The 288,358-nt window shown below is 39.2% G+C and overlaps 2 protein-coding genes across 2 annotated transcripts; both read left to right on the forward strand.

The window, feature by feature from the left end:
* Positions 1–22,328: 22,328 nt before the first annotated feature.
* On the forward strand, positions 22,329–206,096 carry lrriq1 (leucine-rich repeats and IQ motif containing 1). Its single transcript, XM_072552684.1, has 28 exons — positions 22,329–22,392; positions 22,764–22,963; positions 25,103–25,234; positions 26,489–26,594; positions 29,076–29,170; positions 30,794–30,917; positions 34,680–34,906; positions 46,542–46,616; positions 47,475–48,746; positions 52,131–52,283; positions 59,041–59,191; positions 60,043–60,236; positions 65,624–65,751; positions 81,388–81,461; positions 84,010–84,103; positions 103,149–103,328; positions 115,251–115,736; positions 117,675–117,903; positions 133,394–133,510; positions 137,680–137,766; positions 139,486–139,628; positions 144,596–144,679; positions 145,179–145,267; positions 154,269–154,367; positions 177,350–177,479; positions 200,042–200,102; positions 200,591–200,711; positions 205,651–206,096. Exons 1-28 carry the CDS (start codon positions 22,329–22,331, stop codon positions 205,773–205,775), a joined length of 5,040 nt encoding a protein of 1,679 aa, XP_072408785.1. The 3' UTR covers positions 205,776–206,096.
* A 4,881-nt stretch (positions 206,097–210,977) lies between these two features.
* alx1 (ALX homeobox 1) lies at positions 210,978–235,182 on the forward strand. Its single transcript, XM_072551636.1, has 4 exons — positions 210,978–211,209; positions 220,197–220,501; positions 227,015–227,143; positions 233,845–235,182. The coding sequence occupies exons 1-4, from the start codon at positions 210,978–210,980 to the stop codon at positions 234,163–234,165; spliced, it is 987 nt and encodes a 328-aa protein (XP_072407737.1). The 3' UTR covers positions 234,166–235,182.
* Positions 235,183–288,358: the final 53,176 nt, after the last annotated feature.

The raw sequence follows: 288,358 nt of genomic DNA on the forward strand, positions 1-288,358 counted from the left end.
AAGGGAATACAGTCTGGGATGTCTTTTCTTTAACCATGCAATTCTAAGGTTGCAAAGAATACAATTGTGTAATTAATCAATGGTCATCACCAATGCACGATTTCAAGTTCAAGACTTCTTAGAGACATCCACAATTAAAATACTGACACATGATCGATCCCAAGACCTAAAGGATGTCCTCTTTACCAAATTGATGACCAGTGAAGCTGACTGCTGGACAGACCACCAGCCTCATCTGTTCATCAATGTACATCAAATGCTGCCTGAAGCAGGTTCAGGAAAAAGCTCAACATTGAACGGTTTCAAGAGCGAAGCAGACTAGCAAACATCCAACAATGATTTCACCAAAATTTCCAAAGGGTTCACTTTAATGGAGTGGAGGAAACTTGGAAAGGACTGAAGGCAGCCATCATCTCATGCTGTGAAGAAACTTTCAGCTACAAGACCAAGAAACAGCAAGACTGGTCCAAAAAGAATGGCCATATCATCCAAGACTTCACTGACAAGGGGAAAACTCTGTGTCTGTCAAAATAACATCATGAGTAAGGCAAAGAAGAGAACTCACAAAACAGCAAATGTGAAGGTACAAAAGAAGGATGAGGGAACTCAAGAATTAGTGGTGGACAGCTAAGGAGTCACAACACCTTGCTGACAACCACAAAATCCAGAGTTTATTCAATGCCATTAAAGCAATATACAAACCCAACACCTTGATTTCAAACTGTTGTGGAGTAAGGATGAAACCCCTTTGAGAAACAGAGAAAGCATCAGCCTCCGGTGGAGAGAATTCTTCAAATAACTCCTAAACTATGATACACTCATCAAAGAAGATATAGTTGAGGAAACCCCAGTCCCCTATTAAAGATGATCTTGGGCTTCCACCTAATATGATAGATGTTCAAGCCTCCATGACACACATGAAGAATGGAAAAGCAGCATGAGTAGACTGGAATCCAGTAGAGATTTTCAAATTCCAGGACCAGAGCTTACCTATCACCCCCATTGACTGTTCTTGAAAATCTGGGACAAAGAAGAAATTCCTGCTGATCTCAGAGATGCTGCCATCCCTACCCATTTTCAAGAAAGGAGACAAAGCAGACTATGTGAAGTACCATCTCCAGGAAGATTATTGCCTAGTCCTCGTTGGAGGTTTTCACCAAGTTTCTGAGGAAATCCTTCCTGAAAATCAGTGTAGCTTCTGACAAAACTATAGAACTATGAACATGATTTTCCCTGCTCAGTAACTCCAAGAGAAATATCAGAAACAAAACCAACCACTCTACATGTTCTCTATCGATTTGATCAAGGCTTTTGATTCAGTCAGTCAGGAAGAGTTACAGAAGACCCTGTCAAAATCAGCTGTCTAGTGAAATTCATCAACACCCTCCATCTTCTCAACAACAAGATGTCAGCAATGGTTTTCGCTGACAGTAGTATGTCAGAATTCTTTGAGGTCAAGATAGGGATCAAACAGGTTCACTTCCATCTTTTTTTACCATCTTCATCATCTCCATTCTTCATCTTGTCAAGAACAAGCTTCCTGGTGGTGTGGACATTGCCTACAGGATGGATAGAAAACCTTTCAACCTCAACTGGCTGAAATCCAGGAAGAAAATGATGCTGACCTCACTTGTAGAACTTCAGTACACAGATGACAATGCTATATCTGCTCTCTCAGAAAAGAATGTTCAAACCTTATTTATTGCCTTCTCAGATGAATACTGAAGAATTGATCTCAGCATCAAATGTAAGAAGACTCAAATACTTTAACAACCTGTCCCAGGTCAAGTTCCAGTCCATCCTTCAATTATGGTCAACAGAGAAATCTCCAAAAGTTGGAACATCTCCCCTACTTAAGAAGATACCTCTCATTTAAGGCTGACATCGATGGGATGATTCACCATAGAGATATTGAAGATAGGAGCAGGAGTAACTTATTTGACCTCTCAGGCCTTGTCCACCAGTCAATATGATTATAGCTGATTATCAATCTCAATCCCCTAATCTCATTCTCTCCCCATACCCCTCTTTTAGCCACAAGAACTATCATCTACCGCTTCCTTGAAAGCACATAATGTTTTGGCCTCAACCATTTTCAGTGATGGTGAATTCCACAGGCTCACCACACCCTGGGTGAAGAAGTTTCTCCTCGTCTCAGTCCTAGATGATATTTTTCCTTAAACTATAACCCCTGGTTCAGGATGCCTCCACCATTGAGAGTATACTCCCTGCACCTAACTGTCTAGTCCTGTTAGAATTTCATAGGTTTCCATGAGATCATTCTTCTATTACCTAGAGAATACAATCCTAATCAACTCAATTTCTCCTCCTACATTTGTCCTGCCACTCCGGGAATCAATTTGGGGAGACTTTGCTGCACTCTCTCTATATAAAGAACATTCTTCCTCAGATAAGGATACCAGTACTCTAGGTGTGGCCTCACCAGTGTCCTTATCATGCAGCATGACATCCTTGTTCCTATACTTGAATCATCTCACTATGAATACCAGTATACAGTTTGTCTTATTTACTACCTGTTCCATTTGCATGCATGAGGGCACCCATATCTCATTGAACATTTAACCCTCTCAATTTTCTAGCCATTCAAATAATAATCTACCTTCCGAATTTTGCTACAAAAGTGGATAACCTCACACTTATCCATATTATACTGCTTTATAATGCTCATTCACTCAGCCTGTCCAATCGGCCAGTAAAATCTTTGCATCAGTCTGCAATTCATTCCTCCATTCTATTTTGCAATTTTTGAGGTATTGCATTTGGTTCCCTCATCTAAATTATTTACATATATTGAGAATAGCTGGAATCTTAGTCCCAATCCCTATTGTATCCCACTAGTCACTGCCTGCCATTCAGAGAGGATCCATTTCTTCCTACTAGAAAAAAATGAAAGAACTGCAAATGCCGAAAATCTTAAACAAAAACAGAAATTGCTGGAAACTCTCAGCAGGTCTGGCAGCATCTGTGGAGAGAAATCAGCGTTAATATTTCTAGTCCAGTGACCCTTCTTCCAGTAGTTTCTGTTTTTGTTTCATTTATCCCAATTCTTTGTTTCCTTCCTGCTAACCAATTTTTTTAATCCATCTCAATGCACTATCCCCAAACCCATGCACTTTAATGTTACACAATCATTTCCCATATGGGACTTTGTCAAAAGCTTTCTGAAAGTTCAAACAAAGCAGATTCACTGGTTTCTCTGATCATTTTGGTAGTTACATTCCCTAAGAATTTCAGTAGATTTGTCGAACATGATTTCCCTTTTGTGAATCTATTCTGACTGTGTCTGATTCTACCACTGTTTTCGAAGTGCTCTCCTATAAAATCCTTGGTATTCAAATCAAGCAACTATCTACTATCAATGCCAGACTCACCACACTATAATTTCCTGTTTTCTCTCAACCTCTCTTTTTAAATAGTAGGGTAATGTTAGCTACCCTCCACTCTATTGGAACTGTTCCAGAGTCTAAAGAATCTTGGATGATGATCACTAAAGCATCCATTATTTCTCAGGTCACTTCCTTAAGTATTCTGTGATGTAGATTATCAAATCCTGGGAACTTATCAGACTTCAATCTCGACAATTTCTCCAATACGATTTGTCTTCAGATTTTCTTCAGTTGCTTCCTCTCATTTCTGTACGGCACATCATTTCTGATATCTTACTTGTGTCTTCCTTTGTGAAGACAGAAGCAAAGTATGAATTTAGTTCATCAGTCTTTTCTTTGTTCTTCATTTTACCCACATCTAACTGTAGGGGATCTACATTAGTTTTCTCTAACCATTTTCTTTTTACATATCTTTAGAAACCTTTATACTTAGAGGAAAGTCCTGCATGAAGGGACACATGTTTTGAGAGTGCCCCTTAACAAGAGAAGTATGGGAAAATGAACTGGGAAAGGAATGCCAATGGTCTCAACGCCAAGGACCATTTCCATTTTCTGCAGACACTTGCCAAATGTCTGGTTGGAGCAGCAGCTTTATGATCAGGCTTATCAGCCACACAAGGACCCACAGAACCCATGACCGAATTTCCTAGCTGGACAATCATACACATTAGCGACCAATTGCCTATGGCGGTGATGAATTATGTCTTCACATTTTCTGTTTGCTTTCAGATTCCAACTGCTGCAGCATGATTTTTTTGTCAGGTGAGCAATCATAGCAATATAATTGTTAATACAGACAGGCTGCAATTTGTTGTCAAGGGACTTGCAAAATTCTGAAAGTCTTCAAATCCAGGTAACAAGCATCATTTAAACAGCATGATAACAGACAAATTAAAATATAACACATTTAAAACATTCAGGTGACAACTGAATCAAGTTTTTTGAACAAATGCAGTTGTGTATTATTTGAACTGTACTGCGAACTCTGTTTGCCATCAGAGTAACAGCACACCCTCCCTATACATTAATACACATGTATTTCATCAGATATAAAATATGTGACATTTTTCTTCCTTGGATTGTGGAAATTGATGGCAAAGTCATCATGTATTGCTGATTTCTAGTTCCCTGAGAAAGTGGTGGTGAGCCTTGAACTGAACTGTTTTATCTTTTTTTTACACTGCTGAATTGCTTATCAAGTCACTTCAGAGGACAGTTAAGAGTCAACTTTTAAGAGGTAAGATGTAAAACTGGTGTCACATATGACCTGCAATGTCTGTTGCAATACAAAGTACTGCCCTATTTAAATTTTTACACAATCTGGCAAATTCATAATCACTTTTATTAAAGTCAACTTTTGTTGGAAACAAAAAGAAGTTAAAATCTCAAACTGTTACAGGAGGATTAGAAATGCATACCTTCAGATAACTCACCTAATAATAGAATCGCTAGACGACATGGTTTGTTTTAAAGTACTGTAGGCCAGCTGTATACTAATCAGCTTCAGCAGTTTTGTTTTCACTTTATGATCTTTCGAAGGGCACCACTATATCTCTGAGCAATTTAGTTCAGCAATTTCATTCTCAGTTACTCAGACTTTTAAATGGGATTCTTGCTCCCAGTTATGCATATCTGAACATTCGATGTGGGGAAGAATGTTTCAACAACAATAGTCCAGCCAATCTGTCCTTAAAATTAGATAATTTGCTCACTGTCACTGCTGAGGCTGGTGTGAAGAATAATCACTTGAGGAATACATTAGAGCTGTCAGCATCGATCAAAACAATTTGATTCAATGCTAAGAAGAGAAGAAAGAAGAAAATGAGAAAAGAATATGAGCATTACTTGAAGAAACAATCCATCATGCTTTCATTGCCTTTGCCCATGGTCTGGACTTCAGATTTGCTTAAGGACCTTTTTTTGCCTCCTTCTGCTGGCCAGCTTCTTTTTTTTGCTTTTTTTTCATTTTGGTAAGGTCCCTCAAAATGGTTAGAAATGGAAGAATAAGCTGGGAAAAACACAACCGAATTTTGCATCATCTATAGAGATTTTTATTATGCATTTCAATAAAACAATTCTGAAATATTTGATTCATTTACACTGAGAAATAAATTAAATCCATGAGTTTTAGAAAGAATATCAGCAACCGCCTGAATAATTTATATTGTTTTATGTGTGCTGACAGTTCTAATATATCTTCCAAATCATTGTCCTTTTCATCAGCCTCAGCAGTGACTGTTAACAAATTATCTGATTGTAGGAACAGTGCAGCTGGAATATTGCAGCTGAAACAGTCTTATCCTTACTGGGCGTTGAGGCATGAACATAATAGGGATAAGGATCTCATTCACATTTATTTGTATTTAATAACTGTTACAACTTATTTCAGATCATAGAGTTCCAATAATGTGGAAGCAGACTATTCAACTCATACTGACCCTCTGAAGAGCAAGTCATCCAGACCCACCTACCTACCCTAACTCTGCATTTCCCTTGGCTAACCTACCTAGCCTGCACATCCCTGGAAACTATGGGCAATTTAGCATGGCCAATTTACTTAACCTGCACATTTTTGAACTGCAGGAGGGAACTGGAGCACCCAGAGTAGACCCAAACAGACACAGGGAGAATGTACAAACTCCACACAGTTGCCCAAGGGTGGAATTGAACCCAGATTGCTAGTGCTGTGATGCTACAGTGCTAACCACTAAACCACCATGCCACCCAATACAGATGACTGGTCTGATATATTAATTTCTCTTTTGGAATTAGCAATAACAAATCCACTGCATCAGGAAATGATAGCAGTTTAGTATGGTCTTGGGGTCAACTCTATGTTTCTGTCCTTCACAGCCATGTACTCAATTTGTCATGCTCCTTCTTTTACTACCCTTTTATCATTGATTTGCATAGAAGATCTTGAGATTTACAATTATGTTAGTCACCAAAGTTTTTTTCATAATTCCTCTTTACTTCTGATATTTACTTTCTCACTGCTGTTCTGATCAAACCAAAAGACATAGGATCTGAAGTAAGCTATTTGGTTCATTGAGTATGCTCTACCATTCAATGATATCATGGCTAATCTGTTAATCTTCAACTCCACTTTCCTGCCTGAAATGAACTAGGTTTTCAATAATATTTACTATCTGACAACTGTCATAAGCACACTTTTTCTCCTGTAACTTATTTTTTATCTCAGTTTATCATCCAGGGATCTCTGGATTTATTTGTACTTTCTTTTCCTCTTCAGGGAATCTACCATGACTGTGCCTAAACTGTTTCCTCTTTGAAGGTTGCCCATTGCTCAGATTGTTATTCCCTCCAATATTTGGTCCCTATGTATCCAGCCCAGTATGTTCTTGCTCCATTGGAGTTGGCTCTCTGCCAATTGATTATTCTTACCCAGAATTGATTAATGTCATGTTCTACTGTCATCCCAAACCATACGACATATTGATCGTTGCTCACTTAGTTTTGTCCCATTGTCTACATGGCTCACTTCATTTCCAAGAACCAGGTTAAGCAATGTCTCCTTTCTTATGGACTGTTGTTGGAAATTCTTCTGAATATAGTCCAGGAACACTTGTCCCTCGCTGCCCTTTACTCTTGCACTATTGCAGCCTATATATGGGATATTACAGATCATTATAAATACTCCACCATGTTTACACCTATCTGTAATTCCCTTGCAGATTTCTTCTTCTACATCCTTCTGATTAGTTGGTGGTATTTGCATCCTTTATATTCCTTAGCTGTAGCTCAACTGATTCTGTCCTGAACTCAATGAAATATTCTTTTGTTTTTCACAACTAGAATATCAAAATGCCACCTTTCCTCCTTTATCTCCCCTTTTTTTGATCTTGCCTTCGACACTTTGTAACCAGAAATGTTTAACATCTGCCCTTTCTTAAGACAGCTCTCCAGTATTGCCGTAACATGATAATGCCACATGGCAATCTGTACCAGTAACCCACAATAGTATGAACTATGTGCATTCAAATTCACTCAGTACAGCCCTCCCTCAGTACAACACTCTCTGAGTACAGCGCTCCCTCAGCACAATCCTCCCTCAGCACAGCACTCCCTCAATGCATCCCTCCCTCAGTATAGCCCTCCTGCAGTGTGGCACTCCCTGAGTGCAGTCTCCCCTCAGTACAGTCCTCCCTTACACAGAAACTCTGATTTAGAATTACTCTCTCCCTCACTCTGAACCTACCTATTAATTTACTGTTCTCTTTTTTAATGATATTGGCCTCTTCTGGCATTTTGTGCACCCTGGTATTAATTTCTAACATTCTCTCCTGGCTCCCACATTCTTGCTGAGTCAAGTTAAACCCTATCCATGCAGGCTTTGTCAAATTCATTGGATGAATGATGGCTTTACATCCAAAACCTTCTATACAGTGAATTGTGTATTGATAAGATTTAATATATATGTATATAAGCTTCTGAGATATGTTCTGTGGTAACTGTGACCTGAATAATCATGTTTCAAAGACTCTGATGAAAGGTTGGAATTATTACAGCTCAGAACAGGGAGCTCTGCTGCCTTATCCACACATATATGTTGTTAATATACATTGTTTAAAAATAATCTAGAAGGCTTGCCTAAACTTATCTGAAGAACAGAAGAACCCATTCTAAAACCTGCTGCCAGCATCTGTGGTAGATGGTTCTTCAAATTTTTCTGAGAAAAACACCCCACAAGGAAAAACCGCTAGCAAACCTTCCTCAATCCAGTACCTGAATTATGGTAGAGTACGCTGCAAAGTGGCAACACATCCAAACCAACCAAGCAGTCCTTACCTCTTCCACAGCGCTTTGAACTGATCAAAGGACAAATGACAGATTATTCAAAGCAGTATCAGATCCTAATTTGTATTTGCTTATTCACCGTACAGCCCAATGTCAATAATGTCTTTAACATTCCTAATAAAGAAAGGCTAATGAAGGGCTTATGCCCAAAACGTCGATTCTCCTGCTCCTCGGATATTGCCCGACCTGCTGCGCTTTTCCAGCACTACACTCTCTCAAGTTTAAAATAAGTCTCAATATTTGAGCAGACAGTTCAAGCACAGAGGATGATATTGGGATTCTTCTCAAGACAATTCCAATGTTTTCGTTTTGCATTCATCTGGAAATGGTGAGAAGTGCCAATATGCAACAATACAAATAAAGGGGGAAAGCTAACCATTGTCCTGTGTGAGTGCTGATTGGTTGACAAATGGACTCTTATTGGTGGAAGCACTTGTAATGATTGTAATGCGGTCAGCCAGCTGGACCTCATAGATTATGTGTTCCCTGATTGGGGCTGTTAATCTGGTCCAATCAGGGAATCCTGCCTGACAAATAGAAACAGGGGTGTCCCTGCCCCTCTTCCGGGGTTACGTTAGGGCCCGGGTGTCCTTGGAGAAGGAGCACGCGGTGTCCACCAACACCCTGGAGTCGTTCAGGGAGAGGTGGGTGCCGCAGGGAGTGGAGTGCATCATTTCTCCCTCCAACTCTATTTTGATTTAGTCCCTACCCTCCCCTTCACTGTTTTGATCACACAGCATTGCCCTGTGGTTTGAAGGGCAGTGCTTGTCACTGGCCACTCGGGTGTTTTTCCTATCTTCCTGGTGGTGGAAATTGAATAAAGATTTGTGCACTTTGTGTCTTTCACTGTGTCTCACATCTACACACACACACACCATGGGTGCTGGGGAAAAAAATAAGCACTACCGCACTTAGGCGGTAGTGTGGGGGTTAAAAAAAAAGAAAAAAAATGGAGATCATGTCCCTACCCTCCCCTTCACTGTTTTTGATCACACAGCATTGCCCTTTTGATGTGAAGGGCAGTGCTTGTCACTGGCCACTCAGCTGTTTAAAAAAAAAGAAAAAGAAACAGGGGTGTCCCTGCCCCTCTTCCGGGGTTACGTTAGGGCCCGGGTGTCCTTGGAGAAGGAGCACGCGGTGTCCACCAACACCCTGGAGTCGTTCAGGGAGAGGTGGGCGCCGCAGGGAGTGGAGTGCATCATTTCTCCCTCCAACTCTATTTTGATTTAGTCCCTACCCTCCCCTTCACTGTTTTGATCACACAGCATTGCCCTGTGGTTTGAAGGGCAGTGCTTGTCACTGGCCACTCGGGTGTTTTTCCTATCTTCCTGGTGGTGGAAATTGAATAAAGATCCGTGCACCTTGTGTCTTTCACTGTGTCTCACACCTGCACACCCACACACCATGGGCGCTGGGGAAAAAATAGGCACTACCGCAGTTAGGCGGTAGTGTGGGGGCTTAAAAAGAAGAAAAGAAAGAAAAGAAGAAAAAAATTTAAGAAAGAAAAAAAAAGAAAAAAAAAGAAACAGGGGTGTCCCTGCCCCTCTTCCGGGGTTACGTTAGGGCCCGGGTGTCCTTGGAGAAGTAGCACGCGGTGTCCACCAACACCCTGGAGTCGTTCAGGGAGAGGTGGGCGCTGCAGGGAGTGGAGTGCATTATTTCTCCCTCCAACTCTATTTTGATTTAGTCCCTACCCTCCCCTCCACTGTTTTGCTCACACAGCATTGCCCTTTGATGTGAAGGGCAGTGCTTGTCACTGGCCACTCGGGTGTTTTCCTATCTTCCTGGTGGTGGAAATTGAATAAAGATTCATATACTTTGTGTCCTTCACTGTGTTTTACATCTGTGCACACACACCATGGGTGCTGGGGAAAAAATAAGCACTACCGCACTTAGGCGGTAGTGTGGGGGTTTAAGAAAAAAAAAAGAAACAGGGGTGTTCTCCCTCCAACTCTATTTTGATTTATTCCCTACCCTCCCCCCCACTGTTTTGCTCACACAGCATTGCCCTTTGATGTGAAGGGCAGTGCTTGTCACTGGCCACTCGGGTGTTTTTCCTATCTTCCTGGTGGTGGAAATTGAATAAAGATTTGTGCACTTTGTGTCTTTCACTGTGTCTCACATCTACACACACACACCATGGGTGCTGGGGAAAAATAAGCACTACCACAGTTAAAAAAAAAGAAAAAAAAAAGAAACAGGGGTGTCAGAGGTTCTGTTCACTTTGAGAGCTGGCTTTGAGGGAGCTAGATCAGTGTCAAGAATTTTCCACATGTAAATATAGAGGGTAACTTGGTGATGGGATACCGGCCACTGTGGAGTTATTTCACATAGAGAATGAGCAGTTAATGCTAATTGACTGTTAATTGCCAGATTTTGTTTAGATTTTAAACCAAGCAGGTTGACTCTGATTACAGCATTTCCCTGAGCAGTGGACTAGGGAGGAGCTAATGCCTGTTTCGCTGAGTTAAAACAAGTGTAGTGCGTGCACATATACACGCAGACTTTGCAGACAGAAAGAATATGTGCATATGCTCCTGGTGACTGCAAGGTGAAAATCTTCATCAAAGTGTGTCTTTTTTTCAGCAATACTCAATTTCTGTACTACCAAATGACAATTCCATGGATTAGCCCCAGCCCATTAGTTGGGTATGGCCAACAATGTCTACCCACCAAAAGGAAATCTTCTAAAGCTGGGGAAATGGTGAGAAGTGCCACTTTGAAATATTGATATTGCAGTACAACACAGTAACACAAGTGAAAATATTGTCCAGCAGAGGGGGTGCAATGCTTTCACTTGTAGATTTGGCTACTTACAAAACTCTGCAATGTAAGATTATCTCTTTAAATTAAATCAAATAGTTTAACTTCTGAATGAAAGAGAATCTAATAAATTGCACAAGGAGGAGAAGAAGAAGACAAAGAAGATATGGAAGTTATGATTTGGAGATGCCGGTGTTGGACTGGGGTGTACAAAGTTAAAAATCACACAACACCAGGTTATAGCCCAACAGGTTTAATCGGAAGCACACTAGCTTTCGGAGCAACGCTCCTTCATCAGGTGATAGTGGAGGGCTCGATCGTAACACAGAATTTATAGCAAAAATTTGCAGTGTAATGTAATTGAAATTATACATTGAAAAATTGATTGTCTGTTAAGCCTTTCATCTGTTAGAATACAGTGATAGTTTCACTTCTTTCATGTGTAAATCACAAAAGCTTTTTTTTAAAGTTGCATTCTCGGGTTAGCTGTTAACAATGGTGATAGCTAGACAATATGTTGAAGGTTCTGGATTAGTGGTGTTGGGAGAGCACAGCAGTTCAGGCAGCATCCAAGTAACTACTTGGATGCTGCCTGAACTGCTGTGCTCTTCCAGCACCACTAATCCAGAATCTGGTTTCCAGCATCTGCAGTCATTGTTTCTACCTTATGTTGAAGGTGTTAGCCCCCTGTGTTCTCTATCTATGACCTGATGTTTAGATTGATTCTAATCTAAAAAGTGAGATAACAGAGTTTTACATAAATTCATGCAGTTTTTGAGCTCAGAGTTTTCTACATGAATCACACTTTCTTGGTCAAATGGATATTGTTTAACCTACAGCAGAAGATGATGGTCTGGGTCAGGATTATTGGTGAGTAACTTTGAATGTCAAGAATTTCGATACACATTTTGTCTTTATTCAGTGGCACTATTCCTGTGCTGCTGGACACTTAAGAATTGCTGACACTGTACATATTCACCCATCAAATATTAAAATCCTGGGTTTGAGAGATAATAGTCTTTCAATTAAAGGTTGTTTTGAAGCAACACCCAGATACTAAAGTTATTAAAGAGCCTGTTTGTGTGTACAAAATTAGAACAAATTCCTTGCTGAGCTTGCAAGCATGGATCTTTCATAGTGACTGCCAGACTTTCCAACCCAGTTAAGAGATACTCTGTGCCAAGATAATGACTGTATTCTATTCTATGAACAATGTGCATGATGTCAGTCTCTCTAGGAACATAAACTTTCATTTAAGGAAGATTGGATTACCATTTGTGCAGATTTCCCACAGTTTTTGTAGTCTACTGAAGTTTTATACCTGGAAGGTTGAATAATTTCTTGTGCAAGTGTATCATATTTTCCTAAAAGTTTGATCAACTTTATAGTATCTTTCCTCCAGACAAGCTAAAGTCTATTTCTTTAGGACCTCCAAGCCAGGAGATGCAGTCAGTGGTGAGCTTAAAAATATGTCATTATCAGACCCTATTTCATCATTTCCGGAAGATAATCCCTTGGTGCCTGACTCTTCAGGCATTTATACAGTACAAGTAGATCCCTCTGATATTCTTCAAGAACGGAATGAGGTGCATTCTTCACCTACACCAACAATTATGTTAATTTATGTGACGAACAGCGTTAATGAAGAAGCGCTAAGTGTAGCTATTGAATCATAGAATCACAGATATGTTATGAAGCAGATGGATGCCATTTGTGTCTGCACCAGCTCTGCTAATGAGCATCAGTACCTACTATCAGTTTCTTGTTTTTTTTTCCCATGGCCTTGCATTTTCTTTCAGTCCAAATAGTTATCCAAATTCCCTCTTGAATACCTCAATTAATCTGCCTCCATAGTGCATTGGTGAAGATGTGATGGAAGTTCCATTACCTTCTGTTGTACAAGGTGGTCACAATGATCCTTCAGACAGCAACAAACAAATTTAGCCTGATCAGATTGTGCAAGATTACAGAGAACAGTAAACGCTGTGCATGCAGGAAAACACTCCAGTAACACCAAAGTTTAGAAATGGTATTTTACTTATGTATGACAGCTCTTAAAATTATTTACCTCTATTTAGAGTTCCAGGCACACTGTCAAAAACAACAGCATTCAATATTAAAGTTCCTTTCATGTTGGCTTTTTGTTCAGAAAGTTTTGCAGTAGTTACAGCAGTTGTATCAGCAAATCTTCCAATATAAGAAACAATCTCTGCAAAGGTTTTTATTAATCATTCACCATCCCTGTACCAATCTTTTGAGGCTGTGAATCTACCTTCTGGAGTCTGTCTGATCATTCATTCCTCGCTTTATCCAATACTTGAGAATGTGACACAAAAGCCTCAAGATATCGTTATACAGCAGTAGAATAGTGATAGTCCTCAGCTGTTTTTTGATGGTGGGACTCTTCATTCAGCCATATTTCATTGTCAAATGTTTTTCAATGGAAAGTTTCATTAAAAAGATAAGACCAATTGATGTTCAGTCAAGAGTAAATGGTACCCCCTCAATGAGCATACCCCAGTCTTTGTACTGATGCAGTAGCACACAGGTCATCAGAACTTTAAGTACCATAAGACTTGGAATGATGTTACCATTTCAGTTGCTGAGAGCACAGTTTTTGTCAGCCTACAGGTCATCACTCTCCTGTGTAATTTTGATTGATCAGATCAGGGAGAACTGTGGACCTTGGGAGGAGAAGGAGGGGGGAGTGATTGGATACATAGTTGGGTAAACAGGAATACTTTTGTTTTGACTGGATTACTTAATAATGTTAGGTAAATACTTTCACTTACTTAACAGATGGGCCAATGGACTGAGAAGAGGCAGATGGAGTTTAGTTCAGATAAATGTGAGGTGCTGCATTTTGGGAAAGCAAATCTTATCAGGACTTATACACTTAATGGTAAGGTCCTAGGGAGTGTTGCTGAACAAAGAGACCTTGGAGTGCAGGTTCATAGTTCCTTGAAAGTGGATTCGCAGGTAGATAGAATAGTGAAGAAGGTAAAAACAAGGTAAAAACAATGACTGCAGATGCTGAAAATCAAATACTGGATTAGTGGTGCTGGAAGAGCACAGCAGTTCAGGCAGCATCCAACGAGTGAAGAAGGTGTTTGGTATGCTTTCCTTTATTGGTCAGAGTACTGACTACAGGAGTTGGGAGATCATGTTGTGGCTGTACAGGATATTGGTTAGGCCACTGTTGGAATATTGCATGCAATTATGTTTTCCTTCCTATCGGAAAGATGTTGTGAAACTTGAAAGGGTTCAGAAAATACTTACAAGGAAGTTGCCAGTGTTGGAGGATTTGAGATATAGGGAGAGGCTGATAGGCTGGGGCTGTTTTCCCTGGAACTTCGGATGCTGAGGGGTGACCTTATAGAGGTTTACAAAATCATGAGGGGCATGGATAGGGTAAATAGGCAAAGTCTTTTCCCTGGGGTAGATGAGTCCAGAACTAGAGGGCATAGGTTTAGGGTGAGAGGGGAAAGATATAAAAGAGACCTAAGGGGCAACTTTTTCCCACAGGGGGTGGTACGTGTATGGAATGAGCTGCCAGTGAAGTGGTGGAGGCGGGTACAATTGCAACATTAAAAGACATTTGGATGGGTCTATGAACAGGAAGGGTTTGGAGGGATATGGACTGAGTGCTAGCAGGTGGGACTAGATCGGGTTGGGATATCTGGTCGGCATGGATGAGTTGGACAGAAGGGCCTGTTTCTGTGCTGTACATCTCTATGACTCTAACACTGTGACTGCTGCCAATGCCACCTTTTGGTGGTACAAAGGTTACACATGTGTGAAGAGGCAACTTGTGCCATTCTGAAGAAATGGAAATCCACAACCAGTTCCAAAAATAGCATCGCCAGAAATTCTGAAGAAATAGTTTCTGCTGGATCCAGGACTCAGTGAGGTGGAGGTAGTGGCAGGCACTGACAATGAGGAGCTTCCTCTCCCTAGTGGAGTCTGTGCTTTAAATGTCCTTGGCCACTGCTCCTTCACATCACCATTGCCACTTCAGAGGGTACAAAATCATAGAATCATAGAATCCCTTCAATGCAGAAAGAGACAATTCAGCACATTGAGTCAGCAACAACCCTCTAAAGAGATCCCATCTAGATCCACCACATCCCTCCCATGCTATCACTGTAACCCAACATTAACATGACTAATCCACCTAGAGTGCACATTCCTGGACATTATGGGGCAATTAGCATGGCCAATCCATCTAATTTGCACATCTTTGGACTGTGGGATGAAACCGGAGCACTGATAGAAACTGGAGCACTGAAGAAAACTCACACGTCACAGGGAGAACATGCAAACTCCACGTAAACCGTCACCCAAAGCTGGTATAGAACCTGCGCCCCTGACGCATTGAGACAGCGGTGCTAATCACTGAGTCACTGTGCTGTAAAATTCAGTGACCTGGTATACCAGTTCCAAGTGAAATACCACATTGTAATGCGAAACACATCTAAATCCCAGTGCATCGTGTTTAAGATGCACTGTGCCATCACTTTTTACTCATCATTTGTTAATGTTTAAATAAGAGGAATTTGGAAATTTCACTCAAAGATTCTGAACAATGTAATGCTGTCACTGTTATAGTGTCATAGAGTCATTGAGATGGACAGCACAGAAACAGACCCGTCCATCCAACTTGTCCATGCTAACCAAATATCCCATCCCAATCTAGTCCCACCTGCCAGCATCCGGCCCATATACTTCCAAATCCTTCCTATTCAGATACCCATCCCGATGCCTTTTAAATGTTGCAATTGTACTAGTCTCCACCACTTCCTCTAGCAGCTCATTCCATACATGTATCACCCTCTGCATGAAAAAGCCGCCCTTAAGTCTCTTTTATATCTTTCCCCTCTCTCCCTAAACCTATCCCCTCTACTACTGGACTCCCCAACCCTAGGGAAAAGATTTAGTCTACTTATCCTATCCATGATTTTGTAAACCTCTATCAGGTCACCCCTCAGGCTTTGATGCTCCAGGGAAAACAGCCCCAACCTATTCAGCCTCTCCCTATAGCTCAAATCCCCACTGTTCTACCTTTGTGTCTTATTAATATCTGTACATTAATAACTGAGCTGTCTTGAGTGGTTTGTTCTTAGGTGCGTTCATATTTGGACACTTTCCCTCACCCTTGGAGACATAGAGAGGGAGACAGATCTACTTAAATGAATATTATTCAAATTTCAGCTACTACTGTCTATCAATATCTGTTCAGATTCAAGTTGCTATTCATAGAGAACTACTGGAAAATTGCCACTGCTCAGGTTTCACTGCTGCAGCTGATCTTCAAAGACCTCACAATCTGCTCCTTCTGTCACTCACACTTAATATGAGAACTGATCTGGTGAGATGAAAAAAAAGAGTGGTTGGGTAAGGCTGTTGTATCCACTGGCACCTGGACAAAGAGTAGGTGAGGGGGAAATAGCAAAGGGAGGTAGAAATGGTGAAAAGTAGGTGAATCAGCACCATGGCTTTGGAGAACTACTCAGTAGGCCCATTTCTGCTGGTGTTCACATCACTGTGTGCAAAACACAGTGATATGTGAATAGGGACCATGTTGGTGTTATGGGTAATTATTCTGTTTAGTTAACTATGTTGGAAACTGAGAAAGTATTTGGGGAAAAGGGTAGAGATAGGATTTAATAAATATGCAAATGATCCTCAAGGTATGCTTTGATGTACTTATGACCTCGGTAGTCCTGTATTAGAGACTCTGCTGGAATAATGTAGTTTAAAGTAGGATACGCTGCTGCCTCATCATTATGCAATTTGTTAATAAACGTTATTTAAAAGAAATCTAGAAATCTGGCTTGAGGATTATATCAAGAACAGAAAAACCTGTACTGCAAGAAATGGCCACTGGGTCACAACCTCCTTGGCATCCACACTTCCACTACAAGCATATGTGCAAGCAAGATATGAAGCTGAAAGATATTTACACTGACAATTGGGAGACGGTCATTGAAACCTCTGGAGGCTGACTATTTGGAGAGGCATCAGAAGAGGCAATCAGACATAAATAGCTCAGGTGGCTGAGAACAGGATGCAGAAAAAACACAGGCAGCAAATGTGCACCTTCTCAATCCACTGTCCCCCTGTCTAGCAGATGCAACAGAGACTGCAAGGTCAGAGTGGGGCTCCTGTGCTTACCACAGAGCTGACCATCCTGGCACAAACCACCATCTTGTGAGATGAAAGGCTGCCGTCTTATTTACTCTTATCAAAACAATTCATGATTTTGAATACCTCTATCAAATCTTCTCTGATCAGGATTTCTAAGGACTGAGATTCAATGGTTTCTTTGTCGGTGGAGAATGTGGTTCCTGTCTTTTCCTTTACCTTGGGAAACCATGATCCATAAATCGTACAAAGGTAGAATTTGTCTTAATTTTTTTAATGTATGATTTCTGTTAATAATATAGGCACTGGAGTATGGCAACTTAAAACACTTGTCAATGTATTTTTTTTTGTAAAAGTTCAAGCGACAATAAATTAGTATTCTATTCTGAAAGCATTTGAAGAGGGGGATTTTTGAAATATTGAGAAGTTGAGGGCTATGAAGAGCTGGCACAAGAGGAATTGAGGCCTAGAGCAATTTGACCAAGAGGTTATAGAATGGAGGGGCAAGCCTAAAGAGATGAACGGCTTACCTGCTTCTATTTCTTATGTTCTTTTTATCTTCTTTGCTGCAAGCATAATAAGCCCACTTTCTCTAGTCTTTCCACATATCTGAAGCACATCTTCTCTGTAGATTCCTCATCAAAGTCTTGACATGCTTTGTGCACTGAATTGGCTACAATACTCCAACTGGAGCCAAATCAATCTTTTATAAAGCTGCCTTGTTTTTCTATTCTTTGCATTTCTTTATAAAGTCCATGATCCTGTCTTCTTTTTAACAGCTTTCTTAACTCAGTTTGCATCTTCAAAGAATAATTTTTGTACACTCCCACTCAATCTTGTGCACTTTTAAACAAAATTCTATCATTCAATTTGTATTTTCCCATCTCATGTTTTGACCAAAATGAATTATTTGAGTTCATCTGCCATGCGTTATTTCACTGGTCTATGTCCTCCTCAGGTCGACAATACTCATGTTGTACTGGTCTGAATGGGTATCAGAGGGTTAATACTTGATTAAGTGCACAGAACACCACTATTGTGATGATGTCACAGGGACTTGGCCAAACTAAAGCAAGAGCTTTGTAGGAGACTGACCTGGGGCTAATGTGCTCCTAACAGTTTCTGCTGTAATTTAATTCATAGCCATGAAATCTGTAAATAGTTACAGAAATACAATAAATTTCATATTTCATCACAGCTGAGAAAAGACACATTTTGTCAAGCCTATTGTCTATTTTACCAGAACCATTGACAAGAAATACCAATATAAATTGAAAACAACAGTTACATTGTGTGAGAACAGGGTGTTAATTCATTGGAAAGAGGGCAATCCTCAGAGAAAAAGATGAAACTTGACAAAGGAGACTTAAAGAATCTATTCATTTCTCAAGCTACAAATCCATTACAGATATACTAGTTAAGCCAATGCAGTAGGTAAGGCAGACATCAGACAGTAAAAGTCCTTGCCAATGCTGTGAAGCCAATAAACATCACAAATGTGTACAGTGCCCATGTTTTAAAATTGAATGCTTTAATTATAAGAAATGGAGTCACTTTCACAAAATGTAGAGAAGCAGGAAATAGCCACAGATAAGCAAAAGTATCTGTGTTGAGAGATAAATGAATGTGAACAGTTTCCACTAGAAGCACGGTTTCTCAGTGGTTTGCGCTGCTGCCTCATAGTGCCAGTAACCCGGGTTCAATTCCAGCCTTGGGTGACTGCTTGTGTGGAGTTTGCATATTTTCTCTGTGTCTGCGTAGGTTTCCTCTGGGTGCTCCAGTTTCTTCCCACTATCCAAAAATGTGTGGGTTAGGCCATGCTAAATTACCCACAGTGTTCAGGGATTTGTAGTTTAGATGCATTAGTCAGGGGAAATGTAGAGTAATAGGGTAGGGGAATGAGTTGGGCAGGGTACTCTTCGGGGGGTCGGTGTGGACTTGTTGGGCCAATTGGCCTGTTTCCACACTGTAGAGATTCTATATTTATAAATCTGTACTCTGGACCAAATATTTCATCATGCAATCACTTATGTTAATTGACATCACACAAATTTTGAGTCAGACACAGGAGCACGTCACAGTATTTTCAGATAGAGAGCCTTGATTGATAAAACTACCCACAGACAACAGAAGTTCAGCTATATGGTTCAGTGAACATTACAACTAAAGTTAAAGATATGCTATAAGAAACTCTTCAACACAGGAGACACCAAATGTTTGAATACCTTAATATACTTCACAACCAAGAATTTAACCTTCTGCTTAGATGAGTTTGTATTGATCTCAACATAATTAAAAGAAAGTGAAAGAATTTAACCAATAAAAATTCAAGGAAAAGCCAATAGAAAATTTGCTATGCTTTGTAGGCTCATGTCAGAGCCTAAACAAAAAGCACAATTTGCTGAGATTAGTTGCATTGATGAAAAGCTACAGCTATAGTCGTTGGTTGAAATGCTTTCTGCTGATATCAAATGTAGGAGAGTTCAGATTCCATATTGCTACAAAGTTTGAGATGAAATGCAAGCAAAAAGTAAAGAACATACAATCTACACCATTCAAAAAGAATATATACTGATAGACAGACAATAGCAGCAACTGTAATTAAATTGCGTCAGGTTGCAACATAGCACAGTGAACAACTACTCACTCCGAGTTCAGGTCTGCCAATCAGGCTGAAGTGACTGGAAAAGGGAAAGTTCAAGCAAAACATTCCCATTTTCCAAAGAATGTTCCCAACAATATAAGGTGCTTCATATCAAGCAAGAATGAATCTCCAAGTAACACAAGTGAGGAAGTGAACAAGTTGGTTTCACCAATAATTGAATGACTGAGAGGGGAGCAGAAAGTTGCAATTATTCAAGAATTTGAAGTATTAAGTTTACCTACTTTAGCACTGACCTATGGTTGAAATAGTTTCAGTAATGCAAGTTGCAGATGTAATACACACAGTTGCATGAAAGGCACCACTGACAAGGGATATGCAATGTAGAAAGACAAAAAATACTGCAGAGAAAAGTATATATATTTTCTGTAACAGGGAGCACACTAACACCTATAAAGAATGTCAAAGTCCTTTGCAAAAGAAATATATGACATTAATGACTCCAAATGAATTTGACTACGGACCTCAGACTGTCAGGTAGACAGTCCAAAACAATTATCTTCTACCCAACAAACAAATACTTTTTGAGTCCAGAGATAAGAGTACTTTGGAAGAACAGTGAAACTTCCAGGTTGCTTAAGACTTGAGAAAAGTTATAGTAAATGAAAATTTAAATCAATATATAGCATAGTAATTACAAGGGAATAAAGTGGTGTGAGTTATTGTAGATGGGTTTAAAAATGTTTATATTAGATTGAGTGTAATAAACACCACCAATTGTGATTATATCATGGAGATTAGGCCAGAATAAAGAAGGAGATTTTGGGAGATGGACCTCACAGTCTGTACAATAATTTAAAACACAATCATGTAGTCTGGAACTAGATGCAATGTGCGTATATGTTGTTTTTTATTCATTCATGGGATGAACATGTCGTTGGCTAGGCCCGCATATATTGCCCTAATTGCCTAGAGGGCAGTTAAGAGTCAACCACAATGCTGTAGGCCAGACCAGGATAAGGATAGCAGTGTCCCTCCCTCAAGAACATTAGTGAACCAGAAGGGTTTTTCCAACAATCAACAATGGATTCAGGGTCATCATTAGAACTTAAATTCCTGATTTTTCTTGAATTCAAATTCCACCATCTGCCATAGTGGGATTTGAATTTGGGTTCCCAGGTAATTCAGATTACCTGGGTCTCTGAATTAACAGTCCAACAATATAAAATGCCATCATCTTCCCATGTTTGCTCAACAAGACAGAATCATAGAATTGTTATGGTGTCGGAGGAGACCAGTCTGTCCATCATATCTGCACTGGCTTTTTGAGCTTTTAATTCAGTGTCATAATGCTGCTCATTGAATGATTATTTAAACTAAACAATGTCCTTGAATATTTCAATTGCACCTGCCTCCTTCAGAATTCACACACACTCTCGCCCTCTCTCTCCCTCTCTCTTATACACACTCTCTCTCTCTCCCTTTCTTTCACACACACATATAAGTCTATGTGGTGAATCTGCATTGTAGATTTGCAGATACATTCTATTTTGTTCAAAAAGCTCACAATCTGTAGTCAGCCAGTCCATGTGACATTTTATCAATTTTTGCTTTGAAAATAGAACCAGTCTGACTCAAGATTGGGACACAGACAGGCTCTAAGCTCACGCCTTGAATGCACTGTCTGAGCTGAGATGTCACCTTTTTTTATATAAAACCTTAAGTTATCTTGGGAATGTGACTTGAAAGAAGTTCTGGGATTTACTTATTAATGAACCAAAACCTGCAACCCCATTTTGAGTGATTAAAGACATATCAGCAATCTAGGTTTGCTCAATACATTGCATCAGTTGTATGACACTTTGATCTTTTACTATAAATTCTGTGTCCAAGGATTCTGTCCCACGAGCTACCTGACGAAGAAGCAGTGCTCTGAAAGCTTGTACTTCCAAATAAACCCATTGGACTTTAACCTGGTCTTGTGTGATTTTTAACTTTGTCCACCCCTGTCTAAAACCAGTACCTCCACATCATTCAGAATTCCAGGCAATGCATTTCAGACTCTGGTGACGCACTGTGAGTCTTCTAGTTACACCAGAAGGGTGAATATCTAACTCCCTCTTGGATCACTTGCACTTGAAAGAACACAGACTCAACACTGGAAACTAGTCAATACAATTTCATTAGTTTTATGTCACCTGCAAGCATTGAAGTTAAACCTCCATTATATATCAAAGAGAACTGGAGTTATAAAATCAACCATTACACATAACTGTAATGATTATAAAATCAACCATTACACCTTACTCCCACCGCACTATCCAGTTTGGGAAAACAGCCCTTCATTGATTATTATTCTGTATTTGACTTTGGATCAGTCTGTCATTGGTTGTCCCTTGCAGACGAGGGTGACTCTCTTCCTCTCTCAGAGTGAGTTGGTATGTAGCTGTGCAGTCCCAGGTGGCTTCTGCAAGCTCTGTTACACTTGGGACAGAAGGTGGTCATGGAAAGGGGTGGGTGGAGCATTGGTGTGGCAGCCCGCACCTTATGCTATTTTCTTCTGGCTCCTGCTTTTTCCCAACTTAAGTCTCGAGATGCTCGTCGCCTTCCCGAATGCTCCTCCTCCACTTTGGACGGTCTTGGGCCAGTGGCTCCCAGGTGCCTATGGAAATGCTGCACTTCGGCAGTGAGGCATTGCGGGCACAGCTGAAGTATTTCCTCTGTCCACCTGGGGCCCACCTGCTTTGGAGCTGGGAGTAGAGCACCTGCTTGGCGAATCTCGTTTCAGTCATGCGGTCAACATGCCCAGCCCATCATAACTGATCAAGGTGGGGTCATTGGCCCGGGCTGAGGATGTTTCCTTCCCAGCAGATTCTCAGGACCTTCAGCAGGCAGCGTTGGTGAAATCTGGCTCACCCGAATCTCCAAACCCACCGGCTTGAGTGTTAGGACCAGAGTTGGGGTCCAGGGGACCCGAAGGTGAGGAGAAACATTTTGTTTTTTTTTTGCTTTGCTCAATGGCCAAATAGCCACGTCTCTCGCGGGTGCGCGAAGGAGGCTCCTGGCGCGCGCATGCGGGGGACAGGGCGCGGCGCCCCCGTCTCACCGGGGTGCGCGTACGCACCGCCAGTGCCCGCGCACGGCGCGGGGGAGGGCGGGTCGGCGAGCGGACGCTGCCATGGTAACCGGCTTGTGGTGCCTGCAGCTGGACAGGGCCGGGCCGCCACAGGTAAACGGACACGGACACGGACACCCTTCAAGGACAGCGGGAGGAGGGAGGAGGGAGGAGGGGGGAAGAGAGGGCAAAAAGGGAAGGATCAAATAACGATATCGTGAAGTGCATCACTCAGCAACCTGAGGGTGGGAGGGGGCTGTAAAGAGAAGGGGGGGGGGGGGGGGTGGGCTGAGGGGAAGGTCAGTCCCCCCTCCCCAGGGGCTGATTGATTCCTCTGTGACAGTTCGGTGTCAGTCCGCCCTGACGGTGTCAATCCCTGGCTGTCTTTGCAATTGCGGGTTTCCGCAGTTTGGGGTTTGGGGGTTGGGGGGGGGGGGGGACAGTTGTCTCTGAAACTCAAAAATCCAGGGATTGATCATCGTGGAATGAAAGTGGACTGAGCGTGCTGTCGCTGTGCACTGTCAGTGCCTTTCCCGTCTGTGCTCAGTTTGTGTACATTCCCTCCTCCCAGCTCTCTTGTCAGACCAGCAGAGCTCTCATGCTTCAACCACTCGGGGCCCACAGACTCTTCAAACCCCCACCCAAGGCCAAGATTCAGAAAACGCCGCACTCATTCCGCGGGGATCAAATGTTTCAGCTCAGCGTCTTTTACAAACCATAACTCCTCTCAGCGGATTCAAACTGTGAGTAAGTTAAAAAGAAAACATGTTGCCATAGCCTCAGAGGGTCGTGCTCCCAGGAGAGGCCACCGGTGGTGGTTCATATTGAAACCCCACCTTATTCCCTGGTGGCAAAGTTTGCAACATGGCTCAAAGACAGGTTAGAAATTACTGTACATGGTGAGGACGACTGAGCAAAGGTGCAACCAGATGTCTATAGGTTAAGTGAGTAGGCAAAAACCTGGCAGATGGGAGTAAAAGGTGAGGTTGTTCACTTTGGCTGGAAGAATGAAAAAGGCAGGATGTTAAACAGAGGACTGGGGCATCGTTCGATCACTGGTTGGCACTGCTGCCTCACAGCACCAGGGACCCGGGATTGATGGAGTTCACTTTCAATGAATGTGAGGTGCTGCATTTTGGAAAGGCAAATCGGGGCAGGACTTATACACTTAATGGTAAGGTCCAGGGGAGTTTTGCTGAACAAAAAGACCTTTGAGTGCAGGTTCATAGCTCCTTGAAAGTGGAGTCTCAGGTAGATAGGATAGTGATGTGGGGTTTGGTATGCTTGCCTTTATTGGTCAGAGCATTGAGTACAGGAGTTGGGAGGTCATGTTGCGGCTGTACTGGACATTGGTTGGGCCACTTTTGGAATATTGTGTGCAATTTGGGTCTCCCTCCTCTAGAAGGATGTTGTGAAACATGAAAGGGTTCAGAAAAGATTTACAAGGATGTTACTAGGATTGGAGGGTTTGAGCTGTAAGGAGATGCTGAATCAGCTGGGGCTGTTTTCCTTGGAGCATCAGAGGCTGAGGGGTGACCTTATAGAGGTTTATAAAATCATGATTGGGATGGAAAGGCTAAGTAGACAAGGTCTTTTCCTTGGGTTGGGAGAGTCCAGAACTAGAGGACAGGTTTAGGATGAGATGTGAAAGATTTAAAAGGGACCTGAGGAACAACTTTTTCACGTAAAGGGTGGTGCATGTATGGGAATAAGCTGCCAGAGGACGTGGTGGAGGGTGGTCCAATTACAACATTTAAAAGACATCTGGATGGGTACACGAATAAAAAGGGTTTAGAGACATTTGGGCCAGGTGCTGGCAAGTGGGATTAATTTAGGATATCTGATCGGCATGGACGAGTTGGACTGAAGGGTTTATTTTAGTACTGAACATGGGTCTATAACTCTATATAGATGAGCATCAAACATCATTCAGAGAATATTAACTGTTTATGGAAACCCCTTTGGAAGTTACAAAACAATGGTATATGGTTCCTGGTATATGGCATGTTACCCCTGCCCCAATCCTGCACTACAGTCAAATTATTGTCAGAGCCCCTTATTATCTTTGCTGTTTCATCATCTGCTTCTGTATACCTATCCTTGTTCCTCACTCCTTGTGTTACTATTGTGCTGTGTGACACTGTTCGTGGACAATGGTCTTGGACCAGGTAGTTATTTTTCTTTGCTGTAACTGCCAGTTCAGATTTATTACCAACAAATAGTTAATGTTCAAATACTCTAATTTTTTAACAGGAAATAATGGATGAAGATAAACTGATTGAAGAAGCAGTTGAAGCTGAATTAAGACAAATCAACATTTCTCCATCAGAAATAGATGAACTGGAGGAGCAATCTGAAGAAGACATTCTTGTTGAATCAGATTATGTGAGCTGAAATTTATGACAAAATTATATTTAAATGTTAAATCGTTAAGCCTTCGACCCACTTTGTAATGTACCGTGTCAAATTTTGCTTTTTGTATCAACAGTGTTATCTATAATGAGAATACATTTCATTATTTGCAAAGCATGTCATTAGTAAGTCAATTGCAAAATAAGGAGAATGATGAGTTTGCAGTTTTTTGAAATCCAGATGTAAACAAATCTAATAATGCTTTGCCAAAAAAGGCACAAAACATGTGTACAGGATAAATGAATAGTTTTTGTATAACACATCAATAAATTCTGTGAAAAACTGGATATTTTCTGTTAGAAATATGTATTTTGTTTGCACAATACACTTGCTTATAGTTTCTTACTTTAAAGAAATGTTAATTTTATCTACTGTTTATTTGTGACAGATTTACAAATGTAGTTCTAATGAGACGCTTTATGAGAATAACTGAAATCACATTTCAAAAGGTCATAAACAGTTGGGAGTAATTTTGACTCCATTAATCTCAGTTATAATGAAAATCATAGGAGTTGTTTAACATGTTGCCAAACTAACAGATTGCAGTTTAAACCATGGTTCAAAGCTAAATTCACCCCCATTAGATAACATTTGCGAGCAAGTGGTTGAACCAATCCTATTGTGGTCATTTGCAAAAGAAATTCAGTCAGTTGTGTACAATCAAGGAGTTTAAAAAAATAAACTTTTTCTCATCAAAGGTGAGCATCAAAAAAAATAATTTAATGCTGGGCATTACCTTCGAGTAAGGAAGCAGATTCATCCTTTAAGTTTTAGTGAGTTACTAAATTTCACTTAAAGGCTGATCGTAAGGAGATCACATCCATGCTGCTTTCTTCTAAAATTAATCCAAATTACAGTAAAGTGGACTGAAAATAGGTCAGTTGACTATATTTTCAGAAATGGAACATTTGAAGGAACTTGGGAAGTGAAAAAAATAAAGGAATAGGATCAAAAATAAGTGCCTGTTTAATTTCATCCTAAACAGATGCATCAGTAAAATTAATAGCTATTGATTTGTACAGAACTGATGTACCCAGTAAATGATTCCCATCTGTTATTATTTCTCTTTTATGATTGTATTTGATGATACAAATCAACAGTTTTAGAAGACTCATAAATATAGTGAAATATATTGAGAGTCATGTTGCAGTAGGTTATGCTACTGGCTATTTAAATGTTTTAGGTTCATGTAATTTAAGTGTATTTGATAACTGAATTCTTCTTTAGGATTCAGATGAATTACCCAAATCTGTCCTTGACTACCTGGAGCATATAAAACAAAGAACTGGAAATGTCGAAAAGCTGATTCTCCAGGACCTGGAGCAACCTGACTGTAAGTGAATTTATGCAACACTGCCCAAATTCATCCCATGCTTTATCAGAATGAAAAGGCCATAACTGCATTGGGAAAATTCTTGAGAAATATTAAAAAAAACCTTATTTGCAATGATGGTGGAATTGCTGCTTATAGGGTTTGACAAATATCAATTTTCTAAATAAGAACATGGGTCAAAAATATTTTGTTTAATTTCATTTGAAGATGCATGAAATTGTATTCACTTGGTCCTTCCTCCAACAATATATTTGAATTGAAAACTACAAGGAAAGACTTCTTTGCTTACATTTCCAGGTTCTGTTTTCTCAACAGAAGAAATATTTTACAACATGATGCAATTCTAGGATTCCAATTATAAAAAATTGGGTTATTTTTAATTTATTGAGTACATTCAACAGTAGTTTAATAAACAAGTTGAGTTTTGTGTAATCCAGAAGCTCTGGAGGACACTATAGGAAGAAATTAATAACTTGTAAGAATGTTTTTCCTTTCTACATGAACATGTTTATCAAATTTGGTTGAAACTGTGTGGGAATTACTTTGAAGTTATTTATTGTTTATTGTTAATTTTACACCATATGACCTAAGACATAGAAACAAAGATAAGGCCATCCAACCCATCGAGTCTGTTCTGCCTGTCAATCATGGCTAAGTTTCTCAACTCATTGTCCCATTTTTTTGCCTTAATTCTTGATCCCCTTGACAAATCTCGATCTTAAATATACTCAATGACCTGGCCTCCACCGCCTTCTGTGGCAGTGAATTCCATAGATTCACCACTCTCTGGCTGAAGAAGTTTCTTCTTGTCTCCATTCTAAAAGATCTCTTTCTTCAACGGCTGTGTCCTCAGGTCCTAGTCTTTCCTATCAATTAAGACATCTTCCCAACATCTACTCTGCCCAGGCCATTCAGTATTCTGTAAGTTTCAACTAGATTCCTGCTCATCCTTCTAAACTGCATAAAATTTTACTCATTTCTCATTTCATCTTTTTATTTTAAGTGTATTGTGTTAACCTTTAACAGCTGCGAGACTGGGAGGATAAGGCTTTCTTTTCATAGGCACTGAATGGAAATTCTTTTATGTAAGCATTATGAATCTATGAATATTCAAAATTCAACTGATTCTGCCATTCAATGCCAGAAACCTTTGTTCATTTATTGTTGAAGTATAAAAACCTGATCACAATAGCATAATTTAATAACTAATTGTACATTAAGTACCTGGGTAAGATGATGGACATGCAGTAAATTATTGATGATTGTCGATAGGATAGCTTTATATTGTGTCCTTTTGGAATGAATTAAGACACCAATCTATCCAAGGAAAATTCTAGTGTCATATTATGCAGTGGTTGTCAGGAGTTTCTGAGAGTTTTTGTTTTTGATATTTCTGTCCCTTGCTGAATTGTTGCAGTCATTGATCATGATGGTTAGTGATCTCATTTTCTTTTGTTGTCAGCTATAAGTCTCAGGTATAAAGATTGATGCTTACTGTTTCATATCATGCCTGAAATGTAACTCTGGGTATTTTAATGGTCATCTGGCTCTGGCTACCTTGCTATATGTGACCGTTTTCCATCCTGTGAATATGCCTGAGCCAGCAAAGTCATATAAGGTTTACCTTACTGCACATTTGACATTTGGTCAAAATTGGCAAAAGCTGTATAATATATGGGTGTGTATCAATGAAATTAAAGCTAATATCTAATGTAACCCCCTAACCTTTGAGTGAAGTACCAGTTTGTAAATGCACTAAGACCACAAGAGAGACATTTAAGACCATAAGACATAGGAGCAGAAATTAGGCCATTTGGCCCATCGATCCTACTATGCCATTCAATCATAGTTCATAAGTTTCTCAACCCCAATCTCCTGCTTTCTCCCCGTAGCCTTTGATCCCCTTGACAATCAAGAATCTATCTATTTCTGTCTTAAATATATTCAAAGACCTGGCCTCCACAGCCTTCAACACTCTCTGGCTGAAGAGGTTTCTCCTCAGCTCCGTTCTAAAGGGTCTTCCCTTTACTCTAAGGCTGTGCCATTGGGTCCTAGTCCCTCCTGCTAATGGAAACATCTTTCCAACATCCATTCTGTCCAGGCCATTCAGTATTCTGTAAGTTTCAATTAGATCCCCCCCCCCCTCATCCTTGTAACTCCATTCAGGGGATCTAATTGAAACTTACAGAATTCTGCCTGAAAGTCTGGTGGAGTGCACAGGCAGCTGACCTGCTACCGTCTGGTTTAAATCCTTACCGAAGGTTAAGAATCCCCCAGCATGGAGTTTAACTTGAATTTATCTTGCATTAATTGTCTACAAAATATTATTGTTAATAAAAGCATAGGGACAGTGTTTTAGCTCTGTCCATATCTCAAATCTATTGTCACCTGAAGACTTGTTGAGAATTCCATGGCTTCTCTTCAGGAAGGCCTGATGTGCCAATCAGATAATGTGTTCTTAGTGATATCTTGGTTTTGCAGATGCTGTTTATCCTGAGCGCAGTTATTCTGGAACAGAAATGTTGATGGAATTAGCTGCTGAATTTTGTGAAGATCATTTGAACCTGAAAGAGAAGGTAATATCACTTATCAATTTCATATTTGTATTTGGAAGAAGATCTACAGTCTGATTATTGCATCTTTTGATTTTATTAATACTATTTATTGAACATCTAAGTCTTTTTCAGTCTTACAACCTTATGCAAAAATAGTCATTGTGAAAAGTTGACATAAACGTTTTGCTTCGAGCTGAAATACTAAGCGTATATTTTCTTTAATTTAACACACTTTTCAACATGGTCAGTTGGGGTGGGCCATAATGAATCATTATGGTCTGCTCAGTGAAAGTGAAGTAATAGTGAAGCTGGGGAAGTCAGTTGTGGGCACACGGGGTAGCATGCTGAGATATAGAGGGAATGATAAATGTGAATGAGAACACTCAGTACATAACTCATAGAATCCCAACAGTTCAGAAACAGGTCATTAAACCCATTGAATACACACTGATCCTCAGAAGTGCATCTCACCCACACACAGCCCCCTATCCGATCCCCATAACCCCGCATTTACCATGGCTAATCCACCCAGCCTAAACATCCCTGGCCATGATAGAACAATTGAACATAGCAAATCTACCTAAGCCATACATCTTTGGACTGTGAGATGAAACCAGAGTACCTGGCGGAAACGCACGCAGGTACAGGGAGAACGCATAAACTTCACACAGTTATGCAAGACTGAAATCAAACCTGGGACCCTGGCCCTCAGGCAGTAGTGCTAACCAATGAGCCACTGTGTTGCCCAAGGGGAAAATATTGGGGACAGATGGTGCATTGGAGCACATTGCTGTTGGGGCATTTCATTGGTGCTCACAAGCACCCTGGCTTCAATAGGTAAAAGCAGCATTGTGAATAACTAGTATAGCTAAGCTCTGGATTCGTGGTGCTGGAAGAGCACAGCAGTTCAGGCAGCATCCAAGGAGCTTCGAAATCGACGTTTCGGGCAAAAGCCCCGATGAAAGGCTTTTGCCCGAAACGTCGATTTCGAAGCTACTTGGATGCTGCCTGAACTGCTGTGCTCTTCCAGCACCATTAATCCAGAATCCGGTTTCCAGCATCTGCAGTCATTGTTTTTACCACCATAGCTAAGCTGTAAGGCCAGGGCTCCGTAATTTTGGGAAATGAAGATATAAATCAATAAGTTAGGTGTGAGATACTATCATAACAATGAATTGTACATGCAACAAATGAGGGAGCAGTCGAAGCAACTGATTAATGGATTCAGTCTTGATGAAGAAATCCAAGAGCTCTTTTCACTTGACTTTGAACATGAAGTTGTAATAAGATCAGAGAAGGTGGATTGAAAGAGTTGGTTTGTTCTGGAGAAAATAATGTGGGGATTATCTTGGGTTGCCAAGACATTCTTACGCTATATTGCATTGTTTTCACAGAGGAGTATGTGGCCAAGTATGTGCATTTGAGGTGAATGGATAGTAGAGGATAATATGCAAATGAAATATGCAATTGTTGAGATAATCTCAAAATCAGTTCTTTTGGGTGCGTAAGATTATGCTGTAAGAAAGGTGTAATAAGATGCTTGAAATCTGCAAGTGGTCTGAACTTCAGAATGTTGGTATTCGATTTTAATTTATCACAGCAAAATCAGTGGACATATGTACCAGTTTTCATTGGTTTCTTTAGATACTGGTCCAAATTGAAGAAGAAGAACAAAGGATGCAGACCCATGTAGAACCGCAACAGAATATGGGCACCAGTGTTCAGATGAAGACAGGCAGTCATTGTGCTGAGAATGAGACAATGCCAGGTAAAATGCCCTACAATCCACCCTTCCATCCTGGCACTTTCCCCTGCCACCGCAGGAACTGTAAAACCTGTGCCCACACTTCCTCCCTCACCTCTATCCAAGGCCCTAAAGGAGCCTTCCACATCCATCAAAGTTTTACTTGCACATCCACTAATATCATTTATTGTATCCATTGCTCCCGATGCGGTCTCCTCTACATTGGGGAGACTGGGCGCCTCCTAGCAGAATGCTTTAGGGAACATCTCCAGGACACCCGCACCAATCAACCACACCGCCCCGTGGCCCAACATTTCAACTCCCCCTCCCACTCTGCCGAGGACATGGAGGTCCTGGGCCTCCTTCACCGCTGCTCCCTCACCACCAAAAGCCTGGAGGAAGAACGCCTCATTTTCCGCCTCGGAACACTTCAACCCCAGGGCATCAATGTGGACTTCAACAGTTTCCTCATTTCCCCTTCCTCCACCTCACCGTAGTTCCAAACTTCCAGCTCAGCACTGTCCCCATGACTTGTCCAGACTTGTCCCCCTACTTGCCTATCTCCTTTTCCACCTATCCACTCCACCCTCTCCTCCCTGACCTATCACCTTCATCCCCTCCCCCACTCACCCATTGTACTCTATGCTATTTTCTCCCTACCCCCACCCTCCTATAGCTTATTTCTCCATGCTTCAGGCTCACTGCCTTTATTCCTGATGAAGGGCTTTTGCCCGAAATGTCGATTTCAAAGCTCCTTGGATGCTGCCTGAACTGCTGTGCTCTTCCAGCACCACTAATCCACAATGTAGCAATGGCTGTCATAGTACTCTGAGTAAGCGACAACAACCACGTGGTCCCTTTAAATCTTGCATTCTTTTTAGTAGAGAACATGGCTTAACTGCCCAATCTTTTTAGGTCAGAATCCTGTTCAAAAAACCTTTTCAGAAAGATCAGTGATTTCAGTTAAAAAATCCTGTTGTTTATTCAGATAACCCTAGCAACCCTAACTCAAACCCTGCACCCACCCTGTTGCTGTCACAGGCACCTCGCAACTGTTACAGCCAATGTAATTGAATATTAACCCCTTCACAACCATTACCTTGACAACAAGTCGTATCTAAATTATGATCTATAAATATACAAATATGAGTTAATGAATATACCAAATACTTTTAAGTACTTTAAGTGGACTCAATTGTCCAAAGTCCATACAGCATGTTGCATTACTGTAGAATATTGAAGTCTGAAAGGACAGAAGTTTGGATTATTGGTGCATAGTTGTTGGAGAGACAGTGAAGAGGCATGTGGCAATACCTGGAAATTGAGGGCCACAGATACCTTCAGTGCAATAGAAATGGTATGGGGAGCAGTTTATAATACACAAGACCTTTCTGCATCATGCGTCTTATTATTTCTCTTGAAGTTTGGACATTTTGTTCGGATTGATTAGATTAGATTAGATTAGATTACTTACAGTGTGGAAACAGGCCCTTCGGCCCAACAAGTCCACACCGCCCCGCCGAAGCGCAACCCACCCATACCCCTACATCTACCACTTACCTAACACTACGGGCAATTTAGCATGGCCAATTCACCTAACCTGCACATCTTTGGACTGTGGGAGGAAACCGGAGCACCCGGAGGAAACCCACGCAGACACGGGGAGAATGTGCAAACTCCACACAGTCAGTCGCCTGAGGCGGGAATTGAACCCGGGTCTCTGGTGCTGCGTTACATCCTTTGCTCAGGGTCATATCTCCTCCTTCTTCTTCCTGCTGCTATATCGTTACTCTGCCGTATGCTGGAAACCTGACTCTGCCTGCTTGTTGCTGCCCTTCCTCTATTACTTGTTTTTGGGAAGGTGCTGTGCGTATCTTGTTCTAAGTACCTTTGTTCACTGCATACCTTTCTTCCAGTGAGCCTGACATATCTATCTTGCTTCCCTAATTGACTGCTTGAATTGAGGAATCACTGAATCATTCAGCTAAGCTTCAAGACTGTTAGTCCATAACATAAACTCTGTACTCCGGGCTACATCCAACTTCACAACTCATCCCCAAAAAAGGACAAAGACACCTGTCTCCACTCCACCTCATTCTGTAATGTTTTCTATTCCTTTCACCTAATTTTTACATTTCTACCTTGAAATTCTAATGTTTTAAATTAATGCATTATCTCATTGTGAGAAATTAGTCAGATTTTCTGGAACTCCAAATGCACCACATTGATATGTAACATTATCAGCAGTGGTTGTATATGATTATGAAAGTTAGATAATAAGGGCAAGAGAACTTAAAATTGCCACAGTTGCTGGACACCACAAGTGACATTATGAGAAAGTGAGGACTGCAGATACTGGAGACCAGAGTTGAAAAATGTGGTGCTGGAAAAACATAGCAGGCCAGGCAGTGTCCAAGGAGCAGGAGAATCGACGTTTCGGGCATAAGCCCTTCCTCAGTTTTGAAAAAGGACTTATGCCCGAAACGTCGATTCTCCTGCTCCTCTGATGCTGCCTGGCCTACTGTGTTTTTCCAGCACCACATTTTTCAACATAAGTGAAATTATGCTTTGCAAGTGCCTCACGATGATGTTCATCTTTCACCCATCCGTTTTCATCATTTTACAGCTTTTCAAAAAAAAACCTGTTCATATGATGCATTTATTTCTGTGTGACAGGGATGTTAAAAAGTATTCATGTACAGGATGCGGATGTTGTTGGCAAAGCCAGCATTTGTTGATTATCTCCAGCTGCCTTTGAGAAGATAAGGTTAGGCTATGTTCTTGAACTATCACAATCCTCAGTGCTTTGAATGGGAGTTGCAGTATTTACAGTTTGTGCTGTCCCCATGTTCTGATGCTCTTGTCCTATATAGCTGGGGTTTAAATGGTGCCATTAAAGGTGGGTTGGTGCAACACATCATTCATATAATATGCACTAATACCATCATTCTTCATTGGTGGACGGAGTAAATGTTGAAGGTGGAATGCTGATCCAAATAAGTTGCTTTGTGCAGGACGATGCCAAACTTCTTGAATGTTATTGATATTTCTGATTTTGTTTTCACCCTCCCTCTCTGTTTGTGCATTAAGATTAGATTTCCTACAGTATGGAAACAGGCCCTTCGGCCCAACAAGTCTACACTGACCCTCTGAAGAGTAACCCACCCAAACTCATTGTTTACCCCTGACTAATGCACCTAACACTATGGGCAATTTAGCATGGCCAATTCACCTGGCTTGCACACCTTTTGGATTGTGGGAGGAAACCAGAGCACCTGGAGGAAACCCACACAGACACAGGGAGAATGTGCAAACTTCACACAGACAGTTTTCCCAGAGGTGGGAATCAAACCTGGGTCCCTGGCGCTGTGAAGCAGCAGTGCTAACCACTGGGCCACCATGCCGCTCTGAAGTTTAATTAGAAGAGCTTATTTATCAACCACTTTTTAGACTTGATGAGAATTTAAACTTGAAATGATAGGCAAGCCTGCTGTGAATTTATAGCATTTCTGGGTTCTTTTATCACAGTTTTCCAGTGTTTGCAGTTTGTCACAGAAATAAATGGGAATGTAAGATCAGATTTACTCAGTGCCTTCATCAATGGAATCTGTCCATTTATATTGTGGAAATACATATTTTTAAACTACCAGCTTATCCTGATGTTGAGATCTCTGTGTAATAAATTGGCTATAAATTTGACTTTGGTTGTTGTCATGTAATGGAGTGAGTAAATTGACCAGGAAAACAAACCCACACTTTGATAAGTAATCATTTATTTGGGTTTAGATAATGAAGAGACTTTAGCTCGTGAGTGCGAAGAGGTGGAGGAACGTTGTCAGCTGTCACTTCAACAGTGGGAAATAGAACAAGAAGTACTGAAGAAAACAAAGCTGGCAGAGTTGATGGAATGGAGGAAACGAGAAAAGGAGCTGGCAGTGGAAGAAGAGGAAAGAGCCAAGACTAGACAGCAACAATTTGAAGAAAAACTAGAGAAACTGGCAGAGGAGAGGCAGGTAAGTGTTAGACTAAATTTAATGAGGTGACAATACTGCATTGCAGTAAAATTAATACTTTGAATGTTTTTCTTGTTTTGTTGTAATATTCCAGTGCTACAGATAAGAGAGCTAACAGCAGGTACTTCTATACAATGCTGGGAATGTTCATCACAAATTGTCTAAGATATAATCCTGTCACTCCCAAGAGTTTGCAGAAAGAACTGGCAAAAACAATTGGTTTTTCAGCCACCTTCCAGTGATTCAGAGGCTATGGCTCCAAATGGTGAAATCTGGTAGCTGCTGATTAAAGATATAATGTTTATACTTTATGTACATTTTTCTTTTAAAGAGGATAAGATAAAATGTGTTTTATTATCTAGAAATCAAGTAAACTTAAAACAATAAACATAAAACAGACATATAATGGGGACGGGAAAGGCAAATGGAGAAAGGAGAGACAGCAAGCAGAGATTTTATTTTAATTGTAATTTGGAATCTGTGTTCATGATTATCTCTGATAAAGTGAATGTTTCAGTGGATATACTTCCTGGCCTGGAACAGCCACTTAGGCAAGCTGTTAGGAAATTGTTCTGTGTACTCTGTACCTAGTGAATGAATTGTAACACAAACCTATTTTTTAGTTCCGAAGTGCAATTAGAAAGACTGATAGGACCAGGAACATTGATGATCAGGCTTGAAAATTGCTGATCAATAAAACAATAAATAGAAGTTGGAGCAAATTCCTGGAGATGTTGAAATTTGAACAGCAGGTCAGGGAGCATCCATTGGAGAGATGGCAAGCTAACGTTTTGAGTTTAGCTTAGATTCCCTACAGTGTGGAAACAGGCCCTTCAGCCCAACAAGTCCACAATGACCCTCCGAACAGCAACCCACCCAGATCCATTTCCCTCTGACAAATGTACCTGACACTATGGGAAGTTTAGCACGGCCAATTCACCTGACCTGCACATCTTTGAACTGTGGAAGGAAACTGGAGCAACCGGACGAAATCCACGCAGACACAGGGAGAATGTGCAGACTCCACACAGACAGTCACCCAAGGTTGGAATTGAACCTGAGTCCCTGGTGCTGTGAGGCAGCAGTGTTTACCACTGAGCCACCATGCCACCTATGACTTTTCATCAGAGCTGAACTGAATTGTGGAAGTGGCAGCATTTATGCAATGAGAGATGGGGTATGAGAGCATCTCATCTTCAAATTACAATCTTTGAGGCTCAACATTGAGTTCGACACCTTCAAATTGTGAAGCCATTCCTTCCTTTTCTTTTAGCTTGCTTGATACATAGTCTACGCCGCCTCTCTCCCCTCCTCCCATCCCAGTGGGACTGCCTGTTCTTTCAAGTCTGGCAGTTAGACACACCATTGTTCTGCCATTCTCACATACTGATCATTTAATCTGAACTATCAACATTCTTTCTCCCCCAGCGTTCCAACCTCCTTCCACCACTGCCATCCCCTCAACCATAAATGCTGTCTCTTCCACACTTCACGTCAGCTCTGATGAAGAGTCATCTAGACTTGAAACATTAGCTTGCTGTTTCTCCATGGATGCTGCTTGATCCGCTGTGATCTCAAGCATTTTTTTTGTTTTCAGAGAGAAATTGAAACTTGGCAATATGGACAGAGGTTATTGGGAGTCAGTGGCTGAATCCCAATCACAACGTTGGACAGTGACTGGTTAAAGACAATCATTTAGCTCAGTTGGCTGAATGGCTGGTTTGCAACGTAGAGTGATTTCAACAGCATGTGTTCAATTCCCACACTGGTGGAGGTTTCCATAAGCAACTCTCCTTCTTGACTTCTTTGCTTCTCTGGGGTGTGGTGACCCTCAGGTTAACCAGCAGCAGTTGTCTCTCTCTTATGAGAGAGCAGCCCTACAGTGCAATAAGACTATGACAACCTTACCTTCTCCTTTTACTTTGAATCAAGTTTAAAGTGAATTAATGTTATTTTGGATCTCTTGTGAGAATAGAAATACTATCATCAACTAACAATGGAATTGAGAATAACAAATAAAGTGGGAACCTGTCTGTTGTGTTTAATTTTGCAGATGATTTTTCCAGATCTGCTCTTGTTCCAAGTGTTATTGCTTCAGCTTATCTGATAATGTGCCACACTTATTCCATGAAGAACTGAGCTGTCCTCCAAGGACATGTCAAAAAATGTGGCCTGTGTGGAGTTGAGGAATTGTGGTTAGAGCAGTGTCAAGAATGGCTTACATTTTCGACTTATAATGATGGTGCCATTAATTCACTCAAGGTCAGCAGCTTCTAAAGGCTGTGCATGCATTGAATAATGCAGAACATGTTGACAACGTCCAACATGGAAGGCTGGTCCAAAAGTTAAGAACCCATGGGGTCCAAGGCAAGTTGGAAAGCTGGATCCAAAATATCTTACAAATAAGAAGCAAAGGGTTATTGGAAGCCTGTGACTAACAGCATACCACAAGGATCATTGCTGAGACCCTATTATATACATTAACAACTTGAATGTGAATGTAGATGGTGTAATTAGTAAGTTTGCAGATGACTCATGCGACAGTGCTGTTACTTTAAGAGGTTATTTTGTCCTGTTTTTCTTTAAAGAGAGGTTATAAGCAGGAGGCAGAGAGCTATTTCGAAGGAAATAAACAATTTGTGGGACTTTGGTTTTTTTTAAAGGTGGAGCAGTGGAAGTTGCCTGGGTATGGTCAGCTCTCTCAGAACAGGCTTTCTATCTTTTTTAGCTTTTAGGTTTAGTCTTAAGCAGAAGCCTTTGGGTCTCAAAAGAGTTGGAAGTTTCAGTGAATGTATTCTAGGTGCTACTTTCTCTGAATTTTCTCTTGATGTTTTATGCCTCCTGGATTGGAGAACTGCATGTGAGAATTTGCATCTGAATTTGCCTTTTTGCCAGGGGGTCTGTTCATGGAATATTACTGTATTGGAACAGTTCATTAGTAATAGGTACCATATCGATTATTTGATTAAGTTTGCCAAGAGTTAAGTTTATCTTTTAACTATAGTGTTTAAATAAATTGTGTTTTGCTTAAGGTTGAGTAGTTTGACCAGTTGCATCACATCTGGAACATGGCATTTCACATCTACCTTTAAAATAATAAAAAATTAGGGTATAGGCTACCTTCTTAAAATATATTGAGGGGACCTGGTCTGGTCCATAACACACAATATTGTGGGTATTGTTAGCGATGAGGATGGTCTCAGACTGCAGTCTGATATTGATCAGCTGGTAAATTGGGCAGAGCAATGGAGGATTAAATTTGATTCCAATAAATGTGAGGTGTTGCATTTTTGGAGGTCTAATAAGGCTCAGATGTATGCAATGAATGGAAGATACCTAAGAAGTACAGAGAAATGAAGGGACCTTGGTATACATGTCCATAGATCTCTGAAAGTGTCAGAGTAGGTTAACAGGGTGGCGAAGAAGGCATATGGGATACTTGCCTTCATTAGCTGTGGCAAAGAATATAAGAGCAAAGGAGTCTTGTTACAACTTTATAAAACATTAGTAAGGTCATAGGTAGAATACTGTGTGCAGTTCTGGTCACCTCACTATTGCAAGGGTGTGATTGTAGTGGAAAGGGTGCAGAGGAAATTCACCAAGATGTTGCCTGGGATGAAATGTTTGTTATGAGGAGAGACTGGATAAGCTGGGTTTGTTTTCCTTGAAGCAGAGGAGAGTGAAGGTGATCTGATTGTGGTATACAAAATTGAGTGGCATTGACAGTGAGAATCTCTTCCCCATGGCAGACATGTCTAAGACCAGAGGGCATAAGTTTAAGGTGAAGAACAGATCTGAGAAAATTTTCTTTCACAGAGAGGGTGATAGATGTATGGAATGTGTTGCCTGAGGCAGTGGTGGAGGCAAGTACTCTCTCAACATTTGAGAAGCATCTGGATGAGTACTTAAAATGTTAGACCATAGTAGCCATGGATCACGTAAAGTTAAATGGAATTAGTGTAGTTCGTTCTTTATTGGTCAACATAGACCTGGTGGGCAGAAGCGCGCGTTTTAATACTGTGACTCCAAGGGCCACCCATTATGGAAGTGTTCTTACTCCCTGGAGACCACTGGAGACCCAGTCCCAATGTTGCTATGATTGGCAGCTGAAGACCATTACTGTGCAGGCTATTACCCTGTTGAAGATGTGGTACAGATGCCTTGACAACTTGGAAGAAAATGTCCAGAGATCGCCTGGAAGAATGTCGAGGATAATGGTCATTTGCATGCTCCATAATGTGGCACAATATGGAAGGTCATTTACATTGAGGACACAGAGGCCAGTGAAAGACTAACATCAGAGGAGAAGGAGGTTTAGAAAATGAAGACGACACTATTGACACCAATGGAGGTACTATCAAGGGTGAGAGTGACAATGGAGGATATCCTGAGGGACAGACAAACGTGCCCATTACCAGCATCACACAAGATAGCATTGTCACTAGGGGCATCTTAAAATATAGTTGATTAACCGAAGCAGCTTTGAGGATGTCATTGCACAAGTCACTCGTGGACCGTTGCTGCATAAATATCCATTAAGGTTGGGGCTGTACATCATCCAGTAGATGTCCATCCCCAATGACAGAATTCCAGTAACAACTCTTGACAGTCAATATCATCAGCATGGCTGAATCCTTCACTGTCACCACTCTTCAATTCACTGTGACCCACAGATTTCTATCAGATGCTCTTTCAAAATTGGGGCTACAATTGGACAGTAGTAGCAGTGATAAAAGGTGAATCATACATTATTATCATTTTGAACTTTAAGGTAAAGGTGGTCTCATTGGTTAAAAAGTCATTTGGGACAGTGACCTAAATAAACCCAAATATTCCAAGAAGACGTAATCTAGTCAACTGCCTGGCAAGACACCTTTTGAGTTAATAGGTGAAAAGTTTGTATTGCTAAGATCAGAGGTCATTCGTTTAACTTTTGATTTAATGTTCAGAGGAATCTGAAGTTCAGTTCAGAAGGAAGAACAGTTTCCTCTGAGCAGGAGAATCAGGTTTTCAACTCAGAGGACCCAGTCATTCCATCAGGAATGGTTTTATTTTATGAAGCTTCCAAGCTGAAAGATTTTGCATAGAAATCTTTAAGTTGTTAAACTAATTCTTCCAACTAATAAAATTGAAGCTCTAACCTCTTTGAAAGTTATCAGTTTGTGCAAAATTTATGCCACACTCCATGAATGTGACCATTGCTTCTGTCATAGACTGTCCTCATCTTATTGAGCTCCAGAAATATGATTGGCTATTCACTGCAATTGATTCCTCCACTTCAAGTGAGTGGGCTTTCAATGCCTCAGGGAACTCTGTCGGATATCTGCTGCTGCAAGCACTGTACTGCAAGGCCCTACCTCATTGCCTGTTAGAGCATCATTATGACTGTCTGTCCTCCTCCAAAAGAGATTGTGAACAGATGCCTCTGATTTAGACACCTTTTCCTGGCCCTTCTTATGCCACTGAAGCCAAATACCAGAATATCTAACTGATGTACCGCTATCTGTGTTAGCAAGTGTGAGCTGGTCAGATCTGACGGAGTATCTTTAGACATGCCTTCCTTGTCCTGATGCCCAGTAGAGGAGTGAATGCTGTTAAGGTATGATATAGAAGAAAGTAAAGACATAAGTAAGTAATTTGTGTAAACTTTGAAATAGCAATCACATAAGCCAATGTCTTTGTTCATCCGAGTGGAAACCTGTATCCCACAACCTGCTCTTCATTCACCTTCTCAAAGCAACTTCTCAATCTGCCCTTGCTTTGGGCTGAACTCTCAGGACACCCTAGCAATATTCATTCTCTCAAATGAGAAGATTACCCTGTGCCACACTACCCTTCCCCCATTCAACCCACTTCTTCCCTGTTGCCCTGGTCCAGGTCACCTCTCTGGCATTCTCATCCCTTTTCTGCCCGTAAAAAATACAGTGTAATATAATCCTATTCAATCTTGCATTCAGGGAAGAAACTCATCAATGTGGTAGTGGACCACAGTGAAATTTAGACATCCCTTCCTTAACCGGATGCCCGGTTTGTAAGGGAGTCACCCTATAACTGGTTGAACTTACATGAATGTTTTGGTCAAACACTGATCCATGTTAAAAGAGAAGCATGTGTTCCAGCAGCTTTGTCATTCAACTGTCAGGCATCATTGGGATATATGTGCTTCTGCCAAACAATTCATCTTAATGATATAGAGCCTATTATGAAACTGCTTGTGGCACTAGATCCTTGACTGGTAGTGTTCACTTGCTGTATCATTATAGCTGCTACCTTCTATCATACTTCCCTAGAAACAGTAGAGAAGTTCTTCCTTTGTATTGGATAGAGAATTTCTCCTGGACCAGAATCTTGAAATCACACACTACATTACCATCAATCCTGCATTTTCTGTGGTGGTGGTACTCTGCAGCATCTGGAATGATAATGATGAAAGCACTTAGGCAAGTCAGATTTGCTTTGAAAGGCACAACTCATCACCTGTGTTTGCTCATATGTGAGAATACGATTATCTAGTTGAGCATAGATTTTAGATTAGATTAGATTCCCTGCAGTGTGGAAACAGGCCGTTCAGCCCAACAGGTCCTCACCGACCTTCTGAAGAGTAACTTACTCAGACCCATTTCTCTCTGATTAATGCATCTAACACTATGGGCAATTTAGCATGGCCAATTCACCTAATCTGCACATCTTTGGATTGTGGGAGGAAACTGGAGCACATGGAGGAAACCCACGTAGACAAATGTGCAAACTCCACACAGACAGTCTGTCGGAGGCCGTAATCAAACCTGGGTCCCTGGCGCTGTGAGGCAGCAGTGCTAACCACTGAGCCACCATGCCGCTCTATAGCTTGGCTCCTAGAAGTCTAGGCATTTGTTGTTTCCATGCCAGTGTGCTCTGGCAAATTTTGGATTGCATATGTCCCTGTTGACGTGCTCCCTTTGAGTCCAACTCATTTGTCTCAATGGACAATAGACATTTGGGTACTATCACATCGTTGGCTGGATGGTGAAAGCGTAATTGGAAGGATCATAGTTCCACACACAGCAAAGCAAATTCAACCTCTGAAGAATTATATTCATCTCAGTTAATCCAGAGTGTCAGCTCCCACTGAAACTGCCACGATGCAGCCATTTGCATGGCTGAATCTTATGAAACTTCGCCAGCACTCACTCACTGCTTTCATGAAACAAGCTCAAGTGGCAGCATTTTTTTATGCCCAGGGATGGGCCATTTCTTCCAGTGCAAATAACAAGCTGTCCAAGAATTGGCAATTAATTTAGTTTTCATGTGGTTTTCCTATCATTACAGGAAACGGGGGCAACTTTACATGTACAGCATCCCTCGCACCCCCTCTTTCTGTGCACGTCATATGCAATAATTGCCTCTGCTCCACACAGAACTTCCATTCTCGTTTGACACAGGAAAATTTTAATTCTGTTTCTGATTTTCAATTCTGTTTTAATTCTGTTCACTGTTCTTGTTTCAAGTGACCCCTTGTTTCTTACGAACCAGACTGCTGACAGATATTCAACTACACACCAGCAAGAATGCACCAGCTTCTTCTCTCTCAGCAAGAACAACTTTCAGGAGGGCTGTTTATACTTGGCCAGAAACATGATCCATTTTCCTCATCATTCTGGCCATTTCTGCCTCCAGTCTGCTTCTGGAGTCAGTGGACTCAACACACAATCTCACAGCATACTGCCACAAAGAAGGCCTCTTTATTGAGATTGGTTTCCTCAGTCCAAAAATTTCCTGATAGTTGATAACTTTCTTTCACAGGGTGTTTTTCCTGGTGATTCCTGCTGAAAGAAAACTCAAGGTAGTTGTTTATTCGCTATAAAATTCCATGTAACCTTTAAAAAGTATAGGGATGAACTCTTGAAAGGTCATAACATTCAAGGCTATTGACCAAGTATTGAAAAGTGGGATTAGTGTAGATAGGTGTTGGGATTGTTTTTTGTTGATGCAGACTTGATGGGCCGAAAGAACTCTACTGTACTCTAAGACTCTGACTTGTAAGACCCTGTGAGGGCATGTATGTAGCACAGGGGACACATCATTGTAAATTTATCCTCACATTGGAGATATATGCTCACTTTTGATCGCCATCTGTGTGAGGGAATGTTTGTCTAGCAGCAGCTTTAACATTCAAGGTACAGGGTTTAGCGCTACAAGAGGTCTTGATTATGTTAAGATGTGAATTCAGTAGCTCGTGCAGCATGTACAGAATATGGGAACTTGGAAGGTGCTTGCAACTTTGACAATCAAACTGAATCTTTCCAGGCCGTAAAATATTGTTTGTGTTTCACAGCCATTTGTGGATTGATTCCTGATGTGGAATGATATGGTCAAGAATGCTTCGGGCAAGGATTTGTGGTTGTCGCAATGGATTAATTCTTTAGATTCACGTATAGCATTTAGTGTGCACACTTTTACCTGAACTGTTCAGGTATCTGTGCAGTGTCATTGCCTTTCATAGTGCCTCACATCACTCAAATATGAAGCCCCTCCTCACAGAACAACACTTACCCTGTGCTCTATCAATGTAATGTCAGCTAGTTTTAACTCCATTCCATACATACTGTTTGCATCGTGATGCAAGGAAACAACATTGAGACATCAAGCAGTATAGCCCATGCTCAACCTATTACTCTTAGTACTCCAAAGATACAAACAGTATTCCCTCTTTTCTGTTAACACCATTAGCATTCATTTTGTTCACATACCCACCTAATCTATCTAATTGTTCATTTCCCCACTTTACCCCAAACCTCAAGCATATAGAGTTAGCATAGCAGATATAGTCATGTATTGCCCCTAGTGAGGCCAGGGTGGTGTTGACCTGCTCCCTTCTCCTGCATTACCTCTTTTCTTTCTTTGCTGTATTGCCCTGCTCTCTTTATACATTGAGTTGCCTGCCTTCTCCAAGATTATTCTCTCTGCAGCGCAGAATGGTGCCTTCAGTCCCTACAATTGAATTCCTCAGCTTCTTTTTTGCAGCAATGGCTCCTGATAACTTCTCCTTGACTTTTGTGGTTAAACCCCCTTGACTAATTTCAAACAGATATCCTCAACTGATGACTGATTGGACCCCTGACTAATCTCTGTGCAGCTTCCTGACTGATTTCCCAGTTTGCACTGTTGTTGTGATTTGATTTATTACTGTCACACATACTTAAGTACAGTGAAAAATTTGATTTTCTTGCAGTACAGGCAGATCACAACATACAAGGACACAAATATTGGGCCGAAGGGCCTGTTCCCACATTGTAGGGAATCTATTCTAATCTAATCTAAGATGTTAGGATGATTGAACAGAGCAATACAATGTTACAGCTGCAAAGAGGGTGTGCAAATGCAAAATCACATTTGGATTTGAAATTTGAGAAATCCATTCAAAAGTCTAATAACAGTGGTCAGCCTGTGTACCCAGATTGACTGTGCTCAATTCCCAGACGAATATTGAAGGCTACCCTTCACTTATTGTGCCAGGTACTCCTGACTGAAAGATGACTTTACTCTGATTTCTCCCTTTAGATTTTGAGGCATGGCCATTTGCTTGCTGCACATGCAGTGTGTTTGGTGTGTGTGCTGCTGGCAAGTGTTGCAGGCATGAGATTGCTGTAGATGTAGCTACGTGTCTACCCCCTTGCTGGCAAACGTGACAAGCTGCTGTGCTTTGTGACTGCACCAAATGGCAAGGCAAGACAGGGGCACTGTGAGGTTTTAGCTCCAGCTGAGGCAACAAAGTACAAAAAAAACAAGGCAAGGTATGAGTATCCAAGCAGGTGCATGAGAGTGAGCACTAAGAGAGTAAGTGAGGATCCCTGAAGTGCACCCTGATGCAGTCCATGTTGGGAATTGAGGCTTTCTAGTTTCTATTTGATGGTGGGGGAATGGAAAACTGAACATAAATGGGGCAAGATTAACTATTAGTGAGATGTTGATTGATGCAAATAGGCCCTCTTGCTGCTCCAGCGGTGAGAATCTTATCTTGTTGTTCAATACTTGGTTGGATAGTGAACCATTTTACTCTTGATGTTAATAAGTTCCTCATTGCCCATCTCATGCAGTTTTCCCAACTTTCTTGCCAATGTGATCACAGATTAACCAAATTCTGTTTGGTTCTTGGGATTAAAAATTTGTCTCTTGAAGTTAGTTTTAAGTCAGATGATCCGATGCTGTTGTCCACCTAGAACATTTTGCAAGTCTAAAGCCTTTTTTTCTACAAGATGAGATAAATGATGGGCATTTCCACTGACTTGTGATCAACTGATTTCTAGGCGGCTCCCCCTGTTGGGTTCTGGATGTACATTCATTTTAAGTCTTGGATGAGTCCATCAAAAACTGGTACCCAGCACAAAGGTGGGTTGTGTCTTGCCTTGTTGTGATGATAGGTACATATTAATATGATTTTAAGAAATTTTGATTTCAAAATAGAAGGTGATGGATATTGATTCTTTGTCTTAAGCTTTTTTGTTTTAAAATAAAAAAGGTTCAAAGCCATGACTAAATCCAGAAACTTGTTAGCAAATGAGTGATTGCAGACTAATGTTCATGGAAAGATTTTTATACTTGTGTTTACCAACAAATGTGGTCAACATCTAAGGCCAATAGCTTTGCTTTCAGTTCAGAAGGATCTAGGATGAGCAAAAATTCTTTTAATTAGTTCAGAAGATACCAGTATTAAATTAAGATGCAAGTTTAGCTTCCCTCTTAGAATGAGTTTTTCAGGGAACAAATCACCTCAGCAGAAGGGTTTAGTTGGTAAAACTTCCAAATCAGGAGAGTTTGATGAGGAAATCTGCAGATTATTGAATAGAGAATGTTTAGGCTGCCAGATTCATGGAAATGTTCTCGTCAGCAGATTTGGAAAAGACTGAGATTTTTCAGGATTCAGTTAAATGAAACAATTAGGTGTTGAGATATGAGTGCAATTCTCTGAGTTTAAGTCTTTTTAAAGGATACTGTCAGGAAACTGGCTCAAATTACTTTTGTGTGTGATTTTCCTGTTGCCAACTGCCTTCTATACTGAGATAGCTTGTTTTCTTTTTTACAATAAGCATATTCTGTTGGTAACGAAAATCCACAGCCTTGTGTGAAAATGTTTCAGTGACTAAACATTCATATTAACTTACCAACAGAAAAAAAACGGTGATCTTTCAAGCAGGGTTTCAATCAGAACTTACTTATTCCCTAGTATCATCAGCTGGGATCATAACAATGTTCATTTCAACTTGGGCTTCCTCACCCTGCGTCTGACTGTTCAGTGAGGAGCTTGTGGAGACTTCAAGTAGATTCTGTGGAAATTTCAATAGTCACTTGACCTTTCAGTAGCTGTCTTAGCCATTTGTTAATGCCCACTTTTTCAAAGAAAAAGGCAGTTCCAGAATGGCATCTTCAAAGACAGTCTATGGTTAAGTTTTAAATGGGATATGTGTTTACTCAACACGACAGTGGAGGTTTTGTTTATTTAATTTTCTACTAACTCATTGATCATGCTTTAAGAAAGATTCTTTTGTGATCACATGAGAAATTGTGAAACATTAGATGGCTTTCTAATAAGGATATGCTAAATGTAAAGCTGCACAACCTTATTTAGGTAGATTATTGTATTATATGTTTTGTTCAGCAACAGCAGATTCAACTGGAAAAGAAAATCGGAGAAGACCAGGATGCTTGGGAACGAAAGTTGAAGGAACATGAGGTGGGAGATCAAAGTCACACTTTTGTGAATTTGTTTTTTGCCTCTGTTCTTTTAATTGCATTTTTTTGTTCATTTTGTGATTTCAATTTGAATACAATAAATAATCGTAAGCTATATGTTTTGTTTTAATTCCAAAATTCTATTGTTATTAACTCATGACAAAATTCACAAAAATCCACACTTGGCATCATAATTTTGAACCTTATATCTCCAGTTACTGCCTTCTACCTCCACTGCAGTTACAGTACATAAAGGCAATGTAGCAAGTCAGTTACAGCTGCACTTCCAAATCCAACCTATCAAGCCTTTTGTCCACTATTCACCAGAATACCTCTGTGGCTGGTCATTTGGAACCAAAATGCTTTTGGATGAAGAAACATGTTTGCGATCTATGTTAAGGGAAAGTTTTACCAAAGTTAATTAAAAGATAATCAATTAATTAAATTGTAATTATATTAATTTGCATAATTTTGGTTTCACCAAAACTTGCATGTTGACCATTTTAGAGTTAGGTTTATTTATTATTACATGGTGATGTTGCCATAGCACCAGAGAGCTGCTGCTCTCATTGGAGAGCAATGACTGATGATGTGCTTAACCTGAGGGTTGGGGGAGAGGTTGAGGAGGAGAATCCTTCATGGAAACCTCAACTGGTGTGGGAGTTGAACCCACAGTGTTGGTGTCACTTTGCATTGTCAACCAGCCGTTCAGGCAACCAAGCTAACCGATGAAACATTGATATTGCATTGGAGCTTTTCATTGTAACTTAGATAAAATCGGAAACCATTTTTATGTTTTCAATTCTGAGTAAAATGATATTTGGGCATAAAGTAATCTGAGCTTGTTTTAAATTTTTAGGCATTAATACAAGCAATGCAAATTAAGATGGATGAAGAACGAAGGATCTTTGAAGAACAGCAACACAAAGAGAGAATACGAGTGGAAGAGGTGCAAAACAGAGCATCAGCAATAATTCAGGCAAGGTTTCGGGCGTATTTAGTGAGGAAAAGGTATGCACCAATACTGAGGGAAAGGCAGGATGAAAGGAAGAGAAAAAAAGACCTGGAGTTAAGGATGGCAGAAGAGAAAAAAGCATTTGAAGAAAAAATCAAAAGAAAATTAGAACAAAAACAGAAAGAAGAGGAGAAAGAGGAAAAGAGGTGGAAAGAAGTTGAACAATTGCAAAGAGAAGAACAGAAACAAAGACAGATTGAATATGAGAAGAAAAAGGAACAGGAACGACAAAGATTAGAAAAGGAGAGACAACAAAAGCTGGAGAAACTCCAAAAGTTGAGAGAAGATGAAAAAAGAAAAGAGTTACAGAGAAGGAGAAAGGAAGAAAAACAAAAAGAAATAGAACATAAAAAGAAAGAGGAAAGCAAGTTGCTAGAAAAAGAAAATAAAAAAGTGGTCTTAAGCCAAATAGAAGACAAAGAAATTGAGAAGGAACATAAACCACAGCTAGTTGAAGAGAGAGATTTTTACTCCAGCATTAATAAGGAAGCTAAACATGATGATAACAATTCAGAGACTGCGAGTATTCCTCCAATTCAAAGTATAGGATTCTTTCAGAATATAGAGGAAAATAGTACTCTTGCAAATGACAGTCAAGATGTGTGCCAATGTATAGTTGCAATGACTACAGATACAAACCTCAAAGTAAAGCTTCCAGCTGAAGAAACAGTGGAGAAAACAGCAGAGAATACACTTGCAGAAGAATGCAATATCCCCCCAATACCCAAAAACAGTATCTTTCTGCAAAAAAGCAGACTATTTGCAGTTAGTGATAAGGATCCTGGCAGACTGTCAGGTGAAGGAATATCTATATTAAATACAAGTAGTGTTGACTTACATAAGGAAGATCTGATTGACGCTTCCAAAGTAACTTCAAGTATGGATCATGATTTTGAGGAGCGTTTGTCAGTATCAGAGCTCACCCTACCTGATCATGTTGAGCAAAAGAGACTAAGTTGGATGAAAATGTGTACACCTTGGTCCAAAATTAGCAGAGAAAACAAGTTGAAGAAAGTGAAACAACATATCAGACTTCAGACTAATCCTGTCAACCAACTACCTCCTCTTAGTCCTGGAGTTATTCTACAGTCAGGGGTTTGGAATTCACTTCAGCAGGTACAATTTATATTTTATAACTGGTGAACCTTAGCAGTATTTTAATGAGTTATTTTCGTAGGGCATTTTTTGTTCACGTATTTGTTTTGAAAATGTATTTTACTTTCACACCCCTTTTAAATAAACCTGGTGACAAGCTTGCTGCAGGACAGTCAACTGTTAATGTTTGTGAGAGTGATTCTTTACTGCTTTTTAATGTTGCCTTTCATTTCATAATCAGCATCTGAAAAAGAGACAGCCTTCAGACCAGAAACCCATTTGTGGGATATTGATGGTGTGAATTTGTGTTGTGCCACTCTTTTCCCATCCACATTCTGCCATGCTTCATGTTGTGTCACTAGTTTCCTCCAGTGGCTTCTAATCAAAGGTGACCACTGGGACTCTTTCAAGAGTGAGGAAAAACAGCTTTTGTAATCTGGGATTATGATCAGATTCCACTAGAATAAGGACAAATTCATACCTTATGGTTCTCGCTAATATTGCATCCGATATCATTTCCTGCTTGTTGGGTATATGGTGACAGTGCTGAAAATGTGTTGCTGGAAAAGCGCAGCAGGTCAGGCAGCATCCAAGGAGCAGGAGAATCGACGTTTTGGGCATAAGCCCTTCTTCAGGAATCTGGTGACAGTGAGTATTTGGTACTTCACCTGGGTGCCCACTATTTATTTGCAAGTTTTCAGCAGGATTTTTAAATGGAAAATATCATAACTAATCCTGATCTTCACCTATCCATACAACAATGTGCGAAGTTACGGCAAGGATTCCCACATCCTTATTAAAAGCATAAGCATGTGTTGACTTTCCCTTCTTGAAACAGGGCTCCTGAGGCAAATTGTTGTACCCTTATTGTCATTTTGACTGAAATCAACACACTTGAGAGCGGATTACATTGAAGCTTTCTTTGTCCTAATTGTGCTGTACAGAGTCACTGGGGAATCTTTGATTCTGCATGCTTAAACATCTGGATTAGCAAATGGAACTCTGAACTAAGTAATTCAGTTCAGTAACACAGGACTATCATGAGATTTAAATACAAACCTGCAGGCATTTGTCATCTCCCCATTATGGGTAATTTTGCACCAATTTAAAACTTAACACCAGGAGTGTTCACTTCAACGATTTATACAAAACATATGGATAGAGTCCCTTTATTCTGCAGTTCATTTATTTGCCAATGAAAAGTCTACAGCTAACATAGCTCAATAAAAAAATGTGAATTCCTTTGTGTGTTTTATACCAATTGTAGTTGTCCTTAAGTGGTAAACATTTGGAAAACCTATTCTGGAGCTTATTCTTTTTAATCAGTGAAAAAGCCTAGGGCGATTGAGAATGTTTACAGCTGGCTCTGGATATTACTACCCCCATTCCCTTGTGTAACAGTTATGGCATTGCTGAAATAAACAGACATCAAAGAATGTAACTACAGATTTATTAAAATGTGGGAGAGCGTTTTTGTCAAAAGACAGTTTAACTCTGCAGAGAATTTTGATCAATTCTTTAGATAGTGTTTGTTGAAATCTGGAGGATTTCCCATGTCAGTGTTTTAAAATATGTGATGTAATTCCCTATAGTTATTCCCACGGCATCACTAAAGCGATCCTAAAGAAATGTGCTAGACTTTTGTGTTAAGTAAATATTTCATTGGCGACCATATTTAAATAGGTTCATTTATTCAATACAGCAGGATATTTTGAAAATGAGTATTTAGTCTTATCAGCAATGCTGATGTGAAAGTGGTTCACTAGTCAAGCCATGGTGTTGACTGCAGAAATAAAAAAAAGTCCTGCTTCACTTAGACCATTTTATTTTGTGCTAGTAAACAAAATATGATGAGTGAAAGGGGCATTTGCCAGGAAAGTGGTACAAACGCAAACGGCAGCCTATTTGTACCCATGCCTAGTTTTATTGCTCGTTGAAGTTAAAATCAAGCATGGGTTGCCTGATTTGTCCAATTGACATAAATTGACTACATATTGTATGTTATATGTTACCTTTACCCTTTGAGTATTTCAAGTTTTGGGAATAGGTGGCATGAAATTAGTGAAGATACTGATAGTATCGAATTTGAGTATTACTGAAAAATGAGACAAGCTCTTGAAGCATCTCTACGTGCACTCATCAGGACAGAGGCAAGAGTATTATATTTCAAAGGGAAGAACAATTATATTTGCCAGTGAATGTAGGCTTGCAGCAGGCAATACTGGAGAATTCATTAGCAGATTTCGCAACTTGTTCCTCAAGGAAAGGGAATGCTCCATTTTGAAAGTGAACTTGAGTGCTGGGTGTTTTTTTATTGGATGCATCATGAGTTAGGCTCACAGAAGCAGCTAAAAAGGCTGAACCTTTGGAAGAGAAAACTTCAGTATGATCTGATATTAGGAGATATTTATTTTGTTTTTGTGAAGGCTAAATTTCTGCTCAATAATTTGGAAAGGGAAAGTCTTGTTTTCTCTTCAGTTGGTGCAGGGGAGGTTTTCTCCCTTTTGGGGGAGAAGGCTGAGTTCACCCTCTGTGATGGGGTGAAAGCCAATAGTGGGTGTGTGGAGGAGTCATTTCCCAGAGAGGATATGATGGAAATGGAATTGGAAAAACGCTTTATTCTCAGTTGGCTGAGAAGGCTAGTTCTATCTTCAATTAGGTTGACTTTTGGCTGAGATCAGGGTTTGCCATGCAGTTTTCACTCCAGGGACAGAAGTGTGGGTAATGGAGGATTCATTTATGCTTTTGGTGCAGTGCAGTCCAATGTGACCTGATTTAAGCTCAGAGGGGCAGTGTTTTGTCCACAAATTCTGTTCATTGGTGAAGTGGGGAGGTTGCTCATTTCTAGTAGGTAACAGAAAGGTTACCTTGATAATACTGTGTGTATGTGCTCACACAAATTTATAGGGTACCTTTCAGTCACCACAAATTGACCTGGTAGGGAAACTACATTTATGTCCTTTAAAATATTGAGTAACATTGCAAAGTCCAATGAAAGTTTTCATAATCAAAACCTTCAGGGTAACATCTTAGATGTGCCACAGATTGGATCTTATAGGTATTCAAAAGGTATGATGATTCAATTAAATTCTGAGAATCGTGCTAGTTCTCTGACTTATTTTGGTTTGACATTTCCTGTCCCTGTACCAGGTTTACACCAGCTTTGAATTTGATTTCATAAACACTTGAAATAATTTATTGGGATCTGAAAAGTAAGATTTCGTTTTGGAAATCATCATTAAATCTGAATGTTTAAGTCTCCTGGGGGTGCAGACTTAAGTGTGGAAACCAACCAAAGTTGCAAACATACTGACAAATTCATTTTCTTCCATCATGTCTCTTACAAAATTTAGGAATGTGATTTGAGTGATTCCCTGTGTACTAAAGCTTATTTATTGAACACAGGTTAGAACAGTCACTCTTCAAGATTTACCTGGTTTTAGCCTATCCACATTTTCACAATGCCTCCTTCTCCAGTCACTAACACTTCAAAATTGTGGAATAGAGACATTGGAGGGTATCAATAATTGCAAAGGTTTAAAGTACATCGATGTGCAGGTAAAAAGAAAATTTGCTTTTGAATAGTTATTAGTCTCTAATTGTATGTTGTCCTAGGTCCTATTGCCCACATTTATTGAAGTATTTCCTGTTATACCTGATAGTATTGTTCACACCTATGTCGCATTTTCAAATGGTTTAAATATTACATTGATAAAGCAGCAGTAAATCATAATTAAACAATATTTTAAAGATAAGTGTTTATTCTTTGCTTGTGTCCACTAACCTTGACAACATATTTGCTTCTAAAGTGATGCTAGGTATTTGAAAGTAAATACGAAGTTATTGCATGAGCAAACCCATGGACCAGGGAGTCTTGGGAAGAAATGAATTAGTACTTCCATTTTTTTCACAAAGAAGTGTCCCTCAGCAACTGCTGTGTAATTTACCTGAGGATATGCCCATTTGGAAAACATTCCTTCAGAGTGTACCCATTAGCCTTAATGGAACAGGTTATCCTGAGCATAATTCTAGCTTGGCAATAACTTTCTCCAAGGTAGTTCATTAAATATTAGGAAAGGCATAAAATGGAAACTGTCTCCTTGTTGTACAATAAATTGGTGCAGATCTCCCAGTTTCTGGATAGTTGGAAACTAGACATTCTCTGGAAAATGTGCTTTCGGGCAAAGTGAAAGTCCTGATGCACTGACTGGGAATTGTCAGGATGTTTAAGCCTTTGATTGACAATTACCTGGTATCTGGAGCCACTCCACTCTCTCCCCCAGCTTCTACTATGGAACCAAAGTGACAACAACTAATCCCTCCCTCCCTCCCTCCTCTACTGGTGCAGACCTTTTCTTGTCTATTACTGGACCTGACTTCATCCTACCATATCCCTCACCACCCTGGTAACCTGGATGCCTCATCCGCCTGCCATCAGTCCTACCCAAATGCCACCAGTACTTCCCACCTCCCTGCCATCTGTACTCCTCTGCCGCTTACTTCACCTCTCACTTGCCTTCTCTGAACAGTTGTCAAAATACCTTCAGGGTCTTTATATCATGTTAGATAGCAGCTAGTGTTGAGAAAGGGGTGGGATTTCAATCCAAATCCATTTTGCTGCTGGCTGAATGGAATCCTGGCCTGGAATAGACTTCAGGTTGGAAAGCCCTTGGTCTGGAAATTTGAACAGTGAACTCCTCCAGAGATCAGTGTGTATTTCTTTGTCTGGTCTGAATTGGAAATAGGGTTTCAGAATATCCGGGTCAACGTGCTTAAAATTAAATCTTCCTAAAACAGTTTACCCTTTGTAAGCAATACAACTCCTATTTCACAATCAAATTTGGTACCGTAATTGTAATTTCAAATACAATACCTCCAAATCGTAATCATAAATATGGCATTTTCAATGTAGTAATCTGTCCCAACTGACTATATGGGAGCGTTTTCAGTGGGTTCTATTCTTAGCCCTCACTGTAATGAGAAGATGTTGACTGAAAGCCAGCAGACACTCAAAAAGAAGTGGGGCAATGGAAGTCGGAAGGGAGCATTCACTACTGTAATTATTCAGCACTTTGCTTCCAGGTGAGACTAATGAAGCTGTGGCTTGAGTGCAGGCATTAGGTTAATACATACAAGACAATTTAGCTTTTCTTTTCAGAGCTGCTGTACCAAAACCTCCTAACGTAATTTAGATTCAAAATATTTGGCTACCAGAATGTCAAACTTTCTTTGGCAGCCCATACCTGTTAAACATATGCTGTTAATATCAGCTCTTGCCAATTTCTTTCTTTAAATAATTAGTGCACTTGTTGAATGCCAAGATCTCCACATGTAAAAGCCATGGGTTTGTCAGTGCAGTTTGTTATGATAATGGTGTCAGGTCTCACTGGGGCAGTGCTGGCAGTTCAGCCCTGGAGTTGTAACAAAAGTTAAAAATATTACCAAAGTTCCCATTTACCTGTTATACAGATCCAATTTTTTCAATCTAAGTCCACAATTAGAAAAAGTGAAAAATAAAAAGACACAGCCTTCATAACTAGGCACACGCTAGTGATATTTTACTTCTATTATCCGATTTGAATATCTGAGACCTTCATGGACTAAAGAGTTTTAAAACATAAAGGACAAATACTAATCTAAATTGGTTGCTGTGACTTGAATACAGATTGAGGCAAGCTTCGTGAGACCAGTGTAAGATTTTCAAAACCTGTCTGCACTAAAATTACAGTTTCATTCAAAGACAATGAAATCAGACAAACAAGGCAAGACATTTGCACCTCTTGTTTAATCACATTTGTATGACCAGTTCATATGGGAGATGAAAAGTTACTTCTGGACTGTTCAGTTTGGAAGAAAAATGGAGCAGACTCCAGAATACAAATTGAGATATCAATAACTGCTTTAAGCATCAAAGCAAAGAGCAAAAAAAAAAGAATTGATAACTACAAAAATCTGGAAGCTTTTTTTTCCTTGTCTCTTTCAACCTTAAATTCAGTGTCCAGTGAAAATGTAACTTTGGACATCAACCATTCACTGAGAACATAAAATCTATAACTTCACCGTGCTGCTCTAAATTTTTAAACAACTTAGCTCCAGGTTTAAAGTCTTACACCTCAAGGCCTCTTGAAAACTTTAAATGGCAATTCCTGCCTTTACTGTATGCCTTTCTCCCCGTTAGCTTTAAACTTGTTACCTATGCTTGTGTGTCTTTGGTGGTACATTTTTGGGTTTTTTTTCAGGATAAGATAGGGTGGTAAAATTCTTTTTTCCTCAATTGAAGAAATTCTTCTGCTATTTTTCCTGCTACTGATATCAGGCTAACGGATCTGTAGTTCCCTGTTTTCTCTCTTTTTTTAGTAACTTTACATTTTGCAATTTCGCTATCTCTAGCACTGTTGCAGATTAGAATTTTGAAAGAACATCACCAAAATGATATTGCTCTAACCATCTCTTTCAACTCTCTTGGGTGAAGGTCGTTGAATCCCATTTCAATCCCAATAATGTCTCCTTTTGTACGAATAATATCTTTCAGTTTCATACACTCTAACTAGATACTTAAATTTGCATTATTTCAGGGTTACTTCTTGTATCTTCCTCTGTGAAGATTTACACAAAAGTACCTTCTCTATTTCCTCATATAAGTTCTTCTGTCTGTGCCTGTAAGGGACATTTATCTTTGCTAATCTTTTCCTTGTTACATACCCATAACAATTTACAATCTATTTTTATGTTTCTTGCTGTTACATTCAAAATCTATCCTTTTTTAGAAAATCAATCTCTCAGTTTCTTTTGCTGAATTCCAAAATGTTTCCAATCGTTTGTCAATTTTATAAGCCTTCTCCCTTGATCTCACACTATTTTTAACTTCTCTTCTAAGTGTGGCTTCCTTGTTTTTACTGTTGGGTATTTTTTCCTTATCGGAATGTTTTTTTTTACAAAAACTAGGATTAATTTTTAAAATATTAGCCCTTATTTATCTACCGTGAAATGTATTTTTTTCAATCTAACACTGTCAACTTCATCTTTGCAACATCACAAATGCCCTTGCTTGGATTTAAGACACCAGTTTCTGATTGAGCCATTTTTTTTTAAAAGATAATAATAAATTCTATCATACCAAGGTCATTATTCCCTAAAAGTTCTTTTATAACACTAATTTAATTATTCCTTTGTTGTTGCATGATACTACATCTAAAATACTCTGTGACCCTGTTTGTTCCTCGACATATTGCTCTAGAAAACTGTTACAACCAAATTCCAAAAGTTCTTCCTCCACAGCATTGATGTTCATTAGAGTTACATTGTCTAAATTAGATTGAAGTCACTCTTGCTATATTCACCAATATTTTGCTAATTTATACTATGCCATACATTCCCACTACTGTTGAAAGTCTGTAACCATTCCTTTTGATGTTTTCTGCCCCTTGCTGTTCCTTAGCTCCATCAAACTGATTCAAGACCCTGTTTTTCTGATCTGAGATCCTCTCCATAAATACATTAATCCCTTCTGTTATTATTAGCACTACCCCACCTCCTTTTCTTTTACGTCTATACCATCTGAATGCTGAATATGTTTCAATATTCAGTCTTGGTCATCATGTCTCCATGTCTCTGTAATGGCAATTAAATCAGACCTTTTGGCTTTTAACACCATCATTTGACCATCTTGTTGTGAATATTGCATACGTTCAGATTGAATGCTTTTAATTTTGCTTTTTTCACACCATTCTACAACTTTACCCTGGTTGATTCTAAGATGTGTTTCTGCTGTATTATACATTATGTATGTCTTCGCTACTTCCCATAAAATCAGCTTTGTTTTTTGTTATATATGAATTCTCTGGGGATTCTAATCCCCTGACAAACTAACTTAAATTCCCCCAACAGCAGCAACAAATCTCCCACCAGGATATTAGTGTCAGTCCTGCTAAGGAGCAACCCATCCTTCTTGAACTGGTGCCAGTCTTCCCTCCAGCACCATTTTTTCCAGACCTGTGATCATTCACTCAACCTTACTATTTCTATACTCACTAGCATATGGGAGCAATCCTGAGATGAGGATCTAGAGGGCTCTCTTCTCAGTCTCTTGCCTAGTTTGCTAAATTATCCTTCAGAATCCCACCCTTCTTTCACATGGTAATGAACTCTGGTTCTTCAGCCTCCCCAAAAGAATGTTCTTAAGTTGCGCTGTGTGACATTCTTGATCCAGGCACCAGGGATACACATGCCATCCTGGACTCATGTTCACAGCCACTGAAATACCTTTATATGCTCCTAACTGTTGAATTACTGACCACTATTGCCCTTCTACCCTTTTCTCCCACACTCTGTATAGCTGAGCCATTACAGTGCCACACCTATGTTCCTCTGGATTGTTCTAATGAACCATTGCCCTCACCAGTATCCAACATTGAAAACCAGTTAATGAGTGATATGTCTCTGTGCACTATTTGTCAGGTCTTCACTATTTGTCTGGTCTTTCTAGATTCCCTAGCAATCATCCATTCCCTATCTGTGTGCCTGATCTTTCCCATTCCCTCTCTGTGTGTCTGATCTTAATCTGTAGTGTGAATGCATTCCTAAAAATGCTACCCACATGTTTCAGTTTCACTGATAGATGACAGTGACTTTATAACGTGGAACTCGGGGTTTTTGCAGCTGATGACACATCCAGAGATTACATGTTGTGATTGTCTAGGCTACATGAAATGTCCATGACTTCCCATGTGGCACAAGATGGCCATTCCATGGAGCTGAGCTGTCCTGCTATGCTATAAACCTGCTCTTGGACTAACTACTTTAAACTGGAGGGAAAAAACCAAATTAAAAAACAAAATCTTTCCAAGCAGCACCAAAGAATGTGGCTCTGTTGCTGATTGCCTGTTTCGGGATTCATTTCTCTCCTGCTCTACTAGGTGATGTTGAGTCCCTGTCTTGGGGCCTTTGTCTCACCGACTTCTTTAGCTGTTCATAATCTTTCTCTCCCCTGCTTGACCATGTCTTGCTTACTGCCTGTCACAGTGTCTTCTTGCGCCTGCTCCACTAGTTTTGTTGGCTTCCTTCTCTTGTCTGCTGCTGACTGCCTTTCTCAGTGTTTCCTCACACCTGCTCTTCTGGTATGGATGAGCACAACTTTTCAACCACCTGGAAGGACTGAAGCTTTTGTTTTTGGTTTTTGTCCCTTGTTCCCTAGCTAGCAATACTGTTTGCGACTTGAACATCTAAACTGAAACTGACTTGAGCTTCAGATTGCGATCATTACCTACTTCCACTTGAGTCCAGCTCTATCCCTGCCTCAGCTCATACTGAAGTCCTCATCAATGCCTAAGTCTCTGAATTTCATTATTCACATATATTCCAGGCCAACCTCCCTTCTTCTCTCCATAAATTTAAGCTTATTGATAGCTCTGCTCTCTAAATTCTAACTTGCATCAATTCTCATCCACATATTACCCCTGTGCTTGCTGGCTTACAGCAGCTCCAAGTCGGATCCATTTTCAAGTCCCTGTGTGGCCTTGCACTTTCTTATCCCTCAACACTCTGACATTCTTATCCTCCTCTGATTCTGGCATGTTGAGCATTTCCAATTTTAATTGATCCTCCATTGGCATCTGTGCCTCTGTGCCAATGCCTTACATTTTGGAATTCCTTTCTTAAACCACTTGAAATCTATCCCATTGACTATCCATATGGCCATCAGCTTTACTAGCTCCTTACGTGGCTCGGTATTGTTTTATATCGCAGGTGCAATATAAATACAGATATTTTCCTGTGACTGCCCTACTGCTGATAAATATTAAAATGCATTCCATTATGGAACTTAATTAATGTTTCAAATGAACACTCTTGAAAAATAAATGTAAGTCTAAAAATGTGTGGGAGGGAGATTCTAAGTATTGATACAATTGATAAGATGCGAAAGATAACCATAGCAGATTGTTCAATATTATAGAGAAAAATTGTGCATACATACTGTTTCCATTTTGAAAGTAAGGACACCATTAAAATAATATTATTGATGCCTATCTCTAAGGTGTCTGCAGTGCATTGGTTTTAATGTATTCAACAATCCCCTTGCCAAACTAAAGACCAGAACCATAGAGCGCTGGTTCCTTCTAAAGACTAATGAAATGAGATTTGATCATAGTCTAGAATAACCAACATAGTAACAGTTCTGATTTGTTCACTCACAATAATGATCAGTTTATTTTACCAATAAAAACCTGGTATTGGTAATGTGACAATATTCTACAATGTCCAACTATAATAAAAATTCTAAGTTGATAAATATTAAATGTTTTACTCTTTCATTTAGGAGAATAAGATCAAGCATATTCACTGCCTTGAGTTAGAAAATCTGTGTATTCTTCTGCTCAGTCACAATCAGATAACCTCTATACATGGTCTGGAGAACTGCAGCAACCTCCAAGTCCTTGAGTTATCACACAATAATATCACTCGGATAGGTGAGCATTTTATGGTTGTTACTCCTCTGTTTGTACCTGCGATGTGCTCTCATTTGATTTTTGAAGCTCTCACAAAAGAATACACATGGACCAAATGTGTGTAATGCAATCTAGTCCTCTAATACACAAGTTGCTGAGTATCCTTACTCTTTCCAAGTATCACCCCTGCACAGGGAACCAGTTTTGAATTGTTTTCTAAATAAAATAAATTACCATGTTTACTTAGAATATTATGTGATATTAATATGAACTTTAAAAGCCAGTACAGATTATTTTCTTTTCTGCTAATACCTATCAATCTTTCTCTCAAATCTAAAAATACCAGATTTTATTATCTGCATTATATTGTCTATGAGCAGGGTATTAGAAGAGGTAAGTACTATGTTCAAAGCTACATCAGTTATGCTATGGTGACATTTTCAGTGCTTATGCACTTTATGGATTTGTTGATCATCATTTTATTCACTGTCATCTTTTCCTAGTATTTTATTCCACCACTCATTTGCATATAAATAAGCACAAAGAACTCTGAATACTTGAAATATGAGTATTGTGTGCACTTTTTCTGCAAACTTATTCAGGTAGAAAGTAGAGTAGTGTAGTCTTAGATGTAAGTGTATGCATACACCTAAACATTCTGAGTTCCATTGTGAGTTGTACTGGTGGAATAGAATTCCTTTACTACTTCCATTCCTCTTAAGTTAATGTTGTACACAATGACAAAAGCCGGCAAGTAAAAATCAATAGAGAACATGAATTGTTTGGAATGTTTGGTAGCCCTCAGAATTTCACTGTTTAGGTTACATGTGTTTGTTACACTGATTTTTGTTTTTAAATTCATGATTTTCTAGGTGGTCTGGAATCTTTCAAAAAGCTTCAGAGGCTTGTTGTGGATCATAATGAGTTAATAAGTACCAAAGGTTTAAGTGAAACTCCTACCCTGCTCTACCTTGATTGCTCCTTTAACTACCTTGACAGCATAGAAGGCATTGATAACTGTGGGCTTCTTCAAATTCTGAAGTTACAAAACAACAATCTTTCTGAGGTAACATACAGTTATGGTTACAATAAGAAAAGAAAACAATTTTATAATAAGTTGAAGTCACAACTAGCAGCCTTGTGTTCTTTATGTTTTACAACTGGATTACATACAGTGTCACAATATGTGATATCATCAAAATATTTTGATCTCAAACGAAAATAGAAATTGCTGGAAGAACTCAGCATGTCTGACAGCACCTGTGAAGAAAGCGTTTCGGGTCCAGTGACTTTTTTTCAGAACTCCGATTTCAAAAAAATTTGATGCCGCTGTAAAGTGTTTTTAGAAAAGTAAAGTACTTCCCTGCAGACTTTGAATGATGGCCATTTTGTTGATGAGCATGTGGCATCTTTGTCCCATATGTGGCAGGTAAATGGTGCAGGTGTGAGATTATATTTCAGCACTCCCTTAACTGGTGACTCTGGCAGGCATGACAAGCTGCCTCGCTTTGTATTTAGATTAAAAGACAAATCAAGACAGTAGCACAGTGAGCACTTCGACTCGAGGTGAGAGGGAAAAGTGCAAAAAGGATATAGTGAGCAATGAAGTGGATGAATATAAAGTGTGCAAGTGAGGATCCCCATGATGCAGCCTGTCCAATCCATCTCACACATGTTTCCCAACTTTCTTATGAATGCCCATGTCGTTCTGTGCCTGAAAAAGTTCCACTCTGAATCTCGTCATTATTTATTTACAAATGCTCTACCATCTTAGCCGAAGACACACTGTGATTAATCGTGGAAATCTGTAAATTTCTATCCACATTAAGCTGCTTGTCCTTTAGCTTCTCATAAGTAGCATTTCACCCTCTTGCTCAAAAAGTAATGATACAGAAAACCTAGGTTGGCTGTCTTACCAATGAAGTGCACTCAATGGCATGAAGCTACACTATTTCACCATTAATGTGAACTAAACTCATCACTAAAAGTTAAGTTGTGTCCATTTCAGTCAAAGGAACTTCCTAATGATTCAATTATTGCTAAAAACAGTTACCATTTGAAGTCTAGTGACCCTTTTTCAGAACTGTCTAGTTATACATCTCTGGAGCAGGTAGGACTTGACCCAGGCCTCCTGGCCCAGATATATGGACACTAGCACTGCAGCACAAAAGTCCTATCCATGCAAATGTATAATACTTCCTTGTCAGTACTGGTGCAATTTCACAATCTTTCAATTTGATTGGTTAATTAAAGACACAGTTCACTCAGAGCTCAGAATCCCAGTTTGCCTTGTTGCCACGTCATCAGCGCCAACGTCAGCAATCTGCCATGCAATCATTATAAAAGTCTTAACTGTGAAAGAACATACACACCATTAGTTCTCCTGGTTTGTATTATAACTAAATTTGTATTGCTGCCTCACAGCACCAGGGACCCGGATTCGATTTCAGCCTTGGGTGACTGTGTGGAGTTTGCACATTCTCCCAGTATTTGCATGGGTTTCCTCTGGGTGGTCCAGTTTCCTCCCACAGTCCAAAGATGTGCAGGTCAGGTGAATTAGCCATGCTAAATTGTCCACAGTGTTAGGTGCATTAGTCAGGGGGAAATGGGTCTGGGTGGGTTACTCTTCGGAGGGTCGGTGTGGTTTTGTTGGGCTAAATGTCCTGTTTCCACACTGTAGAGAATCTAAGCATTGATACACAATATTGCAATTTAAAAGAGCTTCGCAAAGCAAACTGTGCTTTACTGCTTTTTTCCCTTGATTGCAAATGTCAACCTTTACTCAATGGTAGCACTAAGTCAGGATGTTATGAGTTCAAACTCCACTGCAAAGGCAGAAGCAAATAATCCAGGTTGACATTGTGCAGTACCGAGGAACCATCTTTTGGATGAGCCGTAAAGCTAAGGACTTGTATGCTGATTCTTGTAAATATAAAAGATCTTATTGTTTAAAGAAGAGTAAGAGGCTTATTTATTGGGCTGACCAACACTTCTTTTTAACGCAACAAGCATCACATTATGCTATTATGTATTTCATTGTGTTATGGGGATTCTGGTCTATGCATTGGTTGCTACATTTCCTGCAATACAACAGTATAACAATCAACAATAACTGAATTGGCTGTGAAGCGTTTTTGGGACATGCTGAAATAATTTCTAAAGTCCCTCACATCAAGAATGGAATGAGCTCTTAATATGTTCTATGTAAGTGAATACAAGTTTGTTCATAACTTCTGTATTTTTCTTTTTCATATCCTTAGGTCTTTCCTTTGTCATATCGCAATGTATATGCATCATTGAAAAGGAAAATAACAGCTTCCATAAACTAATGTTATTTTTCATACTTTTTAAAAAATGTTCGCAGATTAACTTACTTTTATGTTTCATGTTTTTCAAAAAAGAAAATTCCGATGAACTTTTTACAATATATATAGAAGATGGTATTAGCAATAACATTAGCAAATTTGCTGATGATACTAAGCTGGGTGGCAGGGTGAAATGTGATGAGGATGTTAGGAGATTACAGGGTGACCTGGACAAGTTAGGTGAGTGGTGAGATGCATGGCAGATGCAGTTTAATGTGGATAAATGTATGGTTATCCACTTTGGTGGCAAGAACAGGAAGGCAGATTACTCCCTAAATGGAATCAAGTTAGGTAAAGGGACAGTACAGAGAGATCTGGGTGTTCTTGTACACCAGTAAATGAAGGTAAGCATGCAGGTACAGCAGGTAGTGAAGAAGGCTAATAGCATGCTGGCCTTCATAACAAGAGGGATTGAGTATAGAAGCAAAGAGGTTCTTCTGCTGCTGTACAGGGCCCTGGTGAGACCACACCTGTACTGTGTGCAGTTCTGATCTCCAAATTTGAGGAAAGACATTCTGGCTATTGAGGGAGTGCAGTATAGGTTCACGAGGTCAATTCCTGGAATGGCGGGATTACCTTACACTGAAAGACTGGTGCGACTGGGTTTGTATACCCTTGAGTTTAGAAGACTGAGAGGGGATCTGCTTGAGACATATAAGATTATTAAAGGATTGGACATTCTGGAGGCAGGAAACATGTTTCCACTGATGGGTTAGAGCCGAACCAGAGGACACAGCTTAAAAATACAGGGTAGACCATTTAGGACAGAGATGAGGAGAAACTTCTTCACCCAGTGAGTGGTGGCTGTGTGGAATGCTCTGCCCCAGAGAGCAGTGGAGGCCAAGTCTCTGGATTCATTTATGAAAGAGTTGGATAGAGCGCTCAAGGATAGTGGAATCAAGGGTTATGGAGATAAGGCAGGAACAGGATACTGATTAAGGATAATCAGCCAGGATCATATTGAATGGTGGTGCAGGCTCGAAGGGCAGAATGGCCTACTCCTGCACCTATTGTCTATTGTCTATTGGCTGCATTATTTGGCCATCACTAGTTGCCAATTGCCCTGAGATGATGATGATGATAGGTTGCTCATTGAGCCACGAGTCATTGTGGTGATGTGTTATTACTATATTATATACAGAATATATCTCACAAGTTCCAGATGTGTGAAGTTAGATAAGCTGCTTTATAAGAATGTGAATGCTATATCATATAATGTACTATATGTATTTTCAATACTTAACAGTTGTTCTTTAGCACTAAAATAATGATTGATTCTCCTGTAATCACGCACATTGAGCTGTGTGCCATATAACACTATTGTTTGGCATGTATTCTTTCTGTTGGTGTGAATCTGGTTCCATTAAAAAAGAAAGTTCAGATGAGGAGACATTTCTTCACCCAAAGAGTAGTGAGTCTGTGGAATTCATTACCACAGGAAGCAGTTGATGCCAAAACATTGAATGTATTCCAGAGGTGGCTAGATATAGCACTTGGGGCGAATGGGATCAAAGGTCATGGGGAGAAAGCAGGATTAGGTTACTGAGTTGGGCGATTGGCCATGATCGTGATAAATGGCAGAGCAGGCTCAAAGGGCTGAATGGCCTCCTCTGCTCCTGTGTTCTATCTTTGTATGTCTGAGGTAATAATCTTTGCATGAATATATCTATAACAGATAGACATACCCAGGCACATGTCTTCTCTTTGACTTTCTTTGTCTCATTCAATTTTCTTTCTCTATTTCTTTGTATGGACCTGTCTGCCTGTCCAATTCCTTAAAAATTTAACTCCAGATTCTTATAGCTTGACCTGATTATGTTACATTTCTTTTAAAAGCCAGCAATTCCTTGGACAAGCTGAAAAGGGTTTGGAGCTTTGGCATCTTTTACTATCCCCTCAGATTTTTTTTATTCAGTTTCTCCCTTATCTGATTTTGAGTTTGATGGTTGGCAGGAAAGGCGAAGAGAGCAGTCCTTGGATTAGTGGAATCATATTTTAGAAAGAGACAGTCAGGAAGAAAGAGACATATTTGAAATTAAATAGCACAGGAGCAACATGGGATGGGACACACATGTGAAGAAGTGTTCCGAAGCATTTCTCTCCCTTTGAGATGCAGAATTTGGCATTAGTTAGGTGTTTGAAAAACCATTGACAAATAGACAGTTGTGCCACCAGGTGAAGTAGATGCAGAATGGTTGCCTATGAATAAGAATAAATTGGATCTGTTCCACAAGCTACAGGAGAGTAAAATAGTTACAAGTCAGAATAAATGGATATGAAATGAAGTATCAGCGCAGGATGCTGAGATATTAAGGTAGAAAGGTGAACCATGCATATAGGGGTCCCAGGTGAGAAGATAGGGTTATGGAATAGAGATGTTTGATGCTGTCACCTTATGATAGAAGGACAATTAGTAATAAGACCATGATTGACATGTTAAGTAATTTATCTTGCTTTATAAATATTGCCCCATAAATAATAATACAGGAAATATTAAATAAGCAGTCATAAAATGTGTGCTATTCATTCAAGAGTTAATCTGCTGGATTTCATTTAGAAAGAGAGAAATAAGTAAAATTTGCTGAAGCTACATCCCATCTCTCCCTTTCTAGGTTGATCTGATCATTAGAACCAAAGCCAGCATTGGTCCAGACTGCTCTATATTGGTTTAATCACATCAAGTCATGGATTTGTAGAAACACCAGCTCTTTAAACTAATATTCTGATAGGCTGAAATCTAGACTCATCTAGGAATGCACTCTTCCCTCTCAGCTCTTACGACCCATTGCTGGAAAATTGTACACCATCTAATATTGCAATAGTAGCTACAATATTATCTGTAGCTTTCATTTGGTTAGGAATTGTCTTCGGAGCTAAAATTTGCCTGGTAACTTGTGGGTTCATTATTGTAGAAATTGGCAGGTTTTGTGCAATATAATAGCTGAGTTAACTAACTGAAAGGACAAAGACAGTGGACACTTATTCAATGAAAAACCAATACACAAAAAGTATGATCACAGCAGATTGCTTTGTACAATAAAAATCAGAAATGTGCTATTTTCTCGAACACTCTTCTTCTTTCCGACAGCTTCCCAAATTTGGAAATCATGTGTTACTACGAGAGTTATATCTGGATGATAACAGCATCTCATCTCTCAAGGTGCTGTCTGAATACTGGTTACCAATGCTTCAACATCTCTCTGTTTCCCAGAACAGGTATGTTCTGAAATAACAAGAACTATAAATAATTGAAAATGATCTAAAATTAGGTTTTATACATCTGGTGCATAGAGTGGCATTTTTCTTTTATTGTACTTAGTTTCTTCAAATTGGATAAAGATTGTCAACAATATAAATGTTCTCAATGCAGTGCATGATATTAAGTATTTTAATTGTTTTGAGGCAAATCAGTTTGGACCCTTGTTACAAAGAAAGAGTGTCCTTTTGTTACTCTTTGCATTGCTCTTCGATCGTTCTCTATTCTATGCAATGTTCAGAAACCTCAATCTGCTGTTGCCAACTACCTCTGAGATTAAAAACAGAAATTACTGGAAAAGCTCGGCAGGTCTGGCAGTACTGAGGAAGGATCGCTCAACCCGCAACTCTGATTAACTCTGATTTTTCTCCACAGATACTGCCAGACCTTTTCCTGTTTTTGTTTCTGATTTACAGCATTTGCAGTTTTTTTGGTTCTTACCTCTGAGATTTAAGTTTTATTCCTGTTGCCATGATAGAATAGACACTGGGGTGATTTGTAGAAACACCAGCTCTTTAAACTAGTATTCTGATAGGCTGAAATCTAGACTCATCTAGGAATGCACTCTTCCCTCTCAGGGCATGTTTTGTGAAATCCTGAGTTGAGACCAGGACTCTGCCATTCTGAGTCACTCATACTTGACAAAATGACTCAACCTGATAGGACATCATCATGTAAAAGTGGGGCTGCTCTCGTCTGAAATTATCTACAATAAAGTTACATTTATTCATTTCTGATCACTATTTATAGTGCTAATTTTCATTGGCTTAATTATATCTTGACATTTTTGGCAAACAATTTTAAGTTTAAAATAGAAGGTTTTGTCTGCCAGGCATTTATTTGTCAATTTTTATTGAAATTGTTCCAATGAACACCCTTTTGTTGAAGTTGGAGAAAGAAAATGATGACAGGAGGAAGTAAGACAGAAGCATATCTTCTTTAAGATATTGGAAGGAAACTGCCTTCACAGGTTATATTTAATTATGAGACAATGATGCTATGATTTAACTACAGACAGACTGTTCCACATGGGAGTTGATAATCGTAGCTGGCAAATTTACAGCAGCTGTAAATATTTACACTTGTGCCTTAGTTGAATCAGCCTCAAGAAATGTCGGTCAGCATTCCACTTACTGATTTATCAAGCAGCGATTGAAGCATTATTCATCAGGATCACAGAATGATGAGGTTTTATTATTAACAGCCATATGACCCAGGGACCTCCCTATAAAATCCCACACTTTTCTCATCTTCAAGGGCTTTTTTTTTGCCTGTTACTGTGCAGATTTGCTGTCTGTGACCATAACAACATGCTGGTGCAAATGAATCTCTGCTTTCTAGAGAGCAGACAGGCTATCTTCATTTAATGTAATACAGCCTATCAACATTTCTAGGTGTGAACAAGAATATAAAATGGCTCTGAGAATATCTAGTGTACTTTGATGATCAGGAGGCAGAAAAGGTCAGTGAGGACACATGTATTGGTGTGGTTTCAGGATGGGACTAGAAATTGACAGCAAAGTTTTCTGTAGCTTGAATTTGGGGATATTATGGAAATGGAAATAGGCAACAATGGAGCAGATAGACAATTAGACTTTCTGTTCAGGGTTGAATAGGATGCCAAAGTTTGACACTGAGCAGTGGAGTTACTGGTAAGGCCATGTGATTTGTGTTGGGGTAAAGGACAGTGGCACAGATGTTTTAAATGTTGGACACATCAACTAAAGGTCATCCAATATAAATATCACCCAGAAATCTTGTAGCAGTCAGATAGTTGTGGCATTCAGAATTAACAGCAAGGTCCTTTAACGTGCTCTGGTGGGGACTTTGCAAGATTTGAGAAGCTGTGGAATGAGGGACATTTGTTGGAAATGCTCTATGTTCAGGTCAGAGTGGACATAGGTGGGACTAGATTGGGTTCGGATATCTGGTCGGCATGGACAGGTTGGATCGAAGGGTCTGTTTCTATGCTGTACATCTCTATGACTCTAAGGGGTGTGTGTGCGGAACATGACAAATCTGTACTGTATAATTTAACTGATCCTATTAAACTTGAAGGGCTAGCATGAAATCTGTTTGCAATAATTGAAGTTTAAATGATCTTTAAAATTTAAAATGAGGTTGTCTTGATTGCAAGCCTGTAATGTGAGTAATGTTGTATAACTGATATTGTTAAAGGAACTGGATGAATGAAAGCCAGTAAGATTGCATTCTAGATAAAATTAAATAATCAATTGATAAGGTTAAATTTGTAACAAGCGTGCCAACGGGTTGGTTATTTGTAAACTGAGAAGTAGCTGTAGATGTAGTTATCATTTCATTAGTCGTGAGAGGACCAGAGAGCAGACTGTGTAGGTATTTCTAAGCAACCTGTTCAAACACGTAATCACACATCTCTGGAGTATGTGGGACTTGAACTGTCTTTCCAGTCCACTACACGATCTGTATCTCTAGCTATGAAAATGATCAAAACATGATGAGGCTGTCAAGAGACAACTGGCCAGTCTGAGGCTCTAGAAGGAAGCTTTGGCCTACCTGGAGCAGATCATTTGAGTAGCAAACACCAAGTGAAGTGTAAGGAACTGTGCCCCAATATGATCGCTAGCTAACTCATGATTTGGGAAGTTATTTGGAGACCAGAAGGAGATAATGATCACTCCCTCTATTCTGACTCTCGGACAAGCACAGGTAATCTTGCATACCTGGATGCATGAGTACAGATATTTCTAATCAGAGTTTAGAAATGATATGACACACCTCTGGAGTAGGGAGTCTCCTGGCCCAGAGGTAGGGACACTACCATTACATCATAGGAGCCATAAATCTGAAAATGTAAATTTCTTTTCGAGCGTGAATAAACATATTGTGCATAACCAATAATTTGGGAGTCTTAAGTCCTTAGTATCCAGAATAAACCTCTGAACCATAAATAGTATATTAATTTACAAAATACGGAGAAACCTTGATTATCTGAACATCGATTATCTGAATTTCAGATTATCCAAACAGGATCTCCAGGTCCCGATGCATGGCTAAACTGTGTTATCCGAATATTTGATTATCCAAACAAAATACTCCCTATCTGTTTCGTTTGGAGAATCGAGGTTTCTCAGTACATGTTTATTGTAGGTTACAAGTCAGCTCTCCAGGCTATCCAAGTTCAAGCATCAGAAGCAGGCTAATTTTGCTCTCCAGGATTGAGCTGGCATAATATGCAGGTTTGCCAGAGGAGTATAAGTCCTGCCAGAGTTTAATGTGGACCAGCAAAGTCTTCCCATAGTGCATCCTCGTGAATTGGCAGAGTACTGCAAAATGTACTGGATATGAGGCATGGGTTGGCATGACACAAAGTAGGCATGGGCCTATAAACTAGGAGATAGCGAGGACTGCAGGTGCTGGGGATCAGAGTTGAGAGTGTGGTGCTGGAAAAGCAGAGCAGGTCAGGCAGCATCCGAGGAGCAGGAGAATCAATGTTTCGGGATTCCTGATGAAGGGTTTATGCTCAAAACGTTGATTCTCCTGGCACTACACTTTCGACGTTGGCCTAGAAAGAATTGTGTGAGATAGATGGAGGGGCTTAGCTGTAATGGAGGAAATGAGGGTCCATACAGGTGCACACGAGTATAGACTGATGTAAAGGTTATGAGGGGCATCAGGTGGTATGGTTTGGTATGGAGTGTATGGGGAGTTATAAGAAGCCAGAGCAGTGTTTCTTTTGGACAACATCCACAAAGTGTCTATGTTAAGAAGCAGGCCTTTGCCTAGTCACCTCCATATCTTATTCCAGTGCCTCCCTGTCTGACCATCAATGTAACCACTCTGCATTGGTATCAATACTACCTTGTGCAAGTAATCATTCAAATATAAGGATTTGGAGTATAATTGCTACAATATGCTTATTCACATCAGGCTGCTTTGTATCCAGTTAACAATATGCAAGTATAGTATGTAGCTTGTGTGTCAGTTTCTTTCTTATGTGCATTATTTGGTAAAACAAATGCATACAGGGATTTGGTAAGCAAAACCAATTAAATCCTTGTCTCTTCCACTTTTAGGGAGTGTTTCAACAGATCTGTGACTGAGACATGAAGGACAAAAGCCCAGAACCAATTAAAACATTGCCATTGATTTATGTAGTGAAACTCTGTGTGTAGATCATCCCAAATTTGACAGCTAGAAAGCTGAGTTTAAACAGGAACTGATCTTTATCAGTGATGAATAAGCCTTAATAAGAATGTTTTGGACAAATTATAAAGTAGATACTAAACAGAAGTAAGAACTTTTTGAAAATTTCCTTTAACGGTCCTATTTTCAGGAAAAGTGGTGACTTTAAAACTCTTTGCAGTTACTTGAAAAGCTATATTAAATTGCTGAGTTCTCAATACCCATGAGGTGTAACATGATAAAATGATAGTGGTTCATTAGAAAACATCTTGCATCTGATAGTTGATTTTTGTTCAAACTTCTCTGTTAGTTCATTATAAGTAACTGTTCAAAAGCTGCTAGTTAAGATATTTTATTTGACCTGAAATTTATTAGGCTCTGTGGTTGTAAATGGATACAGTTCTTAGTAGCCTTGTAACTCCACAAAATGGTAGCAATTTGCACCTTCCTTCCAATGGAGTTTGAATATTCGTTTATATTAAATTACCAAGGAATAATAGCATAGACAGAGAAAGATGGGCAGTTGAGACTGTCCTGTCTTTCTGTAAGAGTGCTGGTCCCATTTCATGCACTTTATTTGTAGCACTGATTTTTTTCTCTCTCTGGATGCTTATCCAATTCCCTTTTAAAAATGATAATTGAGTCTGGCTCCACCACACTCCCAGGCAGTGTATTGCAGATGTAACCACTCAAGTTTTTTCTCATCTCACTGTCTTTTGCTAATCATGTTATAATAATACCTCTGGTCGTTTATCTTTCTGCCAATGGATACATTTACTACCTACTCTCCCTAAACCCCTCAATGTTTTGAATATCATGATCAGATTTCTTCTCAAAGGTGAATGACCACAACTTAGATTAGAATAGAATATCCTGTGTAATCAAATTGCAGAAGTACAGTGAAAATATTTGACAATGTCTGCCTCTTATGGCATCATTTTAGGTACAAGTACCTTGATACAGTTTTGGGTACAGGAATAAAAAGTAGTTGCATTAGAGTTTACAATCAAGACAGCGTTAAAGTATTGACATTACAGTCAGGTAATAAAAAATTCAAATAATCGTTACATTTTAGCAACTCAGCACATGGTCTGACAGTCCACACCAGAACCCAGTCTACACCATCGCAGCACTCAGCTGCTCTAAGGTAAGTTCCAGGACTGCCACCCCATGCCAGTCTCTGCCCAGGACTCACTGCCCTCGTGCCGCTCCGGGACTCGCTGCCCTCGTGCCGCTCCGGGACTCGCTGCCCTCGTGCCGCTCCGGGACTCGCTGCCCTCGTGCCGCTCCGGGACTCGCTGCCCTCGTGCCGCTCCGGGACTCGCTGCCCTCGTGCCGCTCCGGGACTCGCTGCCCTCGTGCCGCTCCGGGACTCGCTGCCCTCGTGCCGCTCCGGGACTCGCTGCCCTCGTGCCGCTCCGGGACTCGCTGCCCTCGTGCCGCTCCGGGACTCGCTGCCCTCGTGCCGCTCCGGGACTCGCTGCCCTCGTGCCGCTCCGGGACTCGCTGCCCTCGTGCCGCTCCGGGACTCGCTGCCCTCGTGCCGCTCCGGGACTCGCTGCCCTCGTGCCGCTCCGGGACTCGCTGCCCTCGTGCCGCTCCGGGACTCGATGCCCTCGTGCCGCTCCGGGACTCGATGCCCTCGTGCCGCTCCGGGACTCGATGCCCTCATGCTGCTCAAGGGCTGCTTCCCCATGTGCTGCTCTGGCGTTCATAGTTGAAGCGGTGTTCCAGGGCTTGCTCTGCATGTGCTGTAATCTATCCCTGTAACTTATGTTTCTTGTCCCTGGAAGTGTTTTTGTAAGTATTTTCTGTACTCTCCATAATTCCTTCACATTTTCCTGATGTGTGATGCAGATGTTTTACACATAACTCCAAATGGTGTAAACCAGTGTTTTATGAAAATTAACCAATTACTTCCATGCGTCTATAAAACCTTGGGTACTTTTTAGCCACTTCTAAACCTGTCCTGTTTTACCTTCAGTGTTTTACATATACCTAACGTGGTCAAAGAGATGTACAGCATGGAAACAGACTCTTTGGTCCAACTCATACGTGCTGACCAGATATTCCAAACTAATCTAGACCCATATGCCAGCACTCAGCCCATATCCCTGTAAACCCTTCCTATTCATGTACCCGTCCAGATGCTTTTTAAATGTTGTAATTGTACTAACCTCCACCAGCTACTCTGGCAGCTCCCTCTTGCAGGAACGTTGTGATACTTGAAAGGGCTCAGAAAAGACTGACAAAGATGTTGCTAGGGTTGGAGGGTTTGAGCTACAGGAAGAGGCTGAATAGTTTGGGGCTGTTGTCCCTGGAGCATCGGAGGCTGAGGGGTGACCTTATAGAGGTTTATAAAATTATGAGGGGCATGGATAGGGTAAACAGACAAGATCTTTTCCTTGGTTTTGGGGAATCCAAAGCTAGAGAGTATAGATTTAGACTGAAAGTGGAAAGATTTAAAAAGGACCTAAGGGGCAGAGGGTGGTGTGCAGATGGAATGAGCATGAATCTTCTTACAATTCCTTTGGAATTGTGCCATTTATGTTCCCTCTCTCACTTCATACTTTCTGCACTTAATTTTATCTGCCATGAACCATGAATTTCAACAGTGAGTCCATGCCCTCTTGAAACATTCCACTATCATTATTTTATATTAGCTGCCAGTCTCATGTCATAGTTTCCCCTTTACTTCTAGTTTACTTTTTCAGTGGACCCCCCCCACCACACTTCCTTATGTCATGTCCATTGTCCGCACAAACAGTGCCTGTGAGCAAGGGAACCCCCATCTTTCGTAGGCCACTGGATTTTCTGAGGTAGCCTTCCTGTAACCTGATTCCTTAACACACAGCTGGTTAAATACCAGAAGCACTGGTATAAGGCCCACACTTGAGGGCCTTTGTTGGTCTTTGGGTGGGAAGGCTACACTTCACCCTTTGTTTTGATTGGAGATTCAGAAAAGTTGTGGGTTCTACTATCTCATAAATCGAAGGCCCCAACCATCTGTTGAACCTGTCTTTGGTACAGAAAACTTCCAGATCAACTTACGGCGAGGCAAGACACTGCTATCGAGGTCTATATAGGACTTCAGAAGGCTCTTATAAGGAATTTCCAGGCTGAAGCAGAGGATGCTCTCTCAAAGACAAAGTAACAAAGTCAGAGAGCAGAGAAGGCAGGTATGGAGAGGAAAAGATCAAGAACAGAACACTGTAAGTAGAAAGTGGAGAATGTCTTTGTGAATGGTGAGCAGAAAGGAGCAACATCTCCGTGAGGTTAAATGAGGAAGAATATCTCTTCAAATGGGAGTTTGGGATGAGCTTCTCTATGAATAACAGTTGAAGCAGTTTTGTTAGTTTTCACTAATAGAAGCAATTACAGAAGTTTTAATATCTAGGTTTGTGTCATATAGCACATAGCTGTCAGGAAACTACTGTCTGAATAATCCCAGCACCTTATTCCTTTTTAACTTAAAGTTGGCAAAGTAACTTCAATTTTCCTCATTATCATAAAACCATTACTTCATGTAGAGGAACTTTTTTCTACTATTCCAGGGTTGTAGCCTGCAGACTTCATTCCTCCAAAGAAAAGATGGATTAACAGCATCAGTCACAAAATGAACAAAAACTAGAGGTCTGCTTTCACTGAAACATTGTCCCTCTGGCGATAAATCTGCCCAGTTGTTTCTCCTTCATTCTGCTTCTATTGCTGTATCCAACAGACAAGAAAATTCTGTCCACAAGAGCTAATTAGACATTACTCAGTTGCCTTATTTTGCTTAGCTAGTGGTAGAACATCGTTCCACTAATAGCTACAACTTAGAAGTTCTGATTGAAGAAAACCTTTTATATGTCGGGAACAGGGAATTGTATCATCACAAAAGATGCTACGTTGAAATACATATGATTGAAGGTGCTGGTGTTAGACTGGGGTGGACAAAGTCAGAAGTCACAAGACACCAGGTTGTAGTCCAACAGGTTTATTTGAAATCACAAACTTTCAGATGGCTGCTCCTTTGTCAGGTGAAGTCACCTTAAATATGCAGTTCCCATCTTTTCTTGTCCCTCTTGCCCTATCATTGTGACTCTTCCCTCTGCATCCCAGTTTCATCCCTCTATTCCTCAGGATCCCTTCAGTATGTCTAACATCACACCCTTTCAAATTTCAATCCCTACAGTTTCTTTCTACCTAACCCACCTTCATTTCAATCTTTTGGTCACAACCCACTTTCAGATTGACCATAGCTTATCTATTTTAGTCAGGTTTTCTGGCATTATCTTGTGTGGCTGTCTCACCTGAGCAGACTTGTTGACCCAGTCAGACTTCCTCCCCCTTAGCACTATAAGCATTTAAGAACAATGTGCAAAGCTACATATAACTGAAACTTGTCATGGGCAGGGAATGGCCTAATAGTATTATTGTTGGACTGTTAATCCAGAGACCCAGATAATGTTCCAGGAACCTGGGTTCAAAACCCGCCAAGGCAGCTGATGGAATTTGCATTCAGTTAAAAACAAATCTGGAATTCAGGGTCTAATGATGACCATGAATCCATTGTCGATTGTTGTAAAAGCCCATCTGGTTCACTAATGTCCTTCAGGGAAGGAAACTGCCATTCTTACCTGGTCTGGCCTACATGTGACTCCAGACCCATAGCAATGTGGCTGACTCTCAACTCCCTCTGGGCAATTAGGGATGGGCAAAAAGTGCTGGCCCAGAAAGCAACACCCTCATCATGTGAATGAACTTTTAAAAATTAGCTGCTTGACTAGTCTGGCGTCACAGTAAGCAGTTACTCAAAGGAACTGCTCAGTTATGAAGGAACCAAATTACTAAAAAAAAGCCTGTACTCACAGTAGCTTGGAGGCAGAGGTCTATTCTGCCAGTCTGTGCCTCTTATATACCATCAGGTTTGTGACCAAGGATGTTTCGTGTTTATTGCCTGACAAGATGGTACCAGTGAATGGAGTTCCAGCAAGCTCAGGTGGTAATGAATATCCATGACAAGCTAATGAATGCAGAAGGAGGTCAGGAATGCCCCCTGTATGAAAGCTTCCAAGAATTTCACACTATAATTTTAATCTGTGATTGGAAAATTGGATTTTTGCCACCTCACCAATTAAGTGCCCTTGCCTCCCTTTCAAATCCTCTGGCAGACTTAACTGTTTCCACCTTATATTTCAAAAATAATAAAAAATAAACAGTGAATTTTATTTTTTAATTTAGCCTATTTTTCTAAACAACTTCTTCAGAGATGTTATTACACACTTCTGGAATAGGTGCACTGGGCCTCCCAGTCCAGGAATAGGGATACCACCACTGTACCACAAGAGGGCCCCTAAAGCATACTGTATATAGAACTCGCAGGCAGTTTCTTATCCAAGTACTGACCAGACCTGAATCTGCTTAGCTTCCAGGATCAGACAGGATTGAGTGTTTTCAGAGTAATATGGTTGTATGCCTAGTGAAGTTTTAAATACAAACATTAGGAGCACATGTAAGTCACTCAGCCCCTTAGATCTGCCCCATCAATATGATCATATCTGATCTGATTGTAGCCTCAAATCTGAATTTCCATTCCCCGAGAAAGACCTTTTATCCCCTTGCTTAACAAGGAACTATCTATTTCTGTCTTACAAAAAAATTCAAAGACTGTGCTTCAACCACCTTTTCAGATAGAGAGTGCCAAAGACACATGACCCTCTTAGAGAAAACATTCACCTTGTCTCTGTTTTAAATGGATGATCCTTGATTTTTAAACAGTGTGTCCTAATTCTAGACTCTACCAGCTACTCTGTCAAGACTACTCAGGATCTTGCATGTTTTCATCATGTTTTACTTTTCTAAACTCCAGTGGATGTAAGTCTAACCTGTCTAACATTTTCTTGTTAGACAGCTCTCCACTCCCCAATCCCCACCTGCCATTCCAGATGCTAGTCCAGTAAACTTGCTGTGAACTGCCTCCAATGCATTTACATCTATCCTTTAAGTTAGGTGACCAATAATGTGCACATTACTCTAGTTTATAGTCTCATCAATGCCTACCTTTGTATTCATTCCTCTTTGTGATGAATAATAACAGTCTGTTGGTTTTCATGAAAAGGACAGCCAGGTCCTTCTGCATGTCAAAGCTCTGCAACCTCTTAGCACTTAGTTTTTTTTATTCTGCCATTTTATTCTGCTAAAATGGACAATTTCACATTTTCCCTTATCATTCCCCATTTTCCATATTTTCTATCACTCATTTAACTATATATTTTTGTAGCTTCCTTATGTCCTTATACTTGTAATTCTCAAATTAATTCTTGAATTAAATTAATTGTCAAATTTGCAATGTAATTGTATGGGTAAAATTTTTGAAGCAATTGAAGTTAACTGCAAATGAATTTACTTTAGGAAAAATAAATTTCAAGCATTAAGTTAACATGGAAAGAGGAATTTGAACTTTTACCAATGGAGTAATTTATGCCTTAGCAGAATAACTGTTTATTTTATGCACTGTCTTTATTTTCATTTCAATCGCTAATGTGTTTTCTAATGACTAGAAATGCTAATTGCATTCTTTCAATATATTGTGCATGTATGAGCGTGTGTAATGAGGGAGCTAAAGAAGAGAACCTACAATATATTCCCAATGGAGATAATTTACATTTACTGAATATATGCTTTAACTGGTCAGATAGAGCAATAAAACTATGATGATAACGTGAGCATCATGCTGTTATTATTGAGCTTAAGTTTTACTCATTTTAGGTATTACTGCACTAACTGGCACTATGTTAAAATAGCTGAACTGAAAATAGTTCAGTGAGAAACATACTATCTTTTTGACCATTATTTTTTGTTCTAAAAGTATAAATAACACAATTTATTAGGTGTAATTACTTTCTGTGTACAATTCCTATTTGTAGGAATGCATGCTTAAGTAAAATCTTGCTTGTGTTTATTCTTTTAAATAACAACTTCTATCAATGTATAAAATGGAATAGTGCCAGTTCATAAAAGAGAAAAAAACATCCAACCAGAAGAGGGCATTATAAAACATTGCATGCCCCCTTACTGGTTTTGAATTAACTCCTCTGTTATGCCAATCTAAACAGTATCTTTATAAAGTTACAAATCAAAACTATTGATGCATACATTCTTGAATTCCATTATTCAAATGAAATAAATGAAATAATAATTGACAATTCAGTGCTTTTTCATTTGGTTACAAAACCCTTGCAAAATTACTCATCATTGTTTGTATTTAGATAATAAGAAAATAACAAAGAGGCTGATATGGTATGTCATGCCAACCTTAATTTTTCTGTTGCCAATAGTGATTGTGTTTATCACAGAATTACAGAAGTCTTATGATGCAGAAGGAAGCCAGTTGGCCCATTGCACTGCACAGAAAAGCAATGATTTTATTATTGACAATAGCTTTCAATTCTTAACTTTATTATTTGAATTCTATTAACTGTGACAGTGGGATTTGAACTGACATCTCAGTGACATGAGGATATTTTTCATATTCTTCCTTTTTTATGGATTACATTTATATCTTGCAACATGTGGCCACCAAGTTCTTATGATTCCAATAGAAAAAGTAATTTCAAAAAAAGTTTCAAACTTCCAATCAGCTGAAAATAATGATACATCAAGATTTCATGTTTTAAAACTTTAGTGTAGCAAATGACTAAAAACAAAACTAAAGTATATTGTCTTCTTTTCGTAGATGACTTGTACTCAAAATTATATAAATAAATAATTGCACTCTCAATAGATTTGCATCTCTCATAATGAACAGTTGCTCCCAGTATCCATGGGTTAAATCCTTTTAGAATTTTTTAAAATTCATAACAGAATTATCTTTCACAATAAGCATTACACTATACATTTCTTCCTCCAGCTCCATGTTAGACAAATCTTCCAGGTTGCCTTAACCTCTCCCAAAGTGGATCTTTAGTCTGAGTTCTGCATAGTGAATAATAGTAACATTTTCTCTGCTACAGGTGCATATCGTTTCTATTTCTTGCTCTTCCTCTGAAAAGATTGCAGATTATACAAGGCATCTCTGCCTGTGATATTCATGAATTTAGAGGGAAACCTGTAACCTGATCTCAAAAAAGCTTCCTCAACCTTCATATCCACGTTAACATTTCTATTTGGAGACTTTTCTCAACCATATCATTGATGAAAGCCTTATTTACGTAATTAGTTATTTATGATCCAAGCTCTTTGCAAAACAATATAACAGTCTGAAACTTGATATTGATAAAACCTTTCTTAGACTTAGGGAGACTTGACGTCCATTAGGTGTAGACTTAAGAAGATAAGAATGTAAGAACTAGAAACAGGAGCGGGCAGTTCAGCCCTCAAGTCTGTTCCACCATTTGATACAATAGTGGATGATCTCGTCTCAATCTTCCCAATGTATGAAAGTGTCACAGAAGATTTTGGTACACTAAGAATAAGAACTTTATTTGCCGATAATGCAGGTCCCAAAAAACTGTTGCTTTAAAAAAAATCAGAATATAATTGCTGACAATCTTTTAAGATCTAAGATATACCAGCATCTAGTGACTTTCGACTTTTCTCCCATGGCCAAGCATTATCCCATAAGTTCCTGAGAGTTGATGTTTAGTATGGGGAATTATGTAAATAAGGCTTTCATCAATGATATGGTTGAGAAAAGTCATGCACAACACTATTTCAGCATAAAACTATCCTGAATCAGTTATATATGAATTTCCTCAGATAGAAATTGTCAAGTTATACTGAAACATTTGAGGAAATTGCAGGCCTTTCTCATGAACACATCCACTTCAATGCTTGAATATATTGTTTGTGGACACTCTTGTTATCTCTAAATCCATAAAATGATGCCCTTCATTCTGTATGTTTTCCTAATTAAAACCGTAATGCATCTAGCATCTGACAGGCAGGCCAAATATTTACTTTTTCAATTAAATGTCCACTATATTAAGCTTCAGTCTCTATTGAGATCTTTCCAATTTAGTGGTTTGCTCTGAAAATTGATATGAACATGTTACTCAGAGAAAATGTTCATCCTGTTATGTTACTTTTATATGTCACTGTCACTGTCACTTCATTGAATCCTTGTTTTAGAAAGAAGAAGACAAATGTTAATTTGTGTAGTGTTCTTCATGAACACAGGCCATGCTAAAGCACTTTGCAGCCAATAGTGCATTGTTGATGAGGGAATGTGGCACCTAATTTGACAATATATGGCACAAATAGCATGATGCTGATCAGGAATATTGTCTCTGCTATTTTATTCAAAATTATATCATAGAGTCTACCTCAGAGAGCAGATGAGTCAGTAGTTTAATTTCACATTTGAAAAATGGCAATTGTGCAAAGCTCCCTCAGTATTTTACTGGAGTATTAACTTTGATTTTTGTGCCCAAATTTCTGAAGTGGGATTTAAATCTACACCTTCTGGCTCAGCTGACAGTTCTATCAACAGAGCCAAGCTTAATCTTTATGGGTGTGCATTGATCTTGCTACATGCACAGTATGTCAAGTTTGGCACCTGGAATCATTAGAGATTTGGAATTGTTTTGGGCAACCACATCTTATCATTTTCTCTTGTTGAGCAGTAAGATTAAGATCTGGCTTGTAAACCAAGTTTTACATTCAACAATTTTAACTTTGAAACAAAGGCACCTACATGGCCGTTTTGAGTATTGGTGCTGTTTCAATTTCCTCAAATGTAAACTTTTTCATCAAATTTGGCATAATTGTTTGCTGGTTGCTAGTCTATCTTTATAAGTGAATGCCTCAACATTCACAGACCTTTACTAAGACATTCTGTTTTCTCATGCAAGCCTTTTGTACACAATGGAAAAAGTTTGATTTGCGTGCTTGGATGTAGAAACATGATCAACACTTTGTTCATTAAATGTTTATCTACCGAGAAATCTGGGCCTGTTCTCACAGTCGTACAGTCAAACATTGCTGCTCTATATCTTCAATTGGAGACTTGAGGACCTCAGAAGTAGAGCCTTTAGGTTTTTGTTTTTAAAATGCTTTCACATTTAATGGTTCTATTTATGTGAGATTTTATAGGATAGTTACATTTGAATGTCTATTGAATTCAAGGGAAAATTATATCATATAGAGTTACATGTGACTTGCTGCTTATTCTGCCCATTGATAAGCTTATGTTGCTTAGTTACCATATGGGAAAAAGTGAGGACTGCAGATGCTAGCATTCAGAGTCGAGAGTGTGGTGCTAGAAAAGCACAGAAGGTCAGGCAGCAGGTGAATCAACGTTTAGGGCATAAGCCCTTCATCAGGAATCATTTTCCAGCACCACACTCTCGACTTAGTTACCATATGGTCAGGAGCCCAAAATCAAGTCCAATTAAAATTCAAGCGCTATGTTTAACATTTTGAAAGCAAAGGACAAAGAAGCTGGCTTTACATTGTGGAGACATACAGACTTAGGCAATCTGATCTCAAAGCACTGGAGACAGACAAAGTAAGTCACAGAGAGAGAGAGAGAGACAAAGGGACAGCAACTCCTGTCAGCAGAAGGAATAAAATTGTTCCTCTGTTATCTGCCAGTCAGAACACTCATGGAAAATTGAAGGGCAGAAATATTTAAAGGCACTGGGAAATTCTGGTGGTGAGACCAGGAAAGAATTGCTGGAGTGAGCCTTGCTGCTAAAAGACGTTTTGAGGATTTCAGAAGACAACATTTTTTTGTCTTAAATTTGTGAACCAGGAGAAGTGAGCATGTTAGAAACTGGGAATAACTTTGGACTGGCTGCTGTAAAGACTAACTTCTGTGGAGAATATAGTGTAATATTTAATTTTGGTGTGGTGGCATTGTTCATGATAAGAATCTAGTCAGGAATGTCATTTCTGTATTTTAGAATTGTAATTACCTCCAGAGTAATGTTCAGTTTATGTTGATTTTGGTTTCTTTGTCACAGTAGAAGTCTTAAAAATTGAAACCCTGACATGCGATTCCTTTAAGTCAATTACTGGAAATTGAAATCCCTTTGAAAGTTATTGATCTCTACGGAGATTGTAACAAAAGTTACTGCTTTTTTTCAGCTGAATAGTTTCTGTTCTATATATGATTTCTTGTCACTGTATCATCAAGCAAGGCAAGGAAACTTTGGTTGCTTTGGTTTGTTAACTTTCCAAAAAGTCAATGTCAGTTTGGCTTGAGACTATTGTATCATAAGGAAATGCATGGTGTGCAAACATTTGGCCTTTATCTAGTTGTTGCAGTAAGAATACACATGAATATATAGATATAGATGTGAAAGTTGACTTGCACAAGTGCTTGCAATAAATTTAGTAGATTTAATTACTGTGACTATAAATGTCTTATTGTAGAATTGATTGTCTTTAATAAATTACTAAACTCATTCATATGTTTAAAGTCATCAAATACCTTTATTTTTCAGTTTGACGGACCTTACAGCCATGTCTGACTTTCTTTTATTGGAGAGGCTTAATGTTAGCAATAATCGCTTATCAGGTGAAGTAAAATCTTTCTTTTTTCTCCATTATTTTTCTTTTTGTAATTTACTTGCATTAAGCTTTGTCTGAGAGAGTGCATTTCCTTTGATCAGGAGGACAGGGTTTCCTGTAAGTGCCTTTAAATATCACTGTGAGTCAGTGTGATACCTTTTGGAGTAGTCAAGATCAAACCTCAGTTTACGTTAAGAATTGAACACAGACGCTTCCTTTAATGAAAAATTAATAATCTATCACAATGCAACTATTTTTATACATTGATATTGCACTTTAGCTAAAAACTTTAATTCATGAACTGAAACTTCACACAAAGATGTGCATCTATTGCATAATTTGAGGAATCTTTATTTTGTGGTTTTTTTCTGTATTAAAAATAATCTGGCTGCTTTATGGCAGTATATTTAGTTCTTTAATATGCCCACGATGCCTTTGATTTGAAATGATATCTATAGTACACATAAGCACTGCTGGTGCAAACCATGCTGGCTGCTATTTTGGTGAGAATGTTGGTGCATGTGCAGAGAGTGTCAGTAAAAAAAGCAGACTAGTGCTCCAAATACCTCATTTTCAACATACGCATTTGAACATATATTTAGCAGCAGAATTGCTGAAGTGCTGCTGGTCTTTTATTTTTGCATAAGATCTGAGACTACTTTTCAAAAGTAATTTTATATCATGTCAGACCTAACTTTCAGTTTATAATACCATGTAAATGTACATCACAGAAGATGACAGTCATAATAATTACACAATAAAGTTAAATCAGTCTGTATAAGATTTTGACGAACAATGTACATTTTTTGTAGTTACATCTTTAATTTTGTAAGGTAGGAGTGTGATCATTCATACCATGTTAAAAATCACACAACATCAGGTTATGGTCCAACAGGTTTAATTGGAAACACACTAGCTTAAACCTGTTGGACTATAACCTGGTGTTGTGTGATTTTTAACTTTGTACACCCCAGTCCAACATCTCCAAATCATTCATGCCATGGAGAGTGTATTTTCGTGTTTAGCACTATTGATAAAAGCTTTTGATTCTCGAGGTGCTTCATGTGAATTTGCATGTACGCCCCATGAAAGAACATCAATTAAAAGTTTCCCAGTCACATATTCAGATTCCTTGTTCAAAAATACAAATATGTGTAATAAGATCTCTGAACTGGTTGACCAGAAAATCAGAATGATCAGACAAAGTCAATATAGCTTTTTGAATGGAAAATTATATTCAAACAATCTATGTGAGATTTTGTTTAAGAATTATTCACAGTCAATAGAGAACAACAAAGATGTAGCGTAAGGTGATGTCACCATCGTCTGCTATTTCATCAGAATGACCAAGATGAGTGGTAGTGAGTTTAATCTGAGGGTCGTCATGCCTCAAGCAAGGTATGAGGTTAAAAAGATCCGACCTTCATGGTAACATCAGCCAGTGCAGGAAATGAACCCATGCTTTTGGCATCACTTTGTATTGCAATCTAGCTGTTCAGCTAACTGAGCTAATCAAATCACTGATGTAGTATACTTGTATTTTCAAAACGCATTTGATTAAGTGCCACATCAAGGAGGCTGGACAAATTAAAGTAGGGTATAGAGAATAACATATTAGCATGGATAAAGGGTTAGCTAGCTAACCAGGAGCAGAGAATTGGGACAACTGTATCTTTGATCCATTGACAAGCTGTCACTACTGGAGTGTCACCAGGGTAAGTGACACTTCACTTAATCCTAAATTGTTTACAGTCCAGATCAATGACTTGGATGAGGGGACTGAATGTACAATAGTTAAATTTGTTGATGATATCAAAATTTGTAGAAATAAATTGTGAGGAGGAGGTGGAGAATCTGCAAAGAAATGATTAGGAAGACAGATGGAATTTTGTTATTTATGGCTGGGGAATAGAATATAGGGGCAGGGAATTGTTATTGTAGCTGGTGATATCCCACGCAGAGTATTGTGTATAGTTTTCGTCTCCTTATTTGAAAAAAAAGATATGGTTGCTTTGGAAGCAGTTCACTCAACTCATTTCAAGGATAAGGAAGGATTATGAAGGAAGGTTAAACAGGTTAGATTGATTCCCATTGGGGTTTTGAACAATTAGAGGTGATCTTATTGAAGTATGTAAGATCTTGAAGGAAATGGATAGGGTTGGATTCCAAGAGGATATTTCCTCTTGTGCAGGGTATCAAAGATTATGGGGTGCAGACAGGAACTTGGAACTGAGACGACAACTGAATCACTTGAGACCTTATTGAATGGTGGTGGAGGCTCATAGGCCAAATGCCAACTCCCACTCCTAAATCCTATATATTTTCTGTATTTAGTCCCATATGGAAGGCAAATCTGCAGGTTTTTATCAATGTGGGGTGAATTTTCAAATCATTGTTTTCTGCTTCCTTGTGCACTGCAATAAATACTTCTCTTTGTAAAAGTCATGCCCTTCAAATTATTTTTCCAACTTGTTGATTTTTCAGAACCTATATATTACTGATGTGCTTTGTTTTATCTGCTTTAATCTATTTTGAATATGTTTGCTTTATCATAGATCTCAAGAGCTTCCTTTTAAGTCTTAATGGATGTCATAGACTGCTGGAATTGTTACTACATGGGAATCCACTTCAGCAAGAGTCAGGCTGGAGGTGAGCCAAACCCATTTTTCAAGCTTTGCTGTCTGACAGGCAGAATAGTACATGGTATTGAATATAAAAGTTAAGAATGCCTCAATAAAAGTTTAAGTGTCTGTAAATGTAGAATCTGTATTAATTATGTAGACTAGTGTTACAGAAAATCCTGATGTGCGTACATCTGCATGATCTACGTGGGAAGTTTAAACTTCTAATTGTTAGCCTTACTATGTCTGGATTGCTCTGAGATTCCTACGGCAGTGGGATCAAATGGTCAGAACTGTGCTGGCTTGGTCTTTTTAGCATTTTAGGAACGGCTGTTTTGTATCAAAGTTATTTCTTATGGATGTTTTTTCTTCCTCAGCATCTCAAAACTTGCAAGTTGTTATATGGCCCATTGGTTCTCTTTATACTGCAGAATGGTTGAGTCAGCACGGAGATGGCATGAATAAGAACTTTTAAACTTACCTTTTTGAAAGATTCTCCAATCGTGACGCTAGTTCATTAGTCCTCCGCAGAACTGTCATTCAGACTTGATATTAGTAAAAATTTGAAGTGATGTCGGGAATTGTTTTGAAACACTGATCCCTCAACACAGCTGGCTTGGTTAGGAGAGCAAAATGCAGGCTTTATACTTGCACTTTTATCCCAGATCGCCCTAAATTATTAGTGCATAATTTGTGCCAGATAATTCCAGATTTTCTTCCCACGGTTTTTAAATGACAGTGGAGAAAAATCATCGTGTCAATTTGATTCCAAGTTTTTGGTAATTGGTACATTATGTGAATCTAAAACAGATCTAACTTTTCAGACTTAGTATGTAGGTACATCCTATTGCTATTAAGGAGCGAGTTCCATGATCTTGAGTGACAGTGTAGTGTGTAACATGAGGGAAACAGGCAGGTGACAGTGATGCCATGCCTTTGTTTCCCTTCATCCACTAGGTGATAAACGTTGTAGATTTGGAAAATGCTGCTGAAGGAACCTTGGTGAGTTGCTGCAATATTTCTTGTAGATTGTACATTAACAGGGAAAAACAGGGTGGATAAATATAAACTATCTCCTGTTGTGGTCTAGGCCAGACCACTCAAAATATTCTTAAACAGGCAGCCCACAGTGTAACTTTGCTATTTGTTGTGGTAAGTTTACAGTGAAAATTACCCGGAGTAAGTTAGCTAGGCTGACTACCAGATTTTAAAACGGACAAAAATTTATTCACAAAATTACAAAATGAAACACAAAGAATATAGAATACCCACAGAACTCAGTCTATCCAAACTAGACTTAATTATGCTCTTCCAAAAATATACAACAGTCCAAATAAACAAACCCCTTAAACACAGAGTAAAATTGAAACAGGCTTAAAGGTCGAAGTTAGAAAGGCAGAAGGAGAGAGAGTTTAGCAGCCTGTTTCCACACAGCTCACTGCTGAACTGGTTCAAACAAGACTTCAACTTTTAGGACTGACCACTCCCCTTTCATTATACAGTTCACTTCCACAATATGAAAGTTGTGGCCTAAAATCTCATCTGTTCACATGTAAACAAAAAGGCCTCCCAATACCCTTTTCATCTCTGTACGAACCCAGCTGATTCGGAGCCCGGACTGTTTTACAACCCTTCTGAAAAATATCACCACAGTATCCTTGAAAGGGAACAGCTTTGTGACACCGCCCCACCGCCACCACCTTAAAAAAGAATGAACCATCAATATCCGAAGATGGCTTCATTTTTAAAACCCTTCAACAAAAAAAAATCTGGTTAGTGCTCTAAAACACATAAATACACCATACTAACTATACACATGCGAACGTGCACAACTGCAGTTGAATTCAGGCCATGGCACACCCACCATCGAACACCTCCATATCTTATTCAAGTCTCAACAACGCATCGGCATTCACGTTTTCGCGACCAGCCACATGCATAATTGTCAAATTAAATGGTTGCAACAACAAGCTCCATTCAAAAAGTCTAGCATTTTTGTCCTTAAATTTCCCCACAAATGTCAATGGATTAAGATCGATGTATACGATTGTCTCAGATGTGTTGCTGGAAATATAAACACCGAAATATTGTAATGCCAATACCAAACCCAGAGTCTCTTTCTCAACTGTTGAATATTTGTGTTGATGAGCATTCAAATTCCTAGAACAATACCCGTTGGGTCTTTCTATCCCCTTGTCATCCTCCTGCAGGAGCACTGCACCAACCCCCACATCATTGGCATTGTTAGCCACCTTAAAAGGCTTCATGTAATCAGGTGTGGCTAATACCAGGGCAATGGTTAACATAGTTTTTAGGCTGTCAAATGCCTTTTGACAGTCTGCTGTCCACTGAAATTTCTTATCCTTTTTTAACAATTCAGTGAGTGGAGCAGCCACACTGCTAACATTTGGCACAAACCTTCGGTAAAATCCACTCAATCCCAGGAACCGTAGTACAGGTGCACAATCTTTTAACCAAAATGCTCGGGACCAGCTGGTTTTTGGAATTCAGAATTTTTTGAATTTCAGAATAAGTGTCAGTTTGATGGTGAAATTTTAAAAAATCTTTTCAAAGACCAGACTTACTGTGAGTAAAATGGCTCTGAAACAAAATTGAGGCCTGCCAGTGCTAGGCCACACCTTCACATGTTGCATCTGAATGACATGCATCTAGTGAGTGCGGACTTGGATTAACTGTTTGCACACCAAACAACCTTGTTAATGAGAACAAAACTTCACAAGAATACCTTCGGACTTGGGAGCTTTTCGGATTTGAGGATTTCGGATAAATGGTTGTTTACCTATACTGCTCTTTTCGTCGACAGTGTGGGAAATTCCCCAATTACTTTCATTTTCGCATCCCATGGGGCCATTTGTCCGTGTCCAATAACATGGCCCAGGAAGGTGACTTGGGCTTTGGCAAATTCACTTTTAGATAGATTTGCCACCAAGCCTGCCTTCCGAAGTCGATCAAACAAATCCAATAAATGCTGTAAATGTTCCTTCCATGAGTGACTAAAAATCACCAGGTAATCAATATGTAATTGGGGAATCCAGCAATGACCTTATTAGTTAGTCTCTGAAATGTGGCTGGAGCGTTTTTATACCAAATGGCATGACTTTGAACTGATACAGTCCATTTGGCATTATGAAAGCTGAAATTGACTTTGCTCTGTCTGACAAAGGTACCTGCCAGTAGCACCAGAGCAAGTCCAACTTAGAAATGTAAGTTTCTTGCCCCACTTTTTCGACACAGTCCTCCAGCCGCGGAATTGGATATCCATTAGTCTTTGTAAAGGCACTATGGGTGAGCTCCAGTCACTGTAACTTACTTTGATTATGCAATCTTGGAGCAAGCATTCTATCTCCTTCTGAACCTGTGCTAACTTTAGAGGGTTATGCTGATAAGCATGCTGCTTAATCAGAACAGCATTCCTAGATCTACATCATGCGCAATTAGGTTCATATTTCCAGTTTATTTCTGCATATCTCCCAAAGTGATAATAATAACTCTTTCAGGTCATTTCGATTTTCTTGTGGAAGGTAACTCAATAATTTATCCCAACTTTTGACAACTTCCTCATTGTCCAATTTGATGTGAACAATGTCCCATTCAGAATCCTTGAACTTGGTTCTTCTTTCTGGGTTGTAATCATAAACACCTTCTCCTCTTGCTTTCCTTCGCTGTCAAAATACCTTTTGATATATTCACATAACACGCTTTGAGATTTCTACCTGTCTGGAGTCCCTATCAAGTAGTTCACCTCACTCAATTTCCTGTTGATTTGATAAGGTCCACGAAACCTTGCTTTTAAAGGTTCACCTAATATTGGAAGTAACACTGTATCCCCAATAACAAAATTGCGAATTTTTGATTTCTTATTCACTTCCTGTTTCATTGTATGCCATGATACTTTTAAATGCAATTTAGCCAACTCCCCAGCTCTATTTAGTCATTCTCTAAAATTCGACACATAGTCCAAATGGGTGGTCTCTAAATTCTGACTTATTAATTTCTCCTTAATCAATTTTAACGGTCCTCTTACTTCATGCCCAAAAGTTAATTCAAACGGACTGAATTTGGTCGATTCATTTGGTGCATCTGATTGCAAATAGCACAATTGGAACTCCCTTATCCCAATCATCTGCATAGTCCTGACTATCCAGTGTTTGATACCACCTTTTGAGCGTTCCCTGTGATTCAGGATGGTACGCAGTAAATTTGAATTGATTTATTCCCAAGCTATCCATAAACTCCTTGAATAGTTTGGATGTGAAGTTTGACGCTTGATCTGACTGGATCTGTATTGGCAGTCCATATCTAGTAAAAAATTTAAGTAATCCTTCTACAACCCTTTTAGCTGTGACATTGTATAATAGGATTGCCTCTGGAAATCTAATTGACATATCCATTGTTGTTAATAAATACTTATTCCCACTTTTTGTTTGAGGTAGGGGACCTTTGCAATCAGGTAGGTAAAAACAATGACTGCAGATGCTGAAAATCAAATACTGGATTAGTGGTGCTGGAAGAGCACAGCAGTTCAGGCAGCATCCAACGAGCAGCGAAATCAACGTTTCGGGCAAAAGCCCTTCATCAGGAAGGGCTTTTGCCCGAAATGTTGATTTCGCTGCTCGTTGGATGCTGCCTGAACTGCTGTGCTCTTCCAGCACCACTAATCCAGACCTTTGCAATCAACCAAGACTCTTGATAAAGGTTCCTCAAATGCTGGAATAGGTATCAAAGGTGCACGTTTTATTACTGCCTGTGGTTTTTCAATTGGCTGACATGTATGACACATCTACAAAATTCAACTTCATCCATGTGTAATCCAGGCCAGTAAAAATATCTTTGTATTTTAGCCTGTGTTTTCTTCACTCCTAAATGATCTCTAAGTGGTTGCTCATGTGCCACTCGCAGCACCTCCACTCTGTACCCTATTGGCAAAATAATCTGATGAACTTCTGCCCATCTCTCATCTGCTGGAATATGTGATGGTCTCCATTTCCTCATTAAGACACTATTTGTTAAGTAATAACACACAGGGATGCATTCACTCTCCTTCTCTGTATTGCCTTTTGATACAACTGTTTTACGTTCTCATCGTTCTGCTGTAACCCAATAAGTTTAGCAGAGCTAAAGATACTTGCGTTTTTAACATTTGGCTTCTTCTCTGTCCCACTTATCTGATCAAAAACAGTCTCTGATAATACTATTTCAGCTCCCTTATCTGTGCCTTTTGATCTCTCCTGCTTCAGCTTATGACTCTGCGATCTTGTTACTATGCAATCAGGGATGTTTCCTGGATAAATATTCTGCATTTCTTCAGTTGCCTGCACCTCCACTGGCTTTTCAACTAGAGTAGGCAGCATGTTTACCAGTGAATCAGCTATATCATTTGCAAGGACAAATTGTATTCCTAGAGCCGAGAGTTTGTCCAGTACGCCGACCACAAATTTTTTTTCACTTTTCTGGACAGTCTAGCTTCACTTTACATAATTGAGTGCTTTTTGTCTCACCGTGAACTCCTGTTACCAGTACCTTTTCTGGCAGTAGTCCTCCAGAAGTACGTATCACTTCATCCTTCAACATCACAAATTGAGCGGATCCTGTGTCCCTTAATATTGTAACCTCTTTGCCTGTTACTCCTGACTTATGTGAATAAACTTTAATCTTGCGTGTATATTTTTAAGCAGATCTGGCATTTCCTCTTTAATCAACCTCTGATACAACTTTCTATCTTCTGTTGGGCTTTCTGTTACCATGCCAACTAAACTTACAGGCTTGTTCTGTTTTCCTACATCTGACTTTCTCCTAGCCCACCAACACTGTGATTTCATGTGCCACTTTATTACAAAGAAAACACCAGAGCTTTTTACCTTCTTTGTCCCCTTCAAGGGTTTCCTTCTTACCCTGTGGTAAGTTCTCCTTATGATCTTCACTGTGATCTACCTTTCTGTTTCCACGTGAGGATTTCTCTTTGTTCCAATTTCTATCCCTCATGGACTGAAATTGATTCTGGAAGCCAAACCATGTTTTATGGACCAATTCATAGTCATCAGCCACTTCAGCTGCTAACCTTGCCAGTTTAACTCTCTGGTCTTCCACACTAAGCTTACCTTCAGCCTTTATCTCCAGATTTCCTGGTTTAAGTGTCAATTTCTCAAGTTCAAACTCTCCTTTTTTCCTTCTCTTCTGCTAGAGTCCTTTGTTCTCTTTCTTTGTCTTCTGCTTTTAATTGTAACTCAAACTGTTTCATTTCTGCTGCCCTTTTCTTCTCTCTTGCCTCTAACTCAAGCTGCTTCATTTGCAATTGAAATCTTGCCATATGCATCAATCCTGATGGTGTTTCCAGCAAATTTAAATGCTGAGCTACTGCTGAAATCATCACATCTTTCCTCACATTAGGAAGTAGCTTCAATACCAGCTTGTCTACTAACTCGTGCAGTTTGGTCTTCTTCACCTTCTGTAAAATCTCCAAAGTCACCTTGTCTACCTCCAGAAAATTCTTGGTGACTGAAAGAGCCATTGCTATCCCAAACTTTGTCTACCCAACCAAACCAACATCTGAAATATCACTTACCACTCGCTGATTACATCCTGGATGAGCCCCCAATCAGTTATGGAGTAGGACAGACCACTTGTAACATTCTGAAGCAGGCAATCCAGACTGTAACATTGCTATTTGTTTTGGTAACTGTACAGTGAAAATTACCCAGAGTAAGTTAGTTCGGTTGACTACAGGTTTTAAAACCAACAAAAATGGATTCACAAAATTACAGAATGAAACACAACAGAATATAGAATACCCACAGAACTCAGTCTATGGAAACTAGACTTGGTTATGCTGTTCCAAAAATACACAACAGTCCTAATCAACAATACCCTTTAAACACAGAGTAAAAATGAAAAATAGACTTAAAGGTTGAAGTTAGAAAGGCAGAAGGAGAGAGAGTTTAGCAGCCTGTTTCCACACAGCTCACTGCTGAACTGACTCAAACAAAACTACAGCTTTTCGGACTGACCACTCCCCTTTCATTATGCAGGTCACTTCCACAACATGAAAGCTGTGGCCTAAAGTCTCATCTGTTTATATATAAACGGAAAGGCCTCCAAATACCCTTTTTATCACTGTACGAACCCAGCTGATTCGGAGCTGTTTTATGACTCTTCCCTCCCCCCCCTCCCACCCTCCCTACACCCCGAAAAGAATCAAGGACACAGTATTCTCAAAGGAACAGCTTTTAGAAAAAGGACCAGCTTTGTGACACTCCACTGTTTGAGGATTCTAAAACCACAAGGCATAGTCTAAGAACTAGGGCCAGACCATTCAGGAGGGATGCTAGAAAGTACACATACAAAGAGTTGTGGAGGTTTGGAACTCTCTTCCTCAAATGGTGGTCGATTTGATGCTCATTCAATTGTTAAGTTTAAATCTAAGATAGACACTTTTTTATTAAGCAAGGGTAGCAAAAGATATGGGCCGAAGGCACACATATGGAGTTAGGCTACAGTTCAGTCATAATCTTATTGAATGGTGGAGCAGGCCTGAGGGGCTGAATGGCCTACTGCTCCTCTTATGTTCCTATGTTACTCACAGTGGCTATGGTTTGTCTGTGGTGAAGGGAGTAAATGGTGAAGGTGTTGGATGGGATGTCAAGAAACCCAGTTACTTTGATGTGGTTGATGTTGAACTTCTGAACTGTTGTTGGAGCTACACTTATCCAGGGTATATTCATTGCACTTTTCAACTTTTTTTTGTAGATTACAGTCAGGCTTTGGAGAGTTGAGAAATTAGTTTCTCACTGCTCTTGTGGGCACTGTATGTAAATGGCTAGTCCATTTAATTTTTTGTTCATTAGCAAACCTAGGATATTGATAATTCAGTGATGTAATATGGTGAATGTCAAGGGGTAAGTGTTTTGATTCTGTCTAAACTGAAATGGGCATTGCCTGGCACTAAGCAACCGAAGTTGCATGTGTAAAGAATTGCTTCACAATCTGACAAATTGGAAACAGAGCTGCAAACCAAGCAATCACCAATGAACATCCCTACTTCTCACCCTATGAATGTGGAAATCTTATTGATAAAGCAACTAAAGATGCTTCAGCTTGTAATATTAAACATCCTGAGATGGGCCGTCTTGTAGCAGAGCCGGAGTGACCCGACCATTGGATGGGAGGCCTGGGTTCAAGACCTACCTGCGCCAGAGATATGTAATAACATCTCTGGGATAGATTGGTTTGGAAAAATAGGTTAATATCCTGAAGGAGGCCCTCTTGTGGCACAGTAGTAGAGTCCCTGTCCCTGAACTAAGAAGCCTGAGTTCAAGTCCTGTCTGCTTCAGAGGTGTGTAATAACATCTGAGACAGAATGATTAGGAAAAATAACTTTTTAAAATATTAAATATCCTGAGGATCTCCTGTGAAGATATCTGAGCTGAGTTGTTTGGCTCCAACAAGTACACTGTCTTCCTTTGGTGCGAGGTATGATTCCAGTCAGCTAGCTACCCCTAATCCCATCAACTTCAATTTCAAGAGACCTTCTTATTCCCTCGCTCAGTTAAATGCTGTGTTAGTATCAAGGCTGATCATTCTCGCACAAACTTTGAAATCCAACTGTTGTTCATGTTTGACCAAAGTTATAATTAGGTTTAGAGTTGAGTGGTCTAAATGGAACCAAAACTGAGCTTAGAGAGGAGGTTTTGCTTAGCCAAGTGCAACTCGATAACCCAGTTGACAATATTTTCCACCACTTTACTAATGAACAGATCTGAAAAAAAGCCACTGGACTAAAAATATAATCTCTGCTTTCTCTCCACTGATACTACCAGACCTGCTGAGTTTTTTCAGCAATTTCTGTTTTTGTCTAAAACTTTTAAAATTGAAGCATTTTCACATGGGGAAGATCAATGAGCATGGGAATGATACGTAAATGAGATTTGAAGGTAAGACATGGGCAACAGAGTTTTGGACGAGCAACACTTTATACAGGTGGAATACAGACAGCTACCTAAGAGAGGATTAGAACAATCAAGACTATTCATGTCAGAAGCAGAAATGCGAATCTGAGCAGAAATTGAACTGAGGTAGGTCATGGTTAAGTAATGTTGCATGGGTGGAAATGGTCCGTTTTAGTGATTGTTTGGGTCAAACACAACATCAAGGTTATCATCAGTTTTGTTCAACTTTAAAACAATTGCTGAGATGGAGAGAGCAAGGACCAAAGACAGTTAAGCCTCTACAAATAGTTAGTTTCAGCAAAGTTCACTTCAGCCGCTCTCTATTATCAGACAAGTAGTGTCACAAATTAGAGACAGTTGATAGATGCACCGAGTTTGTGAGATCATGCCAATTGGCATCAACATATATGTGTAATGAGATACTGTGTTTTAGGACAGTATAAGTGAGAGAAGCATGTGAGTGAGAAATAGAAGAGGGGACAAGATGAGATCTCTGGGGGAGCTTTAAAGGTGGCAGAATGACAATGGGAAGAGAAGCCATTGCAGTGACTCTTTGGCCATGCAAGATAATAATGGAACCTAACTAGGGTGTGGTTCCACCCACGTGGATGATCGAGGAAGTTGATATAGTCGGCTGAGTTAAGGCGATAACTTATGGTTGAAGTCACAAAGAATGTCTTTTCTGACTTTAGCAAGGGCATTATCAGAACTGTGGCTAGGCTGGAAACTTGATGGCAGTAGTTCATCATAATGTTGTTTTATTTATTTGTTAATGGAGCATGGGTGTCCCTGGCTAGGTCATAATTTAATGACCATTCTTAAATGCCCTTAAGGTGGTATTGAGCTGCCTTCTTGAATTGCTCCAGGCGAGGTATAGAGGTAGTAATCATGTCACTGGACGAGTAATGTAGATCCTTCGAGTATCGTTCTGTGGAACTAGGTTTGGATGAAAGTTAAGCTGTTGATGAAATCTGAATTGAAATCAATAAAAGCGACTGCAAAAAAAAATCTGAAGGTATAAGACCATCAGATTTAAAAGCAGAATTAAGTCAGTTGGCCCATTGAATCTATTCTGCCATTTGATCATGGCAGATATGTTTCTCGCCAGTCTTGTGCCTTGTTCTGTAAGCTTTGCTCCTGTTACTAGTCAAGAACCTAGCAATCTCAGTCTTAAGTACACTCAGTGACGTGGACTCCCTAACCTTCTGCAGCAATGAGTTCCACAGATTCACCACCACCTGGCTAAAGAAATTCTTCCTCATCTCACTTCTATATGGTCATCCCTTTACTCAGAGGCTGTGCCCTCGATTCCTAGTCTGTCTTACTAGTGGAAGCATCTTCTTCACATTCACTCTATCCAGGCCTCTCAGTATTCTGTAAGTTTCAATGAAATCCCTCCGCATCCTTGTAAACTCCATTGAGTACAGACCCAGAGTCCTTAACCACTCTTCATATAACAAGCCTTTTGTTCCCAGGATTGTTCATATGAACCTACTCTGGGCTCCCTCTAGGGTTTACACATCTTTCCTTCAATTAAGGACCTAAAACTGCTCACAGTATTCCAAATGTGGTCTGACCAGTGCCTTCTACAGCCTTACAGTCCTAGCCTTCTCAGAATGAATGCTAACATTGTATATGTCATCCTAACTACCAACTGAACCTGCATATTAAGCTTAAGAGAATCCTGAACTCCCAAGTCCCATTGTTCTTCAGATTTCTGAAACATTTTCCCATTTAGAAAATAGTCTATGCCTCTATTCTTCCTACCAAAGAGCATTACCTCACACTATCCTATTTTGTATTCCATCTGCCACTTCTTTGTCCACTCTCCTAGCCTGCTCAAGTCCTCCTCCAGCCTCTCACTTTCTCAACAGTACCTATCTCTCCAACTATCTTTGTTGCTGAGTTTACTGATGACACAATGTGCTCAGTAGCTTTGTCCAGAACGTTAGCGTACAATGTGAATAGTTGTGGTCCAAGCACTGATTACTGCAGAACTCCACAAGTCACTGGCTGCCATCCTGAAAATGATCCCTTTATCCCTACACTCCTGTTTGCAACAGTCAGCCAATCTTCAATCCATGCCAATAACTTGTCGCTAACACAATAAGCTTTGAGCTTCTTTAGCAGTCTCATGTCAAAGGCCTTCAGGAAATCCAAGTAAATCACATCCATTGGCTCTCCTTTGACTAACTCACTACCTCCTCAAAGAATTCTAACAGATTTGTCAAGCATGACCACCCCCTGACTGAGCCTTGCTGATTAAGCCCTATTTTACCTTCCACTTCCAAATACTCTGCAATCTCATCCTTAATAATGGACTCTAAAATCTTACCAATTACACGAAATCAGACCAACTAGCTTATAATTTCATGTCATCTTCCTCCCTCCCTTCTTAAACACGAATGTTACATTAGCATTTCCAGTCCTCTGGGACCCTCCCTGACTCCAATGATTCCTGAAAGATCACCACCAATGACTGTACAGTACCTCAGCTATCTCCTTCAGAATTCCATCCAGGGAGATTTATTCACCTTCAGATCTTTCAGCTTCCCTAGCACCTTCTTCTTAGCGATGGCCACTACACTCACACCTGCGCCTGACTCTTGAAGTTCTGGTGTGCTACTGGTGTCTTTCACCATGAAAACTGATGCAAGCTATTAAGCTCTTCTGCCATTTCTTTGTTCCCCCATCAGCAACGGGGCGCACTTTAAAACCGTGTTTTCCTTAGTGGTGAGCTCAAACTCCCAAGACCCCAAAGTTCTGACCTAGTTCACAGGGAGAGGAAGGTGTGAGGTGACAGTGCATTGGGACCACAAGGATGTTGTGTTGCCATAGTTTTACCACACCATAGGGACTGCTCTCTCATTAGAAAGAAGCAACTGGTGGTGATTTAACCTGAGGGCCGCCAGACCTCAGGTGAGGGAAGAGGTCGAGAAGGAGAGTCCTTCATGGTAACCTCAATCCGATGGTGGGAATTGATCCCACACTGTTGACAATACACTGCTCTGCAAACCAACAATCCAACCAATTGAGCTAAACCGATTCCGAACCACAAGGGTAGAAAGCCTGATTAAAGTTTCTGTAATTAAAACTATTGTCTTTAGATTCTAATATTGTTTAATCTGGCTAATACTATATAGTTGATTGTATTCAGTTCCCAGTTTATTGCATTTACCTGTATTTCTTGTGTTTTACTTACCTTTTGTAAATAGGCACAGATTCTTTTTTTCTTCCCTGAAACATCTGTCTACTGCCTTCTTTATTTCACATTCCCTAATTATGTCCAATGCCCAGAACGACTGATCTGGGGGTGATTCGAGCTACTTAAAAATCAGAAAATAACTGATTGCAAACCAGAACCGTATAAGCCCCATCACCTGAGAGTGATGTCCTAGGCTCAACTATCTTTACTTGCTTTGCCAATGACCTTCCTTCCATCATAAGGTCAGAAATAGGGATGTTTATTGTTGATTCACACAATGTTTAACACCACTTGTAATTATTCAGATGCGAAAGTATTTCCATGCCTGTTTGCACCAACACGTACAAAAAGGAGGCTTGGGTTGAAAAGCAGCAAGTAGCGTTTGCATCACACAAATGACAGACAATGATCTTCTCCAACATGATTCAAGAAGCTTGACATTATCCCCAGGACAAATCAGCAAGCTTGATGATATCCATCTACTACCTTCACCATTTAGTGCCTTCACACCGATATATAGTGGCAGCACAGTTTACAAGATGGTTCTGTAAGATGCACTGCAGCAATCCATCCCAAGGACTGCAGCGGTTCAAGAACATAGCTCACTACCACCATCTTCATCAGACAATTAGAATTGGGCCAAAAATGCTGGACTAGCCAGCAGTACTACATGCCGTGAAAGTTTACACGTGTGGAAACGTTGAGAAAGATTTTCCAAGATAGAGGTTATGATAGTAGCTTTGAAAAGAGGAGTTAAGGAAAACTTAGACTGGAAAATTAAATTTACATAAAACATTGTAGGTTCTCTTTGACAAAGTCAACACAGCATAAAGCTTTGACATAATGTTTAAGTATGAATCAGTAAATTACTGGCCATTACAATGTTGTGGAATACTGCCCCACTATCTAGTTAAACATTATCAGTCTAATAATTAGTTCTAAACTTTCTATTGTGAAGAAGGGTCACTGAATCCAGGATTCTCTCCACAGATGCTGCTAGACATACTGAATTTTTCAAGCAATTTTTGTTTTTGTTAGTACTAACTTGGTTTTCTGACTCATTTAGTCATGTTACTTCCACAACAGTGTAAGGAAAATAAGTTGGTCCGAGAAATTCATGGAACACTATAATATTGAATTGGAACATTATTATGTGTTACTTCTTACTGTGGTATTTCATTTGATAACCTTGCAAGTTGCATATGATGCTGAGGATCTCACATGCATACACAGATAAAGAATAGAAAAAAATTAGTTGCATTGGCCACTCATGCCTATTCAACAGACAGAAATGATAACTTTATTTGGCGATTGTGTGACACAAAGTTCTATTTGTACACACCTGAACGAATAGTTGCTGCATATGAGTTGACATTCAGTTGATTAAATTGCATAATGAGATACTGAAATGTTTTGCTGTTTGTTGAACAGTGTATGGAAATAGTTTGACAATTGTTCACTTCATCACATTTAATGTATTCTTCTTAGTGTGTCCTTCTGAAAGTAAAGCATGTGAAATGTACATTTTAATAGCAAAATTTCACTAATGCAGGACATAATATTTCCTGGTATTTTTCATTTTAGGGAGTGCTAAGTTGGCATGGAGATGAAAGTACCATACATGTGGGAACTGCTATCATTCAGGGTCATGGAATAGGGTTATTTAAAGTTCATAATCAGAGCTCATTATGAGCATTTGGCTTAAATGTGCAATCAACAGTACAACCCACAGATCACTGCTGTCATAGGGCAACCTGACTGAACATAGTTCTTGGATAAATTAATCATGACTATTTTATTGCTGCTTGTTACATATAGCAGGAGCCTTCCACTTCTTACCACATGCAGGGAATTTTTGAATACCAATGTGATAGGAACCAGGTAGCACTGACGCATAGATTTATAAACTGATTGCATTTCTGTTGAGAATAGAGTTACATTGAACATATGAGTAAATACTTTAATTTATATAAGTTTTTTTAGTTTCCTCATTAGGAAAGGAGGGAGCTCAAATCACCAAAAGTAATCCTAGTTTAATGGTCATTTAAATACACTATATGGTTATAATGTTGAGTGCCATCATGTTCTGAAAGTGCATGCACAATTTAATTCATTACTTAATATAATTCATTTAATATAATTTATTACTTAATTCTCATAATTGATGTGATTACATCTAAGCTTTGGCCTGGAATTTATAGTGGTGTTAAAGAAACTGTTCGCAACATGTGAACCTGACAGTAATTCCTGGAGTCTGTCTATGCATAGAAATCCAAAAGTTGCTGTCAAACTTTCCCATGGTGTGCACTATTGAAGTCCCCCTCGAAAATAATCAATTAGAAATTATTAAACTGAAAATAACTTTCATACTTTCATTCTCAGCCTTCATGTTAGAACCATTGCAAAAGTTATGTATTATTGAATGAAGCATTGCTCTGCTTTTGTAACAACGCACTAAATTCAGAATGACTGCTAAACAGCAAGACTGGTTTTGCTATAGTAATTGTTTGTTTACTGAATGTTGTTTCTCATAAGTGATAAGGAAAATCTATTAATTATTTTGCTATTTAAAATTTTATCTTCCATTTTACTCTTATGTGCATTTTTCTATTTTACTCCACTGAATATAAATACCTAAAGTTAAAAGTGAACGATTCAATAGTTGTCTGTGAGAATGTATCAATATGTTTGGCTTCTTCCCTATTACATCACTGCTGTTGGAACCTGATGATCGAACACCTCAACTTCACATCAGAAACTGCTTTCTTGATGTCACTTAAGTCCATAGCAAGGGAGATTAGTGTTCCCTCTAAGTCAGGCAGCTGCACATGGATCTCTGAGGAGTGCTCAGGAGCAAGAAAAATTAGAGGGAACATAAGTAGAATTTGATAGACCTGTGTGGCCAGGTTTCTTTGGGGTCAGGGGTCAGCACTGTTCTTCACCAATGACTGCAAAATCCAGATCCTTTTTTTAAAACCATATTGTAAAGTTGGTACATTGCAAAAATTAGTAGATTTCACCCTCTTGTACCATTTATGCCCTCATAAAATAAAAATGTCATCCAGTGTAACACAGCAGCAACTGCTAGTGATTCTCTCATGTCCTTGCTTACAATTATTTGTAGGAATTAGAATTCATTTTAACGCATTGGCTTTAATTGATGGAAGGGTTGAGTTTATACCTCTTGGAAAAAACACAAGTGGTAGCCATTTAAGGTTTTGCATTTCCCATTGATTTCAATGCAATGCATTATGTCCTAAAGTATTTTCATATTTAGCACATATCCTCTAGAAAGCAAATCTTCATTACAAAGTTCCTGCCAATTGATGTCTTAAATAAATGACTCTGATTGAGTGAAGGAGTGTTAGTTTAAAACATTTCCATCAACTAAGGCATTTAAAAAAATATAAATTTGCATGGATTTTTAGTGACCAAGTCCAAATAAAAATTGTCCACCAATTGAGACAATTGAAATGTATTATCATAGAAGGCAAATGAACTAAAAAATGTCATTTCAGATAGGACTCTGAACAGCACGAATGAAAACTGACAAGTCATTTTACCCAAATCTTACCCAAAGATAGGGAAATGAAACATTTTACTGAGAGCTATGCTGGGTTTGGCAAAAGGAGGGAGACCAATGCAAATATGGAAAAAGTTAGAGCTAGAGTGAGATTGGAGGAACAGAAACCTGCACTGTGATCAAACAATTAATGGAGAACTGAAGCAGGGTTCACAGTACTATGGAAACTTAAACGAGTCACGGCTGGAGCAAACTGGACTGAGGTTGCAATTAGCAAGTGGGGAACTAGATTGATGATGCCACAAGGCTTGAGGTCAGGACTAGGATTGAAGAAAGTGGAACAGACAACAGCTACTACTGCTATTAAAATATTAACACAGACCGGAGCTAAGGCTAGGGACATAAAGCCAGCAAAACTGACGGTGAAATATTTATTGGTACTTGACCGTAGCTGAAGAGAGGAGGACCAATTGAGAAATAAAATTTATGGATAAAAGTAGTGGTGCTGACAGTGCCATTACACTTCAAAGCAGCACATGGAATGGAGCAAAAAGCACCAATGACAGCAACATCTGTTTTAAAATTGCAACAAAAACACTGCTTAATAAATAAAGCTGCAGCATTTTTAAAAACTTGGCACAATTTTTTAAAGATATACATATAATTTTAAAAACACAAAAAGATTTGACACTGTTCAGCTAGCAGCTTTAGGTGGTGATTTCAGCTTATCTTCATAATAACAGTGGTGCTTGATTTCCACCTAGTGGCAGAATATTTGTAACTACATTGTTACATGAACTGTTTACAAAGGAAAGCTCCAAAAAAGGTTCGCTTGTGAATTTTCAACTTAAATATTTATCTAAAAGTACAACAAAAAGTCATGACAAGTGGAAATGAATTCCTGGAAGTTTTGCAGTAGTTTTGCTGATTTCATTTTCACCTATTGAAAATAGATTTACAGATAAATGGTTCATAATAATCCAGTAACAATTTTGTTATAGGTAAATGTATTCGACAGAAGTTTAAATCATTTAAGATATGGCTTGAGCAATGCCTCCAGCGTCAATGAACTGGGGTTCATTCTCTTCCTCTGGTGTTTTGGCGGTGTCTGCAATGGCAGTGGAGTGAATGATCCCTCAGTCCTCAGGAGTTAACTTTGATGGTCTCTCAGTTCTCCAAAGTTGAGATGGGCCCCAGTCCTCGAGGGTTGGGACAGTCTCCTAGCTATGGCAGCAGCTGGAGTATTGGCACCATTGAGGTGGCTGTGGCAGAGGTGGCATTCTGCGTCCGGTCCACTGCAGTAGGGGCTGCTTCAGTGTCCTTTTTCCTTGCAGATGCCTCAGGAATAGCTTAGGTGGCAGTGGAGTGAGGCAGCATCGCGTAGACACTTCAAAAATCAAGAAGCCATGAATGGAACAGAAAATTAAATTTGTCTTAACTTTGTGTGAATTATTTCTTTTTATAATTTATGTTATTGAAATGGCACCAGATTATGGTGACTTGTACACATTTTAACGTACTTTCAGAAATACAGACAACAATGAATTGCTGTACTATATAATGGTCAAGATTTCACAGTATTGATGATGGCATAGTTTTCATTACTCTTCTGTTATTGACCGAGATTCCTCAACACTGCCCATGTGCAGTTAAACGTGCTAGTGACTCTACACTTATCTCCAGAAAGCATTGGCAAAGTCCCAGCAAACAGAATCAAAAAGCTTCCCTTGAACTATTGAAAACATGCACTTTAATGCTATTTTTCTTTCTGTAAACCCCTTGAAGAAAGTTTCTCCTTATTATATGATGCATAAAATTGGTTTATGTTCATAAACAATGTTACTATGTTCTTCACAGCTGCCAGAAAACCTTCTGACCTTAGAAACTAAATTTATATTGGTAGAATGTCATCTTTTTCCCATTATGATACATGTCACTTATTTTTGTAAATTGCTTTTATATCTCAACTTTAACTGCACAATGTAATTTACTTTGTACTCTAAAATGTAAATTTTCTGTGAAGTATAATTAATATATTATACTTCCTGGCTGTTAGAATACTTGATTGTGATTTGTTATTGGTCCTATTTGCTGCTTTCATTGTTGCTAATCAGCTGGAAATACCCTTGACCTGGCTCCCAATTCAAACATTAGAAACAAAAAATTGTTGCCAGAGGGATCATTGGATCTTTGGGAGTAGCTTTCTTCACTCCTGATAATGAAATTTGAGTCAATGTTGCTGCATGTTAAATAATCTTTGAAAATTACGCCAATAATAATAAGATAATCACAATATCAGCACACATTTTTCTTTAACTGATTGTAGAAATGTAAATTCTGGATTAGTGGTGCTGGAAGTGCACAGCAGTTCAGGCAACAACCGAGGAGCAGTAAAATCGACGTTTCGGGCAAAGGCCTTTCATCAGGAATACTGTTTTCCTGATGAAGGGCTTTTGCCTGAAACGTCGATTTTACTGCTCCTCAGATGCTGCCTGAACTGCTGTGCTCTTCCAGCACCACTAATCCAGAATCTGGTTTCCAGCATCTGCAGTCATTGTTTTTACCTTGTAGAAATGTAAAGGCAAAAGGGGGTTTGCAGCTTAGTTTATTGGAAAGTTAGTTTGCAATGTAGATTGATGCCAAATCTGTGTTCAATTCCCACACCAGCTGAAATTTCCATGAAGGGTTCTCCTTCTTAACTTCTTCCACACCCTGAGGCATGGTGGCCTCAGGTTAAACCACCACCAGTAATCCCTCTACTGAGAGAGCAATCCTTACCATGACTTTACCTTTTTTAAAGAACTTAGATGTCACCAAAGAAAGAAATATTGGGAGTGACTATATGTAAAACATACTTTGCATAGATGAACATTTCTGTGACATATTAACAGATTATGCACAGGAAGTTCTTAAATTCATTGTTTTAGTCTTTTTTATTCCAGATAATTCTTTCTGAGTTTTAATTATAAATGGGGAACATGAAGTATTGCATAAAATAATAAAGTCGTAGAATGATGCACGATGGAGCATATTCTGCTTTTTCTTTTCAGGTACATGGTTTAATATTCAGAAAGGAAAAGGAAAAATTATGTTTATTTCACATTTCAGTGACTAGTTTATTGAATTACATAATTATACAAATTGTATAATCTTTTCAGCTTGACTTTTGAATTGACTAATGGTGATCTTATAGTTCTATAATCTCAATTAATGGAGAATTTTATTTGAAAACGATTGTTTTTTCAGAATTAAATCAAGTATAAATATTTAACTTCACATTTAAAGGTAATACTAAGACAAAAGATTCTAGCAGAGGAACACAATTATACATTAAAATATGATCGTAATCTTTTTCATCAATTTTGTGTATTCCTTCTTTCAGATGTTCAATCCTGAAAACATTATCAAATCTGAAGATACTAGATGGTGAAAGGATTAGTTCCACTGATACGTTCTGTGCCAAAAGGCATAACAGACCTTCATCGGGGAGTTTCCTGGCACTGTGTCAGGCCCAGCTTCAAGACTCTGAATTATTACTCAAGAGACATGAAACTGAACTGGAGTAAGTCTCTCTCTTCACATTTCATCCCTGTTAGACTGCAACATAAAGCCATGCTTCTTGCAAGCAAATAGTTTTTTGACACATAAGTTAGTTTGATTAAAGAATTGCACAGAACAGGAAACAGGACAATTTAGTATAAATATTTTCCATTTTAATATATCAACACTTGATTTGCGTTATCCATTGGGGCTTGTGTGTGGGTGAAATGAAATTCAATATTTGGTAAAAATATCATGTTGGTTTGCTGGGTTCTCCACATAATAGTTCAATTACACTACATCATTTTATGTAAGAAAGTTAATAAAATAAATTTAGACGTTATATGGGTGATAACACATCCTCTACCATAATCCTCAACACCAGTGCCCTGCAAGACTATGTAGGAGTGCTTGCTAAACTCCTTATACACTCACGATTGTGTGGCCAAAATCCACCCAAACTCGATTTACAAGTTTGCTGATGACACTGTAATTGTAGGTCAGATCTCAAACAATGACGAGATAGAATACAGGAAAGAGATTGAGTACTTGGCAGCATAGTATCAAGACAACAATCTCTCCATCAACTTCAGAAAAATGAAGGAGCTGGTCATTGACTTCAGGAAGCAGAGTGGAAGGCATACCCCTGTCTGCATCAATGATGCTGAGGTGGAGATGGTCAAAAGTGTCAAGATCCTGGGAGTGATGATCACCAACCATCTGTCCTCATCCACCCATATTGATGCAGTGGCCAAGAAAGCACACCAATGTCTGTACTTTCTCAGGAGGCTAAGGAAATTCGACATGTCCAGAAGGACTCTTACCATTTTTTACAGATGCACCATAGACAGCATCCTACCTAGATGCATCACAGTGTGGTATGGCAACCACTCTTCCCAAGGCCACAAGAAACTACAGAGAGTTGTGAACACAGTCCAGTCCATCACATAAACCAGCCTCCCACCTATTGCCTCTATCTATATTTCCCACTGCCTCAGGAAAGCAACCAACATAATCAAAGATCCTCCCATCCTGGTTTTACTCTCTTCCACCCTCTTCTGTTGAACACATTGGACAATAGCTTCTTCTCCTTTGAATGGACCTCTCAAATATTAATTCTGATCTTTCTCTCTCTCTCTCTCTCTGCACCTTCCCAGCAGCTGAAGCACTGTATTCTGCACTCTGTTCTGCTACCCTGATGCACTTTATATAGTATGATCTGCCGTGATCTACACTGATGCACTTTATATAGTGTGATAGCACACAAAACAATACTTTTCACTGTATCTCGTACATGTGACAACAATAAAAATCAATATTTACAATCAAGGTTTTACATATCAAAAATGTTCCAAGATGCGGAAATGAGCAAACATTAGCTGTGTCAAAGAATAAGTTACCAGAAGGGTTGAGTAAAAGCTTGGTTTTAAGGTAGGTGAGAAAATGGAAAGACAATGATCTATAGAAGAAATTTTAGAGTTGCATGCTGTGGTGGACCATGTCAAAGAATACAGAAATGATGAAAGAGATACTGATAAAATCATCATGATCGCTATCATAACTTGAATTGTCATAACCTGCAAATATGATGATTTAGTTTAAGAGCAGCTTCAGAAATCTACTTCGAGACTGAATAGATTTCATGCACTAATGGATTAGGGTTTACTTCTGATTGTTTGTGGCCCAATATGGTAAATAATGGGGCCTCAAATATTTGTTAGACAGTTCTGGAATTTGTTGTTTTTTTTAAACTGAAGAAAAACAACCATGTCTGAGCGGAAACTTTTAGTTTAACTTCTAACTTTCGGTAGTATTAGTCCTGTGAAGACTTTGGAACAGGATGGGTACTGTATATAGATCAGTCTTCCTGAGAAATACATTGAATTAGATTACCTTTGAATGAAACGTTAGTGTTTGATCAAGATCAAAATCATTTTGAGATGAAAATCCCTGAGAATGTTATTTTAAACTGAGTACATTGAACCTCAGATGTGTTGTAGCTCCAGGAAGAAGCTACCTGCAGTTCCAATTGAATTTGAGGGTGACTTAAACCAACCAAGGTGATTGATACAGGAAATCTGATATGAGTATTACACAAGTGGTGTTGTGACTACTTTACAATGAATGGTGTTTGAAAGTTGTTTTGTAGCTTTTAAGTATACAAAGCTGTGTTTTGGGATTAATGGAATTATAATTTTACTGTGTTGTTTTAAATCTTGAATTTGTAAGATATAAAGATTTGTTTACATTATTTAATCTTCATTCCTTTTGTAATAAGCTATAGGAATGATGTTGTGAAATTTGATTAGATTAGATTACTTACAGAGCGAAAACAGGCCCTTTGGCCCAACAAGTCCACACCGATCCTCCGAAGAGCAATCCACCCCCCTACATCTACCATTATGGGCAATTTAGCATGGCCAATTCACCTAATCTGCACATTTTTGGGTGGTGGGAGGAAACCGGAGCACCCGGAGGAAACCCACGCAGTCACGGGGAGAATGTGTAAACTCAATACAGACATTTGCCTGAGGCGAGAATTGAACCTGGGCCTCTGGCGCTGTAAGGCAGCAGTATTAACCACTGTGTCACCACTTGAAAGGGTTCAGAAAAGATTTACAATGATATTGCCAGGGTTGGAGGTTTTGAGCTATAGGGAGAAGCTGAATAGGGTGGGGCTGACTTCCATGGAGTGTTGGAGTGTTTCCACTGTATTTGATGCCTCGTTTGGATGATGGAGCTGACCTATGTGCTGAAATGCTACCTTAACGGTAATTGACCCATATCCCAAGCATTTATTACTTACAAAGCCAAAAAAGTTCAAAATTGCTTCTCCTGTTATTATATCTTGGTCCCCAGTTTTTCTTCCAAACCTCATGCCATGAGCTTTGCTTTATCCTTACAAGTCCCAAAAGGAGATAGCTTTTCTATGCAAATAAGAAAGGGCATCTCCTGATAGGGTTGGTTTCCCCTGTTTGGCACCTCTATGTACATCTGCTTTTCACTGCGACTTTACAGTTGTTGTCGTTTGGCATCTTCTATTAACTTGTTTCAGAGAACATCTCCAGGACACATGCACTAAACAACTCCACTGCCCTGTGGCCAACCACTTCAACTCCCCCTCCCATTCCACCAATGACTTGCAAGAACTGGGCCTCCTCCACCGCCAAATCCTAGCCACCCAACAACATGAGGAAGAGCACCTCATCGTCTGCCTTGAGACCCTCCAACCAACGTCATCAATGTCGATATTACCAGTTTCCTCATCTCCCCTACCCCCTACCTTATCCCAGATCCAACCATGCAACTCAGCACCACCCTCTTGAACTGGTCCTACCCTGTCCATCTTCCTTCTCACATGTCCATCCCGTCCTCCGCTCCGATCTATCACCATCATCCTACACCTTCATCTACCTATTGCATTCCTAGCAATCTCCGCTCCAGCTCCATCCCCCTCCCATTTATCTCTCAGCCCCCTTGCCTCTCACCCCACTACATTACCAATGAAGGGCTTATGCTCGAAATGTCAATGCTCCTGCTCCTCAGATGCTGCCTGAGCTGCTGTATTTTTCCAACACCACACTTTTGTCTGTGTAATTATGCCTGTTACTGAATGGTTCCGTTTACATTCCCCATTGCTAAAAGTGCTTTCTGCTGTTCATTTTGCATAAACATCTTCAAATTCATCATTAGCAAGGTTTACCCTACCACTCTCACAATGTCAGTGGAAATTCTTTTCTTCTGGTCCAGGTCTGGTTTTCCCTTACCTTATTCACAATTATCTTCTTGCATGTCATTCTGATGACAGAATGATTTGCTGAATGTCTAATCTATATTAATATCTTACTTTTATACTTTTAAGTCTATAAGATAGTGACAATGGACCATAGGACAGTACAGCACAGTATAGGCCCTTCGGCCCACAATGTTGTGTCAGGCATTTATTTTAATCTAAGATCAACCTAACCTATATATACCCCTCAATTTGCTGCCGTCCACGTGCTTGTCCAGCAGTCGCTTAAATGTCCCTAATGTCCCCTTTACTACCACCGCTGGCAGTGTATTCCACTCACCCACCAATCTCTGTATAAAGAACCTACCTTTGACATCGCCCCTATACCTTCCTCCAATCACTTTAAAATTATAACCCCTCGTGACAGCCATTTCTGCACTGGAGAACAGTCTCTGGCTATCTACTCTATCTATGTCTCTCATTACCTTGTGCACCTCTGTCAAGTCACCTCTCTTCCTCTTTCTCTCCAGTGTGAAAGGTCCTAGCTTACTCAGCCTCTCTTCACAAGACAAGCCCTCCAGTCTAGGCAGCACCCTGGTAAAGTTCCTCTGCACACTCCCTGAAGCATCTACATCCTTCCTATAATGAGGTGACCAGAACTGGACACAATATTTCAAGTGTGGTCTAACCACAGTTTTATACAGCTGCAGCAAATCTTCATTTCTGTTAAACTCAATACCCCTGTTAATAAAAGCCAAAATACCGTATGCCTTCTTAACAACCCTATCAACTTGGGTGGCAACTTTGAGGGATCTATGTACGTGGACCCCGCTGTTCCTCCACACTGCCAAGAGTCCTGTCTTTAAGCCTGTATTCTGTATTCAAACTTGACTTTCCAAAATGAATCACTTCGCATTTATCCAGGTTAAACTCCATCTTCCACTTTTCAAGCCCAGCTCTACATCCTGTCAATGTCTTGTTGTAGCCAGCAACAACCTTCGACACTATCTACATTACCACCAACCTTTGTGACATTGGCAAAATTACTAACCCACCCTTCCACTTTTTCATCCATGTCATTTATGAAAACTACAAAGAGCTGAGGCCCAACAATGGATGCCTGCAGGACACCACTGGTCACTGACCTCCGGGTGGAATACTTTCCATCCACTACCACTCGCTTCTTTCGCCAGCCAATTCTGTGTCCAGACAGCCATGTTTCCCTGTATCCCACACCTCCTAACTTTCTGAATGAGCTTACCATGGGGAATCTTATCAAATGCCTTACTGAACTCCATATACACCACATCCACTGCTCGACCTTCTTCAACTTGTCACATCCTCAAAGTACTCAATAAGACCTCTGAGGCATGAGCTGCCCCCCACAAAGCCATGCTGACTATCTTTAATCAAAGTATGTTTTTTTCCAAATAGTCATAAATCCTATCTCTCAGAATCCTTTCCAGTATGTTGCTTACCACAGACAAGGAACATTTGCCTCCCTCCAATCATCCACTACTACTCCTGCAGAGAGTGAGGATGCAAAGATCATCACCAGAGGCGCAGCAATCTCATTCCGCGCTTCCCGTGGCAACCTTGGATATACCTGATCTGGCCCTGGGGACTTATCTATCTTGATGCTTCTCAGAATTTCCAACACATCCACTTTGTTAATATTAATCTGTTCAAGCCTTTTAACCTGGTCCGTGATGTTCTCACTATCAACAAGGTCCCTCTGTCTAGTGATTACTGTAGCAAAAAACTCAATTAGGCCCTTCCCTACCCCTTCAGACTCCAGGCACAAGTTCGCTTCACTCTCCCTGATCAGCCCCACCCTCTCTCTGATCATTCTCGTATTCCTCACGTAAATGTAGAATGCCTTTGAGTTTTCCTTAATCCTTCCCACCAAGTCATTTCCGTGCCCTCTCCTACTTCTCCTCGGTCCATTTTTGAGTTCTTTCTGAGCTTCCCTGTAATTCTCCAAAGCTGTGCCAGATCCTTGCTTCCTCAACCTTAAGTAAGCTTCCTTCTTCCTCTTGTCGAAAAGCTCCTCTTCTCTTATCATCCAAGGCTCGTTCACCTTATCATTCCTTGCCTGTCTCAGTGGGACAAAGTTATCCAATGGTCTCAACAAGTGCTGTTTTAACAGCCTCCACATTTTTGTTGTGCCTTATCCATAGAACAATTGTTCCCAATTTATACTCCACAGCTCCTGTGTAATAGCAGTATAATTTCCCCTCCCCCAATTAAATACCTTCCCATACTGTCTGTTCCTATCTCTGTCCGTGGCTCTGGTAAAGATGAGGCAGTTGTGGTCACTGTCACTGTCACTGAAATGCTCTCCCACCGAAAGATCTGAAACCTGGCCTGGTTCTTATTGAAATCTTTTGCTAAGGGCAGCTTTCGAATAAGCTGTGACAGCGTCCTTTTTTTTAAACATCTCATATAGCTCATATCTGTTGCATGAACTTATAATACTCCTTAAACCTTAATTCTGTATCGTTTACTAAAATTTGAAACTTTTGGAGAGTAGAATTTCCTGTGTGATTTTAACACAATTGACTTTTAAGCTACTAAATTTCTGTCCTCAGTTATTTACAGTTGAATTGCTTTATTGAAGAGATTATGTTCCTTTCAAAGGAATACAATTGTATCCCAATAATGTAATTTTCAAAGTCACAGATTTTCTAAATACAATAGCTCTATTGCTTTGCATACCCAGTTTCATCCGTGCTTTCTTCATCAATAACCAAATTAATAACAACATTAACAGACGAGACACCATATTTGTGCCAATTAAATGATTGCTTTTCACGATACTACAAGGAATTACCACAAAATCTTTTTCAAAGATTTGGTGTGTTGTCATCCCTAAATCTGAAACTGGTGTAATTTGTAAATTCTTTGATTTTATCCTGGTCTTTCTTATAAGCGAAAGTGAGAACTGCAGATGCTGGAGATCAGAGTCAAAAAGCGTGGTGCTGGAGAAGCATAGCAGGTTAGGCAGCATCCCAGAAGCAGGAGAGTCAACATTACGGGCATAAGCCTTTCTAAGGAAGCCCACCTTGAATAACATTCCTGATGAAGGGCTTATGCTAGAAACGTCGATTCTCCTGCGCCTTGGATGATGCCTGACCTTCTATGCTCTTCTCAGTGGAAGAGTCTAGGCAGCATTTTAGCCAGACTATTACACACATTGTAAATGTGCATCCATTGTGTAATATTGTACATTTGAAAGGCTGTTCCACCAAAGCATTCACTGAACTGCAACCTGTTGTCACAATATGATGCCCTCACTTTGATCCACACCTCCATCTTCTTCCTCTGAATCTTCTGTTTCCTGTTTAGTTTTGCGAGCTATTTTATATGTTTGAGACAGTTCATGTCATAATGGTAGTTTGAATCACACCTGAAATACCAATTGACTACAACCTGAGCATTTTTCGGATTCATTCTCTTATTGTAAATTTTAAACTTTGATTTTTAAATATCAACAACACTTCTGCCTTAATTTCTAATATTTACATGTCACTTTACATACTCTTGCCTGTGACCTGTATCTCAATGCTCATGACAATTGCTAATATTGAAAACTCCATTTTTTGAAGTACCAGTAATTGCCCTTTTTGCAATACAAATGCTGCTTTGATAAGAATTTTTTAATGTACTTTTAATGTATGCTTATCCACAATTTAACTCCCATACAAACTAGAATCATTCTATACTTGATACTTTTGTACCATCAAATAACTTAAGTACCAGCACAGATTGGATAATTTCCAAATAAAATTTCTGCAGTCTTGCATGCAGTCTGCTAAATTCCATTATGTACACTTGCATGGTAATATCCTTGGTCTTTTAAAATTTGTCAAAACTACTCATAAACACTCAAATCATCTTTTTTGGTCAATTTTATCCATGACAGTTAACAATCTATCCAAACTTTGTCTATGTTCAAATCGTAGACTCCAATCCCAAAAACACATTGCTTCTTGGGCATTTGTGTTGTGTTTCAGGCATTTGTGTTGTGAGGAAAGTGCAAAGGCCATAACTTATTTCTTTTTGGGTAAAGAAATAGTCCAGTTTCATGTTGTAATTTCATTCCTCAATTGTCTTAAAGCTCACTATCAAAAAACATAAGTGGACTAATTGTACCTGAAACCTTTACATTTTGACTCAATATCCTTTGCTATGACTCTAATACAGAAGAAGATTAATATTTTTGAAGGTACGAGTCTACACTTTTAGTGAGAGCATTTTTTCAGTTAACAATGTTCCATAAAATTCACACATCACAGATTACTAGTTTCCTACATATTTTTAAGTCATCCTGGTCACAGATGTTCTTTCATACCGTCAGAGCAGGTGAGACTTGTACCCAGCCTCCTAGTTCAAGGTAGGGACACTCCCATGTACTACAAGAGCCAATGCTCTCTATATTTATACAGCCAATTGACAGCTGACTAACCCTTAATTAAAATGTTCATTACCTGTTCCCTCATTCTATTTAGTCTATGGCATCTTTGCAGACCATATTTGATCATAACAATTAGAGATTAATGTTTTGCAACTGCTTTACAGAGGTTCTCTTGAGAAAGTAAATAATTGATACAGGCAGTCAATAAAATGATATCAGTCACAGTGACAAGATTATTGCATGTTTTCAAGGTGAACAGCAAGTGACTGTTTCATCCTTTCTCAATTTGAGTTTATTGCAAAGCCAGCGCAGTTTAGAGCTCTTTCCATTGTGAAAACCTACAAATACTGCCTTCTGTCTCAAAAGTATTTACCCATATTGTTTCCTAAATTTTGTTAAGCAGCATTGCAAAGTTGGTGTTAATTTATGCTGAAAAATGTGTTGCTGGAAAAGCGCAGCAGGTCAGGCAGCATCAAAGGAGCAGGGGAATCGACGTTTCGGGCATAAGCCCTTCTGGAATCCTGAAGAAGGGCTTATGCCCGAAACATCGATTCTCCTGCTCCTTTGATGCTGCCTGACCTGCTGCGCTTTTCCAGCAACACATTTTTCAGCTCTGATCTCCAGCATCTGCAGTCCTCACTTTCTCCTGGTGTTAATTTATCCCAGGTTAAAAGTAATTCACACATTATAAATGTAGTTCTTCTGCCTGGCAGTAGTTCAGATCAGACTTAACTACAGTAGTAACAGGAGTCTGCAGCTGGGTGGTAGCAATGAACTAGCAATAATGTCCAAATATTTGGAAGGGGTAAGTTAGCAGAAATGACAAGCTGGGATTTAATCTCCCCCTTCAGCGATGTTATCATAAAACAAGATGAGTGAAAAGTGAAGTTGTTTTTGCTACAGCACATGGAGTCCAATTGCCTAAGCCCTTGGAATTGTTTAAACAGAATAGCATCTTGTGCCTTGTACAATAGACACCATGTTGTGAACTTGCAGTCACGACTTTTAAAAAAAAACTAGACACAAACAAGCAATTAAAGTAGCTGTTATAAATTTTGTGACCCTTGGCATTTGAGGTACAGGTGCCATCCCTCAAGTGAATGTTTAATTAAATATTGATGTTCAAAGTCTTCATGCAAATTCACACATATTTTTCTTTAAGGATGGGCCAAGACAAACACATTATCCAGTCTAACGTTATTCAGTGGCCTTCCCTGAAACCATTGAGAAAGGCCATTATCAAATTGAATGGGTCATTCTGAAGGAAAGATACACGGCAGAGTTTTACCAGAAATCAGCTCTGTCATTTTCATCATATTTTAAGGAGAGTTTCCAGAGACCTGGAGAGTTTCCTCATGTTAATGTCCCAAACTTGCCTCACTAACTGTGTGCCAAGCCCCTATGATATACTGATCAATCATTACTACCCTAATTCTCAAGTCCATTGCAGGAAGAAATACTTGCCACTGCTAGTTCTGGGATGTTTGGCATCAGCACCATATTTAAAAGATCGTTGTGCACAAGGTCAAACAGTGCCAGTCAAGAGCTGCCTGTATCGTGCATGATATCAACCCAGACATGGCATATAAGGGGAAATTATTGCCCTGCTTCTTTGACAGGTAACTTGAATAAAGCAGGGAGCTATCTTCTTTCACTACGACCAGCTGAAGACTGGCAGACTGTCAGCCTGGTCTGAGGCTCCCACCCGAGTCAGTGCATTCTCAGCCATCCAGAAGAACTCACAGGTTAATGGCCTTCTGCACTTTGTCAGGGTACTTACCACCATCCTCTGTTTGCTAACTTACGGTCACTCACGAGCACCAAGGCTCATGCTTCAGCCAGTCAAGGAGGTAAACCTTTACTCAGGGGTTCCTGGCACATTCAAGGGAAACCAGCCCAGGTCCTGCTCAAGCCGGTCACAGTCAGGTGAGGAACCCAATGATGGGCATCACACCACCTTTTCTGCCCTAGTGAAGGCTGTTTACCTCATGGAATGAGAGCGAGGCAGAAATTATGGGAGATTAAAGTGGCTGTCCGAGCGATTCCTGTTGGTGCAGATGGCCTAGTGTCCCAAGTGCATGCATTGATAGCGCAATGGGTGTGTAGGGATAGTGGTGTCAAAGGGTTGGGGTGGGCAGAAACCAACCAAGAGAGATGCCATAGGGCATGATAATGAGGGGCTTTAATGAGGTGATTTTGGTAAGAAATTTGTGAGCTGTGTGGTGGCAAACCCCAAAAGAAAATGGGCACAACTTGGAATTAGCCAAAAAAAGGAAGATTCAATCTAATAACTGTCACCAAAGAAACAGTCCAAGGGAAACTATTAGGTCAAAGGCCAATAAGTCCCCTGGATTTGATAGGTTGCATCCTAGGATATTAAAGGAGGTAGCTACAGAGATAATGGATGTGCTGGTAGTAATCTTCCAAGAATAGTTGGATTGTTGAGAAAGGACAGATGATTTAAAAAACTGTCAATGCAAGTGGAAAGAACACAAAAACAGTTAGATGTCATTGTGAAAGTTTAGAGTGAATTATAAAGGACGTAATAGCAGAACATTTAGAAATACATAATAAAATTAAGCAGAATCAGCTTGGCTTCGTGAAGGGAAAATCCTGCCTGATATATTTATTAAAATTCTTTTGAGGAGGTAACAAGTAGGATAGATAAAGGGGAAGCAGTGATGTAATCTATTTGTATTTTCAGAAGACATTTGATAAGGTACCACATGTTAGGCTTCTTAATGAAGAAAGAACCCATTGTGTTTGAGGTAGTATATTAGCATGGATAGAAAATTAGCTAATTAATAGGAGGCAGAGCGTTTGGATAAGGGGCCATTTTCAAGAAGGCAAAGTGCAACTTGTGGAATGCCACAGGGATTAGTGCTGGGGCTACAATTAGATTTTCCAGCATTTTCTCTTTTGGTTTTAGTTCTTCTCACTCTGTGATGTTCCTCTAAAAGATACCAGCCTAGTGATAATGTCACTGGAAGTATAATCTTAAGGCCCAGGCTAAAGTGCTGGGAGCATCGGTTGTATTCCAAAGTAGCTGGTAGAATGTAAGTTAAGTTAATAAATCTGGAATGTAAAGCTTGCCTCAGTGATTGTGACCATCAAATTATCATGGATTGAATGGATTTGAGTTTTCACAACAATCTTTAGAGGAGGGTATCTGCCAGCTTTGCCCATCTGATCCTCATGTGTCTTCAGACTCTCAGCAGTACTGTTGACTTTTAACTGCCGTTTGAAGTGGCCTAGCAAGCCTCTAGGTTCATGAGCAATGAGGTATGGTCAACAAACACTGGCGTCCCTAGTGATCCCCACATCCATGAAAGAATAAAGAAAAATAATTGCATCGACATAATGTCCTTTTATATAAATCTATTCAATTCACCTCAACTACTCCAGAGTAAAATGTAATGATATTTTTGATAGAGGGTAAATTTTAAAAAGAAATTGCCTGCAAGTGCTGTAGTCAGATTTTTTTTTTGTACGATAAGGAAAATGGTGCCTTCAGAGTGGTAGAAACTGAGATTAATTTTATACCTTTGATTCTCTTTCAGTGTCATACAATTGCCCATATTGAAAATTTAGAACATAAGTCAGTGTGATCAATTTAAAGATCTCCCAACTTTTTTCATGTACAGTATTCCATTGAAGTCGCTTCTGTCCCTGAATTCCTGATAATGTTTAGGCTGATATGAACTTGGCTGCTGTCATGCCATGCTAATCCTTAGCATCAGTATGTAAAATGCAGCACTTTGTTTTTAATTCATATTTTTCCTTTTTAATAACAGATTGGACTCTTTGGACATTACAGGAACATGCTGTCAGCACTGTGATGAACTAATGCAGCTGGCTGAAGAATGCAGATATGCCCATGAGTATGGAGAATCATGCCTCACTGAACAGAAAAAACATCCTAATACTCTTCATGAGGAAGAACTCAGTGTTGAAAAGCAATATAATAAGTTGACCATCAATCATACAGAAGGAAATAGCCAGAATGCTGACAGAAAAGTTGTTTCTGACCCAGTTCAGACTGTTGTTACTTATGCTTCTGAAGAGATGAAGCAAAGTGATCAGTCACATCTTGCTTATCAGGATTCTGAGCACAGTGACCCCAGACTCCTTGTAAACCAAGGGGGAACTACTCTGCAGGATTTCGGAACAGGCAGAAGTCCACTGTATTCTAAATATAACAAAGTAGAGTCACAGCAGCAGAATAAAGAGCATGTGATGGAGAAACATCAACAACATATTTCAGAAGACAACTTAGAAAAGTAAGAACACAATTAGAACGTAGTTATAATTTATGTATTGGGTTTTATGATAGCTCAGAATATTTGGAAATTCAATAAGTGAAAAATAAACAGCAGACCTGAGACCATCTAATCAATAGCAGAGGCTACAATCTATGTTAACCACAATTCATTATTTGTTATTAAGTCTTGGCTTCGAGAATAACGAACTTGTGTGCTTTCCATTGCGTGGAAGTTGAATTATATGGCTGATGTGTAGTGAAGATGGTTGAGTAATGTAAGAAGCAGAGATTCTGAGATTTTCAGAAAATACAGTATATGATAATATTTTAGTGTTATGTCAACCAGCAGTTCAGTAGAAATAAGAGCACTTCCAAATTTTCTTGTTCTCTTAAACTTTTTTTTTCAATATGTACTGTGGTTAATATGATAATGTGACTTACAAATAGCTTCCTTCCTCTGGTTTCTCCATTCTTATGATTCTTTTTTACATGGTTTTCTAGTTTAACCTTGTGAAAATTACCTAAGCCAGCCAGAACATGATTTATAAAATTGCAATAAACAGCAAGAAGACTTAGCCATCCAAGAGCTGTGGTGTGTAAAAGGAACTATGTAATATGCTTAGGACCAGCAGTTTTGTGGTCAGATCTCATCATATTCTAAGTTTTAGAAAGCACACAAATTGTTTGTTTAGTTTTCTTCAAGCATTGCTTGCACGTGTTCAAGTTTTCTTGTGCATTATATTTAAAGAGAGAGTTGTAAACTGTTGCAGCACAGAAGAAGGATATTCAGTCTGTCATATCTACCAGCTCTCTTGCAAGAGCAATTCACTTTGTCTCTCTCCCCTGACTCTTCTCCATAGCCCTGCAAAGTTTTACTTTCCAGATAATGATTCAGTTCCCTTTTGAAAGTCAAAACTGAATTAACCTCCACCACAGTCTCAAGACATATGGTCAATTAGTTCAACAACTAGGAATTTGCATCTATTTTTTCTTATCAATAACGCTTTTTATTTATTCATTGGATGTAGGTGACATTTTCTAGACTGATTATAGAGATTATTAGGAGTAAAACCATGAAGAAATTTGAATGTGAGAACTAAAAATCCAAAAATTTTAAGATTTCTAGAGATAAGGACATCATGTGGATCAGTGAACAAATGTGAGGACTGAACAGAATTTGGTATTCATTAGAATATGAGCAGCTGATATATACTTAAGCTGGGGTTTATGGAATATAGACTGTGGGAGGCCAAACAGGGGAGCATTTGAATAATTGATTTGGAAGTGATAATGGCACAATAACAGATACAACCATTGTTGCAGAGATGAAGAGAATTTGAGAGTATTTGTGGCAAAATAGAATGGTAAAGTTGTAAGTTTCATCCTCAAACAATGACTGGGATGGAATCAATGGCAAAAACATGGAGTTTGATGCAGCACTTGCAGATTATGATTTCAATCTTCTTGGTTTTTACTGAGGAAGTTGTAAGTTATCCGCAACCAATGTTGGGGAAGCACGCTAACAGCACAAACAGGTTAGGGGTGCCGAGGTGTCCTATGGAGGTACAGCTGGGGGTTGTAAGAATATAATTTAGACTGTCACCCTCAAATGGCATGATGTGGAGGCATGTTGGTGAGAAAACAAAAGGTAGAAATAGATCTTTGGGGGGTTTAGAGGTAACAGTGGAGGCAGCAGGGATAGCCACTTACAAAATAATTGACAGAAGGAAAAGAAGTGAGCTTTTAAAATAATTTGTCAAAGATTTTCTTTTCAATAAATGTCCATTCTAAGCCAGTTAAGTTTAAGACATAATTGAATACAAATCATTCAAAACAAAACTAGAATAACTTTATCTATTTAAAGATTAAACAAATAAAAAGTATTTTGTATTTTAGATAATTATTTTCTGTTTGTCCTGATTAACAACAGCATGTTTCAATACCTTTGTGTTTGCAGCTATGCAGCTATTGTTTTACAGTCCCATTGGAGAGGATACATTGTTCGTAAAGAAATTCAAATGTGCATGATACTTCATAATGCTGCTTCAGTGATTCAGGCTGCATGGAGAGATTACTGCAACAGGATGAAAGTTGCCTTCCAGAAAACTACTCAAGCTCCATCTAGAAAATGCAAAATATTTGGTGGAAGTCAAGAGATCAGACATAAAGCTGTCACTATTATTCAGGTTAGACAAAATTAATAGGTAACATTTACTTTAGCAAATATATATCTCGTATATATTGTGTAAAAGTCAAAATTTTAAGACTACATTTAAAGGTTCAATTTATAGGGTCAACTATTACATGGACATTAGTTTCGAGGGGCTGAAATTCATGCTGCAGTTCGAAATACTGTATTATTATCAGAAGTCAATTTGATCGCTCAGCTAATCTCGGGTAAAGAAGAAAAACACAATGAATTACGGTAAAGGTAATTACCGAATAAAAGCAAGAGAAGCAAGAATGAATTACTAGTAGTAAGTTTTATTTCAAACTTATTTTAAAAATTTAACATGTCAAAGATTTATTGAAATCCTGCAAAATTACACTGTTCAGCGTCGTCATGGCCTGTATAATGGCCCACTTAAAATGAAACATTTATTAAATTCTGAATGTGTAAGCGTCTTAAACATTTCTGCCAAATTCTTCTGTATTAGAGATGTACAGCACGGAAACAGACCCTTCGGTCCAACTCGTCCATGCCAACCAGATATCCCAACCCAACCTAATCCCACACGGCCCATATCCCTCCAAACCCTTCCTATTCATATACCCATGCAAATGCCTTTTAAATGTTGTAATTGTATTAGCCTCCAACACTTCTTCTGGCAGTTCATTCTATACATGTACCACCCTCTGCATGAAAACGTTGCCCCTTAGGACTCTCATATCTATCCCCTTTCACCCTAAATCTATGCTCTCTCGTTCTGGACTCCCCCACCCCAGGGAAAAGACTTTATTTATTTATTTATCTTATCCATGACAGACATGATTTTGTAAACCTCAGCCTCCGATGCTCCAGGGAAAACAGGTCACTTCTACACCAGAAGCGATTCCAATGATCCAAAAATGTGAATCCTTCTCCCATGCACCAGTCATGCATTCATCTGCTCTATCCTCCTGTTCCTGCCCTCACTAGCTCGCAGCACCAGGAATAATCCAGATATCACTACTCTCGAGGACCTCCTTTTTAAATTCCTGCCTCACTCACTATATTCTCCCTTCAGAATCTCATCCTTTCCCCTTCCTATACCGTTGGTTCCAGTGTGTACAATGACCTCCTGCTGGGCCCTCTCCCCTGGAGAACATTCTGTACCCTCTTTGAGACATCTTTGATCCTCCCTGGCACCAGGGAGGCAACACACCATTCTGATATTTCTCTGCTGGCCACAGAAACGTCTATCTGTGCCTCGGACTAGAGAGTCCCCTAACACAATTGATCTCTTGGAACTCAACGTACCCCTCATTGCATTAGAGCCAGTCTCGATACCAGAAACTTAGCTGTTCATGCTACATTCTGCTGAGAATCCATCACCCCCTAAATTTTCCAAAATAGCATACTTGTTTGAAATGGGGATAGCTACAGAAGATTCCTACGCTACTTGCCTACCTCTTACCTTTCCTGGAGTTAACCCATGTCATTGTATGTGCAACCTTTTCCCCTTCCTATGACTGCCATCCATCTTATCCCCTTGCTCTTGTAAATACTTCATTGCTTCTAACTGTCCCTCCAACCGATCCATTTGATCTTACAGGATTCGCAACCAGCGGCATTTATTGCAGATATAATCCTCAGTAACATGTACACTCTCTCTAAACTCCCACATCCAACAAGAGCATATCACTCTACTTAAGGCCATATTTTGCTTCTTCCAATCTATAGACCCAGAAAATAGCACTGTCTTAATCCTCTACAAAACCGTGGGCGGCACGGTGGCACAGTGGTTAGCACTGCTGCCTCACAGCGCCTGAGACCCGGGTTCAATTCCCGCCTCAGGCGACTGACTGTGTGGAGTTTGCACGTTCTCCCCGTGTCTGCGTGGGTTTCCTCCGGGTGCTCCGGTTTCCTCCCACAGTCCAAAGATGTGCAGGCCAGGTGAATTGGCCATGCTAAATTGCCCATAGTGTTAGGTAAGAGGTAAATGTAGATGTAGGGGTATGGGTGGGTTACGCTTCGGCGGGGCGGTGTGGACTTGTTGGGCCGAAGGGCCTGTTTCCACACTGTAAGTAATCTAATCTAAAAAAAAACACTGCTCCAGGCTTACTTAATACTTATGGCATATATTTTTAACTTTAATCAAGAGACATATCTCAATAAAACATAATCAGGAAAGCAGACTTTCTGTTGGCCACACTTAAAAATATTGACTTATCTGTTTCTATGGTGTGACTCTCCCAAATAGGTTCCACCGAGATTAGTTGTGAATTTCACTGTTTGTTAATTTTCCCAGATGCACTCCCATGTCCAGTGATACTGAATTCAAACAGCAAAGGGAGTAACTGCGTAGGTGCACTGCTGTATTAGTTAGCAGTATGGGTTTCTTTTTCTCTCTCTCTTTTGCACTGACCTCACCATGTACTGTCTTTGTCTGTTCCTTTCCCTTTTAAAAGGGCTGTTGTTCTGACCTTTTTTCTCCAAAGTTCCAAAACAATGCAACAGCATATAAAACTACTCCTGGAATTTGAGGAAATCACCTCCAACACCTAAAATACCTCAAAGACAAAGGAGCAGCCTGTTACAGCCAGAAATTTTTCCCATCCTCCATCTTGGATTACCCAGACTCCCATTTCCTGCAGGATTAGAGTAGAAATGGATATATTCTCAGCTTGGACTGACATGAACCATGAGTCTCCTCCCATTTACTCTCGTAATGAATTTCAGCAAAATTAACAAAGTTGTCAAAGAATTAAAGATATGTAGCTAAGGTATCTCACTTTTATTCAGATATAATGGCACAATTAAAGTGATTAATTTTTTAACGATATAAATGTTTGGATGTATCGTGAACAAACTGCAATGAGTACCGACAGACTTAGTACCTGTGTGAATGAATGAATGAATGAATGAATGAATGAATCAAAATGTGCTGTAGTAAACCAAGTGGGCTAAGTAGAGTTATGAATGAATGAATGAAGAGAGAAGCAATATAGTAAACAAAGAGCAATGACTCGAGTTACTGGTCTGAATGAATGAATGCGATTTTGTTTAAGTGGGTAATTGGGAACATGCAGTTTCCTTTGTAAGAGGTTTATAGTGCAATATAGTAGGTTCGACTTTTACACAAGATATATAGAAAATACAAGATTTTGTGGCCAACATTAAGGGGTCGACTTTTACATGAGACTGACTTTTACAGGAATATATACACGAAGGATATTGTCAGAAAGTTTAAACAGATTTAGTGTTCCTCAACAGTAAAATACTTTTTTCAGTAAGAACTAGTGCTGAGTGTATATTGCTTGCAAGAAAAATGTGACTTTGGATCAATGGTTCCAAAGGTCTCCTCTATTGGATCTGTTAAAGACTGATTAAAAGAGTTTGATTGCTATAATTTGTCAACAACACAATTATCAATAGCAAATTACTTATGTTGTATGGAGCCTTTAGTGTATAAGTATCATTGTGCCATGCAGTCACCAGGATGATAGATAGCAAAACACAAAAACATCAATGAATTTATGCTACAGAAGGGGATCATTCATCCCATTGTACCTGTGCCAGCTGAATAAAAGCTGTACAGCTTGGTTCCATTTTCTAGCTCTTGATCTGTCATTCTGTAGGTGATGGCCTATTTCTATCTTTGTAAATATGCTGAGAGTTTCTGTCTCCAATACCCTTTGCAGGCAGTGAGTTTCGAACTCCACCACATTCTAAATGAAGTAAGACTCTCCTTAATTTCTCACTCTGCCAATTACTTTGAATTTATGCCCCTTCGTTATTGCCCTGTCTGCTAATGGAAAGAAGTCCTTACCATTGACTCGACCTTGGCCTGTGTCCCAGCTAAAGAAAATATTCTTTACCTTCTTATCTATCTGTCCTACAACCTTCGGGGATTTGTGAATGTATACTCCAAGGTCCCTTTATTTCTCAGTATTCTACCTTTTTTTGTGCATTTCCTTGTCTTTGTTTGTCTTCTACAACTGCAATGTCTTGTCATTCTCCAAAATGAATTCCATTTGATGCTTTCCTGCCTCATCCGTCCATTAATATGTTCTTGCAGTCTATAGATTTCTCCATCATTTCAACCGCACAACCATTTTTGTGATATCTTTAAACATTTTAATTGTGCTCAGTGTGTACAAGTCGAAGTCATTAATATTTACCACAAAAACCTGGAGAAACCCAGCAGGTCTGGCAACATCTGCAGAGAGAAAAACAAAATTAATCTAGTCCGGTATAACTCTTCTTCAGAACAGGACCCAATACTAAATCCTCCAAAAAGCCACTATAATTGACCTTCAAGTCACAAAAATACTCTGAACATTACTTTCTGCTCCTTATACTAAACCAATGTTTGTTCCAGTATGCTCCTTGTATTTTAGATAATTCAATCTCAAGGTTCTTACATTTTTAACCAAAGTTTTCTGTGGGATCTTGTGAAAAGCCTTGTCAAATTAATGTAAACTACAACAAATATATTACCCTCCTTATTACCTCTTGAAAAAAATTGATCAAGTTAGGTTCAGCACAGAAAATGATGGAGAAATTCAACAGTTCTGAGAGCATTTGTACCCAGAGAAACAGAATTAACATTTCAAGTCTTCCTCAGACTTTTCTTTAATGTGATAATCCTGACAAGGCCCATGGGGAGTCATTTAATTAATTTCCCCCTGGAACCTGTTGAGTATGAGTTTCTTTGGTAAAAAGCCTGTCCAGAAAGAACTCATCACCTGAGCCCTTTATAAAGCAGACCCAGCTGCCCCTCTTCCATGATTATGTTGGTACCTGGGTGTCCTTGGACAGGGAGCACGTGGTGTCCATCAATGCTGTCAATGCCTTTAGAGAGGTGGGCACCAGATTGCTTTACTTCCCCCTCCAATTCCATTTTGACTTAGCCCCTTCCTACTCTACCCCCCCACCCACCTCACTTTTGATGGCTCGCAATACCCAAAATGAGCTTTACACGTACAATTACTAATTGGCTGCACGGGTGACTACTGGCAATGGTTAATAGTTAAAAGCGAAAAATAAATTCATGGTGGTTTGGTGATAGGAAAGTAATTTGGTTGTGTCTGATAGCACTTCCAGATGTATAAAAAATATCAGACCCAAAAGGCTGTTGTGACACACTGGTGGTATCCCTAACTCTAGACAAGGAAGTGCAGTCCCTTCCTGTTCCAGAGGTTTGTGATAACATCTCTGAACTGGTTGATTAAGAATATCTATTAAGTAGACCAAAAAGAGCTCCAAGAGTGTAGCGGTAGTGTCCCTTCTGCTGAACCAGGAGACCTGGGTTCAGGTCCTATTTGCTTCAAAGGAGTTTTTAAAAAATCCCGGAACCGGTTGATTAGAAAATATAAAGCAGACCCAGGGATGGATCTGCAGAACTATCTGTCCCAGGCTGGAACTAGCCAATTCAAGAGTGTGGTGCTAGAAAAGCACAGCAAGTCAGGCAGCATCTGAAAGGCAAGAGAATTGATGTTTCAGGCATAAGCCCTTCATCAGGACCTAGCCGCTGTATGCCACGAGTAGTGGCTCTATTTTAATGTTCAACAATAAACCCCAGCTGGGCTTTCTGAGTTCTAACACATAACAAGTTCTTGCTTACATTGCCTGGTTAATCTGTGCCTTTCTAAATTGTGACTTACATTTTCACCTCAATTTTTTTTCAATAATCTATTCACCAATGATGTTATGGTGACCATCACATAACCACTTCTTCCACTTATAAGCACTCACACAGAATGAGCAGTCTTCCAGTTCTCTGGCACCATGACTTAGCCAAACAGGATTAAAAAATTGCAGTTAGAGTCTACTATTTGCTTCGTCTGAGATAAATTATGTCAAGTTCATGCAATTTATTCACTTCTAAGTGTGCTCCTGAACATTTCCTCTCAATACGTTAATGCTATCCAATATTTCATATTCCCCCTTCCCTAAAATACTGCCTCACCCCTCTTTTGAGAGACAGGTATGAAGTGTTTCATTAAGAACTATGCCCACTTTTATGCTCTTTATATATATTTGGTACATTTTCTTTGTTTTTTTTTCTTTAATCTTTCATGGAATTTGGGCACAGCTAGCATTTTCATCATTTTCCTTGACCTAGTTTGCTAAGTCATGTCAACCACAATGCTATGAGTCTGGAGTCAGATATAGGCCAGACCACAAAAGGACAGCAGATTTTCCTCCATCATTTATTTCCAAGTGAAAAACACAAAATGTGTCTACAATTTGGAACATAATCTGCAGAGGGTGGATTGCAGTTGAGCAGAGGATATCAGGCCCTCATTGTCTTTGTAATCACAAGGTGACAATAACAAACCCACAGTTTATGTATTATACTGAGCTGGGAAAAACAAAAATTCAAGAGCTAAATATCTATTAGCTGCAAACTAATGCCCAATTTGGGTTCCGCCATGGCTACTCAGCTCCTGATCTCTTTAAAGCGTTGGTTTAAACATGGATAAAACAGCTGAATTGCACAGGTAATGTGAGAGTGACAAACCTTGACATTAAGGCCACATTTGACTGAGTGTGACATCAAGGAGCCAAGTAAAACTGGAATTAATGGGAAGCAGGGGGCAAACTCTCCCTGGTTGGAATCATACCCAGCACGAAGGAAGATGGTTTTGGTTGTTGGAGGTCAGTCATCTCGGCACAAGGACATCTCTGCAGGAGTTCCTCAGTGTAATGTCTTAGGTTCAACCATCTTCATCTGCCTCATCAATGACGTTCCCTCGATTATAAAATCGGAAAATGGGGAATGTTCGCTGATGTTTGTACAATATTCAGCACCATTTACGACTCCTCTCAAATGCTCAAATGCAACAAGATCTGAACAATATCCAGGCTTGAGTTGACAAGTGGCAAGTAACATTCGTGCCACATAAGTGCAAGGCAATGACCACCATCAACCACCATCCTGTGACGTTCAATGGTGTTACCCCAGTATCAATATCTTGGGGGTTACATTGACAAGCAATTCAGCTGGACTGGCTTCTTAAACACAGTGGATTCAAGAGCAAGTCAGAAGCTAGTAAGTCACCTCCTATCTCCCCAGAGCCTATCCATCATCTACAAGGCACAAGTCAGGAGTGTGATGGAATATCTCCACTTGCCTGTTTGGGTGCAACTCTAACAACACTCTTGATCTATTTTTATCCTTTCTAAGAGCTATGCTAAATCTAGCAGTATTATCGAAAGTGTCACCAAAAATGTTGCACTGCTGATGTGTCTTGCACCTGTCCATCTTAATTTTCTATAATATCCAGAGTTATTCCTTGCCACAAACTGGCCTAAAATTTTGATCTGAGTGCATTTGAAGAGTTTTGTGCCCTTTATACCTTTAAAATTGACTTTATCAGCAACTAATACTACCACCCGATTGTTTCTGCACTTCTCAGCAATTTATTGACATGTTTGATCATCCAGCCCCCTTTTACTTCTTTGACATCTATAGTATACTTCCAACAATGTGGTTGATTCTCATTTCAATCCATGTTTCAACCTCTAGTATTCAATCTTATCTCTCAGTTGTGATTGTTTCTTTAATCATTATAGCAATGCTGCCATTTTAACACCTCCTTTATCCAGTCTGCAAATCCTGTAACCAAAAATGCTGGTTTGCCATTTCTACATTTTAAATGAACTAGATGGATTTTGGTAATTAATCACATAGCAGTTCCTATTAACATCAAATAGATTCCTTTATAAATATTATTTGATTTTCTCAAAAAATTAAAGACATTTTTGCTGGTTAATATTTTTTTAAAAAATCTTGTTGGTCCTCCATATGTTTATTAATGAGTTTTTTTTTCTTGGTCTTGAAACTTCCTTCCTATTCTTTCTGATTAGCAGTGTACAGTTGCTTAATTAACCCCTTTCTCCGACTGAACATAGGTGTTACACTATTCTCCCTCCCAGGCCGATCACTATCCAGTCCTTTGTCTATCTGTTCTTCACTATCTTTGGGCTCCATCTCCACCTATTGTTCACTCCTTCCCCCCCTCCTCCATCCTATCTTCTACATAAAACCAACACTTTCCTAGCTTCTGAAGAAGGTCTATCAAACCTGAAACTTTAACTCTGATTTCCCTCAACAGCTACTGCCAGATCTGCTGAGCCTTTTCAGGAATTTCTGTTTATATTTCTGATTTCCAGCATCTGCACTTCTTTTGTTTTTTTTTATTTAGGTGTACATTACTTATCCTCCTGTCAAATCTATTTTAATTATTCTGTCTCTTGTATCTCTTTAAACAAAGGCAAAACATCCAGAAGAATGCTGTTTTCATCACAAGTTAGATCTACCCTTTCATTAATCAACCATTTACATTTTATGTTGATAAAATCTTTTGTTTTTCTTTCACTTAACCCACCAGTTTTTTTCTTTTAGTCTCTCTTCAAATTGTATACTTGTTTTGGCTTTATCTGTATACTTTCAATCTAAACCTTGTCTCCTGTTACTAAATATCAGTTTTGATCTTTGCACTATGATGTCATCCTGGGCTTTGCTAGTCCTTTGGTTTAGCTTAATTCGAGCGGGAACATTGAGAGTGATGGGTAGCGTTTGAACCACTGTACATTCCTGTGGCTAGATTTTCCAATTGATAGTGGAAGTGAGATCGTGTGTAGAAAGAATTTGACAATCATGTTCCCAGAATGCACATTGGATCCCACAATCTTCAGATTCTTTCTTCAATGGGACAGTGGGTGTATGATTGGAAGTTGGAAACTCGCATGCTTCCAGTTATTTTTAATCAACCAGCTCAGATGTATAACAACACACATTCTAGGTTGGTGGGACCTGAATCTCAGCCTCTTGGTTTAATGGTATGGACACTACCACTGTTCCACTGGAACTCTACATGAATGCTTCCAACTTATATACATTTTGACCATGTTTATTAGCTCATTAATGGGCCTCAAAGGAAGCATTTGGCAGGAAATTTAAGATTTGTTCTGACTTACTGTTACAACAAAATTAATCAATGACAAAACAAATGCATAAAACATTACCCAGGTAATCATCAATTAAAATGAATGATGTGACACCTTATTGCTAATGTCTAGTCCAACAAGGTGCTTTCTTCCTGTAGTTAATTATGAAGTGGAGGTAGCCTGCTTCATTATACCTGCATCTGACGGAACTGCCTGTGGATTGCATCTTTATAATGGTGCCCGTTGGGACTCACCTACAGGCTGTTCACTGGCATTACTGCAGAGGCAGTTTCAGTCATAGGACCTTGCAGCATAGATGGACTGAGGCAACATTGGGGTGGCCTCCTCAGCTTTTTCAGTGGCTCAGCATTCATGGTGCCCTTCTATACTGGATGATGCCACCAGTCAGAATGAATGCAGCTAGCCGGACAGAGAGAAAACAGCAGTGGGCTCTCTGGGCTTCACATCCACCTCTTGCTTACTTCCATCCTCCCTATCTTCAGCATATGTGCCTTTCAGTTCTGAAGAAGGATTGCTGGACCTGAAACACGCTCTCTGCTTTCTCTCCTTCGATACTGCCAGACCTGTTGAGTTTCTCCAGTTGTTGCTTTTTTGCTTCACATTTCCGGCATCTGCAGTTTTATTTTTTGTTTACTTCGTGTTTTGCTTTCTGAGAAAGTGGTTAACCAAGTCACGATTGAACATGTGCCACATGGACTCCTCCATTATCTGATATGGAGAGCAGTGTATACATTATAATTCAAAAGTTTGCTTTCTGTATTATTGATAAAAGCTGAAATGTATCTGGCCTATTTTTTGTACCAAAAACAAGTAACAAGGGCCTCACCTGGATATTAATTCCCACCCCACACCCCCATCCCTACTCTCCCAGCACCAACCTGAGGACTTCTTTTGATGGTGGTGCAGAGACCCAAAATTTGGATCTGCTTCTTTAAACAAACTCCTGGGGTTCACTTTGTTCAATTTTTTCTCTGAAGTAAAATAGTTGATAACTTTACTATTAAAGTTTAATTCTAAACATACGCAAATTCATCATCCAGGTTGTTTATATATCATTTTCAAATATGCTGACTGAAATGCAGATATACATTTTCTACTGGAAGAAAGGAATGTTTATAATTCGTACACCTATAAAAGCTACAGCAAGTATATAATAGGTACAGTGTTATATTGGAATGCTGCTTTCCGTTTCCTTTTCTTTCTCTGTCACACATTTAGTCTTGTAATTTGCACATAGATGCAACCTTTTTGGGTGGTACATTAGTTGTAATGAGTCATTCTGGATGGCATATCTTGTGAAACTTTCCCTCTTATATTGAGACTCAGTTCACTCTCAACTGTCATTAAAACTTAAAGTCCTGGTAGCAGGCTGCGTAGATAAATGTGATCACACAGTGGGTATTCATTCGTAAATCCTGCCATCCAACTTGGCTGGGGCTCAAACAGGCTCTGGAAGCTGTGAAGTATGAATCATGAAAGCTCCCTGGGAAAGGAGCTCATACAGGAATGATTCTTTGCCTATAGTCACAGACTAATTGCACGTTTGAGGCCTTTGTGACTCAAAAATGCAACTGGCTGATCACTGTGGGCTCTAATGCAATCATGTGAGTGCAATCATGGAGGGAAATGAGCAGTCATCACTAAATCCAATACCTCACCATCTAACTCTCCTCATCTGTGAAATGATTGGCAAATTAATTCATAAGACTGGAGAAACCATTGGTCACTTTCATAATCCATCTTTGTGTAATGTCCATGGAGCCCCAAAAAGCACCAGTGCCACAAATATTGAACACCACAGTCAGTTTGAAAGTAACTGGCATGGAGTTCCTACTGAATCCATGTGAGTGCAGACTTGCCTGACAATTTCACATATTTCAATAACTACATCCTGGTGCAGACTCAGTGGTCTCTGGCATTGTCTCTCTGACAACAACAGATAGTTAGCTTTTGTCCTGATGACATAGTGATGGGTCAGTGACCACATTCTATGATGCCTTACTTGAATATCTGCACTCTGAACATCTTCCTCTCCTAATGCTGCACACAGCTGGAGTTGTGGGCTCTGTTGTTGGTCAACAAACACCCCATTTTTTTGTTGCATTCTTATACTCTCTTCTCTTCTTCTGGATTTCATTCTTGTTCTTCCATATTCAAACCTCACTCAAGTCTTTGTTTCGCAATTGCCTTTCCCAAGCTTGTCTACAAGCTGTCATTCTCCTGCTCCTTCCATGTGCCACAGAATTGAGCCAAAAAAGATTGCTGACCTGACACAACTGCAAAATGCTGGCTGTTGCATGCCACCTTTAAACAAATGTAAATTTGTGCCACAGAATTCCTTTGTGGCATTGATCTGATTGAAGTAATTATTTTATTGTAATGAATATTGTATAATTTAAGTGCTTCATATAATGAATATTTATTCATGCAGATGAGTACATTGAGATGCTAATGGACTATAACATTTTAAAAGTGGGTGGTCATAAAAGATAACTAGTGTGTAATAACTGGTGTAGGTGATTAATGTCAATGAATGTATCTTCATGTGACATCATATATACCTCCATAACCCCAATCATTCATTTGCTCAGCAGCTCTCCCTAGCACATCAGACGTGCACCTTATACCCAGATGCACCATCACATTCTCATACCTACCAGTGCTCACCCAGCTCTCATTCCCTGTACTTATGATGTGCTGGTGCTGGTGCTGGTGCCGGACTGATGTGGACAAGTCAGAGGTCACACAACATGAGGTTATCATCCAAGGTTATAGTCCAACAGGTTTAATTGAAAGCACAAGCTTTCGGATCACTGCTCCTTCGTCAGGTGACCTGATGAAGGGGCAGTGCTTTGAAAGCTTGTAATTGGTGCTATGTGACATCTGACTTTGACCCTTACTTTATATTCACCTATTTAACTGTAGCAAACACAACATGCAAACAGGATGTAGGAACAAATTACTGCAGATGCTGGAATCTGTACTGAAAACAAAAAATGCTGGAAACCTCAGGGGGTTAAAATACAAACAATTGATTCTGCCTCTGTCTTGTAACAGATGGAGCAGAGCAGAGAACAGGAATGCCTCCTTTTTTCTGAGCAAAATAGAGGAAATAGCTCTCATCATTGAAGTATTAGCTGTGAAGAAATCCATTACATTCAACATCACAAAGAACTTTGAAGATGATTGTCATGAAGATATGCCTTCTTGTCAAATAATGATTTTAATCCACCACTGAAAACACAAATTGAACTTTCTAAAAGCAGATCTTTTGAAAATAGAAACAAAGCTCATTTGAGTTCACAGCTGAGATGGCAACATAGTTTGCATTGTTCCACAGTCCAATCTAATAGAGATGACATGCCTACAAAAGCCCATGAAAGACAATGACCTGATTGAAATATGAATGAACCATATTTCCTATTCCATTAGGAAAACAGTTTAGATTCTCAACTAGGTGGAGACAAGCCATTCAATTCTAACAACTTCAACGATGGGACCTTGGCTCAAAAGGGGAATTCTGAGACCTGAGCTAATCAAATTACAAATTAATACGGGATCATATTTTAATGTCTGGTCAGTTGGAAAGTATATTCGTACAACACTTTTGATGTTTTAAACACATACTTTCTCAATAAAACTGTCTCTCACCAACTTGATGGTGTGAAGTTCCTCTCTGCTATTATCTCTCTCCAGGTACATCACACAGAAAAATTAAAGGAGAAACTCCATAGCTTTGTCTCCAGAAGAACAGTTGCATTGTCCATGTGCAGTTTTAAATTGTCTCAATGCTGAAAGTAGAAGTTTGCTAAGCAAAAGCAGCAAGGCTCTTTGGGAGGGTTTAAGCAGGGGAATGGGAACCTAAATTGTAGTTCCAGTGTCCAAGAGATTAAGAGTAGTGAAGTCAGAAATATGGTTTCATGGTCACAAGAGTGCACCAGCAAGCAGGAAGGTGGTTTGGGGTGTGTCTACTTCAATGGCAGGAGCATCTGGAACAAAGTGGGTGAACTTGTACCTGGGACTTCAGTGTAGTGGCCATTTCGGAGACATGGATAGATCAGAGACAGGAATGGTTGTTGCAGGTTCTGGAATTTATGTGTTTCAGTAAGAACAGAGAAGATGGTAAAAAAGGGGAAGTTGTGGCATTGTTAATCAAGGGTAGTATTGCAGTGGCAGAAAGGACATTTGAGGACTTGTCTATTGAGGTAGTATGGGTGAAAAACAGGAAAGGAGAGGTCACCCTGTTGGGAGATTCCTATAGGCTTCCGAATAATTCCAGACATGTAAAGGAAAGGATAGCAAAGATGATTCTCAATAGGAGCAAGAGTAATAGAGTAGAGGACTTTAACTTTCCAAATATTGACTGGAAATACTATAGTTTGAGAAGATGGGTTAGTTTTTGTACACTGTGTGCAGGATGGTTTCCTGACACAGTATGTAGACAGGAATAAATGCTGCCTGAACTGCTGTGCTCTTCCAGCACCACTAATCCAGAATCTGGTTTCCAGAATCTGCAGTCATTGTTTTTACCACAGTATGTAGACAGGCCAGCAAGTGGCGATGCTACCTTGGATTTGGTACTGGATAATGAACCTGGCCAGGTATTACATTTGGAGGTAGGTGAACACTTTGGTGATAGTGACCACACTTCAGTTATGTTTACTTTAGTGATGGAAAGGGGTAGGTATATGCCGCAGGGCAAGAGTGATAGCTGGGGGAAAGACAATTATGATGTGATTAGGCAAGATTTAGGATGCATAGGATGGGGAAGGAAACTGCAGGGGGTGGGCACAATTAAAATGTGGAGCTTATTCAAGGAACAGCTATTTTGTGTCCTTAATAAGTATGTATCTGTCAGGCAGGGAGGAAGTGGTCGAGTGAGGGAGCTGTAGTTTACGAAAGAAGTTGAATCTCTTCCCAAGAGGAAGAAGGCATATGTTAAGATGAGATGTGAAGGCTCAGTTAGGGCGCTTGAGAGTTAGAGGTTAGCCAGGAAAGACCTAAAGAGAGAACTAAGAAGAACGAGGAGGGGCCATAGAAGTTGTTGGCAGCTAGGATGAAGGAAAACCCTAAAGCTTTCTATCGGTATATCAGGAATAAAAAAATGACTAGAGTAAGATTAGGGTCTAGATTAGAGTGGTGCTGGAAAAGTACAGCAGGTCAGGCAGCATCCTAGGAGTAGGAAAATCGACATTTCGGGCAAAAGCACTTCCCAATCAAGGACAGCAGTGGGAAGCTGTGTGGAGTCAGAGGAGATAGGAGAAGCGTTATATGAATATTTTTCATTGGTGTTAAACACTGGAAAAAGACAGTGTTGTCAAGGAGAACAGTGTGATACAGACTACTAAACTGGATGGGATTGAGTTTCACAAAGAAGAGATGTTAGCAATTCTGGAAATAGTGAAATTAGATAAGTTCCCTTGGCCGGGATTTATCCTAGGATTCTCTGGGAAGCCAGGGAGGAGATTGCAGTGCTTTTGGCTGTGATCTTTATGTTGTCATTGTCGACAGGGATACTGCCAGAAGACTGGAGGATAGCAAATATTGTCCCCTTGTTCAAGAAGGGGTGTAGAGACGACCCTCGTAATTATAGACCAGTGAGCCTTCCTTCAGTTGTGGGTAAAGTGTTGGAAAAGGTTATAAGAGGCAGGATTTCTAATCATCTGGAAAGGAATAAGTTGATTAGAGATAGTCAATTTGGTTTTGTGAAGGGTAGTACTGTTACACAACTTTAAGGGTATTTAAATGGTTCTAGGATAAACATATGGATGAAAATGGAATAGTGTAGGATAGATAGGCTTCAGATTGGTTCCACGGGTCAGCTCCACATTGAGGGCCAAAGGGCTTGTACTGCGCTGTCATGTTCTATGTTCTATGATTCAGTTTGAAGCTAGCCTAGTTACCAAATTACAAACTGTTAATTCCTTTAACATTTAGAGATTATAATTTAACTGATTCATCCTTCCCCACTCTCTAAGCTGTATTTGTGTGTGAGAGAGAAAATCTGAGCAAATTTTAACTCTTTTACTTAGATCAGTTTTAACATAATAAAACAATTTAGCTTTACTATAAAGCTTGAGTTTCTATGTTCTTTAGTTAAAATGTTTATTTCAACAAATTGCACAAGGAATATGAAAGAAAGAAGTTTCTCAAGAACATTTTTATTTCATAATTTAGGTACAGGAAATCTATGAAACCAATTAAAAAGATTTATCCTAAGTATTCCTCAGCTCTTTTGTACTTTTATCCTGCCTTTGCTATCAACTATAATGAGTTTTGAAAGAATTGTACAATAATTTAAAAATTTCAGCCTGTGATGCTGAGATTGTAACATTCCCTACAGCCTATAGACAAGGTGATGGAATCCTTATGGCATTTTAAAAGTACTGTTCTTTACTCATTTATGTCTCAAAATTATTATATTATTGTTCTGCAAAATGGATAATCCCATGTTCAGTTTGACCCAAATGTTATCATTCTTTTGTTTTCAGATTATTTATATTTCATCACTTCAATTTTTTTTAACAATTAAATGCATTGTGAATTTAATTTAGGCACATTGGCGGGGCTGTCTCCTACGAAAGAAGTTGTCTCATGCGTTAGCAGCTGTTCAAACTGAGGAAGAGGATGCCTTTGAAGAAGTTGATTTGAGTGAATTTACATTTGATGAGGTAAATAAATATCCAAAAATGTATTCCTCAGAGCTAGAAGTTCCTTTTTAAATAATGAATATGGATTTAAGTTATATAACCTTTCTCTTTTATGCATTCATATTTAAAGTACTTGCATATCAATTGTTATGATGGTCAGGGAGAAGAATTTTTTTTTAAAAAGTAGTTGGTTCCCAACAACCAACTTCTATCGATCACACAAGAATTCAAGTCTTGAGACTTTTACGGTGAAATAAACAAAATATATTTCTATAGAATGAACTACTTATTAAGCAACTAATACTCTGAAATTACAGAACAGATATCCTTTATTAGTTTCTTAATACATGATGCTGCATTCCCCACAGAACTGCAGTCTTTACAGAAACCTGTCCGAAGGTACTCCCGGCTTCCAACAGCTGGTTTCTCTTTGTTTTGTTGAGTCATTGGGCTGAATTTTGCCATTTTTTTGCGAAGTGCTCTTATTGGTGCGATTTATGGGGCGTGACCATCATGGTCCTATTTTTGTGTCACATTCATCATTCTTCAGCTCAATAATCATGGAACTGGCTTATGTGGTACATAGCTCATGGAATCATGCATTAGGAGAAGTGGAACTGCGTACCTTTGCTGGAACTTTGCAATGTTCACACTGCTGGCCCTGTTTTTTAAACCCCTGCTTGATAGCACTTCAGGTGCTACAAGCCACAAACTGTTGTTTGCTGTGCAATATTTGACTTTCATCACTGAGGATATGACGTAGAAAGGTAAGATCATCCCTTGTTTTGCAGACAAGGAACTTGGAGGTGCTTGTGGATAGGGTGATGAAAAGGAAGTGGCTCAGAATTGCCAGCAGTTTGTTGCCTATCTTTAGAGACTGAGGTGCACAACACTCAGATATAATATGCTGACTGAAGCTTTAAAAGCCATCTAACCTCAGCATCTCACAATGTTATTGCCCTGCCTCACTGACTGTTGCTTTCTCCCTAACAGTGAGTGGGAACTGAAATATGCAGATTCTTGAAGTTGAAATCAACTGAAGATAACATTGATATAATCAAATGGAAAACATTTATTCAGCAACAGCAATGTTCTCAGAGTGGAGTAATAACCACATGAACTTCAGACCAACCAAGTGATGCTTATAATAAAATCAATAGAAAGTTATACAATGAAAGGGAGTTCAATCCCCAGCTCATTCATTCATACTAGGTTTTTCCTGGCATTCGATGGTACATTAGAGATCCAATGTTCAGATCCTTCTCATCATCTTTAGAATAATGCTCTCAATTCCCTGTTTCCTATGCACCCAGGACACACACCCCTCCTCATCTTATGTCAGTTCTAGTTATGAAGAGTTCACCATGCCACAATGATGTGTCTTGTCTCTTCTAAAATATACCACAGAGTGTTGCACGCATCAATTCCCCAATTTCAGTTCGATGGCCTGATCTTTACAGCCCTGACAGAAGCATGGACAATGTCATATCTCCATCCTAGATCTGTCTATGGTTTTCATAAAGGTGTCATCTGCCATGTTTGGATGGGGTGGCTTTTGGCTTTCAGCAACCACTTCTTTAACCCCGTAAAAGAGGAAGGGGCTTTGAGTTTTCTGGTATGTATGCATTATAGCAATTCCCAGAATATCTGGTGCACACATTCAAAAACTGGCATTGATTATCACAGATAACTGCACCTTGAAGGAGTCATTAAACCCTACATTTGCTGATAACGCACTCTCAAAGCAATGCGGGTATAGACTACAGACCTTTCACCTGAGGAAGGCCGGTGATGTTGGTGAATTCCATTGCCCAAGCTGCTTGACTGCCCTCAACATGGAGAAGTATATGAGCTGTTGTAATCTAAAGAAATAGGGGACATCCTGGATGCAGTCAAGGGTCAAAGATTGGGACAAGCCACACAGGTTCCTAGTTGTTCCTAAGAGTGTGACCTCCCTCTTAGCTGTGTGTGACAATAAACTGTGTGTGGGGTCAGAAATACAGTGACATATTAAGTAACTGTACTCCTGAGACCTCACATCAATCACATTGAAGTGACATATTTTGCCCTGATCCTGGGTGCCATGGAGGCTTTGTGAGGAGTCCAATGTCATGCTTCAATAAGGAGCTCCAAGCTTTTTAACCTTATCCAGATGTAGTTTCAAAACCAAAATACTGACGTTATATTGGGCGAGTGAATTTCAGGTATATAGTCACAATGAAAACATCCCCTTCCAAAAATATGTCATTCTTGAACATTGCACACCATTTTTTGGCTTACTTAGAGGTAAATATGTGAACGTGGAAGCTCCAAAACACTGTCTTCCAGTGTCAGGTGTGAGAAGTCATAAGGACATAGGAAATGCAGTGAGACATCTAAGTTCACAGCTGCATTGGTTACTCATCTGACATGACAGGAAGCAAATTGATGCTGAGTATGTAACTAACATGATTGCTTGAGGCCATCATTCTTAATGTTTGTTCTTCCAAGAAAAAAATGAGCTGCCAATGAATTGCAGGTTGCTTCCAGATCGGTGGCAATACAATCAGTGGACGCATAATTAAAACAATTGCCCTGAGCAGGACCTGACATTGCAAAGAATTGTACACAGCCCCTAAAGGGAAAGCAGTAAGAAACTCCTCCTCCTCTGCATGTACAACAATCATAACTCGACTATCTCTCCCTCTGCTTTAAACAGCAACGCAAGCCACAGAGGTCAACAGCATGTAAGTTAGGACTGAAGAGCCTAAATGGTAAAAATCAATGCAGGTCACACATGTTGGCAGCCTCCAAGTCAGAGCAAAGAGAGTGACCACTAAGAACATAAGCTCCACTTTGGGACAGCACTGGTATGTTTCCATTAAAATGAATGCTTCCATGGTGTAATTGCTACTGAAGATCCAATCCTGAATCCTGAAGATGGGCGCAGTGTTCCAAAGGCAAAGGAAATAAAATATTCAATCTGAATCTATAAACATGAGCTTATTGCTCAAAAAATCCCATAGAATGCATCCTGTGCAGATGCATTAGATGTTCTGCATCCCTGAATGCAAAGTGAACTGGCAAAGCATTGTAAGTCTCCCTGAGCTCCAATGTGGCATTGTGAAGAGTTGAAGTGTTGGGTGAGTTGGTCTGGAAACAGTCAGAATGACGTATTGAGATCTTGGTAGCCATGCCTCCTGAAAGGATTACATATAAGGTGGAACTAGCTCTATTTTTAGCTTTTTGGTGCCACTTTCATTGATTGTAAAATTAAGAAAAAGTTGAGTGGCCTCTCTTGATAGTGTAAAAGTGACCAAAAGTAGCTAATAAGTGAAAACTAAAATCTGTACTTTGAAACTATCATTGTCATTTTAACAAAATTTTAGGTGCATCCTTTTGAAGTGATTTGATTTTATATTACCTAGTGCCCAAGAAAATAGAAAAATCATATTTGTGAGGAAAGATTAAGTGAAGTGATTCATGCCCGTCATTGGGTAGCACCAGGAATTGAGCAAGATTTCCAGAAATTGGATCTTAATGTTTCTGTAATAAGTAGCATTATTATAAATTAACTTGCCAACAAATAAGGACCCCTGAAAGGTTTCAGGAAAGCAGTAATTGCCCCATTCAGTTTCCTCTGTTTTACAAGAAGACACTTTGACTCATGAAATTATGGCAGCAATACTGACTGGGTTGCTGGCAAGAAGTGTTTTCTTTTAAAAAGTCACATGATATGACACTACTGGCCAATTTAGATTTTATGGTCTGTTTGTGGATACAGAAATTACCACCATAATTGTTTTGCCAACTGTAGCTAATCAGCTTTGCTAAGCAAAACAAGCTATAAATTTCATTTAGAAATGGAATTCTATTGGGAAAAGAACATGATGAAATTCCTAAAAAAGAACCTGAAGACAGCATTGTTGTTTTTGGCAAAATAAGTGCAGTCCAAAACACTTTGAAGGATGCATAATCCTACTGGTGCCAAATACATTTTATAATAAAGACATTCAGTATATTAATAAAAGTGCCTCTGTCAGGTTAAAACTGGCGTCCTGAAAAAATGACTTTGGCATACAATGAATATGAAGTCCATGTGAATAATCCTGCTTTACTACCAGTGATTCTTATAGTTTAGGTAAGATAATTTCATTTGTTATTTCACTCCAATTATTGAATCCTATCTGAAAACCTGCTTCTTCACTCAGACCACTTTGGACAAAGACTGGATAACCTCAGAGCCTGCAAGTTCTCCCCAAGCTTTCTCAACTGAAAACCATTATCAGCAACTAAAGGTAATGTGCTGCATTATAGAAACCAATTAGTTCCATTTCTATTTTGAAAGAACTTCGCTGGAATGTTAGGATAATGAATCAAGAAATAAAAAGTTGTAAAAATTAATTACTTCAGAATATCTAGACACCATCACTGCAACAGATGAAATTTGTCACTGATGTTTTTCCCCAATTACTTAAAAAATGTGTTCTTTTATTTTGTTTTTCAGTCCTTTATGTTGCGGTGGTAATTAAGTGATGTACAACAGCTGTAAATTTGGCACAAAATTAGAAAACAATGAATGAAAATATACTGTAATTGTAAAAAAAGACAGAAGCAACGTTTCAGACCGACTTAGATAACAATTTGAAGAACTGCAATAAACCAAAACGTTAATATCTTAACTAACAGCAATTTGATTTGTCTCTCTGCTTATCTTTTGCATTTCAATTCATCTATCAGTTATATGAGACGAAAAAGGTTAGTTGAATTGATCCATATGAAAGGAAGCTTGAGTAGTTTCTATATATTTAGAATGGCTTCACAAATTTGATATTTTAAACTGGAAATTTTTAACTTTGGGCAAGAAGTATTTTAGTAGTAAGAACACATTCAGTTGTTGGTAAAGCAATACGATCATGTTGGATTAAACAACCCTGTTATGGTCTTGAAATTCCACTCAAAGTGGTGATGTAAAGGTGGCATGTAGAATACAAAGTATTGCCCTAGCAACATGCTCAGAATACTTGAAAGCCAGTCAACATTTACCAGCTCACATTTTGACATTGCTAAGAGAATTTTGCTCACACAGGAGTGCTGAGTATTTTGCTTTACTTTTAGTATTTTTGCTTTGCAGTTGGATTTTTGTTGCAATCCTTTTCTAACTAGATTTTCTCTTGTGAAGTTACTCTGGTAGTTTTCACCAATGGTCATCTTGGAAGGCATTTAAACTCTTGCACGCTTGCAATTTTTTGTTGGTGTAATGTTATGTTTCTCATTGGCTATTTTCTTCTTTCCCAGCTTTGCTGTGACTAACTATCTCCATTACAGTATTCTCCCTCTTGGAATTTATGCATTAAAAAAGAATTCCAAAATGGCAATTAGTTAAGAATCGAGAACACTATGCCAGTGGTCAAAATCCTCCCATCCAGATATATGGCAATTATCCATTATTCCATAGAGAAGGATCTTTTTCTTAAAAAATGTTTTATTTTGAAGAAGAAGCGCTTTCAATGTCTTGGACATGTTTCAAGTTTGTGAAGACAATGAAAAATTGTTGGAAATTGCTTATCCAGAACTCTGTTTTTCTCTGAATCGCAGGGGTTTTTTTTGCTTTTAAAATGGTCCTCAATAAATATATAAAATAACTAATAGTACATTACAGGTAAATGTAGAACATTAATTGAAATGAAATTGAGAGAGGTTGGGATAAGGCAATCCTGATGGCCTTGCTTCTCCATGATTATCTTGTGATGTTGTGAACAATTAGGAATGAATGTGGAAACATAAGAAACATAAGAATAGGAAATATCATAGTGGTGACCCAAGTGTGCAAAAATGAAATCTGCAGCAACATGACAAGCTTAAAAGCACCACTTGGCATTGTCCTCTATTTATCAATCCGTTAAAATAGTTTCCCAAATAGAATGTCTGTGTAATGATTTGTTTAAGCATGCCTTAAAATGTAATATATTGTAATTATTTCTTCAAAATTAAGCTGTGTTGTAAATATTTCCCAGACTCCTGCTTATAAAGCCACTGATTTATTTGGTTTGCCAAGGCAACGGCAGCGAGCATGGCAGGATGATGACATCAATAGTGTTGAAAAGTTTGGATCACCATCCCTTTCACCAACGACTACCAGTTTTGTGCAAACTCCCAGGTAGAAACTGATGAAATATTTAACAATAATGAAACATTTTTTTGCAAGGCTACAAAGAGGACCAGATTGTAACTTTCTAAGTAAAGGTGTCTTGAATGAGATAAGATTGGACCCTATGGGCTGATTTTTAATTCAGGGTTAGGGACCCATTGTCTGGATAATTTCTGCATTCTGACCCCACCCTACAGCTATGCAGCTCCTGTACCCATGATCTTCCTATTTAGATATCCTAATTGGGCTTGAGGTGAGCTTGGTGGCCTGTTGGTTGTGCTGAGTGTTATCAGGGTGCTGTAGCTGCCACCGAGCATGAATGACAAAATAAGATGACTGCCATGTTGGAGATATCACCTTGGAGAACTGGCAGCCTCGATCAAGAGAAAAGTGACCCAGTAGCAAAATGAAAGATAATGCATTTGAACTGTTTCAAGACTTCCCAGATCCCAAAATGTTTCAACTTTAAAAAAAACTTTTCACTTCTGCCTGCTTTTAGCCTGGTATCTGAGCACTCAATGTTTACCAAACTGTTCAGGTCTGGCAGTTTATATATTAAACCTCACTTTCTCGATCTTTATGAACCATTAGCACACTCCACAAGGTGCTTAATGGTCTGTTAATTGGAGTGGACTGGATTCCCCATTCCCTCTCTTTGAAAATTGCCACTTATTGTGGAGGCAGTGGGATGCAGTTCACCTTCTCAGAACATGATTGTCGAATCACATCCTTAGCCATTCCCAGCGCCAACGAGCAATTGAAAATCAACCTCTATGTGTTGGTAGTTTTATAGTAAGAATAGATGTTTCAAACTTCCAAAACAAGAGACAATAAATTCTTTCCTTGAACATGGTGGTAGAATCATCAGACAATAACTTGTATGATCATGTTTATACATTGTATATCTATATGGCGGACAGGTACTAGTTAACCATATTGTTGCTGTTTTTGGTAGAAGAAATGATCCACAACATTAATTTAAAGGTTTTAGTTCTTCATGACTGCAGATTATACATGTTTTCTCTTTATTTTCTGAGCATATTTCCTCATTCATGTTTGTGGAATTTTGAATTTGAGCATGAAAACGAACCTTCCAGCTCAGCGAGCAAACCTATATTTAGAACCTCAACCTGAGTTATAAATCTTCTCAAAACTCGCTGATCATGAAGTTTCAAAAATATATAGCTAATAATTGAACAATTTGCATAATTGAAACTTGAATTATTTAGTGTATTATTTAAAAGGCTCACCACGGTGCTGTGGTACTTCAACCCAACTACAATTTTAAAAAAATTATCAACCTCACTCCTCATGCTCCATTCATGCCACTTCATAGCTGGAAGTGCCATAGCTTAGTGTGTACAGTGTAAGGGGCCATGGGAAGACTAGTGAGTGGAGGGGTTAGCGTGACCTTTCTACCCCAGGTTTGCCACCAACGACAGCAGAAGATTCCAACTGGTTTGACTGGAGAAGCAAAGACAAAGCCTAATTTGATACAGAATTATGTATGTATTTGAAAAGGAAGTATATGAAACCATACAGAGGGAAGAAAAATAGAGAAATTGTACCCAAACAGATGGGGTTGATTATCACTAGCCTTAATCTGGTGTTAACAGGAAGGTAATGGCCTCAAAATAATTTAGAAGCCTTACTGCCCTGTTAATAGAGAGAAAGGTCAAATCCATTCTGAGCACTTAAAGCACCCACCTGCTTCAGCAGTGGCAACATTTCAGCACACAAATTGAATTCGTAGGAAGCTACATTTCTATTTTTGTTGGAAAGCATGTGCCATGTACGCTGCAATCATTTCCATGGAATTGCAAAGTAAATTTTATACTTTCTTTTACTGTCTAATGGAGTTGGAATGCTGTGTTAAATCACACACAAATTATCCCCCTCATTTATAATAGCAAACCCAACCTCCACCACACTGTACCATTTACTGATTAGGGTTGAGGAAACCTGCTACTGGCAAGCTTTACATTATGACTTAGGTTAGAGGGTGGACCAATTTCATTCCTCGTCTCATTCTTGCAGTGGTCATAACAATATTGTAAATTAGCCAGATGCTTACATGGTCCTTACTGCAGATGATACAAATAATATAGGAGCAGGAATGGTCACTCAGCCCATTGAGCCTGCTCCTCCATTTAGTATGATCATGGCTGATTGAACAACTGAGTGCCTTTGACCCACCCCATCCACACTAGCCTTCAGGTCGTTGATAATCAAAAAAAAACCTTGAAGACTAACTTCCACAACCTTCTGATCTGGAGTATTCCAAAGATTTACCACCTTCTGAATGAAGAAAAAATTCTTTATCTTAGTCCTAAATGACATCACCCTTATTTTTAATTTGTATTCCCTGGTTCTAGACCCCCAACCAAGGGAAACATCTTACCTGCATCTACTCTGTCTATCCCTTTAAGTATTTAGTGAGTTTCAATGAGAACACTTCTCATTCTTTGAAACTTGGAGAATATCAGCCAGGTATCCCCAATCTGTCTTCATTGGACAGTGCTACCTTCCCAGGAACAAGTCTGCTGAACCTTTGTTGCACTCCCTCTATGCAATAATATCTTTCCTGAGATAAGGAGACCAAATCTGTACCCAGTACTCCAGGCGCAGTCTACCCAAGTTTCCATGCAATTGAAACAAGCCTTCACTACTCCTGTCCTCAAATCCTCTTGCAATAAAGGATAACATTCCATTAGCCTTACTAATTGTTTATTATACCTTCACCTTATTTCTCAGTGACTTACTGACAAGGGCTTATAGAATCCTTTTAGCCATCTTCACTTTCCAACCTCTTACCATTTAAGAAATGCAGATCTGTTCTTCCTACCAAAGTGAATGCCATTTTTCCACATAATATTCCATATGTCATATTCTTGCCCTCATACTAATCATGTCCAAATCTTACTAAGAAAGTACTACAACATCTTCATAATACACCAGTATGAGAATGACCCATATTTATTCTTACGCTGTTTTTGTCTGTAAGACAATTCTTAATCCATGCCAGTATATTACCACATGGCATGGGTGGCATGGAGGCAGTGGTTAACGATGGTGCCTCACAGCACCAAGGACGCAGGTTCAATTACAACCTGTTTGTGAGGAGTTTGCACATTGTCTGTATGTCTGTTTGGGTTTTCACCAGATGCTGCAGTTTCCTCCCAGCCTAATGATGTGCAGGTTAGGTGGATTGGCCATGCTAATTTACCCTTCAGTGTCCAAGAATTTGCAGATTAGGGAGGTTGGCTATGGTAAATGTGGGGTTATAGGGATAGGTCCGGAGGCTGGATCTGGCTGGGATGATCTTTGGAGGGTCAGTGCAGACTCAATGGGCCAAATGGTCTCTTTCTGCAATGTGCATGATTCTACGTGCTTTAACCAACCACTTATGAAAAATATTATCAAAAGTCTTCTAAAAATCTAAATCTACCACATTCTTCAGCTTCCCTTTATTATTTTTGTTGGTATCACCTTCAAGTAATTCTGACAGGTTTATCAAACACTATTTTACATTCACAAATCCATTCTGACTATGCCTATTGAGATCATGTTTTCTCCAAATTGTCCATTTATCACGTCATTTATGATCAATCTAGCATTTTCCTTACTGGTGATATAAGGTTTAACTGCTCTGTAGGTTTTTTTTCCTCTTTCCCCTTCCTTGTGAGCTAACATTTTCAAACTTCTAATCTACAGGAATCATTCCAGAATCTCTGAAAGTTTGGAAGGTGATTACCAATGCATTGTCTATCTCTGTAACCAATTCAAACGAAAAGTGCTGGAAAAGCTCAGCAGATCTGGCAATATCTGTGGGGAGAAATCAGAGTTAACATTTTGGCTCAAGGAACCCTTCCTCAGAATGGATTCTGAGGAGAGATCCCTCGATCTGAAATGTTAATTCTGATTTCTCTCCACAGATGCTGCCAGACCTGCTAAGCTTTTCCAGCAATTTCTGTTTTTTGTTTTTCATTTACAGCATCTGCAGTTCTTTTGATTTTTATTCTATAACTAGTTCCTTCATCACTCTGGGATGTGGACTGTGAGGTTCTGGGGCACATCAACATTCAGCATCATTAATTTCTTGAGTACAACCTCCTTACTATTAGTAATCTTCTTCAACAACTCATTCTCCCTGATCACTATGATCTTTGATTCTGGGAGATTTCTTGTATCTTCCTCAGTAAAAACAAATCAACTAATTATTTAGCTTCTGTGTCATTTCAGTATTCCCCATAATAAATACTACCCTTTTATCAGAAGCACATTTGTCTGAACCAAACACAGATGGGTCCTGCCAATATTATTTGAAATTAATATTTGATCACACCTCTTCATAAATTTAATTCATTGAGTTTTGTATTGGGGTGCCTCTTTGGCAGCTTCAACACTCACCAGCTGATTTTAACTTAGGCTAGTGCCTCAAAGTCATAGCTGCTGCTTCACTGCATCAGGTGACATTTAATTAGCTGTTTCTCGAAGACTGGCCCAACAGTTCTAAATGTAGACATAGCAGGAGCAAGGAACAATCTATTTAATAGGCTGCTTCTGTCATTACCATAATTCTATAAGGAGAGTAAAGCTATCTTGTTGAGCAAACTTCAGGTGTCGCTGGCAATAAACATGCACCTTTTCATATTAGTCAACTTCATTCCCATCCAGTCAGAAGCATAAAAGGTCAGCTTTAAGATCTGTCTTGAGACTGGTAACATTAACCTTTAATCTTGATTCTGGTTTGGCTATGAATATAAGATAACACCTATGATTGAAGACATCTAAAAAATATTAAGAAATAATTTGAGCTTTGTTCCTCTCAACTGCACTCCACTTCCTGCCAAACTCTCTGTTTCTAGTTAAAAGACTACCTACTATTTTAATATGCTGGATCTGTTGAAGAGTAATGCTCCTTTTAACAGTGTCAAAGGTAGAAATAATTTTGCTTTTATTTGGTCACACCGTAGAACTATTTCAGGGTTCTCTGAGGCTACATCTTGCAGTAAGCAAGGCTTCAAGTCACAGAAAGAAGAACAGATCTCTCTGGAATGGTAAGCACACCTTATTAATTTACAAAGCTAGTTTTTCACAAACTGAATCACTCTAAAAGAAATAAAGCATCTTGCTTCGTACTTCCTGTCACAACTATTAAAAAGAATCAACTTCGCCAAAACTCCCAATTTAATTCAGTACGTCCTTTCAAACTAAAGTGAAGTAATTTTCCACATTTTTTAAAGTTTTCAGCATTTCAAAATAGCTTTTCAATGTGACTTTGGTTTTGGATAATACCTGGAAACAAGATTTATTGTACATATACATCGCGAGGAAGTATACTTTTGAATTGGAAGAGATTGATAGAAAACGGTGTTCTATAAAGTTCTGTAAAAATACTTCAAAAATAATTGTAAACGATTCTGTTTGTTGATAGCCTTTAAGGTAAATTTATTTAATATTTTCACTTGTTCTTATTTATGTATAACTTATTGTAAACCGTCTCTAGGAAATTGCATTAACTTTAACTATTTATCTTTTTGTTCTTGTTACTGATAGGGGCTTTAAGAATGTTCATACTGCACAGCTAATGTTGAAACGAGCTCAGAAAATGAAATCGAAGAAAGCAGAGGCTAAAAAATTGCTGGGTATGTTTACTTTCCCCCCTGCAAATTGGCAGTCATCCAGTAGGACTTTCTGAAGGGCAAAGAATTGGGTTCCATTCACATATTATTTCAAGATAAGTGTTAACCATTTCATCCGCCACAGTGTATTATTCTTAAATCAAATGTATATGTGTTTATTGTTTTGATATGCTGTGAGCATGTCTTTTGTGTGTAATTAGTTTTATCATAACCATAGGTTGTTATCTTACTTGCATGTTAATTCAGAATTATTATTCAAATGAACAATATTTGGTGCGACATTGATGCTGTTCATTTTGTGAGAGAGTTGATGTCTCATCTGCCACTTGATCAAAAGATTTTGTTTTCCTTTTGGACAGCAAGGATTGGAAAGCTGAAGCAATTCTACAATAGCAACCAATTCCTACTCGCTTTTCCCTTTCACTCTATTCTAAGTCTACCTTTTGTTCAATTATTCTTGCCAGTTGGGTATTTACTATCTTTTCTGATCTTCTCCTTTCTGACCCTAAATGATCTGTTCTTAATAAGGATGTTACTTTCATCTCCCTATGTCCAATGTCAAGGAATTTCAAGATCAACATAATCCATGATTTAGTGATGCCTTTGTTTCAAATTGTGTTTTTCACTCAAGAAGCACCCTTCCTCCATGTCACCAACATTTTTAATAATATTGGATCCTTTCCTTGTAGTACCCTGTCTTGATTATTATTGAGAATTCCATGCTCTTTTCTTTCTTTGGGCTTGAGCTTCATCATTCTCTCAATGCCAACAGGGGTATTACTATAACTAAATCCATTGATGAAGTGGGCAATTGCTTTTGAATGGCAAAACAATCACTAAATAAGCTGAAGACAGCTATCTGACTCATTTTCATACTTTCTACTGTAAAACACTAAATTATTAATTACCAGTTTGTTGCTGATCTAATATTTTACAGCTTATTTCCTCCAATCTCATTGTTTCTCCAACTCTACAAGATCAATTTATTATACCTCCGTAAAATATGTAGAAACTAAACTAAAAGTAATAAAAAAGCAAAATACTGATGCTGGAATGAAATGGTGAACACTGGAGAAATTCAGCAGGTCAGACAGCAACAGTGGAGAAAGAAATAGAGTTAATGCTTCAAGTCTGGTATGACTCTTCTTCAGAATCTTCAGAGACTTCCTATCAGAAAGATGTTGTGAAACTTGAAAGGGTTCAGAAAAGGTTTACAAGGATGTTGCCAGGGTTGGAGGATCTGAGCCATAGGGAGAGGCTGAACAGGCTGGGGCTGTTTTCCCTGGAGCGTCAGAGGCTGAGGGGTGACCTTATAGAGGTTTACAAAATTTTGAGGGGCATGGATAGGATAAATAGACAAAGTCTTTTCCCTAGGGTTGGGGAGTCCAGAACTAGAGGGCATAGGTTTAGGGTGAGAGGGGAAAGATATAAAAGAGACCTAAGGGTCAACTTTTTCACGCAGAGGATGGTATGTGTATGGAATGAGCTGCCAGAGGGTGTGGTCGAGGCTGGAACAGCTGCAACATTTAAGAGGCATTTGGATGGGTATATGAATAAGAAGGGTTTGAAGGGATATGGGCCGGGTGCTGGCAGGTGGGACTAGATTGGGTTGGGATATCTGGTTGGCATGGACAGGTTGGACCGAAGGGTCTTTTTCCATGCTGTACATCTCTATGACTTGCTTGATTGATTGTTTCAGCCTGTTTTTGTCCCATTCTCTGAACTCCCATTTTATTGCCCATCCCCACTCTCTACCCTATCTACCTAATTCCTTATACTTCAGTGATGATTTCAGTTTGTTCAACCCTAGTCATCTCTGTTTCATTGAAGATATTTCCTGTGCACTTCTTTTTTTTTTCTCTGAGCTGTCCACTTCATTCTTGAAAGGAAGCCCATGGATTAACATCTTCCCCCACCTGCCTCAACTTGTTCTCATCCAGAAAGACTCACTTCCACAGTTTGGAATTTGCAATGGTACCTTCTAAGTCTGTCATTTAATAAGTCATGTGAAATGTTCTTCAGTAATGTTTAAGCTCCATCTTGAATTATCCTTGTGATTAGGAGTTCCATGTCACTGTTTCAAAGTAGAAAGGGAGTTATTCATGGTTTCCTAATCTATATTTATCCCACAATCAGCAGAACTTCTAAAAAGTTAGTTATGATCACTGTGACAGCTTGCAATAAGCAAATTAGCTGCTTTGTTTCCTGCTTTACAATAGTTACTGCAATTCAAAAGTGCTTTAAAGGCTAGAAAATGTTTTAGACTTCTTGTGCTCATGCTTGGTGATAGAGGAATGAAATTTTCTACTTTCATCTAATTTTTTTTCAATCTGGACTTCCAATTTTGATCCATATGTGACATTTTATTGTTTCTCTGATCCCAAATTTTACAACAAGGGTGCACGTTACAATTGTGAAACTGCACTGGTAATACCCAGTCTTCCAAGGCCAATTTAAGCTGGATATCCAGGCTCTCAGCATGCTGCATTTGTATATATTACAAGCTACATTTTTAGTACACAAGGTCCTCTTCTTTGTACACAGAAGAAACATATACATATTCTATGCCTGTTTCAATTCAAAATAGATGGCAGCCATTCTCTGGTTCATTTCTCAGGGCAATGGATTAATCAGCAGAATTAACTTGCCTTAATTAAAAAATTAAGCAAAACTTAGCAGTTATCAGTCTGTCATTATTAATTTATGCATCACCCATTGCAACTTCCCTACCAATTGGAGCCCACTTTTCATCCAGTGCTCTCATATAGTATAGATGTTGCTTTCCTTTCACATTAGTGTTTCTTGCAAATTGTCCTGATAAGTGCAAGATGAAAAGCTTTAATAAAATGTCTTTTTTTTTAAATCAGCAATACTCATAAAAATAGCTTGCATAAGACCAGATATTAAATTGATGGATACTTTCCAAGATGGCCCAGCAGAGTTTCCACATTGCATCTCATACTTTCTTGATGTGCCCCATGAGGCTGACTTTCATCAGTCCCAGAATATTCAGGAAAGGGAGGAAAACGTAGCTGGCAAAGAATTCCTTTCCTAGTCACTCAACTATGCCTTTTGGCAGTCTGCCCATTGACAGTATCCATAGATCTGTCATTGTATTGGCGCCATTCTGCTTTCTGAGTAAGAAGGCTGAGAATGTAAAACAAAAATGAACAAAACTAAACCTTCAAAATGGGAATTGCAAATGTCAAAACAGTACATCAATGCTTCTTCGTTCAATTGTCATGCTTCAATCAGGAAAATGCTTTTTAAATCTTGAACATTTTGTTGCTTGTTATTTTTTATGATAAAAATTCATCCATTACTAGCAGTAATATTCTATGCATCTTCCGTGCACCATAATCAGAAGGTCTCACTGCATGCATCTTCCAAACTCACACCCAGAAGGATAGGGGCAGCAAATACATGGAAACATCACCACCTGCAAATTCCTCTCGGAGGCATTCACTATCCTGACTTGGAAACACATCACACTTGCTGGGTCAAACTCCTGGAACTCCCTCCCCAAGTGGATTTATGTGTCTAACTACAACAAATGGATTGGAACAGTTCAAAAAGGTAGCTTAACACCACCTTCTCAAAGGCAACTAGGGATGAGTGATAAATACTGGCTCAGCCCAGCATTTCATTAATGAATAACATAAATTATGTTACAACCTATTTTTCAAATCTACCTGTGCAGAGATGTTATTACTCACGCTGGAGTAGGTGAGCAACCTGTATTCCAATTGGCTACACCTGTTACAGTGGTGTAGGCCATATCTGCAATCCTTGATACACTTACAATCATGATTTTGTTTTATTGACACAGCTCTCAAGGATAGGAATACTGGAGCATGGGAAAAGTTTATAATGTTATCATTCATGGCACCATCTTTGGTACAAGGTACCTAGGTAGAAAATCATAGGTACAAAGGAGTAAAATTCAAAAAGAAAAATTCAACATTAGAGTTCTTGTCAGTACAAAGTAGTAGATAAAGAAATAAAGTTAAAAGTTCAAATTACAGTCCTTCTTTAACCATGGCCTGTATTTGCTCTGTGCTGGGCTTATGTGCTGGGCTTATCCCACAAGGGCTTGCAATCCCCACAAGGACTCACAATCCCCACAAGGACTCAATCTTTCCTCCGCACTGTTGAGCAAGACAGCTCAAGTAGATGTACCAATGCCTCCACCAGGAGGTGATTACATTGAGGAAGGGCAATTGGATCATTCAAAAAAATCCTTCTCTAGAAAAAGGGTGTATGTGGTGACAGGAGAGCTCATAGAAAGAAAGGGTGGACTTAATATCCTTCTATAAGTACAGTAGCTAGAACTGTGCACAACTTCGGATGTGGCCTCACCAATGCCCTGTTTAACTGATGCATTACCTCTCTATTTAAGAGTTCACTTTAAAATAAGCCATCACCCATGTAAGAAGGGCATTAGGCCATCTGAGGGTTGAGTGCTTTTGGAGATTTTTCTGAAAGGACAGTAGGGGCAGATCAGCCATGATCTTGTTGAATAGTGGAGTAGGCTTAAGGAATTGAGGGATCTGCACCTGCACCAACTGGTATACAGCTAAGCCAAAATGCCAGCCTCATGCTGTGTTATAATATGTAAGCAAAGGTTCATGATCTTTGAGCTATCCATGTGTTCAAATCCATGTTACATTTCAACAAAGACAAACATAATGATGTAACTAATCAGACATTAATAAATTCACTTCTTTAAATTCAAACTTCTGATAACAATTTTTCTAAAGCTAATTGTAGCTGTTTTCCTTCTATGTTGTACATTGTAATGCAATCAGTCATTACCAGATCCCTCATTCTTTAAAAATATGTAATTTTTCCACATGTAGGAAATAATTATGAAGCAATTAACAAAAAAGTTATTAATCTTTCATAACACAATATTCCATGTTCTCATCATAATACAAGATATATTTCTTCAAGGACATCTAATCATTTTATTTTAGAAATCTCTTTTCTTACCAAGATTTCCTTTCACACTATGGTGATCAATTCTCACCCGTTTCTTTACAACACTCTTTGTTGAATGAGCATTGTCCCAAAGAGAACCATTATACATTTTTCTTTGATTTCCTTGGGATATTATGTAAGGACACTCCCATATCTGTTGCTTTCAGTCTTGCCATTATTTCAGCAGCTAAAGTGGTTTTCACTACCCATATTTTTTTGGATTCCCTTGCCAATGGAAAACATTTGTTATTCTTTCACCAAATGTGATAAACCCTGTCATTCGAGAATATCCTTTTGGAAGATTGCCATGTGAAGCATCACTAATAATGACTAACTTAAACATATGAATTAAAAACAAATAATTAGTTAAATGGAAAATGCAGAATTCTGAGGTGCAGAGAGATCTAGGTTTTCTAGTGCGTTAGTCACAAGCACTTAGCATGCAGATACAGCAAATAATCAGGAAGGCTAATAGGGTGTTAGCTTTTATTAGGATAGAAATTTAACATTAAAAAACTGATCTTATGCTTCAGTTATGCAGCATATTGATCAGATTATATATCATATTCTATGCACAGTTTTGATCTTCTGATTTATGGAAGTTGTTCAAAGGAGACTTATGAGATTGGCAACTGGAATGAGCATTTTATCTTCTGAGGACAGGCTGTGCTCATTTCTACTGGAATTTAGAAAGATGAGGAGCATTTTGATCGAAGCATTTGAGATCCTGAATGGTTTTGATGAGATAAATGGGGAATGGTAGTTGAAGTGTCTTTGGAACTCTTTCTGAAAGGATGGTGAAAGTGGTAGCTAAAGGAGTTTCTGTAATTACCAGAATTGATAGCATCCTTTGTAAGTAGGATTCAGAGTCCCGCATGGTATATTACTTGCCTGGTGCGAGGGTGAGGGACATCTCTGACCAGTTTGAAAGGATGTTGGAGAGGGACGGGAAGGATTTAGTTGTTGTGGCCTATGTCGAGACAAAATCAGAAGCAATACTAGGAAAGAGGACCTGTTAAGAGATTATAAGAAAATAGGAGCTAAATTAGAGAACGGGTTATAATCTTTGGATTACAACCCAACCCACGTGCAAATTGGCATAGGGGCATGACAATACGGAAAGTAAACACGTGGCTAAAAGAGTGGTGCAGGAAAGAGGGGTTCCTTTTCATGGAGCACTGGCATCAGTATTGGAACAGGAGGGATCTGTACATTGGGATGGTCTCCATCTGAATTGAGCTGGGACTAATGTTCTAGCAAAAAGGGTAAATAGGGTGGTCAACAAGAGTTTAAACTAAAAAGTGGTGGGGAAAAGGGAAGTGTAAAATGCCAAGAAGTATAATGGCTGGTGGGATACAAAGCAGCAGGTCAACTTTTTAGGATGTGATAAAAGGTTGTGTGACTTTGGTTGTATGATATGATTGTGTGACTTTGGAACCTTCTACTTCAGACAGCAAACAATGGGTATTCTTTGAATAGTTTTAAGACAGGGGTAGATAGATCTTTGTTAGTGAATCAAAGGCAGTTAGGGATAGATAGGAATGTAGAATTTGGAACACAAACAGATCAACCATGTCCTATTGAATGGTAGAACCGGTTTGAAGGGCTGACTGAAATAATTCTGCTCTTAATTTGTATGTTTGTAAATATTTTGGATTACCTCCCAGTTAAAAACCTGCGTACACCTTTATCGGAATTTAATTTCTTTAATGTTGTATCTGTTCTCAAAACCTGCTCAACCATAGCATATTTTAACATGATACTCCATTTCATTGGTGACAACCAAGACTGAGTCTGATTGTTCAGTTGAATTGGTCATGCAGTCAAACTTCTTAACTGGTCAGTCTCTACCTTGCGTGCAGGCTGCTTTTATTGTGAGGACTTGGCCCTATTTATTGGAATGTGGTTGACCTGCTCAAATAAGATTGTTGATCCAAATTCATTTTTGACTTGTTCTGCTTGAAATTTAATCTTTCATATTTCAAGGCCTTGAAGCTTGACCACCAATCTTAAAGCCCTTACTTATTCAGTTTTTCATGCATTGCTCAAATTCCGCAGAAGCTGGGTACAGAAAATTATCTACGGGCATCATAAAGGTGCATGCCAGTTCCTCTCTGTGGCGGTAGTAGTCTATGCGTGTTTGACATCATATCACAGTCCTATAACCTATGGACTAGCACTGAAGAGGTTTTTGTATCTTGGAAATAGGCTGTTAAATTCCATTATAGAATATCCATCCTGTTTTCTAATTTATCTAAGTCTGACAGTGCCTCATATGTATTTAATAGATGATTTTATTAAGTTTTTGCCCATAAATTTTAATAGTTTATCCAAATTTCCTCAGTGTCTTTAGGCTGTACGTTTAAAAATGCTTTAGATCTGACTCTGCTTTAATCAGGAAGCAATGATGTCAAGGCCATGCCCTTTGTTCATATATCCACTTCATTTTTGCATTGTTCATAAGGTTCAGAACATTGGTGGAAAATTGCATCCTGACACTTGACATTGGATTCCAACTATTCTTTTCAAATGTAACTCAAATTACAATCTTCTATCTGCGAGGCACTCTAGGACTGAATTTTCCCAGGCCACGAATGACCTGAACCTGAGCATTAGCTAGATGTTTGGGAAAATACGGTGAGAATGGAAAAAAGAGATTTTTGATGATGAGATTAAAAAAAAGTTGGATTTTTCCACCCAAGGTTTTAACAGCTAGATGGATCCTGCTAGTGAGCAGCAAGGACTCACTGGCATGCATTAACATCTCATTATTACCTAACATCACCGCATTTAGATACAAGTTGCTATTTTCCCCAACAGCAGGAGAAACTGGATGGTGCCAATTCCTGACACAAAGGTCAAAGTGGTTACTGGGCAGGTAGAGCTCACTGGTACTTTCCCCATCTTGGCCAGCATTCCTTAACATCTCAGGACACAATGGGCATACATCACCCATACATTCCATCCATGAAGGCTGACATCAGCCAAGCACAGTGTCAACACATGGCACATGTCCAACTCATCTATAATATAGTTCATTACCTTGATACTGCACTTTGGAGCATACCGACACCTTAAGTTGAAATGCACCTGTGAAGGGCTATTCCTATTTGGCAGCATTTGGTCTGGTGCACAGCTGTGCATTACGTATGGCACCATTGGTGACAAAGACCAAAGACCAGCAAGCACTTCTGCCTCTAGTGAGCACAAGAAGATGATGTACAGTTAACGAGGGAAGCTTCATTAAATTGTGAAGGGAAACTCTCAAACTCATGAAGAGAAATCCTTTTTAGAAAACTCCTTGAAACTGATACTTTGCCAAATTTTGATAAATTCAATCCATAGTTCCAATCTTCACCTTTAGACAACTATGCTCTGCTACTAATGTCAAATGGATCCAAGCCAGTCGGTGAGACAGAAAAATAAGACACTTTCCTTTGTGGATAAAGTTTATTAACTACTCAGTCTTGCAGCTCTTTCCTCAAGCTACAGATACAGTCTCACTGGTGCTCAGACAATTGATAGGCATCTGTTACTACTTAATCTTAAATAAAGACATTAACAAGCTTAACAATGTGATTAACCAGACATTACCACACACCTTGATTTACCTGCCTGGATCACTCCTGTTCAGAATATCCACTTTTACAATTAAATTTCAAATGCTGAGCTACATTATGCTATTGAAAGTGTTAACATGGCTCCTGGGAGACAGATAAAACAAAAATATGAGGATGACTGTTGAACAAATGTGGCCTGTAAATTAAGGAAAGGAGTGATGGGAGTAATTGCCAGCTTTTCAAGAAACTGGATGGGAAAACAAAACAGTATTATGATTTAAAGTAAGAAGTGGTTTAAATTATATGCTGAAACTTATGTTCAAAGTCAGGGCCGTTTTTAAAATTGCTTTTGTAATTAATTTGTAGCCCTGTCAACTTCAGCACATTTTTAATACCCTGCTATTTGAATCACTTAGTCATGCTGAAGTTCAGACTCTGATGATTTTCTCCTGTTCATGCCCCAGATCCAGTTGTGCGACTGGCCTTGTTCAAGAATAAGAAAAATAAATATTCCCCTGTGAAGCCAAAGAAGAAGGCATGTGATCGTGTGGAATATTTCAGAGGTAAAAGACACTGCTAGTGTAACACCAATGTTTTGACAGCCACTTTTCAGGTGAAGCATTTATTTTGCTTGGTCCTTGATGATGTGTGATGTATGAATTATCCTTAGGCAGCGTGTAAAATAGACCTTGTGTATTGACCACCTGGTGTATTCCCCACCCAGTGCTCACTTCTATTGAAGTCTATTGGTGTTATTTAGTATCAATCCATTTAAAAGCTTCAGTAGATGCAGTGTGTTGCTACAATGAAGGGATCTCTCAGACCAGGCATCCATTATGTGGGTGATGGTCTGACTTGCATGGTGCCAGCCGCAATTTTAGCTGTTCTGTGTCTTCCATTCGTGGAGCAATAGGCCTCCTCTTCCTTGAACCATCCTCAAGTGGTTGAGAATTGCCCAGATCTTCTGTGGAACGTTAAAACCTGGGACTTCACCACTCATACCAATAACCAGTTTGCATTTGGTCGTGTTTTCAGTTAACTAGAAGGTGTGACATCAAGAGGTGGCATTGTCGTCAGTTTGTAGTGAACGGAGTGTGTTCCAGTTGGACTGTGGAATTTCAGACCAGTGCATGGATCAGTGAAAGTGCTTTGTAAACAATCAGTCAAAAGCCTTCTTGCAGTGTTTTCTTTGCAAACATCAGAGTTTGGTGTATGCAAGCACAAGATGCCATATGACTAGTTTGGTCTTTAAAATTCCAGAAATAACCCTCATGACAACTTTAGGGAGGGATAGCTACCACGTTCATCTGGTGACCCCTGTAGTTGTGTGGACCAGGGTAATTGAAGCAATGGGTAGCATATTGACTCTGCTTTCAGAGGTAGTAATCTCCAGTTTTCTGAGGCGAGTCAACTTTCATATTAATTTGGCTGCAGTATTCTGGAGGTGCTGCTGGTTGTTCAATGTGCAATCAAGAATAATGACCGTGTGAATGACTGGTCAGCCATAGAACTGGACATGAATTCCTTCCCTTGTCTTTAAATTGTTTAGTTGGAAAGCTGACTCATTTGTCTAAGAATTTTCTGGTTTTCATCAAACTTTAGTCATTTGCCTCCTCATTCTCTTGGCTACCAACAATCTGACATTCAATGGCACTACCAACAAGGTAACTCTCCCATTAAAAGGGTTACCATTGACTGGAACTGAACTGGGTTAGCCAAACATATGCAGTGACTACAACAGTACAGGGACTAGGAACTTGCAGCCAGTAGTTCATCTCCTAATTCCTTAAAGCATGTTTGTCATCTACAAGGCATAAGCCTAGAATCTGATGTGATACTGTCCAATTGCCAGAATGAGTGCAGCCCTGACAATGCTCAAGAAGGGTTGACACCAACCAGAAAAATGCAGCCTGCTTGAATGGCACTGCATCCACAAACATTCACTCCCTCCACCACCAACTCCCAGTAGCAGCTTTGTGTACCATTTCCAAGGTGCACTGCAGAAATTCGCCAAGGATCCTTAAACAGCACCTTCTACATCCACAACTGCTAACATCTCGAACAAATATCACCACTCCCTGAAAGCTCTCCTCCAAGCTAATAACCTATCATGACTTGACAATATAATGCCTTTCGTCCACTGTCACTGGGTCGAAATCCAGGAACTCCCTCCCTGTTGGCTTTGTGGGTCTAACTACAGTACATGTTACTGCAGCGTTTTGAAAAGGCAGCTCACCACCACCTTCTGAAAGATAATCAGGCATGGACAACAAATGCTGGTCCAACCTGCAAAGCCCATATCCCAAGAATAAATTTAGTAAAACTGAAGATTTGTTTTTAAAAAAGTGATAGTATGCAACTGGAAATGCCCTATACTTAAAAATGAATTGTTTTCTTTCTACGTAGATGTTCATAGTACATTGCTGTTTAAGAATTTGGGTTCTAAAGTTGAGGGAAGGTAGATTTTAGTTTGCAGTTCTGTGAAGGTCTAAATTTAATTTTAAGTTCAGTGAGTCATTTTCAAGTCAGTTCAAAGCAGCATTGAGAAGTCACATGAATTTAGTAAGCCACACAGGAAGTTAATTGCTAAGGTCATTGTCAACTTGACTTTCATGACCTCCAAAGAGAAGGAGTAGGGTGTCATTAGAAGCAGGTTGATGCAGACAGAAGTTATCCATAACACTGAGGTGCTGTTGAAATAAGGAAGGTGAAAAAGAACAAGCAAAAATCGATATAAAATAGGTATAATTATAATTAAACTAGCTATATTAAAGGTGATTGTTGGAAATTAAATGGGAGACCTATTGCACCAGTAGACTGCTTAAGGGTGTGTCAGGAAAGGAACGGGGAATTGAATATTAAAATTGAGTATTAAAATAGGTGGAGCATACTCCCTTTTAACCTTTTACAAAGGAAAGGTCAGGGCATTCAAGTAAATTCTTCCTCAAGTCTTACTAAAGAGAATTGGACCGCTGAAGGTTCTGGATATTTTCTTTCAAAGGCTGACATTTTTAGCCCAGCTTCTCTAATAGAAATGCAACAAAAAGATCCTGAATTGGGAAAGTCATTCCAAGCAGACTACCTCAGAAATTAAATCAGAATCAACACCTGAGTGTTAATGAGGAACAAGAGGCTACCTCAAATTCCAGCCAGTGAGGAGTAGGAAGTAGCCTGTTAGGTGATAATCATAGTCATAGAGGTTGACAGCACCAAAAAGGTCTTTCAACCCATCGAAACCGATCCAAAACAACAATTCACAGCATTCCTGTAGTGTTAAAGCCGTTTGAGTCTATACTGACTCTCTGAAGGGCATCCCATCCAGATCCACCACTCCACCCCACCCTATCTCTGCATTTCCCATGGCTAATCCACTTAGCCTACAGATCCCTAGACACAATGGGCAATTTAGCATGGCCAATCCATCTAACTATTCTAATCACTTTTTACAGCACTTGGTCCAAAACCTTCATTTGCAAATATATACACCTAATTACTACTTCAATGTTATGAGAATTTCTGCCTCTTACCACCCTTACCAATAATGAGTTTCAGATTCCCATCATCATCTAGGTGAAATATTTTTTTCCTTACATCCACTTTAAAATCTTGCCCCTTTCCCTTAATCTATACCCATAGTCATTGATTCCTCCACAAGGGCAAAAGTTTCTTCCTGTTTACCCTGCCTATATTCCTCATAATGTTATGTATTTTAATTATGTACCCCTCTCAGTCAGCTCTGCTCCAAGGAAAAGGAGCTCCAGTCTCTCAAGTTTCTCTTCATAACTAAAACTTTCCAGTTCAAGCAACGTTCTGGTAAACTTCCTCTGTACCTTCCACAGTGCAATAATATCCCTCCTATAATGTGGATTTCAGAACTGTAAAGAATATTCCAGATGTAGAAATTAAGTTTTTAATAGTTGCAGCATAACCTACCCACACTTAGACTCATAGAGATGTACAGCACGGAAGCAGATCGTTTGGTCCAACTTATCCAAGCCGACCAGATATCCCAACCCTGCCAGCACCCGGCCCATGTCCCTCCAAATACTTCCTATTCATATACCCATCCAGATGTATTGTAAATGTTGCAATTGTACTAGTCTCCACCACTTCCTCTGGCAGCTCATTCCTACATGTACCACCCTCTGCATGAAAACGTTGCACCTTCGGTGTCTTTTATATCTTTCCCCATTCACCCTTTCACTCTAGTTCTGGACTCCCCGACACCAGGGAAAAGACTTTGTCTATTTATCCTATCCATGCCCCTCATGATTTTACAAACTTCCCAACTCCTGTACTCGATGCACTGACCAATAAAGGCAAGAATACCAAACCCCTTCTTCGCTATCCTGTCTAACTGTGACTCTACTTTCAAGGAACTATGAACCTGCACTCCAATGTCTCTTTGTTCAGCAACATGCCCTAGGACCTTACCATTATGTGTATAAGTTCTGCCCTGCTTTGCCTTTTCAAAATGCAGCACCTCACATTTATCTAAATTAAACTCCATCTGTCGCTCTTCAGCCCATTGGCCCATCTAATCAAGATCCCATTTCTGTCTGAGGTAACCTTCTTTGCTGTCCACTACACCTCCAGTTTTGGTGTCATCTGCAAACTTACTCATTACACCTCCTGTGTTCATATCCATATCATTTGTATAAATGATGAAAATCAGTGGACCCAGCACTGATCTGTGTGGCACACCACTGGTCACAGGCCTCCAGTCTGAAAAGCAACTCTCCACCACCACCCTGTGTCTCCTACCTTTCAGCCAGTTCTGTATCCAAATGGCTAGTTCTCCTTGTATTCTATGCGATTACTGAAGTCCATATAGATCATGTCCACCACTCTGCCCTCATCAATCCTCTTCAATACTTCTTCTAAAAAACGCAATTAAGTTAATGAGACACAATTTCACGTGCACAAAGCCATGCTGACTATTCCTAATCAGTCATTGCCTTTCCAAATACATATAAGTCTTGTCCCTCACCATCCCCTCCAATAACTTGCCCACCTCTGATGTCAGACTCACCAGTCTTTCGTTCTCTGGCTTTCCTTACCACCTTTCTTAAATAGTGCCAACATTTTAGTCAAACTTGTAGTCTTTTAGCACCTCACCTGTGGCTATCGAGGATACAGATATCTCAGCAAACAGCCTGGCAATCATTTCCTGAGCATCCCACAGAGTTCTAGGGTACACCTGATCAGGTCCTGGGGAATTATCCAGCTTTATGCATTTTAAAACAACGAGCACCACCTCCTCAGTAATATGGACATTTTTCAAGATTTATTTACTTCCCAAGTTCTCTAGCTTCCATATCCATCTCCACAGCAAACACAAATATAAAATACTTATTTAGTATCTCCCCTAACTCCTCCAGTTCCACACATGGCTGGTTTTGCTGATCTTTAAGGGACTCTCTTCTCTCCCTAGTTAATGTATTTATACTAAGGAGGTGCCAGTGTTGGACTGGGATGGACAAAGTTAAAAATTACACAACACCAGGTTACCATCCAATTTGGAGGTACTAGCTTTCAGAGCGCTGTTCCTTCATTAAGGAGCAGGTCAGTTTCTCTGTCATCCAGCATTCCCTCCACCCACCAGCTTTGCCCTTCACCCTAACAGGGACATACTGTCTCTAGTCTTTGGTTATCTCATTTTGAAAGCTTCCCACTTTCCAGCCTTCCCTTTACCTGCGACTGTCCACCCCCAATCAACTTTTGAAAGTTCTTGCCCAATATTGTCAAAATTGGCTTTCCTCCAATTTAGAACATTTAGATCCAGTCTATCCTTTTCCATCACAACATTAGCCTTTGTGAATTTGGAATTTATTCAGAGTGAAGGCTTGTTAACAAGCAAATATGGAGAAAAATGAATGCCTTGATCAAAAGTAAGGTGGGTAGAATATAATTGTTTTGGAAAGCCCATTTTATATTTAATATACATTTATTGTTGCTGTCAAAATAAAATCAGAATAAATAGAAATAGTGGTGAGGAAATTATAACAAAAACGAAAATGCCTCTTGAAGATTCCTTTGCATTTTTTATTGGCAGGAGATGATGATGAAAGTTTGTAATATATTCTGTCAAGCAAAAGAAAAGAGGATTTTAGTTTTCAGCTCTGAAGGCAGAAAATCACTTTGAGTAATGGTTTAGTTGCATGACAAGCAAGCCACATGCAGAGGTAATTGCTAAGGTGTTTACTGACTTGTACTTTACAACTACTAGAGGGAGAGGATGCCAGAAGCAGGTTCCTGCAGAGAGAAAAGATTCAAAACAGCCACAGTGCTGTTATTAGTAGCTTCCAAGCATCCAAGGCGGGGAATAAATTCTGAATTATTTCAAAGTGAATGAGAAGATAGTGCCAGATGAACCGACGAGACTTTTGAAGACATGACTTTAGACAACCCGGAGGTTTGTTAGCTCAGTTGGATGGACAGCTGATCTGCAATGCAGAGTCACTGCAATAGCATGGGTTAAATTCCTGCACCATAGAGTCATAGTCATAGAGATGTACATGCTAACATTATTGTGAAGATCTGCCTTCTCAACTTCACCCATGACCTGAGGCATAGCAAGCCTTAGATTAAACCACCATCAGTCATCTCTGTGTAATTAGAGAGCATCCTTATGATCCTGTACTAAAACAGTTTACTTTAATACACTCAAACTCTTCAACACTGCTTACATGGCAAATGGACTGCATGTGCTTCAACCAAAATAGTTGCTTCTAAAATTCAAAGAGGAACAGATGAAAAGATCTAACGCTGCCTCCAGTGTGCTAGCACAGCCTTCAGCCACCTGAGGAAAAGGGTGTTCAAGGACAACAATATCGAATTCGACGCCAAGATCATGGTAAACATGGCTGTGCTGGTTCCTGCCCTCCTACATGGCTCTGAGACAAAGCACTGGAGTAGTACCACCAACACTGTCTGCGTAAGGTCCTGTGAATCCGCTGGGAAGAAAGCATCCTCAACCAGGCCAACATCCCCAGCGTCAAGGTACTGACTAGCCTTGATCAGTTTCAATCGGCTGGGCCCATAATCCACATGACAGACACAAGATTCCCCAAGCAGGTGCTGTTCTCCCAGCTCCGTAACAGCAGGCAAGCCCCAGATGGACAGAGGAAACGCTTCAGCGATGCCCACAATGCCTCACCGGCCAAGTGCGTCATTCCCACAGACCCCTCGGAATCACTGGCCCAAGACCGTCCAAAGTGGAGGAGGAGCATCCAGGAAGGCATTGAATACTTCAAGACTTGCTGTCAGGAAAAAGCGGAAGGCAGGTGAAAACATTGCAAGGAGTGCGCTGCCACACTTGTACCCCACCCACCTCTTCCGCAACCATCTTCTGTCCAAAGTGTAAAAGAGCCAATGGAAGTCGCATCGATCTGTACAGCCACCTACAGTCTCACCCCGAGAATGGAAGAGAGTCAACCTTGTCTGCAAAAGATTGTCAATGATGATGATTGAACAAATTGGCCCAGCATATCTCCCACTCTACTATCACTGTCAAGCCAGGAGATCAACTCTTCTAAATGGAGAGCTCAGGCGGGCATGCTAACAGGGTATAGCAGGCATATATAATAATGAAGTGTCAACTTAATCAAGCATACAGCATAAACAGCAAGAGATTGTGTTTTGTGATTCTACAACTAAGGGATCAGAATGTGGGCACACAACGAAGGCCAGTACTTAGCTCATTTTGAAATAGTGGGCAGCTAGGTTTTAAGTACAGCATTGGTGGCATGAACAGCCCAAATTCCTGGTAGTGGTGGGCATTTCTGTCTCTACTGCCACCTAATTGCACGAGCAAGATGCCATAGATCCCAGATGCATATTAATAAGATGAACAGTAGAAGATTACATAAGAAAAGACAGTGAGAGTCATGAAAGCAAGCTCTCCATGAAATGCCACTATAACAGTTAGCCTAGAAATTGGAAAATTCAATTCTTCATTTTTATAATTAATCATTTTTTTAAATTAAAGAAACATTGGTGATGGATCTCTTCATTCTGAACCTAATATAGATGACATATTTCACTGGTCAGATCAGTAACTACACACAACATTTAATGGGACTAGAGAGAAACAGATATTCCTCCAACCTCTGTCTTAACAGTTCAAAAAAACTGCCTCATGTATCTGGATGCTTCTCTGTCCTTTTTTTTTAAATTCACTTACTGGCTGCTCATTATTTATTGTCCATCCCTAGTTGCCCTTGACAAGGTGATGGTAAGCTGCCTTTTTGAACTGCTGCAGTCCATGTGTTATAGATTGACTCACAATTGCCTAAGGGAGGGAATTCCAGGATTTTGACCAAGTGAAGTGAAGGAACAGCAATACATTTCCAAGTCAGGATGGTGAGTGGCTTGGAGGGTAACTTGCAGCTGACCATGTTCCCAGCTGTCTGCTGCTCTTTTCCGAAGTAATCAGTGATTTGGTAGGTGCTAATGAAGGAACCTTGAAGAGGCTATGCAGTGCATCTTGTTGATGGTTATACACCGCTACTCAATTGTGTGATTGTAGAAAGTGGAATAAGAGATAACAATCAAGCAATCTGCTTTCACCTGGACAGTAGCAAGCTTCTTGACTGTTGTCAGAGTTGCACTCATCCAGGCAAGTGGAGATTATTCCATCACATTCTTGTATTGTGCCTTGTAGATGTTGGAATAGCTTTTGAGAATCAGTTGATTCATGTCACAGAATCACAGCCTCACACCAGCTCCCACATATCCACAGTGTTTAGCTCCCACATATCCACAGTGTTTAGCTCCCGCATATCCACAGTGTTTAGCTGCCTAATGAAGGAGCAGCGCTTTGAAAATTGGTGCTTCCAAATAAACCTGTTGGACTATAACTTGGTGTTGTGTGATTTTTTAACTTTGTCCACCCCAGTCCAACACTGGCTCCTCCACATCATATCTCCTGTTAGACATGGTCATTGCCTGTCATTTGTGTGGCTTAAATTTATTGAATATGTAGTTCATTGAATAAATTTGATATTGAATAAATTTGATATTTTCCTATGGTAGCTAACATTAATGACACTTCCATTGTACCCAAGAGCTCAGCTCCAGCAGGAGTGTGGAAGAATAAGCATGAAATGAGATCACATCAGTCATAGAGTCATACAGCACAAAAACAGACCCTTCAGTCCAACTCGTCCATCCTGACCAGATATCCCAATCTGACTTCGTCCAATTTGCCAGCATTTGGTCCATATCCCTCCCAACCCTTCCTATTCATATACCCATCCAGATGCCTATTAAATGTTGTGACTGTACCCACCTCCACCACTTCCTCTGGCAGCTTCTTCCATACACATGCCACTGTCTGCGTGATAAAGTTACCCCTCAGGTCTTTTATAAATCTTTCCCCTAATTGTTAATCCATGACCTCTAGTTTTGGACTCGTTCCCCCCCCCGCCCCCCCACCCTAAGAAAAAGATCCTGCCTCGTCAACCTATCCATGCCCCTCATGATTTTATAAGCCTCTATAATATCACCCCGCAGCCTCCGATGCTCCAGAGAAAAATGCCCCATCCTATTCAGCCTCTTCCTATAACATAAGCCCTCAAGTCCTGGCAAAACCTTATAAATTTTTTCTGCACCCTGTCAATGTTTATATTTCTTTACTTTTTCAGCCCAGGCTTTTTATGGTTGTTTGTCTTTGTTTTAAAATCGGATTGTGGCATCATCGAGTCATCGAATTGTAGAGATGTACATCACGGAAACAGACCCTTCAGTCCAATTCGTCCGTGTCGGCCAGATATCCCAACCCAGTCTAGTCCCACCTGCTGCACCTGGCCTAAATCCCTCCAAACCCTTCCTAATCGTATACACATCCAGATGCCTTTTAAATGTTGCAGCTGTACTAGCCTCTACCACTTGCTCTGGCAGCTGATTCCATACATGTACACCTTCTGCATGAAAAGGTTGCCCCTTAGGTCTCTCTTATATTTTGCCCCTCTCACCTTAAACTTATGCCCTCTAGTTCTGGACTCCCCCACCGCAGGAAAAAGACTATCTATTTATCCTATCCGTGCCCCTCATGATTTTGTAAACCTCCAAAAAATCACCCCTCAGCCTCTGACACTCCAGGGAAAACAGCCCCAGCCTATTCAACCTCTCTCTATAGCTCAAATTCTCCAACCCTGGCAACATTCTTGTAAATCTTTTATGAACCTTTCAAGTTTCACAACACTTTTCTGAAAGGAAGGAGACCAGAATTGCACAAAATATTCCAACAGTGTCCTGTACAGCTGCAACATGACCTCCCAACTCCTGTACTCAATACTCTTTTCAAATCTTTCTTTAATATTCAGTAGGGCTTCCATAAGGCACCTTCCTTATCCTTTAGATGTGATTCTAATTAAGTTATTCCAGATCTTCAACTTTCTTTGGATTTCCTTTTGAAGCCTTATAATGATCAGGGCCTGTACTGCTTCCAAGCAAAACTGTGAAGTATAACATAATATTGGTAAAGTTGGGGCCTCCCAGAACCAGAATTCGCAGAGTGAAAGGTTTATCAGAATGATATCAGCCCCCTAAATAATGAATCCGGAGCCATCAGGAGCTTAAGACCTACTAATTCCATCTTGGCCCCTTGAAAATTCAGAAGGTTTCTTTCAATGTCTGTCATCCCACATTAGGAAGCGGGAGTAGAGATTTCTTCACATCCCTTTCTCACAAAAGCAATGTTTGCCTCCTCTGGTTGCAGCCAAAGAGAACAGATATCCACACAAAATTTTGCTTATGTACCTGCCTGCCTTATTCAAATTAAGTTACTTCCTTTTCCCAGAAGTCAATCTCTTTTATTTTTAAAGCATTCAATTGTGCTTTGTTTAAAAAAAATCCCTGTAATAATGATGAATTATTGCCTGTACATTTCATTATATTTTTAATCACTAAACAATTTTTGAACCTCTACAACTTAAAACTGAATATAAGACCATAAGAACTAGGAGCAGGAGTAGGCCATCCGGCCTTTCGAGCCTGTTCTGCCACTCAATAAGATCATGGCTCATCTTTTCATAGTCTCGGATCCTCCTACCCACGCACTCACCATATTCCTTCATTCCTTAATTGTTCAAAAAACAATTATCTGAGCTTTGAAAACGTTTACTGAAGTAGTTTCAACTACTTCACTGGGCAAGGAACTCCATAGATTTACAACCCTTTGGGTAAAGAAGTTTTTTCTCAATTCAGTCCTAAATCTGCCCCCTCTAATCTTGAGGCTATGCCATCTTGTCCTAGTTTCACCTGTGCGAGAAAAAATCCTCTCTACTACTACCTTATCTGTTCCCTTCATAATTTTATATGTTTCTATAAGATCCCTCCTCAATCTTCTGAGTTCCAATGAATATAATTCCAGTCTACTCAGTCTTTCCTCATACACCAACCCTCTCAACTCTGGAATCAGCCTAGTGAACCTTTGCTGCATCTCTCCAGTACCAGTACATCCTTTCTCAAGTAAGGAGACCAAAACTGCATACAGTACTCCAGGTGTGGCCTCCCCAGCATCCTTTACAGCTGCAAAATAACCTTCCTGTTTTAAAACTCAATCCCTTTTGCAATGAAGGACAAAATTCAATTTGCCATTCTAATTGCTTGGTGTACCTGCAGATCAACCTTCTGCAATTCATACACAAGGACACCCAGGTCCCTCTGCATAGCAGCATGTTGCAGCTTGTTACCATTCAAGTAATAATCCTTTTTATTGGTACTCCCACCAAAATGGATGACTTCACATTTATTAACATTGTATTCCATCTGTCAGACCTTTGCCCACTCACTTAAAGTGTCTACGTTCCTCTGCAAAGTTTCACAGTCTTCTGCATACTTTGCTCTGCCATTCATTTTAGTGTCATCTGCAAACTTTGACACACTGCACATGGTCCCCAACTCAAAATCATCTTTATAAATTGTGGTCCCAACACCGATCCCTGAGGCACACCACTAGTCACTGATTGCCAGCCAGAATAGCACTTATTTATCCCCAATCTTTGCTTCCTGTTAGTCAACCAATCCTCTATTATGCTAATATTTTACTAGTAACGCTATGCATCTTTATCTGATACAGTAGCCTCTTGTCGAAGGCCTTTTGGAAATCTAGGTACACCACATCCACTGGGTTCCCATGTCCACCCTGCTCGTAATGTCTTCATAGAATTCCAAAAGATTTGTTAAGCATGACCTACCCTTCATGACCCCATGCTGCATCTGCCCAGTGGGACAATTTTTATGGAGATGCCTTGCTATTTCTTCCTTGATCATAGACTTAAGCATCTTCCCCACTACAGAGGTTAAGCTAACCAGTCTGTAATTCCCCAACTTTTGTCTACCTCCCTTTTTAAACAGTAGCGTTACTTTGCTGTTTTCCAGTCTGCTGGGATGGCCCCAGAGATCAGCGAGTTTTGGAAAATTACCAGCAGTGCTCTTGCTATTTCTCCTGTCATCTCTTTCAGTACCCTGGGATACATTCCATCAGGGCCAGGAGACTTGTCTACCCTTAGCTCCATTAGCTTGTCCAACACTACCTTTTCTGTAATAATGGTCGTTTCCAGATCCTCATCTACCTTCATCTTTATCAATTACAGCATGCTATTAGTCACCTCCACTGTGAAGACCAATACAAAATGCCTGTTCAGTGCCTCGGCCGTTTCATCATATCCCATAACTAACTGCCACTTCTCATTCTCTAAAGGACCAACATTTACTTCAGTCGCACTTTTTTTGTTTTACATGTTTATAGAAATGTTTGTTCTCAGTCTTTATATTCCATGTTAGTTTTTTCTCATGTTCTATCTTACTTTTCTTTATAGCTCTTTTTGTGGTTTTCTGTTGACCTTTAAAGTTTTCCCAATCTTCTAGTTTCATGCTGTTTTTCGCCACTTTGTATGTCTTCTCTTTCAATTTAATAGCTTCCCTTATTTCCTCAGACACCTACGGCAGATTATCCCTTTTCTCACAGTCCTTCCTTTTCACTGGAATATACTTCTGCTCAGCACTTTGAAAAATTGCATTGGAAGTCCTCCACTGCTTGTCAACTGTCCCACATAAATAACCAAGTCTTCCATCATCTTATTGTAGTCTCCCTCGTTTAAGCACAGAACCCTGGTATTGGATTTTTTCTTCACACTCCCTATCTGTATTCTAAATTCAACCATACTGTGATTGCTCCTTCCAAGAGGATCTCTAACTATGAGGTCATTAATTATTGCTGTCTCATTACACAGGACCTGACCTAGGATAGCTTGCTCCCTTGTCAGCTCCATTATGTACTGTTCAAGAAAACTATCAACAAACTCCTCCTCAAGGCTACCCTGACTGAGCTGTTTCAACCAATTGACATGTTGATTAAAATCTCCCATGATAATTGTCATACCATTTTTACAGGCATTAGTTATTTATTTGTTTATTGCCCGACCCAAAGTGATGTTATTATTTGGTGGCCGATAGACTATGGGGTAAAAACAATGACTGCAAATTCCTGATGAAGGGCTTTTGCCCGAAATATCGATTTCGAAGCTCCTTGGATGCGGCCTGAACTGCTGTGCTCTTCCAGCACCACTAATCCAGGCCGATAGACTATGCCTATCAGTGACTTTTTCTTCTTAGAATGTATCATTTCTACTCAAATGGATTCAATCTTATTCTCCAAAGAACCTATATCATCTCTCAGCACCATCCTGATGTTGTTCTTGAATATCAGAGCTACAGCACCTCCCTTACCTTCCTGTCTGTCCTTCCAAATAAACTAATACCCCTGGATATTTAATTCCCAATCATGACCATCCTGCAACCATATCTCCGTAATGGCTACTAAATCATTATCATTCACAATGATTCGTGCCATTAATTCATCAACCTTGTTATGAATGTTATGAGCATTCAGGTAAAATGCTCTTTTGCTAGCTTTCTTGCTCTCATGATTTCCAACATCTCTAATAATATCTCCTGAGTTATCCTTCCTTTTTACTTCTTTCATAGTCTGCCTTGAACTTAAACCCACCTGCAATTATGCTAACCTGTTGCTTTTTACTTACCATCATACTCCTGTCATTTTCCCTTTCCCTTTCCCCGACTCACTAATTTAAAGTCCTAGTGACCACCCTATTTATCCTTTTCGTGAGAACACTGGTTCCAGATTGGTTCAGGTGGAGACCGTCCCATTGGTCAAAAACTGATGCCAATGCCCCATGAAATGGAACCCCTCTTTCCCACTCCACTCTCTTAGCCACGTGTTTGCTTCCCTAATATTCTTATCCCTAAACCAGTTTGCACGTGGCTCAGGCAGTAATCCGGAGATTATGACCCGAGAGGACCTGTTCCTTAATTTCGTTCCTAGTGTTTTTGCGCCAACGTGGAACACAACAACTGGATACTCCCCCTTCTGCTCCAATATCCTTTCAAGCTGATCAGAAATGTCCTGCACCCTGACACTGGATAGGCAACATACCATGCAGGACTCCCGATACAGCTTGCAAAGGATACTGTCTATCCCTCTAATTCTACAGTCCCCTGTAACTACCACTTGTCCTTTTGCTCCCCCCTCTTGAATGGCTTTCTGCAACATGGTGCCATGGTCAGCTGGCTCATCCTCCCCACAGCCCTTTTGCTCATCCACACAGGGAGCAAGAATCTCATACCTGTTTGATAAGGTCAAGGGTTGAGGCTCCTCCACTCATAAACTCAGGATCCCCCTACCTGCCTCACTTGCAATCACACCCTGTTGTCCCTGATCACTAACTGAATTTCAATGACTTAATCCACTGGATGGGACTGCCTCCTGAAAGAAAGTGTCCAGGTAACTCTTCCCCCCTCCCGGATGTGCCGCAGTGTTTGAAGCTCAGATTCCAGATCGTCAATTCTGATCCGGAGTTCTTCCAGCAACCAACACTTGCTGCAGATGTGGTCACTGCCGTTCACAATGGGATCAGCCAGCTCCCACATCATACAGCTACACCATATCACCTGCCCAGCTATCTCTACTTTGTTAATTACTTTATTACTTAATATAAATTTGAGTAAAATAATTTCTAATACTTCTCTGCTATGCTCTTTTGCAAATAACCAAATAATAGATAATTAAAAAAAAGAAAAAATGTAAATTTTAACCAGTCACACAATAAAAAAGAAATATAAAAGCCTTACCTTATCAACACACCACACCACACAGAGTCTTTTTTTGTTTGGTTTGATGAGGAGGGCGGGTGGGAGTCGTGTGGTGTCTCGGGCTCAGCCGCGGCCCAAATATATCAATTCACTCACCTTCCCAAACCACAATTCAACCACAATGAAGGCCACTGCTCCCACAAGGTCAGTTTTTAAATGGAGAATTTATTTTCCCATCAGCCCCCTGGTTTCTGCTTTCACCGTTCCTGCTGCAGAAATTTATGTATATGTCTTTTAAGACAGGATGGAGAGTTTTGTTTCATTTTGCTTTGTTTAAATTGCTCAGCTCCAATTCATAAAAGCATTTTTGCACTCTACACTATGAGTTTATAAAAAAACTGTCACAGTCATCTCTTCCACCATTGTATTCCAGAATTATCAGTTGGTCAGATTGCTCCATCAAATGTAATGATATCAAAGTCCATGGCCGAAGTCATTTCACCCTCCAGGCTGCAGCAGGAGGCTTGGTGTCATTCAGTCATGAGGCCAGATAAAGGGAAAAGGATGGGTGCTCAGAAACTTGAGGGGAGCTTGGGGCTGAAGGTGTTGTGGGGTAGAGGGGGAGACAATACCATGGAAGCAGCACAGAACTCCTACTTTTCAATGAAATTCGTCATAGCTGTCAGACAAGTTTAATTGAAACTGTGTCTGTGCCAGTATTTTTTTTTAAAAGACAGTTTGGGATTATGCAACTTGCTTACTTCTAAAAAAAATATGACTGGGGGCCATCAACTGTCAAAACTAGTATTAAAGCATGTACAATAGAGAGTTGAAAGTGTTGAAATGAAAAAAAATGTTTATGAAAGCTGTTTTTCGATTCGTTTCACATCTGTGCAGGACAGTTATAACGTAGTTGTGTGTAATCAATGAGTGAAATGTATAGGTTTGTGAAACTATGGATTTAATCGCGCTCTCAGAGCGTAAAATGATAGGGACTTCAAGCAGGTAGATACAGCCAGCAAAATCTAGAAAAGAACTAGAATAACATAAACACATGGAGTTGGATAACTTGGAAAAAATCTGTGTTGTGTTTGCGTTAATCATCTCCAGAAGAAATCTAAACTGATACTTGAAACATAAGACTTCTTGGAGAAAGCAGCAAAGGCCTGAGGCATTGGTGATCTCAAGGAGCTCTCTATGGGTCAGAGCCACTTTTCTGGCAGAGTGCAAGCCTAGTTCACAGCATTGCCTCTCAGACAACTGTAAGACACTGCAGGAGTTGTGCCGTGTATGCTTCCAGTACTTAATTTTTTTTTATTTAATACATTGTTATTTGTTAAAGGATGAAATATTTGAAATTAAATGTTTACTTCATTTTCTGAGCATCCATTTACTAAATGATGATACTGTTTTCTTGTAGGTTTATATATTTTTATTTGAATTCTGTATTATGTTAGCCATACCTAGCATTTGAAATGAGTTTTGCCTTATTTTATTGAAAAATCATTTTTTAAAGGTTTGCTCACAATTGAAATGTGTCAGCAACAGTTACACACTCTGTGCATCCATGCTGGAGAGAAATCTTATTTCATAGCTTTGCATGTTATTTATATGACATTAACACTTCCACAGTATGGTTTGGGTAAACCGATAAAGTAGTGGCCAAATTGTAAATGGTAAATTTAAATTTTTTTAAGTAAAATTTTGATTTCTGCATACTATCAATGTTATTTTGCATGAAAATGTTTCTGGATAACGTAGCAACAATTGTAATTCTTCCTGAAATGCTTGCCAGAAGATCAGCACTACTATTCTTTCTCCTTTTATGTAATATTACAAGCAAATGTTTTATTGTCACAGCAGCGCGTGATTCAAAAATATCATGCTTATGCCTTCTTATAATTTATCAGTTTGTAACATTGAGTAAACTAATGTAGTTGTCCACTGCATATTATTAAACATTTTTGTATATCAGATAGTGACAGAGTTGAGAGACATGGAGCCATTTAGTAACAGAGAGCCTGGAGCAATATAATCAGAGTAACAAAACAAAATAGAATGTATTATTTATGGAACAATGTAGTGTGGTAATCATTGATGGACAACATTATTTAAAAGATTCTTGGAATAGAAGTTCACTTTATATGCAATATTTTCTGAAAGGTAATGAAAAGTTGTTGTAATCAAAAATGTGCCTAACCTATTCGTCTGTAAAATATGCTTGATTCTCTTTTAATTTTGATGTATTGTTTCACATTTGATCACATAATTTGGAAATATAGAATTTGAAGCAGTTGAATGCTACAAGTATACCTGTCCTGATTCTTTTAACTTGGGGCACATACATGGGGACCATTACGTTCACATCAAGTCTGCCCATGAGACCGAGAGACATTTGAACTCCTGCAGTCCCTTACTGTGTTCAAATTATGATTCCATCAGAAATTGATGGGCATCGCTATATGGATGGTGTGTGTGAGCAGAATGTTGGAAGTTTGGAGACCACTGTAAGGAGCCCACGGAAACAGTTGTTTGAGGAAAGAGAGAGACACATAATTTTTCAAAAAAGCCAAAAGAAGCACGCCAACTCTTCTTGGCTTACAAAGAAACTTGTTGAAAAAGCAAAAAAAAATCTTCCTTCCTGGAGCTCCTCTGTTACTGACCTTTTTTTTTGCTGCCTTTCTCTGGTGGCACTGACACTGGCTGAAACTCATCCGACTATAAATTAAAATCAGATTTGTGCCAGCAAATCCCTTTTCATATTTATGAGACAATGAACACCACCAGTACATCCCAAAGTGCAGGATTTAACTCGATGGCAGGTAAACTGTAGTATGAATAAACCAATAATTGCTTATTTTAACTTCCTGCACATTCTGTTCTCATTGGGTGCAAAGGATTAACTTGGAGCTTTTAGGCTGCAGCTTTCAATCAAGTTGGACTCCAGGACAAAGAGCTCTCTCTGTAAAGAGACGAATTTCACTGTTCATGCACGTAGAATTTTGATAGTTTTATAAAATGCATTTTAATCAGAACATTTTAATGCCAGTCTCCAGGTATTTTAATTGATTATTAAGCAGAATGTTGAAGATCACATTTCAGATTAAGTCATTTTGGGATATTTAGTGTTGATCCAACTTTGGAGCAAAGGTTTGGTATCTTTAATTGCATCAATTAATATTTAAAATACATACTCAGGTCCTCCACCCCACCCCCAAAACCATCATACTCCTTGCCTCCTTAACTCTGCCATTTGAGAAACTTCCAACAATCACAGAATGCCCACCCATGAATAAGGAGTTCCCTGTCTCAGGCATATTTCATCCTAGAAACTCACTACCATTCTGATTTTAGAGTGATCCTGGAAGCCCAAGTCCTGGTGGGGGTAATTTGGTGTAAGCACATCATCCAATATGGTGTGATGTGCAAATAATTTATTTTATTCAACTTGTCATTCAAGTTCATTGTCACTATGTAAACCTGAATATATACTTCTATAAGCTGTAAACATTAAAGTAGACATGAAACAGCAACAAAAACTATTATTGGTTTACATTTTAGAGGAGGTAAAAGTAACATGCAGTTTGAAGAGTTTTAGTAGTGGTGGTATCTTTCAGATCAGTTTCACATTGTGAAAAGTTGTCCGTTTTAATTAATTACCTCGGGTGAAGACCATCTTAATTGTGTTTATTGGATGGATTTGTTATTTATAGATTTGTTAAAATTCTGAAAAGCAATAACTGTCAAATCGGAAAATTCAAAGCAAAATCAAATACTACCAACAGGAATTTTGTTCACGTGTATATCTGGAATCAAAAACAGTTAGTATTACTTTAGAATTCAAAACATAAATACCTGCCAGTGTCCACTTTTGCCCTACAGCTTTTTATTGTTGCATTTTGAGATTTTGGTCTCCTCTGAAGACTGTTAATTTTAGCAAGCTTTCTGTTGCACTTGCCAGTGAGGTGCCAGAATGTTTAGACTCTTTTCTAAGCTTTGTTAAAAATAAACATGGAAATCTGCCTGCAGGTGTTTTGATGGCCTCAGATCAGAGTGAGATTTCCTGTTTTACTTAGGCAAATATGCCAAACATCAGAATTGATAAAAATAGCTAAAATAAGAGGCCAGCAAAATCCATAGATTACCAAAGCATGGGCATACTGACTTAAATTTGTTGTAAATAAATTGAATTTATTTTAAATCAATACCTCTATTATTTCTTGTACAAATTAGAAAAGTCTTAACTGCAAACCAACAATCCAGATCCATCTTCTTGCATCCCCTCCAGTGTTAAGTGTTGCACTGTGAAAATTGGAATGAAATGTTTTCATAACTTTTTAAACAAAGTTTATGCAGTAATTGGCAGAAATCATTTGATATTTTTGTCTTAACAGTGGAACTTCTTTTATTATACCAGCGATGTGAAATATTCTTTAACAATCTAAGTTTAACAAAGTATTTTTAACAAACTAGAACCAAAGATGTTTCCACAAGATGCTCATGCTATATGATTTAATTACTCAAATAATAAAGTCTATTATTCCTACTAATGCCAGGTTAAAAGCAAAAAACATTTTGGAACAATAAAAATGCTAAGGTCAAATTATTTTTCTTAAAACATTGCTTACGTTAAAGTGTACCATATGAATCTTTGAGCTCTATTTAATAGGTAATAGCCCAGTATTGTTAAAGTACTTTTAATGTATAATTTTCTTTGGATTGAAGCATCAATTTTAAACGGCCTTTTGTTGAAGCCCATTTTCAGCCAATAACCATTTCCATAATGTTTATTCAAACTTCTTTGAATATTTATTGATCCATAAAGAGCTTAGATTTTAAAACCGTATCCACTAAAATACGAAATTGTGCTTGTCTATTTGAAAAAGCCTTGGACAAAATTTAACCTGCAGATGACCTTGTCTTGTTTATTCAGTAGGGAATTTCTAAGCAATGCATAGAGTGTCTATTATTCTCCTTTTTTGAGAAAATTAATGGCAGATGGTCCTGATCTCAATGACTGTCACTGACATTGCTCTGAATGACTTCATTCTCTAATATCATGACATTGTTTCTGCTGCGGAGATAATGAACTCGGATTGTGCAAGATGTCTGAGATCTGCAAGATAAGCCGTCATGCACAAATTTTCCTGATGTAGGAATATGTTTCTAAGTCTATTTTGAAATTTACTAATCCAGTAGGCTGCTGAGAGAGCCTTATTGCAAATCAAACAACAGCGATTTATTTTCTGATCCAAACTACACCAAGAAAATAAAAACAAAGCTTTGCAACAAGACTTCAATTCAGGCAACTGATTGTCCAGTGAACTTCCAGTTTCGCATCTAGTTTTCTGCCACCAAAATTTAATAGGAATCCACTTGGTTTCAAGGAAAGAAACATGAAATATTAATAACTTCATAATTCTTATTATACAGTTAAAGATTAAACTTTTATTCAGATTCACTGTGAGCATTCATGTCAAAGGTCTAGATAGTTGATTGAGTGTGTTCAACATACATGAATTCAGCTTTCATAAGAAAGATCACTAAGGTGCTTGGAAAAATGGAGAAGGGCAGTCACTGCAGGTACGCAGTGCCAGATGCTAAAAGTCAGTCAACATTGAGAAGGAAAGGATACAGAGGATGTTTATTTTTGCCAATATAAGTTTAAATAAAAACAGCTTTGCAAAGGAAAAATCTGATCAGAATAAGATAATCTTTGATCATATATGGATATATGCCTTTACTCCATTCATTGATGTTATACTTCTTGAAGTATATTTATTGAAATCCTTGAAAATCATCATAGGTTTGTGTCTTGACATCCAGCATATTAAATGTTTCCTCATCAGATATCTAGCAAAGATTTATTTTTGGTGTACTGTGTTGTTCTACAGGGTATTATTTCATCTGTACATAGAGTAAGAATCAATTGTCCTGGCATAAAAACTTTGGAATTAAGTTAATTAGCTTTGGCATTTTGCGCATGTGAAATTTCAACTTTTAAACATGAACTATAGTCAATACATGATTCATGTAAAAGTGACAACAGGAGTCATTTTTAAAACTTAACTATGTCTCTTAATGACAATAATGGAGACTTGAATGATAATTGAGATCCTAAGGTGAAATAATTGATTGTTTTCTTCTAGTAGTTTACTGTGCTGTCAACTAATGCACTTTTATCACAGTTACTCTTCAGAACTAATTAATGAATGTTTTAATAAGATTAGATTCCCTGCAGTATGGAAACAGGCCCTTTGGCCCAACAAGACCACACTGACCCTCCGAAGAGTAACCCCACCCTATATTTGCCCCTGACAAATGCAACTAACACCATGGGCAATTTAGTATGGCCAATTCACCTAACTTGCACATCTTTGGATTGTGGGAAAAAACCAGATCACCCGGAGGAAACCCACGCAGACACTGGGAGAATGTGCAAACTCCACACAGTTGCCAGAGGTGGGAATTGAACCCAGGTCCTGGCGTTGTGAGGCAGCAGTGCTAACCACTGAGCCACATGTTGCCCCTAAAATAAAAGATTTTGTTGTCCAATGATCCAACTTTGAGCTACAGCTTAAAAGACAATGATTGCCTACTAGTACATTGACAAAGTTGGCAAAAATGAGGACTGCAGATGCTGGAGATCAGAGTTTGTCTGCTTAAGACCATAGGACCATAGATGTAGGAGCAGAAGTAAACCATTGAGCCCATTAAGAATTCTGTGCCATTCAATGATGTCATGTTGATCTGATAATCCACAAATCCACTTTCTTGTCTTTTCCCCATTACCCTTGGTTCCCTTATCGATTAAAAATTTTTCTCTTTCAGCACTGAATAAACTAAACAACCAGTGTCTATGGCACTCTGCAATAAAGAATTCCACTGATTCTAGCCTCCGGGTGAAGAAACTCCTCCTCATCTCAGTCTTATATATGTGACCCTTCATTCTCAGATTATGCCCTCTGGTCCCAACAAACATCGGCGAGCAGGCCCAGTGCAGGCCTCAAGTGAGTCCAGCGCTTCTGCATTGATAAGGCAGTCTTAGCACTGACTCATGCTTGCTGCAGCAGAGCTGAGTTAGGTTCCTGGCAGCGTCTGCATCCAGCGCAGGTTCATGGAGCCAGAGGCAGGTTTGGGCCCAGTACGAGACCTGGCAGCATTGCAGCAACGAGGTAGGCCCAAAGCAAACTCATAGCAGCAGAGTTGAGTTTGAGCTGGAGCGGTACTTGGCAGCATCAGTGTTGACTACACCGGCGAGACGCAGCGAGGATGCCTAGTGGCAGGGACAAGATAGTGCCAAAGAGTGGCAACTCTTGTTCCAGTGGCAGTGGTGCAGCCAAGGGGACCCATCTCTGGGACACCCGCACCAATCAACCAAACCACCCCGTGGCCCAACATTTCAACTTCCCCTCCCACTCTGCCGAGGACATGGAGGTCCTGGACCTCCTTCACCGCCGCTCCCTCACCACCAGACACCCGGAGGAAGAACGCCTCATCTTCCACCTCGGAACACTTCAACCCCAGGGCATCAATGTGGACTTCAACAGTTTCCTCATTTCCCCTTCCCCCACCTCACCCTAATTCTAAACTTCTAGCTCAACACTGTCCCCATGACTTGTCCGGACTTGTCCTACCTGCCTATCTCCTTTTCCACCTATCCATTCCACCCTCTCCTCCCTGACCTATCACCTTCATCCCCTCCCCCACTCACACATTGTACTCTATGCTACTTTCTCCCTACCCCCACCCTCCTCTAGCTTATCTCTCCACGCTTCAGGCTCACTGCCTTTATTCCTGATGAAGGGCTTTTGCCCGAAACGCCGATTTCGAAGCTCCTTGGATGCTGCCTGAACTGCTGTGCTCTTCCAGCACCACTAATCCAGAATCTGGTTTCCAGCATCTGCAGTCATTGTTTTTACCTAAGGGGGCCCATGGCTGAGCACTTAACAAAAAAGACTGTAACATTGATCACTATTTATTTATTTATTTATCTGCCTTTGTGTTCTATGTTTTGGTTTATTTTTTCTGCATTTTTAAGATGGCACTGGAGAGTGAGTATAAGTCCAGACTACTCAACCTGTGCTCATAAGACAGTCCTTCCATTACTAGCACTTGAGTCTAAACAGACGCAACTAGGAAGTGAGTTAATAGGACCATGTTGTTGAAAACAGCAGTGATAAAAATGTGGAACGCGATACAAATGCCAGCAGTGGAGTTTAGGTAGAGTGGAATTGGAAATCGCAGAGTGGCAATGTTTGAAAATCAATATTTCAAGTGACAAAGGCATGGATGTGGGTTTCGATGAGAGTGAGGCTATAAGCAATGCTTTGAATCACATGATATCTCCCATCTTTAAAAAGGTATTAAAAGATAAATAAGATTTAGAATTTCCCAGTCGTAATTAATTCTTTATTTCGTTCAGCAAAAGAAGAATTGACTCAGCAAGATACAACCTCCACAGATGTGCAACAAAAAAGCAGAGAGCTAACCTATCAATGGCTTCACACTCAAGTGGTGAATGATGAACAAACCAATTACAGAATTATGAAAAAGTAAGAACTTTGTTTATTTTGCAGATAATGTGAACTTTGCCCTGTAAATGGCATTTGTGATAAACTGTAGCAATTCATGTCTTTTTGCATTCTGTATGAGTACTGGCACACGAGGGATAGATTTTCAACTTGCTGCCTGAGCGTAAAATTGGCTATGCATTTTGGCTACTTGTAAAAGAAATTGCCTGAGTTTTCATTTTTATAATGGGCAGGCAATCTGCAGTGTCAGTTCTAATCCAGGACAACCAGTTAAAAATCTACCCCCATGTGCATTGCCTACAACGTAGTGGTTAACTGCTTAAAGAAATTGTGTGTGTGGTAACCACTATTGACCAAGTTATGCCACAATATCAGTTTACAAGTATGCTTTCTTAAAAAAAATAAATTGTCCATCTCAATCCATAATACTATTCTCTATAACACCACAACCAACCCCCACACCCCACTCTCTCTTATCTGCCCAGTTTCCTGCCTCAGCCAATTTTCTGCTGGAAACTTCAATCATGCTTTTGCTTACTTTCAGCCTTGAAAATTTAAGTGAAAAACAAACATACAAAATTCTGGAAACATACAGTAAGACTGGCAGCACCTACAGAGAGTGGTGAAGTTGTTTTTTCAGTTGGAGTTGGCTACTTATCGTCTGGATATTTTCTCGGTCCTGACTCTGAGTTAAAATTTTAAAAAGGCTTAGGAAATAACTGTTCCTTGATGCATATCCAGTGGCACCCCAATGACGAGTCTTGGTCTACTTGCCAACTAATCAGCACTTCTTTTCTCATGTTGTTGTATAAGTTGTTGGTCACTTTGAATTTTGGCATTCGATGTGGCTACCCTGATGAGTGCAAGACATAAGGCTTTGACAGCATGCCTTTTCAGTCAAGTTCTGTATTACCAAGTAACTAAATACAGAGTTCGAATTGGGTTTGGAAGCCTAATTAGTGGCACAGAGAGGTACCAGGAAGTGGGAGCTGCCTACAGAATGTGGAGCAAAGGCAGCTTGTATGGGCCTGCAGCTGCCTTACCAAAGAGAACAGGCAACACCTCAGAGGGCTGGTACCTTAACCTGCACAAAAGTGGTTATACACCCAAATGAGAGAGAGTATGCTCAATCAGGCATAAGACTCTCCCAGTTTTGACATTTTCTCCCTTATCACTATCACTATGGTAATTTTACATGCACCAGCTACCTTTTCAGCATTTATAAGGCTGGAGAAGGTGATAGAATGTAGCATGATGAGGGAGGAATATAAATTTTAAATTGGAGATGTTGTAAGACTGGAGGCCAATGTATGTCAGTGTGCGTAGAGGTCATATGATTTGGTAAGCATTTGGACACAGTCACTATCTAATCTTTCATAATTTTAACTCTCTCCCAACCTCTAATCTGTCACAAATTGGGTTTCTGGAAAGTATCTCTTGTTTGAGTTCATTGTTTCCAGATTGAAAACTCCATTCGTGTCCTGCCCCCAACCCATTAACCGGCCTCCAAAGGGTTCACCTAGCCATTAACTGAAGTCAGGTGAATTCCTGTCCTGCCTCACTCTCCCTATCCTGTCCTTTACTTTGAAAATTGGAGAGTATCCCAGAGGCATGGAATCCAGAGATGCCTTCCAGAACTCAATGTTTAAATTACAGATTCACCCGTTTCCAACTGTACTAAGAGGGCTGAAAATCTGGAACAATATTAAAGGCCTGCAACCTTTGGACCAGAAACAGGAAAAGTTAGAAACATAATATGTCAGGATAAAATGAAAGGCGCATGATAGAAAAAAAAGACAAAACCAATCGGAAGTCTTGTGATAGGTTGGATTGGGGAATAAAGTCAAAATATTGTGTAATGTAAAAAAACAGGAGAGTGGAGGTAGGACAGGTAGAGAACCAAAAGGTGTGCCCTGGGGAGGTGTTAAAAACAAGATTGGGACCTCATATAGGTACCTTCTGAAAGAATAGGAATAATGTAAGAAGCGGAAGAGAGAACAAAATAAACTAGCAAAGGAAAAGGAAGCAAAATATTTCAGTGCTTACCTGATCTTCTGTCCCATCTTATATCCTCCCATCTTGACCAAAAATTCAGTGCCCGTGTCCTAACACATACCAAATCGCATCACCTATTATCTGTGTGCACATTGGCTTACAGTGGCTTCTAGTCTTAACATCTCAGATTTATAATTTTCAACCAAGTGTTTATGTTTTTCCATTATCTTGCTCGTCCCTATCTCTGTCATCATCTACAGCCTTACAATCGCTTGCCCACCAAATCACGCTGATTTGTTGCAGTGCAGAAGAGACCATTCAACGGCGACCATTTCAGCTGCTCTGGAACTTCCTCCCAAAGCCCTTTTACATTTATACCTCACTGGATTGCTTTAAGTGGCTCTTTATAAGCCATCTCTTTGACAACATATCTATCATCTAAAATCTGTTGATCCTGTAATAAGTACTGGCAAGTGAATAAAAATAATCATCCCAGAAAGATTCTTCCAGAAAGTGAAAATGGTCTCAACAAATAATGGCAAGTCATAAATGTGGTGTCAAAGCTAATCACCTTCATAACAAGTACTATATTTTTCTTCTTTGCAGAAGAACAATTAACATCTGCTTTGAAGCTACTTTGAGATCCCAGAAAATGTTAATGTTTTTTTAAAAAACAACCTCCTAACTTCCTATGGTTATTGAGACAGAAATGGTTTGATTTTAATATTCACATGAGTACAACATTGAATAACAAGCTTGTGCTGAATAATTCGAGTAGGAGGATGTGGCAGAATTATTGCTGGTCCATATGATGAGGCATTTTGAAACTGAATAGAAATATTGTTTTTGAGAAACAACCGGAGATCTAGTCAATGCCCACTACATATTCTGGATCTTTTATAAGTATGTTGTGAAATGTTAAAATATCTTCTCTCCATGACTCCCTTAGCAATTGCTGCAGAAAACAACCATTGTGAGGAAATTGGAGAACTAATCAATATGTTAAAAAGCACCTGATATCGACATACCTTGCATGATTCAAAGGATTCCACCTTTTACTTGATCGAACATCTTAAGGTTCTTCACAGGAGGTTAACAAAATGGAATTTGACGCCAAAACACTTTAGGCAGATGACCATAAGCTTGGTCAAATAATTAAGGTCGACAAGGAGGCAGAGCTAATTAAAGAGGGAGTTCCAGAGCTAATGACCTTGACAGACACATGCATGGTTTTCAATGACAATGCAGTTGACATGGAAGGGTCAGCACATCAGGATTACAAGAATGCCAATACTTCAGCAAGCTGCAGGGATGTAAGGGGATTACAGAGATACAGCAAGGGAGGAGTCTGCAGAAAGATCTGGATTTTAAAGTTAAGGTGTCGGTTAAGGAGACACTGGATCAGCAAACACAAAGATGCTGGAATCTTGTGTTTGGAGCGAAATAGAACACAGGCAGCAGTGGTCTGACTGACCTCAAGATTACAGAGAGTAGAACATGGGAGTCTGTCCAGGAATGTGCTGAAATAGTTTGGCATAGAAGTAACAAAAGGTGTGGATAAGGTTTTCAGCAGTAGTTCAGCTCCGGTACCTGTAAAGCCAGGCAATGTTACAGAGGCCACTTTTGGAATATTGCATGCAATTCTGGCCTCCTTCCTATCAGAAGGATGTTGTAAAGCTTGAAAGGGTTCAGAAAAGATTTACAAGGATGTTGCCAGGGTTGGTGGATTTGGGCTTTGGTGAGAGGCTGAATAGGCTGGGGTTATTTTCCCTGGAACGTCGGAGGCTGAGGGGTGACCTTATAGAGGCTTATAAAATCATGAGGGGCATGGATAGGATAAATAAATAAAGTCTTTTCTCTGCGGTGGGGGAGTCCAGAACCATAGGGTTCGGGTAAGAGGGAAAAGATATAAAAGAGACCTACGAGGCAACCTTTTCACGCAGAGGGTGGTACGTGTATGGAATGAGCTGCCAGAGGAAATGCTGGGGGCTAGTACAATTGCAACATTTAAAAGGCATCTGGATGGGCATATAAATAAGAAGAGTTTGGAGGGATATTGGCCGGGTGCTGGCAAGTGGGACGAGATTGGGTTGGGATATCTGATCAGCATGGACGGGTTGGACTGAAGGGCTGTACATCTCTGTGACTCTGAGAAGAAAATAGGTAGTCTGATATCAGAAGCTGATCTCAGGGTCATGAATGACCCCAAGATTGTGAAGAGCCAGTTCAACTTCAGACAGTTATTATACTCTATTTATGGAGAATAAGATGTACATTCCATAATGTTAAATGAAACTATCAGCTGCAAGGACTCTCACTTTGTTCGAGAGTTATGTTGCAAATCCAGATTTACAGTGCATGTTTAGCATCAGTGTATAGCAGTTTCCAGTTGACATGATATCAGTTTTGCAGTGTAATTGTGGCCTTTCCTATTGTGCTTCAATTATAGAGGTCAGAGTTGAGAGTGTGGTGCTGGAAAGACATTTCAGGATGAAGAGCTTATGCCCGAAGTGTCGATTCTCCTGCTCCTTGGATGCTGCTTGACCTGCTGTGTCTTTCCAGCACCATACTCTTGACTCTGATCTCCAGCATCTGCAGTCCTCACTTTCTCCTAGTTACAGAGATCAGATGGGATGAGACAGGTTTCAATATTTTGCTTTAATATTTTGCATAACCTATATGAAATCCAAGAATCAGTCATTACGCACTCTCCATATGGGAAGTAAAATTGATGTATATTTCACACTGAAACCTTTCTTGACTAGATCCTGGCTCATTGGGCCAGAATACCTTATCGACTAGCTTTATTGCTCGTGTCTTGTTTATCCCTAATGTATGCAAAATGACCCCCTTGATTCTTTAAATTGTGACTTTAAAATATTGCAGAGATTTACTGGGAGCCCACATTAGGTTGATGAAGGCACAGTCTCACTGTGTGAAGGTCAAATACTAATGTGAAAAAGAGGTTCAAGAAGTTGTTTGGTTGTTGATACCGGTTCTTTAAAGCTACCGTTGCTATTTCTAAAGCTTAGACAATACTGTGCCTTTCGGTTAGCTTCCAAAATGCTTACATTGAAAACAGATCTATGGAAACTAAAATAATCTTAGCCATGTAAAATCAGTGCAGAAACTGGTACTGATGTGCACATCTGGTCATAGCTTCCTGTTTCCTTGAAGGAGAAAGTCTTAATATCCATAAAACATTGTTTCTATAATTTTATCTGTGCAGTTGTACAACATTTTGATCTTACATTGGCTTATTCTCCAACACACTATCAACCACCACCTGTTTTTATGACCAGGTGAGAAGATATGAATCAGCTCCCCTCTTTTTAACCCCCACAGTCAGTTGCTACGAATGTTTATAATATTTTTTATCACATAGCTACATTTAAATTAAATGTCCAGTACATCAAAATGAAGGAACAAATTACAAGGTTTCCTTGAGTGAAAGGAGAGAGGAATAATAAAGATTCTGTAATTCAGCTAATTCATTCTGTAATCCAGCACTGAATAATAGTAATATTACTGTCAATGACATTCAAATACTGTATCAATGGATACTGGAAAAACATTTTGTGCATAAATATTTCTGGAAACGTTCTCCTAAAGGCTAATAATACGAATGATTACTATGATAATTGCTCCCCATTACTTGTCATATATGCTGTTTTGACTGTTCTAGAAATCCTCCATTGTCTGAAACATAGGAGCTGAGGACTGCTAATATAGTCACGGTTGAGCCAGTCTTATCTAGCTGACTTCCTGGTACCTGTGCAGGCATTAGTTGAAAGTGTATGGGAGACTGTAGGCATGCCATTATTCTGAGTGAGGGCAATATTTTCCCCTACCACTCAGTAATAATTTCTTTTACATAATGATTTTACATAATCCCATAATGATTTTTGTAAAGTTTATGATCTGATTAAGGTCATTTTCTGTTTAGTCATTTAGCTAAGGTAAAGAAGATGGTGATGCAAAAGCTTCCTGGATCAATATGATAAGTATGTTTCAGATATGCTGTAATGGTACCATAGATTCCTGCGTGGAGGGCCCAGCTGGGAAATGTATTGAACTGACTATGGACTGAATGAATGACTGTAAAGTGTTGCTGCCATGAAACATGTGTTTTCTGCATCTCGGCCAATTTTGAATTCAGTGTGCCACTTTGCTTTGAATCGCACAGGCTCTTACTTTCTAGACCAGTCTATCCTGAGCAGCCTTATTCTAGTCTTTCTAAAGTCTGTGTAGGCCACACTAAATATATCACCCTCACCAACCGTCCTGGTTACCACCTCTAAACATTGTTCAAATTTGTCAAACATGATCTTTCCGAAGAAATTCATACTGATTAATCCAAGTGCAAGTATATGCATATTCAGGATGCAAAATACCACTTTTCACTGTAACTCAGTACATATGACAATAAATCAATCAATATTTTGTCTCTCAAAATTCTTTCTTTCAAATAATCTGATCAGCACTGAGCTTAGACTGATTGACCTGTGACTTTTTTGTCTATCCCTTGTTCTCTTCTTTAATATATGGGACAGGGTTAGCAGTCCTCCAGTATTTTGGCATGTCATCTGTGATCAAAGAGGATTTGAAATTACTACCAGGGCCCTGATATTTCCACCTTGTGTTCCCAACGGTCTGGGATATACCTCATCCAAGCCTATGGATTTATCCATTTTAAAGACTGCTAAAAACCCCTTGTACCTCCTCTTTCACTGTGTTGATTCCTTCTAATACTTCACAGCCCTCCACTCTAGTATCTATACTTGTGTGATTCTTTTCCATTGTGAAGACCGTCAGAAAATATTTATTGATGACCACACACACATTATCTCTATCATCCTTAATGGTTCCTCTTCTCTTGCTCCTTGTATATTTAAAATAAAGTTTGATATTTCCTTTATTCTACTCACATGGTTTCTTATACATTCTCTTTGCTTTCCTAATTTCCTTTAAGTTCTTCCATTCACTTTTTATTCCCCAAAAGGGGAATATGCTTCTTGATCTGCTCTGCCATATACTTCTTGATTTTCTTTCTTAATCCTAACCTTGTCAGTTGATATTCAAAGTTCTCTAAGAGTTTTGCCTGAATGCTTGGGAAACCCTCTTCAAGAAGGACACTAAAATATAAAGTCTTGCAGGGATGGCAGTGGTGTAGTGACAATACCTTTGGACCAGTCATTCATAACCCTTGGGTCAATGCTTTGGATCTGAGAGTTTTAATCCCACCATGGCAGATGGTGAAATCCATAAAATCTGGCGACCATGTAACCACTATCAGTGATTGTAAATGCCCATCTGATTCACTAAGGTCTTTTAGGGAAAGAAATCTGTCATATTTCTCCGGTCTAACTTAATGGCCCAGATCCACAGTAATGTGGTGACTCTTAGAAAAAGAAAATATTGCTCTGATGAAACAAAGGGAAAATTGGAGAAGCTCAACAGGTCTGGCAATATCTGTAGAGAGAGTAAAACTGAGTTACCACTTTGAATGCATTTGCTGCTTCTTCCTCAGGAGACTTATTTATGGTTAACTCTTAAATGCCTTCTGGGTGATTAGGCATGGGAAATAAATCCTGGCTTCTCCAAGGACTCCCGCATCGTGTGAACAAGTATATTTTCATAAATGTGAATGGCATCATAATTATGACGGATGCAGAGATTATTCAACAGCCACCTGTTGAATAAAGCTGAATCTTGAGTAGAGGCACTGCTGATAGAATTTCTCTAGTGCTTTTATGTGTTGTTAATGTTGAGTTCAAGTTTTAGTGCAATACAGGAGTGGTGACACCACACCAGTAAGGGTACGTTTTATTATTAAATGCAGCAAACTATAAGCACTATAATGTTATAGAATAACAGTGAAATCAAAAGAAATAAAACAAGTTGAATTATTTTCCAAACTGGATAGCCTAATAAAGTTATAATATGAGCAAGTCAATGAAGATAAAATTAGCATCGTGTCACAGAAATGTGGTTTCTGTGACACGTACTGAACATCAGTTGGATGACGCACACACAGCTAATGAAGCAATCTTGAGAAAAGCAGGTACATAAGAACTTTTAGAACATCGAAAAGTACAGCACAGAACAGGCCCTTTGGCCCACGATGTTGTGCTGAGGTTTAATCCTAATGTAAAAAATAATAACTTAACCTATGCACCCCTCAACTCACTGCTCTCCATGTGCCTGTCCAGCAGTCGCTTAAATATCCCTAATGTCTCTGCTTCCACCACCACAGCTGGCAACGCATTCCATGCATTCACAACTCTCTGCGTAAAGAACCTACCTCTGATATCTCCTCTATACCTTTCCCCTAATATCTTAAAACTGTGACCCCTCGTACCAGTCAATCCTGCCTGGGGAAAAGTCTCTGGCTATTGACTATATCTACTCCTCTCATTATCTTGTATACCTCGATCAGTTCTCCTCACTTCCTCCTTCTCTCCAGAGAGAAAAGTCCGAGCTTTTTCAACCCTTCTTGATAAGGCAAGCCCTCCAGTCCAGGCAGCATCCTGGTAAACCTTCTTTGCACCCTCTCCAAAGCCTCTGCATCTTTCCTATAGTCAGGCAACCAGAACTGGACACAGTATTCCAAGTGTGGTCTCACCAGGGACTTGCAGAGCTGTAGCAAAACCTCGCAGCTCTTAAACTCAATCCCCCTGTTAATAAAAGCCAAAACACCATAAGCTTTCTTAACAACCCTATTCACTTGGGTGGCAACTTTGAGGGATCTATGTACTTGCACACCCAGATCCCTCTGTTCCTCCACACTATCAAGAATCCTGTCTTTAATCCTATATTCAGCATTCAAGTTTGACCTTGCAAAATGCACCACTTCACATTTATCCAGGTTGAACTCCATCTGCTATTTCGTAGCCCAGCTTTGCATCCTGTCTATGTCGCACTGCAGCCTGCAATAGTCCTCGATACTATCGACGACACCTCCAACCTTTTGTGTCATCTGCAAATTTACTAACCCACCCCTCAACCTCCTCATCCAAGTTATTTATAAAAACTACAAAGAGCAGAGGCCTAAGAACAGAGTCCTGCGGGACCCCACTCAACACTGACCTCGAGGCAAAATACTTTCCATCTACAACCACTCTCTGCCTTCTGTCAGCCAACCAATTCTGAATCCAGTTAACCAAATCTCTCTGTATCCCATACTTCCTGACGTTATGAATGAGCCTACCATGGGGAACTTTATCAAATGCCTTGCTGAAGTCCAACTACTTTTATAGTTGATCACCAACAGGCAACTATAATTCTTTGGACGCAACTAGGAGAGAGGTAAAATTGACATCAGCAGAGTAAGAGTAAGACTATGGAGAAGGTATACTGACAATTTCTGAGGCTGAATAGGTTTAAGATTTGAGAACAACACCAACATGCCTATTTTCCCAAGGCCAGAAAAGTTGGGAGTGGTAATCATTGACATTGCAAAGCATAGCACTTGAGAAAGAAGAGGAAATGCAGCAAAGATTAATTAAAGTGATCCCTATGATGAGGGGATTGGTCTAGGCGAAGATACTGAGTGTACAGGCTTATATTCTCTAGAGTTTAGAAGAATGGGAGATGAAAAATGTGTTGCTGGAAAAGAGCAGCAGGTCAGGCAGCATCCAAGGAGCAGGAGAATCGACGTTTCAGGCATAAGCCCTTCTACAGGAATGAGGAAGGTGTGCCAAGCAGGCTAAGATAGAGGGAGGAAGAAGCTCCTTGAAGAAGCTCTCTTCCTCCCTCTATCTTAGCCTGCTTGACACACCTTCCTCATTCCTGAAGAAGGGCTTATGCCAGAAACATCGATTCTTCTGTTCCTTGGATGCTGCCTGACCTGCTGTGCTTTTCCAGCAACACATTTTTCAGCTCTGATCTCCAGCATCTGCAGTCCTCACTTTCTCCAAGAATGGGAGATGATCTAATTGAAATATAAATGTCTTGAGAAGCTTGATGGTAGATCTGGAGGATGGGGGAGTGGGGCTGGATCAGGGAATGTAGCATTTCCACTGTCTGGATATTTCAGAATTCAAGGTTTCAGTCTTAGATTAATATAATATTTATGACCGAGATAAAGAAAAATCACTTTACTCAAAGGATTGTGAATCCTTGGAATTCTCTACCCTAGAGAGCTATGGGTGTTCATTGTCAAATGTATTCAAGTTAGAAATCAATGGATTTTTAGACATGAAGTAAATTAAGATTTTAAAGTTAACGTGCAAAGATGGAGGTCAGGTAGAAGCTCAGCCATCATCATCCTGAATGGTGGAACAGGTTTAGAGAGCCAACATGCCCACTCCTTTTTTTTGATTTCTATGTTTTTTAAGCAGCAATGGATGCACCAAATATCCCACAGTCCAAATTAGGAAGTTATCTGGAAGAAGGAGAATTAGTACTAGAGATAATACTAAATATTAAAATGAAGTTTGAAGTAGATATACATATGCCTGCCCTCTACTACTTCAGTTGGTGTGAAACTTAAACAATGCACATGATATTTACTGATATCCCAATCAAAGAGTAACATAACTGTTTTACTTTTGCACTCCAAGCATCTATTGACAAATTCTAACTTTCTACAGTACACGCTTTACTTTTCTCTAACTTTTTCAACTTATCCTCCCACTTTTCAAGATTTATGTATCAAAACCTCAATTTCTTTGCAGTTTTTTTTAGATTAACAAGTAGTGTATATTTCATCTCATTCTTCTAAAGATTATTACTTTGTAATTCTCGGTGTAATTTTCATCTGGCATCTCTCAGTCCAATCTACTAACCTGCCTTTGTTCTCACAGAATTATTTACAGGTCGTCTTGCAGTCAACCACACTCCCTACTTTTGTAATGTCTTCTTTGATTTCATTGGTATTTGGTTATGCTTTGCTGCAGATCATTGGCAATGGTGCTAAAGTTGTGTACAATGACTTTATTTTGCACAAAAAAATGGCGTTAACTTGGCTCTGCAGCATTCACCAGAAGCAGAAAATCCAGTTTACTCTCTCTAAACAATAAAATCTGAAATGCTTTTTTTGTTACGAGAGGAGGAAGGGGAAGTGTTTTAACCCCCTTTCAATGAGACTCAACTAATATTTTATTTCTTTTGAACACGCACCTATCCTACTTAATTAAAACATAGTTCACTGTAAAAGGAAGAAGCCGATCACTGAAATTTTGTTGAGTAAAAGAAAGATTAATTTTCTTACTTACTAACTCCAAGAAAAAAATATTAAAGAACATCTTAGCAAATACACAAATATAGATAATAAGTTTAAAAGGGAGAGTGTCTGGTATAGACAAGAAGAATCGCTTTGCACAGTTCTGAAAGTCCTTAAGGTGAGGACACATAACCTGAGACCAAAGTTGTTTACTTGTATCTTTATAGAATCCCTATCCCTATAGGCCATTCGGCCCATCAAGTCCACACCTACCCTCCAAAGAGCATCTCACCCAGACCTATCCCCCTCGCCTACATTTCCTATGGTTAATTCAACCTACACATCCCTGAACACAATGGGCAATTTATTATGGCTAATCCCATTAACCTGCACATCTTTAGACTGTGTGAGGAAACCAGAGTACCTGGCGGAACAGGGAAAACGTGCAAATGCCACATAGACTGTTGTCCGAGGATGGAATTGAACTTAGGTACCTGGTTCTGTGAGACAGCAATGCTGACCACTGAGCCACTGTGCCACTCTTAACAGTCGTATGATCTGTAGGTATCGTTAAGCTCTCGATGAAAGATGTTTTTCCCAACTTGTTTTTTCACCATGCGCTATCATCTGAAATGATACAAAAACAGGTATTGAGGCAGAAAAAAATGAGTTTTCCAGCTCTTGATTTATAAATCTTTCTTTTTCCCTTTGCTGTTTAAAAACTCCTGTTGCAATATTATTCACTATGTATTTGCAAGTCCAGCTCCATTGTCATTTTAATTTGGCTAACTGGCAGATGAGTCTTTCAACTCTCAAACAGTGAAATTATCTTAATTTAATTCATATGTGCATTAAAAATGAAACACTTTTTTACCTTGACTCAGTTGCCTGGTTTTGATATCTTTAAATAAATTTGTAATCTCAAGATAGACAGTTTTTTGTTTATTCCATCTGGGTCTCCTGAATCTTGTCTCAATCTTTGGTCACTGTAGACATTTTCAATCTAAGTTTTGTTTTTCCCTTTTATAAGCCATTTTAGGCCATGAAAGGCCATGAAGTTAAAACATGATACCCATATTTACCACTGTCATGATGTTTCCTCACCATAAAGAATGAATATTTCTCCTTTTTGTATACACTGAGCATTCATCTACAAGGTCAATATGAAATAACATGCAAAGATTGTACGCACATTCCACATGCACCTTCTTTGCCCTAACCTGGATTCAAAACATAGCTTGGGCTGAGCAACCATACTAATTCCTCAGTCTGTGCCACCTTTGCAAGTTTTAACCTTTCACTACCCACTCCTATAATTGCTGTACTGGATTCTCGGACATTTTTACAAATTTGATCTCTACAGAATTGGACAGATAGGGTGACTTTTTACATTAACATGATTTGACTGGTTGAGATTTGATGCTGTTCCTTAAACCACTCCACTCCACTCCAACCGTTTTTGCATCACTGTATGCCCCTGGCCTCTGCTGGCAATGTCTGCTATTCCCATGTGTTTCCTTCTCATTCCATTCACTGTGGGAATGAACTTTGCCTTAATTTACTCTGTTTTCCTTTGAACACCACTGCCATCAGATTGATGTGCAGCTCCTGCTAAACTCTCGAGTGGCTCTTTCACTAAGTGAGGCTTTATTTTCACTTTCTACTGACCAATCTGAGAACTCTGATCCTGTTACACCATGAAGGAATCTGTTAACCGGATCTCTGTCTCTGGGCTGTCATGTTTTCTCTTCTTCTCTGGCCTTTTCTTGCTGATTTTCTCTGGCTACCATCCTCAACTAATCCTGACTCTTTCTGAAATTGCTGATCTATCCTCAGCACTCTTTAATGCAAATGATTCTGTCTGATCCAGCTTAAATCTCTCAGGTTTTACTGCCCTCTGTTGGGATCTGAATCTTTCTTGGTTCCCAGACTTTCTGACACTTGGCACTGGTTTTCTTCATTTTTTCCAGCCTCTCTGGGCTGTCCTTTTTGTATTTTTTTTTAATTTTTAATTATTTTATTAGATTTCCTACGTGTGGGAACAGGCCCTTTGGCCCAACAAGTCTACACCGACCCTTGAGGGTTATATTTTGCTATAGCCAAATTACTCCCCAGTAATATATCTACTCCTGGCATTAGTAAGTTTGGAATTCCCCAACAGTTACTATACTCTCAACCAGTTTGCTTTCTAAGTGACCTTTAACCAGTGGACAACTCTATACTCTTTCACATGAGCCATTTTATCCGCACACTGGAATTTCATTGGCTTCCAGGGGGTGAATATTCTATATTCCCCCTTAGCAGGGTCTGCAAGCACCCAGTGTCTCAGAGAATGCCAGTTTCTGTTTTTGTTTAAAATGTCAGCGGTCACCATTACTTTGGATGCCATCTCCTGTCATCTATCCAAGTCCACAATTATGTCTGAGCAAACACTGACCACTCTTAATGTAACAGATACTGCCTTGTAGCTCAAATTCCTGGAGAATGCTGGAACCATAATTTTTAATTATGCGTCCTGCTTTGCCTCAGTAAAAGAACCCCTGTTCCCCACCTATTACCCAATCTGGATCTCTCCTGTTAATGGTTGGGGTCAGTTATGATTTCTCTAGTCTATCTGTCTCCTTTACTCTCGGCTTGTCTCAAGGGTATCTATGTCATCCTTATCTCTTTCTGGTCTGTGAAAGTTCCCAGTCCCAACTTCCTCATGTTTATGGATGTGCGTGCGCTAACTTACAGATTTTAGCCAGAATTGCTGCCTGTCAGAGCGCTACTGCCTTCTTTTCCTCTACATGCATCAGGATTGGAAAGGGTATTTTGAACTCCATAAGGAGAATTACTTCATGAGAATTTTTGTTAAAATGCCCAAACCCACTGATCAAAAGTGATCTGTTTAAGCCACTCATATTCTATGTATGATTTGTCAGGGCATTTCTTGAATTTTCAGCATTATGTCTCTGTCATGAGTCAATATATGTTTAAAATAACAGCTTTTACTGTCTCATAATCAGTGAACTCTCCTCAAGTAAGATGCAGTAAATGTCATGAGCTTTCCCTGATAGCCTGGTCTGTAACAAGAGTGGCTATTGCTAAGTGAGCCACTTGAATTGCTGTGCTAACCTCTCAAAGGAGGTGAAGGAAGCATCCATTTCTTCCTCATCGAACTTTGGGAAGTTCAGCTCTTAAGACTAACTTGGGTTTGGTTCTTTTACCAAAGCTGTTCTCTATGAACATAGGTGGTATAGTTAGTAAGTTTGAAGATGACACCAAAATTGGTGGTGTAGTGAACAGTGAAGAAGGTTACCTCAAACTACAACGGGATCTTGATCAGACAGGCCAATGGGCTGAGGTGTGACAAATGGAGTTTAATTTAGATAAATGTGAAATGTTGCATTTTGGAAAGGTAAATCAGAGCAAGACTTATACACTTAATGATAAGGTCCTGGGGAGTGTTGCTAAGCAAAGAGACCTTGGTGTGCAGGTTCATAATTGCTTGAAAGTAGAATCACGGGGAGATAGGATAGTGAAGAGGGCATTTGGCAGGCTTTTCTTTATTGGTCAGAGTATTGAGTACAGGCGTTGGGAGGTCATGCTGCGGCTGTACAGGACATTGCTTAGGCCACATTTGGAATATTGCATGCAATTCCGGTCTCCTTCCTATCGGAAAGATATTGTGAAACTTGAAAGGTTCAGAAAAGATTTACAAGGATGTTGCCAGAGTTGGAGCCTTAGGGAAAAGCTGAATAGGCTGGAGCAGTTTTCCCTGAAGTGTCGGAGGCTGAGGAGTGACCTTATAGAGGTTTATGAAATCATGAGGGGTATGGATAAGGTAAATAGACAAGGGATATGAATAGGCAAAAGTGAGGGCTGCAGATGCTGGAAATCAGAGTCTACATTAGAGTGGTGCTGGAAAAGCACAGCCGGTCAGACAGCATCCGAGGAGCAGACAAATCGACTTTTCAGGCACAAGTTTCCTAATGAAGGGCTTATGCCTGAAACGTCAATTTTCCTGCTCCTCAGATGCTACCTGACTGGCTGTGCTTTTCCAGCACCACTCTAATGTAGACAAGGGATATGAATAGGAAGGGTTTAGAGAGATGTGGGCCAAGTGCTGGCAAATAGGACTAGATTAGATTAGTGTATCTGGGTGGTATGGATGAGTTGGACCAAATGGTCTGTTTCTGTTCTGTACATCTCTATGATTCTTTAGGTCCTCAGCTTGACCTAAATCTAGACTCCCTTTCTCTTTCATTTCTCCTTTTCTGCAATTCTTTTTAACTCTCTTTGTTCTCGTTCTTATTGCTTCTCTTCTTTCCTGTCCTGGAATTCCAATTATATTCTTAGCTCTTCGAAATTAAATTGGTCTATTACACTTAGGAGCCCAGCTCCTATTTTTACCCAGCTCTGATTTTACTGAAACAAATCAGATCCCAGACTGAAATTTAATTTGAGTGATCACTTTTTACTGGTTTTAATGAGGTGATCTTTCACTGAAGCATAAGAATGCAATGCTGTAGATTTGAGTTTATCAGTAAAAAGAAGTTTGTTCTAAAGAACAAAGAACAGTACAGCACAGGACCAGGCCTTTCGACCTACCATGACTGTGCCAACACATAATACCTTTCTAAATTAAAAATCTTTTTCCTTTACATGGTCTGTTTACCTCTCTTCCATGCCTATTTGTATGTTTGAGAAGATTCCTCTTAAGTGTTGCTATTGTATCTGCCTCCACCACTTCCTCTGGCAGTGCATTCCAGGCAGTTACCACCCTGTGTCTAAAAACCTTGCCTCTTACACCTGCTGTAAATTTACCCCTTTTAACTTAAACCTAGGTTCCCTGCTAATTGATTTTTCTACCTTGGGAAAAACTGATTACCCATTCTATCCATACCTCACATAATTTTATAAATTTCTATCAGCTTGCCCCTCATCCTTTGACATTCAAGTGAAAACAAGCCAAGTTTATCCAATTTCTTCATGTAGCTAATACCCTCCAAATTAGGCAACATCCTGGGAAACCGTCTCTGTACCCTCCCCAAAGTCTCCACATCCATTTTGTAATATGATGAGCAGAACTGTTCACATTATTCCAAATGTTGCCGAACTAAAGTTCAATACTGCTGTATCAAAACTTGCCAATTCTTATACTCTGTACTTTGATCAATGAAAGCAAGCATGTTGTACACATTCTTGACCACCTTATCTACTTATATTGCCACTTGCAGGGAATATTGGACCTATATGGGCAACTCAGCGGTAAGCACTACTGCCCTACAGCACTGGGGACCTGGGTTCAATTCCACCCTCAGGCGACAGTCTGTATGAAGTTTGCACATTGTCTCCATGTCTGTGTGGGTTCATTTGGGGTGCTGGTTTCACTCCACAGTTCAGATGTACCAGTTAGATGGATTGGCCTTGCTAAATTGCCCATAGTGTCTAGGAATTTGCAGGCCAGATTGATTAGCCTGGGAAATGCAGGATTACAGGGATTGGATAAAGAGATGGGTCTGGGTAGGATGCTCTTTGGAAGGCCAATCTGACCTTGATGGGCTGAATGGCCTGCTTCTATATTGTTGGGATTATATGATTCTGTGATATATGCCTAGATTCTTCCGTATGTTGATACTACTAACAGTTCTACCCTTTACTGTGTACTTCCCTCTTACATTAGACTTTTATAAAAGAAATGAAGATAAAATAAAATACACAAAGCTCTTTGCAAATAACACAAATTTTAAGATTTCAATCATACGTTTCATTAATTCTAACAACACTTCTTTACGGTACTTGTGAATTTCCTCTCTTTCTCATCTGAAGTGCTTAATTTAAGTGGTTTCAATTCCCCATCTTGTAAATCTAATAGTTTTTGATTTGTCATGTATTTGAGCTTATACTTTCTAAGTTTCAATTTACCCTTTCAGCAGTTATTTAGTAATAGTTGCTGTATCGGGTCAGTTAGGTTTTCCAATAGTTAAATTATTCTAAATTCCGCTTTCTTTTATTCATGTTTCAGCTATGGTGTTTAAATAAATTCTATTTTGCTTAAAGCCAAATGGTTTGATCAGCTGTATCACACCTGGAATATCCACTTCACATCTGCGTTTAAAATAAGAAAAAGTTTGGGTCTAGGTTACCATCTTAAATTATTTTCCGGGTGTTGGGCCTGGTCCATAACAGACTGGGGGCTCGTCCAGAATTAATTCCATAATTACACTTTGGGATTAGGGCTTTTGAACACAAAGGCAACAAGCGGTAGGTATTAGTGTCTTTTGTTCCAAGTGTTGGAAGAAGTGACTTTGGGGAGTTTTGCAAAAGGTATGCAAAACAAAACTGTCGGAATTGGCAGACAAGCTGGTTTCTGCCAATACAGTAACACCCCTTAAACATACCCTTTGGCAAAAAGGTCAATTCAAGCATAGATTCTTAGAGGCAGGAGGAAACAACATCCAAAGAGATTTCAGAAGAAGGTTAGAGGAGTTCTTTGGTGAATCTTGCAACTCCCCTGGACCCTCGCATCTTGAGACTACTACAGCTCAAACAAACTGGAAAAAACCTGAACTGGGAGAACTGGCCACTCCCCTTCCATTGTTAAATTAGACACTTCCTGGACTCTTTGGCACCTCTGCCTTTACGAGTTCCCTTGGGGAAAAAAAAACAAGGACAAAATAATCTTTTTAAAGTGACAGCCTCATCACAATAGTAGAAACTCAAGAACACCTTTTTTTGCAGGAATACTTCATATCCCTCACTCTAATTCTGTTGTTCACCTGTGGAAATGTCACAGTTGAGCCTTCAAGTTCCGTATGACCGGATGAGGATTGGGAATCAGCTCCCTACTAACAACCCTGTCTCAGTTGATAATAGCAAACATTATTTTATTTTTATTGAGCTACAATCACACTTAAATTAAAACATACTTCACTAGAAAAGGAAGGAGATCTTGAGTGAAAGAAAGAGGGAATTTATTACCTAAGAACTCTAAGAAAACAGAATAAAAATGCAACATAAAAATTCAATGAAACACCATGTTTAAAAGGGAGAATGTCTGGTACGGGCAATGAAGAAAAAGATATTGAAATTAAAATGTTTTTAGTGTCCTTATGGTTTTGGATTCTTAGCCATAGTTGTTTAATGATTCGCTTTTCTTTGTGGCAGCAATCTTTATCTGTAACTGTCTTTTGTGTTCTTGATGAGTGGAGATTTTCCCAATTTGTTTTTTTAAGCCAGGGGCTGTATTCTGAGGTGATGAGAGAAACCAGCAGTTGGAGAAAGAGAGACGGCAAGAAATGGTTCCAGTTCTTGCTTACAAATCTTTGTTTGCTTTTTGTTGTGTTCTGCTGCTCAAAATCTGTAGCTGAAATATAGTTTAGTGTGTGTTTCTCAGTCTAACTCCATTGTCTTTCCAAGTTGAATCACCAAGCTTTTAAATTACTTATCTGTGAAATTGTCATGAATGTGTAAAGTAAAATAGGATGGTGACTCAGTTTTCTGATTTTGAGTTTTTCGATTAAAAGTGATTTCAGTGTAGAAGACTTTGTTTATTTCATGTGAATCCCATGAAGCCTGCCTAAAACTTTGGTCTGGTGACCATTGCAGCCATTTAGGTCCATGTTACTTCCTGTTTAAAAACCATTTCAATCCGTGAAAGGTCTCGGGTAAACCAATGTATACGACTATTGTAACGCTTTCTTAACGTTTTCACTAAATACCTTTTTTGCAATACCACATCATAGTTCTTAAATGTAAACAGTGTCCAGTCCTTGAGCTTCTGAGTCTACCCTCGAGAACTTGCTAGCATCTTGAGACTGATACAGAAAAAACAAACTGGAAAAAAACCTGAATATTTGAATTTGAGACTGCAATGTTGAATGTAGGTCTAGTAGGTCTTGAGAGAAAGAACTGACTTAGCAAGGGAGAGGAATAACCAGAAAGAGAGGGAGTAATAAGCACAGGGTGAAATCAGGAGGCCGTGAAATCGTGGTACTGTCACTAGACAAGTAATTCAAAAGACCAAGCTAATGTTTTGAGCATACTGGTACATTTTCAATGGTGAAATTTGAATTCAATAAAATCTGGAATCAAAAGCTAGCCTCAAGGTAACCATGTATTTTGTAGCTGAAATAAAAGCCCGTCTCGTTTAGGGATTGAAATCTGCCAACTTTACGTGGTCTGGTCAATACGTAATTAGCTCTTAACTGATCTGGGTAATTAGGGATGGACTTTAAATGTTGGCTTAGTCAGTGACTCCCACATCCCATGATCGAATTTAAAAATTGAGAAGCGGATAACAGTAGTTTTAATGTGGAGCTATCATTAGGTAAATCATTTCTTGCTAGTTATTCTGAATTTTGAAAGAAGCAAGGAATCCACAAGTGCCTATCATAATTAATATTGAATCAATCAAAAATGTGCTTGATGAATTACATAAGGATGTGCATACAATGAATGGTCAGTCACTCTCAAGAATGTTTTTATTTACAATGATTCAAGTTTGTGGCCTTAAAATGATAATTATTTTGCACACAACTTTGTCTGATGAACAGAATAAGACGTTAAGCTTGGTATTACATTCCGTGGGATGGGCAACATGTTAAAATAAGGAGGGTGCTCAGCCCACCAAATTCCCACCTGCCCCAAACACACCCCATAAAATAGTGAGGCAGGTTTTTCCAAAATCAGCATCCATCTCACCATATGTATGTATGTAAATAATTAAGGACGAATTGAATTTGTCTGAAATATCCTAGAAGGCCATTCAATCACTAATGGCTTTGATTCAAGAAGAAGGTCCACCAATGAGTTCATTAGGCAATGTGGGTGGTTAATAATTATCATCCTTGCCAGAAATGTACACATCTTAAGAATGAATCCAAAGAAAGGGCATGAACTCAATACCAGATAGCCATCTTTGTGAATGTGTTACCATTTGTACTTGATATTCCTTTATTCTTCTAGTGGAAGTGTTAGTTTATATTAAAATTGTAAGATAATATCATACAAGCATACAAAAGATTTGTCTGTTCAGTTTGATTTTAATTTGATTTGCAGGTGACGATAATCTTAATATTTATGCATATAATTACTTTACAAGTCTAGATCAGAACCCTAATTCAGATGAAAGTCTAAGCTGATTTACTTCACTCCTGAAAAGTGACAAACTGGAATCAGCAAGAAAGGTGCAAGAGATTTAAATGATTCAAATATTACTCCATATACTTGAAAATAACTTAGGAGTCCTTTATTTCCATTCTACTGTATTCATTCAAATCCAGCTTATTTTTAACATGAATTTTCCAAATTAGTCTTCATTGTATGTTCTGAATTTCGATCTGGGTAACTTCAATTCATATTGCACCCACTGTAATGCTGAGTTTTAAAAAAAAAGGTTCCTAGCTACAGGGATAGGAGTGAAAGGGGTGTGTGCGTGGTGGCTGCAGAGGTGTTGGTGAGGCCTTGGGTTGTTAGTGGAGTGTGGTGTAACTATGAAGGTCCATCATTCTTGGTAGGGGAGGTCAATAAGTAGCCAAACTGTACCCTTCTTGCATTGATTTTAACCTAAAGCTAGAATTCAAAATATATCTTTTTTTTATTTCAATTTCCTGCAGCTGAATGCTTGCCATAACTTGTCCTGAAAAGCCATTAGACACGCTGTATAAAATGTCTTTGGTGCCCCTTAGGCTTCTTGGGAGCGATCATGTGCATTTTGTTACTGTGTGCTTTTGTTGTCTTGTATTCACTTATCCCAACAGAGCACATTAAATGGTAGTCTTGCATTATGTGAAAGTATATTAAACTGCTAGTTTAATTAAAAACTTTGGATTTTCACCAAATAGAATCATTTATTTAGGATGCAAGTTTTTAAAAATGTTTTGTTTACATTCATGTAATATTGATTATGATTAGAATTCTGGTGTGAGGTTCTTATTTTATCCTTATGTTTATAACATTGAAGCAATCTCAGGTTTATTTTATAAAAGTATATATTCAATCATCAACAACAAGCTTCCTTAGACCTTACTGGACTCTAAAAAGAACTTGAAGAACTGAGTTTACTAAGGACTTGGGGAAGAAAAGATCTAACACCAGAAGTATATTTGGATCAAGACAAACAATAATCACACAGTACTTTTATGGTTAATGAATGTACATACCACAACTTATACAGGCAGGTAGAAGGCATTTGTCCATCATAAAATTTTGAATGTTCTGGCTTTTGATGTAAAAAGTTTCATGCAATCTGCATTGAATGTATTAATGTGTTTGCTCATTAAGTTGTTGAATGTACATATTTGAAAAATTTGGGACTAATAATGACCAAAACATAATCTATAGTTTCAAGATGCTACCTAATTAACTAATACTTCTCAATAACTTTTACTATTTCTGTGAGAGTAAGTATTTTTAGTAACGTAATGCAGCTCAGTAATGCAAATGTGAGACTTTTTTTACTTTAACTCTTTTAGAGTTTATATAGTATTTATATTCACATGCATTGAATTAAATACTTCATGTTCTTCCAAGATTCGGAATGAATTTAATGTGCACCCGGGGGAGGCTGGTAGGTGAAGGGGGGTTGTATTTGAGGCGGAAAGATGCAGATTGGAGATCTCATCACTGCCCAACTTCCCTTGATTAAGTGTGGGTCAGAAAGGGTGGGGATGCCCTTCCTGCACAGAGGCCAATCGAGACCCTTAAATAGCAGACCAGAGCAATGCCATGTGAACAATCCATCAGGTGAACCCTGTGGCCTGGTGGGGGCCCTCCTTCTCCAGCATTTTTAGATTAGTAATAGGGATGCTCTAGAAATAAAGCCCTTTTCTTTGTCGTCTCACTTTCATCCAGAGGCTTCAACGATAGTTCTTCTGGTCACCATCACTGCATTTCTTCCATGTGTACCACTTGTGCTCCCAGTCTCAGATTGATAAGCAGTTCCCAAGGGTGGGATATCCACCTTGCACTGAAAGGTCTGATGGGCATTTATCCCAGTGGATTCAGGAACATTGTTGACAGCTAAGCACCCTTGATGGGACTTCATGCTAACTGAGCTCATGAAAGTGGTTGTGTCAGTGTTATCGCCGATCCTCCAATATCATTACATTGGTCTTTGTGATCTGTGGCAACAAAAAGAGCAAATAGTATTGCTACAGAAATATGACAATTTACAAACTTTCTACTGAGTTTTCTGAAGATTACCGTAACTTCCCAGTTATATTAAGATGTTGATCAGTTTGTTATAGACAAAATATAGCACAACTCATTTGTGCAATTAATTGGTAAATTGATTCTTTATAAAAGTTTTTGAGTTTATTTCAATACTATGTCATTTCCAAGTTAACTATACAAAACTGTGCAATTCAATGAGCTGACATATAAATCAGCATGTTGATCTTTTCTGCTGTGCTTGCTTCCCTTTTTTGTTTTCCAGTCATCACTTCCTGCCAGAGCTGGATGCAGATGTACTGAATGGTGGCCGGGTTCAACTCATGGTAAGAACTTGCCTCCAGCTCTAAACCAGTTTAGTGCATGCAGAGTTCTATATGAATGGACTTTAACACTAAAATAGCAATATGTTATTTCACTGCTAATCTGTTGTGCGGTTTGCTTCTAAAAGTGTAGAATGTGAGCATAGTGATTATCTTTTTTATTCTCTATATTTGGATTCTGCGTGTGCCTTTGTAAAATTCGACATTGCAAGAAAGGTTTGCTTTAGCATACTAGGAGGTTTCTGGTTACGATCTATTCAAAAATTAACTTTTGGAATATTAAAACAAAAAATGTCCTCTGGTCATTGAAAAAACTTGTGGAATAATTTTGAATAAGCTGTAATTAAGCAAAAATGAATAACTAACTGCATATTTGTCTCCCCATCAAGTCACAGTAAGTAAACAGTTATTCGTAAACAGTTTCTACTTCAAAACTATATAGAATGATTTATGTGCAAAACAAATAATTTACTTTTGCTTTGTTGTTTTAGGCAAGTCATGTAGGTAAAGAATGTTCAGATTTAGACATTGTCTCTGTGTCCAGTGGTAGTACTATAAATCAACCAAGTGATGGATTTAATTATAGTCATCGGCGCTCATCAGGTTCTACACGTAAGTCAACAACCTGCGTTCTTTGAATTTGCCTTTCTTTACCTCAATTGCTGAGATGGTCCAGATGTTTGAATTATAACATTTCAGTCTTTTTTGGAAACTAATTTGTTGCATCTTTATCGTCTAATGATAGTGCAGCATAAATTATACCTATAATGCAGCTGCTGTGATATATTTCTAGTTCATGAAATATCACAAATACTGGTGTTGCCTTTAAGGCAAAAAGTGGAAGTACATTGCATCTACTCATGCAGTTCATTCTAGAAAATGGAGATAGTTCTTTGAAAATTAGGTTCTTCCAAGTTCAGTCTTACTTGATGCCCTGCATATTCTGGAGTTTGTCCAAGATTTGTTAGCCAGTTGTTCAATGCCAAATTCTGTTCAAGTTCATATTGCACCTATTTCAGTTCTTTGTGGTGAGAATAGCCATTTTGATTTTGTTTTCTGACTGAATACAGAACTTTTCCTTCATGCCCTTGAGTGAACCTAATTTGATACTTTTGGACACTGTTCCTGGTATGTAAAAAATGCAAGATTAGAACACAGCTCTGTAACAGAGGTAAAGAACAAAACTTTAAAGAAACCATTTTTAAGAGCTATACTTCAGCAATTTGTTTGCATTTTTAATGCAGAAAGTCAGAATGTTATATAGTAGTGCTAACCATAAAAAACTGATAATCCAAACCATACTAAACTGTAGTATCTTCTTTGATTCCACTAGCAGCTACTGGATTGTGACCCATACATAACTAACAGATCAGTTTCTATTGAACCTGGTTTACACTGGATATTATTTGATTTTTTTTATCCTATTCTTGTTGAATTGTGCTGTTACTTCCACCTTTCCAAAGATCAGGACGTTCTGAATAGCCAAAGTGAGGGATTAAGTTTAACAAATTGGTCAAGAAAGCGATGTTGTCGAGCCAGTTTTATAACTGTAAGATGACACCTAAATTTCCAGTATGGCGAGATGGGCCACCCATGCACATTCTGTACATTGCCTTGAATGTTGGGAAAGAATCCAAAGAGGCATTCACGGCTCGTGCCCAAACAAGCACTAGCCCGTTTGCTTGTGCAAATATGGATCTAAAATCAATCTGAGGACTTTCCTGAAACTAAGCTATTTTGAAATCAGCTGGCAAAAGTCCTGCAGCTTTCAGAAGCAACAAACTGCTTTAGCATTTTCAATTTCGTGTCCATACAATCCTTAACAAACTGCTAGATTCTGTCACCATAATTGTATGTTTTGTAAAATAATGATGAGCATTAATGAGGGTTTTGCAGTTGATGTCATGTTGGACTTTGACACGCTATAATCGACTTGTCAGCACAATTAAAGGTCATGGATTAAAGGGGCACTGGCAGCAGAAAAGACAATTGATTGAGGGACGGAAAGCAAAGTTTGGAGAAAATTATACATTAGTGTTCCCCAGGGATCAGTATTAGGATGTCTGTTTATTTTGAAATATACTAATAACCAGAATGAGAGCATAACTTAGAAATATAGTGAGCAATGAGGAAGATAGATTCAGAGGGACTTTGACAAAGCTGATGTGGTATGTGATATTTGACCTTGTGAAATATGAAGTTATCTATTTTGGTCAGGAAGAATTAAATGAAGCAATACAAACTAGGTGATACAATTCTAATGATGATACAGGAACAGAGACACTGGGGAGATACATAAGTATTTGAGGATGCAGGACAAGTTGAGAATACTGTTTCAAATAAAAATGCTATCCTTGATTTTATTAATAGAGAAATTGGTCACAGAGCAAGGAAATGATACAAATCCTTTATAAAACCAGGTTAGGTCTCAACTGGAATAATGTATTCAATTATGGACATATTTAATAAGGAGAAATGCAGAAATGACTTACTGGACTAGAACCACTTCAGTCAAGAGGAGGCACTAGAGAAGCTGGAGTTGCTTTCCCTAGAAGAGAGAAAGTTAAGGGGCCTTTTGATAGAGGTGGTCAGAATCAAGAATGTTTTTTGGTAGAGTAAACAAAAATAAACTGTTTCTAATGGTGTAATGATCAGTAACCAGCCGATATAGCCTTAGGGTAATTGTCAAAAGAACCAGTGAAACACGGGTGAATGTTTTTTGAACACATTGTGTTCTTATGATATGTTAGGTAGTGCATTGCATGGTGGTGTTAACAAGAGAATTGAATGATAATTAGAATGAAAACATACACAAAATGTGGAGAATGATCAGTACGGTGAGATTAATTGGATTGATCTACCAGAGCAAGATATGCTGGACTGAATAGCCTCCTTCCATGTTCCACCATTCATTGGATCATTTTTAAACAAGTAAGGGATCAGTGATAGTTGTGAGGCTTGCAGAGATGGAGGGGAAATAACTAAAGGGACTGTCTCTAATAGGCTGGAGGACAGGAATGATTGTGATGTAGGGATGATAGTATAAAGCAAAAGAGCATGGCAATAGGATGATCAGGTAAACAAATTAATTTAGAGAATCTGTAAATGGCAACAGCAGAATCACTTGTCCAAAACTGGAATGTTAAAAAGTATTGTAATTGAAAGTGTTGATTTAGATATTATAAGCAGCCTAGCTGACAGATTAAAAGCATTAATGGGCTTTGTTTTGATATTACGAGTTGTCCTAGTCTCATCAGTTTCTGGGGAAGGGGTTCCAGAATTCCACTACTACTTATGTGGAGAGGGTCTTCATTATCTGACATTATCCTGACAAACCGTTTCTGATCTGAGTGTTATACCTCCACGTTCCAAACACCAGAGGAAATCGTCTACCTCCTCCCAAATCCTGTAATCATGTTGCTTATGTCAATTGTATTAGCAGTTAATACTCACATGCGCAATCTATGCAACCAATTAAGTCCTTCTATAATTTTGGTAAATTGGACTGCATTCCCTCGAAGACCAGTACATCTTTTCTGAGATGCGGTGCTCAAAACCTAACGCAATACTCCAAAAATATGGTCGAACCAGCTTTGATTTATCTGTAGCGTAACTCCTATTTCTTTGTATTCTATTCCTCTCAAGAAGTAGACTAACATTTTGTTACCAAATAAATTTTATATTTTGGACCTATCCACTGGTTACTGGTAATTTCCAGGCATGGACTTTTTTAATTTCTGTTTTCATTCAGTGAAGGCCTTTGGGACATTTTCTTATTTTAAACATTTGTAAATAAAGATTGTAATTAAGGTATGGATAACAGGCTAGAGAAATAAAACTTGGTTGCCTTATTCATCAGTCACGCATCCTTGTACTTGTGAAAAACATGAAATAAAAATAGTAGAACTAAACAACGGGGAATGAGACATTGATGGAATTGAGCTCTGCTTTATAGTGATATAAGATTGATTGAACAAAAAGGAAGTAAACAAAATATTTTAGTTGTTATTAAATATTTTAAAACTGACAAATATTTTCCTCATTTGATTTAGTGATTTTGTAAATTATTTTAAATGAATTTATGAATTTGTTAAAACTAATACTCAACAGAAGAAACTGGAGTTAAAAGTTAAAGTGTTTGTTAATCCTGGAATGGAAATGTTTTAGTTGCATGATAATTCTATTCATGTTCAGCCAATATTTCTATTGACATTTAAACTACTTTGCTGAGTACACTCATAGGAAATCTGGATGTTGACTACATATAGTGACCAAAGCAAACTCCCTACCCCGACTACCTATGACTAGTTAAAAGCATGAAAATTGGGTGGGAGCGGTGTGCATGCTTAGAAAAATGTTTTCACCAATCGGACATCAAAAGCAGTTGTTTGGGGCAGGAATAAAAGTCCTTCCTTAATAGACAGCTTTTATCAGTACAAATTCTGCAAACATCTTAATGCACAAGGTATTGTGTGATCTATTTCAAACTCATACTCATATATGGACTAAGATATAAGTTTGCTGATACATTTTTTTCCTGAAGTTTACTAGAAAATGCAGCTGTAAATGTTTGAAGAGGTCATTCCACGGACACAGAAAAAAAACTTAAGGCATGACAGGAAATAGCAAGCGACCTATTTTAGAAGAAAGCTGCCCTTCTGAGAAGGATTTTCCTGAAGGTCTTGCATGACAAAGATACTACACAGAGAGAAGAGCACAGGCCATCTCCGTCTCTATATTAAATAGGCAGCACCAATACAATAATCTGATTTAACTTGCTGCAGTGTTTCATTTGACTCTTTCCTTGGTCTTGCCAGATTGATTTTGATTTTTATTTTTATTTTACTTAAATCCACAGCAAGTTCATGACATGTTTTATTTGCTAGCTCGTGGATTTGAAAGGATGGTGCTCATTGCTCTGACAGTTTCAAGTAGTGTGTATTATTATAATTTGGATTGTTCGATATGTTACGTATGTCAGTGTTGATAGGTACAACTAACATAATTCAAGAGAAATGTTTGGTAACTTTTCAAGTCAGTGTGCTAAAACAAGAGGATTTTTAAAACACATGAAGGTTTCTCAAAATTCCCCCTTTGAAGTAAAAGAAATGTTCTTCTGGCTTAATGATGTGATGCGAGTTGATCAGTTTGTTATGTAAATGAAGTACTTGGAGAAAACACCATGGACTTTCTAAATATCTTTCTACACAGTAAAATTACAACGTGCATAACAAAGGTATCAATAAAATCTTACATAAACCAATGCCTTGCATAGTTGATCATCTTACTTCTATGTAAAATATAAATATGAAGTTAAGCACACTAACAAAGGCACCTTATTTGGGCACCATGTCATGGGTTAAAATGCTAAAGTACTTTAGGTTGTAAGATATATGGCTGTGCATTCTTAAAATTGTGCAGGGCTTGTTTTTATTTCTGTTAGATTCTGGGCAATTGAATCAATATTTGGAACACTATATTTTACATGTTATAATGGTTTATTGATTTTTATTTATTTAGATAATATGTTTGTTTTTAATCTTAAAAATAGAAACTATTGCATCATTGAAAACTGGCACCAAACCTTTGAAGCAAGAACGCATATCTTTCCGAAACAACCAAGTACGGCTCAGCACAGGATGGGGAAGTGGCAAAAGACGAGGAAAAACTTTATAATCATTTTCTGCCTTGAGGCAGTGACAGTAAAAGGTCATAGATGTGTTTGTAATCATAAAGTCTGTGTGTTAAAATTTTAAAATCTCATCAATTTTCTTCACTTGTTATGGAGAAATTTAAATTCGATGTATAAATGTGGCCATTTTACTTCAATGATAATTGTTTGACTGACTTGTTGAAAATAATGATTTGGCATATAAATTGCATCTGTAACTGTTAAGTGTTTTAGCTCCTTTGCTTTAGTCTAAATTGATTACTGTAAAATTGCTGACTCCACTAGTGAATTTCACAAAGATAATAAAAGTAAATATGTGAAAGCAATACATGACCAAATACAGCGGGGTAATTCTTTATCCACTAGGCATATAATGAGCAAATTCTGTTGACAGAACTGATCCTGAAATCTCATCAGTACATCAGATCTGAATGTTTAAAAGGTATAATACTTTTTAAATATTTTATGAAGAGGTGTCATTAAAAATACATCACTCCCCATAGCTTAACTTTATAAGTAACAAAGATCCATAACTGTTCCATGAGACAGTGAATTCAAAAGTCCTTCACACATGAAATCAAACTATTTGTGTGCCAATATCAGTGCTCAATCTATATGACCTCAACCTATATGTAGTAATATTATGACTTATAATTTAACAAGTGACATACCTGAATCACAGCTTGCAGGTTTTTTTTCTCTAATCTACATTGGGAAAAACAATTCTGCTCAATCACTTCACTGTATGTTTGTGGTTCATTTAAACACACTTTATTCATACAAGTATTAGTTTAGAGGAAATAACAGTACCTGAACTGAGTATTTTGTTTGGGGAAAAAAAACCCTTGAAGTTGGATTGAAATCCATCGCCGTTTTTAAAACAACCTCTGCAGAACTCTGTGTATTACAAATATAAAAATTCAAGAACAGAAAATGACATCAATGTGACCTTGATTTCATAAATTTTACAAAACAAACTGCCTTTAGCTGTAGTTAGTATAATCTTCCTTTTAGATAAGTGTGTTTAAACTTCCCGTCCGGGAATGTGAGTGAATTTGGGATGTTTTTAAACTGACAAGGATTGAAGTGCCTTGTGGACATTTACATTTGGACATTACAACTACACAACATAAGAAATTGATAGTGGAGTAAAGATCAATAGTGAAGTGTAACTTTCTCTTTATAGTAAAAGAGTTTGAAACAAAGCTTACCGTGTTCGGGAAGACACCGCCTGCATTCTACTCTGCCGTTGAGGTGGTGGCTGTAATGCACATCAATCTGGAACAAGAAATGGAAAATAAGCAAGAAAAGTTTACTAAATGTTGATCTCAGCCCAAAGTAATCCTACATCTAACTGTCCCTCACACTTTACAACGTGGAGAAATCTGCATACATTTATTTGAGTGGACAAGGCCATTGCGTTCTTTAAAATAAATCGACAGCTACAAAGTTTCCAGTGTGTTTTAATGGCCCATTCGAGTATTTCTTTCGTGTGGCTTCTGTTTGACACGAGTGATAATGCACTTGAGGCAAATCTCCACATACGATATCACCCCATTAAGGATTGCACACCTAACATAGTAAAACTTCCATTTTCGCCCTACACGTACGAGCTGACCGGTTGTGTTTTTGTTTGAAATTGTTATTTTTATGTTAGCCCCATCCATCAGGGGAGCGCTTGTACTTCCCGCTTCAGCGCAGAATCAGGACTTGACCTCGGGGTTTTATTTTCATTAACCTCTAAGTTGCGTTGCTTTTGCCTCAAATTGGTGTGCGGTTGCGAGTGTGCGCGACGACATGGAAGTGTTCGGGACAAGAGTGAGAGAGTGTGATGCTATAACTCCGCAAATAAGGCGCAAAGCTGGACGAAAGCAGCACGGAATATTCCACCAGGGTTACTTTCCAGTTCTGCTTATTCATGGCCAACTCTGAAGGAAATATGGTATATATCTTTTAACATAGGACACTATTCCTATTTATGTTTTTGTCATATGATTAAGCTACAAGTGAATTAAAAGTCTTTTCCTGTAAATCTCCCAAATAAATTCCTGTCAATACATTGATTTTTTTTTGTTGTTTGCTATGTAGTGATTCTCCTCTCTTCTGGCCACTCATGCGTTTGCTCGTCCCGATCTATTGGGCTCTAGTAAGTGATTACCACATCCAAACCCAGTTATTCACATTCGAAATTCGACTGCTGCATTGCACGGAGTAAACTTCTGTTTCGTCTAGTCCTTGATTGTCTTTCCGACTGATGCAGAAAAGCAGCCGGGTGCAGAGATCTGGGGTGAGGGGACAATCATATTCAGTGACAAAAGGCAAAAGCAGTTCTTAAAAAAAAAGAAAATCGATCTCCCATACCAAGTATTCACCCCTTTAAAGGGGGAGGGGGGGGGGGGGGGCAGAAACCCAGAATTTGTATCTGATTTTTAAAATCTGTATAAATGGTCAATCATCAAAGTCACAAAACGACAGCAAAACGACCAGGTGTGTGATTTTTAACTTTGTACACCCCAGTCCAACACCAGCATCTCCAAATCATGACAGCAAGAATGGCACAGTAAGAGCCCACTCGTTTTACACATCTCATAAATGATTTAAGATCCATTGACACCTTCCCAACATCAGCGCGGTTTTAAATACATCGGTGGTTAGGGATTGTCAGAAACATGTTAAAAATAAATTACTGAGCGATGGCTTGGAACCCTCAGGGTAGTGTAAATGTCGTGTTCAGTATGAATCAGTCAAATGACTCCAAACTTGCCCCTCAAGTTAGTATTCCGATTCGGGCCACCTCAAGCTGCTCTAGTGCTATCGCTCTTTTAGTTGCTTTAAACTGTTTATGTTTCTATTGCCAACGGATTGTTGATTAAATCTGCTAAGTCTGTGTTGTCAGACTATTGTATGTGAAAAGTTAACCCGTGCGTGCACAATAAAAAAACGCATTAATTTCAGAGGTTATGCAAACCTTCCTTTTAAGCATATAACTACAGCAATCAATCCTGACAGAACCTCATCAAGTAACGAATTCATCTTCGACAACATGAAAATTACTCATAATGTATTTGTAGCTACCGGTTTCTATACTGATTGCTAGGAAACGAGGCATATCGGCTGAGTAGACAGGGCAGCATCTCAGAAACCACGATTAAAATGCCAACAAAGCGCTAAATAAATGTCTGTTTCGAAAAATACAGATCATGAAAACAAAACGAGTGGGAGCGAAAGTGTTCCTGCTGCAAAACAATATCCAACATTCAGATCGAATATAATTCTCATTTCGAAATTGCCAAATGAACTTAGCGTCAGCAATTCCATTATAAAGGCACGAAGCTTTGTGAAGAAGTAGAAGTTATCGTTTTCTTTAAACTAAACATAATTGACAAAAGGAAACACAGATAGAACGGCGCTTTCAGCAGAAGGAACGAGGGCAGCGAAACTTTTATTCCAGATTTTCAAAATACTTAATTTTATTTAAAACTTATTAAGTGCATAGAAACCTTTAGATGGCAGAAAAGCGACTAAGTTACTGAAAACTGGTTAAAACGCATTCTCTGTATATTCTGAGAAACTAATACGCTGGGGGAGGTATTTAAAATATACATTTGTAACAGATCGCTATTGCGTGTTTATGCCCAAGACCCCAAACATATCCCGTTTAATCTGGTACTGAGTGAGTGTGGCAAGTCTGTGCTGCAAATGTCTTACATTTCCTCCAAGTCAAGGTACTGCACAACTGATGCTGTAGCAAACCTGAAGAACTGATTGCACTTTTAATGCGGAGACAAATCAACATAACTTGCCTCGTGGAACTACTCAATTACGAATCTATTGGCATTTTCTGACTTCGTGTTTAGATTGTACACAATTGCAAACGCCAAAAAACGGAGAAAGATAAGGCGTTGACGATTTTAGTTCAGTCAGGTCTCATTACTAACCTTGGGTTTGCTAATCAGTTTACCAGCGAAACTAAAACTGGATCTATTCGTACCAGTTAACGGCACAGACAATAAATATTTCCTGTCTAATTCAGTATGTTTAATGACCGAGCTGAATTGGCTGGTACCGTCACATATTACAACAAACAAAGGAATTGCTGGAGAAAATCAGCAGGTCTGGCAGCATCTATGAAAAGGGAAACAGGAAAGGGACAAGTCCAGTATGACGGCTCTTCATAACTCAAGACTTTTCTGAAGACTCATACCGGTCCAGAAGCATTAACTCTGCTTCTCTCTCCACAGATGCTGCCGGACCTGCTGAGTTTCTCCAGCACTTTCTGTGTTTTTTCAGATTTCCAGCATCTGTTTGTGATTTATTAGCCTCACTTGCCCAGCATATATTAAAAGAAACTATCCCGACATCGTTAAAAATCGCACAACACCAGGTTTATTTGGAAGCACTAGCTTTCGGAGTGCCGCTCCTTCATCAAGTGATTGTGGAAATTAAGATCATGCCCACAGAATTTATAGCCAAAGGAGTCCAGTGTCATGGAGATGTGATACAGTAAACAATCTTAGATTAAAACGTTCATCTTTTATAATTGGATACGCTGGTTTCCGTTCTTTGATATGTAAATTCCAGAACTTCTTTTAGAGATTCTGGCATCCTTAGATAAGAGGCGTTGATAATTATCATCTGATTTGCCTGAACATCCAGACACGAGGCTATGCTCCTGAACGAAGTTAACAAAAGGCGTTGTATTCCTTACGTGGTAGCCTAAAAGACACAGAAAGATACATAATCCCCAACATTCATTGTAGTTCTAAAAGATTCAGCGCTGAAATCACATTGTAGGCACTTCCCATGACCGAAACGCGAATTATTTAGCGAGGCTTGGGGAGAACGTTTGGATAGTTCAATGTCATACCGGGCATGTTTAAAAGTCAGTTTGAAAAATGAATCAAAAAGTCAAGTCTGTGGCTGTCCCCACAGCAAAGGCACTCACTTTTACGATGTGTTTTCCTCACGGGTAGGGGATGGACAGAGGGTGGAGAGAGCGACTCTGGGATTTGCATATTCATTATGTTGGGAGGAGGTTGCAGTGGGATACCCAGCGCTTTTACTGTATATAGAGCCGTTTCCAGAAAGCTTGTCGACGGTCAAAAGCTGCTGTTTCCATTTCAACCCGAACTTGCTAGTAGCAAGCACCGATTGCGCCCTCCCGAGCAGGTCGGTTTTACCTTGAGGCTGCCTCTCAGCTGGTTTACATGATTATGGAATTTACAAGTGAGAATTTCTCCGTCGCTGGCCATCATTCGAAGGGGAGCGAGTACTACATGGGAGCAGGAGCAACCCTGGAACAAGTTATGGAGAGCATGGAGGGGGGGTCTTTCTACAACAAGAATGCCTCGAAACGCATCCAAGCCTTTATTAACATGGACAGCAACGAGCACCCGGAAAGGATTGGAAAGCCGCCCGCTCACGATGACGGTGCGAATGGTAGGTAATATCACCAATATCACCATAGCTGATTTACACATACGTTTTTTAAAAATCTACACATAAAAGATGGAAACATTTTGTGGTATATATGAATTAAATATCCGCCTATTTTAATGGATTTATCACCAGAAATTTTAAATAAATCTTTAATCAGTGCATTTTTCCATTAAAGTTTGTAAGGTCGATTGGTTGCCAATACAGTATTTATTCTAAATGGAAGCAATTTAAACAATGGTGGATTTATATATATTTATATAATATTGACTCTCCCATGAATTGTCCAATTCCATCGCTACTGAATTCTGTGCACAATCAGCAGAACCATAAATAATAAACAGGAAGAATTGTCTTCCAGGCTTGTTGCTCTGGGTGGAGGTGAGATGTTATCATAACAAACCATTTATCATTCTTGTTTCAATAATCAATTGTACAGTCAATGGTCTGAACCGAAACCTTTTCTCACCTCTGACACAGCTGTAAGTAAAAATTAAACATCAGTTGGCTGTAAAGACGCTTCTGGAATCTAAAATCCATTAATTCTATTAGAGTGATAAAATACAGTACTCGTGTGTTTTGAGGGAAGAAACAATTCGTCGAGGTTTATTCACTAAATGTAAATATTTCTGGTTTTAGTCCGCCGCAGTCCAACGCCGGCATCTCCAAGTTATTTAGGTTTTGTTAGTTTTCTTGGCCTTTAAACCACACATCTCTGAACTAAACAACCATTCGGATCGGTCCAATGCAGTTTCCTTAGGTATGCCTCTTACATGTTACCGCATTCGTGATTTCTCGCGCAAAATAAAACGTTAAAAGATGGGGGGGGGGGGCGGGGGGGTTCCTGTATCTCCTGTATCTTTCAATCCAGTACGAGAAAATTTCTAACCGAAGCAGCAAAAAATTATGCTTTCACCATTGCTTTATGTAAGTATTGTTTTGCCATAAGGGCAAGTTTGGCAACCGGGACATATGTTTAAAGTTCGAGTGAATGAATATTCCCATTTTAACGACACACGCGAAAAAAAAATTAATATTGATGTAAGTAGTGTGCAATATCTGCAGAAAACCCAACTCCCTTGTCAGACCTCTCATCGCTGAGTTAAAATGTAACATGGTGATAAAGCGTTGTGTTGCTTGTTTGTGTTCCAGGGTGCTTGCAGTAACAAACCAGCAGCACTCCAACCTAGGATTACAATTTATGAATGTGAACTCACAGGTTCTTTTTAAAGCTGGCAATAAAATCCTGTGTGTGCCCTTGAATATATTTGAGCGCATTTTTTAAAAAGACGGCCATTTGGTCCACTAATGTACTACAGGTAAATTGACAAATTCAGTTCCCAACGTGACCCCAGCCTTAACTGACAGATTCGTAAGTGACCGAGCGAGTTGTATTCAACAATGCATGCCGGCCTCTTTTCTTGAACCATGCTTCGTACAACTTCTTAAGAGTCAGCCACATCTAATTGAAGGCTGGAGAAAGTTGTATCAAGGACCAAGGAAATCGGCCGGCGTGCTAGTTGTTCGATACAACTGCTTAACCGCGCAATTATCAACCACATTGACTGATGGCTGGAGTCACATATAGGCCATGCCAAGCTCCCTGTCTATAAGCACGGGTCATTAAACAAAATCGCTCCCCCACCACTCCCCAACGCAGTACTGATGCCCACGACCTGAGAATTAATTGAAAAAATAAGTAATTGAGGACCTTACATTTTAGGCTTCACAATGTACTGCTCAGAAGTAGAGACAGAAATCAATCTGTTCTGGATTAACTTTAATCAGTACAAATATTAAAGCTTTTCAAAATGAATTACCTCAAAATACAGTTGCGTTCAACAGACACTTTGAAAGAAATGTACATGACGGATACGGCTTTATTTTTTTTAAATAGACAAGGTTAATGAGGATACGAAAGTTCTGCAACTTTGCTTTATGATGGATTCCTTTTTCAGGAATGAGCTAACTGTTCAATATTTCACCTCCATCTTTGGGCGCACATCGCTGAAAGTGGCTTCGTTTGCTTGAGTTAACATTCCAACTTTATCGCCCTCTTCTCCCAATTATGGTGAACCTCAAAAAAAGTACGCTGCAATGCTGGGTTTTTATAAAGCCAACTCAAATCTGACTTCCTGCGGGGAAAGAGGGATTTTGTTTTGCAAAAAGTAGACTCAGAAAAATAGACTCAGGCCGGTCCTCAACAAACGCAATAAGACATGCCATACAAGTTTTGTTAAAGAGGTATTTGAGGAATCAGCTACTTTACAAAAACTTGCCAGTGATGAAAAAAGGGTTAAATATCATTAAGTTTCGTTTTACACGTGTAAAAAAATATTGTCATATGTTTTGTAAATGTTAAAATGGAACTTACAAGTACGTAAAACAATCGGCTGAAGGAGATTGAATTAAACTACGACAGTTCTGCTAAATGTAAATAAATAATGGGGGTGTTGGGTGAGAATTTTCGAAACTTTGGTCTTAAATCGCCAAGAGCAGTTTTTAAACATAGGTTTATGTAACTGTGCGCCTTTTGGCGACTATCAGCATCGTCTCTTCGTTAAAATGTCCATTTTTTCCAATCGTCCCAGTGGGAGCGCAAATTACTTCAATTATAAAACTACATTTTCTTTGAACAATACGCACCGGCGATCTACTAGCTAATTTAACTTTGCTAAACAAATCAGTGAGCAAGAATTGCCTGGAAACTTGGACGTTGGTGTCAGGTAAAGAGAACAGTCATGTGGCTGGGCCTGACACTGCGTGATCCCAAATAATTTGTAATAAAAGGGTCAGAACAGAAATAAGGTGATGAAGACAGCAACAGTGTCACCAATTTTATTCGATCATATCTTGTATTTTTCTGCTTCATTCTCAAACTATAACTAACAAGCCTTAGATAAGCACATGGATGATTTTAGGATAGTGTAGGGGGACGAGCTGAGAATAGCTCACAGGTCGGCGCAACATCGAGGGCTGAAGGGCCTGTTCTGCGCTGGATTGTTCTATGTTCTATAACTAATCCTTACACGAAGTGGGAGGATATTTCTGACCGTTCTCAGAAATTAATGAAATTGCTGGCAATCCCTTATTTTCCGACCGATTGCAAACTGTGGATGGAACTGTTTCAAATGCCCACAGAGCAGAATCAATTAACAACAGATAGATGGCCAATCGTAATTCCAGACACACATTACCCATATCTACCATTGTGGGATGCGAACTAGGCTCTCCCAAGCAGAATGTAGATTATCAGTGCAGCGATAATACCACTGATCAGCACAGAATGGGCGATAACTACTACACTCTCTGTAACACCTCCATCCCCAGAAGAAGAATAAAATTAAACTGTACTTACTGTCCTTTTATGCCATTTTCCTGTTGATCTGATGGCGAGGAACTGATCCCTGAAGCCTAATGTGAAAGCACTTTCCCTGGTTGTCCCGTAGGGCAGATACCGTCACACAAAAGTTTCCTTGGAGCATTTTATCCCTGAACTCCAGGCTGTTTTCCCTGGAGTGTAGTCTGGGGGGGGGGGGGGGGGGTGACCTTATAGAGGTTTATAAAATCACGAGGGACATGGATAGGGTGAATAGTCAAGGCCTTTCTCCCTGGGTGGGGGAGTCCAAAACTAGAGGGCATAGGCTTAAAGTAAGAGGGGCAACAGATAAAAGAGACCTAAGGGGCAACATTTTCACACAGAGGGTGGTACGTGTATGGAATGAGCTGCCAGAGGAAGTGGTGGAGGCTGATACGATTACAGCGTTTAAAAGGCATCTGGGTGGGTATATAAATAGGAAGGGTTCAGAGTGACATGGGCTAAATGCTGGCAAATGGGACTAGATTTGTTTAGGATATCTGGTCGGCATGGACGAATTGGACCGAAGGGTCTCTATGACTCGAGGATTTGATCACACCCCAAGCTCTTCACACGCCCTGAACCCGGATGAAGAGTTACCAGACAAAACCCGAAACTGCTGGAAAAAAGGTCAGCATTGTGAGGGTCACTGGGCCCTAAATGTCATCTCTGTTTTCTCTGCCCAGATGGGGCCAGACTTGCTGGGCGTTTTCAACAGTTTTCCAGTTTTTTTTTCTTTATTTCTAATTTGCAGCGTCCCCAGTTCCTTTCTGCTTCATGAAGAATAAAGATCCTGGATAATAACAATCAGTGGAAATGTATACAGCTATTACACACCACAAATTTAATCTGATTAGCGGGTGTCTCTGATTTAAAGGCTTATCTTTCATTTCTGAATTTGCTCTAACGTAGTTTGAGGTTTAGTTGTATTGTACACCTTTCGGAACCGTTAAAGTAACGCACGGATTATTGAATGCCGAAGCTTTGGGAATAGTAGGCGGGAGTTTGTAAGGATCACTTACATTGGAGAGAAAATGTTGCTGCATTTAATCTGAACATTTATGTCATAAAATCCATTTATTGTTAGGGCGCAGTATGTAATAACTACCCAGAAAAGGTTGTAATGCGGATTCTGTGCCCTGGATTCATATAATTAGTTTGACTAACAGGGAAAAAATAAAACGTAACGCAGGGAGAGAGAAGGTAACTAGTGAATATCTCCAAAAAAATCAATTTTCTTATAACGGTATCCAGAGGGAGCGGATTATGTTGTCACTATTAATCTGCCAGTTAGAAAATTTACAATAAACACGCAGTGAGATAATAAGGTTCCGACCCAATTTGATGCGGGATTCCTTTGCGAAACAGTCAACAGCCGCGTTTCCATAGATCCTTAAAGCAAGTTGCTAAAAGCTGCCTCAGAACATGCTTTCCCAAGTTGCTAGGAACACGGTGAACTCGGTACACTGGGCACTGGGGCTAAAGATGCTGCTGAAATATCGAAATTAGTGTTTTGAAGTCACGTTCGGAAGATACCTGACGCTAAAAGGAGACAAAGTGGGAATATGAATAATAAAGGAAGTAATAAAGAGGTGAATGAGCTAAAGATTCCCTTTGTTTAGCGATTAGTTCTGTTCATGTGCGAGTGAAGATTTCCCTCCTCCCAAAGAGATACAGCGTCCACTCTGAACTGTTTCCAAGAACTAAAATCATTACGTTTTACGAACTGATCATATAAATGTGCCAGTTAAAACAAACACAATTTACATATTAGCAGTAAAAGTTATGCATGGTCAAACAAATACAAAGATGACCTACTTTGCAAACTAAATTTGGTACAACAAAATGTAACTGCAAGTCAATAAATTCTCTACTTAGAGAATCAATCAAACCTCGCAAATTTTGTAATACTCTATCAGTAAGTTCCTTTCCATGACCATAACTAAAGCAAAATAATGCAGACGCTGGGCTTCTGAAATAAAAGCAGAAATCGCTGGAGAAAGCCAGCAGACCTGGCAGCATCTGTGGAGAGAAAAAGAAAGTTAAAGTTTTAGTTCCAATATCACTCTCCTTTGAAACTTTCTCTGACCTCTCCATTACCATCTTCAAGTCTAAGACTGACTTTCCTGTCTGTGTCTCAGCTTAGATGCCTAATATTGCATGTGGGTATATGTTGTACATGTGCCTGTTATATGATCACAGTCTGGAACCAAATTTTCTTCATATGCGTGTCTTTTAAATGCACAGCTTTTAATGTTATGATATGAATACTGTGGTGTTGTTCTACTCAGCTCTATTGTATTGCTGATTTTAGCATGTGTTTAAATTTTTCAGTTGAAACTGATATATACCACTTATTTCCCAGGATACCAGGAGAATGTTTCTTTATAAGTCAATTTTCCAAACTCAGATTTGTATCATAATCAATCTATGCAACTAAAAATTTTGTTCCACCCATAGGCAAGTTTATTCTCACATGTACGTTAATTATATAAAACTTAGAATGGCAATAGGAATCCTTCATCATGTTGCCTTTTCATTGAATGCATTGACATTCCTATTATAATGGTCTCTCTCACACACACACAAACACACACAAACACACATATATATGCTGCCAGCATATGAAATTAAAAAAATCTTTTTCATGAAGATCTTGAGTCTATCTGGTCTGTGAACTTTGTTTTCCAAATTCAGACTTTAGTTATCCCCCTTTGAACTTATGGGCGGCACGGTGGCACAGTGGTTAGCACTGCTGCCTCACAGCGGCAGAGACCTGGGTTCAATTCCCGACTCAGGCGACTGACTGTATGGAGTTTGCACATTCTCCCCTTGTCTGTGTGGGTTTCCTCTAGGTGCTCCGATTTCCTCCCACAGTCCAAAGATGTGCAGGTCAGGTGAATTGGCCATGCTAAATTGACCGTAGTGTTAGGTAGGGGGGTAAATGTAGGGGAATGGGTGGGTTGTGCTTCGGCAGGTCGGTGTGGACTTATTGGGCCGAAGGGCCTGTTTCCATACTGTACGTAATCTAATTTATAGGCAGGGTGTACTGTGGGTGAAGAGTTGAGGCCCAATTTGAACTATGTGAGTGGATGAGATTCGTTTAGCTGAATTACATTCTTGATGTCCATCAAGATAGGAGGATACCTGGAACAGTCTGCACATCTCATCAAAATATGGATCCAGCCAATGTTCAGTTGCTGATAATGTCCTGTAGATATCCCACAATTTCTATTTCTTATTTGAGATCCAATTCACACCATTTGAGATTCTTTCCATGAGTTGTTTTCATACTCTTTAGATCTTTTCATTCTATTTCATTGCCTGAATGAGGGAATCTTCACACTTTTTGGCCACTTTTCACTTCTTTAAGATATTTCAATAACATTCTATAGAAGTTATAAACCAATCAAACTTGAAAATGAAACCTGCTCAATTCAGAAGGGTAGAGTCACAGAATCAGGGAATGTAATAGCATAGGGAAAGGCCATTGGACATTCCAAATTTGAACTGGTTCTTTTGTTAATCAATTCTCAGTCTCAACCTTCATTCTTTCCCCATTCTCAACACACCTTTTCTCTTTAAAGTATTGATTCAAGTCTCTACTAAAGGCTGCAGTTGAATTTGTTTCTACACAACCAAGCAATGCATTTTACATCCTAGATACTCATTGAACTAATTTTTCCACATTTTGCTTTTGGTTCCTTGTTGGTGCTCCTCTGGTAGCACTTGCCAATCCCGCAAATATAATGTCACAGCAACCAAGGACAGGAACATTACACCTGGAAGTTCCTCTCCAAGCCTTGCATTACTTTGACTTGGAAGTGTAGCGTCATTCCTTCACTATTGCCAAGTCAAAATTCTGGAAGTCCTTCCCAAGCAACTTTGTAGGTGTACCTACAACACACAGACTGTCGTGGTCGAATGTGTCAACTCACTACTGGCTTCTCTAAGGCAATTAAGAATGGACAATAAATGCTGGTCTAGCCAATGTTGTCCACATCCCATTCAAGAATTAAAAGAATGGCACCTTAGCCTCTATCCCTTTGGTTTATGATCTTCCACCCATTGGAAAAAGTTTCCCATTGAAGAGTCTACCAATTCCAGCCTGTTTTTAAATCTCTCCATCAAATTTCTTAGCGAGGACAATTCTTGCTTTTTTATTCAGATTGTCTACAAAACTGTAATTTCCTCATCTTGCATGTTATCCTTCTAAATCTTTTTATACCCTCTCCAAGCTTCCTGAAATGTGGTACCAAAACTCCATATGTTTTCCTGATTTAACATAATTTCTCGGATTTTGTGCTCTGAAGTGTACTCCTTTTTCTAAAGTACAGAATCTCAAAAGTTTTATTCATGGTTTTGTTAAACTGGCCAGTGATCTTCAAAGCTTATTGCACAATAACTCTTCCAGGTCTCTCTATTTTCAAATACTTATAAAAATGTGTCATTTAGCATGAAATGTCTCTCCTTATTCTTCCTATCAAAAGTATATTAATTCACATTTCTCTGTATTAAATTTCATCTGCCCCATATCTATTCATTCTGCCAGCTTGCCAATGTCCTTCTGATGTTACGCCTATCTTCCTCATGTTAACGACATTTCAAACTTTGTATAATTTGAAACTTTTTATGTTGTGCCCTGTACCCTCAAGTGTAAGCTATTAATATACACCAAAAACAGCAGGGGGGCTGAAAACTGATGAACTTGTGCTCCTTATGAGGAACTTCAACCCTTTTTCATATTATGAATCTAGATACAAAGTCAACAGATCCTGCAAGAGTTTTATTACTTGTTGAACTCCACACACATTTCTTTTAAATAGGCAAAATCTATGATGGGAGGATGAATTTATATAATTAACTCAATTACCTCCTTTTTTTGACAGAACATTTTCCCCATTCCTTTAAAGGAACTTACTTATCTTTCAGCATTTAGTCTTGAGAAGAGATCTATATGTGAAATATTGTACATATTTATAAGTCAAGCTTTGAAAAAAGCTTGAACAATCTATCCAGAAACAGAAGTGAACTTAGATGTTGGAGATAAAAGTGAACCATCAGCGTGGGTTATGGGTGGTCACCGTCTTTGTTATTTGTAAAACAGGCTCTGCCGTGCGTGTGTGTATATCTTGAACTTCTGTTCACTTTCACAACCTGGACTATGATGCCTGTTTATAAAGTATTATAATGTTTATAATGTACCTAGTTATAATGTATTAGGAGTTACAACATCCATTTGTGGCATTAGAAATTGCAGCTGACTAGTAATGTAAGTGTAGAATATTGCTACTGAAAAGGGGATCAATTTATACACTAAGTATTTGCAAAGATATAATTTTTGCAGCAAAAATTGGGGTTGTCTTATTTGCTAGGACAATTTACATTTCAAAATCTATTGCATTTGCTTACTTTTTTTAACTGGATGCTGAAAAATTGTCTTTTTCTGCTTATGTTTAAGTTTCTGCAAAACTCTGCAATATGTTTTGCATATTAAATGCCAGCAGTTTGTAACCTCGTTATTTTTTTAAATCATATTGTTTGGTAGTAAGGTACTAGAGATATAGTTGGCAAAACTCATATGCGGGTTAATTCCTACATAAGTTGTCTGATTATTTTCTTTGTCATCCAGTCAATTACAGCGTTTCAAAGTCGATGGGCCAACCTGTGTGTTCTGAACTATCAAGACCCATTGAAAACTACTGTAACATGAAGGTTTCACCGCCAAAAGGGCTAGAGGAAAAATCCATCGGAGATCAAAGCATTGATAAGAGTGACTCTAATGTCTCTAGCACGAAGAAGCGGAGAAATAGGACAACTTTCACCAGTTTACAATTAGAGGAGCTGGAGAAGGTTTTCCAGAAAACCCATTACCCAGACGTGTATGCCAGGGAGCAGCTGGCTCTACGGACTGAGCTCACAGAGGCGAGAGTACAGGTAAATCATTCAGTTTGTTATCCCTTAACAAAGATTTGAAATGATGTGAAGGTGCCAGTATTGGACTGGGGTGGACAAAGTTAAAAGTCATACAACACCAGGTTATCGTCCAACAGGTTTATTCGGAAGTACAAATTTTCAGAACTGCTCCTTTGTCAGGTAGTTAACTTTGTAAAACATGCTTTAAAAATGTATTTGTTAACATTATTCACAATTGTGAAAAGTTAATATAGTTATATTAGTGAGTTAAACACACTTGGGTATCATAATGGCTCAGTGGTTAGTATTGCTGTCTCACAGCACCAGGGACTTGGGTTCAATTCCACCCTCAGGTGACTGTTTGTGTGGTGTTTGCCCATTTTCTCTGTGTCTGCATAGGTTTTCTCCAGGTGCTCTGGTTTCTTTCCACTGTCCAAAAATGTGCTGATTAGGTGGATTGGCCATGCTAAATTGCTCATAGTGTCCAGGGATGTGCAGGTTAGGTGGATTAACCATGGGAAATGAAAGGTTACAGAAATAAGCTAGGGAATGGGAAGGTGGGATGCTGTTTCTAGGAATGGTGAGGACTGAATGGCCTGCTTCCACATTGTAAGGATTTTATTAAGTAATTGGATTGGTGCATTTAGGAGTAGCGCATTTGTAACACTTTGATAAGTGCTAGTTACCAAACAATTGTACTGACCTGAATGTTTAACTTTACAAGTGTGGAATCCTATTCCTTCTGAGGTTCATTAGTTAGGATATTTTAGAAAAGTTCTTAGCTTTTCTCTCTGCCTTTGTAAAATCTCTCCTGAAGAAGGGCTTATGCCCGAAATGTCGATTCTCCTTCTCCTTTGATGCTGCCTGACCTGCTGCGCTTTTCCAGCAACACATTTTTAAGCTCTGAACCCCAGCATCTGCAGTCCTCACTTTCTCCTTTGTAAAATCTCTCCCAAACTCATATCTGTCATCCCATTTTTTGTTTTATTTTCTGCACATGATTTAAATTATTTTTGGCTTCCAACTTTATATTTCCTTCGTTCAGACGAGGTGTTGGTTGGTAAGGATTCTTCAGGCTGAAAGTGAAAAACTGAAATTACTCAAATATATTGCATATCCTCAGATGTTGGATTAGGACATGACTCACCACAAAAGACAGCGAAGGCTGTAAGGGTGACATTTAAAATTTGATATTTAACAAACAAACTCCTCAACTCTTCAAAACACAGAGGAGTGAGATTTTAAGTTTACTAGTTAAATTTCAAGACCAGAGGACTTTACTGGCTGTAATTAACAATTATCGTGATTAAAAGAGTTCTTACAGTACTAATTCCTAGTCTTAAATATCTGTCCACGGCTTAATTTGTCTCTAATCCATAAAATCATCAACTTCAATATAAGGCACGGAAATGATGCTTTTGCAAAGTGAATGGAGGAATTCCACAACTTGGATAATCATTTTTGGATATTTGAATTTATAATATTTAATAATAAATCAACCCTTCCTCTGAAATTTCTAAACTATACTTACACAATAATAATGGGAAAGACCATAAACCTCATTGTTTTTTGACAGGAATTCTACCAGATAGCAGGCACAACAGTTAAAGAAAGATATATTGTTGTTAGCTATGAGTCAACTTAAATCATGCTAGTTGCTGTGTATATTTTGACAGTACGTTTTCTCATTTCCTGTAATAACATTAACAATAGGAGAACTTATTTTTCAATGCATCATATTTAATAAGTATAACTCATCTCTGTGCATGTATTTCATGGAATTGAATCTTAATGTCTATTGATACATCAGGATCTAATTTCCAATGAATTTTGGCATTAAAATAGGGTACAGAAACTTGCATTTATTTGTTTTAATTCAAAATTTACTCACAGATCTTACAATTAAACTATATCATGATTAATACATAAATACAATAATTATCTCTACTGAATTGAAAATAGGTTTGTTAAATATTTAAGTATGACTCAGGCATCCTCAAAAGGTAGGATCTTTTTGAGATATTTAAAAGTAAAATGCTGGTATTTAGTTATCAAGTCACAAATGGGAAGTAATGAAACTAATGGTACATGTTGCAGAAAGTCATCTGATGAAGTATTGCTTCCCTCAACCATCATTCATTCAAGAATTTGGACTGTGAGCTATTAAGTTGTACTCTTGGGCATGCACTATTAGCTTACATTGCTGTCAATATAGCACATATGGTGAAATAACCTTAGAGTAGCAATTACTACAAGAGTTGAAATATAATAGCTGAAATTCTACAGATTTGAAAACTCCAGCTTCCACTTTTTAGAATTTATCAATTTCAGCAATTTCCTGATATTTTACAATTTCTTTCGGGACTGGCTGAAACATCAGCAAGGAGAAAGTGAGGACTGCAGATGCTGGAGATCAGAGCTTAAAATCGTGTTGCTAGAAAAGCGCAGCAGGTCAGGCAGCATCAAAGGAACAGGAGAATCGACGTTTCAGGCATAAGCCCTTCTTCAGGAATGAGACGGTGTGCCAAGCAGGCTAAGATAAAAGGTAAGGAGGAGGGACTTGGGGGAGGGGTGCTGGGAATACGATAGATGGAAGGAGGTTAAGGTGAGGGTGATAGGCCGGAGAGGGGGTGGGGGCGGAGAGGTGGGAAGAAGATTGCAGGTCAAGAAGGTGGTGCTGAGTCTGAGGGTTGGGACTGAGAAAAGGTGGGGGAGGGGAAATGAGAAAGCTGGAGAAATCTGCATTCATCAAAACATCAGCAGAACAACATCGCACACAGTAACACGTAGAACAACATTAACTTCCTTAACCATTCTGGAGGAAGGCTTCTCTAACTTCAGCATTTTGTTGGTATAAGCCACATAGTACTTCTTCTTAAAGAAAAAGATCATGGGATACAATTATAAAATGGATTGTGGTTGGGATAATACCTCACAGACAATTAAAAACATTCTAATGTTAATAGGTGAGATCAACAGTATAAGTGCAAAGTTGTTTCTGAGAATTTTGCTTAAAGCTGTGATTGTAATCTCTGAAATCATTAATTGATGGATTCAGTTAATTTGATTGTAATATTTTGTGAAGATGACTCCTAGTTTTTCAAGTGTTTCTGCCATATAAAAGAGTATTCCTACCTCTGTTTTGTGATGAATGGAGTACTTCCAGACATGTTAAGGAGAGTTAATTATTCTTAGCATAAAATGACTTTGGAAAAGGAAAAAGACTTGCATTTATACAATCACTTACTTGATCACTGTATAACACGAACCACTTTCCAGCCAATTAGCTTCATTTAAAGTGTAGTGATTATTATAATGTAGAAAATGTTAACATTCTGCACATTGCTAGATCCCACAAACAGAAATGTGAAGATAATTAGATCATTATTTTATTATTTTGACTGAGGGGTAAATATTGGCGAGGACACCAAGGAAAATATTGCCTATTCTTCTTTGAAGAAGTGACTTGGGACCATTTGCATCGCCTAAGGGTAGAAGAGGTCTTGGTTTTGCATCATATTTGAAAGCCAACTTTCCCTTGCTCTTAAAGTGAAATGGGGTACTTTATCTGTTAAAGAGCACACTGACTTGGTAGCAAGGACTTGACAATCTTTACAAGGCCTCCCCCACCTTCTCAATTAGTATATAAAGATTTCCATGTTAAAGTTCGAGAATCAGATTACCTACAGTATGGAAATAGGCCATTTGGCCCAACAAGTCCACACTGACCCTCCGAAGAGTAATCCACCCAGACTCATTCCCCTACCCAATATTTATCTCTGACTAAAGTACCTAACACTATGGGCAATTTAGCATGACCAATTCACCTGACCTGCACATCTTTGTGATTGTGGGAGGAAACCCATGCAGACACAGGAAGAATGTACAAACCCCACACAGACAGTCGCCCGAGGTGGGGACCAGAACCGGGTCCCTGTTGCTGTGAGGCAGCAGTGATAACCACTGAGCCATCGTGCTGCCCTGTTGTCTGTGGACACCCGGAAAATGCTCTCATTATGCATGTGCACTACTCCCTTCAGTAAAATCATCTCAACTCATTCACTCACATTTATGGTGCTTATTTGGGTGCCACCATGTTTTTATTTACTGGCAGAGTGTTTCACAAAGTGAGCATGTGCAGAATTTCTATATGAGCAATGTAAACCTTTTGGAGGTGTCAGGAGACACAGCATCAAATTTCTATCAAATTGTTTTGTTCGAAAATCAAGAATCAACAAAGCAAGACCAGTAAAAGATTCAATGTTTTTGTTTTCCTTGCTTTCAACAGACATGTTGTGAATATTTATGAGCCTCTACTATATTATGCCAGCAGGCTGGGAGTTGCAAATTGTTGTTAGCGCAATCTCGTCAACAACAGAAAAGACGTAAAGGAGATAATTACTGCTTTTAGCATGACATGTTGAGGAGAGAATGCCAAGAGTTTCACAACAGCCACAGCATTGAATTTGCTTCCCCCTTCTCCCAGAATCTGGTTCTAATTATCTTACAAACTCTGTGCCTCAACTGCTCTACGTAGAATATCATCAAGTCCTTAATATGAACGGTTGGGCAATCTCATCAATAATTGACTTCCTAATGCTTTCCACGTTTCAGAGTTAGACAATTTATTCATGACAGAGATCTTGCCAACACTACCATGGGGCTATGAAACTGACTATCATTTGGCCTATTACATTAAACATCTTATACAAAATCTTGTGGGTTTTGGTTTAGTTTTAAAAGTATGTTTAATTCTCGTTCATTTTAATTTGTTATTTTCTAACTTTATTTGCATATAATGTCAGTTTAGCAGAGTTTAGTAACTGGAAATGGGGTACTTTATCTGCAGTCAAAGAAAATAAAGAACAGTGAATACAGTTATAAATTCTCATTTAAAGTGAAAAGTTATTTTGGTCCCTAATAACCAATTAGGTCACTTTCATGTTGGCGCTTGTTTTAGATTTGATTATGGGAGACTAGTGCCTGGGAATAAGCTTCAGTTGCCTTTGTTGTCAGTGAGGATCATTATCCTGCTTTCTCATGGGGTCTATGGTTCTACCACTAGAATGGGAGAGAAAATTAAGCACGGTGGCTCAATGGTTAGAACTGCTGCCTCTCAGCGCCAGAGACCTGGGTTCGATTACAGCCTCAGGCGACTGACTGTGTGGAGTTTGCACATTCTCCCCGTGTTCGCATGGGTTTCCTCCCACAGTCCAAAGATGTGCAGGTTAGTTGAAATGGTCATGCTAAATTGCCCATAAAGTTAGGTGCATTAGTTAGGGTGGATGGGTTACTCTTCGGAGGGTCGGTGTGGACTAGTTGGGCCAAAGAGCCTGTTTCCACACTGTAGGGATCTAACCTAAAAATTAAGCAGTGTAAAAGTTGAATTGTGAATGTCATTCTTCCATTATACAAACTAAACTAGTGTCAATGTATAAGTATTTTGCCCTGCCTTAAATGAACTTGCAATTACATCGGGCCTTTCTCAACCTCAGGATTTCTGAAGCACTTTATAACCAAGAAATACTTTTGAGGTGCATTCATTATTGTGAGAAATATGGCAACTATTTATTGATCTGTAAGCTCCATCAAACAACAAGATAATAATGGCCAGATTGTTTGATTTTGCAACATGATTGAGTGTCACTGGATCACCAGGAAAAGTACTTCTGCTGTATGTCCCTTTGTAAACCATGTCTAATAGTACTCTTTTTCAAAACACGAGCAGAAGGTCTTTTATATTCACTTGACAAGGCCTTGGTTTAACAGCTCATCCAAAAGATAGCACCAGTACCTCTGACAACACAGTACTCCCTCAGTCCTGAACTGGGAGTAATAGCTTGATTTTTGTGCACAAAGTCCTGGAGTGAGACTTGAACCCTCAATGTTATAAATCAGAGACAAGACTGCTATCCCACCATGACTGACACTTCAAACAAATTGTGAGCTACAAATTTTCTATGTATGATAAATTGTTTTGTAAACTTGCTTTTGGCTGTAACTTAAAATGGGCAATAGTAAATCTACAGCCCATTTGTACTGTCAGATTTTCTACAATCTCCTCATTTCCTTTTGATCTTTTGCTATTACTGCCCAAAGTTATCTGCCTATGTGCCTGTAAAGCACATATTTTCAACCTGGGAGCTATGAATTCATCAGATTTTTATATTTACTCATTTACATTTTTTTTGCTCTTGGGCTGTGGTTCTGAAAATATTTTCTTGGAGTTTGAAGATGTTTTCATTGGTGAGCTGACACTGACTTTTTAAAAATAATTTAAGGTAGAAAACTCTGTGATTTTGTCCATATTCACAGGGTTTCCTTGGCTTGCTTCAGCATGTTCAAGGGATCTACCACATAAGAAAGTATTAAAAAATGCCCATTTGCAAAGTTTTCAGAAGATTTCCCTGATTTAAAGTCCCACCAAATGAATGAGCTCCATTTCTGCTACGCAGCGTATCTCAACATTAATCAGCAATCTGCCAATTTCTGTAATATAGGAAATTAGAACTGCAATCTCTTACTTCTTTGCAGGTTTGGTTTCAAAATAGAAGAGCGAAATGGAGAAAGAGGGAACGCTATGGACAATTACAACAAGCTCGAAACCACTTTGCAACCTCCTATGATGTCTCTCTTTTACCCCGGACAGAGCCTTATTCACAGGTTGGTAGAGAATGCAACAGAGCATCATGTTACACTGTAAATTGTCAAATAGTCTACCCATATTTAAAACAGGATCATAAATAAATCCTTTCAATAGCTTTAATGATATTTTAAAGTATAGTGTTTGTTTTTGGCATATGTATTTACTTGATTTGGTTATGACTCCCTTCTGGAGAGATAAAATACAAAAATAGAATACCAGCTACTGCTGAACTTCAATGGGTTTTGGATTACTTTCGTGGATACAAATAATAACATAATACCAGTCCAATCTGCATAGTTCCACACACACTGCGAACTTGACCGTTTCTTCTGCCGGCTCCACATCTGTGCCCACTTTTTCAACCAAGACACTCAACCACCCAGCGAGGACCCCTTCTCCTACCTCCAAAACATCCTTTCCACCTGAACACCCTGTGCTGGCCTGTTACCCGCCCTTGACCTCTTCATTTCAAACCGCCACTGTAACATCGCTGTAGCCTCAACCTGTCCAGCTGCCCCTCTCACCCACTTCAACCTCCCACCCTCACAAAACACAGCCCTCCACTCCCTCCACTCCAACCCAACCTCACCATCAAACCCGCAATCAAGGGGGCACAGTAATAGTGTGGCGCACCAACATCTACACTGTTGCAGCCAGGCGCCAACTTGCAGACACCTCCTCCTACTGCCCCCTTGATTATAACCTCACCTCCCATCACCAAACCATCACCTCCCAGACCATCCACAACCTCATCTCCTCTGGGCATCACCCATCCACAGCCTCCAACCTCATTGTCCGTGAACCCCCTGATTCTATCTCCTTCCTAAGATTCACAAACTTGACTTGACAATGGTCAACCCATTGTCTCAGCCTGCGCCTGTCCCACCCGAACTCATCTCTTTCTTCCTCAACACCGTCCTGTCCCCTCTTAATCCAGGAACGTCCCACCTACATTTGTGACACTATCCGTGCCCTTCACCTCCTCCAAGATTCTCCCCCAATACCTCACTTTCACCATGAACATCCAGTCCCTATACACATCGATCTGCCACGATGAAGGTCTCCAAGCCCTCTGTTTCTTCCTGTCACACTATCCCAACCAGTACCCTTCCAACGACACCCTCATCCGCCTGGCTGAACTGGTCCTCACCCTCAACAACTTCTTCTTCCAATACTCCCACTTCCTCCAAACCAAAGGGGTAGCCATGGGCACCTGCATGGGACCCAGCTATGCCTGCTTAGATGTTGAATATGTGTAACAGTTCATCTTCCACAGTTACACCGGCACCACCCCCCAGCTGTTCCTCCGCTACATCAATGACTGTATCAGTGCCGCCTCGTGCTCCCACAAGGAGGTTGAACAATTCATCAACATTACCAACACCTTCCACTCTGGCCTCAAATTCACCTGGACCATCTTGGCAACCTCCCTCCCTTTCCTGGACCTCTCCATCACTGTCGCTGGTGACCAACTAACCACAGACATATACTACAAGCCCACCGACTCCCACAGCTATCTACACAAGCCACCTCCTCCCACCCTACCTCCTGTTAAAATGTCATTCCTTATTTGCAATTCCTCTGCCTCCACCGCATCTGTTCCCAGGATGACAAATTCCACATCAGAAAGTCCCAGATGGCCTCCTTCTTCCACGATTGCAACCTCTCTTCCCATGTGGTTGATGATGCCCTCCAGCTCATCTCCTCCACTTCAGGCACCACCACACTTAACCATCACCCCTCCCAAAGCAACAAGGACAGAACCCCCTGGTCCTCACCTTCCACCCCACCAAACTTCGCATACAACGCATCATCCTCCGCCACCTCTGCCACCTCCAAACGGACCCCACCACCAAAGGTATATTTCCCTCCCCACCTCTATCAGCATTCCGAAAAGACCATTCCCTCGGCGACTCCCTCATTCGGTCCACACCCACCACCAGCCCACACCTCACTCCTGGCACCTTTCCCTGCCACTGCAGAAAGTGCAAAACCTGCACCCACACCGCTCCCCTCACCTCTGTCCAAGGCCCTGATGGATCCTTCCACATCCATCAGAAATTTACTTGTACCTCTACTAGTGTCATCTACTATATCAGTTGTGGTCTCCTCTACGTTGGGGAGATAGGACACCTTCTTGCAGATTGTTCAGAGAACATCTCTGGGACACCCGCATCCATCAACCCCACTACCCCATGGCTGAACACTCCTCCTTCCACTCCTTCAAGGACATGCAGGTCCTGGACCTCCTCCACCACTAAACCACTACCACCCGACACTTGGAGGAGGAGGAACGCCTCATATTCCACCTTGGGACCTTGCAACCACGCGGGATAAATGTGGATTTCGACAGCTTCCTCATTTTCCCTCCCCCAACATAATTCCAGTTCCAAGCCTCCAACTTGACACCGCCCTCTGACCTATCACCCTCTCCCTCATTTTCATCCACCTATCGCTTTCTCAGCTACCTTTCCCCAAACCCCATCTCCTCCCGTTTATCTCTTAGCCCCGACCCACAAGCCTCATTCCTGATGAAGGGCTTATGCCCAAAACATCGATTCTCCTGCTCCTCGGATACTGCCTGACCTGCTCTGCTTTTCCAGCATCGCACTCTTAACCCTGATCTCCAGCATCTACAGTCCTCACTTTCTGCTTTTAAGATTAGATTAGATTAGATTTACAGTGTGGAAACAGGCCCTTCGGCCCAACAAGTCCACACCGACCCGCAGCCCACCCATTCCCCTACATTTACCCCTTACCTAACACTAGGGGCAATTTAGCATGGCCAATTCACCTGACCCTGCACATCTTTGGAGTGTGGGAGGAAACCGGAGCACCCGGAGGAAACCCACGCAGACACGGGGAGAACGTGCAAACTCCACACAGTCAGTCGCCCGAGGTGGGAATTGAACCCGGGTCTCTGGCGCTGTGAGGCAGCAGTGCTAACCACTGTGCCACCGTGCCGCCAAGTTACATCAGTTCACACATATGAATCAAATCGAATACACTAACAGCATTAACATGACTGAACATTTGATCTTTGAATAGTGCATTTATTTTGACTTTAGACACGGGCAGTTCAAACAGGGTAAGACTCCATTTCTCGTTTTCAAAAACATTAAAAATATTTAATATCAAGAAAGCTCTTGTTCATTTGTCATGTGATTTAGTACACCCATCTGAGGATAACAGAATCTTTTGCAATGCCTACAGGGTAAAAATAGATATCAACGTTTACTACATGGCAAAGATGTGCACATTGAAACTAACTTGGATTTTTTTATAACGTTCAAGTCATTTACCCTTCAATGCAGTCAAAAAATACCCCATAATTAAGTCCAAAACTTACTCAAATCAATAACTTTTCAGGATTTCCAGCTTTCTCTTCTTTGCTTCCTCATAAATACTGGCTATTTTTCTAAATCTTGTGTATCACTTTTGCTGTGTTACAGGACTAGCATGATGAGCTGAATTGTCTCCTCACTAGCAAATTCCATCTCACTAGGCTTTTTTTTGCCCATTCGCAGAAGTCAGCATTATCAGATTTTCAAGATGACAACAAATTCATTCATCTGGAGAGTCAAGGGCAGCAGATATATGGAAACAGCACCACCAGTAAATTCCCCTTCAAACCACACACTACCCTGAGTTGGAATTATATCACTGTACCTATACAATTGGCAGAAGAAATTGGAGAACCAGAGCTCTCCCAATCATATACAGTTTTCCCAGGGGATGGGTGAGGGTGGGTGGAAGGAATTGGGGGGAATCAGCTGCTTCAACAGACTAATGGATTTCCCAGACGAGGGTGTGGTGCTGGAAAAGCACGGCAGATCAGGCAGCATCCGAGGAGCAGGACAATCAACGTTTTGGGCGTAAGCCCTTCATCAGGAATGTAAAAACAATGACTGCAGATGCTGAAAACCAAATACTGGATTAGTGGTGCTGGAAGAGCACAGCAGTTCAGGCAGCATCAATTCCTGATGAAGGGCTTTTGCCCGAAACGTTGATTTCCCTTCATCAGGAATGTCAATTCTCCTGCTCCTCGGATGGTGCCCGATTTGCTGTGCTTTTCCAGCACCACACTCTCGACTCTGATCTCCAGCATCTGCAGTCCTCACTTTCTCCTAATGGATTTTTCAACCAAGGATAGGTAATGAGGGCTGATCTGCTATTGACATTTTTAGGCATTTGAATGGTTGACACTTTTACTGTTTTTTTGAGAAACTCGAAAGCACTGAATGAATGACACATTTTAAAAAACATTATTTTATATATCCTGTTATCTGGCTATTTTCTAACATGCAATGTACAGTTTTAAAGAAGAGTCACTCTGGGCCTGAAATGTTAACTCCATTCCTCGCTCCGCAGATACTATCAGATCTGCTGAGTTTCTTCAGGATTTTCTGTATTTGTTTAAGTTTTCCAGCATCCCCAGTACATTGCCATATTTATAATGAAAACACCATACCTTTTGTTTTGGGCAGTGAAGTGAGATGCGGCATGAAGGTTCTTCGGGTATGTATGGGGAATACCATTTGATTTGAAAGTGCTGGCTCTGTGATCTCTGACGTATCACTCAAGTGTATTGAACCCTGAGTCCTTTAAAAGCCTACCTGATTCTCCAACAATTGCAGACGTGTAGCTTAAGATTATTTAGAGTCATAGAAATGTACAGCATGGAAACAGACCTTTTGGTCCAACTATTCCATGCCAACTGGATATCCTAAATAAACCTATTTCCATTTGCCAGCATTTGGCCCATATCCTTCTCAACCCATCCTGTTCATATTCCCATCCAGACGCCTTTTAAATGGTGTAATTTGTCACTGCACTTGTCTGTCTTCCTCCTTTTTGAAGTGCCATTGCCTTGATCCTTTTTTTCCCCAAAGTTCCTAAACAATGCAGCAGCTTATAAAACAGGAATTTGTGCTCCTCGAACTCAAGGAAATCAGTTTCAATGCTGAAAAGAGCATCTCTTACAACCACAATTACCCAGAATCCAATTTCTGCAATGGAACTGGCTAAGTCAGGACAGTTGGGTTGGTCTCATATCCAAACCATCCTACACCCTTAAAAGAATGTGGTGAGAATCAGAGGCCATGGAAGTGTGTTTGGTCATCCCAGAACTTGGATCCTTCTCGCATCCCAAGTCATCCAAACTCATTGAAACTCCAGGTCACTTACTTTCCAACTTCTCGATTTTAACTGCAGTTGATATATTTTCTTTCCAGTTAAAAAGAAATTCTGATTCTTTTTGTTTTTCTATGTTGGTCTTTACTTGCTTTTTTTTCTGTCTGCATTTTCTCTTCAGAATCTTTTATTCTTCTCTGCTCCCAGTTCATCATTTTACAGTTTCCATAATGTCTTCTGTCTTTTGCATTGTTTCTCTCTCTCTTTCTCTGCAATTTCTGAAATATTTCTGTCATTCACAGTTTCTCTTTCCACTGATCATACCATCCCTTGAAAGCAATACTGGTCTCCCTTTAATTGCCAAGCAACTGACTGCCTATTATTACCTCAAAATGTTTTTAAAATCTAGAAGTAAAAAAAAACTGTGTAGAAGTGATATTGACTACTTCATTTATGTCCTTTCAGGGAATCAAACATGTTGTCCTGACCCAGTTCAATCCAATGTTATTGTGTGGCTGACTTTTAACAGCCCATTGAAGTAGCTTAGTATACATCATATGCAGACAGGCCAATGAGTGCTGGGTAATAAATACCAATGCTTGCTAATGGCGTCTACATCCCAAGAACATTGTTTATTTTAAAACTAAAAGAATGGAAGTGGGGGTCTTTAGTTCCTCAAACATATCTGTGTTTACCATGGCAAACAACTTTTGCATTCTGGTTGGGTTCAACATGAAACCAGTTCCTTTTGATTCTTGCACGGGATGCGACTATTGCTGGCAATGTTGGCATTTGTTGCTCATTCCTAGTTGTCCTCGAACTGCATGGCTCTTTAAGCCATGTCAGAGTGCAATTAGGAGTCAACCACATTGGTGCAGTCTGGGGTTAGGTGTAGTTCAGACCAGGTAAAGATGGCAGATTCTCTTCCCTAAAAGACATTTGTGAACCAGATGGATTTTCACAATGGTTACATGATCACTGTTAGACAAACTTTTCAGTCCAGATTTTTATTGAATTTAAATTTCACTATCTACCATGGTGGGATTCAAATTAATGTTCTCAGAACATTAGTGTAGAGCTTCTATATGACGATTTCAGTGATATTATAACTATGCCACTACTTTGACATTTTGACCGGCAGTTCTGCTGGCACAATTTCAGGATCTGTATTATAAAGAACACTTTAATTTGGTTTACTGGGAATGTAATAGGAAGATCCTCACATGAACAGTTAGAACATTAAACAGAAAAAAGCAGATTTTAAATTCTTATAACTACAACAAAGAATTGACTATATTCAAGAAGTTATTTATACAAGGTAATAGAAGCATGAGATTTTAAAATTAAACATTTCCTCCACGTACTTTCTTTACTAAGTATTACCTGGGAAAACAACACAGAATTCTGTGTGATTATTTTTTTCCCTCAGTCAATGAGGTAAAAGGATCTGTATTGTAAAAAGTTAAATAATAATGCCAAAGAAACAATGTGGTTTGAAGTTTTACTGGGTTTCCAGCAGCTGCTGAATTGTAAGTCTGAATAGAAGATTGATACATTCATGCTCTCGTCTGTTTTCTTTCCTCAGTTGCAAAACAATTTGTGGGCAGGCAATAACTCCACTGGCTCAGCAGTTTCGTCCTGTATATTACCACGTGAATCATCCCCCTGTATGTCACCTTACCCTCACTCACACAGAAATGGCACTTCCTACATGGGCATATCAAATCACCAAAGCCAGTTCAATCAAGTTGCTCTCAACAACCTATTCAATGACTCAGTACTGTCTAGTTCATCTGATGGACATGCCTTCGAACCAAGGCCAGAGTGTGAACGGAGATCATCAAGCATTGCTGTGCTTCGGATGAAAGCCAAGGAACATACTGCCAACATATCATGGGCCATGTAATGGAAACTTAATGAAAACAGAAGACAAATGATTAATGAACATATCTGGGCCATTCTGCTCCTGGAAAACTTTAATAAGCTGCTACATCTTAAATAAGGAAGTAGTTGAATGCACATCAGAGGAGAGCAATACACAAGGTTTTCTTGTAGAGCTCTTTTAATACTAACACAGAGTATCAAATCAAAAGCTAAGCTGGTTGATCAAATGTTGTGTGTGGCTGTTTAAAGAGTGTACTGTACTCATTGAAGCACAGAGTTTTAAAATGTATCAGGATGCCATTTGGTTCAATATAATAGTCTCAGAAAGCAATCTTCATCAGCCCCATTCCTCTGCCTTTAATTTATATCCTCTTAGCTCTCCTTTCTCTTATATTTATCTGCCTCTGATTTAGAGGCTATTTGGCAAACTTCTTGCACCACTGATTCTGACAAGTCTCGACAGGTCCTATCAACCTCCTGTATAAAATAAAATTCTGAAGCTCTTCTTGTTTTACAATTTCAATATTCTTAATTCAAATCTCTTTAATTACTGATTCACTGACAGGTGAATGTACATGTACATGATCACACTTCTCAGAATTTTGAACATTTCTGTTGGACCTCCTGTTAACCTTTTCACAACAAGTCTCTGTATCTAAAGTCTCCTCTTAGTTTAAGCTTCTCATTTGTGATAAATTCCCAAGACCCTAAAAGGGCCTAAATTGAACATAATATTCAAATGGTACCAGTGACAATGCTTCAAGTATGCTTAACGTTATTACTTAACTTTTGTATAAAATCCAAGATCACACTTTTATCTGTCCTGCCATCACGAACAGTCTTTTTCACTGTGAAACAATTTTTGTGTGATCTGCAAATTTTTATATTGTTTTCTTTAAACCCAAGAACAGATCATTTTTATGTAGAGTGTTATTGACAAGTATATGTTCCAGATTGGGTTGCCTGCCAATCTTACTCATGCTAACTTTTGGAATTGAATATTCCCAATGCTAATAATAAAATCACTGTTTGAAAAACATATCACCATTGTTGTGGAAAGCATTCACATCCATATTCAAACCATTTACAAAATTATTATACGGCAACGTTATGGTATGTTCCAATAATGTTAGTTTGAAGCCACACTGTACATGAACATCTTAAAATCCCTTCGTATTAAAAGTTTAAGGGCTGATCTAATTGAAGTGTTGAATATGATAACAATATTTAATAAGGCATACCCTCCATTGATGGAATCTAAAAATTACAGTCAGACTGTAGGAGTAAAGCCATGAAACATTTTTTCCACACAAACAAAAGTGAAAATCTGGAATCCTCTTGGCCAAAGGCCATTGATGCTGGGCCAGTTTAAATTTCTACAACTGAGATTGCTTGATATCTTTGCCCAACTAAAATCAAAACATATGATGACACATGAAGGTAAACTAATAGATGAGCCACAATTTAATGGTGGGGGGGTAGGGTTGCAACTCAGGGGCTGAATGGCCTACTCCTGTTCCTCAGTAATCCCTAGTGCAATCAATTCAGCAAAATAAGATTCTCACATTTCAGTAGTAAATTCCAACATGTGCTCATTTTTCTATTCAATACATTTACAAAATAACAAATTCCACATATTGATTTAAAAATAGGAATGCATTTATTGCTTATTACTACTCCTGTGATGACATTTCTATATGTATCACAGAACCTGCCTATACATTTAATTAAAATGTTCAAATTGGCTGAATATTCTTTTTAAAATTCTGTTGAAGGAAATAAAGATTATTAGAAGATTTCCATATAAGAGAGATCAACCATCCCCAGTTGTTTTTAATGTAGCTCTGGGGAAATCTCTGTTAGTTGTTGGAGCTGCATGTTTTTTTTTCGGAACTGCAAGAAGGACAGTTTCGGTCTCAGAAATCTAAATTCTGATTAAATTTATCTTGTGGAATACTTGAGAGTTAAAAATCACTGGTCGATCTTTAACCTGAACTGATGGAAAACTGTTGTGACTGTTATTTATCATTCCTTAAAAGGGTAAAATAACACCAGAGGTTGGTTCAATGGGGGTTAAATATTTATTCCTTGATGCATTGTAGTTGCTTATATCTTTAAAAATAGCTTATTTATTTTCTCTGTTTCAAGCTGGCATTTGAGAAAATGAATACGACAATATTGAGGTGAAATGCTATTTTTAATCTGATGTTTCTCATTGGGGTGGGGTTGCGGGGGATGCTGGGGAGGGGGTAGGTGGTGGATTTTACTTTTTAACCCAAAGTGATTGTGACTCAGCCATAAGTAGATTGAGGACAACACAGTGAGAAAGTGGCTGCCCCCCCCACTTGGGAGGATATCCTGCCTCCCAAGAGAGGCTACTGAGTCTGAAGGCCAGCAGCACTCCCTTACTTTCCTGGACTGGCGGCCATTGCTGGGACTTCATATGGTCAGATCCCGATGAGGAACTATGGAGTAGAAAGCTCAAAAGCTTAGTGGGGTCAGTCAGTCAGTCAGGCTTCTCAGGGTGGTTTGGGAGGAAGAGGGCACAGCCCAGAGGTTGTGGGGTGGGTCCAAATGAAGATAGTTCTCTTTGCTGGGGGTGAGCCCCAGCTACCTTCCTACATGATATGGCAACCCTCTTTCCCTTGCCCACCCTACACCTGCCCTCAAACCCCTGGGACTGGGGTAATGGCTAATGTGTAAAATTCAATTTAAAACTCTACAGATCAGAATTTAGAAGCACAATTGTAACTTTCAGGCCATTACATGCATTATATCAAAGGATGAGGAACAGAGTTGACTTGACTATATTTATTTCATTAGTACCACATTTTAAAGTTTTAATGTCATTAAATTGATTTAAAAACCAAAAAGGCTGGAGAAACTCAGCAGATCTAGTAGCATCAATGGAGAGACAAACAGCATTAACATTTTGAGTCCAGTGACCCTTCGTCATAACTGACTTCTCTCTACGGATGCTATCAGACCCGCTGATTTTCTCCAGATTTCAGATTTCCAGCATCCACAGGTCTTGTTTCCATTAAATTGATTGTTTTAACATACTTGAACACTGAAGCTTAACTGAGCACTTGTACAGTTTGACTATATTATGGAAGTATGAATTATTTCATCTTGCGCTCAATCTAACCTTTTTGTGATACTTTGGAATTACAAGATTTCTTAAGCCTTAAATAAAAATAATTTCTGCTCCAGTCATCCTCAGACCTTTTTTGAATGAAACCACCCCTTTAGAACCAGTCAGTGTTAATGGGGAGGAAGGCTTATTTATGTCACAGAACCAGGGTCAAAGATGATAATGTAGAGTACAAGTCCATCATCCAGCTCATTTTTCTCCATGTTTATTGGCAGCCTGTGCATTCTGTACTCGAATTCTGTGCCTCATTTTCATTTTTATGTACATTTAGTCTGAAGAATGTTGAAAGTTTTGACTTGATTATTGAACAGTGAATATCCAAGGTCAGTTGAGAAGTCAATTCACAGCTAAATACTGGGCCAATCCCATTTCCTTTGGACTGCTCACAATTCAAATTGTCATTGTTGGTTTTCGTGTCTGTGAAATAAATTTGGAACAAGGTCCAAAATAAAAATAATTAAGTAATAAACCAACATCATTCACTTCTGTTTATTTATTTCTGAAAAAAAGTGCAATTTTAATGAAGGTTTGTCCAAGAAACAATCTGTTGTTTTCTTATGCTGTGTGAATCCTCAGTTGAAGCAATTCAGCAATTATAGCATTTCCACCATCCAATCAGTGTGAGTTTGGCACAATGGAATTAATTGATCTCTGGTCATTAAAATTGTGCTTGGAAACCATGCTGAAGATACTAAAATGGATAGGTATGAGGCTGGAAGAACACAGCAAGCCAGGCAGCAACAGGAGGTGGACAAGTTGACCCCTTCTTCAGGATTGGGGTATGGGTGTAGGGGGAGCTGCAGTTAAAGGGGGTAGTGGATTGGTGGTGCTGGAAAAGCACAGCAGTTCAGGAAACATCCGAGGAGCAGTAAAATTGACATTTCGGGCAAAAGCCCTTCATCATTCCTGATGAAGGGCTTTTGCCTGAAACATCGATTTTACTGCTCCTCGGATGCTGCCTGAACTGTTGTGCTTTTTCAACAGCACTAATCCAGAATCTGGTTTCCAGCATCTGCATTCATGGTTTTTACCTAAAGGGGGTAGTGGGGCAAGGTGGTGAAGTGGGGATAGGTGAAGACAGGTAGATAGTACGACCTGGTTGGTCAATGGGAGGAATGAATCCGGTTGGTGACAGGGAGGAGTGGAAGGGATGGCTAGGGGCTGGGTAGGGAGCCAGAGGATAGGAAGGGAGGTTATTTGAAACTGGACAACTCAATGTTGAGTCCTCCGGGTTGTAGGCTGCCCACATGGAAGATGAGGTGTTGGAGAATAAAATTTATACTGTAACACAAATACCTCTGGCAAAAATGTCAGCAACTGTAATTGAAGAGTTAATTTTATCTCAGGATTAGAATCAGAAGTACAGAAGCTAAAAGAGTGATGAAAGAGCTAGACCTTTGAAACCAGATATCGCAGAAACTCAAAAGCCACACTTGCATGCCTTGACTCTAATTCCCAGCTGAAACCAATTGGAATGACAGTGGTTCAAGGATGGAATGGCATCAGGTCATCACTGGGCCATATAGAAATCCTAAATACAATTGGTAGGGTTTGTGAAATTTATATTTTTAAAACGTTTTTCACAAAGTATGGGCATCATTGGTAAGCCAGCTTTTGTTGCTTCTTTATAATTGACCTTGAGAAGGTTATGGTAAGCTGTGTTTTTGAACTGGTGCAGTCCCATGGTGTCGATAAACTCGCAGTGCTGTTAGGAACAGACTTCTAGGAGTTTCATCCAATGACAGAGTACAAATGGCATTGTCATTCCAAATTAGCTGAGTGTGGCTTGATACTAGTGGTGTTGTCGTGTCCATCTGGATGGCCAGTCAAAGATTTGGAAAGCGTTATTGCAGAAGCCTCACTTAGTTCTTGCAGTGGGTCTTGTATATTAGTACACACATGCTGGTGCTGTGTGTCAGTGGGGGAGGAAGTGAATATTAAGGTGGTGGATGGGATACCAATCAAGTGGCTGCTTTGTCCTGGATGGTGTGGAGCTTGGGAGTGTGAGAGTTGGGGTGGAGGAGTTACAAGAACAAGGGTCTGGGTTCGGGCAGGCCCAAGGTACACTTAAAGGAGTAGAAGGTTTAATTAAAAAATGTTGCCTGGGCCTGAGTCCTTGTTGCTGTCAGCATTGTTGGTGGCAGAAGATAGTAAGGGTCACAATTATCCCCATTTTTAAAATGGCATTATTATTTAAATTAGGCTCCAACTCATCTGGCCAGAAAGGCCCTTCCACATCTGAAGTCATAGGAGAAAAGGTGAGAGAGGAAAAATAAACTAATGATTTTCCATCTTATGCATCTCCAAATCTGTCTCATTTACCTGATGTCATATCCCACACCAGCAACAAACATCCATAGCATTCCCACCAAAGGATGTAATGGGTGAACGGTGAATTGGTTGTAAGTTGCAATTAGAAATAATTACTGGAACAGTTACAAGTACTCATGAGTACAGCTTGAGAAACTTTCAACTTTAATTTTAAGGAAATTATTGTTAACAGTAAGCTGTTTATCTTCTTACTGTCTAAGACTGAGTTTGCATTTGAAGCATTTGCCATAAAGATCAAAAGAAATTAAAATAATCCCAGAATGATATCGAAGCTTAAAGTAATGTGAACCCAAAACATGCAATGATTGTCCATGTAAGAAGGCTGTAAGGAAAGTTAGTCAGAGCCAGGCTGCAAACCATAAGTGTCCACAAAGACCAGGCAACTCAAATCAATTTGTGTTGTTAATGTGATTTATCCAATTTGAATTTCAGAGCTCTGGAAGTTTGAAAAGAGTCTTCTTTGTGCTGTCAACTTATTGGTGAATAAATCCTGAGATTTGCTAGTTACAGCATCTTGATGTACATGCAAATTAGTAGAAACATTGATTTAAACTTTGTATATGGCCCTTGGGGCTTCATGGTATGCATTCTCTAAGCAGCCCACAAAAGACATAAAGTTTGCATACTGCTGGATTACAGAATCAGCAGAATAATGTGCAGTAAAAGGATCATTTTCAATTAAGTGCAAAGAGGAGCAGAATATGGTCCTGAGGCGTATATCAAACTGGCCATCAGTTGCCCTTAAAACAGCTTTTCCCAAACAGATGTAGCTTGATTTCTCTGCAGAACATACAGAGATGGATGGCCTCTTACAGCACTTACAAGTGAAAGAAAACATTTCTTCTTTCCTGCAGCAGACGAGATACATCATTGTAGGAATGGATTTGACCTTGTCAAGCAGACTAAAGCAATTAATAAATGATCCTCTCTTGGGGCTGCTGCTGCTGAGTAATGAGTTGTGAGTGCTCTCACCGCGTCTGTCGCTACCTTACAATAACTTCACTGAGTGGAAGACTCAGTAGCTTACAATCTATCATGCTTTAGCAGATGTAGAGCGGGTACCTCTTGTCTACCAGCTGGGTCATGTCAAGAGACAACCCCACGCAGTTGCCATCCTTAAAGATTGGGCATTTGATCCCAAGATCATAGGTCAAACATTTCTCACCTGGCACAAGCTAAATGAAATGGAGGAGTAAATACTTTGCTTGGAAGAATAATACAACTCGGTGAATGTAAAGTATTCGGCTGTCAAATTTATCAGAAAGGCTTCAAATATCATGCAGCGATTAACATTGAAGTAAAAATGTTATGCATTTAGATTGTGGTTACATTGTTTATAATACGATGGTTCTTGAGAAAATTGCCAAGTGAAAAATATTTATGATATATTTCGCAAATACAGAATTTCAATTCTAAAGATTTTCTCAAACAGTTTCACAATGAAATACAAATATTCTGATTAAGCAATATCTATTCCAGTATTTGGCTGAATGCAGTGTGAATCGGTTTATTATACTTCATGAACAATATCAACACTATTTCACAACTGTTTGCACTCTTTCATTACTCTGAGAAGATTTTATGCACAATCTAATGAATTTGTGAGAAGTCTACTGTATCATTACTATGCTTTTAATTAATTTTTAAGAGAAAATTTGAAGTGATAACAGTAGACTTTTCACAAATTCATTAGATTTTCATTACTCTCAGAGGACTTCCTGCATAAAGAGACCAAGTCAAAATACTGTATCTTCATATCTAGAAGAGATATTTGACCACACCCGCCTTCAGCAACAATTTTCCACTCTCGTCAAGTTTGATCATATTGCATTCACTTGATTTCATTCAACTCTATCCAAATCATAGCCAGAGAATTAACTTCATTGGTTGCTCTGACAAATCATGCATTTTTTTCCTCTGGTGTTCCCTGAGGATCCATTTGTAGGCACCTTCTATTTCTTATCTACAAGCTACTTTTGGATACATCATCTGAAAACACAAATGGGTTTCCACATGTATGTTGATGACACTCACTCCTGCCTCACTATACCATCTCTCAAAATTTCCAGATTGTCCAAACAGAACTGATTAATCAAGAAAAGTGAGTCCCATTGCAAACCCCATTTTGCAGCTGCTGACTGTGTTCCTCCTTTTGGCAACTGTTTGAGGCTGAATCAGGCAATTTATAACTTTTACAATGAGCTTCTGGCCAAACTCCAATGGTGAGCCCACCTATGTTCACCTCCATTACATCAACTCACTCTGTCACTATTTGAACTCCTCAGATGAAAGCTTCATCCACACCTTTTTTAAAATCTCTACTCATGATTATTCCATTGCATTCCTGTCTCTCCTTGCATATTGCACACATTGTGGAAACTTGAATTCATCCATCGTAAGCTGCATCAAGTTTCCTTCACCTATTACCACTGCACTCTCTGACTAACATAGACTTCCCTTACTAAGGAGAGCCTCAAATTTGGAATTTTTGTCCTTATTTCCAAACTGCCACACAGAGACAGAACATTGTGTATACACAGCACATGAATTCCTTAATGGTGAATTCTCTTCAAAGTAAAGTACACTTACCCCCTCGTGTCTTGAGAATAATGCTGAGGACACAGGCCAATAGTTTTTTTTGTCACATGTTCCAGGAAATAATCATGGATATTAATGGTCATGTAATGGGATCAAACAAAATGGGGGCTGATAAAAAGTTATTAGGGACATGGGAAGCACTACATAATAGTGAATGTGAGGAATAGTGGGGAACCCATGAGTCTCTCACACACACCCCCTGCAAGTCACTGCAGAAAAGATAACAATGAAATCACATGATATTGATCCAAATGATATCTTCACAATAAAGTTTTGCAATTATTATGATTATGGTAAATATGTAGCATTGAATTTTAAATCCCATCATTTGATTGTTGTTATACATAAAACCTTTTATGGTTTTAATAAATGGTTTGTACAAAGAAAGGAACACTGACCAAAAAAGTAATCTAATCATAGATTGCGGCACACTGTGAATTCCATTTAGGTTTAATAAAATTACCATTTTTATCTAAAGATATCAAACCAGGCAACAGAGACATTGTCAAGAAATTATACACCTGTATGCTAATTTTATATATTGGGAAATACAAAATTGATAGGCTAATTAGTCATTTTGGAAAGATAATGGAGCCAAACTCAGGAATACACATCAATCAATATTTCATAGCTACTGTGAGCAGCACAATAGAGAGAAAGAAATAGATTTTGTGACAGTAAGGATTGAAAGATTCTCTGTCTTCCTGCCATTGCCAACAGCAGCTTGGAAATCACATCCCATGAAAAAAACAAATAAGCAAAACAGCCATTCAGTGAGAAGTTAAAGGAGATCTACAACTTGCATCACTGCTAAGGATACCAGTCAAGAATTAGCAACAGTGACCTCAGGTTAAAAACATCAAACACTTCAAGGATCTTTAAACTGCATAACCTTTATTCTTGCTCTCTGTATCAGACACTCGCCCTTTTAAACTTAGTTCTTGCTGAAACGGCTGCGTGCTTCATTTTATGCATGTTTCTAGTGGTTAGATGACCATAAAATTGTTCTTCCTTTTACAATAGTAAACTTTGCTATTTCATTATAACCCATAACTGTATCTTTATTGTCTGATGTATCCATGAGATAAAAGAAATAAAAATATTTGTTGCAACCACCAATGAGGAGTAAAAAAGAGGGGAGCTTTTTCCCTTCTTCACCTGATTGGAACAAAATTGGAAAACTGCAATTGATGTGGGAGGGGTAACTAACTCTTTTTGTGTGGGACTCAGGCTGGAATATGAGGCCTCTGAAGGGCTACTCCTGTAAAATTAAGACTTCAGTGATTACGCAATGCTACACATCTGCCTTCAATTCAGGCAAATTAATTAAGCAAATCTCAACCTTCCTCTTAAGGGTTCTTGTGGTGCAGTGATAATGTTTCTGAACTAGGAGGCCTGGTTTCAAGACCCACCTGTTCCAGAAGTGTATAATAACAGGTTGATCAGAAAACATCCCACAATTCCTTGCACCATCCAAGTCCACTGTCATATGTGAGGCCTTACATAGATAGTCAGCAATACAGACTATGCAAAGCTAATGACCCAAATTAGATTTTAATTTTAATTCTGTTAGCTCACTTTACAATGTTTGATTAAATTACAGTGCCTGTTTAAAGGGCTTGTGTCCTTTAATCCAGTTTAATTTGGTTTAGTTGGATATAATAAATTTGAAATGGCTGAAAAGAACTTCCTCATTTAATCAAATTCTGACCTGCTCTCATGAAGTAATAATTGAGAAGATATTATGTCCTGATTGACATCTTGTGATCCCTTAGGTCACCAGGAGTCAATGGAGCTAGCCATATTCACTCAATAGCTCATCGTCTCCTTTGGCTAAGGTACACAGTCTCAGGGACTGTAAGCTATCACGTTACAGCTGTCATACTCTCACATATTTAAAGTTTGGGAGAAGATTTGTAGCTCGGGTGCTCGTTGTTGTGGTTCTGATCGCCGAGCTGGGAATTTGTCTTGCAAACGTTTCGTCCCCTGTCTAGGTGACATCCTCAGTGCTTGGGAGCCTCCTGTGAAGCACTTCTGTGCTGTTTTCTCTGGCATTTATAGTGGCCTGTCTCTGCCGCTTCTGGTTGTCAGTTCCAGCTGTCCGCTGCAGTGGCCGGTATATTGGGTCCAGGTCGATGTGTTTGTTGATAGAGTCTGTGGATGAGTGCCATGCCTCTAGGAATTCCCTGGCTGTTCTCTGTTTGGCTTGCCCTATAATGGTAGTGTTGTCCCAGTCGAATTCATGTTGCTTGTCATCTGTGTGTGTGGCTACTAAGGATAGCTGGGTCGTGTCGTTTCGTGGCTAGTTGGTGTTCATGTATACGGATCGTTAACTGTCTTCCTGTTTGTCCTATATAGTGTTTTGTGCAGTCCTTGCATGGGATTTTGTACACTACATTAGTTTTGCTCATGTTGGGTATCGGGTCCTTCGTTCTGGTGAGTTGTTGTCTGAGCGTGGCTGTTGGTTAGTGTGCTGTTATGAGTCCTAGTGGTCGCACTAGTCTGGCTGTCAGCTCTGAAATGCTCCTGATGTATGGTAGTCTACCATAGCTACCATACATCAGGAGCATTTCAGAGCTGACAGCCAGACTAGTGCGACCACTAGGACTCATAACAGCACACTAACCAACAGCCACGCTCAGACAACAACTCACCAGAACGAAGGACCCGATACCCAACATGAGCAAAACTAATGTAGTGTACAAAATCCCATGCAAGGACTGCACAAAACACTATATAGGACAAACAGGAAGACAGTTAACGATCCGTATACATGAACACCAACTAGCCACGAAACGACACGACCCAGCTATCCTTAGTAGCCACACACACAGATGACAAGCAACATGAATTCGACTGGGACAACACTACCATTATAGGGCAAGCCAAACAGAGAACAGCCAGGGAATTCCTAGAGGCATGGCACTCATCCACAGACTCTATCAACAAACACATCGACCTGGACCCAATATACCGGCCACTGCAGCGGACAGCTGGAACTGACAACCAGAAGCGGCAGAGACAGGCCACTATAAATGCCGGAGAAAACAGCATAGAAGCACTTCACAGGAGGCTCCCAAGCACTGAGGATGTCACCTAGACAGGGGACGAAACGTTTGCAAGACAAATTCCCAGCTCGGTGAACAGAACCACAACAACTCTCACATATTAGATAAAGCATGCTGGGATAGTGGTGGTGTGATGTAAATGTGGCTTTTGGTCTTCTGAAAGCTATTTCATGCCAAGATCACTTTCTTGGGCCTCCTTACATGAGTCCAGGATATTTAATGAACTTATCAGACATGGAGGAAATTCTACAGCAGAAAATACCTCCAAGCCCCTATGCAGTTCATGGAAAGGGCCTGTGCTGTCAATATACACAGTGACGCAGAATTGTTTGAAGGAACACTGTTTATGTTGTCTACATACAGCAGTAACCACTGTGAGAGCTTACACTTGGCACTTCATAGAGAAGGATGTCAGTGGTGAATTATCCCATAATTAAGGTGGTGTACTTTCTCTTACTTTTCTCACAGAACAGCTGCAAGATAGAATAAGGATGTCAGGTCATTCCAATGGAGAAGGGGCTCGGATGCAGAGTTGGGGAAGGAGGGGGGGAACATGTTAGGTGGTGGGTGAAGGGATATCCAGTGACAGGTGAAAGGATTCAGGGGCATAAGGGAGAAGGGGTGTCGGACACTGGAGATGTGAGATCAAAGTCTGCAGCATGCAAGTGATCTAAGGGCAACCTGTAGTTGGAGGTGTGTGAAGTCAGTATGGGGTCAGTTAATAGTTGATCAGAAATTAGACCAAATATTTAATCATCTAACTTTTCTAGAGCAGCTATTTTATTAACTTTATCAGAACCCTCTAATTCTTTGATTTAAATTGAAACGTTTGAAGGGTTTCAAGCGAAGAGGAACTGCCCATTGAAATAATCAATTTCTCAGACAATTCTTTCAAAGTCTGTTAGGATGGTGATTCTACAAGTTCCCCATTCGCAACAGTCAAGTTAGCTGGAATAATGAATGTCTGACCAGCAGAAAAGCTGAGCCATATTTAATTTTCATAGGTGCTGTTAGCCCTCCACTTACAGTATTCCGTGTTCCTCAAGAACTTGTTCCTCTATTCCTTATTACTCACTGGCATAATGCTTTGGAAAGAAGCAAGCCCCACTATAACTAGAGTTGTCACAAATGTGAAGAGATTTTCTCAAGCTTTCCAACTATTGCCAAAACTAAGTTAAAAGGAAACATTTGCCAGATCTCTGTATTTAAATAGTTATTTATTGCAAGCAGATTGTTGTTAACTGTTGGTAGAAAAGAAATGTGAATTGCTAATTTGTAATTCTCTATAACTTCGTCTTATGACATTTAAGGAATTCCCACATGCATGCAAACTGACACATGCAGCAACAAGAACAATCGAATCATAGAGTCATCGAGATGTACAGCATGGAAACAGACCCTTTGGTCCCACATGTCCATGCCGACCAAATATCCCAACCCAATCTAATCCCATCTGCCAGCATCCAGCCCATATCCCTTCAAACCCTTCCTATTCATATACCCATCCAGATGCCTTTTAACTGTTGCAATTGTACCAGCCTCCACCACTTCCTCTGGCAGCTCATTCCATACACATACGACCCTCTGTGTGAAAAGTTGCCCCTTAGGTCTCTTTTATATCTTTCCCCTCTCACCTAAACCTATGCCCTCTAATTCTGGACTCCTCCACCCCAGGAAAAAGACTTTGGCTATTTATCCTATCCATGCTCCTCATGATTTTATAAACCTTTATAAGGTCACCCCTCAGCCTCTGATGCTGCAGGGAAAACAGCCCCAGCCTGTTCAGCCTCTCCCTAAAGCTCAAATCCCCCAATCCTGGCAACATCCTTGTAAATATTTTCTGAACCCTTTCAAGTTTCACAACATATTTCCGATAAGAAGGAGATCAGAATTGCATGCAATATTCCAAAAGTGGCCTAACCAATGTCCTAATATGACCTTCCAACTCCTGTACTCAATACTCTGACCAATAAAGGAAAGCATACCAAACGCCTTCTTCACTATCCTATCTATCTACAACTCCACTTTCAAGGAGCTATGAACCTGCACTCCAAGATCTCTTTGTTCAGCAACACTCCCTCGGACCTTACCATTAAGTGTATACGTCCTGCTAAGATTTGCTTTTCCAAAATGCAGCACCTCGCATTTATATAAATTAAACTCCATTTGCCACGTCTCAGCCTATTGACCCATCTGGTCCAGATCCTGTTGTAATCTGAGGTAACCTTCTTTGCTGCCCACTACACCTCCAATTTTGGTGTCATCAGCAAACTTACTAACTATACCTCTAATGTTCACATCTAAATTATTTATATAAATGATAAAAAGTAGTGGACCCAGCACCAATTGTTGTGGCACTCCACTGGTCACAGGCCTCCAGTCAGAAAAAAACCTTCCACCACCACCTTGTGTCTTCTACCTTTGAGTCAGTTCTGTATCCAAATAACTAAATCTCCCTCTATTCCACGAGATCTAATCTTGCTAACCAGTCTCCCATGGGGAACCTTGTCGAATGCCTTACTGAAGTCCATGTAGATCACATCTACTGCTCTGCCCTCATCAATCCTCTTTGTTACTTCTTCAAAAAACTCATTCAAGTTCATGAGACATGATTTCCCATGCACAAAGTCATGTTGACGATCCCTAATCAGTCCTCGCCTTTCCAAATACATGTACGTCCTGTCCCTCAGAATTCCCTCCAATGGCTTGCTCACCATAGCCATCAGGGTCACCGGTCTATAGTTCCCTGGCTTGTTTTTACCACCTTTCTTAAACAGTGGCACCAACACATATTAAGGGTGAGATAGAAACCCTCCCCAAAAAATCAAAGAAACAGTTCGGGCAAAAGTCCAGATTGCAGACATTGATGTGATATTTTCCTTCAGATTTCTTCTGGTACCTTTGACTGCTGACGAGGACATGAAATTGTGAATGCACCAATACCCAAGCTTTCATTCACCAGTTGAGAATTCGACCTTTCACTGTCTCTGAAGTGGCTTTTCCATATTTCCTTTCAAGAGGGGAATTTTCAGAGGCAGAGTACCAAGCTGTTCAGGATTCTCTTTTAGTTCTCCACTCGCAGAAGGAAGACACAGCCATAAATAGAGTCAGAGAGTTTGACAGCACAAAAAGAGGCTCTTTAGGCCATTAACTATGGACCCCAGTCCCATTTTCCAGTATTTGGTCTGTTGCCATGTAATCTAGATGGTCTCAAGTGTTCATGTGAATGTCATGATGGTTCTCATGTCAAACAGGCAGTAAACTCCAGGTTTCCACCTCTCTGGGTGAAAACGTTCTCCCTTAAATCCATAGTAAACCTTCTACCTGTACCTTACATCAATGTCCTCTGGTTATTGACCCCATGATTGAGGGGAAAACTTTCCTCCTACCTACCAGACCTATACCTCTTGTAATGTTTTAGACATCAGTTAGGTCCCACCTCTCAGCCTTCTCTACTCTAAGGAAGACAACAACAGTCTACTTAGGTCACTCTTCATAGCTGAGCAGATCAGGCAACAGCCTCACAAATCTCCTGTGAACATTCTCTAGTGCAATCTGACCTGCACACTGTACTCCAGCTGTTGCCAACTAAATCTTATACAGCTGCATCATAATCTCCCCGTGTTTGTATTCAACGTCTTGACAAACCTGTTGGACTATAACTTGGTGTCATGTGACTTTTGACCTAGACCATCCCAGTCCAACACTGGCACCTCTACATCTTGACAAACAAAAGCAAGTATTCTAAATATCTTCAAAACTGCCTTACCCATCTGTCTTGTACCTTCAACTGTCTGTCAACATGTCTACCAAAGTCCATCTGATCCTCTGTGTTTCCATTAATCCACAGAGATCAATGACTGAATTATGTGTGGTTTCACCTGAATGCTGAATTCTTATTTTATATTTTGGTAAATCTTAATCCTAAAATTTATAGAATTTTGACAAAGTATCTATGTCTTTGTTTATGCTTTGACAAACTATAATGTCATCAGCCACTGGCCTATTCAATGCAATAGTATAATTAATTGTTTAGCTAAGGATTTAGTGTCTAGATTGGTAGCAAGTTGTTATCTTAAGAATTCTTTTCTTCAAGATGTGCAATTCTGTCTTTATTTGGCCTCTCGCCAAAGTTAACTTTCCAGACAGTATTATTTCTCTTGCCATTTCTTCTTAATGTGATTGCTTATTCTTTTTGCTTCAGAAGTTTTCATTTTGCAGGATCTCAATTCTGCCTCCATTCTTGGCTTTAAGAGTTTTTGGTCTTGCACTATATCAATGATGTTTTAATCTACTTCTAAAGTAAATTATTAATTTGTTACATTTCTCTTGTGTTAAAGACTTTTAAGCTTAGCCGCATGGCAATACTCTATCTCTATAGTGTTTACTGAAGGTGAAAACAGAGGTTTCTTTGCTTCCGAGGGCAAAGTGTTATTTTCCCAGTTTTGCCTAGACGCAATGGATGATTTCCCACCATTTATAGCTGAATAAACTTTTTCCATAATTTTTACAAATATGCCTCTGGGCTTAACAAATTGTTTCTGAATTAACTGTGATTAAATTATTGATTGCCTACTCTCATTGCATTTGTTATATTCTGAAGAAGCATCTTTAGACTTGAGGCATTAACTATTCATCTCTCTCCACTGATGCTGTGGAATTTCTCCAGCACACTCTGTTTTCATTTCAGATTTCCAGCTTCCACAAGTCGTCAGCTTGACTCAATACATGGACACCATTAAAAAAAACTTTACATCCATCTAAGTGATAGACCCCAAATAGAAAAGATAAGCAAAATTGACTTAGACACATGTGAACATCATCTTTTTACTCATCTTAGATGAGAAGCATTCAGAAAACAGAGATGTGTCAACCATACATGAAAAGCAAATTCATTTCCTTATTTTCCTAGAATTCTGTACTTAGGTACCTAAGAAGGTGTCATAAGTGGTGACTTGTAAACATTTCATTGTACTTATGTGAGTAGATATGACAGTCACCTAATTCAATTCAATTCAGTTACTTACAATGGGTCTGGAAAACCATGCATTGACATTATCCATCTTATACGACAATGCGGTTCCTTGGGATAAACACTTACAACTTTTTACATTGTTGAAACGGCTGGTTCATGTTGGATCCACATATCATTATGATCCCTGAGGTAACAAAATTACTCATTGCAACACCAAAGATTCCAGATCACAACACTGAGTCTTCCATGACCTGGTTAAACTTTACCCAGACCAGATGATGTTTAGGTAATTTTAAAGGCTGAGTGTTGCATCTGAAAGGTGATGCCAACCAAAGCATCAACCCTCCTCGTAACTGCAACAGAAGACAATTGAAGACAAGTTTAAACTGGAATTAGATTCCATGCAATAAGTGAAAGCATTTGCAATGTCAGTCATCTACTGAATGGTGCAGCTCCATTAATTGTGCTTTGAAGAGAGATGGCACTCTATATGTAATTTAAGGCCAAGGCTATTGGATACTGGATTAAAGACATGCCCACACAAGATCCATAGCCCATGAGAGCTTAATCCCCTTCACAGTTGGCAAACATTTCTCCAAGTTTGATGCTAAGAATAGATATAGCTTGATACATCTTTCCTCAGACTGATTGAAAATGACAACTTTTCGAAAACCTTTCAATAACTGTTGTTTCTCAGATTCCCATTTGAATTTTCCACTAGCCAGGATGTATTCCAACAAAAAACCATTGTAAATGATCTGTTGAAAGCCACTCATAAATGTTCCTAAGGAGTCGGATGACTGCTTGTGGAGATCCAGGGGCATGCTATAAAAATACAGTAAAAAGCAGGTTCCCATGTTTGATGCTCTTAGCCAAATTCTGAGCCACATGAAAAGTGAAAACTTTCATTCAACATAGAAATGAACATTATTAAATCTGGTTTAAGAGATCATCTCTCCATCACCTCATTCAATGTGGTCATAGCTGAACACAGCAGATTTTACAAACTATGTTAAATGATGACCAGCTGCAATAGCTCAAAATGATCATAACCAGTCGGTGGATGGGACACATTTGAGAGGTCTCCAAGAAGGCTCATTCCGTCCAGTTGTTTAAAGGTTAGGATGCTTCAGGAATGTAATTGTTAAAGGCATACAACTGAAGTTCAAAGTCAATATATGTAAATAGGCACAGAAGGAAGAGATTGACATTTGAGTCCATGTAACAGCCTAACTTCTATCAACTGACTAAATTGTGTGAAACATGTCAACCCAATCAAACTCAATGATCGAAAGAACGTCTCATTCTACACAAGATACTTTCTGAGTCATGGTGCAAAGTTGTGACTGATCTCTTCCATATTGGAAGGCATGATTACCTTCTGGCCATTACCTACTTTACCAAATACCAAATACAACAAAATCAAGTATACCCACCAGTGCAATGATTGTTGACACATTGACCACCACATTCAGCATGTTTGTTCTTCCCCACAATGTGTCTGACAAGTGTGATGTTTGTTGGTCAGCACAGACATGATGGACTGAAGGGTCTATCTCTGTGCTGTATGACTCTCTGTGACTAGTGCAACCTTTCAGGAAATGCACAGGAAATGGGACATCTAACATATTATTTATTATCCTCACTACCCTCAGTTTAACAGTCTTGCAAAATGTACTGACCACATCATAAAATTCATGATGATCAAATATAAAGCAACTTAGCAACACTTGTGGATGGCCATGTTAAAACATAAAAATGATAGGGACCTCAGTCACTGCCTAGAGAGCCAACAAGAGACTCACATCACCTCCTCCAAGGAAGGCCTGCTGGTATCATGTGTCAATCAGACAGTTGAGTGATGTGAGGTGTTTAAAGGAGTCAGCACCATGGATAAGGGGACATAAAAGATCCCTTGCCACTTTTTGACAAAGGATAGGGTGTAGCAGAATGTGCCCACCTCCAACTCCCTCCCCCCAACCCTGCCTTTCTGGTCAATATTTATTCTTCAACCAACATTAATAAAGCAGGTTATGTCATTAATTTGTTTGTATAATTTTGCTATGTGCAAATTGCTTACTCTTTTAACTGCAATGCAACTTTTATAAAATACAGTCTTAGCTGTACAGTGTTTTGAAACACCGTGAGGTCACGAAAGGCGCTATGTAAATTGAAGTGTTTTCTTTCCTCTATGACTGATCCCTCACAGGAACAACTCAAGCACAATCACATATATGTAAATAGAACTGTCCGATTAAAGGAATTCTATTAAATGAATCTACAAAGAAGAAAAATAGAAAAAACAAATGTGTTTCCTTGTTGATTTTGGCAATGACCTATAGAATGTAGTCTAAATGTGAGCAAGAACTTTAACACAGTTTTATAAATTTTACAGGAACTACAATTACCTCTCTCAGTAAGAACAACAACACAACACAATAAATCAAGCTCATAAGTTGTAATGTAGATTTACATGCAATATTTATTTTTTTAAATTTTCAAATGTTTCAGTAAGATACATATGAATTTATGACAGTTTGGTATTTCACATTTTCTGTTTAAATACATTTTCACTGGCTCAAACTTGAGGAAATATTATGAATGGTTCATAAATGTATGCTCACTATGAGCCTTGCAGTATGAGACTTGCTGAAATGTTACAATGCTGCGATGCAAGTCAAGTTCTTTTTATCATTGCAGCTACAGCATACAAGATAATGCAGGCATAGTCCAATCATACTCATTGAAAATATTGTATAGGTTAAGTTATTTTATTTAACATTAGGATTAATCCTCGGCACAACATTATGGGCAAAAGGGCCTGTTCTGTGCTGTACTTTTCTCTGTTCTATTGGTCACTGCCCTTTGTCCCACCTTTGTAGTTGGAATTTTCAAATTGGACAGGAGTATAAAATTGGCAACACTTGGACACCCTGGTTGACTTTCCTGAAAGGAAAATCGTCCAGGGTGTTTAATGGGTGGTTGATCCAATCTTGTCAGTTTTGTATGTCAGCAAGAGTTAAAAATTATGCCCCAGATGCTGAAAAGACTCCAATCCTGTGGGTGTCACAAAGAGTTTGACCTTCCCTGAAATCTCTCAATTTGTTTCAGAGTTGAATCCTGCATTCTGATGATGGAAAAAAAAACTTATTTTTCAAAGAAGACTGACCATTTTCTGCATTTACACCATATGTGGATTATCCGTAATTCATCAATAAAAATGTCTGATTATTTGATAGATATTGATCCTGATTGCTTTAACATTACAAAGTCCCGTGACTGCATGCTGTTCTGTATTGTATTGTTGACTTCAGCAGTCTGGATAACAATTAATGGAACTAAGCCAATATCTGCAATCTGTTCAACATCAGGCAAATCTCAGTATGAAATTATTAGTTTGTACCTGGGGAGTTCAAAGTGCTATCAGTATTGTTACTGGGTCGCATTTGTAAACGCTCAAAATTCTATAAATTGCAAACAGCTACATCTTTCAAACTATATTTTAATTATGACAATTGATGGAAACAGAGCATGTGGGAACATTCGTAAAGACAATCCCAGCTGCTGATAAATGCGAAATCTTTACTCTCCTAATCTGATTGGCCAAGACTGTTGTACTGCAACCTTTCTACATGAAAGCACATTTACAAATATTAAAGTATCTGCTGATACAAACCATCCAATGGTAAATTACGATTATGCATGCTCATATCTGATTTTAAAAAATGCTCATGTGCATATACATACTTAATATGAAGCCAATTCTTTTTTAATTGAAAAGGTTCGATTTCAATTTTCTAATATTCACATATATTTATTCCTTTCTTCATTTTAAGGGATTTGTTAGGATTTTATTGTTCTTTATTTCAATTTATTTCAATATTTAGCTGACACTATAAATGCTCTTGGTTATCAGCAAAAACAACTAATATTAAATGCACTGCAACATGAGAAAGTATTACTCTTAGAAAGAGCTTTTAAAAATACAGGTGTTGTTAATTAATTAGGGTATTTCTTCATAAGCTTTCAATTAATTCTCATCAGTACTTGCTTCAGATAAATATACAACTTTATACTCATAGGAATGCAAGAAAATTCATCATGTACCCACAGGAAGAATATGGCAAGTCAAAGGCTTTTTGTTATTGTTTTAGGTTTCAGAAAGTTAGTGAATGTGTTAAAAAATCTTTGAAATTCTTAGAGAAAGCATTTGACCTTCAACCTCTGAGGTACCCAGAATACACAGAGTGAGACTTTAATCTGCTTTCATTTTATCAAGGGGGCTGTTCCGTGTTCAAATTGACACACACACCCTGGTGGTTTAGAGAACAGTGTTCTCAGTGCTGCTCTGTCATTCATGGGTAATCCTTAAATCCACAAAAAGTCGACTGAACACTTAGACGATCTTTCAAACTGTCACTGCCAGTCCTGCATTTGAAGTCAGTGCACTTAAAGGAGCAAGAAATGTAGCAAACTGGTATCTATTATCATGTTCCAGTTAGCATGTCAATATACTTTTAAGAGACACCCTCATAAAATCACCCCATGTATCATAGCATGTGACCGGAGGGGATAAAGGTCTCAGACACCATCTTACCTTGTGAAGTTTTCTGCTCTTCCATGAGAGAGAGAGAGAGAGAGAGAGAGAGAGAGAGAAAGAAAAAAAAAGCAAGCAAGCAAGCAAGCAAGCAGTGTTTCTGATTATGAAAGTGAACGGCTCTGATATTGGAATATCAGCGCTGAGTTGTGTTGCAAATATTGCTCGTACTTTAGTGAGGGTAAGCATATCTAGCCCAGTATTTTAAGGAGAAGTGGAAAAATCAATTATTTGGGTAACTCAAGCTGTCAATTTCATGGCATGAATAGTTGAGAAAATATCTTGACAAAATTGATAAGCAACAATTTGAAATCTTCAGATTAACTATTGAATTGTGACTTTACAAAATTAATAATAGAGAAACAAATTTAAACAAATTCCTGAGCATATATTAAAGCGAAATTTGTTTTTATTAATTCATTTTGTGGGAAGTGGGTGTGGCTGACTGGCCAGCTTTTTAATGCCTGTCCCCAGTTGTCCTTGAAAAGGTGATAGTGAGCTGTTTTCTTGAACCGCTACAGTCCACATGCTGTGGGTTGACCCACAACACCATTAAGGAGACAGGATTTGGATCCAGTAACTGTGCAGGAATGGTGATATATTTCCAAGTCAGGATGGTGAGAGGCTTGGAGGGGAACTTGAAGGTTGTGGTATTCCTATGTAACTGCTGCCCTTGTCCTTTCAGATGGAAGTGATCGTGGGTTTGGAAGGTACTGTCTGAAGATCTTTGGTGAACTTCTGCAGTAAACACAGCTGCTACTGAACATTGACGGCAGAAGGAGTGGACGCTTGTGGATGCAGTGCCAATCAAGAGGGCTGCATGGTCTTGGATGATGTCAAGCTTCTTGAGTGTTGTTAGGTCTTCACTTATCTAGGCAAGTAGGAAGTATTTCATCATATTCCTGACTTGTGCCTTGTAGATGGTAGACAGGCTTTCAGGAGTCAGGAGGTGAGTTACTCGTCGCAGTATTACTAGTCTCTGACCCGGTCTTGCAGTCGTTGCATTTATATGGTGAGTTCAGTTGAGTTTCTAATCAGTCATAACTCCCAGGATGTTCATAGTGGGGTATTCAGTGATGGTAAAACTATTGAATGTCAATAAGTGATGGTTAGATGGTCTCTTATTGGTAATGGTCATTGCCTGGCATTTGCGTGGCATGAGTGTTACTTGCCACTTGTCAGCCCAAGCCTGGATATTGTCCAGATCCTTTTGCATTTGGACACCGACTGCTTCAGTGCCTGAGGAGTCACAAATGGTGCTAAACATTGTACAATCATCGGCAAACAATCCCCACTTTTGACATTGTGATGGAAGGAATATCATTGATGTAGCAGCCGAAGATGGTTGAGCTTAGGACACTACCCTGAGGAATTCCAGTGGAGATGTCTTGGAGTTGTGACGATTGACCTCCAACAGCCATGACCATTTTCCATTGTATCAGGTATGAGTCTAACTACAAGAAAGTTTTCCCCCTAGTATCCATTGATTTCAGTTTTGGGCTCCATAATGTAGTCAAATGTAACCTTGATGTCAAGAGCTATCAGTTTCACCTCACCTCTGAAGTTCAGCTCTGTTGTCTATGTTTGAATCAATGCTGTAATGATGTTAGGAGCTGAGTGGCCCTTGTGGAACCCAGTCCTGATGTCATTGAGCAGATTATTACTGAGCAGGTGCTGCTTGATAACTCTACTAATGACACCTTCCATCACTTTACTGATGATAGCGTTCAAAACATAAGAACATACGAAAAAAGTCCATTTTGTTATTTTACAGTTCTGAGGAAAGGTCACTGGACCAAAGACGTTAACTCTGATTCCTCTCCACAGGAGCTACCAGACTTGTTGAGCTTTTCTAACAATTTCTGTTCTTATTGTTGTTATAGCTGCATTACAACTTGCTTTTCTCAGAGTATGCAAATGGTAAATTTTAAACATTTCAATAAATGTGGTGTCTTGCATAAATATGGTTCATGCATGGTTCAAATGACTCCACAATGTGTAGATCATTGACCTACCAAACCAAAAAACCTTGCTATAACTTTTTACACCGTGTGTTTGAATCAAAAGAGTCTTAAAATTAAACAGTTCCTATTTTACAAGATCAGTCCATAAAACTAAATTTACAACCCAAATGGCAAATTAAAAACATTTCCCATCCTGAAGACTGGAGTACATATTGACCACTACATCTTATCAGATTCAAATTGCACTCCCTTCCAAACATAATCCCACATAGACTATTTCCAATGGTATATTTATAACATAGTTCCTGCCTGAATATTAGGTTCCAGGTTGACATTGTCAACTCCGAGCTGATAAAACTTCACTGAGCCATAACACGAGGGAAATTTGAAAAATGGATGGCTTTTGGTTTTAAATGATAACACTATAAAGCCCAAATCCAATCTACCTCAAACCTGTCCACTTCCGGCCATTATGTGCATGGAATTATAGGAATGAATGCTCACAGAAGGTTTCTTTCATTAATTCACAGGATGAATGCATTGTTTGCTCGGCCATCATTTATCGCTCATCCCTCTTTGCCCAGCCAGTAGTTAAGAGTCAACCAGTGGGTTTGGAGTCACATGTTGGCCAAATCAAATAAGGACAGTAGTTTTTTTCCCTCAAAGACTTTAGAGAGCCAGATGGGATATCCCCCCCAAAATTAACAACAGTTTCAGATGATCATTAAACTCCAGGTTTTTATTGAATTCAAATTCTATCATCTGTCATAGCAGGATTCAAACTCAGGTTCCGAGAATATCACGTAGGATTAATTCTGGATTAGTGGTGCTGGAAGAGCACAGCAGTTCAGGCAGCATCCAAATGGAGCTTCGAAATCGACGTTTCGGGCAAAGGCCCTTCATCAGGAATAAAGGCAGTGAGCCTGAAGCGTGGAGAGATAAGCGAGAGGAGGGTGGGGGTGGGGAGAAAGTAGCATAGAGTACAATGGGTGAGTGGGGGAGGGGATGAAGGTGATAGGTCAGAGAGGAGAGGGTGGAGTGGATAGGTGGAAAAGGAGATAGGCAGGTAGGACAAGTCCGGACAAGTCATGGGGACAGTGTTGAGCAGGAAGTTTAGACTAGGGTGAGGTGGGGGAAGGGGAAATGAGGAAACTGTTGAAGTCCTAGGGTTGAAGTGTTCCAAGGCGGAAGATGAGGCGTTCTTCCTCCAGGCGTCTGGTGGTGAGGGAGTGGCGATGAAGGAGGCCCAGGACCTCTATGTCCTCGGCAGAGTGGGAGGGGGTGTTGAAATGTTGGGCCACAGGGCGGTGTGGTTGATTGGTGCGGGTGTCCCAGAGATGTTCCCTAAAGCACTCTGCTAGGAGGCGCCCAGTCTCCCCAAAGTAGAGGAGACCGCATCGGAAGCAACAGATACAATAAATGATATTAGTGGATGTGCAAGTAAAACTTTGATGGATGTGGAAGGCTCCTTTAGGGCCTTGGATAGAGGTGAGGGAGGAGGTGTGGGCGCAGGTTTTACAGTTCCTGCGGTGGCAGGGGAAAGTGCCAGGATGGGAGGATGGGTTGTAGGAGGGCGTGGACCTGACCAGGTAGTCACGGAGGGAATGGTCTTTGCAGAAGGCGGAAAGGGGTGGGGAGGGAAATATATCCCTGGTGGTGGGGTCTGTTTGGAGGTGGTGGAAATGTCGGGGGATGATTTGGTTTATGCGAAGGTTGGTAGGGTGGAAGGTGAGCACCAGGGGCGTTCTGTCCTTGTTACGGTTGGAGGGGTGGGGTCTGAGGGCGGAGGTGCGGGATGTAGACGAGATGCGTTGGAGGGCATCTTTAACCACGTGGGAAGGGAAATTGCGGTCTCTAAAGAAGGAGGCCATCTGGTGTATTTTGTGGTGGAACTGGTCCTCCTGGGAGCAGATCTGGTGGAGGCGGAGGAATTGGGAATACGGAATGGCATTTTTGCAAGAGGTAGGGTGGGAAGAGGTGTAATCCAGGTAGCTGTGGGAGTCGGTGGATTTGTAAAAAATGTCAGTGTCAAGTTGGTCATCATTAATGGAGATGGAGAGGTCCAGGAAGGGGAGCGAGGTGTCAGAGATAGTCCAGGTAAATTTAAGGTCAGGGTGGAATGTGTTGGTGAAGTTGATGAATTGCTCAACCTCCTCGCGGGAGCACGAGGTGGCGCCATTGCAGTCATCAATGTAGCGGAGGAAGAGGTGGGGAGTGGTGCCGGTGTAATTACAGAAGATCAACTGCTCTACGTAGCCAACAAAGAGCCAGGCATAGCTGGGGCCCATACGTGTGCCCATGGCTACCCCTTTGGTCTTTAGGAAGTCAGAGGGTTCAAAGGAGATGGCTGGTAGTGTGGCTGAGTGGTCTAAGTTGCAGGATCCAGGTTCCAGTCTTGAAGGGAGCTTGGGTTCGAATCCTGCCACTGCCATTTCTGCTGATCAACTCCAAGGCTGCAGCTTGTTAAAATGCTCTGTGAATCCTCTGGATTAATTGCCTAGTGATAATATCATGAGGCCATCATCTCCTCTGGTTTTCTATTGTTGAAAGAAGGGAGTGCCCACATTGTCAGAGGTGTTGACATTTAGATGATATGGGAGATAAAAAGCTCAGCTAAGTTGCTCTGCTAATCAAGTGAATGTTAAATATATAATATAGGATGACTTGAAGAATAGCATTTGGAGCCTAATTGATAACTCCCCACTTCACCCTGTGTATTACCTTGAGCACAGTGATTTTTAGGCAGGCAAAAATGGTATTATTTGCTCTTTCTAGCATCTTAATAATTTGTCATTCCACTTTTATGCAGTATCTATAATGCGTTGTACTAATGGCAAATGCAGTATTATGCGAATGTTTGAAAACACATGATGGATCTGTGTGTGTGTATAAAATGTCTTTAAATCATAGTACTAATATGACATTCAGAAACTATTCCCAAAATATCATCAATGAGGTCATGCTTAATGGACTTGGTGATTTCAAAAAGATGGAAAACTGTATTTTTTCTGTGAACATTTAGTTCTTGTGCATAAATGTGTCAAAGTTTTTATCAATATCTCACTGTGCAGAAACCTCCTGATTGCAAAACACTATTTTGGAGCATCATCAACATCAAAGATTCTTTGTCACTTCAAATAAATATCTACAGTTCACTCATAAGATCACATGATACTGCTTTCATTAAATAGCCCACAGTATAAACAGAATCTTATGTAAGCCCTTTATGTATGGTTGCAAGTGAAGAACAGAAGAGCTTTTACAAAATAATTATTCCTGACTTAAGTCTCTAAACTGTGCCATAATACTGTATGAAATCTCTTGTCAGCCTCATTACTTATCCTTCCTTTTGCAAGTTTAAACCAACTGTCTGTAGCAAGGCTGAAAGAGACACTCCTTCTGCCCCCTTGAATGTTTCTTTTTCTGCTCCTTCGTCTGTGTGGACCAGAGAGGAGTTGATGGTCACATCACACCCTTTGCTCTCGCCTGTTCATTTCTTCCTTTTTACTCGTTATTTGTTGTTCTGCTAAAGCAATATATAACATTTATTTGACGTGAATTTGATATTTATTGCCCTGTTTGTTATCTTATCCAGGTCAGTTTGACTAATACACTCTGTTAATATTCCATACAACACATATGCTATTCTGATGATTTGTGATCTTCTTATTTGGCTGGGAACTTGGCCATCAAGGTGCCAATAAAACCTTCAAACAGACCATCTTAATCTTTCCATATTTGAATGCACTGTGGTGCCTATGTTTTTAAAGGGGATTGTAAAAACAATGAAATTACAGAAAATATTCTGTTTCATGTCTGTTAATGCACCAACAAAAGGCTTAAATAATAGAGATATTGTCCTCGTTTTTGATTTGCATACTTATGATCTGCACAGTTCCAGCTGTGCTTTCAGCTTTTGCTCACATTAAAAATAAAGCTTGAAAATTCTTTCTGATAATTGCAAAAGATCATCTCAGAATTAGCTTTAGTGCTTTCCATTTGACCAATTGCAATCTGAATAACATTGTGAGGAAAGAATTTTGGTCTATTACAATCTTTTATGTTTAGAAATATTTGGATGTCTTTCCATTGTTGACACTGAAACTCAGGATCGGAATACAGTCTGGAAATTGATCTTCATAACCTACAGAATTTGGCTGATACTAAGTTTGCAAGTTTTCCATTTCAGACTGTAGAACTTGGCTAAACACTCTGCAAGGAATATGGAATTTAGAGCATTTTTTTTTCATTAAAAGGACTATATTTCTTGCTTTTGATAAGAGACAAGAAAGACGTTTGGAATTCTGATTCATTTGGAACTTTTCTTCTGGGAAGAATACTGCCCTCCTTTTCACTACCCTGTTCACCAACTTCTCATCCTCTGACATGCTTAGTTACTGTCTATCAACGAACATGGCAGCTTCAGAATACCAGTGCTTGTTCAGGTGCAAGGTTAAGGATGCTGTGATTGCAAGGGATGCCAGTCTTTCAGCAGATGTCTACTGAGTAGCTATTGTTTCGGGAATGTTGCCTGGCCAAATGAGGCTTGAATCAAACTGACAGACATCATACGGGTGCAGTAGGTAACTAGTGTGGAGCATTTCATTATCATGTATGGCAATAGAATTCACCAGGCCCCACAACAAAAAAATACTCCTAAAACCTCAATGCACGTTAGACTTAGCCAACAAAATGCAAGATTCAGACCGGAGTGTTTGGTCCCAATAGAAAAATAGTCATCTACATATGTCCAATATTGAACCTATGTTGCCTCCTGAGCATGCATTTAATTATGGTCAGCTCCGGAATCTGGAGAACAGACACTGAGTGCAGCTAGGAAGCTACTGCAAACAGGCTATAAGAGCAGGTATCAGGGTTCAAGGTATACATTCAGATTAGTGGAAGGAGCAGCACTGTGACTTGTGTTATTCACTATTTACAAAAAACATTATGGACTAGGGTATACGAGCACAGTTTAAGGACTGGTGATGTCAAATTAACAGTACAGTTGATATATTGATACATTGTACATGATAAATGGAACAAATAACTGAATACATTAATAAACTCACTAAAATAATTTCACCTTTCAGTTTGAAGCACACCAAATGAAATTATTTGTCAAATTATGTTGCATAGCAATGCGGAATAAATTCATTTGCACGTTTGTATTCCATCTATCAGTGGCATTGCTCACAATGCAGCCAATTAACAGGCTGAACATTACTGTCAGAATGAGGCAGCCAATATACACAGGCTAAACCCCCACTCACAGCAATGTGATAACAACCAGATAATCTGTTTAATTAAGAGTTCATTATTGACCAAGACTCCCAGGGAGAACTCGCTGTTTTTTTTTGAAATATTGTCACAAGACCCTCTACATCTACCTGAGACAGCAGTTGAGGCTTCGCTTTCAACAGTTCATCCCAAAGAAGGTATGTCTGACAGGGCATATTGGGCACCATTCCATCAGTTTGTTTTCTGTGAATAAATATCTGGAGCAAGGGATATTTAAAAACAACAACCTCTGATCCATTGACAAGAGTGTGATGCACTGTGTCTAAAAAGACATCCCTGTACATGGAGGAGATGGGACAATCCCTATAAAAACCCAAACAAAATTTGGACAACTAACAAATATGGAAGTGCTTTAAGCAGTGTACATTTTTTAGGTCTATTTTCCACATTATGCCACTTGAAGTGGCCTTTGAACATCATTAAGAAATACTACTTGATTACAATTGTCCATTAGCCTCTTTATTCATTGAAGAGAAAAAGCATATTTTAGGTCATGAGGAATACTACACTTGCAATATGCAACATCTTTTTTTCCCAGTGTTGTTTATGACTAAAGCATACTCTATGAGCAAACTATGCCATTATTCATCATGTCATATGACATCTCTCTCCCCCATCAGATAGATTGGCTAGCACCATCATCTTCCTGGTAGTGACCTACAAGATCTGCTTTGAGGGTCTAGCATGGGAGAGGAAAACTACTTGGCAGTTTAATGAAAAAAGGATATACTCCAAAAAGCAATTTATATATTGCATGATTGCAACAATATACAAGTTACTTAGCTGTGATAGCCTCTAACAAAGTCTATAAAGAGGACCCAGATGGTAGGTCTTACTCCAATAATACACTAAGCTGCTCTCTTACCAAATCTTTCTGACATCATCATAGGTAATGCACAATGCAGTCCTCAGCAAGACAGTTTCAGGCCCTCCCTTACATCTTTATACAACAGAGGTCACTGGAAATGAACAAAACAAAAATCATGTAGGAATTAGATTTACACTATCATAGTGGACTCTTCACAAGTTGGAATCATACCCACAGAGGAAGTTGGATATGGTTGTTGAAAATCAATCATCTTATGTACACTGCTTAAAGTACTTCCATATTTGTTAGTTGTTCAAATTTTGGGTTTTTATAGGGATTGTCCCATCTCCTCCATGTACAGGGATGTCTTTTTAGACACAGTGCAGCACACTTTTGTCAATGGATCAGAGGTTGTTGTTTCTAAATGTCCCTTGCTCCAGATATTTATTCACAGAAAACAAACTGATGGGTGACACAGTGGCTCAGTGGTTAGCACTGCTACCTCACAACACCTGGGACCCAGGCTCGATTGTGTGGAGTTTGCACATTCTCCCCGTGTCTGCGTGGGTTTCCTCTGGGTGCTCCGGTTTCCTTCCACAATCAAAAGATGTACAGGTAAGGTGAATTTGTCATGCTAAATTGCCCATAGAGTTAGATGTATTAGTTAGGGGGAATGCGTCTGGGTGGGTTACTGTTCGGAGGGTTGGTGTGGACATGTTAGGCCAAAGGGCCTGTTTCCACACTGTAGGGAATGAAATCTAATCTCAGTTCCAGGATATCATTCTCAGAGTAGGTATTTCTAAGCAACCTGTTCAACGATATTATGATACACCTCCAGAGCAGGGTGGGATACGAACCCAAGTCACTTGGCCCAGATGGAGGGACACTGCCACTGCACTGCAAGAGCTTTCAGTTCCTCAGAGTAGTGTGCATGCCCCAATCATCTTCAGCTCCTTTGTCAATGAACTTCCCTACAACATAATTTCAGAAGTGGGGCTGTCTTTGCTGACTGAATAACATTGACTACCATTCATAATTCCTCAGACACTGAAGCAGCTTGAGTTCATACACAAGTCCATCTATCTTTACTGAGGAACAGGATACTATCAAAGCAACATGAAAGATGAGATAGTCAAGATACTGGATGGGCTAAAATTGTTGGAAGTGATATTAATAAGCTTGGTATATTTAAAATTAAACCATTTGCAGCTGAGGTTACTAAGGAGTGTAATAGCAGAGGTACTGATCATAGCCTTATAATCTTTGTTCTATGACAGGATGGTTACAGAGGATTGGAGAATTGCAAATGTTAAAATCTTGATCAAAAAAAGGTATATGATAAGCCCACCCATGACAGGCCAATTGTTGGGTCAGTAGTTGGAAAGCTTTCAGAAATTAAAAGCCTTCCATGTCTCTTTGAAGTCCATCGATATCACAATGCTTCCATGATTCGGAGATGCCGGTGTTGGACTGGGGTGTACAAAGTTAAAAATCACACACCACCAGGTTATAGTCCAACAGGTTTAATTGGAAGCACACTAGCTTTCGGAGTGATGCTCCTTCATCAGGTGAACCACCTGATGAAGGAGCGACGCTCCGAAAGCTAGTGTGCTTCCAATTAAACCTGTTGGACTATAACCTGGTGTTGTGTGATTTTTAACAATGCTTCCAGGTTTTGTGTCATCAGCAAATTTTGAAATGATGTTCTTTAATCCAAATTCAGGTTGCTAGTTTAGATTAAAAGAAAACAGTGATCTTAACGCCATTCCTGGGAATCCCCACAATATAAAATCAAAGAATAATTGCAGCATTGAAACAAGCTATTTAGCCGAGCATGTCTTTGCTAGCTCCCACTGATTATTTCTCCAAAAAAAAACTATTTTTCATCGTTACCCTCAACTTCCTCGAACTCAGACAATTTTGTATCTATACTACATCTGTCTAATTCATTCCATGGGTTTCAATTTCACTGACAAGTCTGTTATTGTTACCTTAACAAATGCCTTTTAGAAGTCCATGTACGTCACATCAGCTGCACGGCTCTCATCTTTCCGTTGCATCATTCAAAAAACTCAAATTTGTTAACTTTCCCCTCACAAATTTCTCCTGGTTTTCTTTAACTAATCTAGCATTGTCCAAGTGACAATGTTTTTTCTGCTGATAGAATGGGCGGACTCATGACAGATGAAATTTAGAGAAGTGGAATGTGAATTAATATATTTAACTCAGTTTTACTAGAATTTGACTGTACCAATTTTGGCCAGTTTCATGCATGTTTTCCCTCCATGTGGCATATGTTGTGTGGGCATCCCAAACTCACCTCATTACTATGCAGCACGCCCCTCGTTGTGTTTGTCACCTCGTCCCATTCATCACAAGCAGAAGTATTCACCATTGCCAGAATATTCTGGGATTACCAATGTCATCTCTAAAGCCCAGCTGTGCACCCAGTGAAGCGCTGGAAGTCTGAAGTTGCTCTTGATGGTGCGCATAGTGAGAGAACAACCAAAACAAATGTTTCTGAGGGCACACAGCTGATACTTCATTGCAAATGCAAGTGTAAATTTGTACATCTATTGTCACTTAAGAACCAAGCAACACAGCTGAGCGGTCCTTAGTTTCAGCTTAGAATCACGTCTATGGAAGTTTCCTCAATGTCTAACGTATCATAACAGCTTCTCATTGTTATGCGTGGGACTATTACATATTAGAAAGCCATCAAACATTTCAGAACATTCACTTTTATTCAGTGTAAACAAATAATTTAAAAAATACAAAAACTGAACTTGCCTCTGGGGAAAAAAAATGATCGATTGCCTTTTGAGTGGAAACAAATTTACTATCACTGAGTGTTCACTACACACAGTTAATGGCTACAGAAACTGGGTAACAATTATGTCCTCTTTGTTACATTTGACACTGCAGTTCTTTATCATGAAGAAGATGACATTACTATTGCCAAACGTGCTCACCTTCTCCATGGAAGATTGCTGCCACATCCCAACCCTTCAGTGCCCATCACTTCTTCTCTTTTCTTGAAATTACAGTTGGCTAGGATTATGTGCCAAACTACCTAGTGTGTACTGCATACTCCCACCACCCCTAACCCATGACCAATCCAAACATCAGGACCTCATTTTCTCCACCATGGCTTCTGTTCAGAGAATAGACTACATTATATCGATGTCTGGCATCAGTCAGGGATTTGCATTATGGAGCCATTGTTGCATGGGGTAGCCCTTCTCACCTGATGATCATCTAAAGGCATTCAGCTCTTGAAACAAAGCAGGTTTGAGAGTGTCTAAGACATAGGCGTTATGACAACTCTCAGTGGATCAGATGCCAACTTCTAAGATGTGGTACCAATTACAGATGACTGGTATGTTGATGGAATGGAACCATTTTCTATTGACAAAGTCAGCTGAGTTATGATATGGCACTGCCAATGTGTACGTTACACAGCACTGTACACTTGGGGAGCCATTGGGTATGTTGCCAAAGCATAGTGCCCGTGCTGCAGCATGGGGAAAAGGAGATGGAGCGGTGTGATCCAGCACAAACTGCATCAGCAACAGCCTTGATACCTGTGTGGGTTGAAGGTAATGAGTTCCCACCCCTGCTATCATTAGATTCTTTGGTCATAACTTCAATGAACCTTGGGCTTATCAGAAACAAAACAGGTCCATATGAAAGGTGCCAGTGCTCTCCAAAGTTCAGAAATGAAGTGCAGAACCGTACTCAGAGTCAGAGATGTGCCATGAAGATACACTGAGGTTAGCATATGTACAATACAAACGTCCATGGATGAGATATGTGTACAGTTGCTATGAAGCATTCCTTGAGTTATTAATGACTAATGTCTAAGCTGAAGGGCCAGAGCAGCAAGCAGTGAGCTGGAGTTGTCAGGTAACTGCTGGGATCTTAATGTAGAGAATTGTCAATGTCTACCTTGCATCTAGCTGGTGTGAAAATGGGAGGGCGAATATAAATGATGTGAAATGAACTAATAATGAAATGTGAGTATAAGCTAAAGCATGAAAATAGACTTCCACATTCACCAGCGAGAAACTCCTCTCCCTGTTCAATATTGGTTGGTAATGCTACTTTTGCTCTCCAGATGGGAAAGCTCCTCACTGCTGATCTTCCCAGCTATTTACCCACACTGTTCAGAGGTTGAGAGGATTCCACCATTGTCGAAGGAAGAATTTAAAAGAGATAATAAGTTAATTGATGAATAGTTAATTGATCCACTTTCTCAACACCTTTAATTGGAACAACATTTTAAAGTACATGTTGTCAAAACATAGTGCCTGTGCTGCAGCACGGGGAAAGGAGATGGAGCAGTGTAATAATAAATGTCTTATTTTGAGTTTTGTCCCATGAGTGGCATGGTGGCTCAGCAATCAACACTGCTGTCTCAAAGTGCCAGGGACCAGGTTTTGATTCTACCCACAGGTGATTGTCTGCATGGAGTTTGTACATTGCCCTGTGTCTGTGTGGGTTTCCTCTGGATGCTCTGGTTTCCTTTCACAGTCCAAAGTAATACACGTTAAGTGGAATTGCCATGCTAAATTGCCCATAGTGTGCAGGTTTGGTGGATTAGCCATGGGAAATTACAGGGATAGGGTGGGGGTAGTGGGTCTGGCTGGGATGCTCTTCAGAAGATTGGTGTGAATGTGATCAGCCAAATGGCCTGCTTCCACATTGTAGGCATTGTATGATTCTAATTTTCAATAGTAGGCTGGAGGAGACGGACCTGAGGATATATATACAATAAGTAGTCAAAATGACAGGGTAAGTTGAGAAGTGTCTAATAAAATACAGAGATCCTAAGCTTTCTAAATTGTGGCAAAGTGCAAAAACAAGGAAGTTATGGTAAACCATTATAAGATATACAATTGGAGTAATGCATCCAGTTCTGAGCTACACATTTTAAGGAGAGTATGTGAAGGGCTTGAGAGGGCGAAGAGAAATTTTACACGATTGGTTCTTAGGATGAGGGACTTCAGTTACAAAGATAGATTGGAGAAAGTGGTATTATTATATCCTTAGAGAAGGTGGATAGGTTGTCTCATAGAAGTGTTCAAAACTATGAAGTATGGATTATGGAGAGAGAAATGGTTCTCATTTGGTGGAAAATAGAGAACTAGAACATAGCAGATGAGTAGTTGAACAACTGGAGCCAACAAAAGGATTTTTGTTTTTGTTCGGATTTGAAATATGTAATCTGAGATATAGAGGAGACAGACTCAATTGTGATTTTCAAAAGATAATTGGATAATTATCTGAAAGGAATAAATTGTGGAAATAGAGAAATGGATTGGAATAGGACTCTCTGAATTACTCTTGCAGAAAGTATAGATATGCAACATGAGCATAATGGACTATATTGCTTTCTTCTGTGCTGTAATCGTTTGCACCATACAGGGTTTCAAACTAAAGGTTATTGTCAACACATTGAGGTGACTAACAATTAGCAGCCAAGCTTTGCTTAAATTTTAGACCTTGACTCTGATTGGTCAAGGCATTGGTCTGAGAAATGAATCTTAGAATGTTTGTTGCTATTCATTCTATCTGCAAGACTTGACAGTTAACTGTCAGTCATCTTTAAGTGGTACATTTTGAATGGCAATGCCTCTACCAATCAGAGTCTTGCTAACCAATTAGTACTCTCCTCATATAAAGGATAAATGTTGTTTGCCCATTACAATAGTCATTTTTAGGAACTGTCTTGTTAAGTGGAAGGTGAAATGTTTTGAAAAAAATACAACCCCATGACTCTAAAACTTTTTAAATCAGTGACATAATGTTAGGTGAATGCCATACAAAACTAAAAATAATATATAAGATATTTATTACCTCTCCTGTAACAAACACTTTACAGTATTGGTGCAAGGGGTCAATGAAGCATGAAAATAAATACCCTTAATTTATAATGTTACAGATCTGAGATATACAAATGTAGCAAAGTTTAAACTTTAGAGAAATGTAATCTATAAGCGTTATTAGAGAGAAGAAGGTTGAGAGGTGATTTAACAGAGACACAGAGGATGATCAGAGGGTTAGATAGGGTGGACATAAAGCCTTTTTCCTCAGATGGTGATGGCTAGCACGAGGAGACATAGCTTTAAATTGAGGGGTGACAGATATAGAACAGATGTCAGCGGTAGTTTCTTTACACAGAGAGGCTTAGGGGCGTGAAACGCCCTGCCTGCAACAGTAGTCGACTCGCCAACTTTAAGGACATTTAAATGGTCATTGGATAAGCATATGGATGGAAGTGGAATAGTATAGGTTAGATGGGCTTCAGATTAGTTTCACAGGTCAGCACAACATTGAGGGCCGAAGGGTGTAAAGTTCTATTTTCTATGGAAAGAACTGGATTCTGTTTATGCAGAGAGAAAATTCAAGTTAAATTGGTGAGGGAGAATCAGGGGATACTTGTCAAACTTACGTAAGCATAGAAATTATTTAAATATATTTTTGTGTGGGTCAATGTCTCCTTCAATAAGTTTTTGGCTTGTACAATGGATAAGTGCTTACTGTAAGTGTTCAAAAGGCAATAGCTTGATCTCCCCTGTGGTGACATCACAATATGTTAGAGGAAATGGGGATGATGTGCCTCCTTATCACTGTGGTCTCCTGGAGCTTCTTTTGGCAATTAGGCATTTCGTATACTTGCGATTGCGTAAATATGTCCAACATTGCTCCTTCTTCTCCCAGCACAGCCTCAAACCACCACCACCACCTCCCAGGGGCACATGTGGGCTCTGGTGAAGGAGGTTTGTTACAGGCTGCGATAATGAGGGATATGAGAGTAGTATGATCCTTAGCTAAACCACAACAATATGGGACAACCTTCGCGACCAGTATATAATTTTCTGTTTGTTATTTTCAGATGGTTACAATTCTGTGCTGTAAAATCTGATTATCAAGTGAATTTAGTTTTGCTTGTGTTGTAACTGAGGAGAAAATTCAAATTGAGTAAGGTTTATGTCATAAAATTAGTGAATACTGAAAGTATCCAACATAGATGACTGGCAAGCAGAAAAACCACAAAATCTCAATGATTGAGAAAAGTTGACAGATGAGTTTTATCAAGAAGTGGTTATACTAAAACCTTCATATTGGTCTGGATTTTGTGGTGGGCTTTTGACAGCAACCTGTCAGTATCCATCAGCATGACCTCTTGAAATCAGCCACAACTTCAGGAGCTAACTTAAACTCAAGTCAATGCAGAGATCTTGAAGCTACATTCAGTCATTCACTCACAGTCAGTGGGACAAATCACCAACCCTCCAACTCAACACCTTCCCAGAATCAACAGTGTGGGACTTTAGATGATGTGGTGAGAACCTCCTGTTTTCCCAAATGTAAACATTTGCATCTTGATAACTCAAGTATAACTGAAGTCTAATTCTTCTGACCTTTTTTGGTCCCTTATGTCCAGGTAATGTTGAGTTTCTCCAAAGAACCTAGCAAATCTCCTTGCCGTATCCTACCTAGCATATTAGTTAAAAACCAAAATAACTGTGGATGCTTTAAATCAGAAACAAAAACAGAAATTGCTGGAAAAGCTCAGCTGGTCTCATTTCGCTGCTCATTGGATGCTGCCTGAACTGCTGTGCTCTTCCAGCACCACTAATCCAGTATTTGCTTTCCAGCATCTGCAGTCATTGTTTTTACCTCAGCATCTGTGGAGAGCAATCAGAGTTAACGTTTCAGGTCGAGTGACCCATCCCCAGAATTGCTGCTGGGGAGGCGATGATCTAGTGGTATTATTGTTGGACTGTTAATCCAGGGATTGTGATAATGTTCTGAAGACCTATGTTAGAATCCCACCATGGCAGATGGTGGAATTTGCATTCAATAGAAAAACAAATCTGGAATTAAAAATCTATTGATGACCATGAATCCATTGTCGATTGTCAGGAAAAACCCATCTGATTCACTAATGTGCTTTAGTGAAGGAAATTGCCATCCTTATCTGGACTGGCTTACATGTGACTCCAGACCCACAGCAATGTGGTTTGACTCTTAACTGCAATCTTACTAATTATGGATGGGCGACAAATCCTGGCCCAGCCAGTGATGCCCATATCCCATGAATGAATAAAAAAAAATGAAACTGCTATCTGTGGCTGAGTGGGCAAAATGCCAAAAAGCAATGCAAGGCAGAATGCTGCGAGTATCAGTGTAGGCTCAGAGTGGCTGAACACTGTGGGAACAAGCAAAGATCTCAGAAATGCAGCCTGGTCCAATCCAGGAGCTGGGTGCATGTCTCCAATGCACAGAGTCCTTGCAGTAGCATTAAAATGATTTTGCTGCTGAAGTTCAAGATGCAAAAGTGTCCTGTAAATGGATTGAAGATGTGTCATGAGGGTTTTTAGAGGGTGGCACATATTGGGTGACAATGTCTGTAGATGTGAGGCGTACAAGACCAGTGCCATTGTGCGTGCCCTGTGATGTCAGCGTCCAGTGTCCAACATGTAGATCATTCAATGAAAGCAGCGAGCTGAATTTGCCAGGTACCCGTTCTAGATTTCATGTTGAGATTTCATGATGTCTAGCATGTTTGTTGAGTTTGGTAAGATACAAGTTGAAAGTGAAAGAGGTGAGTTGTCTCCTCAACAAGGCATTTAACAGGCAATAATCCTCCTTAAATGACAACTTTCCACTGCCGTGAGAAAATTGCCACATCCCTTGAGGAAGCATATAAGGTGTAGGAAAATGCTCCTGATGTCAGGATGGGCCTTGCCATTCTTCTCCTCTGATTCTGCCACACATTGTGCACATAGCCCATCTATCTCAGATCCCTATAAGATTCTGGGCTGTGTTTTTAACCATCATCTGAATAATAATAATTGTGAAAAAATGAATCTAGCCCTGAAAAAAACCTGGCATTTGTTGAGTGTTGGCACAACCAGCAACACCAGGAAAACTTTGCTGTTTCCTTTTAGTTACTCGAGTGTTCCAATTTAAAGACAAACAGCAACGTTTTAGTTTTAAACAAGATCAAAGGTAAATTTATTACCTGACTTTACTGCTGTATGTTACTAAGTAAAGAGTGATATAGTTCTTAGCTAAAATACAGTTACAAAGATTAAAAGTATGGATTAAAGATATTTATAAGAATGAAAATAAGATCAGTCTGTTGTCATTATACCTAGCTTGCTTGAAGAACTCTTTTTCTGAAGTGAAGGTGTTGAAAGTGATGTCAGGATTCATGAGCAGTGATTAGTCCTGCAACAAAATAGTTTGTGGTTGCTTCCAGAGGCGAACCAATGAGAACATGTTTTGGTGGAATTTAAAACTCCTTTATTTCACTTTTATAACACAGAGGGCTATGTCTCTTGATATTCTGGTACAGTACAATAGTCATTTAGCTGAGTTCTTACTCTCCCTTTTTCTGCTAATGTCTCTGAGAGTTTTTCTTGTTCTACCAAAATGGTATCTCACAGCTCATCATATGCAAAGTTTAAGACAATTGTAATCTCCAAACAGTTGTTTCATACCCCATTTTAGATAACAGATTCATCCATCCTCTTTTGGTCCAGATAATTAACTTTCAACTATCTCAGTTTGTTTCTTAATGTCAGGTTCCAGTGAACTTGGATAAGTTACTCACACCTCAAGGAAAACCAATGTCAAGGAGTTTCTGTTTATCATTGGGAATATTCATTGCACTCCAAGTGTTCTCTTCTTGAGGTAAATACAGTGTTGACTCAGTATCAGCTCAATCCACATAAGTCATTTAAGAGGTTTTGATGTCTATCCCTTTCAAAAAAGACTAGCTTTTTTTACAAAATATATAATCTTTTAATTACACAGTCTTGATAGTAACTGTTAAAATTATTTTCTGTATTTCTTAAACAGAGTTTTCAAAATTACTATTCATAGTATTTTAACTTTTATTTTTACTCTTTGTGTATGTCCCAATTGTTACTAGATAACATTTTTAAAACATTCAATTTCAGCACTTTGCCTTTTGTGGTAGTTGTCAGTGAGAATTTTTGCTTGCCTGTACACATAGCTTTATGATATTTCTGAAGCTCCACATTGGGAATCCCCATTTAAGAATGCTGCCTTCCATTAAATAATAAGAGGAAATAAATTTCTCATTACAGAGATGGCAAGATCCCTCCGTGAGGCCTTCCCTGAGATTGGGGTGAGCACTCTTACTTCCCTGACTCACCAGAAAATCCAGGCCATTATTTTCTACCTCTTTCAAGAAGTCTCACTATGTTGAAGGTGCATTTATATACATTTGTCTGTTCATATATATTGAGTGTCTGTTCAACTGCAGGATTGTACATGAACAAATCCTGTTGAATTATTAAATAAAAGCAAGGCAATATGTAACTTCGGAAGAAAGCAAAATTTATAAGAATTCTAAATAAAACAACTGCATTTTTGCTGCAGAGAAGTCATAAACAATCATTGCTGCTACTCTGAACAAACTTTCAGGCGTAGTATTATCTCCAATGATTTATCAAGAGGACAGCATCAGGCTTTTAATATTCTTTCATTGCAGGGCTTTGCATAACTTAATTTTCTTTCTTTTCCTGATTCATTCTACAATGGAGACAGTGAGACCAAATAGTTTTAAATAAAACCATATCTTCAATACAATCAGGCTAAATGAATTATGTCAAAAATATAGAGACACCTGGTTCTAGTTAAAGAAATATAATATTTGACTGCAATCAACTCATTCCATTGGCATCAGAACCAGCTGATACAACGCCGACTGGATTCAACAGAGCAGTAAGGCATGACCATATTCACAGTAGGACTCCAGAGCACAGTTCACTAATTTAGAACAGTTGCAATTCCCTGAATGTCAAAAGACCTGGGCTGTTTTAGTTCAAAGATGCAAAATGTAATCGACTAAAAAGGGAAGATTTGTCCTTTATAACGTTTAATACTAAACAGAGTAATACTCAGTGTCCCCATGCTCTCCTGACTTGAGGTTGTAGTCTCTAAGGGACCTCATTGTAGTTTTGCATTACATTCCATCATAATGTTGAAGGAATAACTGTAGTGATTGTCTTCCTTCTGGAACTGGACTTGGTGGATAAAATTAGATGAAATGATGGGGTGGTTTATGTACAGTGTATGTTTGCTAGGCAAGAAAGACAGGACTGTCATCCTGGGCAGCCTGCATGCTTTAATCCAGACTGATTAAATGTCAGGTAACAATTTAGCCCAAAGTTGGCTAATATTGGGTTTGTATTTAAAATATTTATTGTGCAAAAGAAATGAAGTTTCGCCAAAGTCCATTAAAGGTTAGTAACAGCAAATGCTTATTCAACAGTAAGTTATGTGTTTATGAGGATTCTTTTCTCCTCACTTACTTAATATTTGAAATATTAGTCATGATGAATCATGTTATTCTTCTGTTTTAGTGTTTTGAGTCATGGCATCAATCCCAGTAAATAGAATTGAGAGAGGAAAGAAAGAATGGTCACTTTGAGAAAGTGTCTTCAAGTCTTGGCCACTCAGCTCTTTTAGTTTTAAGGGACTAACATCGAACACTAGACATATCTTAACAACACAGTCATGTCATCATAATATTGTCACTGATGCTTTCATATTTCCAATAAAGCTCATTTCATCTACACAGGTCCATCTCAATACTTTACTTCCTCAAGGTTTTCAGCCCATTCATGATTAAAATCTTCCGCCCCATTTCGAAGTTTATGTTAAAATAAAAGTATGCTTGTTATTACAATGCTAGTATAAGTAAACTTGCTGCATACATTTAGTAACTACTAATGATCATAGATGAATGCTTTTTGCAATGAAGGATAAATGTTGTGCTAAAATAGTTTTACACCATTATTTCATTCTCCCCAAGTCAACAAACAGCAATCAGAAGAGCATTGAACAGTTTGAAAAGATATAATCCAGAGCGCAGCTATGCAAGATCTTGGCAGAGCAACATAGTTAAATCAGTTTCTGGGTCACTTGTGTATTTCAGAGAATACACAGTCAAAGAACTAGCAGGATTGAATAAAACATGTGCAGACATTCTGGCAACTCCTTTCAGATTCCAGAAGAATATCGAGAACGTGATCAAAAATAAGTGACTAATTTTACAGAATCCAGAAAGATACAAATCATTTCAAACAGCTGACTTTTTTTTAATAGATCTGCCCATGTACTGTCAGGCAAAATATGGTCTAAAGGCTGGCAAGATCCTCAAACACTAAGAAAAGAAAAGCATCAGAAAGGGGTGTTTGAAGTAAGGGGGCAAGTTGAATTTCATTCGGAGACTTGCTGCAGTTGACAGCTAATAAAGAATTTGCTGAAGGCTTTCATTAAGCTGAAAATAGTTTCTAAGTTGCTTACTTTCTAAGTAACACAATTCAAACACACACAACTTGCAAGAGGGATATAAAATAAAATTAATTTCCAGTTTTCATTTCGAAAACTGAAACATAAAAAGCTGACTGATAGCCACAGGGCAGAATGAGATGCATGCGTACCTTTGGCTACTTTCATGACATTGTATACTATTCAATAATAACCATCCATTTCCAGGCCTTCACTTTGTAAAATGATTTAAATTAGAACATAGAGTTAGTTGATACCCAAACCACAAGTTATTATGATTTTTGTTGGCGTCAGCAAAAAACACACATGTAACAATAGATCTGTTCCACAAGAAATCATCTGAAATTTCTAAAGGGTACTACAAAAGGTTTAAAGGGACAGATGACACAGATTAATTTTATGAAATGAAATCGATGCAAGCTGACAGAGGTTAAAGCAAAGTATTAAATGAATTCATTCTGATCAGATATTGTATTGTATCACAGGGAAACAATGTAAACTGACACTTAAACAGTAGTTAACCACAATTCTTTTTTTCAAAAGCCATGCAGTGTAATTAATACCTAGGTGCAGCTTTCACCAAAGTATGTTGTTATAGTGTGGAAGTTACATTTGGCTTTAATAATTTCTCTTCAAAGTGGACACACACGCAATGGATGCTCCAACTATATCCCACAGTGCACTCTCCAATGAATTCCAAAACCCTGGGGTGAATCCTCCAGATCCTTCTTCCAAAGCTATTACAATAAAAGTTACCTGATGATATGGATACACTTGGCTCAGTGAGCTTGATATCAATAGCTGTTGCATTGTTCCTCAGATTGCAATCTCAACACTAGCTCATGCTGAACTGAGGCTCCAGCCAAACAAATATTTTCACACCTAGTTCCCAGCAGTAAGCTTTGCTGAGCTCAACTGGAGCTTAATTTGGAATGGTTTTGTTAATTACTTCAATTCCCTTCTTCACTTGTTCACATGTGTTCACTTGTTATGGAAGCCTGGAATGAAAATGCTGCATTAGATGATAATCTTAACCGTAATCACTGCAAAAGTTGGCAGCATTTTCTTATTTCCCTAAGACTGAAGGTTTGATGATTTGATTCAACTCTAGTTTTGAATTTTTGGTATCATTTGCAATAATGTACCCCTTCAACAATGCACTATCAAAAGAAAATCTCCAAAAAAAATCTTTGTTAAAATTTTTCGTTCTGAAAGTTGCACATTATGCAGTAAAGCTGCTGTGATTAATGCAATAATGATCAGAATGATAACATGGGAATGTTCGTCATTAGTTTTTAAAGATAAAAGAAAAACAACTGCAAATACGGGAAACTGAAAGAGAGATAAATCTATTATTTGCCACCGTTTGCATCCTTGAAAACTGAACAAAAACAATGCATTGCTTTTAAGAGTATTTTAGCTCATTTAGAAAGGAAATACTTAAAAATAGAGAGGTTTGTTTTTGATGCAAATAGTAATTGGGCAAAATTGTGCTCAAAAGTACACTAATTTTGGGAAGTGCTCATTCCCTTGAGTTTCTGCAAACTCATTGTCGAATGTAAAATCTTCATGACCAGTGCAATAATAAATCCTGCTTTAACTCTATTCTTTTGTGCTTTTAAGAGTGGTTTGTAGAGTTTAATTTGAAAGGTTAAAAATGGAATTTTCCCAAAAACAAGCCTCTTTATGCACAGTGTCAATTCAGCACGAGTGAATAACGACTTTGAATAACCAAAAATTATGTTTCCAAAATATATTGAACCACTTATGATGTATATGGCATGGTAGTTATTTCTTAGTAAATGTGAAAATATAGTTACATTCAAAAGCTTTTAAAAATGTACTATGTACATTAGTTTTCACAAATAATCCAGGTTGTATTTGGTGTCTCTTTGAAGGGCTGAGTCAATAGGTAATTCCATAATCTTCCCATAATGGTGAGCACCATTCAAAGAACAACCATCAGTTTATTTGACCCTACATATCTCATTTGGAATTAATTACTCCTGTAAAGTAAGTTGGCCTCTATTTAAAAAAAAGGCATGCCATCATGTTATAGAATGAAAGAGTACAAAATGTGGCTATTGGTCCATTGTGCAATTGTGCCAGTTCTTTGATCCCTCTGTTCTTTAAAAGAGCTGCGATATTTACTCCCATCAAAAATTTTCTCAATACTCATTTAAAACGTGTTCCTTCCACCAGCCTTTTACACAAAGCAATCCAGATTACAACGACTCAAATTCTAAAATAATGTTTGCTTATGTTACTTGTGTTTTTCTGAGAAACACCTTAAATTTATATCCTCTGATTATCATCGTTTAGACTATTAAAAACCCCAATTTTGACGTGCTTTCTTATTGTCACGTGTACCTGAGTACAGTGAAAAATGCTGTTTTGCATACATTACAAGCAGAACATAACATGCAAAAAATTCTTCTGAGGGAGGTGGATACATATTGACTCATTCCTGAAGAAGGGCTTATGCCCGAAACGTCGATTCTCCTGCTCTTCGGATGCTGTGTTTTTCCAGCACCATATTTTTCAACGCATATTAGTAATGAACTGGATTAGTAATTCAGAACTCCAGGCTAATATTCAGGTGATGGGTTTGAATTGCACCATGGCAGATGGTGAAATTTGAACTAAATAAAATCTGAAATTATAAGTTAGTCCAATGGTGACAATGTTGACTGTTGTAGAGACTCATCTAGTTCACTAATGCCCATTAAGGAAGGAAATCTGAGGCTTACTTGTGACTGCAGACCCATGTCACTTACTCTTTAATTTGAAATTGCATGCTACTCAATTGTGTCAAATTGCTATAAAGTCCAAAGAAAGGAATGGAACTAGAGAGACCACCTGGTATAGACCTAGCCATCAAAAAAGATGATAAACCAGCCTTGATGGGAAGGTTGTAAACAAGTAACCAATACTAAATTGTTACTTGAAATATAATTGGGCAGTTGAAGAACTTCAATTGATCTCACTGCCAGCTGTTGTTGAACTGACCACTAGCAGCTTGTGGTTTGTGTAAAGTGCTATCATTCATTCTCCTTTCATCTAATTAATCTGTATAAATATTTTTACACACCTTTGGAGTAGATGGAACTAGAACCTGGGCCTCCAAGGTCAGGACCCTCCTTTCAAGATTAAAGTGGTGCTGGAAAAGCACAGCAGGTCAGGCAGCATCCAAGGAGCAGGGAAGTCAACGTTTCTGGTAGGAACCCTTCCTGATGAAGGGTTCCTGCACAAAACGTTGATTTCCCTGGTCTTCGGATGCTGCCTGACCTGCTGTGCTTTTCCAGCACCACTCTAATCTTGACTGATCTCCAGCATCTCCATTTCGCCCAGGATCCTCCTTTTTAAGGTGAGTCTAAGGACCTGTCTTTGGTTAACAGTGGTAGAAGATAAATCAATCATATTATGTTCTTTATTTCTTTGCAACCTTCACCTCTTTTACTGATCTGAAACTGTGTTCTATTTCTGCATGTCTTTTTGGAATTATCCAACTGTTTTACAAATATAGCATTCTTTCGTCCTAGCTGGGCACATTTTGTGCTTTTGAAGCTTTGTTGCTCTATGGTGCTGGTACTAACTCTTAACATATGTTATTTGGCCTATTCTTTTTGTTTGACTGCCATGTGCGTTCATAGAAGTTTTTTTTTACTTTTAAAATTGAACATTCTCCAGTGGTCTTTATCATATGGTTGTCCTTCGTCTTTCATGTTTTGCCTTTAAATCTTACAGGATGCTGCTTCCAGAAAGTGCAAATAACTTTCTCCAAAGTCAAATATTTATTGAATTGCAATAATTCTGACAAACACTCAAGATTCCCAACAACAATTCCGTCTGTTATGAATTCAAGTTTCATATCTCCATTGTGTCGGTTCAACTTTAATCTTTAGAGGTAATTTATGACATTATCTATGTATTCCTCTGGATATCAAACTCTTTGGCTAAACCTTCCCTTTTCCAGCCAGGATAAAGTAGTTATCAAAATCTGTTAGAACCTCTTTGTGCTTTCTTTCGAATAAAAGTAAAATACCGACAATACTGACAATCTGAAACAAACACAGAGAATACTGGACAAACTCACAGGTTTGGCAGCATCTGCGGAGAGCGAAACAGAGGTAATGTTTTGAGTCCACAGTTTCTCCAGAATTCTCCAGTTCATTTCTGTCCTCTCTTTTATACTTTGGTGATTTGCACTGTCATCAATAGTAATATCCATTGAACACAGTGGTGTATTTACTTGCTCAACTTATGATTTGGTATTTAATGTCTGAAGAAATTCTGTATCTTAAGAACTGTTTTCTCCAACATGCCAAATCTTCCATTCTTGTTCAGCCTTCTCTGACAGTATAGCTTCACACCAATATTAAACTGAAAACACTTGTTTATTTGAATTATTTGAAAGCTGTTTTAAATTGATAGCATTGTTTGGTCTTTTTTGTGAAAGATTTAATGGTTCCACATCTGATAAATGCTGATAACTTTAAAAGTTGCAATTCTTACCTTAAAGTCTCTTCAAACATTTAAACTCTTTAGAGTAGCAACGTTGCACCATCTGAAAAGCAAGTTTGAAATTCTGTTATGGTTGTCTGGTACTATTTTTTTTCCAATAAAATCCTAAAATTCTGTACTTATGGCAAGACTGCTTGCTAGGATTTTCCCACTTTTTTTCTCATCATAATGGCAGTTTGTTGTCTCTATGAGTTTTCTAGCCTTCTGCAACAAAAATTGAGTTTCTCACTTCATCATAGGTAAAATAAATGTTTTCTTGCCTTTCTTGGTCTAACATATAATGTACATATCCTTGCACAACTTCTCAAATTTTGAATGCCCCAATCTTGTCTATCTCTTCTGGTAAACTTTGACTTCAAAACCTTTTAAATTATCCTTCTGTTGCCTTAAAGGTACTCTGTGGTCATGGAATAAATTATTGGGCTGGATATCCCAAAGAGTGGCTGTCATGGTTGGATTGCTACTCCACTTCAACTTTTTAATGATAAGAACAGTTGTTCATTGCTGGGAGGACATTCAGATCACAGATACTGCAGAAATGCAGAGACGAACTTAAATTAAACTATGTCCTTGTGCAGGTTAGTTGGGGAAGTAAAGCCACAGTACCTTTCATGGAAGTACTTGCCATATTCAGCATTTTAAATGTCCAGCAACACTTTAAAATTCTTCTGAAATGGTAACTATGAAAGTTTGGGGCGCAAGTTGAGAATGTCACCAGTTGTTTGGAGTGTCAGGTTGATAGGTTGTCAATGTTCCAGTTAAGTCAGGTGCATGGTAAGTAAGCTGAAAGGTTGGCAGGGTGCCAGCTGGGCAGTGTGTCAGATGAGGTAGGGTGGCAGGTTGACAGGATATCAATTGGGTAAGCTGCTGTGTGTTTAGGTTGCCACGGTGTCAGATAGTAAGGGTGTGAGAGCACAAGGTAGAAAGATTGCTTGATAATTTCTTGACTATTTAGGTAGATCAAAGTGAGCAGGGGGTATGCAATCTCAGGTAGAGGGGGGTGGTGTGTCCTGGATGGGGGTAGGATATTGGGTCCTGGGGGCAGATGGGGTTGCAGTGTCCAGCATCAGATGAGAAGAGGTGGCCAGGTACTGATGTCAGATCTCATGGGAGGATGGAGGATGTCTGGTCCAGTGACATGAGTGGGGATTGAGTGAGGTCCTGTGGGTGGGAGAGGATTACTAGGTTCTGAGTAGAGATAGGGAGTGTCAGGTTCAGTGATAGAGGGGCCATTGGTACCTTGGGGTATTCATAAATGATCATCACGTTGTCGGTCGCAGAAGCAATCATTGGCAACTTGTGGTTGGGATAGTGCACTGTTTCCAAATTTTAATTCTGTGTTGAGTATAAAAGTCGATTTGGTTAACAGTGGTAGAGAATAAAAATCCCTTGAATCTTCACAAGAAGAGGCATTTATTTTAATAAAAGAAGCTGTTCATTGCATGATGACTAGGAGAGCAACTTACATTGACTACAAAGGCTAATTGCAAATGCTATTGACAGCCTAACATGACATTGTCTGTCTCCATCAGACTTTATACTAGGCTTATTTTCATCCACCTCAAAGATGGTCTGACTTCATCAGATTGGGTGGAGCTTAATGCAGCTTAAACATTAACTCTTGCAGAACCGTTACCTTTTCTAAGACACTAGTAACCCGTTTTCTAGTTGTCACTACTTTTATATTCAACAGCTGTGCTTTCAGAAATCAAACGGTTTCACTGTACTAGCAAACAGCAACTGAATAATGATCTCTAGCTTGGCACTATAAAAGGACTATGCAATCCATTTGCGGTTGAAATATATCTTCACTGGTCAATTTAAGATGAGTTTTAAGCTTGCCAATGTTAGCCAATCAGTGACCCCTTTATTCTGGCATTGATTTACCAATTGAATAAATAGACCATGGCCATCATTCTCAGACCTTTTGAAAGGAAACATGGTCCAGATGGAGTACTGTAATTGCAGTAATTCAAATGGAACACTTTTAGTAGGTTTGCGCAGGGAGCCTGTAAAAGATCCAGCAACCCTGAGTCTGAATGCAAGTCACTGTTACATCAATTAAAATATTTTTTATGAATAAAAATATTGCACACACAGAAGTTTCATATAAATATGCATCTGGTTTAAGCATAATTATAAACCAGGCATAAGATTTTTGCATTCAAACCCATTCCTTATTAATTTGTATCAAACAGAAATCCTGTTCCAAACATAACACTTAGTGATAAACGTAAAGTCTCAGCAAAAAATGCTCTCTATGTTATACATAATTAACATTGAACACAGTAAATATGGTCAAATTAGTTTCACATGGATTCAGCAGGACATTTTCAAACAATAGCCTGTGGAAGCAAAGTAATGATTCTGTTGATTTATTTATATAGTTCTGAAGAATACATGCAGATTGGCTGTGTAACAAATATTAGATTTTTATTTGCCACTTATAGAATTCCTGATCCGAGTTTAACATTTCTTAACAAGGTAGAGATATGCTCAATAGAACTCACTTCATATTTCATGGAAGATTACTATAATAGTATACAGAGTATTAATGAGACAACAAACAAGTTCATCTGAGAAGAATTTTAACGTATAAGTGTTCAGAAGTTAGTTACTGCCCAAAGGACAAATTCCACAAGATTTGAAGACGTATTGGGAATGCTAGGGAAAGGTCTTTTCAGGAGTGAGGTTTCATTTATGTAAAAAAAAATCAAGAGTTTTGAATTTGTATAAATATAGAAAACTATATTTATTTTGAGAGCTAAATGGTAGACATGGGAGATTTAACATGTTGAAACTTTTTGATGGCTTCCATCAACACTCTTACTACTTATTTGTCAAGGCTAAACAGTAAATAGATCATTACTTAGCAGAACAAGTGACACTTTGATGTTGAAGCATTGATGTAATTTAAAATCCACAGGCAAAGCTGACCACACCACTCCCAAAAGACAGTTATTTTACAGATTTAGTTAAACCTCTGATTGAAAACTTCAAAATGTGATATGACATTGCTGTGGATAAAGCTAATAGATCCCACACGCAACCTACGAGGTCAAAACTCTACACACTTACAATACTCAATTGTGAATATGCTGGAGAATTAACAACTAACATGAGGAACATCCTTTTCCTTATTGAAGGCAAAGCTCAGCAATTAAGTAAAGAAAAATGCTGAAGCATTTGCAATTATTTGCAGCTAAAGTACTTCTTGGCAGGTTCCAGTTTTCAGCTAATTTCGGTCACAGTAAGAAATAGCTTTGGGCACTTAACATAGCTAAGGTGACCAGCTCTGATAACGTCACAGTTATTGTGAGGAAGACCTGTCATCCACAATAAATCATATCCTAGCTTAGGTCTTCTATGCACAGTTCTAATACAGGCGCTTTCCAGACAGGTTGAAAATTGTCTATGTCTATCCTGACTTTTAAAAGCAGCACAACTTCTATCGAGCCAATCTCTGTTAACTGATGGAAGAAGTCATGAAGCATGCCACTAAATTTCTCTTACTCACCAATAATCTGCTCAATGATGTGGAGTGAAGGACAAATTATATAAACTCTCTGGCGATGGCTAAATAGTGTGCGCATGTAAGAAATACGCTGTCAGATTACATGGGACTGAGATCGGAAGGAGATGGCTCCTACAAAGTTCTTGAACTCCAAGGAGATACTAACGATATTGATACATGATGTCAAGTGGTGACCAGACTCAGCAAAATAATGGAAAGCGCCAAGAAGAAATCTTGAAGAGAAACCTAATAGCCGCAGAGTGCAGCAGGAGAAGTGCTTCGATGCCAGTCAGCAAATTAACTGCAGAGAAGGGTAAAGACTGAAGAGAGAGTAATGGGTAAGAGATGGTGAGGCCAGCCCAGCAGTTCAATAGCAGTGAGAGAAAATGCATGAAATGCACATGCCATGGAGGCAAACTTCATATCAAACAATATCGAACAATATTTGTTACATATCGAAGAAAAACATGCACAAACAGACCATCCAAGCTTATCATTACTGAAGCCCTTGATAGCCAGACACACTGCCATTTCAATATCTTTTGACACTTTCTGGCAAACATAGACTCAGAGCAGCTACCTGCAGGTAAATCTATGCTTGGAAAGCCAAAGATTTTTCAAAGTAGCAGAGCAAGAATTCATGGCCAGTCTGTGTCTCTAAGAGTAAACAACAAGCAAGTCTACAGAACCCTGGATGTCAAGGGATATCATGCATTTGATAAAAACAAAGAAGGAAACCTAGGTCAGGTACAATGCATTAAAGTCCTTCAAAAGTTTAGACAGTGTAGGGGTGTGATTAAAAAGAAATTAGGAGGGCAAAGAGGGGTCACAAAATATCTTTGGCAGATGGAATCAAGGAAACCTCAAGTTTTTTTTTTCAAACGTACTAAGAATTAGAGGATTACCAGGAAAAGAATGGGACCTACCAGAGACCAAAGGGGCAATCTGTGCATGGAGCCAGTGGATGTGGGTGAGGTCTTAAATGAATACTTCTCAGCTGCATTCACAGAGGAAAGAGACATTGTAGCCAGGGACTTCAGTTGAGGTGGGGAAGTTATGCATCTTTATGCCTGCTGAAACATCTAATACTTTCTTCTTATTAATCTTAACATGTTCTATAATATGTTAAGACTAATAAGAAGAAAGTATAAGATGTTTCAGCAGGCATAAAGATGCATAATTTCCAAGTGATGTTGAAATGTATCACAGCCTCCAACAGGAAGCAAGAGAGTAGATTCCTGGGACCCTGGCAGATATATTTAATAATCTGTGGGCCACGGTGAAGTGCCAGGGAAGTGGAGGATAGTCAATGTGGTTTTGTTCAAGAAGACCAGCACGAACAGACCAGATAATATCAGACTAGTTAGTCTGACGTCAGTTGTAGGGAAATTATTGGGAGAAGATTACTAAGATTACTAAATACTTTAAAAGGCAGAGGTTGATCAGGGATAGTCAGCACTGATTTGTTATGTGGTGATCCTGCCTGACTAACTTAATTGAGTTTTTTTGAAAAGGTGACGAAATAGATCGATGAGTGTGATACAGTTGATCTAATTTTCAATAACAAGATTCCATAGGGAAGGCTGGACCAGAAGGTAAGAGCCATGGGATCCAAGGCAAGTTGGCAAACTGGACCCAGAATTGACTTGCAAATAGAAGGTAAAGGACGATGGTGCAGGGCTGTTTTTGGGACTGAAAGACTGTGAACACTAGTATACCACAGGATTGGTGCTGGGATGTTTGCTATGGACATTAATGACTTGGATGGACTGTAGAAAGTATAATTAGCCAGTTTGCAGATGACACAAAAATTGGGGGTGTTGATAGTGAGGAAGATGGTCTCAGGTTAAAGTCTGATATTGATCAGCTGGTAAATTAGGCAAAGTAATGGCAGATGGAATTTAATCCTACTAAGTACAAGGTGATGTATTTTGTGAGTTCTAATAAAGGAAGGATTTACACAATGAATGATAGGTCTCTTGGGAGTACTGAGGAACCTTGGTCAAAGCATGTGGCTCTGGAAAAGCACAGCAGATCAGGCAGCATCCGAGGAGTAGGAGAGTCGACATTTTGGGCATAAGGCCTTCATCAGTGCTTTCTCCTAACAAAGCAACCTTATTGTTTAAGTCTATAGATTCCTGAAGGTTTGTGAGTGTTGAGAAGATTTGTAGCTTTGGTTGATGTTCTGGATGTAGGTTTGCTTGCTGAGCTGGAAGGTTCACTTTCAGACGTTTGTCACCATCCTAGGTAACATCTTCAGCGCACCTCTGAATGAAGCACTGGTGGTGTAGCCAACTTTCTATTTATATGTTTGAGTTTCCGAGGGTTCAGATGCCATTTCTTGTGGTGACATAATTTCATATGGTGATGTCATTTCCTGTTCCTTTTCTCAGGGAGTGGTAAATGGGATCCAATTCACTGTGTTTGTCAATAGAGTTCTGGTTGGAATGACATACTTCTCATGTGTGTCCCTGTTTGGCTTGTTTTATTTGGTCTACAGGAAAACAACACATACAGACCAAATATTGAATTATAGAAGCAATCATTCCAACATCAACAAATGAAGCTGCATTAGAACATTATTTCAATGAGCACCACACATTGCAGCACAGAGGAACTACGCAGAGCAGAGGAAAATCAACAAGCAGTATATTTTTAAAAAGTACCCAATGAACACAGTCCACCGATTTCTGAGCAACAAACCCAAGCAAGCAAAATACGTCCAGAAACCTTGGCCCACTGCTGGACACACTTTCCTCATTCCTGAGGAAGGGCTTATGCCCGAAACGTCAATTCTCCTGTTCCTTGGATGCTGCCTGACCTGCTGCGCTTTTCCAGCAACACATTTTCAGCTCAGATCTCCAGCATCTGCAGTCCTCACTTTCACTCTCCCCTACTTCAAAGACATGTAGGAAATGACTGCCAGACTACTCATCATGGTAGCCCACAAACCCAACAACACACTAAAACAGCAGCTAATGAACTTGAAAGACCCTTGAAAAAGCAAAACTAATGTAATTTACAAAATACCTTGCAAAAACTGTAACAATCACTACATTGGACAAACAGGCAGAAAACTAGCCACAAAATTATATGACCAACTCTCACTAGCATCCTTACATACAGATGAGGAAGGACACCACTTTGACTGTGACAACACATCCATCCTAGGACAAACCAAACAGAGACATGCATGAGAATTTCTAGAAGCATGATATTCCAACCAGAACTCTATCGACAAACATATTGAATTGGATCCCATTTAGAAAATGAACAGGAAATAACATCACCACAAGAAATGACATCACCACATTGACTATCCTCCACTTCCCTGGCACTTCACCGTGGAAACTCAAACATATAAATAGAAAGCAGGCTACAACACTGGTGCTTCATTCGGAGGCTCACTGAAGATGTACACTAGTATGGTGATGAAATGTCTGAAAACAAACCTTCCAGCTCAGTGAGCAAACCTACATCCAATCCCTGAAGTTATCAGCACAAGTGAATAGGATGGTGAAGAAGGATTATGGGATGGCTGCCTTTATGAACTGGGATTTAGAATACAGGAGCAAAGAAATCTTGTTACAGCTTTGTAAAACATTGATTAACACACAGATGGAGTACAGTGTGCAATTCTGATTGCCACACTATTGGAATGATCTGATCGTATTGGACAGTATGCAAAGGAGATTCAGCAGGATGTTGCCTGGGATGAGAAATCTCAGTTATGAGGAGAGACACGATAGGCAGGGGTTGTTTTCATTAGAGCAGATGAGGCTAAGCTGTGATCTGTTTGAGGTAAAGAAAATTATAAGAGGCACACACTGAGTAGGTTGTTTGTATCCTTTTCCCATGGCAGACCTGTCTAAGACCAAAGGGCATATGTTTACGATGAGGAATAAATGGTTTAGAGGTGATCTGAGAAAACATTTTTCACCAAGAGTGTAATAGAAAAATAGAAGGTGCTACTAGATAGGGTGGAGGAGGTGAGTACTCTCACATCATCTTAGAAGCATCTAGATGATTCCTTAAAATCCCAGGGCTTAGCGAGCTATGGACTAAGTGCAGGCAATTGGTAGATTGGAGGCCCCCATCTACCTCCGGCTCCTACAACTGATACTGAGTTCAAATTCTGCCAGAATCTATCCATAAAGTCCTGATCTAATCAAGAACAGGATAGTGACATTTCAGAGCTGCAGAGAGAAGGACTGCCTTGATGCTAAACCATCAGATCAGTGAGAGTGACATCAAGGAGCTCCAGTAAAGATAATGTAGAGAAAAGAGGATAATCTTTTCAGTAACTGAAGTTATGAACTAAGCATAAAGGAAGATGGCTTTGGTTATTGGAAGTGAATTAAGTCAGCTCCAGGATATTGTTACACAAGTTTCTCAAGGCAATGTATAAAGATCAATTATTTTGAGCTGCTTCATTCAAAGTCTTCCATCCATCATAAGGTCATAACAGAGTTAAAAACTGGTTGCACAGACCATAGGTTATAATTGTCAAAGTGGACCTGAACATGTAAAAGTCCAGAATATTTGCTGAAAGATGTCAACCCTCTTTCCTTTCTCGTTATTAAATTACACTTCCCTTCAATATTATGTGAACTTAAGAAGAAGCACCTTTTAGGGTACAGTAAGTGTGATAATATACAGATGTCCTATAAAGCAATTTTTTCTTTTACAATAAGTTGAGTGCAGATTTACCATTCTTTTCATCAAATCTAATATTTTCATCTTCCCAGTGAATTTAACACTGTTTTTTATTTTAAAATTGAACACTTACACCACACTCTGCATCTGCAAGCCTGAGAGCATTGTGGAAAACTCCACACATCCTTCATTCAAACTCTTCTCCCTCCTGCCATTTGGCAGAAGATACCGGAAACTGTGCAACAGTTTCTTCCCCCAAGTCATCAGGCTCCTGAACACCATATGACCACAGTTTATTCCATCTGAAATTCATTGCAAGACTTTTCAAGTTACTGCTAAACCAATTTATTTTTATTAATGTTCACTCATTATTACACTGTAGTTTG

The sequence above is a fragment of the Chiloscyllium punctatum genome, chromosome 32, assembly GCF_047496795.1.
Source record: "Chiloscyllium punctatum isolate Juve2018m chromosome 32, sChiPun1.3, whole genome shotgun sequence".
Classification (NCBI taxonomy): Eukaryota; Metazoa; Chordata; class Chondrichthyes; order Orectolobiformes; family Hemiscylliidae; genus Chiloscyllium; species Chiloscyllium punctatum.

Coding starts and splice junctions, on each gene's coding strand:
- lrriq1 (XM_072552684.1), top strand. CDS start 22,329: ATGCTCGTCGCCTTCCCGAATGCTCCTCCTCCACTTTGGACGGTCTTG. Junction 29,171..30,793: donor ATTTGAACCTGAAAGAGAAG/GTAATATCACTT, acceptor TGGTTTCTTTAG/ATACTGGTCCAAATTGAAGA. Junction 154,368..177,349: donor TCGTGTGGAATATTTCAGAG/GTAAAAGACACT, acceptor TATTTCGTTCAG/CAAAAGAAGAATTGACTCAG.
- alx1 (XM_072551636.1), top strand. CDS start 210,978: ATGATTATGGAATTTACAAGTGAGAATTTCTCCGTCGCTGGCCATCAT. Junction 220,502..227,014: donor TCACAGAGGCGAGAGTACAG/GTAAATCATTCA, acceptor ACTTCTTTGCAG/GTTTGGTTTCAAAATAGAAG. Junction 227,144..233,844: donor GGACAGAGCCTTATTCACAG/GTTGGTAGAGAA, acceptor TTCTTTCCTCAG/TTGCAAAACAATTTGTGGGC.